The sequence below is a fragment of the Pygocentrus nattereri genome, chromosome 2 (assembly GCF_015220715.1).
Source record: "Pygocentrus nattereri isolate fPygNat1 chromosome 2, fPygNat1.pri, whole genome shotgun sequence".
Taxonomy (NCBI): domain Eukaryota; kingdom Metazoa; phylum Chordata; class Actinopteri; order Characiformes; family Serrasalmidae; genus Pygocentrus; species Pygocentrus nattereri.
In genome coordinates this window covers 36,967,457-37,205,841 of record NC_051212.1, presented here as the reverse complement: position 1 = coordinate 37,205,841, position 238,385 = coordinate 36,967,457, and the positions used below count along the sequence as shown (strand labels likewise).

At 38.4% G+C, this 238,385-nt stretch overlaps 7 protein-coding genes across 18 annotated transcripts; 4 read left to right on the top strand and 3 right to left on the bottom strand.

The window, feature by feature from the left end:
* Positions 1-3,077: 3,077 nt before the first annotated feature.
* Positions 3,078-7,697, bottom strand: LOC108437235. Its single transcript, XM_017714202.2, has 8 exons — positions 7,484-7,697; positions 6,893-6,955; positions 6,597-6,668; positions 6,431-6,472; positions 5,523-5,633; positions 4,679-4,765; positions 4,549-4,594; positions 3,078-3,496 (listed from the first exon to the last, which is right to left on the bottom strand). The coding sequence occupies exons 1-8, from the start codon at positions 7,649-7,651 to the stop codon at positions 3,483-3,485; spliced, it is 603 nt and encodes a 200-aa protein (XP_017569691.1). The 5' UTR covers positions 7,652-7,697; the 3' UTR covers positions 3,078-3,482.
* A 15,144-nt stretch (positions 7,698-22,841) lies between these two features.
* Positions 22,842-60,692, top strand: si:ch211-106h4.9 (rab effector MyRIP). 5 transcript variants are annotated; one of them, XM_017714196.2, is made up of 17 exons: positions 22,842-23,069; positions 24,161-24,327; positions 38,765-38,986; positions 41,868-42,004; positions 45,925-46,005; positions 47,780-47,877; positions 50,018-50,098; positions 50,602-50,691; positions 50,987-51,155; positions 52,939-53,498; positions 53,903-55,456; positions 55,966-56,022; positions 56,306-56,491; positions 57,100-57,261; positions 57,585-57,662; positions 57,809-57,869; positions 59,270-60,692. In XM_017714196.2, exons 2-17 carry the CDS (start codon positions 24,218-24,220, stop codon positions 59,281-59,283), a joined length of 3,660 nt encoding a protein of 1,219 aa, XP_017569685.1. In that variant the 5' UTR covers positions 22,842-23,069; positions 24,161-24,217; the 3' UTR covers positions 59,284-60,692. The 5 variants fall into 5 exon arrangements, with proteins under 5 accessions (XP_017569685.1, XP_037402970.1, XP_017569682.1 ...); XM_017714193.2 differs by having other exon boundaries at positions 22,843-23,069; positions 50,602-50,769; XM_017714194.2 differs by having other exon boundaries at positions 22,843-23,149; positions 50,602-50,769.
* Positions 60,440-73,069, bottom strand: si:ch211-106h4.6 (plexin domain-containing protein 2). Of its 2 annotated transcripts, none has more exons than XM_017714198.2 (14): positions 72,921-73,069; positions 68,893-69,137; positions 68,514-68,654; positions 67,880-67,949; positions 67,681-67,803; positions 67,453-67,571; positions 66,958-67,057; positions 66,730-66,825; positions 66,440-66,521; positions 64,869-64,929; positions 64,575-64,776; positions 62,158-62,196; positions 61,208-61,368; positions 60,440-60,989 (listed from the first exon to the last, which is right to left on the bottom strand). In XM_017714198.2, the coding sequence occupies exons 1-14, from the start codon at positions 73,003-73,005 to the stop codon at positions 60,762-60,764; spliced, it is 1,752 nt and encodes a 583-aa protein (XP_017569687.1). In that variant the 5' UTR covers positions 73,006-73,069; the 3' UTR covers positions 60,440-60,761. The 2 variants fall into 2 exon arrangements, with proteins under 2 accessions (XP_017569687.1, XP_017569688.1); XM_017714199.2 differs by having other exon boundaries at positions 68,893-69,134.
* Positions 73,070-76,827: 3,758 nt separating this feature from the next.
* On the bottom strand, positions 76,828-129,045 carry si:ch211-106h4.4 (MAM and LDL-receptor class A domain-containing protein 1). Of its 4 annotated transcripts, none has more exons than XM_037545877.1 (51): positions 128,968-129,045; positions 127,732-127,842; positions 127,353-127,481; positions 125,086-125,185; positions 121,407-121,569; positions 120,977-121,220; positions 119,893-120,015; positions 118,285-118,412; positions 116,629-116,863; positions 115,091-115,359; positions 112,190-112,280; positions 111,501-111,641; positions 109,217-109,348; positions 108,951-109,078; positions 108,664-108,832; positions 106,689-106,808; positions 106,435-106,589; positions 105,720-105,815; positions 105,539-105,629; positions 104,339-104,461; positions 102,884-102,986; positions 102,551-102,701; positions 100,856-101,081; positions 100,135-100,261; positions 99,908-100,034; positions 99,302-99,380; positions 98,849-99,013; positions 97,855-97,980; positions 97,456-97,671; positions 96,122-96,241; positions 95,843-95,995; positions 93,696-93,784; positions 91,863-92,033; positions 91,563-91,751; positions 90,202-90,310; positions 89,989-90,111; positions 89,180-89,279; positions 88,938-89,100; positions 88,606-88,720; positions 86,643-86,786; positions 85,931-86,118; positions 85,670-85,835; positions 84,813-85,034; positions 83,557-83,735; positions 81,242-81,473; positions 80,256-80,415; positions 80,053-80,167; positions 79,396-79,507; positions 78,421-78,514; positions 78,266-78,332; positions 76,828-77,806 (listed from the first exon to the last, which is right to left on the bottom strand). In XM_037545877.1, exons 1-51 carry the CDS (start codon positions 128,993-128,995, stop codon positions 77,792-77,794), a joined length of 7,122 nt encoding a protein of 2,373 aa, XP_037401774.1. In that variant the 5' UTR covers positions 128,996-129,045; the 3' UTR covers positions 76,828-77,791. The 4 variants fall into 4 exon arrangements, with proteins under 4 accessions (XP_037401774.1, XP_037401783.1, XP_037401786.1 ...); XM_037545886.1 differs by having other exon boundaries at positions 78,421-78,511; XM_037545889.1 differs by having other exon boundaries at positions 80,310-80,415.
* Positions 129,046-135,829: 6,784 nt separating this feature from the next.
* On the top strand, positions 135,830-166,823 carry LOC108437231 (macrophage mannose receptor 1-like). 3 transcript variants are annotated; one of them, XM_037543553.1, is made up of 30 exons: positions 135,830-135,891; positions 140,696-141,085; positions 141,442-141,621; positions 142,241-142,396; positions 143,804-143,917; positions 144,019-144,156; positions 144,241-144,420; positions 144,729-144,886; positions 145,574-145,690; positions 145,898-146,013; positions 148,327-148,475; positions 148,604-148,803; positions 150,174-150,292; positions 152,276-152,348; positions 152,456-152,612; positions 153,596-153,631; positions 153,911-154,077; positions 154,616-154,677; positions 154,779-154,879; positions 156,031-156,173; positions 156,397-156,499; positions 157,867-158,006; positions 158,338-158,443; positions 158,820-159,046; positions 159,163-159,328; positions 160,508-160,666; positions 160,917-161,033; positions 161,145-161,351; positions 164,137-164,181; positions 166,341-166,823. In XM_037543553.1, exons 1-30 carry the CDS (start codon positions 135,855-135,857, stop codon positions 166,571-166,573), a joined length of 4,296 nt encoding a protein of 1,431 aa, XP_037399450.1. In that variant the 5' UTR covers positions 135,830-135,854; the 3' UTR covers positions 166,574-166,823. The 3 variants fall into 3 exon arrangements, with proteins under 3 accessions (XP_037399450.1, XP_017569681.1, XP_017569680.1); XM_017714192.2 differs by lacking the exon at positions 135,830-135,891 and adding an exon at positions 140,198-140,338 and having other exon boundaries at positions 164,137-164,169; XM_017714191.2 differs by lacking the exon at positions 135,830-135,891 and adding an exon at positions 140,198-140,338.
* Positions 166,824-170,935: 4,112 nt separating this feature from the next.
* LOC108437230 (macrophage mannose receptor 1-like) lies at positions 170,936-199,108 on the top strand. 2 transcript variants are annotated; one of them, XM_037535237.1, is made up of 32 exons: positions 170,936-171,076; positions 171,521-171,913; positions 173,263-173,442; positions 173,550-173,705; positions 177,017-177,130; positions 177,463-177,600; positions 177,698-177,877; positions 179,437-179,594; positions 179,713-179,820; positions 180,397-180,512; positions 181,631-181,779; positions 181,881-182,080; positions 182,158-182,184; positions 182,294-182,418; positions 184,027-184,102; positions 184,221-184,386; positions 185,984-186,019; positions 186,123-186,289; positions 188,222-188,283; positions 188,383-188,483; positions 188,775-188,917; positions 188,997-189,099; positions 189,701-189,846; positions 190,520-190,558; positions 190,653-190,758; positions 190,861-191,090; positions 194,345-194,510; positions 194,725-194,883; positions 196,267-196,383; positions 196,716-196,904; positions 197,910-197,942; positions 198,920-199,108. In XM_037535237.1, exons 1-32 carry the CDS (start codon positions 171,013-171,015, stop codon positions 199,030-199,032), a joined length of 4,260 nt encoding a protein of 1,419 aa, XP_037391134.1. In that variant the 5' UTR covers positions 170,936-171,012; the 3' UTR covers positions 199,033-199,108. The 2 variants fall into 2 exon arrangements, with proteins under 2 accessions (XP_037391134.1, XP_017569678.1); XM_017714189.2 differs by lacking the exon at positions 182,158-182,184.
* An 18,057-nt stretch (positions 199,109-217,165) lies between these two features.
* LOC108437229 (macrophage mannose receptor 1-like) lies at positions 217,166-238,029 on the top strand. The gene is made up of 30 exons (XM_017714188.2): positions 217,166-217,319; positions 217,648-218,034; positions 218,263-218,442; positions 218,755-218,910; positions 219,116-219,229; positions 219,388-219,525; positions 219,635-219,814; positions 220,130-220,287; positions 220,447-220,563; positions 220,681-220,796; positions 222,979-223,127; positions 223,938-224,137; positions 224,386-224,510; positions 224,657-224,726; positions 224,823-224,979; positions 226,544-226,579; positions 226,677-226,843; positions 226,994-227,055; positions 227,139-227,239; positions 228,411-228,553; positions 229,162-229,264; positions 231,431-231,579; positions 232,043-232,148; positions 232,248-232,474; positions 233,248-233,413; positions 233,708-233,866; positions 234,126-234,242; positions 234,814-235,014; positions 237,420-237,452; positions 237,561-238,029. Exons 1-30 carry the CDS (start codon positions 217,256-217,258, stop codon positions 237,776-237,778), a joined length of 4,299 nt encoding a protein of 1,432 aa, XP_017569677.1. The 5' UTR covers positions 217,166-217,255; the 3' UTR covers positions 237,779-238,029.
* The last annotated feature ends 356 nt before the right edge of the window (positions 238,030-238,385 follow it).

The window sequence follows — 238,385 nt, the reverse complement described above, 5'->3', positions numbered from 1 at the left end:
CCAGCAGCTCACCTGATATAATATAAAGGGATATTTAAAGTAAGCACAGAAGGCTAATGGTTGGAAACTAGAACCTGTATTTCAAACAGCCACCTCCAAAAATCTACCCCAAAGCATTTTTAGTTTCTCAAAGCATTTGTCACCGTCACAATACGTCATCGGAAGGGGCTTTTCCTAGTTTTTCTTAGATGTCCTTTTGATGAAGAATAACTTCTTGAAGGATTGGTTAGCTCAAGCAGGTATTGGGTGATAACTGTAAATTTTGGGCTTCTTCAAATATTGCTCTGGAAATGGTTAAGCCATCACAGGCTTTATATGTACTTACAGTGCAATATGTAGTTGGTCCATTCTCAAATGTTACCAAAATATAATGATATTACATTATATTTCATCACTGTTTTACACCAAAGCCTTTTTTTGTATACATATTTGCATTCACTCTCATTCAGAAGTGTTGGCACTCTTCGTAAACTTGCAGAATGAAAGCAGGATAAGTGTCTTTCTTATTTACCTGGAATATTGTAACGTTTTTAGTACAGAATCGAAAAGAAAATAAGAATACTTTGGTTCTTCCATAGGATTATGCAGTAATTTAACTAGGCACCTGAACACATCCAGTCAAAGTACAGGGAGAGAAGAGGGAGTGGGTGGGGCTTTCGTCATGCATGTACTGTATGTAAGTGACTGGGCTGTGTTTCTATGGGAGGCAAATTCTGCCAAAAAGGAAATGAAAATGAAAACAATAAAATGTAAATGCAAACCTCTTTGGCCATTTCTTTTTCCAAACATCTACGCAAATATCCTGCCAAAATTGAAAATGAAATGAAATGCTTTCATTTGCAATTTCATTTTTCACATGAGCACAAGCCGTTTGTGACAAAAATAAAAATAAATTGAAAACGTTGATTTGTCATTTCGTTTTAGTCCTTATTCTGTTTTTTCACAGCCAAATCTAAAATGAAAACACTAACAGACAGAAGAAAACACAAACTTCACTTTGACTTTTCTTCATGAAACACAGAAAACGTGTCAAAACTAAAATTAAAATGCAAAGTTTACTTTATTTCTTTTTCATGGCGATCGGCTGCAAATCTGACAAAATTAAAATGAAAATGCAAAATGAATAAATCAACAGCAAAGTGACGGTTCGCCATTCGCGCGGTTCGCGCTTTAAGTGTCAGAATGAAAAGGAAAATGAAAACGAGCATCAGCGCCACCTGCTGGAGATTCACTTTTCATTTTCCAGTTTTCTATTTCTTTTTCAAATTGACCAACATGCAAATATATGTTAATTAGCACTAGGCGGGGCTAAAACTACGGAACTGCCCACGAAATCCAGCGAAGGCAGCTCACAGCAATATAATGAGGATGTCGAATTGTCAGGACGAAGATTATATATTACTCAGATGTGAAGTTATACTAGACAGAATTGGTGATATTGAGTCTTTCACCAGCACGGAGGTGGATAGAGTTGTATATCAGAATTTATGTGAAGTGGTAGGACGCTTAAGCTCGGGGTCGGTGACCATGACGACCTGCCCTGCCGCGCCAGGTCGACCCAGATTGGACGTCGCAGTAGGTGCAATGAAGACGTCGTCTGTTGTAACCCAGCACCCTGCCCCCGCTCCAGTGCCGCTGCGGCCTGCCGTAGTAGCTCCGAAACCAACTTCGCCATTTGACCTGGACATGCACGACTTTCCGGATTTCGTGGGCAGTTCCATAGTTTTAGCCCCGCCTAGTGCTTATTAACATATATTTGCATGTTGGTCAATTTGAAAAAGAAATAGAAAACTGGAAAATGAAAAGTGAATCTCCAGCAGGTGGCGCTGATGCTCGTTTTCATTTTCCTTTTCATTCTGACACTTAAAGCGCGAACCGCGCGAATGGCGAACCGTCACTTTGCTGTTGATTTATTCATTTTGCATTTTCATTTTAATTTTGTCAGATTTGCAGCCGATCGCCATGAAAAAGAAATAAAGTAAACTTTGCATTTTAATTTTAGTTTTGACACGTTTTCTGTGTTTCATGAAGAAAAGCCAAAGTGAAGTTTGTGTTTTCTTTTGTCTGTTACTGTTTTCATTTTTGATTTGGCTGTGCAAAATCAGAATAAGGACTAAAATGAAATGACAAATAGGCGTTTTCAATTTATTTTTATTTTTGTCACAAACGGCTTGTGCTCATGTGAAAAATGAAATTGCAAATGAAAGCATTTCATTTCATTTTCAATTTTGGCAGGATATTTGCGTAGATGTTTGGAAAAAGAAATGGCCAAAGAGGTTTGCATTTACATTTTATTGTTTTCATTTTCATTTCCTTTTTGGCAGAATTTGCCTCCCATAGTTTTTCTAAAGTTGTTTAGAAGTTTTAGGGTTTGTGGTTTTACAAGCTTGTTTTTGCTGCATCTTAAACCACATATCACTACAATACACATCTATACTAATGAATGTACTGCTAATAGAGGTGTACTTATTTGGACATGATATTTAGTAGGATAGTATGAGATCTGAGCTGCAGCTCTTGTTACAGGGCCAGTGTGGCCTTGAAAAAGTTGAGAATTCATATACGAGCCAATAAAATCCTAAAGCTAAGAATGAGCTCAAGAATAGCTTTCAGTGTGTTTCAAGGCATTTTTACATTGATTGACAGCATTGAAAATGAAAATGGCCATTATTAATCCAGCCTTTCACTGAGGTACAACTACGTGTAGAAAACACAGTAACTAACTTGATTTTTGTGTTTTCTGTTTCTGTTTGACAAAGTGTCTTTATCATGAGGGAAGTAAGTAAAATTCCATTTGCTGTCATTGCTGATTTATTTCTTGGCTGCGGTGGCCTGTTGTGTGGATGTTTTTAAGCTGAGGTCTGCTTTTCCTTCCGCACCGCCCAGACACCAGGGTGATGACTCTATCTCTCGCAACAAACACAGCTCATCACCAACACATTTAAAAACACATTAGATGGAGACCATCAAAGAACTATTAGCACTGTAAACTGCAGCATCACAAACATGGAGTTGTCCAGCTTTTAATTCTGTCAGATTCATGAAAGTAAGACGTCACAATAATTTGAGACAGCAGATTTCACCTGATGTTAAATTTTATTGTGTTATGGTTCTGAAAAGGACTATAATAATGTGGTTGTATTAAGGCACATGGTTCACATTTAAGACATGAATAAATGCTGCCACCTAGGGGCCTCTGTTAGTAATGTTATATTATAACAACTAAATATGTAGAAAGAGTACAGTGGTGGTTTATTAAAGGAAATGATTAACAAAAGAAAAGATATTATTCACGTATACATTTCCTGTATGTTCAGCTCTTTCATATCAATATAGCCTTCTTACTCTCTGCTATACATATTGTGACGCTACATGTCAATCATGTTTAGATAAAGTCATTTGATGATAATGAAATCAGATGGTATTCATAGTGACCCACTGTGCTGTTGGCCTGAGGTGTCTTTCACTCTGTCCTTCATTCATCAATGCACATCATCTAAAAAAGGGGGGGAAAGCAATAGTTTTCACTTCTGTGGTACTTAAAGGCCGCAGTTTTGACATAATAAAATGGTAAAGATGTAAACAAAGTCATACAGAGTGGATTGATGTGAAATGCTTCTGTCATTCTAGAGACATGAGTCGATATTGTTCACAGTGATGGTGATAGGAACCAGATGTCTGTAGAGTTAAATGCCTCTTAAAGCTCCATCTCTGAACATTATTACCTGAAATGGTTAAATATATGCTGCCTGAGGTCTGACATATTGGGTTGCACTTTATTTGGAGTGATCCTTTATAGATGATTAATAAACTCTTAACAGATTATCAGTAACACAACATCAACATATCAGTAAAGTAGCAGTAATGCAGCATCTGATTACACTGAAGTAAATATCTTGTAGATTTTCTGTCGATTCATTACTTACATTAAGCAGATGCGCAATCCTAACCCTGGCCTTAATCCTAACCTTAACCTCAACCCAAAACCTAATCGTAACCCTCATATGTTCTTGACATGTTACAGAGAGCCTGTTGAGTGTTTTATCTAAAAAGCACCACTCAAACTTCTTACCAAAATCTATTTGGATCCATTCATGTCTGAGGGGCACATGCAATGTATGGTAAAGCAAAACAGACCCCCACTCAGAAGGCATGTCTAGGTTCACTGGCTACATTTGTGTTGCAAACACGGCAACCCCTGGTTCCTGTCACTGATAAGAAATCCAAGGTAGTAAGTTTCCCTACAATTAACTATTTCACACCAACCCACTCTTAATGAGTTTGTTTATATCTCCATGACAGAATTCTGTAGAAAAAAGTTGGAATTCCCATTTAAATGGTGATGGAATGTAAATAAGCTTATTAGTCATGGTTGTTATGCTAATGGAAAGTCTTTTAAAAAGCTATACAAAGTTGAAAATGTTGATTGTTGCCTTCTGAGTCATTAAAGACATGCTGATGGTGACAACAAACAAACATATCAGTGACACAATCAGTGTTGTAAAGTTTTTTGTTATCAAAATGTTCATATATTATAAGCTGTATTACCGTTTGCTGTGTCTGTTTGCTCCTGAATGCTGCTCAATGTGGGACCCTGTATGAAAGAATGCACAGATGATTCAAAGTGACTGGAACAAAGCTTTCTTCTTCTCCGTGCAGCTGTAAAGTTCAGTCTTACCATTGAGCCGATTAAACTGTGTCGTCCTGGTCCCATTGGTCGCCTGTTCTGCTGTCTCTTTTGTAGCTGTCTCTTAGCCCGAGCCACCTTGAACAGAGGAAGAGAGGAACTGCAGTCATGTGCAAAAGTAAAATTACATGTTGTTTTTCTGAGTGAAAAGAAGTTCACAAACACTCTACAGGGGCAAAACCTCAGACTCTTTCTGCACATATTAATGCACAGTAACTATTTATTGCTGAGTTTAACATTTTGGGGAAAAAGTAAAGCAGAAAATACAAAATGTGCCAGAACTTTTGCACAGGCCATATTTTATGCTTATTTTGTGGTGAATTCAGCAAATAAACAGTAATTGTGCATTAAAATGTGTAAAAAGGTGTTTTTTTTCTGTTGATGATGTGTAACATCACAAAATCAGAGGCGCCCAAACTTTTACACATGACTATTATTCTAATATTCTACATTTTCTTACGGTTTATTTTTTCCTCGCTTGTGTAGTTTTTGTTCTGAAAACAGTCGTAATTTGTTTAGATGACCATGTTCAATTTATTTTCATGACCTTTTTCCAACCTGCCTTTATTTCTCACAATTCATCAAACCATTTTTGTTACTGTGGCTTTAAGACTGAGGTAGTATAAATTTTCTCTTTAGAAACTTCAACATTGTTTCTATAGTACATCATCATTTCTTCCTTCTTCAGAAAAGCAAAGGAAATTTAGTTTTTCAGGATATGAGCTCTTTTACGAGGTTCATTAAAGCCCTCTGTCATCTGCTTCTCTTTCAACAGTGATAATTCAGGCTACATCTGTAGTCTGTGCTGCTGCTGAATAGAGAGCACAGTGAGTACCTCAGGTTCTCCAGTGTTCCCTATAGGAGACATCTTTCCCTGGTGTGGGTTTGGGCGGAGGCGGAATAATTTCCCAGCTGCTGCCTCTGCTTCCCTCTTGGTGTGAGAGCTCTGAGAGTAACCGTGTGGAGTAGATGGACAGAAGCGCATTAAAGAGGAATTATACAATATTTTCAGTTGTTCAACTGATGAGATGTAAACAAAGTCATTCAGGGTGGCTTGATGTGAAATGCTCTGTTCTAGATAAACTGACAGTCAGAATTCACAGTTCACAGTGGTGGTGACAGAAACCAGAAGAGTTTAATGCTACAGATATATTATACAAACATGGTTGCACAGACAGCTGAATGCAGAAGTTTGGGGTCTCCAGTCAAATTACATATTTTGTTGATTTTCAAAGTGAAAATAAGTTAACATCATCGATATGGAGCATGCTTCTGCATGTTATATATAGTTAAATAAATATAGTCAGTAATATAGACTGTGCAGTAAAATATGCAGACAAAGTTCTCACTTATTTTCCCACAGAAAATGGCCAAAAAAGGTCATTTGACCAGAGGTGTTCATACATGTTTAAACGCATCGTGGTCCACTGTCCAGAGTTACTGACCACTGACTAGAGAACGATTAACACAAATTGTGCCTCAACAGATGAGCTACAGTCTCATACTGTAAATTAGCAAAGTGTCATAAGGTGGGAGTTTGTGATACAGTGGCATATTAAGTGTGTGATATAGTTTCTAATGTACTGTATATTAAATATATAAGCTGTGCATTCTGAGCAATGTCCTCATACATTTTTGTTAGTCATCTGTTTTTTTTCATCTGTTTTTAGTATTTTTGCATTCTTGTCCTATGAAACCATAAGCCAAACTATGTTCTACAGTAACAATGAAGATTTAGCTTACGGCTCGAGTTTTCTTCCCATCCAGAGACATCTGTTGAAATGCCTTTTGGGAGAAAGAGAGGGTGGAGAGGGAGAACAATCAGAAATCTCAATACACTCTCAAATTGTTGGACGATGAGAGGATTTGACATAACAGTCTTGCAACACTGTTCAAAGAAAGTACTTACACCTAATGGGGTGAGGGCTCCTGCTCTATACTTCTTTTTCTTCTTCTTTTCTGAACGTCTTACTCTGTGTTTCTAATAAAAACAGTCACAAAGGCATTTATTGTATATTTATGTGTTTGTATATATTTATTTTTACATATATTGTGAAAACATTCTTAAAATGGCAAATATTGTTGGTTGTTCTAAGGAGCACAGAATGTTATGACATTTTAGTTCATCACATGTACGTCATCTTTGGGAGAGGAGCAGAATGTCCATTAAAAAGTATTGATAACACCTGGACGAGGCTGTCATACCATCAGCGTGATGTCATAGTCCTGTGGGTCCTGATATTTCATTTCCAGTCCGAGCTCTGCAGCCTGCCAGAACACACTCACATCAAGTCAGCTCTAAACTTTCATTTTACACTCTCACATTTAACATGTTTCATCACTGCTTTAGGACGTAGATTTTATAGGATGTGTGTTTCTCACAGTCTTAAAGGTTCGTGTTTAAGGGCCTGAATTTCTTTCTTCAGAAACTAAGTATAAATAGTGGATAAATAGTTATATAAATATAAAAGTTTATTTAGATTTTTAAATGTGCATAGTGTCCTCAAACGAGTGATTTTCATTTAGAACTTTTATTATAAACATTGTATTAAAATTTAACGATGGTCAGCCCACAATCATTACATCATCATTATTACAAAGCATTCTTCATCAAAAGTTCATTATTATAATGTGGGTCCTTGTTAGTATGTTTGAGTCAGTCAGCTGTGTTGTGATAAGGTGGGTCTGTATAGCTTTATTTAGTAACAGTCCAGTACTTCTCACTGTGGTCATTCCAGATGTGTTATGAGCTTTTGTTCTTTTCTTCAGTGCTAGTAATGCAGGATTAGAGCTTACCTCAGCCTGATGCAGTTCTCCATATCCAGTCTCCAAATAAGGGGGCTGGAATATGCTATTGTCCTCTTGGTTCTCCGTGTCAGAAACTGACCACACAGGGAAGAATTTTGCCCCGACACCAAAGATAAGCAGACATAGCTGCAGACCCAGCACTGTTAGCGATCCCATACTGAAGCCCCTCTGCAGCTCAAACACACTGCATCTGCTTTATACTCACCCACCCAATCACTACCAGATGCAGAAGGCTGGACAGAGGGCATAACACCAACACACACACACACACACACACACACACACACACACACACACACACACACACACACACACACACACACACACACACACACACATTTAGAAAGAACAGCATGTGTAAACACAGTGTTGTTAGTTGAGCTCGGCTACACTCACATCAACTTTGGCAGTTTTATATGAAAAAGTTTGTGGGTGATTTGTCGATGCTTTATGATTACTGTGCTCTATCGTCCAGGATCTGCTGAGGTCTTTCTTCCTAAGGACAACTATGAGGACTAATTTCTTTGAAGAATTCTCAAAAGTGAAAATATGCTACAGCTTTGCTTTCTCTGTTATAAACCACACAGTTTTACATGCAATCACTGTTTATTTCACTGGAAACCTTGTACTTCACTCCCTGACCACTTCAAGAGAAACTCACACTTGGAGCTCTACCAACTCTATAGCTCCAATAAACAGTGGCGTGCAAAGTCAGAGACTACTGTTCATTAATTAAATACCCAGTCAAAACAGTCTTTATTCTTCAGTGTCATGAAAAAATCTGAAATCATATATTTCACAAAATTAAATCACACAGAATTAAATTAGTCCATTAAGTCTTTTAGCATTCTTTAGCATTTAGTGTCCACATTTTGATTTATTACAGCTTCCACTATTTTCAGGATACTTGCTTTCTATACCTCCAAAGTGCAGTCTTAGAGATTGGCTGCATTTTCTGCTTCTCACAGTCCAAATAATAATAAATAAATAAAAATAAATAAAAATGACACATTTAAACCCATCAGGCCAGAAAGCCTTTCTCCACATCTGTGATGTCCAGTTTCAGCACTTTACTGCAATTCTTTCTTTCTGTTTTTGTCCATTTTCTCTGCTCAGTGTAACAGCTTCTGAACTGTCTTCTTACAGTGGAATGATAGTCAGAAATTTCTGTGGGTTTTTTCTGATTTGAAGAAGGAGTGTAGCTTGATCTTCTCTTCTCTCTCCAAGATGAAAGCTTTAAGTGCTGTTTGTCTGATGCTGATGCTGGTAGTCCACCAGGTCTTGCACCATGTTTCATCTCATCTATTCTCTATTTTTATCAGGTTTTGATTCTCCAGTTTTTACCCCTATTTTTTTTGCTACTACAAGTCAATTGCAACTGTACAAACCTATTTCTTTTAAAATGGAAATGGAGTTGTGTTATTTTATATTTAGCCACCATCATTGGTCAGTTTCTGAGCACTGTTTGCCAGATATTATATGGGTGTTGATCACTCTCAACATAGCAGTGACACTGATATGGTAGTTTCATGACAGCGTGCGGAGCAGATACGAGTGATTCAGTGGAGCTACTGGAGCTTGTACACGTGTCACTGTCTCTGCTGGGTTGAGAATGGACCACTACCCAAAAATATCCAGCCAAAAGAAGCTCTGTGGTCAGAAACTCACCACTTATTTTCACTTACAACTTCAACAAAACATGTCTTGGTGCGAAAGCTCTGAGAGTAACCCTGAGGAATAGATGGACAGAAACCCATTAAAGAGGATTTATGCTTTTTTTTTTCAATTGTTCAATTGAGGAGATGTAAACAAAGTCCTTCTTGGTGGCTTGGTGTGAAATGCTCTGTTCTAGATAAACTGACAGGAGTCAGAATTCACAGTTTACAATAATGGTGATAGGAACCAGGTATCAAAAGAGTTTAATGCATCTGAAAGCTCCCTCACAGAAAACAGCTGGTTGTGCGAATAGTTTTATCTATGCTGTTCCATGTCTTAGACACTGTTTTAAGATACGTTTGAGAAGCTTTTAGTCTAAAAACATTTTTAAAACACACTGCAATGTAAAACAGCTCCCAAAGAAACAAGTTTTCATATTTACCACTTTATTTTTTATACCAATGTTACATAGAAAAACTCAGGAGACATGTGAAGGTCCAGTGCTGCTTTTGGGTTATGAATAACATGGCTATATTTGTGTTGTGGACATCGTAACCCATTCAGTCATTCAGCTTCTCTACAATTAACTACAATTTCTCTCTATGATTTTGCATCAAACCACTCTGAATGACTTCATTTACATCTCAACAATTAAAGCATGCAGAATAATCTGTAAAATTCCTCTTCAAATTGAAAGCATGTGTAGGTATTATAAGAAAGGGGCATTGGTTGGCAGGAAAGTCTTCTGATGGGTCTCAGTGCTTGCAGGAACATTTCACAAAGCTTATGGCACATATAAAATCACCAGAAAATCAACAGAATGTTGTTAATGCTACAGATGTATTATACAAACACACGTAGGTGAATGCAGAAGTTTGGGTTCTCGAGTTCTCAGATTACATATTTAGTTGATTTTGTAAGTGAACATAAGTTAATAACATGCTTCTGTACATTTGAATACACAAATACTACATATAGACCAAAACAGGTAATGTGACCAGAGGTGTTCAAACATACAACTGTTTGTACATAGATTGGTGTACAATTACAGTCTGTAGCTCCTCTGTTATCATGTACCATTTACCACCTTCTACTCCATTCATCTGCGGTCTCTTACTGTACATTAGCAACATGTCACAAAGTGGGTGTTTGTGATAAAGTGGCTATCAAGTGTGCATTATGAATGATCAATTTTGAATATATTGATTTATTACAGCTTCCACCATTTTCAGGATACTTGCTTTCTATACCTCCAAAATTCAGCTTTAGAAGTTGGCTGCATTTTCTGCTTCTCACAGTCCAAATAATAATAAATAATAATTGCACATTTAAACTCATCAGACCACAAAACCTTTTTTTGGCCATTTACTCTGCTCAGTGTAACAGCTTCTGAACTGTCTTCTCACAGTGGAACAAGAGACAGAAATTCTTGTAGATTTTTACAGATTTAATTCATGAAAGTAACACGTCACGAAAATTTGAGACAGCAGATTTTATTGTGTTATAGTTCTAAGAAGGACGGGAACAATGTGTTTGTATTAAGGCACATGGTTCACATTTAAGACATGAATAAATGCTGCCACCTAGTGGTGTTAGTAATGGACCAAATATTATAACAACTAAATATGTAGAAAGAGTACAGTGGTGGTTCATTAATGGAAATGATTAACAAAAGAAAAGATATTATTCACGTATACATTTCCTGTATGTTCAGCTCTTTCATGTCAATATAGCCTTCTTACTCTCTTCTATACATATCGTGACGCTACATGTCAATCATGTTTAGATAAAGTCATTTGATGATAATGAAATCAGATGGTATTCATAGTGACCCACTGTGCTGTTGGCCTGAGCTGTCTTTCACTCTGTCCTTCATTCATCAGTGCACATCATCTAAAAAAGGGGGGAAAGCAATAGTTTTCACTTCTGTGGTACTTAAAGGCAGCAGTTTTGACATAATAAAATGGTAAAGATGTAAACAAAGTCATACAGAGTGGATTGATGTGAAATGCTTCTGTCATTCTAGAGACATGAGTCGATATTGTTCACAGTGATGGTGATAGGAACCAGATGTCTGTAGAGTTAAATGCCTCTTAAAGCTCCATCACTGAACATTATTACCTGAAATGGTTAAATATATGCTGCCTGAGGTCTGACATATTGGGTTGCACTTTATTTGGAGTGCATGTCTAGGTTCACTGGCTACATTTGTGTTGCAAACACGGCAACCCCTGGTTCCTGTCACTGATAAGAAATCCAAGGTAGTAAGTTTCCCTACAATTAACCATTTCACACCAACCCTCTCTTAATGAGTTTGTTTATATCTCCATGACAGAATTCTGTAGAAAACGTTGGAATTCCCATTTAAATGGTGATGGAATGTAAATAAGCTTAGTAGTCATGGTTGTTATGCTAATGGAAAGTCTTTTAAAAAGCTATACAAAGTTGAAAATGTTGATTTTTGCCTTCTGAGTCATTAAAGACATGCTGATGGTGACAACAAACAAACATATCAGTGACACAATCAGTGTTGTAAAGTTTTTTGTTATCAAAATGTTCATATATTATAAGCTGTATTACCGTTTGCTGTGTCTGTTTGCTCCTGAATGCTGCTCAATGTGGGACCCTGTATAAAAGAATGCACAGATGATTCAAAGTGACTGGAACAAAGCTTTCTTCTTCTCCGTGCAGCTGTAAAGTTCAGTCTTACCATTGAGCCGATTAAACTGTGTCGTCCTGGTCCCATTGGTCGCCTGTTCTGCTGTCTCTTTTGTAGCTGTCTCTTAGCCCGAGCCACCTTGAACAGAGGAAGAGAGGAACTGCAGTCATGTGCAAAAGTAAAATTACATGTTGTTTTTCTGAGTGAAAAGAAGTTCACAAACACTCTACAGGGGCAAAACCTCAGACTCTTTCTGCACATATTAATGCACAGTAACTATTTATTGCTGAGTTTAACATTTTGGGGAAAAAGTAAAGCAGAAAATACAAAATGTGCCAGAACTTTTGCACAGGCCATATTTTATGCTTATTTTGTGGTGAATTCAGCAAATAAACAGTAATTGTGCATTAAAATGTGTAAAAAAGTATTTTTTTTCTGTTGATGATGTGTAACTTATTATCACAAAATCAACAAAACATCATTTGACCAGAGGCACCCAAACTTTTGCACATGACTGTGCATCCTACTTTCTCTAACGTTTTCTTCTTTTCCCTACATGTGTAGTTTTTTAATAGAGAGCACAGTGAGTACCTCAGGTTCTCCAGTGTTCCCTATAGGAGACATCTTTTCCTGGTGTGGGTTTGGGAGGAGGCGGAATAATTTCCCAGCTGCTGCCTCTGCTTCCCTCTTGGTGCGAGAGCTCTGAGAGTAACCGTGTTGAGTAGATGGACAGAAGCGCATTAAAGAGGAATTATACAATATTTTCAGTTGTTCAATTGATGAGATGTAAACAAAGTCATTCAGGGTGGCTTGATGTGAAATGCTCTGTTCTAGATAAACTGACAGTCAGAATTCACAGTTCACAGTGGTGGTGACAGAAACCAGAAGAGTTTAATGCTACAGATATATTATACAAACATGGTTGCACAGACAGCTGAATGCAGAAGTTTGGGGTCTCCAGTCAAATTACATATTTTGTTGATTTTCAAAGTGAAAATAAGTTAACATCATCGATATGGAGCATGCTTCTGCATGTTATATATAGTTAAATAAATATAGTCAGTAATATAGACTATGCAGTAAAATATGCAGACATAGATTGGTGTACAATTACAGTCTGCAGCTCCTCTGTTATCATGTACCATTTACCACCTTCTACTCCATTCACCTGTGGTCCCTTTCTGACCATCAGACCACTGCTGTCCAGATATTATTTGGATGGTGGATCATTCTAAACACTGACATGGTAGTGTGTGTGGCACTGGTTCACTTGTTTAAATGCATCATGGTCCACTGTCCAGAGTTACTGACCACTGACTAGAGAATGATTAACACAAATTGTGCCTCAACAGATGAGCTACAGTCTCTTACTGTATATTAGCAAAGTGTCATAAGGTGGAGTTTGTAATATGAATGTCTTACTCTGTGTTTCTAATAAAAACAGTCATAAAGTGATTTTGAAAACAGTGATAAACAAAACGGCAAATATTTTTTTAATTGTAAGGAGAACAGAACATTTAGACATTTTAATTTACAGTTACTTCATGAAAACAAGCACAAACAACAACACAATTACAACATTGTAGTTCATCACATGAGCAGAATGTCCATTAAAAAGTATTGATAACACCTGGACGAGGCTGTCATACCATCAGCGTGATGTCATAGTCCTGTTGGTCCTGATATTTCATTTCCAGTCCGAGCTCTGCAGCCTGCCAGAACACACTCACATCAAGTCTGCACAAAGCTTTCATTTTACACTCTCACATTTAACATGTTTCATCACTGCTTTAGGATGTAGATTTTATAGGATATGTGTTTCTCACAGTCTTAAAGGTTCGTGTTTAAGGGCCTGAATTTCTTTCTTCAGAAACTAAGTATGAATAGTGGATAAATAGTTATATAAATATAAAAGTTTATTTAGATTTTTAAATGTGCATAGTGTCCTCAAACGAGTGATTTTCATTTAGAACTTTTATTATAAACATTGTATTAAAATTTAACGATGGTCAGCCCACACTCATTACATCATCATTATTACAAAGCATTCTTCATCAAAAGTTCATTATTATAATGTGGGTCCTTGTTAGTATGTTTGAGTCAGTCAGCTGTGTTGTGATAAGGTGGGTCTGTATAGCTTTATTTAGTAACAGTCCAGTACTTCTCACTGTGGTCATTCCAGATGTGTTATGAGCTTTTGTTCTTTTCTTCAGTGCTAGTAATGCAGGATTAGAGCTTACCTCAGCCTGATGCAGTTCTCCATATCCAGTCTCCAAATTAGGGGGCTCGAGGATGCTATTGTCCTCTTGGTTCTCCGTGTCAGAAACTGACCACACAGGGAAGAATTTTGCCCCAACACCAAAGGTAAGCAGACATAGCTGCAGACCCAGGACTGTTAGCGCTCCCATACTGAAGCCCCTCTGCAGCTCAAACACACTGCATCTGCTTTATACTCACCCACCCAATCACTACCAGATGCAGAAGGCTGGACAGAGGGCATAACACCAACACACACACACACACACACACACACACACACACACACACACACACACACACACACACACACACATAGAAAGAACAGCATGTGTAAACACAGTGTTGTTAGTTGAGCTCGGCTACACTCACATCAACTTTGGCAGTTTTATATGAAAAAGTTTGTGGGTGATTTGTCGATGCTTTATGATTACTGTGCTCTATCGTCCAGGATCTGCTGAGGTCTTTCTTCCTAAGGACAACTATGAGGACTAATTTCTTTGAAGAATTCTCAAAAGTGAAAATATGCTACAGCTTTGCTTTCTCTGTTATAAACCACACAGTTTTACACGCAATCACTGTTTACTGTACTGGAAACCTTGTACTTCACTCCCTGACCACTTCAAGAGAAACTCACACTTGGAGCTCTACCAACTCTATAGCTCCAATAAACAGTGGCGTGCAAAGTCAGAGACTACTGTTCATTAATTAAATACCCAGTCAAAACAGTCTTTATTCTTCAGTGTCATGAAAAAATCTGAAATCATATATTTCACAAAATTAAATCACACAGAATTAAATTAGTCCATTAAGTCTTTTAGCATTCTTTAGTATTTAGTGTCCACATTTCGATTTATTACAGCTTCCACTATTTTCAGGATACTTGCTTTCTATACCTCCAAAGTGCAGTCTTAGAGATTGGCTGCATTTTCTGCTTCTCACAGTCCAAATAATAATAAATAAATAAAAATAAATAAAAATGACACATTTAAACCCATCAGGCCAGAAAGCCTTTCTCCACATCTGTGATGTCCAGTTTCAGCACTTTACTGCAATTCTTTCTTTCTGTTTTTGTCCATTTTCTCTGCTCAGTGTAACAGCTTCTGAACTGTCTTCTTACAGTGGAATGATAGTCAGAAATTTCTGTGGGTTTTTTCTGATTTGAAAGCATGTGTAGGTATTATAAGAAAGGGGCATTGGTTGGCAGGAAAGTCTTCTGATGGGTCTCAGTGCTTGCAGGAACATTTCACAAAGCTTATGGCACATATAAAATCACCAGAAGATCAACAGAATGTTGTTAATGCTACAGATATATTATACTAACACACGTTTGCATATATAGGTGAATGCAGAAGTTTGGGTTCGCCAGTTCTCAGATTACATATTTAGTTGATTTTGTAAGTGAACATAAGTTAATAACATGCTTCTGTACATTTGAATACACAAATACTACATATAGACCAAAACAAAATGACCAAAACAGGTAATGTGACCAGAGGTGTTCAAACATATAACTGTTTGTACATAGATTGGTGTACAATTACAGTCTGTAGCTCCTCTGTTATCATGTACCATTTACCACCTTCTACTCCATTCATCTGTGGTCCCTTTCTGACCATCAGACCACTGCTGTCCAGATATTATTTGGATGGTGGATCATTCTAAACACTGACATGGTAGTGTGTGTGGCGCTGGTTCGCTTGTTTAAGTTCATACTTGTGTATTATCCAGAGTTATTCAGTCATGAGTGACTTTGTCCAAAACTGCCTTTTGACTAGAGGATGATTAATACAAGATGTTCATCAACAGATGAGCTACACTCTCTTCCTGCACATTAGCAACATGTCACAAAGTGAGCATTCATAGTTCACAATGTACTGCATTTTGAATATATCAGCTGTACATTCTGAGCCGTATCCTCACAAATTACACTAAAGTCAGCATTTTGGATATTTTTGTAGTCTTATGTATGATGAAACCATAAGCCAGATACACGAGAATATTGCCAGAAGTATTCGCTCATCTGCCTTCACACATATATGAACTTGAGTGACACCCCATTTTAAATCCATATGGTTTAATATGATGTCAGCCCATCCTTTGCAGCTATAACAGCTTCAACTCTTCTAGGAAGGCTTTCCACAAGGGTTAGGAGTGTGTTTATGGGACGGATGTTGGATGAGAAGGCCTGGCTCGCAGTCTCACCTCTAATTCATTCCAAAGGTATTCTGTCAGGTTAAGGTCAGGACTCTGTGCAGGCCAGTCAAGTTCTTCCACACCAGACTCACTCATCCATGTCTTTATGGACCTTGCTTTATGCACTGGTGTGCATTCATGTTGGAATATAGCTGCAGACCCAGCACTGTTACCGTTCCCATACTGAATCCCCTCTGCAGCTCATAAACACACTGCATCTGCTTTATACTCACCCACCCAATTAATACCAGATGCAGACGGCTGGACAGTGAGTGTAACACCAACACACACACACACACACACACACACACACACACACACACACACACTTAGAGAGAACAACACACAGTGTTGGTAGTTGAGCTGCACTCGCATCAACTTTGACAGTTTTCCATGAAAAGGTTTCTGGGTGATTTGTCCATGTTTTATTATTACTGTGCTCTATCACAACAACAACAACAACAATAATAAAAATAAGTTATTTTTTCAGATTTGAAGGAGGAGTGGAGATTGATGTTCTCTTCTCTCTCAAAGATGAAAGCTTTGAGTACTGTTTGTCTGATGGTGACAATTTTGTTGGCCCACCAGCTCTTGCACCATTTTTAGTGTAATTTATTCTCCATTTTTATCCATTTTTTTAAACTCCAGTTTTTGATAATTTCTCACCTATTTTCTTTTGATTTTTCTACTCCAGGTCCCTTGCAAATGGATTATCTTATGTCAAATCACCTTCCTTGGTCAGTTTCTGACCACTGTTCACCAGATATTATTTGGGTGTTGAATCATTCTCATCATAGAAATGACATTGACAGTTATTGGCATCCCATCAACTAACCATGAATTTCCTCAAAGTAAAAGCACATCTGCTGTCTAGTTCATAATCCAGTCACACTGCCTGCTCACAGCAAGATTCCCCCTAGACTCTCTTTGTAAACATGGAAAAATTGAGTGCCAGTGTGCTCACAGCATGTAGCCTCTTTTAATGGGATAGGATTAAGAATCTTAAGCCAATTTTAAAGGATTATCAGGATATAAACTGGAATGGACACGAAATCCATGTGAAGTCCCTGGTATGAAGTCCTTTTGCTTCTTTAGAGTTTTCCCTATGATTACTGATAAGGCTATTTTGCAATGCTAATGTCATTTTCTAGTAGGGGTATAAGTGTAAAAAGTAAAAATATGACAAGATAGGTTTTTAGTGAGTTTGATGATATGTAAACTCTGTTCACTCCTCAGTCCAAACAGTTTATATATGGAAATTGAAATGTGAAAACAGATCTTTTTGAATTAATAGATTTGTGATGTCATGAAGACCAATGCAGTTTAGCTCCACTTATTAATATGCAAGTTTTTCACCGATTCGGCCCCACCAATTGAAATAAGTGGCTCTTCCACATTTGATCTTTTAGCTAATTGTTTCTGCTGACCGCTATTAGAAAACACTGAGTTTACCTTAATACCGCGAACAGGAGGAAGCGACTTGCATTCTTGGGAAAAACGTTTTTGGTAAGTTACTCTGTAAGAATGAACAATTTTTAATATCTCTGGAATGAATTTACAAGAAAAATGGAGAATGCATGTGTCAGAGTTTGATAATTCTTTTGTGTGCTATTGCATAATACTCTAAGCCCAGCTGATTTCACCAGCATGAGCGTTAGTAGCCTAAAAGCTCAGAATGTTATGGAATTCAGAAGCATATCTGATCATCATAAATCATCTGATATGACACCTTATGCACAATGCGTTATTTTATGCTGCTATAATAAAACCAAAGTTAATCATTTCACTGATAAGCCTCTTCAGCAGTCACAACAGTACAACAGCACCAACAGTAGGGAAAAACTGTGACCAATAGCCTGGTTTTGGAGTAAATGTCTACAGAGGCATGATATGGGGCAAAACCGAGAGAAAGTAGGAGAAAGTAGGAGTGGGAAAAATTGCTGTGTGCCAGTGCAGTAATTCTGTACATGAAGAGCAGCTGTGCTGAGGCCCTGATCTGTAGGATGAAGAGAAAGAAAGGCTACCTGCTTAGAGGGGTGAGAGTTTGAGTGAGCACTCGTATCGACTTCAGCCAGGGACAGAGGAAGGTTTTTGAAGTTGAGGGTGCTGAAGTTTTAAGCAGTGTAGGTTTGATGTGACTGATGACTTCATGCAATTTCTTTGCTACTTCACATCAAACAGAACATGTCAGTGCTATGATGAGGCAAGAGATGACAATGTTTACATCTAACTGACACGTCAAACCATTGACGCACATCATCACTCTGATCTCTCGTTCTGAACCCATCTTACGCAGATGAACTGAATGATGACCAATAGGATTATTCATGTCACACAGTAAGATTTAACACTGTAACACTCTGAATGGGAGATACATACTAATAATATCAAATTGATAAAAACATCATATGTTAGATATTTTTTCAGTTTAAAAACCATATTAGGCTGTTTTGGGACACAGTACTCTATAACTCTGCATCCTCTTTGCGCCTGAACCTGCATGTGTTAAAATGCTACGCCCCCAAAGCAGTGGTGGATGAAGTACACACATCATGTACTTGAGTTAAAGTAGAGCTACCCAAGGTAAAATATTACTCCAGTAAAAGTAGAAGTTCCTCCCTTTAGACCTCCACCTGAGTAAAAGTACAAAAGTATTTGCCTCCAAATGCTCTTAAGTATCAAAAGTAAAAGTACTAAAAGATTAATGTCCTATTAGCATTTCTGTAACAAGACTCTTGCTTCATGAACTCATTTTAGGTGAGCATACAGTGATACTCTTGATACGCCAATCTTTTAATAGAATAATTAATCTGACACTGACATCTATTAAAATGATCACACACACACAAAAAAGCACAAAACACTGAAGGCAAACAATTTCCATTAGGTAGAACCAAGAGGCTGAAATAACCTTTTACAAACAAGCAAAGTTTCAGTTTGAGATTTATTTACAACACAATAATAAACTAGCAAAAACAAATATACTATAAAATGAAAGTGTTTATATAAATTCAGAACAAAGACACATCAGTTGCAACTGCATATGTGTACATGTTCTGTATTATGGTCTATTTACACAAAGTTAGGTTAGTTCATCATTTAAGTTATACTTTTTTTAAATCCCACAACCAGGGAAATTCCACCTCTTCATTTAACCCATCCATGAAGTGAAACACCACATACACACACTAGGGGGCAGTGACACAGTTGCTCAAGGACACCTCAGTTATGGACTGTCGGTGCTGGGGATCGAACCGGCAACCTTCTGGTCACAGGGCCAGTTTCCTAACCTCCAGCCCATGACTGCCCCCAAATTTATGCTGAATAGACACTCCCAAAATTTACGCTGCTGCACTGACATTGAATCGTACACTTGCACTGGGTCGGTATGTCCAACAGGTCAAAACAAGCTCAAGACAAAGTGTGCGCTGTGCCTTGATTGGTGTTTACACTTCTTTTATTTTGACATGTTACATTTTTATACATGCATAAACCAAAAGAATGACAGATTTCACATAATGTAGTGGAGTAAAAAGTGAGATATTTGAGTTTCAAATGTAGTGGAATGAAAGTGAAAAGTCACCAATAATGGAAATACTTAGTAAAGTACAGATACACAAAAAAACTACTTTAGTACACTAACGAATTACATTTACTTAATTACTGTCCACCACTGCCCCAAATTGGCCAACAGTTCTCAGCTCTCTGTAATGGAAATATGGACACATTTAAATAGACAAATACAAACTCTGCTTTAAAACAAGTACATATGGGTCTTTACTATGCTCACATAATTTTACATTTCAGAAAATTTTATTATTCCTATTTTTAAACCGACCTGTCCAGGGTGTATTCTGACTTATGCCTGATGACCATTGGGATAGGCTCCAGCACCCCCCCACGACCCTGAGGGAGAAAGCGGCTTAGAAAGTGTGTGTGTGTGTGTGTGTGTGTGTGTGTGTGTGTGTGTGTGTGTGTGTGTGTATTTTTAAACCTGAAATCAGCTGGTGCTGGAGCAATTGCACTTCCCGCGTGAGTTTGATAGCGGGACTCATCAGAACACCAGAACTCATCAGAACACCAGAAATCATCAGAACACCAGAACTCATCAGAACACCAGAAATCATCGCAACGTGATGCTTTTCCCTTTTCAAACCTGAAAACAATGGAGGACAAATCTGGACAAAGGTCATAGCAGTAAACACTTTAAAAAGACAAAGCATTTACTCACACACGTTACATACACCATGCTCAGACTTTTTGTATTGTAAAGGTTGCACGGCTAGCTGATTAGCTCACTGGGGCCTGCCGAAGATGAGTGCATTCTGTTTGTATAATCTGCTCCTCCCTGTCCTTCCCTTTCGGCCATGTGTGGCCCTTTTTGTAACATAGCTGTGAGGGACATCCAAGTGGTGAGTTGAAGTGGGCAAGAGCGAATTAAAAATTAATAAAAAACAGGACCCATGGGTGTTTCAGCCCAGATTACTAGAATGAGACACAATACAGCGCAGCCAATCAAAACAGAGGTCAATCACAAATATCAATCTTAACAGCAAAGCAACAAGAACAGCCTGTTTAAACTCAGGGATAAAGAGAGGTTGGAAATTGGTTGTGGGAAAAATGAATTATTATATAAAACCGCACAAACATTATAAGTGAACCTCCAATGAGGCCTCATATGACACACTCCCAGATCTGCACTCATTTGTAAGTTCATGCACAGACAGAAATACCATCGTTACTTTTCTTCATTTAGATTTTGTTTGAAATGTGAAAATATTGAATCATGAATCAATTCATATGATAATAATATATGGTTATAATTCTAGTTTCCAGTGTTATGAGCTTCTTTCAGCTTTCACAAAAACACAGAGCAAGAGAGTGAGTGTAAGAGAGGGAATGTGTGTACTTTGGCACTCTTTGCCGTTGTTTGAAGCAGCTGACTAAACGTACATGTGACCTGGCTTAGCAGAGGACGAGAGTTCATCCGGATTTATTTTGCAGAGCAAAAGCACTCTGAGGTTGCAGACCATTGGTTTCTCATTTGGCTACACATACCCAACACCATTTTCCTGTAAACGAAGTGTGTTGCTTTGAAAGGATTTTATGATTGGAGTTTAGATTGTAAGGTTTAGGATGGCAGTAGTGTTACATGTAAGTACAAAAACCCCCAGCAAGCTGTGACCATTAGATTTTGAGATTTATTTATCCATTGGTGCCGCCCACTGGATATATTGTGAACTGCAGTTAGGAACATACTGAAAATGATGATTTTTTTTACACAGCTCTGCAGAGTTTAGCTCCATCCCTGATCTAGCACAATTGGTCCAAGTAATGCAGACATTCATGGGCATCTGGATATTAGAATTAGCAGTGTTCTCTGGGGCTGTAGATCTCCAGGACCAGGATTGGGCACCCTTGCCCTGTAGCGTGTATAAAAATCCTGGGCAGGTGCAGAAGAACTCAATTTTGAATCAAGATGACAAGAGGAAAATATCAGAGTGCCTTTGAAAGAGGAGTCCATGACCATAATGCTGGTGCATTAAAGGAACATGTAAAGAAAAAAAGAAGAACTGTTCCTCAAGTGTCTGAGAATGTCAGTGCAGGACATTGTGTTCAGAACAGATTGTGTTAGCAAGTAAAATCTTTTGAGACCTGCATAGACAGGGATACTATAAGTACGGATGCAGTGCATAACCCCCTCATTACACAGACAAATGCACATTTGAGAGTTCAGTGGTGAAGAATCTAAGACCACTGGTCTAGAGAAGTGGAAAAAAGTGATATTGTTAGATGACTTGTACTTCACCATATTCTTCTCAAGTTGGAGAGTGCATGTGTGGCATACACCAAGGGACCAGTACAGGTCTTAAAGCTTGACCCCTACCCTGAGGGTCCATTGATTCTGTTAAAGTGGTATCTCTTTCTTTCTTTCTTTTTGTGATTTTCATAATTCAAGTGCCTACATCAATCTTAGCTGATCTTCCATGGCTGTTATGGCCCACTTCAGTAAGTTTCAGTGAGTTTTTTTTCCTCTAAAGTCACTACAGTAAGGCACAAGGCTGAAGTTTTAGTATGCTCACTAGTGCTGCAGTGGTGCTAGACTTTGCAGTAGTTTAGTCACTTTCTCTCTAGAGATGCGCAGAGAAGCGACTGAAAGAAGAGTATTGTTGTCTAAATTATATAATAACTCAAGTAGAAGTGAAAGTAGCTAACAAAAGTACCGACACCGGACTCCCTCGCTTTGTACTTCACTCTTTATATAAGGAGGAGAGCTTCATTTGTGAATCAACGAATCCTTGAATCGGACAGTTGGAAAGAATCGACTCTGAATCGAGCGTCCCATTGCTTCATCACTACAGTCTGATGGATACGTGGATTTACGTCGAAACCTCCCAGAAACAGAAGATAACAGAGATAACAGAAGAGACACAAGATATTAAAGAAAAATATAATAAAATAGTGGGGATAAAATAATGAAGGAAACTCGGACATTATGGGTTAAATCCCTTACTTCACCGCGCTGTGAATTCGGAGCGCTCTGATTGGCTGCTGCGCGGTTTAAAGGCTCATGTGGCGTCTCGCGAGTCGAGCTTGGGCGCTTGGCGGGAATGGGTTATGCGGGGTGTGCTCCCTTAGCTCCGCATCCTCCGTGGAAAACGACAGCATTCCCGCTGGGCACTTAGGAATTATGCCTGTGGACGCTGCCTGCTTTTTATACCTTTCCATCCCGAGTCGTGACAGAGCTGTAGTTAAGTTGTTAAGCTAGCACCAGAGCTCGGTCAGAGGAGCAGCGGAGAGGCGCCGGTGAGTCTTCAGTACAGTCAGTCAGTCAGACTTGGTTTCCCTTCAGTCACACGTCCGTTATAACGGACTAACGGACATCAGTAAGTGACGGTTTATAATCAGCAGAATCATTTTTTGAAGATTGAATATGGAAATGAATGTCGACACCATGATCTTTACTAAGTTTAACAGTGTAACAGGTCAGTTTATACTAGCTAACGTTTCAAAAGTCATTTGAAAAGATCCCGCTGAAGTGCTTGGAGATTGAGTTGTCTTTGTATGGTCAGTGTCATATAGCTCACCGTTCCGTATTTCGCTGTTCTTGTGAGGTGTGTTACATTATTTTTACATTATTTATCCGTTCATAGCTGTGCTTAGCTCTGTTTTTAGCCTTGTGGTGAACACTGTGTGCTGACGGTTGCGGTAGGAATGGTCTCTGCTTTGCTTCACTGTGAGTGACAGAGTGAAGCGCACAGTGCCTGGACTCTGGTGTGAGTGTAAACACTGGCAGCAGTGCTCTCCTGTCTGAGTGGTGGCCACTTAACCTGTCACACAGCCTGGCTTCACGCATTGCCGTTACACCTCAAGGACGAGAGGGTGTTTTTTTGTGTTTGCTCTCACTGTTAGCTCAACAGATGCTGTGCCTATCAGACTGGAGAGCACTGCCAGTTTTACAGTGTGAAAGACAAGCCTGTACCCTACCAGTCCACACTGCTGCCAGCAGATTTAGTAGTGTTATGCAGGAAGGCTTTTGTCTTTACTCTCTCTCTCTCTCTCTCTCTCTCTCTCTCTCTCTCTCTCTCTCTCTCTCTTTCTCTCTCTCTCTCCCTCTTACAGCACTAAGTATTTGGTTGCAGTCCAAACGAAATCCTCTGTGGAAACTGTTCAGCCTTGGTACATGAGGCAGAGCAAAAAAGCAGATTTTTGCGTCATCATGCACCTGACAGTCCTCGGCTGTTGATTTTCCCTCTTTGTTGTGTAAAGCCTGACGCAGTGTGGGGGTAGATTTATGGGAACAGTTTAAAAAAAGCTTGGGTTAAAATATCTGCAGTGTTATGTATGGATTGGATTGTACATGAATTGGAAGTGATAGGAATTGTTGTCCCATCCAGACGTTAACGGAGACTGGAGACCAGAGACGTAGCTGATCGACTGTGAGGATTTGAGGGATGGGGCGCAAGTTGGACCTGTCTAGTCTTACAGAGGACGAGGCAGAGCATGTGCTACAGGTGGTCCAAAGAGACATGCGGCTGCGCAAGACAGAAGAGGAACGACTAAGGTCAGTGAGTCCTGTCCACCATCACCTCCATCATATGGCTATGGGGTGGTTTTTAGGCCCATTTTCACCAATTTTGCAATGTATTAGAATAACCCAGTGAGAAAGTATTGTACAGCACGACACAAAGCTCAGCGACCATCCTTCATTTACATTATTTTCAGTCAAACTTGCCATTTAAGTATGAGTTATTCATTTTTCAGGAGAAGAAAAATGAATTTTCAGGAGTAGGTTAGGTATAAAATAGTCCCCTTGTATAAGGAAGGGGACCATCAAAGTAAAATAAGTGTTCAAAAAGTTATTAAAAGCTTTAGGGAAATGAGTCCTAACAACCTTGGAAGACCGTATAGACCACCAAACCTGTTACCGTTAGATAAACAGTACTTAATGCTTTCATCTTTGAAAGAGTTGCAAATCAAACAAAGAAGCTGTTGGTGTTCTCAGAATATTGGACTGACCACCCCAGAGTCCAGACCTCATACTCATTGAAAGTGTTTGGGATTATTTGGGTCGTGAGAAGCGGAAAATGCAACCTACTTCTAACACTGAACTTTGGAGTTGTGGAAAAATATCCCGTCAGATTTAAACAAGTCTCCTGAAAGGAATGGAAGCTGTAATAAAGGCAAAGAGCAGACACACTTAATACAAAAATCTCTGATATTCTGTTTTGTTGTTGATTCTTCTATATAATGTTCTGTTAAATATATTTTTCCTGACAATAAAAAATGAAAGCATCCTTAATGGCTTAGTAACTTTTCATTAAGTAATTGACAGTACTGTGTATTTGCTGCATATATGTTGCTAAGATTTCATATAGCCATATACTTGACTAACCAAACTCATTCCTAGTGGAATGTACATGGATAGATCAGTATTTTCCTTTCAGTTCAGTTGGGATAGTGTAGTGGTTAACACCTCTGCCTTCTGCACTGTACACTGGGGTTCAATCCCCACCTGGGCAAACACCCTACACTATACGAATAAGAGTCCTTCGGCAAGACTCCTAACACTGCCTTGGCCTACCTATGTAAAATGATCAAGTTGTAAGTTGCTCTGGATAAGAGCGTCAGCCAAATGCGTAAATGTAGTTAATTTTTTAATTTATTTATTTATTTAGAATAAAAATACAGCTTTTATTTGTTTATTTGAGAAATGCCCAGCATGAATTGCCCAGTAGGCTCTTTAGAATGGTATTTCAGGCATTGCTAGACTGCAGGAGAGGGTTCCTGTCATACTTCGTCATAATTTTTAAACGCTGCACAAAGGACAGGAAGGGTCCTCCCTTCCCTGTCTCACTACAGCTCACTTCCTGAGACAGAGGATATGCTCTCAGTTTTGTGGGCAGCTGATTTGTATCATTCAGCCATTAGTGTATATATATATATATATATATATATATATATATATATAGGTTTGAAGAATTTATAGAGAGTCTTAGCTATTTGCTGTTGCTATAGCCATCTGTACACTAAGATTGTATTACATTTTTTTGCACTGCAGCAAATGTGAATGACCAGAATTCACATCAGATGGTCCTAAAAATAACATGCATTGTGTCCTTATGCAACAAAAAGTATATTATTCCAAAATTAGTAACTTAAATCTGTCAAGATAATGATTAATATGTTCTGCAGACATTAGATTATGTTATATGGTTTTATACAAATGTTTAGGCACCCCTGGTCAAATTAGGTTTTGTTGATGTTCTAAGTGAAAACAAGTGAACACATCTTGTGCACATTTTAAAGCAAAATATTTGTTTATTTGCACCAATTAACCCCTTAAAATCCCAGGCCTATTACAGACTAAGGCATATTATCCTGTAACTACAAGGTCGTTAGTGCAAACTGAAGCTATTCTTGCAGTACAGACGTGTGCTATGAAACTTTGAGCTGGATGGTGGGCCCTGACCATGTAAGGGGTTAATATATTGAGGAAAAATAAAACACAATATGTGGTTAGTGCAGATGTTGTGGCCTATTTAAAATTTAATGTTTTTTTTTATCAATATGTTAAAATCAGCAAATGCATAGAAATTGTGCACTAAAATGTGTAGAAAATGTATCATATTTAAGTTTGTTCCACACAGAGGATGTGTAACTACTTTTTACTTTGGAAATGACAGAACATTTATTTCACCAGGAGTGTCCAAAGCTTTTTCAGAAGCTTCATTTTGCTTGAGTATATTTACAATGAAATATATCTGTCTCTGAGTCCAGTTACATTTTTAGGGTTTGATTCAAACTGTCTAGCATATCGTCTTCCATGGCAGTCATCACCACATACTCCAGTAGTTCCAGAACAACGAAAAGGGGAACACTTTTCGCCACTGCCTGTTGGGAATTACTTACATTCATATTTTTACTAAGTGTAGATCTTTGTATACTGTCATTTGTGTGGCAGCTACACTTCACACTGGGAAGTGGGATGAAAGAGGATATGAGGCTTTCATTTGTGTTAATGGGTCTACTGCCGTGAAACCTTCAGTTACATGGTTACTTTGTATTTTTTTCCCACCCTTCATCCTAACCATACATTATTCATTTTTCTCTACATCTCCATATTCTTTACTTTATTCTAACTGAAGTCATTTATTATAAAAAAAAGTAAATAAATAAACAAAGAAACAAAAGATAAATGCACATACTGTCTTACTGCAAAGCTGTGCTTCCTAACACCTTGATTGCGGGTCAACATTATTACTATAAGCCTCTTACACGAGTGCTTTAGAGAGAATATAAGATATGTACATGAAAAATATTGCATATTGGCCCGCATTTTCTATATCAGTGCATCCCTAGTTTTTGATTTTATGAACAGTTTCTCAAAGAATTGCTTGTAGTTCTGCTATAATAATCTGTTAAATCTCTGTTAAGTAACAGGACATATACAGCACATAGTTTAGCAAAACAAAACAACAACAAAAATGAGCTTTTAAAGCACCCCCCCCATCCCGAGTAATGAAATTCCTCAGCGTGATTAATCGCTATTCCTGGCACCCATGTTTTATTCCATAATCAGACATCCTGCCTTCTCTAATCTTGTTTTTTTTCATGATAAGATTAACTCAGCAAGCTTTTTAGCATCTGAAGTGTCAACATTTTAAGTGATTCAACTTGCAGTTGAGTTTTCTTTTAAAGCTCTCTTGCACGCACCGTCTTGTAGGTTGTATAGTTAATGAAACAGGCATTATTCTGCAGCCTCACTGAGTTGTGTGGCTGCATAATCATTCAAAATAAAAGTGTATAATGATTGATCTCAGTGGAGAGTGGAGAAGACCTCACATTTTAATCAAAGTGAAGCTTTGTCATGCTTTCCACTGTTTTGATTAAAATATTCCTCTGGGAGCAGGCTAACAATCATCTACACCTTTATTCATGATCTGACTGGCCTCCTAATGAGGCCGGTATGGACTAATTATTCTCCCTGTTCTCTTTATCTGCCTCCTTAGAATCAGAAGACGAGGCTGACCTTGCTGTCTGTTTCATATTAGCTTAGACATTTTGCAAACCACATCCAGCATTTTCAGAGAGACCTTTGTGTTTTTCTTTGAGCATGCGGTTTAAAGTCATCATATTAATGAATCAGAATGACACTCTGGCTTCAGACAGACCGTCGATCCCCTCTGTAGATGTTTTTGTATTTTAGAAATGTATTAACAGTAGTGCATAGATAGAAATATGTTCTTGTTTCTTTCCAAATAATTCTGACTGCTTTTGGGTGGGTGGGCTTTGTTGAGTTTAGAGCTATTAAATTAATACAGAAGGTCAGCTACTATCAAAAAGCAGGCACCAGTACATAGGCTGACAACCTTATCTAAAGGACATAATCTTTTATAGCTCCTATCACAGAGGCACAGTCATTAACCCTCTGGAATGGTTGGCAAGTGTTTTTCAACATTGAGGAGAAAACAATGGTTCCCAGAAACCCATTATCTCCCTAGCTATTTGCCAAATATTGATGTGCCTCCCTTTGGTCAGTAATGGGTTAGTTGTAATGAAAAAAAAAATTACAACCTCAGTTTTCCTTTCATGAAATATATGGTACCAGTGATTCTTTAGAAGTATTGCTTTAAGAGTGTCTTTCCAAATGGAGCTATGTTTGTCAGACGGTTGTGTACAAAGCTAGTTGTGTAGCATCCTTTTAACATTTGAAATCCAGCTTCACTGCTGTTTTCATATTATTAATTCATTTATTGCTCCATCAGTGCCCTCAAACCTTTGTGGAATACAGATGTCTTTTGGCTATCATTTAGACACATAGGCAGAGAGGCCACCTGCTGGCTAACCTGTGTCAGAAGTTATTGCATCAAAGCTTTAACCTCTCTCATTTCATGCAAGCACTGGCTTCTCTATTGCTTGCCCCTTACTCTCCTTGGAGGGTTCTGGTTGCATGCATCCTCCTTCTCAATTTTTTCACGGACACCTCAGGAACAGGAAAGCGTTTCAAATAGAGATGAATAGGGGACTGGGGGACCATTGAGCTGCAAACAAAAGTAGCAAGAGCAAGAGAAATGTTCTGACTGAGACTGAGTGCAGTTGCATACAATGTACTGCGAATATGGGAGTCCTACTTTTTTCATTCTTTGAGAGGTCAATCTACTCACATGGTCGTTTACGCTCTGGCTTGTGCATCTTTATTTTGCTTGGACAGATGGAGGAGCTTGGTGTGTCAGGCAGGCTTCCAGTAACTGGATGTGGATGCTGTGAGGCTAAGCAGTTTGGTTTCAGGTCTAACTTGCAAAATGTCAGATGATTTTTCATACTTTCACTCATTAAACCTTGTTTTGTGTGGTGAGCGTGTTGATGAGCTAATGATTACGGACCACTAGCTAAACCTTCTCAGTTTGGAAGCAAATGATGGCAAGCAAAATTACCTCGAAAGAGCATTACAAACAAAAAATACCATTCTTGGTGGAAGCAACCTGTAAATTTTACTGCCTGTTTGAATTACAGACAAACAGACTAAATTCCACAATGCATCTCCTTAAAGCAGAGAGCGCTTTGAAAATATTTACCTTTTTTGTGTGTACAGGGTACATAAAACATAATGCTTTCATGTCTTGCATGTGTCATTGATGTTTCTTATCTGTTACTAACTGCAATCCAAATGCTGTACAGTGCAGTATTTAACTGAACATTAAAATGGTAGATGGTGTTCAGTGTTAAAATTACTATAAAATGCTTGATGATGAAGGCTTTTCAATTTTGTCAGTAAAACAGAACATATTTAGATTCTTAGCTGGTTGGCTCGCTTAATAACTTGCTTAATCAAGCTTTATAACATAGCTGCGGCCTCACGCTGCATTTATGTTGGTCAGGTGCAGCAACACTCAGCAACAGATCCCATTCATTTTCTGTGGGATGTGCTGTGTCCAGCAGAAGTGGCTTTGGTGCATGATGTGAATGGCATGTTGAATTTGTGGGATGCAGTACGTAAAAAAGTGAGCAGAGTTGAACTTTATGCAAATTAATCTGGCCAATATGATGTGTTTGCCCAGTCAGGAGGCAGGTGGTGGTGATTAGTGTCTACCGCTTAATGTGTGAAACATTCGTTCTGCTTATCAGATGGCTCCATGTGGAATGGAAGAACAGCAGCAAAATTCCATATATTAATACAGAGCTCTTGGCTGTCTTGATAAAATGTTTGGTTGGATGTCCATGTACTGAAATCACTGAGCAAATCCTCTGCTATCTAAACCTGAATCTGTCCTGTTTTAGTCTAATTTACATTTTAGAAAACATTACCCTGATGATACACACTGCGTTGTCTTTTGATTACTGAAAAATATGAGGGCATTAATTAAATAAATACTGGTTTAGCAAGATTTAGTCAATTGGACAGCCTCATAACACCCATAAGCAGCAGAAGAGGGGGAGATGTCTTCACGTTCATTGCCACATCAGACCAGTGTTAATGTAGATTTGTAGGCGGTTCGCCCTTCATTCTTTTGAAGGTGGAAACAAAGCAAGGTGCTTTTCACTGTGTTTTCTTCTTGGGGGTTCACCAGCTGTCTTTTTTTTGAATGCTGCCTCTGTCAACAACATTGTAACATGTAACTGTAATCCTACCTTCAAACTGTCACTGTAGGCCTGCCTTACCTTTTATTAGATTGATAGGCACAGAAAAAATGCACATTATAGACAGTTGACTTTGAGTTTAACTTTTTTTCAAGCCATATTTTTTCAGCTTATCTTTTGTTTTGTCTATAACTAAATTATAATTAAATTCAATTATAATGTAGCCAGCTACATTATAATAGACCTCAGTAGCAACCAGAGACTGACACAGGAGCGAGTCGAGTTATCAGTCATTGGTATGGTCAGTATGGTGGCCATTGTGTCATATGACGTCATGTGATATTCCTAAGTAGATTGTGAAGGGCTTAAGGGTCAGTCTGACCCAGAGTGACCTCTTGGACAGGCATGTTCTGGTCTGGGTGTCAGTGGTCCCACACCAACTCATTTTTATGTAACTCATCTGATGTGACCCCACATCAAAGCACAGTGGATGTAACAATGTGAGCTTCTCGCATTGTCTGTCCTCATCTTTCCTTTGAAGTTCACACGTACATTCATTGTGATTCAGGCAGCCCTTTCTGCAGCTCAGAACATACTGCTTTGTTGTTGTTTTTCGCAACATGTGCAAACCTCAGTTTCCCGATTAGCGAATAATCCTTCGTGTCTGAGAGACTGTGCAAGGGAATTTGCTTGCTGTTGTGTTCTAACCCCCTCAGCTCAGTTCATATCCTGATCCTTTGGCTTTATCCTAGACCTGTGGTGTTCTCAGATGTCATTATGGTGTTTTTTTTCAGACGTTTCAAAGGGCTGTTATTCTGTGTCAGTACTTTCATTGCATATTTGTTACATTACCGCATAACACAAAGAGCAGTCATCGAAGCTGCACTTTGGGTGCTGCACAGAGCTGTGGATTTATGAGTGTGTGGTAAAAGCAAAGAGGTGCAGGACAGAAAGTACCTTGTGAAGAAGATCAGTCTTTAGTGTGTCAACATGCAGCAGTCAACAAGAGTGAAGAGGGGGAGAGTCAGTTTTTCAGAGAACAGATAGAGGAAATTCATTTTAACTGAATTAATTTAGCCTATAAACAACTGTTTACAGTTGTGTGTAATTGTCCATTGTTAAATAGCATTGTGTTTTTGACAATGCTATTTATGTTACAAAGGCTGTTTTGTAAATGAATTAAAAACATATCTTACATTTTATTTAATGTTTTCCCCTGAAGTCCATTTATAACACTAGTCTTGTTTTACATACCGAAAACAGAAAACCATTTTACTTGACCATTTCCCAACTTATCATTCTCCCTTAGAATGAACAGCATATGTAAATGGACTCTGTTCTGGCTGCCCTACATTGTCCTTTTCTGTGCCTCATTTAAAAGCAATCCAGTCTTCAACACCTCTCGTAACATCAGTGTGAGTGGTCAGGGCTAAACTACTGTAGATTGAATAGCAGATAGATGGAGAAATGTTGGTTGTAGTGGCATCACAAAACATTGAGATCAAAATGGGCTTTTCTTGCAGCAGAGTTTCTTCATATAGATTCTATGGACTGGGGAGTGTGCAGTACATTTTGAAACTTTAGCAGTGTTTATATATTACGTCAAATTCTTTTGCAAGCTCAATTCAAGAAAAGATGGTGTAGGTAAGATGCAAATAACAGCAGAAAGCAGTGTTTTGTAAATTCACTTTGACCTGTTTTTAAGTAAAAGCAGTACAGAGACAAGATATGATTTATCTTTTCAAAAGACATTTCAAAAGACTACACTCCTGAGCAGAAAATAAGTAAAGACCAAAATATGATGTCTTTTACTGATTGTATTGGTCTGGTCAGAGTCCAGGCTTAAACCCTATAGATGATATTTGGTCTTACATTAAACACAAATCTGCTCAGAAATGTTTTTCAACTGTTTAAAACCATCAGTTTTGAGTGGAAAAACACTGACTTCTTTCTGTAAAAGCCTGTCTGTAAATCTACACATAAAACTTCAACATTTAAAGAAAAATCTCTCCCATATTAACTTAAAACTTAAAATTTGTTTTATGATTTGTTATTAAGGCCATTTCTACTATATTGCCATTTTGGGCTTGGGTTTAAAAAGAGCATCCAGGAACGACCTAGTCCTTTATGAGCAAGGATGTGTTGAGGCCTGCCACTTTGGAAAAACAAATCAGCAAATGGTCCACCTGTTTAAGAATAACATTCCTCAATAAGTGCTTGCGAGAATTGTAGGTATTTCACTATCTACAGTGCCTAATATCATTAAAAGAGACCAGGAATCCAGAGAAATCTCTGTGCATAAAGGGCAAAGCCGAAAACCACAAGTGAATGCCCATGATCCTTGATTACTCAGATGGCACTGCATTAAAAGCCAGCATGCTTCTGTGATGGATATCACCACAAAGGCTCTGAACTGTGTAGTATTAGAAGCTGCTCTGACAAACTGTTATCACTAAACACTGATCATCACATCATCCTCTAAGACTGTACTATACACAGTGCAAGTCAACAATGACTTCTCTGGGCTTGGGGCGCTTATCTGAAATGGACTGAAGCACAGTGGAAAACGTGTAATGTTGTCTTACGAGTCAACCTTTCACATTGTTTTTGGACATTGTATTCTTTGGGCCAATGAAGTGAAAGATCATTCAGATTTTTGCCAGTGTAAGATTCTAAAGCCAGGGTCTGTGGTGGTATAGGGATGCACAGGGGGCAAGTGCCCATGACATACATAACTTGCATATCTGTGAAGGCACCATCAACACTAATAGTTACATACACACTTTGGAGCAATATATGCTGCCTTTAAGACAACGTCTTTTTCAGGGACATTCATGCTTATTTCAGCATGCCAACAGCAAGCCACATTCTGCATGTGTTACAAGTGCTAGACTGGTCTGCCTGTCTATTAATGAAAACGTGAAGTTTTCTGGAGCGTGTTGCAGGCATTAAATTTAGAATAAGCATATATTTACAAGAAACAAGAAGTTTATAAGATAAAACACCATACATTGTGTTTTAGACTGTTTTAAACCAATAAAGGTCACACATAATTTACTATTCACTACTTTCAGGTTTTATTGGCATTTCACATACTGGCCCAACTTTTTTGAAATTGTGTTCAAAAAAGTTGGGACAGTACTTCAGTAGAACTGAACACTAGATACTAAAATTCAGTATTACTTGACATGGCACCTTTAAAGTATCCAACCTTAATTGGGCTACAAAGCGGAGAGTTCATTTCTATATGATTTTACTAACTTTTCCTAACACTTTTAATCTTTATGCAAGCTTTTTCTTTCTCATAACTTCACTGTTCCGTGGCTAGCTTATCTAACATTGTAATTAAGTAACAATTTTCAGACATGTGGCAAATCAATGTAATAGTTGCATTGTTATTTGCAGTAGCATACAAGCTTGGTAATAAGTGCTTGCTTGTAATTCAGTAAATTAAAAGTAGTGGTCCTTCAGCTTTTACAAAGCACTGATTAAAGCATTTGGACGCTGTTTGTAGCTTTTAGCAGCACTTTTAAACTTGCTTGTTCTGGTGCATTCAGTTGCGTGAAACAATTGATTGCAATATCACCCAAGGTCTGTGCTTAAATAAAGCAGTGGGGGACAGTAAATAGCTATGCAGCAACTTCAGTTAAGCATAGCAGGAGCCTTTTCAGTGGAAGCATGTAACATTAGAGTGAGCAGCAGGGTTATTATTGTAAAAGCAGTACACAACTGAATGCTGAGCCTATAGCAGAAAAAACAATTAACCTTCTTCACACACAGCAGTGACAGGTTTTCTCTGGGTTTTGCAAAGAATAGTTTGGAAATAACAGTATTGTATTGTAAAGACTAGAGAGTTGATGACTAGAGCTAAATCACTGTTTCAGTTATCATTTTAGTAATGCTCTGATGATCCTTGGCCTAAATTGAAACAGAAATTCAGTACATACTGGGCCTAAAACCAAAAAAATTTGTGCTCCCCATTTACATCACTTGAATGAAAGAGGCAAAATACAGATGGAAACTCCAGTACAGGATAATACATGACTAAAAGAGGCAGAAATGTGCATCACTTTAACATCAACTAAAAAGATGATTTCTTATTAATTAATTAATTTAATTTACTACTGTATATAATATATGTATATATATATATATACACACACACACACATATATATATATATATATATATATATATATATATATATATATATATATATATATATATATATGTATATATATATATATATATATATATATATATGTATGTATGTATGTATATAAACATGTATGACATGAATGTAGCAGCTATTACTATTATAATAGCCATAACTATTAATTGTAAACTAAGTCATAGGCTGTTTTCATGCCTAGTTTGTTTGCTAAAGTCCGAACCAGAGTTTTTGTGACATTGTATCTTGTATCTTTTGCTTTGGTTTTATACACATAAGTATTTATTGGTCAGAAATTTAGCAAGGATCAAAGAGCTCTGTTACTTTTAAATCTGCCAATACTTGAACCAAAAACTCCTACTTCAGCTGACAATAGAGACGCTTAACATCTATGTATGTCACAGTCAGTCACAATATTAATAACCCTTATGTGATATCTACTTCATTATTCGTTTGTCAATTTGAATGTAATCATTCAAGTTGCTGATGCAATATATTCTGCGATCCATTTGCCAAAATCAAATGCCCTGCTTTACTATTATTTTATAGCTTGTTATATATATATATATATATAATATATAAAATATATAAAATTATATTTTATAGCTTATTAGCAACATGAGCTCATGTTGCAGAAACTATATGAGTGTCTGTCAATGATATAAGTCAAAAACAGGACAAACGATTACGTGGACAGTACAGTGCTGATGTGCTGTTAGCAGTTGCTGTGATGTTAAATTGCCTTATTTGGTGTGGACCATCACAAAAATGGGTTCCCACCAGCAGTGAACTAAACTAGGGTCAGTTTGGAAACATTCATTTGCTTAGTGCACACCTAATACAAGTGAGTGTTCACACATTTCAGAATGGACTGGACTATAGAAAATGTTTGATAGGTCTGCACCAAACAAGGTAGATGTGAAAACGTCCTGTAGCTTTACACTTTGTTGGAGGCCTATTTAATCTGTTCTTTTTCAGTCAAAATATTTGGGTGTTTTTCTGTTTTGGCCAAAACCAAAGCTGCTGTTTTGACTGAAAATATTCGACTGCTGATTCATTCATTTATTAACTTTATACCCCTCATTAATTGATTGAACTGAGTATTCATACCTGTTTCAGTAGTTTTATCAGTGTGGTTGAAGTACCTACTTAATGCCTATGGATGGTAGAAGCTACAAAAGGCAAGTAAAGCTTACTTAATAGTACCATGGTGTCCTTGTGTCCTCTTTGTTTGGAACATTAACCACTTTCGATATCATGATGTATCATGATGTCAAATCATGACACATGTATCATAATCAGTGTAGTATTAGAAGCTATCTGGATATTCCCAAACTTTTTCCTATTTTTATCACAGAATGTTTTCATCCATTTACATCATGTAACAATCTGCTGCTCGTCGTATAGATTAAATACTATAAATACTAAAAATACTATTATTTTTGCATAATGGACAAATATGCATAGGTCAGCCGTTTAAGCTGTAAGCTCTAGAGCTCTCTTTGCTCACCTGGGTTGAGTTTGTGCCTCTTGGCACTGGGCAACTTCTCCTGCTTGTGCCAACTCCTCAGTACATAAACAACAGGCCACCAGCACAGTCCAGCACTGAGCAGTGGAAATGGCCTACTGTGTGGACAGCATTACACTTTTAGTCATGGTACCAACGCAAAGGGTTGTTCTCTTCTCTTGGCATTATTGTGTTATTTGTAAAGTGCAGTTTATGTTGCAGCACCTGTATTGGCTATGATCTGCGTATGTAATAGTGGAATCTGGTGGCAGGAGGCTGGATAGTGCTGCATTCGTAGGCCTGGGTGATTTTTAAAAATAGCATGATTTTCTTGGTTTTCTTGTTCAAAAATTGCTGATTACCCTAGAACACACATAGACACATACACATTCCCCTGCATGCATTTTGTAACATTTATGTTACAAACCTCAAGTCTAATAAAATAAATATATTGACCCTTTGGCCAAATAATATTATACATATACATATGTTTAAATCGCAATTACAGTATTGGTCCAAAAAATTGCAATTAGGCTATGTTCACATTATAAGCCTTATTGCTCAAATCTGATTATTGGCTCAGATTTGATTTTGTTTAGTTAAGTGATTCAAATCTGTCACTAATGTGAGTCAAACCAGAATGCGCAAAAAAGCACATAAATTCTGATCTAAACGTTTACGTTAATCAATACGAATACATATCCGATCTAGGACCACAAATGAAAGTGACTGAGGTTGGATTTGTCAAGATCAGATTTGCATGTCCAAACAGCTCTGAAAACATCAGATCTGTGTCATATTAGCGGAAAAAAATTGACCGACCTGGTAAAGTGAATGTAGCCTTAGATAATTTCCTCAAATGACTAATTGTGGGATTCCTTCACTTGCCACTTGCGTGCAAACAGCACCTCCAGCTGGAAAAAAGCTTCCGGCTACAGCATGTGTGCGCTTAACAAGTGAGTTTCAAATCCACATCCATGTACTTTACATATTAAATTATTATTAACATTATTTATTAGTATTTAAAAAGCTGTTTAAAAATAAATCAGTCCTCTCGAGTTTTTTGTCTGGTCTCTTTCCTAAAACTGTAACCTTTGAAGCAGGTTACCTGTCAGTCATCGCCAGTTCCAAATTACATCACCCTGTCGCCCAGGCCTACTGCATTAGCTTGTTCGTAAAGCTAAACACTGTGTATTAGTCTTTTATTATACAACAGTTAGTTCCAGCCACGCAAGCTGATTGGTTGAGAGGTGTTCTAACCATGCTGATATTACACCATAACATCATGGGTTTTTCAAAAACACTGTATTCACTCCTCTACGATGCCGTTTCTCAAACGATTTGAATGTTTTTGCTGCTCATTTTGCGCACAAACAGAAGATGAATAGTTTTAAGATCACATTTGACAGACAGCCGATTTGGTCAGACTCCGAAGATTAGACTACACTAAATTCCCAAACTGTCATTACTGCTGAGCAAGCTTTTCATTCGGAAGCTGTGATAGAAGAAAACCTAACCAACCTGGAATCAGCCAGAAATGAACTGAATACCATTCGCCAAACGTTTAGTCTCATCTTCAGGTTCTGACCGAATCAGACTGAGCCATAAAACTGCTGCAATAAAAAACACAAAGACTTGCGAACATTAAAACATATTAAATGCTACGTTCACAGCCCATTTTATTAATTTCTTGCTTCATTTATTTAACTGTTGTATAAAAGCAATAGAACACTTGAGGTCGTATGTTATCATGTATAACATCACAGCTGTGATTTGGTTGCAGGCATGACCAAATAACACACTCCCTCTCGTTTTCTATTGCTTAAATCTACAGAGACATGCATTAAGTCTTAGCACCAGGATTTCATGCCGTTGAAATGTCACAGCATAACAGAGATGCTCTGCAGTCAGTACTGTGTAGAATCGTGAAGCATATGAACCTTGAGAAATAGAGAAGTATCATGAAAGTTCATCTGTTTATTGCTCATTAATACATTGCATTTGCAACCTAACAAACACCTGTGTAAAAGTAGCATTCTCCTCTTCATTCTGTATTATATCATTATGCAATAGTTGTTTACCCAAACATTTTTTTATCTGCTTGTTTTTAATCTAGTGAGATTATGCCCTGTCTCTCTCTTTCTCGTATGTGTGTTTGTGCATGTGCGTGCATGTGTTTACTGAACCTAATCAGCCCAGGCTGCTGTCTGTAATCACTGCTAATGAGTACACTCTGGGCTGTGGTTGGCGATGCTAAGCAGATGGAAATATGCCCTGAATTTACATTGCAGCTTACAAAGGTGCACAGTCTCTCTCTCTCTCCCTTAGAAAAGCTGTACTAATTAACTGACCTGCCTTGTATTTTGAACATAAGAAGAGCATTTTTTTCTTTTGTTTGTTAATTCATTCATTCATTCATTCATTATTGACAAAAGATAGTCATTACATTGCAGCAAATGCACCTGAATTTCTGTTTGAAGAGCACTGAATAAATATGGCACTAAGGGAAGGTGTATTACATCACTCACTCCAGCAACATGCATGGGCTATATTACCTAGTTTTTTCATTTTTATTGTCTTTTTCTTATGAAATGCTATCAGTCCTTTCCTTCCTTACTCATTTTTTGTTCTTTTACATTCGGTGTATGTGATGCTCACTCACTCTCTTGCTCTCTTTCTCACACATGCACACAAACACACTCCCCCCACCCCCCCCCCTCTCTCTCTCTCTCACTCTCTCAGTGATTTGAAGCAGGAGCTGACTGAGGAGGATACTCGGTGTGTTTTGCTCTCACGTCAGCGCAGCTTTAACCAGCGCTGCTGCATTCGCTGTTGCTCGCCTTTCACCTTCTTGCTCAAGCCACGCCGTCGCTGCCTAGACTGTCACTTCAACGTCTGCAGACGCTGCTGCTCTTACTCCACTACCGACAAAGGCTGGCTGTGCTCCGCCTGCGAGAAGAGCAGGTGAGTGATTTTAGCCCTCAGCACTACACTGCCCTGACCATCATCAGATTGATAAAGGGACGGAGGGTACTGACGCTGTCACTAGGCACAGATCTTTATTGTAGGTTTTCTTGATGTTTGTATGTTTAACACATAGTAATTCCTATTAATTTTCATAGAAATTTTCCTCTGCTAAAAATTCAAATTTAAAATCTTGCATCCCTAATGAGATCTGTGATTGCAAGAGTGTTAATACTCAGACAGCATGGGAAATTGGTTGTTTCCTTAATGGCACTTTATTAGATTTGCCTATTTTGCCCCTAACCATCAAAAAAAGCAGTGCATTACATGACACTGCACAGAACTCAGTAAATTAAATTGCTTGCAGCATTCGGCTTTTCACTTTGACTCCACAACTATGATTAATACTATAGCCTTTCTAAATCTCCACAGTTAAAACTTGGGATGCATGATGACATTGTAATGAAATCATCATGGGCAAATAAATTGGCATTACAGATTTTAGAAGATTTGACCAGTATTTCAAACTGATATTTGAATATGTATATTATTCTCCAGAAGAGCTAGATTTTGAAGTGACATTGAGATACTACACTAAAATACATTTGATTCATTTTACTGCTTTTTACCCGATACAAATACATTTTGCGTTTGTTTATAATGCTAATCCTGCAATATTTAATCACATTTTATATTTAAAAAAAAGTGTGTCAGCAACCCCTATTGGTGTCTCCATAGTTAGTACAATTCAGATTTAAATAATTGTAATAGTGAAAAATGCTCTTATGAGCCTTGCATGTCATGCATTATTTTCCAATTCTAGTACACGTTTTTCTTGTTCTTTGTTCTGCAGTTTATGGGCAGTTCTCTTCTGAATGGCAGATCATATCCATCACTTTTATTTGATATCAGAATGCCCCACTCTAAATTATTGCAGTGTAGAGCTGTGTTCAGTATTCAGAGTGTTTGTCACACAGAGGAGCAGTAAAGGTGACGTAGCATTATATATTCATACAAATTGATCTTATCTACAGTGACAGAAAATACAGGAGGCTTGGAGCTAAAATACCTGTTGTTTCTATATATAAATAAGTAAAAGTCTAACAGTGTTTACAAATGAACACATTCTGTACATTTAACATCAGTTCTATGTCTTTATTTATGATCGTGTTTTGTAAAAACTTTGGCAAGGTTCAAGTGAAATCACACTGTCCTCCCTGCTGATGGTTGGCATAGTATACACTGTTGATGATTGATTGGTGTGATTGCTACGGTATACACTATTGTACAGTATACAAGGATTCCCAGCCTTTTGCAGCCTGCAAGCCACACAGACAACAACAAAGGCTTCCATGGTTCAATCAGTCAGGTTGTTGTTTCTGACTTACCTAAGCTGATCTTGTTTGCCATCTACTGAGTGCTGGATGTCAGGCTGAAGAGATGAAGTTCTAGCTCAGATTGACAGGTTTAACATTTTCACTGTTTAGTCTCCAAGTGTCTATGTAAATTAATGGGTTTCAGAGCCTCATTTAAAAAGACCTCTAAGCACACATTGCAGAGGAGCAGTTGATTGGTTTCAGTTCTAAATGTATATGTTCTACTAAATGTATATATTCTTCACAGATTATCCCTGTTTAATGTAAATATATTTGTATATAGCAGAGAGTTTTTTTTCATACTTAGGTCCCTACTGTCTGTATATTTTGTGTATATTTTATATATCTCAGTTTTAGTATTTTCTGTGTAAACTTGAAACTTGAAAATTAAGCTTTTCTCAGTCTGAGATACTGTTTGCTTGTAGATGGCAAGATGTCAGGACTCGGGATCTTTCTTTCTGAAAGACCCTTTTTAACATTTAACCATGAGGGATGAGCTCCATACAATTGAAAAGTTAAATGCTTTACATTTTTTAATTTTTCTAATAAAGAACAAATATGTCATATGTAATATTACATTTGGTTAAATGCCTAAATGGTAGTGAATTTTTGCAGTTAAAAAAAACAAAAAAAAACAATGGCCAACAGCATCCTAGCAATGCCACCACTGCCCAGTGGAGAGCTGCTGCCCACAGGTTGAAAACCACTGGTGTACTCAAATTATTGAGTAATCCTTTATTTGTATGTTCCTTGTCAAATTTACTTAAGTTGATATAACAGTTGTTGCATGTAGACTCTACAAAGACATTCTGATATACCATATTGTATCACATTATGTATATCAAAATATGGTACATTTTTTTTGAGGAGTAAAACATAACAATACGTGTATTTCTGCACTTTTAATTTGGTTAAATTGTGCAGATCATTTCAGCTTACATCATATAATCTCTGAAGAGTATAGTGTCTCTTCTATAGTGGGAGTGTAGCTATGAGTGGTAAAGTGTCAAGCTCAGAGCCATCTGTTTCTCAGTGAAGAACTGTTCCTTCAGCAGCGCTTGGGTCAGACTTAATTCAGAAACAGCTCATCTGTCCTCCAGAGTCTGTGTGCTGTGATAAAGCAACGCAATTAAGTTAATCTTTAAAGCCACAATCAAGCACAAATAAAACACTGCCACAGATTGCCCAGAATTAGTTCTAGTAAACATTAATTTCATTACAACAGCTTTTAGACAGATTTTTCCCTCTCCTGTAAAGCTGCCATTTTAGAGATATGAGGTTTGGCTGTACCGTCCCAAACTCTACAGAAAATTTCCAGTATCAAGGGCCATCATGAATCATCAGCCATCACTGTGTGGTATTCTTTACCTACTGCTGTAGACTGATATTCGTTTTCTTTTAAATTTAAGGGATTGTTTGGCTTTCATGTAAAACTTTAGTCTACTTTAAACAATGTAAAACAGCTTGTAGTAATGCACAGTCATGCTGTGTTTGTGTGTTTGCAGACTGCTGAAGACCCAGTCTCTGGAGTGGTTTTACAGTAATGTGAGGAGACGCTTTAAGAGGTTTGGCAGTGCCAAAGTGCTGAAGACACTCTACAGGAGGCACATTGCAGAACAGGGGAGCCAGGCTGAACTCACAGGTGTGCTTTCAGTTCTCTATGACTTCAAGGTTGTTTTTGATGTAGAATAACAGGACAAAAAGGGGAAGCAGCTTGTGAATTGGAGCAACTGCAAAACCATCAGCCAAAATGAATTGTATGATATTAGAGCTAGGCAATATGCTAAAACTGCAGTATCACGATGATACTTGATTTACTGACATCTGATAAGTTGTAACAGACAAAGTAGCACCCCGTTGAAAAATACTGTCAAAAACCATTAATACAATAATTTGAATTTAACATTTAACATACTGTGCTGAAGTAAATCCAATAGAACACGACTAATTATGCAATCTTTGTAATCAAACATGCAGTTGATCAGTGTTTTTAGGTACTGATGACTGATAGGTCCAGAATATGCTCAGAAAAGCTTAATGTGTAATCAGCCTCATGTGTGATATCTCCAATCTCTTTTTGCACAATTCTCCCACATTTGGACGTTCAGGAGAAATGGATTTTATCAGGAACATGGCCCTTTAATTGCACTGTTTTGGCTTGTGCACCAGCTTGATACACAACACGCTGATAGAATGCATTCAATTTGTGCCTGAAAGTGTCACAATAGGCTTAGTACACCAGGCTTATAGAGTTTTGTTTACATTGTGATGGATAGACTAATAATAATAGCTTCCAGACGTTTGTGTGCTGTGGAATTATTTTTATGGTATTACTTTAATAATTGGTAGTTAATTGAGTTGTTGATATAAATGATTCAACTCATCAGCTAAATATTAAGCTCTTCATGATATGCTGGTGCAAGGAAACCTTAGGAGTATGCAAAGCAGAGCACAAGCAGGACTAGAATTGAAAAACCCAGCTGTATAAAACAAATTAACTTAAAATCCAGCACCGGGAATTGGATTCAGAAGACCTCTGTCTTAGAGGCGCTTGTTTCATGGTAGCACTTTGAGCAGCTTAAATTTATGACGGATGCCTCTGGTTCTGATTCAAGAGATTTTATAGAATTGGAGGAAAGGCCACAGTACATTGGCTTCAAGGGTTTAATCGTGGTTCTCTGAATCTACCTAAACGATACACAGAACGTTCCTAAAGTTAAATTTCCTCTTCCATGTTAATGTCACACTTGTCTTGAATGAAGACTCTATTTATTAACAGTAGAATAGTACAGCATTTCTGAATACTTCAGTCTGAAAGCATCAGTTCTGTATTGATAGTCAGTGATTATCAATTTCAATAACATTCAGTGATGTATTTTGCAAATTTTTTGCCTAAAATCTAATTTGTGGGCTTTTTTCCATACATGAAGAAAAGACTGTTTTTTGTATTTAGTGTATTTCTAAAATTATTGGTTAATCATGCCAAAATAATTGAATCCTGATGCATTGAATCAATTCCTAAAGAATGGTAGCGGCAGCTCTTTTATACTCACTTAATCTATGAAAAAGTACACGTCTGTTTTAAACGATGTAATCGTCACTGCCCACATACTCTCATGTGTTTTTAATGTTGGCATGGATGTTAAGCAGTATGTCCACTAGAGTGCGGTCCAGAGTAAAACGTTTCTGACAACAACAAACATGGTGACAGTGGAGGAGGTCATATTAATGTACCAACTACATACCAACTACACGCCAACATGAAGAGACAAAAGAGGCTCCAGTGTACACTGTGGCAGTCCGTGAGGTCATTAAATACTTTGTGACACGTGGATGAATAATTCTTTTTACTTACATTACCAATGTGAGAAATTGGCATCATGTCTTACGTAAACTATTGACTACACTGCCCCACGGCTTCCGGTGGTACTGCTCCGTCTGTTCTGTACGAACAGAAGGCTCTGTCCATATCCATATTTATGGCATCAATGAGCATTAACAGGTTGTTCTCATGTCCAGTGTGATTGTGTAACAACAGACTATGTCCAGCACAAATAAATAAATCATGAAAGCAAACTATATGAATGTGTGTGCATGTAAGTGTATGAATTTAGGTTGAAAATAATTGTAGCATGATACAATTTTGTGTTTTTGATAGTGCAAAAATATTTCTCACTTGATCCTTAAAACAATCCATTTTCTCATTTGCTGCTGTTTTTCTGGTCTCAGTGAACATGAGTCTAGTCACAGTGTGGCTTGATCACAGAGCTCCAGGGCTATATGGCTCTGTGCTTGTCAGCTCCAACACTGCCATTACCTCACCGACACAGGGGAAGAGGAGAAGCAGATAAGGACAGTAAGCGTCAGTCATGCCCACATTAAGTATGGATGAAGCACTTTCACTGTAGATAAGGGAATGTGCCTGGGCATGACTGTCACCTCAGTAGACCTCTGTGACCTGAGAGAAATAAAGACAAAAATACCTCCCTGTAGACGAGCAGGAACACCTATAAATGCTGAAGTTTGAATCATACATGCATATCTCCACATCTCTACATACTCATAACTATTTAAGAAATTAGTCATTGCCCTGTATGCACTTACATAGCACATATAGACAACCAATATATTGTTGTATATCTTATCTTTTTATATACAATGTATTAATAAAATAAAGGCAAGGACAAAATTTTTAAAATGTTTTCATAGTTTTCACTTTATGTTTTTCTCCTGTAATGTCTGGAATTGGAAAGGGCAGATATTTTTTCAACAAGCAATGGGTGGTTGCATCAGAGGTCCTCTGACCTTCAGTAGCTCAGGGGAGGCTTTTAAAGACCACCAGGAGTCATGTGAGGCCTGTCTGTGTCATCAGCTATCCATCAAAATCGTTCGACGTTGCACATAGTTTGCAGAAACGTCAGGGTGGCTATTAAATTGCGTGTTGGATATTGCGATTCTGTCATGTCCTTTTAGTCTAGATGCCTCTGAAGTGCCTACTGAGCTAGAGGCACCATTACTGCTGTCTAGAACAGTCTCCACAACAGGTGTCCTGACAGAAAAAAAATCACATCAACAGTTGTTAGGTGAGGGTTGAAACTTGAGCTGTGAAAATGATGGGTTAGCTAGATGGTTTTCAAGAAGGGCTCTGTATACTGTCCAGTGCAAAACTAAAGAACGAAAACTAAAGACCTTCAGAACCATATTTAGAGAAAGAGGAGAGTTGTGTCAATTGGGGGGGGGGCCTGAGGGAGAAGCGGCTTAGAAAATGTGTGTGTGTGTGTGTGTGTGTGTGTGTCAATTGGATTTTTGGCAGATTTTTTTGCAGTTTTAATAAGTGCACTGATGTTGTCTGTCCCTTCCTGCTAGCTTTATCTATCTTTATTTAATATCAAATCAACTTGTATGAAGCCATCAGTAAAGTGAATAAAGTGGAACCCAGTAGAGGACAACAGTTATAGTGATATTGATTTCAGACCAAAGTATAGTCAGTTTCAGTTCCACTACAAATCTCTCAGGTGCGTGCACCAGTAAATGCATTCATGTGTACAGTTTCTTCTGTTCTACACCTTCTTCTGTTCAGCTGAAATGGCAGTCACATAGTTGAATTGAAAATCAGGGAATTATAATCCACAGTGCGAACCTCTGTTCTGGGATAAGAACCATAATTCTGTGCACAAGATCTCAGTAATGCAGTTACACAACTGAAAATTCTTAGTGGGCTTGTATGTGTGTGAGATGGCAAAGCAAGGATAATGATGATGTGGAGACATGTTTAATAGAATTTTTTTTCTAGGACAGTGCAAAACTTAAAGGTTTTGTGAGCTTGCAAAATATTTTACTGAGGTTAATATTAAACAGAGAGTCATGGTGCTGTTATAAAATTGGCAAATTGCTGTTGTGAAGTCACTAAAGTCAGTGTAAAACTATGAACCAACAATGCAAATGAGAATGTGTTTGCTTCATTTTCCTGCACAGATTGCTTAAGTTGGGCACAAATATCTTCCTATTATTAGAAGTATAATTGCACCTGAACCTAAAAGCTGTTTTTTTTGTTTTTAACAGAAGGAAGTACATATGATGAAAGTGTGGGCAATGGGGACAGTGTGTATGAGAGTGACTCCACATTCTACAAGCATAGTGAAGGTAAGTGACTCAATTAGATTTGAACTACATAATCATCATTCAAATCAAATAATTTATTTGCAATACATTTATATACACATGTGGGTATTATTTGATCCGATTGCTTCTCCTAGCAGGCAGAAAACTATAATGTACACTCCTGAAAAAAGAGTTAAACCCCAAATTGCAAAACATTAAGCTTTTAATGGTCCTATCAAATCATTGGTCCGAAAATGAGCAAGAACTAAGAAAATGCACTCCTGAGACCTGTGCTACCATTTGTTTGTGACTGCTCACAAACAAATGGTAGCACAGGTCTCAGGAGTGCATTTTCTTAGTTCTTATTAATTAACTGCTCACAAACAAATGGGGGAGCTGGAAACAGGAAAATCCACCTACGTACCCTTCTTGTATGCAAAGATAGAATCATGAGAATATTTAAATACTTGCCATAAAACTCAAACTAACACATGTCTGGGTGTTCAAAATTTTCCAAAGTATATATATATATATATATATTTTTTTTTTTCTTAAACAATTAGTCATGATTTTGGTAATCTGCCACACCTGATGCAGCCCATCACAAATCTGAAAACAAGGTTCTAATTAGAACTAGGAGCAACTAATATCTACAGGTGGAAATCTACAATATGCAGGCTTGTGAGTCCCAAGGTAAAAGAGTGAGAAAATTTGCTCCAAAAAAAGCAAAATATCATGCAGGTGTGGCTGTCATCAACCACTTAGCTGGACTTCATCAGGCCAAGTGCAGCTATTCTGAAATTTACAAGACCCTAAAGGCACATCAAATTTCTATTTCACTATCAACTACTAAGAGAATAGGTTAATGCTTTGAAACAACAAGTGATGTTGCCAGAAAGAAAGGATCTGGAAGGCCTAAAGCCTCTTCAAACAGAGATGATCATGTTCTGCAAGTTTACAGGTCTCAAAGGCAGGAAAAAAAGCCTTCAAAAACTGTCAGCAGAATTCACGACCTCAGAAAACAAAACTCTTTTGAGAATAATCAGTGTCTAGAATATGTTTTTAAAAACTGTGGCTGTCAAAAAAAGGGAAGCACAGAATGAAGTTTTTAGCAGAATTTGATAAGAATATGATGTTTGTATTCAGAGTTGTGTGGACTGATGAATCACGTTTTGACTTGCGTGGTCCAGAGAGATGTCTTTGAAGATCTGATGGGAAATTCAACTCTGAATGCAACTCTATTACCATTACCATTAAACATGGAGGTAGAGGCTTTTCAACTGCTTCACTATGAGAAGTCAATTAATGCTTTGAAGTGCAGGAAAATATTTCAGAAAGGCTTACTTCCTGCAATTAAAAGAGGAGGAACTATTTCATCTTTCAATGAGACAATGCCCCTGCTCACACTGCGAAGACTACAAAGAAGTGGCTTGAGAACAAGTCCATCAGGCTCATGTTTTAGCCTGGACAGAGTCCTGATTGGAATATTTGGTCCCACATTATACACACTAACTAACCAGCAAAGGTTTTTCAGTATTCATCAACTGTAGAGTTTAACGAAATCTAAGGAAAAGGTCATCCCATAATAAGTTACTTTATTGGTTTAATTCTTGCTAATTTCCTGACCATTTATTCACTATTAAGATCATTTGAAGCTTAATATTTTGCAGTTTTTGGTTAGGCCTATTTTTTGCACAGGATTGTAGATATAGTCGTGTAGGTACTTTGCATAATGGGCACATTATGTTTGACATCTGTACTGTGACATTTATATTGTGATTTGCTGTGCAGATAATGCTTTTCTGCTTTGTTCCAGAGCATACCATGGCAGAGACCATCGGTGTGGCACTGCGTGTGGCAGAAGAAGCCATAGATGAAGCCATCGCCAAGGCTGAGAGTCAAAGAGACAACAAAGTACTTATTCTTTTTAATATTGAGTATGTATAGTATTGTGCAAAAATTACCACTACTACTTATACTTAATTTCCATCAAAGTGGCCACAAATTGCAACTGAAAAAAGGAAACATACAAGGACAACAACACTAAGTATAGTCTCAGATCTGTCTGTATTTAATTTTGTAGCACCGCATGTGCTACCCTGGGCTCAAGGAAGACACTGGAGGCAGGGTTCAGGATTGCAGCAGCCATTTTTCTTTCAATTCACGCAAATATATACACAAAGCAAACAACAACCAAAACCAACACTGTGCTGCACACTTTTCAGTGGCTTAAGCTGGCTAGACTTTTCAGTCTCTGACTCAAGCTTTTCAGTCCTCTGCTGCTGCAGCTTGTCCCTCTTTCTCACTCTGTTCCCTCTCAGCTCTTTTTAAAAGGTGCACCCGAGCCGAGAGCTCGCTGCTCCGCCTCCTCGTCACCGCCCCCAGCTGGCAACTCGGCTGCCCGGGACGAACATGAGGTGTAGAGAAGCGGCCTCGCTGCGTAACCGGGGGCGGGGCCTGGGCGGCGGAGCTCGGGCCTGCACCAGCATCCTCTGCTCTTCCATCCTTCTATTCTAAAAATGTTAGAACTAGCTGTCCTGCCAACGGAACCTGTTCACGAAGGTGTCACTTCAAAGAGATATTAACATTCATGCAAGCAACTACCTAAACACCATTTAACTGCCGCACAGATTTCTTTCTCATATGCATCCAAAATGGTTAAAAGATATGTTTCTGAAAACATTAGATTCAAGACAATCCACTTTCATAAGGAAAATGAAAGTGAAAAACAACTTTCCAAAATTGGTGTTCTAACAGCTGTGACCACTAAAACTGTCATTCAGTACATAAACAGTACTTGAAGTTTTCATCTTTGAGAGAGCTGAAAATCAAGCTTCACTTATGCTTCAGATCTGAAAAAATCCACAGGTGGTTCTGTCCATCTTTTCACTGTGAGAAGACAACTCAGCAATATAAATCTGAAAGGAGTAAGCTTTTCTGGACTAATGAGTCTATTTGAAATAGAGGTTCGTTGAATTTTGAAAAGCATAAAATGCAACCGACTTCTATGACTGAACTTGGTAGGTATGAACAAGATTTCTTTGAAAATTTGAAAGCAAGTCTCCTGAAAAGAAGGGAAGCTGTAATGATATATATTTAAAAAGTATATTATATTTAGTTGCTTCTTTTCAGTATTCTGTTAAAATATACAGCAAGGTGCAAAGGTTTTACTCTCCTCAGCACATTATTTAATAACATTTATCCTGGCAGCAAGTGATTTGTGCTTGTAAAAGCATCATATATTACTAATATAAAAGGGTCACATAAATATATTGACAATATATATGAAATATATTGAATGTGCTGAAACAGAAATGATATGATATTCAAACCACAAAATTGTAAAATCGTTTTTTATTTGCCATTGTACATTTGTTTTGTGTTAAGATGGATTTCAAAAGCATTTCCAGAAGCACTGTAAGAGATTGTGGTCAGAGTGATATTCTACGTACTGTCCTTATAATGGTCTTTCTGCTCCAGTACTTTGTGGAGATGAGTTTCTGTTTAGGACAGCCTTGGGGGATTTGACTTGTATTTGATGTGAGTGGTTATTGTCACCATACCTCCTGTGTTTGCAGAGGCTGAAAGGTCTTAAGGTCCACTTTCTAATATCACAAAGCTTTTTTAAGCACTAGGGGAAATCATGTTCTTCTTCATCTGTTAATACCATCCACTAAGCCGGCACTGCAATACTGCTGAATTGTTTGCATCTTCCAGCAATTCATCTGGTTATTACAAAATACAAAATGAATTGAGCTTTAAAAAGGTTCTGTCTGATTATCTGAGCTGCAGTCCACTTTGATAATATTGAACTTGAACTTGTGGATTACATTAAAGCAGTCTGAATACCCAGCATGCTTTTATGTCCACGTTGATAGAGTGACCATAAGCTTAGATCGACTGCTCTGCAGCTAGTGTAACTTCTGAGCCTCTGCCAACCTTAGGAACAGATGGACAGAACTGCCCTTGTTTATTTCACTCCACCTCCTGTGTTATCACCCTGCAGGATTGCTATGATGACATAACTTAAATTTCTTCTATTTTTCTTTTGAAGGAGAAGCTGAAGGAAGCTTGTTACCTACGGGACAACAGAGGAGAACTTATAGAAGAGCTGACCACCACAATTGTACAGAAAGTGAGTAGCAGAGGAAACAACACTGAAAATTCACAGATCCCTTACACAGCAGGGATGTAAAATTTGACCTCATTGTTTGATTCCATCACATTTCAATGAAAATGACAAATTATTTCTTAAAATACATAGAATACACAATTGTAGTGAGATACAATGAAAACAAAAATTTTATTTTTACATTAAAAAAATACCCTATGAACTTCATACATAAAGATGTAAAGAAAACTTGTATTATATTATTGTAATTGATTAGAATTTTGTCTAACATTCCGAAATCCATGTAGTTGAATCTTCAGATTAGTGTGTCTATGCATTTTTACTCCGCCTACTGCACAGTGTTACCAATTTTGCTCAAATGAGTTTAGTTATCCATGCGCCCTTTCAATCTTATGGCACCTTTGCCTAGCTTATGTTTTACGGGTCTTTGAAAGAAACATTTATTTTGTATCTGGTATCTGGTACAAACGAGTGTCTCATTTTAACTTGCGTGACTTTCACCTCAGATTATCCGCAGGAAGACAGATCAATCTGAGATGCAATCTGAGATGCAGCCAGAGCATAATCCGAACTGTTCTTCTGATCAGAAGAGTGATGTGAGCTCTACTGCTTCTCCTACCAATCGACCTCGGAGTGCCATGGCCTCCCAGTCTAGCCCCAAGACCTCCCTATGGGTACTGTGGCCTTCAGCATAAATCTCTTTTGGAGATTTAACCTCAAAAGGCAGTAAAGATTTAGGCAATCTGATTAATTTATTGTTGCAGTGTCAGGGGTATTGGTGCCAATTTGAAAGACAAATATTGACTAACCCTAGTACAGCAGCTTTTTAGTGTGAATTACTGTTTTGCTATTTATTTCCCTTTTTAAAAAGCATCTCTTTTCTCTTCTCAGAGGTCCCGATCAGCCTTGTCTCTTTTCACTGATGAAATACAGCACCAGCATGGCAAACCCCAGCAGAGACCCATTCACTGTAAAGACTGTACACAGGGACTGACAAAGGATGGAATCTCTATCTCAACTCTTCCTAGTTGGAAGAGTGTGGACCGTCTGGACAACTCCAGTATGAGTCTGAGTATACACTGGATCACATGCGTGGATGCTCAATTGTGCATTCTGAACCTACATTTTAGATAGAGATGGCTTCAGAGAAATAAAGAAATACACTATATTACCAAAAATATTCACTTGTCAGCCTTCACATGCGTATGAACTTAGGTGATATCCCATTCATAGGGTTTAATATGATATCGATATACCCTTGATGATATGATGATATGATATACCCTTTGCAGGTATAACAGTTTCCATTCTTCTGGGAAGGCTTTACACAAGGTTTAGGACTGTGAATTTTTGGGAATGGGAATTTTTGACCATTCATCCAGAGGCGCATGAGGTCAGACACTGATGTTGGATGAAAAGGCTTGGCTTGCAGTCTCCGCACTAATTCATCTCAGTTGAGTCAAGTTCTTCCACACCAAACTCACTCATCCATCTCTTTATGGACCTTGCTTTGTGCACTGGTGTGCAGTCATTTTGGAACAGGAAGGGGCCATCCCCAAACTGTTCCCACAAAGAGGGAGCATGAAAGCCAATGTCCAAAATCTCTTGGTCTGCTGAAGCATTAACAGTTCCTTGCACTGAAACTAAGGGGCCGAGCCCAACTCCAAAAAAACAACGCTACACTATAATCCCCCCTCCACCAAACTTTACACTTGGCACAATGCAGTCAGACAATTACTGTTGGCAACTGCCAAACCCAGACTCGTCCATCGGATTGCCAGACAGAGAAGCGTGATTCCAGTGTCACTCCAGAGAACACGTCTCCGCTGCTCTAGAGTCCAATGGTGGTGCTTTACACCACTGCATTTGACGCTTTGCATGGCACTTGGTGATGTAAGGCTTGGATGCAGCTCCTCGGACATGGAAGCCCATTCTATGAAGCTCTCTAGGCTGTTCTTGAGCTAATCTGAAGGCCACATGAAGTTTGGAGGTCTGTAGTGGTTGACTCTGCAGAAAATTGGCGACTTCTGCACACTATGTGCCTCAGCATCCGCTGATCACTTCCACTTTGTTTTGATACCACTGGCAGTTGGCTATGGAATATTTAGCAGTGAGGAAATTTCAAAACTGGACTTGTTGCATAGGTGGCATCCTATCATGGCACCATGCTGGACTTCACTGAGCTCCTGAGAGCGACCCATTCTTTCACAGATGTTTGTAAAAGCAGTCTGCATGCCTAGGTGCTTGGTTTTATACACTTGAGGCCATGGAAGTGATTAGAACACTTGAATTCAATGATTTGGATGGGTGAGTGAATACTTTTGGCAATATAGTTTATACAAGTATTTTAAAATTAGCATTATAATTAAGATTGCATTACAGCATTATAATTAGATTGTGTGGTCCAAACTTGCATCCCTCACTCCTATAACTTGATAAGTCAATTATTTGCATGTTTTCATTTTATTTTTATGAATAAAAAGCCTTAGCAGATGGTCATCAGTGGAAGGGTTAAATTGAGCTCTGTTCATATTGGTATATCCTACAGTGATATACCAGTATGCTATATGCTTCTTGTGTCTACACTTTTTTTGTCTGAGTCTTTTTTTAATGTTGTTCGTGTTTCTGCACATGCTACTCAACAGTGCTCGTAAAATTTTGGTCCTGCTAGAGTTCAGCTCAGATATGTTAGAACAAGCAAATAACCACACTCTGGAATCCAGCCATCCAGGATCTGAACTGATGGCCCCTGCTATAAATATATGTATGCGTACCCATCTGAAAACACATGTATGTATTTATTGTTTTGTGATTGCGCTGCACATGTCTGTTTGTGTCCTCAGTGTTGCAGAGTTCAGACGGTAATTGGATTGCGCTCCAAAGCACCCAACTCTCTCGACCCAGCCTGCTGACAAAGCGCAAGAGTCTGGTGTTCAGTGCTTTGGAAAAGGAATCTGGTGTGGTCTCTGCATATGATGGGATGGGCTCTGACACTGAACCAGACAGTGATGGAACCTGGTGCGCAGCCCTGCTGGAGATTCGCAACAAAATGTCCTCAAACAATGTGCCAAATAACCTTCAGTCCACCAGCCCACAGCCAACACTGAAATCACCCACACAACCTGCTGCTGACCAGGCCCAGAATGACTCTGGCCAGGATACCCGAGTGCCAAAATTCCACAAATCTCCATTTCCTTTCTTGAAGAGGAAGGTGCCTCTGGAATGCAAGCGCTCATCTTCTCAGCGCCTCAGTGTGATGGATATTAACTTTAACCCAGAGGGCACAGAAAGCAGTGAAGATGGCTTAGAAGACAGCAAAGTCAAAAGGACACGACGGAAAAGAAGAAGCAAACGAGAGGATGCAGAGGAGAAAGAATTCACAGCCTTGTCTTCAGCTGAACCTGTAAGGAAAACTTTAGCATAGACTTTTACATAGATAGACTTTTTACTTTTACATTTGGTCTTTATATTCCTTATTCTCTTAAATACTATTTTTTTGCATAAATCACTTTTCTTTTTCTCAATGTGCTCTACACAGAAAGACAGGAAAAACATTGAAGAGCTAATACATGATGGTCTGTTTGAAAAAGTTAAATTAGTGAAGTAATTGCACAATATTATATAAAAATTATGGACTATAAAGTAAAAGGGACGCAATAAACTAGCCTAAACAAATTTGTTGTGTGATGAACATTTTCTGATCCTTTTTGTTTTATTTTGTGTAAAAAGAGATTATTTAAGACAGAATTAATAAGTGTCCAACTTGATATTGGCATTAACCATAACACTAAGTTTTCTCTTTTTCAGGACTATAGCAGGATTCTGCTGGATGTTCTGGTGAAACACCGGAACAAGAGGCAGGGTACCTCAGAGTTCCTGAGTGACCAGACTATGGACACTACAACCTCTGATATTCAAAGTTCTGAGGCTGGGACTCCTGATGCTTTTGAGTCTGAACGGGAAAAGAATCATGTTTTGAGTGGTTCTGTAGAAAACAAACTGACATCCACACTGAGAGTACTGGCCAATCAAGTGAGTGAAACACAGTTCTCCTCCACTGAAGATGAGCTTGACAGAGTGAAAGAAATTGGTACAGGTGGAAATGACAGTGCAGAGGAAGGAAGAGGGGAAGCCTTATTGGATATGGAGGTGGATGCAGAAAAGGAAGAGCTAAGAGGAACAGAAGAGGGTGAAGAGCAAACAGAATGCAAGAAATTTCTAAAGGTGGAGATAAGTGAAGCGGAGATGGTAAAGGAGGTAGAAGAACGTCAAAAGTGCCAGGCAACAGTGGAAGAAGATGTAGTTGGGCCATCTGTAGAAGACATTGGGAAGGAAAGTCAGGTAGATAGAGAGTTTGAGAATTCAGGAATCTTGACTACAGATATGATTGGTCATCTACATAATGAGATTCAAGAGCCAGTGGATAAACAAAGTGAAAGTGAGATGGAGAAATCAGTAGAAATTCCGCAGAGCATGTGCTTAGATCATAACAGCATGAGAGCAGAACAGGTCACTGAGCTTGGGGCGAGTGAAATAGGTAACCTTGATGACACTAATGCCGAGGAGCAGATTAAAACTACTGAAGAGACAGCAGGTTGTATAACTGAGATAATCAACGAGGATAAGGTTGAGGAAGAGGAGGAAAACCGGTCAGAAGGAAAAGACAGTGGTGATACTGAGCCAGAGCAAGAGAACAACAGTGTTGCGTTAAATACACCCCAGGAGCCAGAGGGCCTTTCAGAAACAGAGCAACAACGGCAGATGGTTGGAGAGAGACCAGAGAGTGGCCATCAGGTCAAGAGTCAGGAGATTGAAAAGCAAATGAAAGAGACTGAATGCACAGCTGACAGTGGAGAAGACAGCTTAGAGGATACAGCAAGTGAAAGAAAAGAAACAGAGCAAGACGGGGATAATCATGATTTATCTACATTCATGAAAAAGGAGCAGGTAGAATATAAAATGATGCTTCACAGTGCAGTCAGGACCTTGAATAACATGGAGGAAGAGATTGACACACATAACAGCAACATGAGATTCAGCTCATTAGATGATACTGAAAGGAGTGAGGAAGAAGAGGAAATTGTGGCCGAAGAAAGAGGAGTAGAAGACATGACACATGATGAAGAGATAGAGGATGGCATTGAGGTGGAACAAGACAAAGAGAGAACGAGTAGAAATGAACGAGCACTGGAGAAGTTTATGGAAAAAGACAGTCAACATGAGTTGGTTGAGAAAACAGAAGAACATACTTGTGTGGTAAAAGCAGAAGAGTGTAAATGTAAAGACCACCTACTCAAAGAAGGTCTGGACTGTGCCATCTATGGTCAAGAAGTGTTTCTTACACCAGAGGAAATCTACAAAGTAAGAGTTGTGCTAAATATGCCATACGCTCTCTTACAACTAACAAACTTTAAAGTGAAGATTTGGCCCAAAATCTAATTTACACTTTTTTCTCTTTACCCCAACTGCAGTTGATCAACTGAGAACTAATAAGCAGTGGAAGCTTTTACATTAAGTCGGCACTGTAAATGGCCTGCCTAAATCATCACACACTTGCTTTTAACTGTGTTAGATTTTAAAGTGATATTACATAGACTGGCTTATGTGGTTTCTAACATTGTATGACATCTATAAAATTGTATAAAAGACAAATTCAGGATTCAGGATGGCCATTGTTTTTAGCTATGCAGCTAAATGATTATAGATAACAGTATAATGTGCAGAGTATAGAAAAGAAAACCTAAGTATTTGAAAATTTCCTTTTAACCAAACTGTCGCTTTAACACACTGTTTAATCACTGTCTGCTTCATGCTGTACCGTTTTTCCGTTCTTTTCCCTTTCTTCTTTCTGCCCTTTCTGTGACTGAAAGGGTAACAATCTGGACTTAGAAAAAGACCTGCAGTTTCTCTCCACTTTGCTGCAGCAGGTGATTCTTCATATTAAAAGTGAAACTTTCATGCATAGTTTTTCATGCATGCTGTTTAAAGCAGAAGAGGGCTCTAACTGCTTTTCTGTCCTGACATGTTCTACTCTTTGTTAACGTCTTCGCCTGTCGTTTGCTTTCTTATGTTGTGCTGCTAAGCTCTACTATATCATGTTTTTATCACTAGAAATCAGTGATCCACCCTAAATTAATATTCTGTGTGTGTGTGTGTGTGTGTGTGTGTGTGTGTGTGTGTGTGTGTGTGCGTGCTTGGGTGTGTTTGTAGAAGTATACTGCTGCATCACTTCGCAGTATCACAACTGAGGTGCTGAAGGTTCTGAATGCCACTGAAGATCTGATTCAAGGCACAGTGGGTGATGGAATCGGACAGTCAGAATCACGAGACCTGCCTCCACTCCCTCCAGCCCAGAGCAAGAGACTGGATGAGCAACTCTGCAGACTAGAGGAGAACGTAGGATTGAAATGCACACTATATCACCTCTCAGCCAATAGCTAATATACAGATGTTGACACTCTAAGTGTTTTGCAGTGTTCACTACTTTCAGATAATTTCAGTGGGCACAGTTTTGCTGTTTTATGAACAACAAATCCAAGTCATCAGATTTAAGTCATAGTTTGGCAAAAGTTCTGATTTCTATAGTTTGACCAAATTTCTTACTAGAGTTAGGCCAGTGTAGCTGAAAGTACACCAATTAGTGTAGAACAATTAGTGTTGTGTAAACCAAGTCAGCGACTTTATGTTGCTGTCAGAACAAAATACTGGAAAATTCTAACTTTACAGGAGATGGAGAAAATGTTCTTAACTATCAAAGTTAATTTGATTAAAAGTTAAGTTAATGTGACAAAAACAGAAATGGAGATACACAGTTTAGCTTCATCAGTGATGATTACCTACATTGTAGCCCTATAGCTCTACAGAAAAATGAAAGAAGTAAACTTCCAATATGATGTCTTGGTTGGTTGACTATATGTGAGTTAATGACAAAACTGGAACTGTGGATTTTTTTGCCAAACTTTCACTGGAAGACTGAGTACACCATTCTCTCTGTGGCTGTGTAGGTTTATGTGGCCGCGAGTGCTGTGTTTGGTCTAGAAGCTGAGCTGGGTGATCTGGAGGAGTGTGCACGCAGCATCAGTGGAGCCACCTCAGAGGGAGAACTGGCTCACCTGGAGGAGCAGGTGGCCTCAGTTGCAGCCCAAGTGCAGCAGTCTGATCTCCAGGTGTGTCCTGCTTAGTTGCTCTGCTCCTTCACACAATGTAAGTCATTGTTGTTTTTTCTGTAAGACTGCAGGACAGTTTTAGGGAATGTGAAGCTTCCCTAATAAAAATAAAATAGAGATTTTGTATAGGGGACTAAGACATTCTCGATTTCTCCTAAGTGTTCTTTCCGGGCCAAATAGAGCATTCATTTCAGCTCTTAGTATTCTTTTTAACACATTTCACTAAGGGACAGTAGAATATTTTTCAATACAAATACAGGCATTGATACAAACATGTAGTAAAACAATTTATTCCTGACTCCTCTTTTTTTTTCCTCCTTCAGGTGTCAGACATTGCAGCGAGAATCGCAGCTCTAAAAAATGCAGGCCTTAACGTAGCCCCTCAGACACGTTTTGCCAAGGTCAGAACAAAATCCAGGCATGTCTTTTCAGCATGTCAGTGTTTCAAGCATTTGACACTTTTGTGAAGCAAGTGAATTGCAAATTTGCTAACACCTGCCTGCATGCAGATGGACATACATATATATATATAATTTTTGTATTGCAGCCACAAACGATAGACTCATCTAGGCAGCACCGGCGCCGACTACCAGCACCTCCGATGCAAGGTAAGAGTATACAAGCTGGCCCAGGTCTGCTACATCAAGCTACCTTTACAACACTCATAAAACACAATACACTTCCCAGCATGAACATCATATAGTGACCCCAAATGTATTTGGACACTTCCATCATATAACAATTAAAGAAAATCAAGTTTCAGAGAAAAATAGCACAATGTCAAACTGATCATAGACTCCTGGTGTGGAGAAAGCCTGGAGAAGATTTCCAACAGTACTGTAAAACATGCTAAGAGTTTTTCTCACAGTGTTGTTGGTGAGGCTGCATTCACTGATGGGATATTTAACTCAGAAGTGCACAAAGGCATTTTAGATGTGAAGCTGCTCAAATGATAACAGTCTTAAGCTGCTCTTTATTTGGATGGGATTCATTTTACATGAGGAGCTGGGGTAATGTGATTATAACCAGTGTTCCTGAATGAGTCAGTCATTTTTACAGACTGCATATTCCCGTGTCAGTAAAGGAATATTCCCGGTGCCATTTACCTTCTGTAAGATGAGCTGTAAAAATAAACTAAGGTTATATTAATCCTGTGTAGGTTGACATGTTGGAATAAATGCTATCATATCCTGTGGAAAAAGAGGTTCTTAGGTTTGGAGACACTCAGAGAAGCACTTACTTGAGTTCTGTGATGAAGCTTAAGTCGGCTTCTTATTCGCAAGCTTCTTGTTCGAGTTTTCCAGTTCTACTTTAAATGCTGTGGCGCCAGAATTATTTAAGGTGGCACAGGAAAATTCGAACAAACCTTGATCTCTATGACTAAAATCTGACAAATATATAATGTTATTGTCCTTTTTTACGTGTGCAACTCAGACAGACTCAACATAGAAATTACAAAAAACAACCTTATGCGGTGAAGTTGACTGATTTAATTCCCAAGCCAATGATGATGTTAATGACACATTGCATTCACATAAGAGAGCAAGGTAAATGGTTAGGGCAAACAAAATGATGGCTAAACGAAATGTTTTAACATCTTGAAGGTGGAGTGAAGGTGACACGTAGTTCCAGTAACCATTCCCATCTCTGTCAGAATACTTATCCCATGCAACTCACTCAGAAAAGTTCACTTGTCCTGAGATTATGGTGACATTACCCCATTTCCACAGGAATACTAATCCCGTCCGAATAAGGCTTTAGAGACGCCTGCTGTCTTTTGAGTACTTTGCAAAAAAAAAAAAAAAAAGTAAAACTACAGTCTCAGAATAGTCTGGCTAAAATAAATGCCTTATATGCCTTAAATAATTACTTTGACAGTCTGTCAGACACAGCTTTTTTAAATATGTCACAAATGTTCAAATACATTTTGGGGCCACTATATGGCACTTGTTAATAGATTCTGCAGTGTTCTTGTTTTTCTAATGAGTATCTTTACATATCTTTTCAGATAAAAAGGCCTAGTGCAGGTCAGAGCTCAGGAAACAACTTGCGCAGCCAAATAACATCCCTGCCAAAACAGCAGAGCCTCTGTTCACTTGTGCCTTCAAGCAGTGAACTGCTGCACAGAACAGCATGGTACTTCTAGCCTTGACCAAAACCCCTGCGCTCCATGCTGACTGATGCTGTTTGCCTTAAAAAAACAACTAGGGATGGGAGGACATGGGGAGACACTCTGAAAATATTTGAGGTATTTTTCCACAACACTACTGTGGGTCAGTCCATGACTGGTGATTGGTGAGAACAAAAAACACCAACAGTATTGTGCAAAATGGCAAATATGGCATCTTTTCATAATCTTATTATTTTGCTGGTGATCCTGATATATATAATTAAATTTATTGAAAAAGATTATAAAGAATTTTGGGATCAGGTTGCTACATCTCTGCAAACAACTGTCAGCCTGTTTCTTTGTTGTGAATAAGGTAATTCAATAAGTCATTCAACAGAGAGACAATTCCTCATATTTAAAATGATTTTACAATAAACAGCCTGTTTTTTTTTTTTTTTATAAAACGGTCAAATCATTGTTACAAACCAATGAGCCGTTTCTGCCCACTTTGTCTACTGTTCTGTCTGTCAACTAAATAGTAATAAATATGTTCAGAACTGTCAGCATCTTAACACTTACAGAAAAAGCACATGAATCACACATCCCTACTGTAATGTTAATTTGCTGAAGTTTGACACAACTCTGTAAAGATGCTAATTTATTGTAAAGATGTAAATTACTGTAATGAATAAAAAAATGCAATCACCTCTCAATCACATGCACTTTCATCACAGATGTTATGCTAAAAATGGATCATGTTACAATGAATACTCACTTGTCAGTGTACAGACCAAGGGAACCTAGTATGCCTTGGATAAAATAGCTGATGCGTCAGCTGTGTGCCTTTCCTTCTTAAGGCTATAAATAAAATACACTGATTATAAAACAAAACTATGAAAAATAATTTATATTTTTGAACACATTCAAAATTGTCAATGGTGCATTTGAAATATTGCTTCAGTTGTGATTGTAACGTTGACATTTGTTCTTGCTCAAATTGAAGACATCAAAATGTGCTACTTGTAACACAGTAATACTGGTGTTAGGTGTCATTTTTCTTGTTGATGGCTTTATAGCTGAAAATATCGGCAGAGTGAAAACACTCAAGGAGAGTGTACCATCGCACCATGTCAAGACACTGTTAAATATTTTTCCAGTATCAGAAGAAGCTGTTATGTAGTGCCAAAAGAATACAGTGTAACCTCTGAAACAATCATAGTCCTTGCCTTTAAAAATGAAAGCATCACTTTCACAATTTAGTGTTCAATTGATTTGTGTCCACAGTTGTTAGCAGAATAAATAAAGAGTTGAGAGGAGAAAACCTCATTGTTCCGAGGTATGTTTCTATCTAACAGTCTCTTCCAGATTCAGCTTGGACTGGGATTGTGCGTCAGCAGTGATCCACTACAAGAAAGCGTTCTGTCTGGTCAGGCACAATGAAGCCGTCTCTTTGGTCTGTTGTAAATGCGCTCTCCCGCCGGTCTGAAATAATGAAGCTGTCTTTAGGCTCAATTACAATGAAGCCTTCCTTGTCTCGACCCATAGCCTCCACTTCTGCATAAGCTGGATGCCCGGAGCCCCGACGAAACTTCATTGCAGGCCAGTTTGTTGGCCGTCTCTGTTAGAAGCAAGTTATTATTAAAAAAAGTATTCTTTTTTTTACAGAATACATTTTGCAAAAACAATGCTACATGAAAACTAGGATATCCAGTAATACATAACTTCAGTCTCATGTAGATCCTCACTAGATATATTTCATTTGAAGATGTCCCTCACTTACTGTTGTCTATTTCTGTTTACTGTAAAAGACTAAACAAACAGCTTTACTCTGCTTACCTCTATGAAGAACAGGCTGGCGCTGGAGGTGGGGTGATGGTACATGTAGACTGTGACAAGTATAGCGGTCACCATAAGGAACACAGTGACCAAAATGCCTACGAGTAGGCTCGTCTGCAGCTGCTCCTCACTCTGCTTGTCTGGGCTCTCCGTCTCTGAGGCTGTCAGAGCAAATAACATGGGCTCCAACTATCTGCATATACAACTGTCAAATTTTGCACTACTGTTGAAAAGTTTGGAATCAGTGCTTTGAGTTATATAACACAAATCTGGTTTGCAGATAAAACAAGTTGTAATTAATAGAAACCTGAAAAATAAAAAACATTTAGATGTGTCCATAATAATAAATACAGATGTATAGGTTGCTAGATATGTTATAATAACCAGGCTGTCTTGTATTGGCGATCAGTTCATATAACAGGCAAAACTGGATAAAAATGATTGTAAATAATTTGAATAATGTGAATAACTGCAGTATATTACCATTTAATAATGTCTTTTTTTCTGCAGAAAACTTTTATAAAATTGAATCAAAAATCTTATTTTTTTTATAAAATGCCTGAAAAAGGTTATTAATGTAGGCTATGTAAACTGCTGGTAGTATTTTATGTTTAATTCTTGTTTTTTTTTTTTTTTAGTGGGGGAGGTGAGAGGGCTATCACATTTACACACACAGTGCCATGTGAAACTAATAAACTGCGAATATTTTATGCATTTTCATTTTAGTTCTTGATTTTTGCACATCAAGTAAAAAAAACAAGTGTTTAGCTGTTGATATTGAATACTACACTGTAGTTGTTATTTTGTAACAAATACAATTATTATTTAGAGAAGTGGTTCCAAACACAAATGAGTGAGTAGTGTTGATATCCATCATATTATCCAGAAGAGGAGACATTTACTAAGACAATTAAAATTGGAATAAAAAGGAGTTTCACTGAAGTACTCACATCCGTCTTCAGTCAAATGAAGTGCAATGTTTGTGTCATCTGCAAGGAGGAAACAACAGAATAATAAAAGATTCATGCTATCATAATAACTGGCACGTTTGACCTCTGCTTTTAGTTTAATGTCTGTATTTTCACTCTTTTCCACTTCTACATGAAACAATAACCTTTCAGTTTGAGGTCACATAATGAAACTTATAAAACTTTATTCCATCAAGTTTATTTCCAACATAACTTACAGTCCAAATGAGGGGTTTTATTAAAGGCAGGTCTTGCTATTGGGCCCCATAGACTGTAAATTGTAGTTGATGTAAGCCAGACGTTGACATCCTGTCAGATTTATAGCACTGCAGAGCTGGAGGAAACAGGCTGAATGTATGAGCAAGACCTTGTAAGTATTATATACAGCTTGTACTCCAGGCTCTTGCCTTGTTAACAGTATGGTCACTCTTTTATGTGATGATATTCACATTTCATTCAGCCAGCTGCAGCTGAACTTGCTGGCTCAACAAGACCATTGCTGACATAAGTATGCATATATGTTGTAAATATAAATTTAAATAATGACATAAATAGTAGTATCGGCAAATATTTGCTTTTATAAATATCACTGACGTTGGGCCTGTGCTTAGCTTTGGCCAGTATGGCAAATGCGTTTATTGTATTCAGGAAGAAAAGCGTAAAAATTCAGGCAATGTCTCCAAAAGTACTGCACACACAAGGAAAACCCACAGCTACTCAAACAGGAAGCTTCATAAATAAAAAGGTTTTGATAGCTTAAATCTCCTTAGAAAAAAATACTACAAGTATTAAAACCACAAGGTTGATGTTGGCTTCTTATTTGCCAACCTGTTATTCAAATTTCCCTGTTCCCTGCTCCACCTTAAATGATGCCGCAGTTACATTCTGGTGCCCAGGGCGCTGATAGGAACACTGGCTGCCTTTCTCTGTGTAAATTCCAAGCCACATGTGATCTGCTGTGGTTTTCTGTGGTCTTGATATGGCTTTAATTTAATGCAGTAAAAGGAAAATGCTGAGTGGCACACTGAGGAGTTAAACAGTGCCACTGGCCTTTGCGTGCACACACATAACACAGGCATATGGATGCTACAGATTACAATCGTGATTTTTGTTGTTTCTGTGTGTATATAAAGGTTAATCTTGAATTTACCTTCACAGTACCTAAACCAAAGAAAGAGTTTCATAGTAATAGTGTAATGTAACAAACCAAAAACACCAGTTGTTGTCACAGCACTCAGAGGATTGAATGCCTATCAGTCATAACATTAAGTATCACGATAAGTAAAATGAGTACACTTTAAACATAGAGTATAGTTGTGCATACCTCCATTAAAAACAGTGGTTTTGAATTTGTGGATGCTGTGCAACATGGAACATATGAATATCAGGTTCATAAAACTGACAAATCAATATTCAGGCAAAACCTACTCTTCATTCCAAGTATGACACTTGAACATTGGTGTTTCAAATATCCAAATGATTAAAACATACACAGCTGTTTAATGTTAATAAAACCTAAAGTAACCTAACTGAAAAATGACAGTTGAATGGAAAATTTCAAACAAGGGCACGGTATCACAAATATGAAAAATAACAGTGAATTTGCTTTCACCAAGTCTACCAATGGGCACTACTAGACCTTAGCGTAACCTATTCATGGCCAAATTAATGGCCACTATTTTGCTAAGGAAAAGTGGAAAAATAGTACCTATTTTTTAATTACATGCAATTTTCATACTTTCGTTCACGAACAAACTCAGGCTTTCTGTTGCTTCATAAGAAATCAGCCACCAAAAGACTACATTTAATATGCTAAATTAAAGGATTAATAATTCACTTTACAATTAACATTCTATTGTGTTCAGACAAGCTCAGAGAACATGTAAACCACCTGAATGTAGTACCTGAATTTTCCTTGCTTTTCTTTTTTTTAATAAAAGCATTTGATATAGTTTGTAAACAAATATTTAAACTGAATTGGTCACACCCCAGTCCATATAGTTTCTATGTGGAAAGTAAGCTGCAAAAACAGCTCATGAAGTGTTTCTGTAATGTCACAAAATCCAAAACATTTACATACAGTCACCTTTTCAGCCCACATCCCTACCCATTCACGCAAAAGTTAATAGGAGTGTTTCAGCCCATACCGCAGTTTGAATGAGACACAATACAGGGCAGCCAATCATAACATATAACAGTCTTGGGGCACGGTAATAAAAACAGCCTGTTTAAGAGATAAAGAGAGGTTGGAAAATAGTCATGTAGAAATGAACTGGTACATGAAACCTCAGAAAAAAAATGGACCTCAGGGAAAAACAATAAAATACAATAATAAAATAGAACATATGGACCCATTAAGAGATAATGCTATACGCATATTTCTCCTTGTAGATACTCACCCTCAGCAGGGGTGACGGTGGGAAGAGAGGCTGTACTGCTAGCTCTGGCTGTTGTAGAGGTTCTGGTAGGCTTGGCAGTGGCCTTATACATCACTGTCCTGAGAGTGGTTGCTGGGTCTATGGCTCTATTGACTGGAGGTGTAATGGTTACATTGAGGCGTTGGGTTATATTTACAGTCTGACTGCAGCTCTGGTCCTTCATCTGAAAATACATTGACATACCACTGCTAAAAATGCAAGTAGATGACAAACAAGCAGCAGAACCGACAGAATGGTTTTATGCCATTGTTATACCTCATCTAGACACCCACTGTCAACCCAGTCCTGACGATTTCGGTCAAAGCCACTGGAACATCTGCACATCAGAATACAAATAAAATTTCTGAACACTACTATGTGTCACCACGGGATCCTTTTTGAAAATAAACCCAAAATTTGGAGGCCATGCTGATGACTCCTTCTGATTTAATGTCACATTATTTTAGAGCAAATCACGCTCAATGCACAGCTCTCTAGAGATATCATGTCTGGGTCATTATGATAACACATTCCTCAAAAAGCTTCAGAATCACAATGTGGGTTTTGCTCCATTGCTTTACTTAATTACACAGGGACACTGTCTTTTTGGTTCTGCACCAGTTAAATTGTATTTTTTAATAAAATAATATTAATAATAATTAATAATATTAATTTTTAAATACATTTTATTATTTTATTCTGAAGTCAAACTGGAGTGTGGAAATGCCTCTATGAACACTATGGCAAATGATAAAAATCTTGCTGTATGAAGTTCATGTCTACAGACATTGAAGTGATATTTTGGCAAAAATAAATAAAAAAATAAAACTTTTTATAAAGTATGTCACAACATCAGAAACCACAAAAGCAAAGTCTGTTTGAAATCATTATATATGATGATCTCAGCATGCAGTTTGTATGATGCTAAATAGTGGTGGACTATGGACATCCATTTCTTGTTTTCTACAGTACTGTGCAAGTCATAGACCACCCTTAAATGATCTAATCTTCAGATGAAACAGCCATTCAGCACAAGTTATGTAGCTTTCGGAGGATATTTCTGAGTGGACTAGATATAAGATAATCTACTTGTACAAGGAAGAGGAAAGTCAACAAAGAGTTTACAAAGCTGGAGTTCAAAAAACGATTGAAAGATATTTAGAAAATCAGACTTGTAACAGTCATGCAACCCTGGTAGACCACCAGAACCCATCTCCATTAGATAAACAGTACTTTTATCCTTGAGAGAGAAAGGAGAAAATCAAGCAGGTGTTTCTGTCCATCCTTCCACTGTGAGTAGACAACTGAACACTATGAGTCTGAAAGGATGTGTAGCTGTCAAGAATCCGTTACTAAGGAAAGGAAATAGACATAAGAAGAACATTTGAAAATCAAACAGTTTGTGGTGTTCTCAGAACAATGGACTGGCCACCCCAGAGTCCAGACCTCAACATCACTGAATGTGTTTGAGGTTTCTTGGATCGTGAGATGCAGAAAATGCAACCAATTTCTACGACTGAACTTTGGAGAATGTCTCGCAAAAAGAGTGGACACACTAAATACTGAAAGATCTAAAATTAAGTTCAGTTGAGAAGACATCTGTAACATGTTTTCTGCATTTGACTGAAAGGCACTAGATGAAGGGTGGTCTATGACTTTTGCACAGAACTCTACATTAGCTTCATAGCTCCAGTGTAAAACTAAAGCATATTTCAGATACGCAGCATGTTTTGGATGATTGACTATATTTGCTGGAAGGTGAAAAAATATATACAGGATGATCACTTTAAAGTCCCATAAATACACTGGAATACATTACACTGCAGGCGACATTTGTGGAAGAATACCTCTGGAGGCGGCTGCACCAGCTACAGTTGAAGCCAATGTGAGCTGTAACACAGCTTTCACAACTGGAAAACTGGAGGCAGGCTAGCATCGTGGGAAGGGAAGGAAACAGTGGCACAATTTAGCACAGAGGTGACAAAGAAGGGAGGGCGCTTGCAGTACCCTCACACTAAACAAACAAAGACACACCACTACACTGAGAGAAATAACATTTGGCACGGAGGTCTTGAAAACAGAACAAAGGCTGATTCTAACCCCTTTAGCTCTGGTTGCAGGATTCAATCAGACTCACTTGGTAGAGGCAGCATCTCAACAGCAGTACAGTTGGAAATCTTGGATTTGAGAAGCTCAACTCTATGGTATTCATATATTGTTCTTCTCCGGATGTCTGTTTAAGAAGGAGACATACAAGCATTAGAGCTGCTTTTCCGTGTCCATACAAAGCAGCATTGTTTAAATAGAATTGTCTAAATAAAAGAATACCCTACAAGCAAAGCTAAGAGTCTTCATTAGTACTCACCAGGAATCTGGTGAATCTTATGAAGTACCACAAAGGCATCAGAGAGGCCAACTTTAACAGGGTGATTCACTGTACTGATCTCACTTATGTGAACGGGAATCTGAATAGTAAAAGGAAAATAGCATTATCATACTCTCAGAAGTGAAGGTGCCAAAATGGTTCTTTGGATCAATTACACGTTTGGTCCTGGATTTTTAAATTGTAACTGCTAGTTAATTGAACTGTTGATTTAACTTAGTGTCATGCCCATCAGTGATTAGAAAAACCAGGACAGATAAGACAGGATAGATTTAAGGCTCTTTCATAGACAGACCACTTTTCCAATGGATGATTCTTTAAATGAGCTGTGCAAGTGTGAAGAAAGTTTAAAAAACTCCACAAAATGTCAAGACTCTGTGCCAAAGGTTTTCCTAGAACCATCCTATGAAATTGCATGTTTCATTCTTTCATGTTTCTTATTATTTCTGCAGTTAAAAAACAATCTCAATTCCAAACCTCCTTGTAAGCAAAGGTGATCCTGCCATCCCTGTGCAGAGTGGCCTGGAAGGTGAAGCTACCCAAATGTGAGCTGTCTTGGAGGTAAACATGATCCCACTGCACAACAAGAGCTGTGCCTAAGGAAAAGAGGCAAATCATGTAGATCTATCTTTCATTGTTAGAACGACTGGAAAAAAACTGCTCATGTATGGGATGCCATTGGATAGAAACAATGCTGCACTATACCATTGTCAAAATAAATGACGGTGGAATTGGAAGAAATACTAGGGTCAAAGTTGGCCATGAGTGGGGCGATGTACTGAGTGGCTGTCAGCATCTTGTGGATAACATCTCCTGTGTAGAGGAAACCTGTACACATTTGGAGATTTATTTTTACAAAAGAACCTTTTTACTAAAATTATTGATGAGAATGTTGAATACTCACCACCAGTAGTGACGGTGATCTCTCTCAGTAAATGTCCATAGTAGGGGAACTCAAAGGACAAGTTGAGTCTCTGGAAAAACACCCGGACAATCAAACTTTTAGACAAATTAACGTTTTAGTGATAGACAAAACCATAAAATATTATCTGCAAGTTTTATTGTAAACACTAAGCATTGGCCCTGTCATTGGGTGATCATGAGTTCAGTCCCTGGTGACACCAGAGAGTATAACAGAACTCACTCTGTCTGGGTTGTTAGGATGTCCCCCGTCATTCAGCATGATGCTAGCCAGTGTGGGTGTCTTTTAGCTGACATAACAGAATTGGCAGTTAACATTGACAGTGCTTTAGCAGGAGTTTGGACGGATGCAATGGCTAGCTTTGTGTGTCTTGGACGTGGCATGTGCTAGCCATTCCCTTCCCAGCTTGGTAGCACTGTGTGATAAGGGGAGACCTAGCCAGCAGAATTGGCCATGACTAAATTTGTGGAAAAACTGGGAAAAAATTGTATTTTCTCTGTAATTAAACATTGTCCTTCTTTTAAAAAGGTGCTATTTTGAAGATGCATTTTTTTTCTGGAGCAGCAATAATATTCAGTGTAATTCTAACACTTGTCTATGGGTTGCACAGCCATACCAGAGCTTGTCTGTGGGTGTTGGAAAGGACACCATGAACCTTTCCCTTGTCCATCTGCTCAATGTTTATCCACAAGTGCCTGCCTGCAGCACCCGTGAGTGTGTAGATTTTGGAGATGTAGTAGATGTGATCCATGTCTCGCTGTTAGGTAAGGGGAACATGTAAGCAAAAAAGATGGAAATATTTTTCCCAAAAAACAGAGAGTTATGTCACAAAGCAGGATTTCTCAGTTCAGCAGGACAACTTGTGCTAAATTGAAGACCAGACATAGAAATGTCTCCTGCTTCTCCTGTTAGACAGCTGAAGTTGTTTACTGGGAAATCCGGCTTTGTTAAACACCCCAGATCATCTTTGAACTTTAGTTTATGGAAACCAGTACCTCGATCTGAGAGTTGTTTCCATGGCTCTCATTGGTCACTACATCATGCAGACGTTCAGAGTCCGGCCTGCCGTGCTCCTGGTATTGCCCTCGCTCCTGGACCTGAGTGGCCCGCGAGTGGCCCGTGTGTCTGAGGGAGGCCAGCTGCTTCGCCCGTGGCTCTCTTTGCTCTTTGTGGAGTTTCGAGTCCATGGCTGCCCTCACTTCATCAGTAAACCCTCCAGGCATTGCATATGAGACTGCTGCTAGTTGGAGATTAATCAAATGATTACATGCACTACCACATAATCATTTCACTACAATCAAACACGTGATCTGATGCTACTATTTTACAACTTCACACAGAGTTGTATAATATTCTAAAATAACTGTGAGAGTTGTATAACATCAAGAATGAATTTATAATAAAATTAATATCCAGAGTGCCTCATGTTTGGGAACTAGTGAGGAAATCTTGAGGCAGAATAATTGATAAGACATTTGTATAAATAGATCATTACAGTACTATTTATCATTTCATAACTGTTTATTGTTCTCCCAAATAGCATGAAATATTGCTGAAATTACCTTCTGATGTCTAGTTTCTCTGTAGTGTATGTCTCTACACTGTATACATTATTATTGAATAAAATAATAATTATTAATATGATGAGTGAATGCACTTTTAAAAGGTACTGTAGTTTGCCTTCTTTTTCAATCACTTTTTTTCCTATTACAAAATCATAGCCATTCTGTGTGAGGTCGAAAGTGTTACCAATTCAGTTCTGTTGTTTCAACTTCATGGCACATCAAAATTCAATCTTTCTGACCAGAGGCGCTTCAACTTACTCATGGGCCCTGGGGCTACAGGTGGTCATGGGCCCTATGGCTCTAGTTACAGCGTCCAAAGATTTGAAACCAATCAGCGACTTCCAATACTGCCCTACATTATCTCTCCATTACTGCAGAAACTCAAAGGACACTAAAGAAGGCTTCTTATCTGCCAGGACCTTTTTCAGATTTTCAGTTCCGCCTTATGTGGTGCCACAGTTGTATTCTGGTGCCAGTGATGGCTGCACCATGTAAGGTGGAATGGAAAATCTGATTAAGAAGCTGGCAAATAGGATGCCAGTTTCAGCCTCACCAAATTTAAACACAGAACCTAACCACAAAAACCCCACAGCCAGCCAAGCTTTGATTTGCACTAAACTCGAGATGAACTTCAACTTAAGCTCAAATGCACGAGCTGAGCTCTGTACAATCTGTCAAGTGATGCTTTTCCAGTGGACATCACGAGTTCAATCCCTGCTGACAACAGAGAGCATACTTGGACGTTCTGGGTGGGTAGGCTGTTCCACTTCTTCATCCTAAAAAGCTGCTTAATTAATGTTCTTCCAGGTAGCCTGTTATCAATCTGGGTGTGATGAATAAATCTCATTAAAAAAAAAAGAAAAGAAAGACAATCACATGCCCTGAATTACTCAGCTTCAGCTCAGATAAGCCCATCCATTCATCGCCCCTGGTTTTGTCCACAACTAGTCCAGCTCATCAACAATTAGCACGTGTTTAGCAGCTGTGAGTCTGGGGCAGCTATAAAGTCAGAGTGGCCTGAATCGCAGGCCAAATAAACACCTTCTCCTGTCCTGCCAGTGACACTGCAGCCAAACTCCTTTCTCTTTTCACAAGACAGAGTGAAACATGCTTCACATTCCTCACAGTGGCAGGCAGGGGGGACAATACAGGGCACTGGCAGTATTTTGATGGGAATGTGTTCAGCTTTCCATGTGTTTAAATCAGAAATTCATGTTGTTATTCTCTTCACACACAGCCCAGCCTGAGTTTGTGGCCAGAGGCATTTAGAATATGAAGCTTCATTGCTGATTCAGAATTTAAGAAGGGTAAGTTTGGTGTTTCCTCTCTGACACATCAATGACTGTGTTCACAAACTACTTCAGGAGCCTCACTGCCTTATTCAAGACTGCTGAGACATAAACATTCAGCGGTTTGACGAGAAGCCATTTATCATAGAGAAACTTTAAAGTGGTGCTGATAGGAACTTTACAGTGGTGCTGATAGGAACCAGGGGTTGTGATCCTATCCAGACTACTATCCAGAACCGACAGGCAACCTACACTTGTTTTCTTAGTTTTCATATGAAATGTTCAGGATGGTAAAATAGTAGTAAATCTGAAAAAGTATGCTCTCTTCTGAGACTACTTTGCCTTATAATATTTGCATGTGTTTCTCCACCACGAATGGACTTTTACAAAATACGTTTCAGGCCAAAATCTTCCTTCAAAACACATCATAAAACAATATCTGAGGCATCATTCAGCATATTTATAAGCATTTCATGTACTTTCTGTCGTCTAGCTTTTAGAGCAGAGCTCTTTAATTAAAATTCAATAAGGTCCAGTTAGAAAAAATATCCTCAAGCGAAGGTTCGGAACATCATAATGTCTAACTTGCATGATAATTCAGTGCCGTATTCTGTAAACTGAAGTAGCCTAGTAGATATATCAACATCGTATGCAGTCAACAACTAAATGTCAAATCAAATAAAGTACAGTTCAGTCATATTTTAACAACATTTATCGTCAGTTTTCTCTTTTTAGAGCACCATGTGAAATAACTTCCCCCTGACTCACTTTCTTCTCCGACTGCTGTGTCTCGCCTCGTCCCTCCCCTGTATGTGCATCACTCACTCAGTCTCACTATTCACTGTAATGCACAGATCTGATTGGCTGAGTAGCCTCATGTGTGATATTTACGACGCATGCGATTGGTCTGTGAGTTTCTCATGCTACTAAAGCCGCACCGTAAAGGCTAGAAAAGGTATGCAGATTAAAATAGCATCACCCCATCGAAATTAAGTAATGCTCCATAGTTTATTGGTTATAAGTCCAGGTCTGCAGAGGACAACATCTGGGTCCGGACCACGGTCCACCTGTTAGTGACCTCTGTTTTAGAGGCATTAAAGTGGCACACAGATTTCTCAAAAAATCTGTATAATTAAATGGGTAACGTCAACAAAATCATTCATGCTGGTTTGGTGTGAAATGTATCGTTCTAGAGTAACTTACAGACAGAACTGTTCACAGTGGTAGTGATAGGAACCACATCTTCACCTCTAAAAGGTCCCTTGCAGAAAATGATGACATGAAATTGTTCTGAATCCTCAGTCTAATGTCTAAGATATTGTTTCACTCTAGATTAGTGATAAAATTTTGGTCTAAAACACATTTTAATTCAGTTATTTTAATTTTTTCATTGTGGAGGGATACAGGTGTTCTAAGGTAAAATAGTCCCCAAAGAAAACATTTTTTTTAGATTGACCATTGTTTTACCGTCATCATCATTACATATGAAAACATAAAATGGCTGTATGTCTCGCAGATGTCGAGAGTCCTTATTTCTATCACCACCACTGTAAAGATGTCAGAGTCTGTAAGTTTCTCTGCAAATCAGTCATTTTATATGGAACCAATCGGACTGATTTTGTTTACATCTCAATCACTGAATTACACAGGTTTTCTGTCACCACCATTGTGAATAACTCTACTTCTATAAGTTTCTTCAGCTTGGCGCATTTCACATCGAACAACTCTCAATGCCTGTTTCTATCTTAACAATTATGCAGAAATTTTGAATAGTCGGTCGAATCCCCCTTTTAACGTCACACGTGAAAACGGCTTCAGTGACGGTGATTAGCTTAGCGGCCTCCAGTTACTAACACTGTAAGCACATACAGATACAGTGAGTTACCAACTGAAACCACTCAGTGAGTCTCATTAAACTGAACACACAGTGTAATTAAAGTTTACTGTTGTTAAAGTGGTTTAGTACGTGTTGTGTTATATGCTCATCATTTAGTAATTACTCATTTGTAATACATTATTAATGCAGTGGGGTTACTTTAAAGTGTCTTGCGCCTCAGCAAATGAACAGGAACTTTAGTTTTTGGATGTGAACGAAGGCTGTTCATCTTTTTAGTAACTGTACACAATACATGCTGAATACTCAGCACATTTTTAGAAAGAAGTACTTACCACTTCTCATCCCCTCAACGGTGAACTTAAACTGAACCACGGTCAAGACTCCGACGGCGAAGCTGAGTCTCGCTGCCACCGCCATGTCCAACGTTAGAGTCAGTCTGAGGGAGAAAGAAGCGCGAGCTGCTTTTTCGGAACTTCACCTGTGCTCTGTGATCCGGACTCGTTTTCTCCACCGCTGTTCGTCGTTCAGGAGGAGTTTTCCCACCCGTATTCCGACAAGCCCTGCCTCCTGTGATGTGATTGGCTGGTAGTTCGTCCTCAGACGCCTGCCTGTCTTATTATGCCTAATTCATTGAAATTTCATGGATATATTAAAGCTTTTTAATTGAATATTGCTTTTTTATTCATGTCGTGTAATGTAATATATATATATATATATATATATATATATATATATATATATATATATATATATATATATATACATTTTAAATAAGGTGAAAATGTATGCATGCGACTTTAGTGAGCAGTTAGCAGGCCTGGAGAAATGGCGGTAACAGTGATGCTAGGCTGGTTGGTCAGGACTGCCATGCAGTGTTGCTGGCCTTTTGTGTAAGATATGTGAATAAACAAAGACAGCTGTGCCAAAATAATAATGCAGGTGATACAAATAAAAAATATCATAATTTGTGGAATTATTTGTTCACAATGATGTTGCGTTCCCATACAATAATTTAGCATTCCTTCACGATGACTTTGAGTTCCTTCGCATTGATTTTGCTTTCCCATACAATAGTTTAGCATTCCCATGCAACGATTTTGCTTTCCCATACAATAGTTTAGCATTCCCATGCAACGATTTTGCTTTCCCATACAATAGTTTAGCATTCCCATGCAATGACTTTGGCTTCCCATGAAATAGCTTTGCATTCCCTTGCAAATACTGCAAAAGACTTAGCAAGTGACTGCAAAATGTTATTGCAATTTTTTTGCAATGGCATTTTGGGGGCCCAGTAGTAACTTATTGCTGTGTTCAGACAAATTTTAATCTCCAGTTATGGGCTATCTGAAATTATGTTTGGTCAAGTTGCAGCCAAAAAGTGTTTTTTTGCCTTGCTGTTTTGAAGCAGTTGATGGTCCATCAAGAGCACACAGTGCTTCTCAGAGGCACTGGTTGTACTTTACTGCCATGTGCCACTCCATTGTATGTCAATCTAAATAAGCATGCCCAGAGTTGTGGATGGAGGCATGTCAATTAAGCATGCTCATTAGAATATTAGGCCACTCCCAGACAGCACATCTGATCCCTGACCTCAGCTGTTATTTAAGTAGTATTTTTATTATATCCTATAAAGATATCTTGTTTTTTTCATTTAAATGCTACTGTATGTTTAAAGCTGCACTGTGTAAGATTTGGGATTTGGAGACCTCACTGGTAGAAATGTGTAATTGCACGCAATGTGTGGAGGAACATTTTGTAACACTGGTTGTGTTTCAGACCCCATCTCTTACCAGATGAATCTGATGTTAGTGAGCATGCTGAAAGGATATTCAAAGAGAACTCAGTCAACACTTGTGAATGAGCCTCTTCCCAAGTCCCTGATTAGATCAGATGTATTAGAGCAAAGGAAGGGGTGGAGCTGCTTATTGGATACAGGTTGGAACTAAACTCTGTAGGAAGGTAGGACCAGGACCAGGCTTAGAGACCACTGTTCTAGTGTGCTTTTCTTCTGACTGAGTAATGCTACTTTTTTCATCTTTGAGAAAAAAAAAAAAGTAAAGTAAGAAAAAAAAAACGACATAGTGCAGCTTTAATATAGCACTCAGCCTTAATGTTATATATCATTATACATACATTTGTAATATTTTTCTCAATATTCTCTGGGACTTTCCTGTGTGTAGAAAGTTGCGTGGCAACCTGAATGAAAAATGGTTCTTCCATAGGCTTACTTATATGTTCCACTTACTCAGGGAATCACTTAGACTTCTCATTCCAGCATAAAACTTTGATTTCCTTCCAGATCAGTGACATGTGACCACAAAAGTAACAACCTAAAGCTTTTCACCATCATGATTTTTCCATGGCTGGTTTGAAGGTAATGTTTTACTCTTTGTCTACACTCTCTTAATGATTAGGTATTATAACCACAATCAGCGTATCAGTCTAGAACATGAATGGCAGACGCTGTGTCAGCGCAATGGAAACCAAAAAAATTCTTCAGTGGTTTAGGAAAGGTTTTTAGCAGGACCTTCAGTCGACACCAACACACTTAAGAGCCACAGACTTATTCTGATAGATTGAGTGCTTGAAATGAGACGTTTATTTATTAATCACTCCACCGAGCATTCCCGTGTTGTGGTGTGTGTGTGTTGGCTCACTAGACAGGAAGCTGTTTCCTGTGAAGAATGAGTGGATTAGGAGAGTGTGGCATGTCTCACATGGCTGAGAGAGTTCTTTGGCCCAGGAGCAGGGAAAGCTCTGTTCACAACCTTCACTGTTGCAGACAGAGCGAGTATTAAATACTTTACAATCAGTTCCAGATTTTATTTTTTTTGTGTTTCTAGACAAAAACAAACATAAATTCTAACCGTGATTGTCATTCCTTAGTTAAACTTTTGACCTCCTTAAATTTTTATCTGCTATCTTCAATAATTTGTTATGAGGAGGGTACGATACTCCTTTCTCTGGAGCATCGGCCTACAATTAAATCTGTTTTTAATTGATTCAGTCCAGGATTTTCTGCTGATTTCTGCCCAACTACGAAGGAAATCTTATGTAAATCTATTCATTCAGTGAAGTTAAATCGTGTGCCTGCATAACTGTAATGATAACCTTAACAGACAATAACTTCCTTGGGTCCTTAAAATTTGTCATAAAATTAAGGTCATAATGCTCATAAAATGTCTGTGAAAGTTCTAGTTTTTTACTGTTAGATGTCTAAAATTCTAAGATGATGCAATAAGACTGGTTTGATAAGAGTTAATGAGCAGTCGTTAGAAAAGGAGTGCTCATGAACAGCTGTATGTAAAGGAGTTCTCATGAACAGCTGTATGTAAAGGAGTTCTCATGAACAGCTGTATGTAAAGGAGTGTTAATGAACAGTTGTATGTAAAGGAGTGCTCATGAACAGCTGTATGTAAAGGAGTGTTAATGAACAGTTGTATGTAAAGGAGTGCTCATGAACAGCTGTATGTAAAGGAGTGCTCATGAACAGCTGTATGTAAAGGAGTTCTCATGAACAGCTGTATGTAAAGGAGTTCTCATGAACAGCTGTATGTAAAGGAGTGTTAATGAACAGTTGTATCTAAAGGAGTGCTCATGAACAGCTGTATGTAAAGGAGTGCTCATGAACAGCTGTATGTAAAGGAGTGCTCATGAACAGCTGTATGTAAAGGAGTGCTCATGAACAGCTGTATGTAAAGGAGTGCTCATGAACAGCTGTATGTAAAGGAGTGTTAATGAACAGTTGTATCTAAAGGAGTTCTCATGAACAGCTGTATGTAAAGGAGTGCTCATGAACAGCTGTATGTAAAGGAGTGCTCATGAACAGCTGTATGTAAAGGAGTTCTCATGAACAGCTGTATGTAAAGGAGTGCTCATGAACAGCTGTATGTAAAGGAGTGCTCATGAACAGCTGTATGTAAAGGAGTGCTCATGAACAGCTGTATGTAAAGGAGTGCTCATGAACAGCTGTATGTAAAGGAGTGCTCATGAACAGCTGTATGTAAAGGAGTGCTCATGAACAGTTGCATGTATAGGAGTGCTCATGAACAGTTGCATGTAAAGTTTGAAATGAAAGTGTAAAATAAGTACACATCATCTACTGAGAACACACTTGAATATGGCACTTTCAGCAAGTTTTACTGCACAATTACTATTTATTTACACACACACACACACACACACACACACACACACACACACACACACACACACACACACACATTTTCTGAGCCACTTCTCCCTCAGGGTTGCAGGTATTTATTTACAGAGTTGATCAAAAATATAAAATGTGCACAACTCACATTTTATTTGTTTTTTTCCTCAGTTTGTTAAATTCAGCAAATAGTCATTGTCCATTATGTATTACCCATAATATGCAGAAGTGTGTTTACTGTACAGGATGTGTATTGCTTTCACATAGAAAACCAACAAAACAAGTTAGTTTGACCAGGGGTACCCAAACTTTTGCATATAACTTGTATGTTAAGTGTGTTAATTTACAACAGCCCACCAACCAAACACATATAGGCAATGGTGGTCCTGTGATCAGAAAGTGTCCACCAAGGAAGGACTAGACAAGAAAAGTGATAAAGTCAAAATGATACATCTTGCATACGTCTGAAAACGCATACCCATATTTCAGTTTCAGCAAAACCGTTTGACTAGAATAGACATTTATACATGTCGTATTTGAGTTGAGTTGCGCTACTGCATGCTGGAAAAGGCTTTATATTTCCTTTGTAGGTCTTACAAGTTCTTACAAAGGTATTTTTACTCAGGAGCTCTGCGTGCTGTGTAGATTGGCACATGATGATCAGTGTGTTTGAGCAGCATTGTTTTCTAAAAATGATGTACAGCACCTTGACATGCAGTCATTTCGAGCATCCTTTCATTTTGTAAGTAAAAATCACACGTATTCTATAAGGTGAATACATCATCTCTTACCAAATAGATTTGAATACAGTTCATTTGCATGTCAATAATAATAATAATTATAATAATAATGTATTAATGCGTGTTTACTTTGAATTACAATTACAATTGCATTTGGACCACAGTGAATGTTAAGGGACAAAAGAATAGAATGAGCATAGACAGTTATTCAGAAATGGAAGTGGTATGGAGTAGAATGACCATTGATATTGGTTGATTCTGTTTGTTCTCTTGAAGTATTAGCATGGATGAGCTGAAAGGTCTCCCTTCATGACTGTGAATCCTAGAAAAGGAAAGAAATGTAGAACTATAGACATACTGTTCATAAACAACACTGCAAGATAACAAGTACTGAAAAATCAGAGTTTTCTATAAGAAAATTGTTGAACCAAACTTTGTATCTCCAAAATGCTACCTACTATAGGAAAAGGGAAAATAGGTAACACTTTATTTGAAGTGATCCTTTGTAGATGATTAATAAACTCTTAACAGATTATCAGTAACACATCAACAGCATATCAGTGAAGTAGCAGTAGTGAAGCATCTGATTACACTAAAGTAAATATATTTGAAGATGTTCTGTTCATACATTACTTCATTGTTAATGTGTTAATATCATTATGCAACACCTAACCTCACCCAACCTTACCCAAAACCTAACCCTAACCCTGGACCTAATCCTCTAACCTTAACCTCAACATAAAACCTAAAAATCTCCAAAGGTTTGATCAGAAATGCTTACTTGTATTTCACAGTCATAGAGATCATACACGTTTCTTTCCAGCATGTTGTTTTCAATGAGGGGTTCTCTGTAAAGGGTAAAACGTGTTCAGGGACATTTTCTTTTCATCACCTTTATGAACAGTTTCATCATCTGTATTCTTTACTTTCACAAACCTGTTTGATTGTCTCCTCCGTAGAACATAGACGACACTGCAGGCTATGACAACCATCAGTATCATCAGTGTTACGCCCACTGCTATTCCTACTGCTTAAATAGCAAAATGAACAGAACAGCATAATGTACATACAGTATCTCACAAAAGTGAGTGTACCACTTACAGTTCTGCAAATATTTTATTATATCTTTTCATGGAACAGCACTATAGAAATGAAACTTGGATATAACTTAAAGTAGTCAGTGTACAGCTTGTATAGCAGTACAGATTTACTGTCCTCTGAAAAGAACTCAGCACACAGCCATTAATGTCTAAATAGCTGACAACACAAGTGAGTACACCTCACAGTGAACATGTCCAAATTGTCCTCAAAGTGTCAATATTTTGTGCGACCTCCACTTTTATCTAGCACTGTCTTAACCCTCTTGGGCATGGAATTCACCAGAGTTGCACAGGTTGCTACTGGAAGTCTCTTTAAGAAAGATTTAAGATTTAAGAAATCGAGACCACGAATAAGAGAAAATGTGTGTACGAACTGCAAAACTCCGGGGCTCCATAGGAAACGCATCGGGTCGCAATGATTTCTGGGCATGTTCTGCTGCTGAAGTCAAGACTACTGCTTGATTCACCCCTCTGAGGGCTCATCTAACACCGTTCTTAACTTGAACTAATAATGTAATAGAACATCCCTTAAGATGGCATTGGGGATTCTTCTGAGAGAAAATGATGCCATGTGGAGGAGGGCTTGTTAAAACCAGTATTAAAACAGAGGGGCTTCAATATGTATTTGTTTTTGTTTTTTTGTCCATTTTATTGTTTAGCCCTGTTGAAAACTCTGATTATGTGCATTAATCATTAGAAATATGATCATTGATACAGCTGAAAATGACCGAGCCTTTTTTCAACAAAAGGAAACAATGCTAGATTTAGTACAAGCTGAATGGTTTTTCATGCCATAATTATAATGTCATACCATCAGAAGGGGCTGCTGTAGGTGGGGGTTCACATGATCCAGAGGTAATGTGAAGGTCATCAATGGCCACATTTCCAATAGATCCCTTACCCTTCTGATACTCAAGCATGAACTGTAGCATGGAAGGGAATATATGTTAGACACTAGGGATGTGGACAGGAACTCCAGTACTTGGTTCACCATTCAAAGTGTCAGTGTTCATATACTGATATCAGAGTTCAGGTATTCTTTACAATTCACCACAAGAAGATGGAGAAAATACAATTCAGTGGAATGTGTTGCTTTTGTTCATATTTGCAAGTAAGTGTTATATTACACTTTGCTACCCTGAAATACAATTGGCTAAACACACAATATATGACAATATTTATTTTTGTCCACGAAAAGTTAGAACAGAAAACAAGTGCCACATTTTAAAAATACTATCAACTGTGAACACAGTGAATGTATTCAACATCATACATAATGCTGAATACAAATCTGCACTTAATCCAATTAAACAGGACTAATAATGCTCTCTTTGTAATCTTTTTAAGCACTAATGGTATCCACAATATTCAGAGAAAAGCATATGACATACTGTGAAGTTAAAATGATAAACATTGTCATATTTCCTAGCCCTAATCAGAAATGTGAATAAGGCGCATGTATTGGTACCCAGAATGACTCTTTTTGATGAATATAGATTCTGCCTCTCAGCCACACATCCCCCTGATTTCCTGACTCCGTCCACATCAGCTGCCCAAGACTGTTCCCACTGCCATGCATGGTCCTGAGAGAGAGTTAAGTGTTATTGGAATAGTTATTAGGCCTAATCTCCAGTTTTGCACTCTATATTTCTCTTGTGTATTTTGTTTTACCTGTTATTTACATATACATTGAAAGTCCCTATTTTATGGCCATATATGTGGTACCAAAATGTGAAACACTGTCCCAAGCTGTCTGGGGAGAATATCTCACTAAGCAGCAATGCTCGGTCTCCCTGCTTTCCCACCGTACTGTCCACATACAGGTAATAACCTACAGACAAAGTAAAAACGTATTATTATGGCATCATCGTAATAGAAGCGATAAAGTAATAATATTGGTCATGTAAGACCAAATGTTACTTCATTGTCCGCAAATCTGTAAACACGTGTGGACATTGTGCCCCAGTGTTCTGATTAGTGTCTGCCAACATCCTTGCCCACAAAGTTAGCGTGTACACATGGGGGCAGTGTTGTAATTTCTAGCCGTGTAACGATTTGCAAAATCCATTGTTCCTTTCAGTGCAATAGTGGTGTCTCGCTAGTCACAATACAGTGATACCCAAGAAACAGAAATCTACTCTGGGAAAAGCCTTTAACTGAGAATTTTGGATGTGATAAAGATCATTTCACCTACATACTTGTTTTGGTTCTCATTCCAACTCATTCCAACATACATACCTTTCATATGCAAAGGATTTCCATATATTTTTACAAAATATGTGTTTTACATATATGTACATATTAAATACTCTAATAAATAAATGATATGTAAATATTCAAATTGGCAATATTAAAATTCACACATTGTATCTACATATGTTCCTATAGTTCAATATATTGACATATTTTTCAATGCTTAAATAAAAAATGGCACAGTAAAAGATATTTAGCCCCTATATTTTTGTCACAAAAATACTGCACATATGTTGCACTTATATACATAATATGAGCAAATACATGTACATATATTTTTTTCGATATGGGCTGCTCAACCTCTCCATGAACCACTTATTGGCGACATTTTACAAATATGTTCGTGTCTTTTGCAGGAGCATAAGTCAGGCTTAAAAGGAATGTCAAGTGTCTGTTGAATTTACCTATGGAAGAGTTGGTTGTGTGGTCCACACTGGGGCCCGTGCTTGTTGCTCGAGAGTTTCCCTGCTGTCTGAGCCAATCTGTATAATCCCCATCAATCACATTTCTCCAGCTACACATGTTCACCTCAAAGTCACAGTGGCCTGGGCCAGTGCAGGGGTAGCTGGACAGTTGCACATCATCTATAGCCATGGTGCCTTCATCACTTTGGCCCTTTATGCCCTCCACCACAATCTGAAATGACAACCATACTACAGAAAACATTCATAAGGCCTGCCTCACTGGCTTTCTGGATTCTGAAAGAACTTTAGAGGAACAGATTGGTGCTGCTCATGAGCTTTGTCTACTGTAGCTGTAACTGTAGCACTGTACCAGTATAGAGTAGAAGTCATATTAGAGTTGAAATGAAATAATAAATATTTATTATTAAAAGAATCTAAAAGATTTTCAAACCAGCATTAAATGAAACTCTTATTTTTATCATTTGGCTGCAAAAGTCTGGAACCTATAGACATCACCAGACACTGGCCATCTTCCTCAGTGATGCTCTGCCAGGCTCTTTCTGCAGCTCTCTTCAGTTCCTGCCTGTTCTTGGACTGTTTTACCCTAAATGCATGCTTGATAGGATTGATGTCAGGTGACATGGTCATTCAAGATTAAATTTCTTTTCATTAAAGTCTTGGTTTGTTTTTGCAATATGGTTTAGGTCATTGTCCTTGTGCACTGTGAACGCACGGTGTGTCCAATGCATTTTGAAGCATTTGGCCAAATCTGAGCAGATTATGTAGCTCTGTACATTTCAAAGATCCTGCTGCTGTAGTCACAGCATCAATCAATACAAGAGAACCAGTTCCACTCGTAGCAATAGACGCCTGTGCCACAACACTACCTTCACCATGCTTGACAGATGAGGCGTTATGCTTAAGATCATCAGCAGGTTCTTCTTCTCCTCTTTTCTTCTCATCTTCTGGTCCAAGTTCATCTTCGTGTCATCTGTATGTAAGATGTTCCAGAACTGTGCAGGCTTTTTTTTTCTTTTTTTGGCAATCTTTTATCTGGTCTTCCTATTTTTGAGGCTTACCAGTGGTTTACATCTCTTGGTAAACCTGCTATATTTACTCTGGTGAAGTCTTCTCTTCGCCTGTGTTGACTTTGACACACATATGCCTTCCTCTTGGAAGGTCTTCTTCATATTCCCAACTGTTGTTTAGGAATTTGTCTTCCTCATGGAATGAAATCTTCTATCTTGCAACACAGACATTTTGCATGGTCTTCCCTGCCTTATGGTGTCTCTGAGGTCATCAGTGTATTCTTTTTTTAAGTATAACCCTGTTATAGACCAGGTCGTAACAAACCAACAGTTGATCTGGCCACATTTTAACTGATCATAAAAATATTTTCCTTAAAAAATTAAAGTCTTGAGGTATTGCCAAATCTAAAAGTAAGGATGCAGGTTGACATCTCTGTCAGCAGAAAATAAACATTTTAAAATTAAAAAATTATAGCTGTTGGACAGATGTTTAGATTTGATCAGTATTTCAAACAGGGATGCACTGATATGGAACTGAAATGATACCAATATCAGAAAGTTGCTGATATATAAACATTTTAAAAATGTAGGATCTGGGGCAAGCTGTACCTGAATTAGCATTACTGAGAAATATCATTTATTTGTAAAGAGTTGCAAATGCAGTAAAATGAATGAAACACAGACATTTAGCTCAGTGACACAACAGTAGGACAGTAGTCATAAATATTAAAATGATTAAATATGTATTTGAAGTTTTGGTTAAAACTGTTGATACTGATATGGTTCTGATATTATCCTGCATTCCTACTTTAAACCCATATTTGATCATGTATTGATTGTACTTCAGAAGAGCAGGTTCTTTAAGATAAGATAAGATATGATAGTCCTTTATTAGTCCAACAATGGGGAAATTCATCACTACTGTGCTTAAATGTGTGCCTTTTATTAATTTACTATGTTTGTAAGCCTATACAAATAAGCTTTAGCATAAATAAACAAAGCACTGGCCCACAATTCCCACACTGGTGCACCCTATCTAAAAGTATAGAGTATTGTTTTATTGCCTTTACTCCCCTGCAGTGCAAAAAAAAGTCTCCAGTCAGGTTTATGTATCTAGTATATTCTGTAAAACGTCTGAATCTGAAATTTGAGTTTTCATGTTGCACTAAAGGATTGCCTAAATAATCAAAATCGAAATGTTGTGAGGTCTTAGATTTACACTGGAAACAAATGACTCTTCCGTGGCAAGTTGTAATGCTGAAATGCAAAGTGAAGTTAAAGACTCACTCTGTAGTCAGACCAAGTGTTCAGCAGTGGTGCTTGAGCAAACCTCCACAGCTTGCCCTGCTCTCCAGACTGGCTCAGCAGCAGAGACCGATCTTCACTCGAGTGCTCCTGATACACATTCAAGGTTCCTGGTTGCTGCCCACTCATGTAATACCATAGTTGAAGGCACTGTCCATATCCTGTAAATCAAGCAGAAGTTTAAAGAGCAAGTTGGAAAAGAACAGTGGTCTTTTTTACATTTTCTTTTTCATTTTCTGCATAATTAAATGGTTGTAATGTAGAAACGGTCATTCAGAGTGGTCTGGTGTGAGGTACTTCTATAGAAACTCGCTCGGTCTGAATCATTCACCGCAGTGGTGATAGTGACCATACACCTGAAAAGTGTAATGCTTCTAAAAAGTCTACAAACTAACCTGGAGCCTGATGGTTATGACATTTATCTAGTTTTAAGATCAAGTTGTAGCCTAGCACAAATATTTTTTAATACATTCATGGTGGAGGGATACATGGAGGGTGATGTAAGACAAAGTATATAATATATAAAACTCATGAGACGCATAGAGGTTGACTGGTCATTTTGGATACTAAATAAAATGACTATATTTGTGGCATAGACACTGGAACCTCCTGGTCCCTTTGAAATTCAGGTCTGTAAACTTCTCTACAGCGAACCATTTCACATCAACCACTCTGTATGAAATCAACAGAATTCCTCTTTAACATTCTGTATCAGACAGTTAACGCTGCAGAACAGCTTATTTCTCACTCCTAGCTCATCAAAACAAGCAGAGAATATCTGTTGAAAGTGTGGATTCTAAACCTTCCATTGAGAACACCTTTACTGAAGTAGAAGAGTTATGATTTGTTTTGCATACAGTCTTCTTTACAGAAAGAAAAGCCATTTTTTTTACATTTTATGCCATATTTTTGTCATTTGTTGAAATCAAAACAAATGGAAAAAGTCAGAAGTGAAGACTGTAAATCATCAGTACAGAATGGAAATCAGATGTAAATGCAGACTGCATTCATTGAGTGACTAGGTAGTTAATTATGTAACTGTTGTTACATTTAAATAATGTAACTCTATAATAGTAAGTAGATTTTAAGGGTGAAACCCATTAGTACTTTCCTAAAGATAATTTCTCTTTAATCGATTATTGCAATCCATCAGATCCTAGAGAAAAAAGACTAACTAGCTGAATTTACAATTAAGTGGAATTTACAATTAAGAGGAAGCAGACATCTGTCCTTTGTACCTGTGGTGAAGAGAGGAGAGCTCATTCTTGCACTGTGTCCTGGCACATGGGGAGAGTCAGAGCCAATGTAGTAGTAATATCCACTCTCTGTGTTGGTTGTGTGGTCAAAGCTTGGTTTGGAGTTTAGGACTGGATCATTTCCTGATCCTCTAATCCAGTCAAGATCATCATCAGCTTGCTGCATCCAACCACAGCTCCCCTTCTCAAAGTCACACAGACCCCCTGAAATAACAGTGTTACTGTTTATGCAACTAATGTGTACACAAATGTGTTTATATTCAGCAAAGTAAGACGTGTATCATCGCTGTCAAAAGAAAATACTGTAACTTCAAAATGAAAATATATAGAACACATTCTTGTCTTTAATGTGGATTGGTCTAAGACGATTGTAGTCAGAGTCATTTTGTATTTCTATTGGTCTGAAAGTTATAAAATCTTCCCACAATGTAAAGGGAAGCTTTTAAATAAATAGATATTGATATGATGACAAGTAATTACTAATCCAATAATCATACATGTATTATACATATTTATATACAAGCATAGCACATTAATCAGTGCTATATCACTGGCTTGTGTTCTTACAATCACACTATAAAATACTTCAGGCAGTCAGATGTCTCAGAAATCAATGTATTCCATCTCAGCTACTTACAAGCTGTGTATAGTAGTGTTGCCTTTGACATAAATCAGGTGCCCTATACCTAACCATTATTCAGCTGTCAGATCAAGCCTGAAACTGAAAATGGCAATAAGATTGATGACATTACTCCTAGGCCTGTGCCAAATGGGTGGCACATTTCAGCAGAAGCCTGTTATAAACCAAAAGCCAGTGTGTGAGTCATGCTCTTAAGTACCTGCGGGGGAACAAGCTCCTTCAGCAAACCATAAATCATCTATAGCAATATCCCCAGCCTCGCCACCTATTGAGGCATCTATCAGTATCCGATGAACTTCTTGTAGGGTCACATGGCTCTGGACCAGCTGCCACTCATTCCCCTGAGAGCCCACCCTCTGCCATATCTGTTTTTGTAGATGTGATAGGTGTGAAGGTGGATCATTTGAAAGAAGAATTACCATTATTACACAAAAGTGACTGGAAAAAGCTGCTTCCTCACCAGTGTTGTCTTCCTGGAGTCAATATTCTGCAGAAACAATTTTAGTGATCCAATTGTTGCTCCAAACATGTGGTACCAGAATTTAAGGCAGTACCCTTTCTCTCCAGCAGAGGGAAGAAGAGGAGACTTCAACTGAGCTACATGCCCTTTTGTGTTAGGCCTTGAGCTTTCAACATACACATAATATCCTGTAAACAAAACATTTTGACAGTGTAATATGGAAAAAGTCTTATATTGACTGCTACAAATTTTACATAAACGTTAGACCAAAATTATTTACATTTTTTTACTGTCCAAAAAAAAGAAAAGTATTTCCAAAAAAGTTCACAGGAGAAGGCAAACAAACAAGTTTTGATGCAAATTAATGTAAAATGACCATTTCTATTGGTTCATTCATGGTGATTTTTTCCATAATGTAAAATACATGCTTTTTATTATTTTAACAAAGACTTGATGATTTTTTTGGATCATCTAAATGTCTTGATTCTTCCAATCACAGCAGCTCATCAGGGACATGGGGTTCAGTCAGGACATTCATAACATCATAAAAACACTATGAGTTAGTTAGCCTCATTTGCATGTAAGTACTGAAGTCCAATGTCATGATAATGACTGAGAAGCAGTATATTGTGCCACACTAGAACAGTCAAATCTTAGCTAATAAAACATAATGAAGGCTACATGGAGGCAGTTTATATGGCTGTGGACAGACCTTGGCTGCTGGTGTGGTCTCCTGCAGGTCCAGTGTTGGCTGTTTCAGTTGGTCCACTCTTTCTGATCCAGTGCAAGTCCTCAGCACTTCCCTGCACCCACCCACACAGGTCTTTCTCAAAGGAACAACCAGCAGCAGACACAGCTGGAGCAGAAGAAGGACACTGTTCTAGATGCTGTTGAGGCTGTAGATGATTTCCGCAACTTCAGTTTGATCTTGGGTTATGCGAGGAATTGATGTTATGCTGCTTCAATGTCTCACTAAGTTGGCTAAGTAAAAACAGGGTGTTTTTGTAATCTTGGTCAAGGTGGGTATTACTCCCAGGCTAAATTTGACTTCAGGATCAATAAAGTATCTATCTATCCATCTATCTACTCTACTTCTAAGCCCAAGCAGCTTTTATCAGATGATCAGAGCAGCAGTGGCACAAACCAACAGCACTATCAATGTCATTACCACAATGTAAATCATATGTACTCACACAAGATGAATTACAGAACTAAATCCTGGCAATTTAATAAAATTGCTTTCTTATTTATGGCTCTTACAACTATAACTCCACATAATTTACCTCAGTTACAAATGTATTAACTCCCTAAACTGCCTGTAGGGGACTACACTGACATGTGCAAAATCTCCTAACAACATAACTTCCATATAACTTTCATATTCATTACTGAAATTCTTTCAGCACTAAATCAAGCATTAAATAATGTAGTTATGTAATAACTGACATTTGGTGGGTGGAACATGCCTGAACAGAAGGTGAGGATGTAAATATATAGGGTGTTAGATTGGAAGAAGGAGTTTTTCCAATCTAATGCCCTATAAATTTACATCCTCACCTTCTGTTCTTGTTTGCAATCCTCTTGATCGCCACCTGATCTCCTCCCTGATCCTCAGTCCTACATCAGTCCTACCACAGCTATGAAGGGAGTCTGGCCTTCTAACCACAGGCAGAAGCTGCCCAGAACACTAGCTCAAGTTCTCAGAGTTCTCCCCTTCCCTCAATCAGTCTTCCCTCATACTACCAACATGCTGAAGGCATGGTCCAAACTTACAAAACAAGTCTTAAGGTTACTAGCTGAATAACAAGCCTGTAGTTTGAGTTAATACATTTGGTGTGTTTCCCTGCTTCCAGCACACCTGGTTCAACTGATTAACTAGGCTGAGTTAAAAGGTTTAGTTCAAGGCATTTAGTTGTCAATTGTAGAGATAATAAATAATATAGAATGATTTGAAATTCACTGTAAAGAAGCATACTGACAGATTTCTTTACAGTGGTGGTGATAGGAACCTACATGTCTTCCGAGTTTTATATCTAATGCTGATAATGGTAAAACAGCAGTAAAAAAAAAAACAAAACAAAAAAAAAAACAAAACTTGTCTCTAGGGACTATTTTGCTTTACTACATCCTACATTTCACTTCTCTGTCATGAATGGATTAAAAAGCCTCAACTTTAAAATTGGCACAAAACATTGTTACATATATTACATTTCTGTATGGGACCATTTTCTGAGGCATTAAACTCTTTAGAAGTCTGGTTCCTATCATCAGCACTGTGAACAAGTCTTACTCTGAAGGGTTCTCTTGAATGGCGTATTTCACATCAGACCACATGAATTTGTTTACACCTTCATGATTGGATTATGCAGAAAGTTGATGTAATTCCTCTTTAAAATGGATGTATAAATGCAAGAAAAAAAATGAAAATGAGCAGTGCAGGGTGATTCCACACCGGGACTGGGAAGTGCTGCACTAAACTGATGTCACGGTGAAGAAGAGGAGCACCAGAGAAGCTTTTAAAAGGTTTCCGTTCCCCTCAGGGCTAAGAAGTCATTAAAAGCTCAATTCAGATTCGACCATAATTGCTGCCCTTCTATACCTCTACCTTTTTCTCTGCCTTCTGCTTCCTATTTTCTATGTAGACGCAGAGAAGGTATTTGGACTTTGACTCTCACCTGGTGGCTGATATGATGTCTCACAGTTCAGGAAAGAGATGTCGTCCAGAGCAACGGCACGGTACACAGGTTTAGAAGTACTCTCTACTGAGGTGATCCGACTACTGAAGACAATCTGAGAAGACAAAGTGAGAACCATAAGATGTACAATTGTATGCAGACATTTGAACACCGCTGAGTGAAAACACTCCTTAAAAGCACTGTCTGTAAATTTCATTTTGAAATTTTAACTCCATATAAAGGGTTCCAAGGTTGAACACTTCTGTAATTAGATTTGGATGAAGAGATTTAATGAGAATCCAACGCACTGACGATTAATAACACCTACACACCCTGTACGGTTGTTGTTGTTTCCCAGTGGCCAGGTGTTCCAGGCTCCAGTGTGCTGCAGTGCTGTGATTGCGTGTCCAGAGTTGTGCTGTCTTTCCCTCTCCATTCTGCAGGAGCACATTGAGATCCCCTACACTGCCTCCTCTGCCTATGTGGAAATGAAACCTGAGCAGAGTTACAGAGAGTGGCTTAGATTTATACTGGTAAAATGAAGTCAGTGTGAACAGAGCATGAAGTTACTCACTGTATTTGGCAGTAGGGGGAGCTGGCTGGCAGTGATGGGCTCTGAAACTGTGCCTCATTTTCAGATGCCCCTGAGCTGAAATCCACCTGCATGTAGTGACCTTAGGACAAGAGGTTATGATGAGGATTTCTAACCACACTGTCTCTTTGAATAATCCATAGATGACAAAAAATCACTAGATTTCTTGGTCTGATGTGCTTTACTACGAGTCATCGTGTCTCCACTGTGTGTGACTTTTGTGTTTTTCAAAATTTTTGCATAATTTAATCTTGAAATTTTTCATCTTTATGAAGTAATTTGGAGTGGTTTGACGTAAAATACTACATTCTAGAGAAACTTACTGAGCTAGAATTGTTCATAGTGGTGGTTATAGTTTAGTTTAGTTTAGTTAGAGTTTAATGTGTAACATTATTGTATGAAATGGCTATGAATTTGCTTGTTTGTGGAAATCTATTCAGGGCAGGGAGGTACATAGAGGCTGTTGTGATTGTTTTCCAGATTTATCACTATTATGCCATTATCAATATTACATAGAACACATGTATGTTCACTGGTGTGTATTTGTGCTATTGACATCAAAACCCCTGGTTCCCATCACCACCACTGTAAAGAAATCTGAATCAGTATATTCTTCTACAATGTATCCAAGCACCCTTAATGACTTTGTTTGCATCTTTGATTTAATCTAGAAATCTAGAAATCTAGAAAAATCTGTGGAATTCCTCTTTAAGAAAAGCCGTTCTATAAAAATGCAATTATTACAATGACTTTTTCATTCACTGTGCAATTTGTTACAAATATGGAAATACCTGTTCCTGTGGTGTGGTCAGCAGGGGGTTGAGTGTTAGTACTAGCCTTCACTCTCTGCCACTTGTTACTGTTCTGGCTTATATCCATCCAATTACAGATTCCATTCTCAAATGTACAGGGTCCTGCATCCAGGAGAACAGGAGTAAACATATCTTTCAAAACCTGTTATTCATCTAGAATAGAATGATACAGGCTGCTTCTAAGCGTCTCACCGCAGGTCTCCTCGTCTTCCCCCAGGGGGCAGTCTATACTGTAATCACACTGAGCACTGGCCGCAATGCATATCACTCCATTTGACCTCCAGCAGTGAAACTCATCCTCCTGAACAAGCAAAAAGAGCACAAATCTAGACAACATCTCTGTATAACACTAAATGATGGAACCAGGTAGAAAAACAAAAAAGTGAAGACAATACTGGGCCAAATACCGTGGGTTGCATCACCCCTTGGCTGGAATATTATGCACCCTTAGCTTTGAAGTCCCATTTATTCATGTAAAACCAGTAAAATTGCACTCATAGTAACTGCATGGATTTCTAGGTTGAGCCAGCTGCAGACATTTCAGTCAACAACGCCTGATGTAGACCAGTTATAGTTACAGTATGTGCCAACACTTTCAGTTTGGTTCATTTTGTTGACATATTGAAAGATTGGCATATATTTTTTATATTTGTTGCTATATTTGGGTTTTGTAAAATGTTAATTATAGCTTATTTCTTGCCTTTTTTTACTGTTTATTTCTTCTGGTCGTGGTTCTGGTTGAGACCATAATACTAAGACTTAAGTATTAACGTTGTCTCTAGGAATGAACAATGATATTGGGATGGTGTCGGTATTGGCTGATAGCTGGCTAAAAAAATATTGGGAGGAAACAAATGTTTAGGTCAATATTTCAAGCCAATACTTGATGACATATTTATTTGTAATAAAGCTTCTGCATTTTATTAATTTTGATTAATAAATGCTGTGTTTCTCTGTAATGTTAACCCAGGTAGATGTATTCTTAATTGCTACTTTTAATCAAAGTTCATGTAGCATTGGCATCAGCAGATACGTGCATGAAAAATATTGCCATCTGCCCATAAAAGCACATTCCTAGCTGTTGCCAGTGTAAAGGGTGCTTTTCACGATTGGAAATACAACAGTGTTTGCCCGTATTTAGTGCTGTTGATACGTTGTGCATGTTGCTCACAGTAAAATTGACCTTTCTATGTGCTACTGTGTTTTCTATAACCATACAAAAGATACACAAGGCTTCTTTTGTTGTTAGACACACTGTGATTTTTTTTCTTATTATCAGTCAGTTTCATCAGTAAAGAAAAAAAGTATTTTTATTCAGAAAGTTAGTTTGTGATGCAAAAATGTTCAGCTTTGTTAGATCACATTCTTTACATGTCAGATAAATGCAGTACCAGCACAGAAACATCAAGTCTCAACATTATTAAGAGCAGGTTAAACAGGCAGAAATAATCATTTTTTAGCATCAGCCCTAAATGGTCAGTCCTGCCACTGATTTGAAGCACATTGAAATATAGCAGACATGCCTATTAGAGACAAAATCAATAAAGTCTCACCTTGCAGGGATATTCAGTGGGTGTGGGAGTAGCTTGGGGTGCAGTGGGTGTGGACGGAGGGGCTGTAGGAGGTGTGATTGGCAGCTGGCTGTTGTCAGGGTCATGGACACAGCTTGGAGAGAAGGACACATCATCCACAGCTATGAATTCTTCATAGCTCTCGCCACTCCCCACAAACTGGAAGACAATCTGTACACGTAACATCATGTTTAGAATTCCAAGCTCATTTTCATCTATTCCAGTCATTTCCAGCAAAATCATTTAGAATGCATTAATGGAGATTTAGGCTTTATTTCAGACCTTGGTGTTTACTGTGGAGGAGAAAGTGATCTCTGCTCTCTGCCAGTGAAATTCACGTCTCACACTCCGCCCCCAGAGAATGATGTCATCATCTCCACTGCGGACCATCCGCAGCCGTGTGCTCAGTCTGCCCATGGAGTTGTTACCATGGGAAAAGAGGTAGAAGCTCACCTGCAAAAGCCGATGAAAAGCTCATTGAGATAAAAAGAAACCAGAGGTGAAGCACCTGACATCCAAAACAATAGAAACTTAGAACTGTATCAACAACACGCTTCTCGTTCTGTTTGCTGTCTTTTGTGGAAGCCAATTATCAGCTCATTGGCCATTTTGAAGGGCCTATGTCATGGAAAAGCAAAGTCATTAGGTCTCTTTTTCTTTTTAAGTAAATGTATTAGAGATAAGATGCCCAAGTTTCAAATTTAACCATTTAATCTTCAGTATTTACAGTCCATATATGGATATTTAATCCCTATTTAAGCTGGATTAGTTTTATCAGAGGAGTTTTATCTGTTAATATAAACTGCATGTGACTTCACTGGCTGGTTAGTAGGGGATTAAGGATCTGTGAAATTTCCCCTAATTACCCCAAATAGCCTAGACAGAAATATCATGTTCTTGGATGTTCACATAAGTATTATGCACAACATCTGAACAATAACACATTGTGTGGCTAAATGGCCAAAATATATTTATACAGACAAAAAAATTACCACAACACCGGACGATGGAGGAGACTCTAAATCTCATTCAGTGTGGGGTGGCTTCCATTGTCATGAACTTTATGTTTATGGAACAGATGCCATTACTGTGATGTCATTTTTGCACAGGACTAGTATTACTGAGGGAGCTCCAGTTTCAGCAAATTTTAGAAAGTAATTCACGGTGGAATAATTACCTAGCACATTAAAACTATCAATGTTGCAGATTTGTACTGGATTAAAATCACAGGGGTCCTTGGTAATCACTCAAATTACAGTACCTCCTTATGTATTACTAATACAGGTCAAATAGGGCTTTTCTGGATGTCATTAAAAACCAGCACATTTATACATATTACATCTATTTATTACATGTATTACACATATTCAGCCTATGGCAGCTTCCACTAAAATCATAAAGTGTGTTTCAGCTCAGGCTGCTCTTTAAATGCGGAAAAGAATACAAGGCAGCCAAACATCAGGAGTTTATTTATATTTATCAGTCTTAAAAGCACAGTAAAAAAACTGCCTGTTTAATTCTTGGGAATAAAGAGTTGGATAATGAAGTATGATTTCTTTTTGGTACAAAAAAATCATAAAAGTCATAAGTGTATCTGCAGGGAGTATACAGTAATAAAAAACAATACAAAATGTAGGATATGAGGCCCGAAACCTTCAAAACATTTAATCACTAACTCAGTATGCTTAGATTTTGCATGCATTTTGTTTGTGCTTTTGTGATATGTTGATATTTCAGATTATATGAAGTAGTTGAGGTTTTTTATTGTTTATGGCTGCCTTACAAGGTGGGTGGGAACCAGAGGTACCTTTTATAGCATGTGCCTGTACCTCTGCCATTATTGGCTTTAAAATACGCTTTAGGCCAAAATCTTCTCAAAATTACTGTATTACAATGCTTCGGGTATCCATACTCATTTCATGTGAGGGAAATTTAAAGGCATTAAACTCTTTAGACGTCTGGTTCCTATCACCACCACTGTGAACAATTTGACTCTATATTTTTCTATAGAATTGAACATTTCACACCAGGCCACTCTGAATGGCTTTGTTTACCATGTAACATTTTAACTATGTGCAAATTTAAAATATTTAACAGATGCTCAGTCAGACTCACAGTGCAGTTGGAGCTGGGGAGGAGAGTGCTAGACATGATCTCTGCGGTCTGGCTTGCAGAATGCATAGGGACAGGGACAATGTAATGACCTGCAAAATGGAACATTTTGTTTTATTCTCTATTCACTCATGATTGTCTTTTATTTTGATCACCCAGATTTAGGGTAGTGACAACAGCTTTATCACTTTAAAAAATAATTGCTCTAATGCCTTATATATTGAATAACATATATTTTTATATTCTACATTTTATCTGGGTCATTCCAAGAGATCGCTGCAAAATGAAATACATTTTTTTTCATGTCAGCAGGATTTGGATTACACTTTCTATGAATGGCATATTTTAAGCAATCTATACACACACTCATAACAAATTATAATGCATTCATAAGGCGTTATAAACATGGTTATAAATATTTATAAAAATCGATTACATTGAATTACACTTCATAGCCATGCCTATTACACATTATGAACTGTTAACATAATGCATCATAAGTAGTTGTTAATAACATGTTATACTTGATAGTATATACTTGATAGAGTGTTGTCATTGTAATTTGTTCCCTCACTGGTTGTAACGTCAGGTGCTAGAAAGCTTCACTCTGAAACACAACTACACTACACTAGAGTAATGTTAATTTCTGCTAGCATTCTATTGGATATGCAGTGTTAAGTTAGGGCCAAGCTAACAGTGGTGTACATTGACTTTCCCAAATTCGGTAAAACACTGATGGCAGCACTAGTTTAAAATCTAACATTTAAAGCCTGTAATGTGCTTTATTGTGTATGTTTTAGTATTTCAGTAAATTCTTCAGTAAATACTTCAACTTGGAGGAGGTTTTACTACAATATGCTTCACTTTACTTAGAGTGGACAAATGCAACTTATGAGCTCTTATAATTTCTTATGAACATTACTTATAAATCATTATTTTAACATGTCATAATGCATAAATAGCATGGCTATAACATGTAATGCATTTTTATAAATATTTATCGCCATGTTTATGAAGCCTTATGAATGCATTATAACAAGCAATAAATGTGTTTATAGATGCTTACAAACATGACATTCATAGAAAGTGTTACCGGATTTTGCCATTCTAAGTAAGCATATTTATTTTTTTGTGTCTAATAACACTTAGAATTAAAACCAGTGGCGGGTAGTAACTAGTTACATTTACTCAAGTACATGTACTTAAGTAAAATAACGATGGATTTGTACTCTCCTAAATCATTTCAAATCATAATACTTTTACTTCCACTCATGTAGCCATTCATATTTAGTTATTGATTCCTTTCTTGTGTTTAGATTTTTTTGTTGACGACATCATCTGTACTACTTTGTCATGAGTCCAACCTGTTTTTTCAGACCAAAAGAATCTAAAAAGAGCAAAATAGAGTGCAACAATTTGAGATTGTTGAATAAATATTTAATAAAAACAAAATTTACCGGTCTTTGAGCTTAGCTTGGGCTTAAATGGCATCACTTACTGTTGATCAGATCATTTAATGTGACAGAACAGAGCAGCTAAATAAGCTGATGTGACAAGGGGTCACAGAAAAAAGTATTATCTTCTTCTTCTTTCGGCTGCTCCCTTTAGGGGTCGCCACAGCAGATCATCTGCCTCCATCTTGCCCTATCCACTGCCTCCTCTACTTTTACACCAACCATCTCCATGTCCATCTTCACTACATCCATAAACCTTCTCTGAGGTCTACCTCTTCTCCTTTTACCCAGCAGCTCCATCTCCAACATTCTTTGCCCAATATATCCACTGTTCCTCCTCAACACATGTCCAAACCATCTCAACCTGGCCTCTCTGGCTTTATCTCCAAACTGCTCCACCTTCACTGTCCCTCTGATCTGCTCATTTCTAATCTTGTCCAGCCTTGTCACTCCCAATGAAAATCTCAGTATCTTCATCTCCACCACCTCCAGCTCAGCCTCCTATTTTTATTTTAAATTGTTGCACAATTTAGAAACAGATTTCATTATTTGGACATAGTAAAGGTTAGAACTTCAATGACTGTTTATATGGACATGTAAAAATTATACATAAAAATATACATAAAAACACACAATTAAATTAGCAACGATGCACTGTTGGATGTGTGACTAATTGATGGAAATCTTGGTACATACCTGCTGCTGTGTTTCTGGTGTGGTCTCTAGGTGGTCCACGCACTGGCCATGCCCACTCTCCTCTCTCCAGACTCCACTCAGGCCCTCCCTCATTAATCTCCCATGAGCACATGCCGTGCTCAAAACTGCAGCGGTGCTTGTAACCCAGCTCCTCTGAGCATGAACATGTAACACATTACAATTAAACACAAGCATCTTTCTCTGGACATGAGGTGGCACTGAATTTGTCCTCATTTGTTTAACACAGATGATAGGAGTGATATACATCTGGCCTCTTACCACAGCGTGCTTCATCACTTCCATCTCCACAGTCATCTCTGAAGTCACACACTCTGCTCATCTCCACACATACATTGCTGGAGCATGTGAATGTTCCTGCTGGACATGATTCCTGAGGCTCTAAAACACAGGAAAAAAAAGGTGGATTAATCATCGATGCTGTAACTTCTGTAAAAAGTACTGTATGACTGAGACAAAAAAATTGGAATACTTATAATACTTGTTATTGTTAATCCCAATAAGAGGTACAATTCAAAGTAATTAACAGCATAGACTGAATTAAAAGCATGGATTTCGAAACATTCTGAATTGTAATGGTCATTTTATGAGATTACAGGTAATTCATTCTTCCCGCAATAATTCAGATGCTTCACAAAGAAGGGGAACTTTTAGAACTGTAAGGGCTTTTGTGTGCTTCGTTACCTACGTTTCCATCAGCTTTCTGTGCAAACGTCAAGCGATAAGAAGAAAATTTTGCTGCATCAACCTGATTTTTAGTGGTAAAAAAAGCTTTATGGAATGATTGACATGTTTCCATCTCTAACTTTATGTACATCACAACTTGTGTACTTTCCTGTATATAACTTCCAAATGAAAAATGAAAAATGGCAGCATTCCTTTTAAAAATGCTCCTGCCTCCTCCTCAGTCCAACTACACCTCTCTGCCCTGCTGTTTTTGAGAGAAATCTGTCACATGATTCTAAATGTATTCATACATGTGCTGTTTTCCCCATGCTTAAAAATAAAGAAACATCGCCAACGTGGTATCATCACACTCTTTTTAAGCTAACGTTAAATGGAAACTAATTTTGTCCACATTCATAAAGTTTTACCATTTAAATGGAAAAACAAAAACAAATTTATAAAATATTAGCAACAAATTCAGTTTCTGTTTCCAACACTGACAAACATTTTGAATCATTCTAACATTTTCTACAGAAAAGGTTGAAAGCCGCAACAGCAGTGTGTCACAAATGTATGTGTTTGCAGTCTTACACTTCAACATGCAAAGTAGGACAAAGAAGTCGTTTTTTATCAACAGGAAAAGGATACAATCCCACCTTTGCTAGCTTTACATGACATTTCAGCACCAAAGTGAACCACATCTGGGCATTTAGTATTTCATGTGGCCTTTTCTGTCTAGTGGTCTATAAATCTTTTCTGTACATGCACAAGATTCATTTCTCTAAGTACATGCACCAATAATCTTGTTGTGGACAGCCCTCAGTTTCATGACCTTTAAGTCAGATCTCCTGTCAAGCTGTACAGTAATGTTGTAAGAAACCAACCATTTAATGTCCACAAATGGTCCAACTAAATCATTTGTTTTGTACCTGGGAGTGAACAGCTCAGGAAGGTGATGTCATCTATGGCGATGTCACCAAGCTCACTGAAGGTTCTGGTGGCCTCAAAGAGGACAGTGAATACTTGATGAGTGCGACCCACTGCCACCTCCGCCTGACGCCACTCATCTCCATGGTCACCAGACTTCCACCATAGAAGAGTTCTTCTTGAGTCTTCCTGGAGGAACACCTTTAGCTCCCCAATGCCTGTGAGTAAGACAGCACACAAACACGGTCTTACAACCAACTCCACTATTTATGCTGCTGAAGTAGAGCAACCAAAGGGTAAACTCAACTGAAACTCATGTCCAAACTATATACAGGTTATTCAATTAGAACTAAGCCACTGTCCTGCTTATTCTTTGTTGTATCCAGTAGCGCTTATCTTACCCTCTCCATACATGTGGTAGTAGAACTCAAGCACACACTCAGTGCTGGCTTCCTTCATGGGTTGACTCTGCAGTGCAGCATAACTGTTCTGATCTCCACGACTGGCCTCTACTGCCATGTACCAGCCTAGAAACATAATACAGACCATTGGTGACACTGTAAATGAGCTGTGGTAAGACACTCAGTTATGGTTAGATATACCGGAAGTGGACAAAATAATCGAAACATTCAAGTTAATGCAAACGACTCTAATTAAAGGTTTTACAAGATTCACATTTCTGTATTTTTAAGATAAAACTAGTGTGTGAAAATGCTAACCTAACAAAATCTCATGATGTTAGTGAAAGGCTACTTAAGTAAATGTTTGTACATTAAATAATAAATAAAAATGTGCAGTTGGTGCATATTCAGAATTACATAAGTTAAAAACTCCAGGAAATGACTCTTGATAGAAGCTTATATAATTCCTGCAGCACAAGTTGGTGCTGATAACAGCAGAGCAATAAAATAATAGCGAAGCAAAGCCTTTAATTTTGGCACACAGATCACAGAACCTAGTGCATAAGTGACCTGATTGCTGATTGATTACATACAAATTGACAAACCAACCACAAACAAGCAGATATCATGTAGGTGTTATTAACATTGCACTGACTGTGATACACACAGATGTGAAGTGTCTCTATTTTCAACCAAAATCTGTTTTTGGCTCAAAAGCTATATAATTTGGGGCACTTTAGCAGTTGCAATGTGAAAGCAACCGAACCAAATGAAAAAGAAATGCAATGTCACAAAAACCCAGATTCTGGTTCGGATATGAGCAAACAATATAGGTAAAAAAACAGCCTAAAAGTGATGGTCAGTCACTGACACTCACCAACAGCTTGGTGGTGTCTGACAGACAATGCTTGCCTTGGCGTCTCAAGGCCTTAACATGACCACCTTTGTAGTTATGATGGAGTCAATTCAATGTGTGCTGCTTTGTTTGTGTTACCCAGCTCTGTTCCAGTAGTATGGTCCACCGAGGGGCCAGTGTTAGCAGTAGTTGTGCCATTGCGATCTCGCTGCCAGGCAAACTGCCCCACACTCACATCCTTCCATGCACAGCTGTCTGTCTCAAACTGGCATCCAACAAACACCCCACTCACTTCAGCCACATCTGCAGTAGTCAGTGACACCAAAAGTACAATAGCAGTGTGTTACAACAATAACGGCTCACAGAACAATCTCATGATTTTGTATGTCATAAAAAAGTATCTCCATTTTTTCCCCACATCATTTGAGCACCTCACTGCCCATTACACTTTGTCAAAATTTCATGATAGAGTGGCTCAAAATTACTTAAAAAATTACATTAAAGGTAAAGAAGGTCTTTTTTTGGATTGCGAAAATGTATGCGTATGATAAACTGCTCTCTTTGACTGAATTTATTAAATATTTGCCTTGCCTTCACACTGCCCTTTCATAACTGTAATGTCATCCACAGCAATGAATCCACCATTTCCAGACTCTGCCTCTAGAAGAATCTGGAAAGAAAGATAAATTCATAAAAGTTGTAAGATGTATACACACACTAAATGTCCAAATGCATCCAGATGCTCCTTCTAACATATACTCTTCACTCCTTAACTTGCACCCTTTGGTAACAGAGGTGTTACATTTGTAATCTTGCCAATACATTGAGACGCTCTGCACATGAGTCTAAGACCACTATGCACAATGTCAAGCATTGGGTGAAGAGATCCTTAGCATTGAGCAGCCTCCAGAGTGATGGATCTCCATCGAATACCTTTGGGATGAGTTGCAGTAAACCAGAGCTAATCATCCAATATCAGTACCTGACCTCACTAATGCTATTGTAGCTTAATGCTGTCAAATCCTCACAGCAATGTTCCAACATCTAGTGTAAAGCCTTCACAACAGAGTAGAGGCTGTTGCTGCAGTTCTTTATTAATACCCTCAGTTTTAGAAGTTTGACTAGAGGGTGTCTGTCTATTTTTACGTATAGGGGGTTGATGTGATACAGGTTGTGGTATGATGAGTTCTGCTGAACCTGAAAAGGGTTGGTCTCAGACACTGTGGTAGAGAAGTTCCTCCAGCTGTGTCCAGCAGCACTTGTTTCAAACATCAGCTCTCTGCCTTTCTCTGCATCCAGAAATGCTCGCAAGGTCCCCGAGTCACTGCAGGGATGAGATGCACAGAATAAACAGTAATTCTTAAAGTCACTAAGGTAAAGCAGTTAGAATTGGCCACAAGGACATGAAGCTGATTTATCCCGACCTGTCGTTCATGTGGTACCAGAAAGAGAAGCAGGAGTTAGAGTTCTGTAAGATCCGCTCAGAGATAAGCACCGCTCTGCTGCCCTGTCCTGGACCACCTGTCTGAGACGGGTTCAGCATAAACCTGCCTGCATGAGGAACAAGGCATATTTCTTGTTCACATTTATAGAACAAAATGTCTTCTTTGGCTTTCAATCTGTATTTCAAATACAGGCTCTTGTATCTCACTGTGGATAAGAGAATTCTGGCCACAAATATTAGGGTAAATATCACTGCTGTAATAAGAAAACTTTAGAATTTCATTGTTTTACATTTCTATTTTTCCACATCTTTTGAGCACAGCAGCTGTCTACATTGTGTGAAAGTTTAACAATGAATGGACATGAACGGACCAATAGAAATACTGCCAATAGAAAAAAATGACATCTCCTGTAAATTTAGACTTTATTTTTGCCCTATATATTAGGTATACATTATGAGATTAGTGGTCCATTAAAACTGGTCCAAATTACTTATAAAGTCTAGTTACATTAACAGATGCTGTTTAGAACCAGCAACAGTATTTAAAAGTCAGCTCTGAACATCCATGATCAGCTTTCCCTGTATTCATCAAAATAACTTGTAGTCAGATTCATACACTGAGACGTTTAAGAGCCACAGCATTAGTCCCATTGGAATTAGCGTGTTGTGTTTTTTTGTGCTGTAAATGTAAATGTCCTCACCATAGGCAGTGTGTGTAGTCTGATCGACCCGAGGGCCGAGAGAGTGTCCATCTGAATGGACCCAGTCATGGCTGTCTGAGCTTCTGTTGGCAGCGTTCATCCACATACACAACCCTGACTCGAAATCACAACTTCCTGTGGGAAAGCAGGTGCCGTCTCTCACCGACACATCATCCAGGAGAATGAAAGACTCTTGGGCGGGGCTTAGTTCTGTCCTGAATGCTACCTATATGTAAATGATAGAGCAAAGTTGTGAGCTGCTGAAAAGACTTTGTGCTCGGCTTAATAGGCTTAATAGAAGTTAATATATGTAAGTTCTTTATCTAGTTTATACTTCATCCAAGTATAGACAAACACAATGTGCCAAAACTAACAACACACAAATATCATCCTTCATGTCTTTGTTGTGCACACCAATTAAACACTTATAGTACTGGTGAAAAAAGTAAGTGAACCCTTGGATTGAATAACTGGTTGAACCTCCTTTGGCAGTGATAACTTCAAGCAAGCACTTCCAGTAGCTGCAGATCAGACCTGCACAACGTTCAAGAGAAATACTGGACCATTCTTCTTATAGAACTGCTTTAACTCAGCCATATTCTTTGGATGTCTGGAGTGAACCGCTCTCTTTGAGGTTATTCCCCAGCATCACTCTTTAAATTAAGGTCTAGGCTCTGACTGGGCTTCATCAAAAGGCAGATTTTTAAAGTCATTCTATAATAGGTTTTCTTTCTGTCACTGTCCTGCTGCATCACTCAGCTTCTACTGAGCTTCAGCCAGCAGACAGCCACTCTAACACAATCTTGTAGGACAACTTGATGGCAATGGGTTGAGGCCCAGAGACAGCAACATGCCCCCAAATCATGGTGCTCCTTCCACCATACTTCACCATTAGGATAATGTTTAAGTTGGGATGACGATGTATGCATAATGCTTCATGTTCCTCCCAAATAAATCAACCATAGTTGCATCAGTTCACAAAACATTTTTGGGGTGTCAAGGTGCTCTTTGGCAAACTTTAAGCATTCATTGATGGTTTTCTTATAGGAACAGAGGCTTCCTCCATGGTGAATGACTCCAATAAATTCCTTCAAGCCTTCTTGCTGTAACTCATTTAGCATTCTGCATTGTGCCACCTCTAGGGAGTGTACAGATAGTATTAAATTGTCTCCATTTATAGACATTCTGTCTAACTGTAGGCTGTTGAATACCTAAGCTGTTTGAGAAAAAGCCTTTGCAACACTTTCCAATTTTACGGTAATCAATAGATATTGATTGTGGGTCTCCTGTGATCTCTTTTTTGCAAGGTATGGTTCATGTTAGCAGATGCCTCTTGTGAATAGCAGACTTAAAATGTTTGAGTGTTTTTATAAGTCAGTGTAGCTCTAACCCACTCCTCAAATCTCATTTTCATGCTTGGGCTCTAGGTTTGCTAACTGTGTGTGACATCACAACAATAAAATCAAAACTGGGCTGTATTTGTAGCCAAGTGTCCTTAAATGGATCATATTGATTGGGGCATGAATGGTATATTTTGAAACTTGAACATTGCTTACATGCTAAGATAAACTCTTTGTATTTCAAAGAATGGGAAATTGGATCAGAAAGAATGGAAAGGATGTATCTGAAGCTAAAAAGCATTGGATTTCATTCAATTAAAATGTGTTCTTGATGAATGAGAGTTAGAGGACTCACCCTGAATTTGGATGGAGAGGACACAGTGACCTCTGCTAAGTCCCAGCCTGTGGAGGGTGCTCCAGAGAGAGACCACAAAGCAGGTCCCAGCTCTCCATTTAGATAAACATGCACAGTGAGGGAATCCTTGGGGCCAGCAGCCAGCCAATACCTACACAAACGGCCAGTATATAATTCAGTGTCCATTGTTTTATTTATTTCTGAACATGTTTGAAGAGCAGTGAATTAAGAGGCTTTTGGAACATTTGTACATAGTTTAATATGTTTATGCCGGCGTGAAATTAAAATCTTTCACAGGCTTCAGAAGTAAGCTATGGTCTGTTTCTAGCTTACCAGAACTGCAGACAGGATTCAGTAGTTCTGCTGTACTCTGGCGTTAGCAGATGTGTAGTCTCTGGCTTTAGAAGCTCCGATCCCAAAACAGCCATTGAGTGACCTTTCAGGCCATAAAAGCAGGGTGAGAAATAATTTGACAAGCATTAGTGATTTCTGATAATCTCATAGATTTTTAGAAATAAACTTACCAGCCACTTTATTAAGAACACTTGTACATCTGCTAAGTCATGCAATTATCCAATCAGCCAACCATGTGGCAGCAGTGCAATGCATAAATTCATGCAGACACGGCTCAAGAGCTCCAGTCAATATTCTATTCTATCAGAATGGGGGAACAATGTGATATGACTTTGACTGTGGCAATATTGATGCCAGGGAGTATTTCAGAAACTGCTGATTTAGGATTTTGATTTAGGAAAGTCCACACATTTAACACAAAATGGTGCAAAAAACATCTAGTGAGTGTAAGCTCAGTGGCTAGAAATGCATTGTTGATGAGAAAGGTCAGAGGAGAATGTCCAAACTCTGATCTGACAGAAAGGCTACAGTACCCTTTCTTTAAATCAGTGGTAAATTGAAAAACATCACTGCAATGTCAAACATTGAGGTGGACGGGCTACAACAGCAGAAGACCACACTGAGTTCTACTTCTGTCAGCCTAGGATAGGCATCTGAGGCTACGGCGGGAACAGACTCATTACAACTGGACAGTTGGTCTGGTGAAGCCTGATATCTGATCAGAATTTGTGAAAATTTGGCATAAATAGCACAAAATAAATAAATAAATAGCACAAATCCACGGAACCAACCTGCCTTGTGTCAACAGTTCATGCTGCTGTTGGTGGTAATTGCATGGGGAAAGTTTTCTTGGCACACACTGGGGCCTCCTAATACCAATTGAGCAATTAAATGTGCCCATCTTGTAATGGCTTCTTCCAACACCATAATGAGGCTTGTCACAAAGCACATCATACTTCATCATTAGTGCCTTCAATCATCAGATCTAAATCCAATAGAGTACCTTTGGGATGTGGTAGAGTACACCTGGCAAGTCTGCAGCAATTTGGTGATGCAATCATGTCAGTATTCACTAGAATCGCTAAGGAATGTTTCCAGAACCTTGTAGAATCCACATTATAACAAATTCAGGCTGAATTTCAAAGTGGGTCCTACCCAGTATTAGAACAGTGTTTCTGTTTTCAGTGTTGGATTACATGAAGACATTCAACACTCCACAGAAACACACATCTGGATCTCTTATCGGTCAAGATGCTCTCAGCACACCATAAAAACATTTTGATTACTCTAGCAGCCCATTTGCATTTTGCAGCATCAGTATTACAAAAGTCATAATTAATATGCAATAACGAGTAAAAAGCATGTAATTAACAAACCTTATAATTAACAAACGATATATCGTGCAGCCCTAGTAGGCACAGATAAGGCACTCACCCAGTTGAGTTCTGTAAGTGTGATCAATATGGCCAGTGCTGCCATTCATGTGGAGCCAGTGAGTGCTGTCACTCACATCCTTCTCAAACCCACACAGTGAGGAGTCTTCAAAACCACATGGATCTGCACACAAAGACACATTTAACTATATTAATGTTCTGCTTTACTTCTCTGACAGGTTTTAGCCCATTTCTGCTTGCCCCAAGTGACCGTTCCACTTGTGTAATTGAAATTGACATTAATATTTTAAATAAATATATTCAAATAAACAATCCCTCTGATTACTCTGTTGTCAAACTAACTAGGACACTATTGGCTATCTGTCTGAAATGTTGTGGTGGTGTGTTGAGCTGCTAGTGAGCAATTCAATTGAAGTTCAATTAAAATTTTTGTATAGCGCTCTTTACAACGATGTTGTCACAAAGCAGCTTTACAGAAGTTTGAAAACAAACAGATACAACATATATCCCCCAGTGAGCAAGCTAGAGGCGATGGTGGCAAGGAAAAACTCCCTCAGACTGGAGGAAGAAACCTTGGGAGGACTCACAATGGGAGACCCATCCTCCTCTGGTCAAAGTATTTACAATTTAATAAGCTAAAAACCAAATAAAAGCTAAGAGGATCTCTGCTTGAAGTCTAGAAGGTAAAGCTTTAGAAACTGCACTGGTAGAGGCAGTCTCTGACTGAGGCAGTCTCAGACTGAGTCTTTATGAAAAGTTTGGAGTGGGCAATGAGTGGTAAAAGTGGAGGGGCAAGAGCCCCCTTGCCTGACAACAGTTCACACCTTTCCACAAAGACAGCCGTGCTGAGATAAAACAAGAGGCACAACTGCAGCTTCCTTCTTATCAAAAAATCATGTACAAGCTTCACAACCAAAAGATTTTAAACAAATTAAAAACACTTTTATAACTGACTTGCTAGCAAAGATAAAATCCATTTCATTTCTAGTTTTGTATGTTATACACATGTTCTAGCCATTGGTAAAACAACACTAATAACTCTGAATTGCTAAGGATTAGTAATTAAACCCTAATGACATAATACAATTCAGTAGAACAAAATGCCTGACTTGTATTGAAAACATGCTTCTCTGAATATCTGTGATTGTCTCCTGGTGAAGTATCAGCTGAATTCTAGAGGTGTTTTGGGGACAGATTCAAAAGAATGCTGAAGAGAAAAGATGAGAGAGAGCAGACTTACTGTGATCTACACAGGCACCAGGACTCACTCTCACATCATCTATGGCTATAAAGCCACTGCTTTTAGTTTTCCTGCTTCCAGAGATTTTCACCTGCAAAGGGTAATGATTAATGTCCTTCCCTATGTCACAACAGAATGGGAATGGGTGTACACTTAGTCATAGTCATAATGTTAGCCTTACTCTCTGTGTGTCGTCGATGCTGATTGTAACCTGGGTTTTCAGCCACTCAGCAGCTTCTGTGCCTGTTCTAGTCCAAACAACTGTTTCTGCTGTTTTCTGAAGACAGGGACCAAAAGGCACATCAATAACATGACTGTCTGTGTGAAATTAGATAATAACAGTATCCTCAGCATTAGAGGGTTTTATATTCAGTGTTAACCTTCAAATTTACATATTCACTGAAGGAGTCACTGTAACAAAAACTAACATGAAAAGTTAAGAACAAGGTACTTGAATGTCTTCCACACTTCAAATGTCCTTGTTTTAGTTAGGTCTGTCATAAGTAAGATTAAATATGCTGGCTTGATGTAAAATAGAGGTGCTAGCAGAAACAAGCATTATTATACTAATGGTACTATGGTAGTTTGCACATTTAAATTTATATAATGATGTGTTCATTATTTAATGGCACCAACTTAAAAAATGCCAGTGTTAGCAGTATAATACCTCAGTGATTTTACAACAGACAAAGGCACTTATAAGGTGCCTAACAAAACTCTATATAATTACTGTAAAGCAAAGCCTGAACTCTCATGGCTTATTGGATTATTCGAAATTTAGATGTTATATTTTTGCCATGATGCCGAATCCTGTGCGATTTCCCATTTGAATAAGGCACCTCATCTCAAAAACAATTTAAAGAGACACAGGAGTTGAAAATGTGATGATGATGTACCGTTTTAACCAGGAGATCCAAGTTTCCCACCGAAGTTCCTAACATGTAATACCAGAATTCAACACAGACACTGGTAGCCTGCATAGTCACAGGGACAGAAATGGCTGCTGTCTTGCTGTCTTTATCTCCAGACATATTTAGAAGCAGGTAAAACCCTAAATGTCACACATATAGTTAGAATTTATAGATGTAACTGTATACGCTTAGTACTTTAGAATGATGAAGTAGATTAAACAGATTTGTTTTCCACTTACCATTGCTGTTTTTAATGGTGTGGTCATAAAAGGGTCCTTTGGCCGTTGTGTCTACCTGCAATCCCCTTTGACGAGTCCAAGCAAATCCATGCTCAGCTTCCTGAACCCAGTCACACAGCCCTACAAACAGAAATCTGTCTTACTGGTGGAATTTGGAATTACCTGTCACATTAATATTTTACTTCTATTAAGATATTTAATGATAACTAATATACTGTGTTTAACACAAGGAGTTTTCTTCTTTCTTTGGGATTTTTATTTGTTTTAACTTTATTCTTGATGTGCAGTTTTCTCAGTTATTTTAGAATTATCCACAGCATCTTTCATCTTTGTGGATACATCAGAGATTTCATATTTTGAACAATTGTTCAAACACATGTTCAGAGGCATGTCTGAATATCTGGGGCTTACGCAACCTCTACCCCCCTCCGCCCTAGTCACATTTTCTTGTTCATTTCTATGTTTTAATGTTAGCTAGCACTGCAGTTAGCTATACCACTGAGTCTTCTGTTTATATTTTGCAAAGATTTTTGCAATTAACGACCCTGAATTCTTAATAAATTATTGAATAAAATGTCTGCAGCTCACTTTGGAAAATCAGATCATGTTATGCATTCCTGGGGCCCCTGGTGGTTCTGAGGGATCCCTGCATGTATTTGAACAAAACTGGCTCCATAATATTGAAAATATTGGCCCTTATTCATTAAAGTTGCACAGAGTGAAATGCAAATTACAGAGTAACAATTATTGTTATATTGTTATTCAGAAATTTCATCTGTGGTCTAACTGTACACAGTGGCTAACAACAATCTTATGGGCCCCAGCGCTAAACCCACCTCTTAGGAAAATAATTTTCAATTAATAATACAATGATAATTTTATTTAATTTACTTACTGCCGCCTGCTTGTACCATGAGCCCCAGTGCAACTGTACTCTCTGCAAGAACCCCCACCTCCAAAGTTGCACCACTGTCTGAATTCTAACAATTTGAAAACAATGCCTGATTTGCCGTTAATTAGCTATTATACAATCTATAATATTATTAATAATAATGTTAATATCAAAAACAACAATAACAACTAACATCAATTCCAGTAATGTATGCATGTAAAAGTGGATGTACTAATTTTATATGCACATTGGCAGAGGTGGACAGTAACTAAGTAAATGTAATTTGTTACTGTACGTAAGTCGATTTTTCATGTATCACTTTATGTTTATGTTTATGAAGAGACCTACAGATGCAAAATAGTAAAGGAAAACATGCTTGTGAATCTGTGTTTAAAGTAAGTTTTCATTAAATTTAAACTTGTAACTAAGTTGCAAATAAATCTTTCATTTTAATAGACATCAGCATCAAACTAATTAATGACATTCTATTAAAAGTTTGGTTTACCAAGAGAGACACTGGAGTATTTTCACCTAAAAAGAGTTAATGAGGCAACAGTCTTGTTACAAAAATGGTTATAAGATATTAGAGCCATAATTAATCTTTTCCTACTTTAATTTTGATACATAAGTACATTTGAAGGGAAATAGTTTTGTACTTTTGCTCAAGTGGAGGTCTAAAGGGAGGAACTTCTACTTTTACTGGAGTAATATTTTACCTACTTTAACTCAAGTACGTGATTTGTGTACTTCGTCCACCACTGCACTCTGGTAAGCAAATGTTGCCACTATTCCAGGCTCCATTTAATCACATACTACACTGTGCTTTTGTCTTTTACTACTAACACTGCCCAAAAATATCACATCAAAAAGCGTTCTTCTATTGTTACAAGCCTGAAATTGTAACAATACATGAACCCTTTTTAAATGCTATATAGAACCATTTTTAAAACGGTTCTAAGTAGAACCATATACATCACCTTCTCCATCAATCTTCAGCATACAAAGAACCATTTGAGCATGAAATGGTTCTATATAGAACTCATGGTTTTAAATAGAACAGTTCCTTTTATATATGGAGCTTACCTTCCTCAAAGCTGCAGTCCATGGAGGATGGAGGGGGTGTGGTGGGCTCTGTGGTGGGGGCGGGTGTAGTAGGGATCAAGTCAGAGCAGCCTGTGTTCTCCCTGATGTGGATGTCGTCCAAGGCAATGACCCCTTCATCGTAGGGTGGCCGCTTGGCCTCAAACACAAGCTGTAGATAATCCACCAAAGCAACTTATCAGAAACCAGCTGAAGAAGAGGCCGGGTGTGATGTGATGTCTGTACTATGAGCACAAGAGGTATTTTGTAAGATATAAATCTTTGAACACCTGGTAATTTTTGGATGCTGCATAATCCAGAGTAACTTTGTTCCACACTTTGCCCTGCACACCTGTCTGATTCCACAGGAAGTGGAGCTTGCCAGACTCATTCACAAACACAGTTAATGTTAGCTTATCTGCAGACATGAAGAAGACAAGTATTAAAATGTATTTTGATCTCCCTGTGTTTATCATTTACAATAAGTGTATGACTGAGATCACAAACAATGGGAAACATCATCAAAGATCATTGGGTTTTCTTCATGCTTGCTCACCTACAGTGCCCCACATGTTCATGTAGTACCAGAACTCCAGGCAGGCGTGGTCAACTGGCTGCATCAGCTCACTCTGAAGGTAAGCAATCTGCTCCTCTGAGGTGTACTTTGTGTCGAATGCCATGTAGTGCCCTGCAAAAAGCAGAACATACAGTACCACTAACAGCACTTTTGCTCCTTTTTGCTTTTACTCTTACTATTGATATTACATTTACATTTACAGCATTTAGCAGACGCTCTTATCCAGAGCGACTTACAAGAAGTGCTTTGTCAATCTAGAGAAAGTATCTTTGCTAGTTACCAATAGCTTAGAGAAAAAGACAGTCCTGAGCTCAGATACTGCTAGAAACAAATATGTCACTGCAGACACCGAGATATTATTAATGAATAGCTGCCAATCCTAGTGCGCTTATTTTGTACATAGGCATAAGATATAATTTTAATGATCTTTATTAAACAGGATACCTTAGTATATTCTTAGAAAAATCAACCAGCAGGATCTCACATATACTGTACAGAATCAACCTCACATATACAGTATTGCGCAAACTCAGAGACCACCCATCTCTTTCCAATCATAACAGACATTAAGCTATTAGTTAAAAAAGCAAATACAACAAATACAACAAATACTTAACCAAATTGCACAAAAGAGTCCAACACTAAGTGTAATATCAAATCTATCATTATTCAATTTGTCCACTCTTTACTTTTGCGCATCCTGCTGCCACTTTTCCTCTTCCATCCTTCCAATCCTAAAGCTGCACTTTGTAAGATTTGGGGATGCACCCACCCAAATCTTCCACCTCTCTGGTGGAAATGTGCAATTGCATGCAACATGTGAAAAAACAATTTGTAACACTGGTTGCATTTTGGACCCCAATGAGAAGATGAATCTCATAATTATGAGCATTCAAAGAAAACTCAGTCTAAAGAGGACGTGTCTTTCGAGGATATGAGTCAATCATCTACTTTGTCAGTGTAATGTTGATTTTAAGACCTAAACATCAAACGTGACCTTCTTTTTAAGCCTGTGCATTGATGTTAATACTTAAAGACGTATGACGTGGTCCACAAAACCTGAAATGCAAAGTCCACCTTGATGCATCAGTTATTTACCTTTTAAACTGTATTTTAGTCTGAAAAATCTATGCTATTTCTTTCAATATTCGCAAAAAAATAATTTAAGAAAAAAAAAAGATACCTATAATCCACATTAAATACCAAAGGCAATATGTCTGTGTAATTTTCTGTTATTTTCTTTTTCTTCATAACAATGGAGACATTAAAGTGTGTTTTGATGTGCATAAAGTATATTTATTAATTTAAGGGGTCGTCTCTGACTTTTACACATTACTGTACAGCAGGAAAATCTCTTAAATGGAGTGTTTAATTTTATTGCTTTGACAAGTAAACATTATGAGTATAATATTCATTTTGTAAATGCACAGAAAGCAGAAAGCAGGCTACACGCATATACAACACAACGCAGTTAACTAGAACAATGTCCGGGTCACATGCATATCTGATAACAATCATGTCTGTTGAACATTTGAAGTGCATTTTATCATTTTACCCTTTGCACAGGGTGTTTTAAAGTTCACTTGGAAGTCTTACAAAAGATTCAGAAATGTATCTCTTCCCATGTGATCAAAATACAGCCTTCAGTTTCCTGAACTGTCTGAGATGGTTCTTCTATCTGAGAAGATATTTAAATTCTGCTGTCAGCATTTCATTCTGTATACAAACATAAACTCAGATATTTTAGGAGGGTTAACTCTATGTTTGGTTTTAGATTCTGATTCTGTAATTCTGATATTACGGGCAGCCAATCACTTTTCAGCATGTTTCATTTCTTAGATTATCTGGAGACTGGTGATGTAATTGAGCATCCAACCAAATTGTATTCACTTATGTTATTTAATGATTTTCATACCATCTCTTTTGAGTGAAATGGCAGCCTAAAAACACACCATATACTTCTCTGATTTTCAGATTTTTTGATCTACTGCTTTGATTAAGATCTTCTTTCAGTTGTTATTTGATTTTTGATGTTTTCTTCCACTTATATCATAACTCATAACTTTCATCAGCGATTATTGTAAAAATGTGTTTTTGAGACCTCTTGAGCAAGTTCCTGCACCAGGTTTCACTTTATTTCACCTTATTTCTGAAATGTTCAAATTTTTGCTCACAATTATGCTGAATAAGCCAATGTCTCAAGTATATATGAGCAGTCAGTGACCAGTGATCAGTGTAGAAGAATCCATGGAGGGAGCTTTACCTAGGGCAGAATTGGTGGTGTGGTCCACCTCTGGTGCGAACCCGAAGGCACTGGTTCCAGAGGTCCAGCTCCAGGCCACACTGTGGACACTGAGAGCACTGCTAACCCAGCCACACTGATCCATCTCAAAGTCACACAGCCCTGAAGAACAGAAACACCTCCAACTCAAGTAGGGAAGATGGTGATCAGTGCATTAGAACTTCTCTACACTGCCTGGCAAAGTGGTTTGGAGACCGTTCGCATTTCAAAACAGAGATACCTACAAAAATATTTATATTATATGTAAAGAAAATGCCTTTAATTGCAAAAGAAAACTGTCAAATCAGTTTTAGGCAAAACCTCCTCTTACCAAAGAAAACACTGTGATGGACTTGAAGCTGAGTGTTGCAAAATATATGTATTATAATATGTATAATATACATGGGTAATATAAGTATTGCTATACAGCTGCTTTTTGTTATCAAAGCCTTTGAAAGCATTTCTGCAGAAAGAAAAATTGTAAAAGGAGCCAGACGTTTGAAAAACAGTGAATGCACTTCAGTAACTGACTCTGTATAGTGCAGTGTACTAGACAGAAATGTATGTAAAATAACAAGTATGTTGAGAGAAGTAATGTTACAGTAACTCTTGATTTATGTTTCTGAACAGCTCATTTTAGCGTTTTATGAATGTTGGGTAAGAGCTCCTACCGTTAGGAGGACAGGGCCCATTCAGAACAGACAGATCATCAATAGCAATGTCCTTAACCTGACCGTCTCCAACCACCGCTTCAAAGATGACCTGTTAAACAAACACAGGAACAAATCAGTGTGTAGTGTCAGGGTCACACAGTCTATATGCAGTTTTAGACATAATCTATATGGCCTCTTAAGACGTGGCTTTACTTTGCCTCTGGTGTACAATACATTTCACATGCAGCTGTCATATCTTTTTATAACAGGACAGTATCCTGACATGACTTCATGCCTGCTGTACTCTTGGTTTGTGAGTTCAGTGGGTATCTTGTTGTATTTTTTGGCCAATTTCTCACATTCAACTGATGAGCTGAGGACATTCAATAAAAACTATTTTTGCTTTTATGGACTAATTTTACAGACAAGTGCTTTAGTTGCATCATAGTGGTGAAACTGCTGTTCACTGCCTGAATTCATTCTTTTAGGAATCATACCAAGCTTGTGTAGAAATGTGCATGCATTATTATTATTATTATTATTATTATTATTATTATTAGTAGTAGTAGTAGTAGTAGTAGTAGTAGTATTAGTAGTAGAAGTAGTAGCAGTAGCAGTAGTAGTAGTAATAGCAGTTGTAGTAGCAGCAGTAGTAGTAGCAGTAGTAGTAGTAATAGCAGTAGTAGTAGCAGCAGTAGTAGTAGCAGTAGCAGTAGTAGCAGCAGCAGCAGTAGTAGTAGTAATAGCAGTTGTAGTAGCAGCAGTAGTAGTAGCAGTAGCTGTAGTAGTAGCTGTAGTAGTAGCAGCAGCAGTAGTAGTAGTAGTAATAGCAGTTGTAGTAGCAGCAGCAGTAGTAGTAGCAGTAGTAATAGTAGTAGCAGTAGTAGTAGCTGTAGTAGTAGCAGTAGTAGTAGTAGCTGTAGTAGTAGCAGTAGTAGTAGTAGTAGTAGCTGTAGTAGTAGCTGTAGTAGTAGTAGTAGCAGCAGTAGTAGTAGCAGTAGTAGTAGTAGATGTAGTAACTGATTTTAACTGATGTGCACTAGCCCACTAGCCTGGTATGTTGCTTTAGTTCTCTTGGAATGCGTAGCATTGCAGCAGAAAAGAGTGGGTTTTGTTTCGCGTCCAAAAACCACGTATGTAAGTAAATTTCATAGTTTTGCTCCCGGGTCTTACTCCTGCGGCTATTGCAGCCAAAGTCGAGTTTTACATCTTATTGGAGTCTTTTGATTGGCTGGTCAAGCTGTAGCTGAATGTCCTGTAAAGCCAAACACACACTGTGTGATTTTAGAAACCCTTTTCTTTAGTGACTCACACTGTATGTCTCAATAAACAATCATGTATGAGCAAAGCCTATGATTTTTATGCACACAGTATAAAAATGCTTCATATGATTGCCATACATTGAAAATTTCCAGTAAATTGAAAATTAATTGAAAACAAAATGCTTGAGAAGCCATGGTACAGTTGATTAACCATGTTACGGTGGATTTGCCAATGTATGCCACACCAGGCACTGAAATAAAGCAAGCCATAATGTACATATTAGGACATTATGGTCTCCCTACAGTCTATTTTACAAAGACATTTTAAAAATCACCATCAATAATGTTTATGGTTGCTCTGTATTGTGCCGCATTTAAAAAGCAGACCACTCTGAAACTCCTTAAAGAGAATTGTAACAAATATTTCCAATGTTCTGCCTAATTGAATTGTTAAGATGTACATAAAAGTTTAGTTCTGGGGAAACTGCTTATCACAATGCTGGTGACAGGGGCCAAAGGTCGGAAGGCCTATAAAAGCTCCCTCACAGATGCTGCATCTGAGACATTGTTTTATAATATTTAAGAAAGTTTTGGCCTAAAACGTATTGCAGCACAAGCAGAGAAGAAAATGTAGGAAGCGTTAGGCTTTAAGGCTGAATGCTCTTTTATTGAACAGGCAGGGAGAACCACCACTCAGTGCTAATCAGGCAGTTGGGACAGCAGGCAGGCCAATTCTAGCCATGTACTTTCACCCCATTTTAGAAACTTTAACCTGCTCAACTACACCACAGCTTAACACAGTATCACACAAATAACACATTTATTTCCACTAACATCCAAAGCCTAACCACGAACATAAGTTTGTTTACCATAAGTTTGGTTAGTCTTTCTTAGCCCAAGCATGCGCCCCAAGGAGCCCCTTCACATGGCAGGACACCACAGTATTTCCCGAAGAAAACTTATATTTTAAATATACTATTACTTTTTCAACATTACACTTAAAAACTCAGAAGACCCGAGTTTCACTGGTCATTTAGGATAGTTAATATAATGGCTAAATTTGTGTTGCAGACTCAAACTCAGTAATTTTCTCTGCAATGCACAATTGTAATTACAATGCAAGTTCACACTACACTACTCAATGTTTCTGTTTACAGTCATTTAGTCATTTAATATATAGTCATTTAGTTATGCCGAAATTTTAAGAAATCTGTTAATTCTGCAGAATCTGTGGAATACCCCTTTAACCCCTTAAATGGCCAGAGCTGCCAGCAGACCCAACGTTTAATTACACACTTTAATAACCAAAGAATAGTTCAATTGGCATTGAAGTCCTGGACATTACTGAATAATAAGCTTTAGTATGTAAGACATCTGGAGTTGTGAATTGGTGGGCCTAAACTGCTCTAAGCTGAATAGATGGATTTATGTAACTGTGCTGGTTTTGTGACATCACAGAACGACAAATTCAAAACAGCTAAGTTTCTGTGTGTGGAATATGTGGACTGGGGAGCATACAGTCCAGTTTGAAACTTTATCAAGGTTTCCATGATAAAATTCTGTGAATGAAATTTCCATGATACAGGTCCTTTACTGATAAATCAGCATACGCTTACTGATAAGAAGTGGTATAATCTGGAGCGTGTGAAGGCCGAACCTGGTAAGTGCTGTGAGGGCTGAGTACAGTGGCTTTGCTGTGTCTCCACAGCTCTCCTTGCTCTATGCTGCGGCTCCAGAGAAGAACACGAGTGCTGCTGTTGTGTGACTGCTGCAGGTATACACTGAGAGAGCTATTGTCTCTCCCGGCCATGTGATACCAGAACATCCAGCACTGCCCGTTCTCTGCAGTGGGCTCATTGACCTGAGTCAGCATGCTGCCTCGGCTACCGAGTGGGTGCTTCCACAGCTGTGCACTCAGATAGTAGCCTTAGAGCACACAACACAAACAAACAAACCAGCACTTCAGTCCATTTTTCATTACTGACTTCACAAAACACTTACAACAAATATAGTTACATTTACAACATTTGGCTGACGCTCTTATCCAGAGCGACTTACAATTTGATCATTTTACACAAGTAGGCGAAGGTAGTGTTAGGAATCTTGCCCAAGGACTCTTATTGGTATAGTGCAGGGTGCTTACCCAGGTGGGGGATTGAACCCTAGTCTACAGCATAGAAGGCAGAGGTGTTAACCACTACACGAACCACCAACTCATACTTCATACATCATATCACACATACTTCATTCAAAGTCAAATATGCAGTACCATTCAAAGGTGTGGAATCACTGTTTTCAATAATATTAAACACATTTTGTTGCTCAAAGATACAGAGAAAATGGGACTCCTAACAACTGTACATGACCTGGCAGACCACTAAAACCGACGCCATCAGATAAACAGCACTTGTTTCCGATCTGAAAAAATCCAGTTTCTGTCCATCCTTCCACTGTGAGAATACAGCTATGAGTCTGAAATCATGTGTAGCTGACAAGAAGCCCTTACTGAGAAAAAAAAAATTAGAAAATGTGCAAATCACACAAAGAAGCTGCTGCTGTTTTTGGAACAATGGACTGCCCACCCCAGAGTCCAGACTTCAGCGACACTGAATGTGTTTTGGATTACCAGAACTGCCTGATGGATACCGGGATAGAATCCAACACCCTCCATGACCCAGAAGAATAAGCGGCTTAGAAGATGAATGGTTGGACAATCAGATATTTTTATTATTATAAATACTATTACTTTATATATTCTGTTGTTGAAGCTTCTATGAGCCTTAAGACATTAAGGATGAACTTCTCATCAAATAAACATTCAGACTGCTTCATATTTGAAAAATATTTGCCAAATCTTGATGCAGATAAATTGAGAAATGTGCTTTAAATAGTGTATTAATGATCACTGGGTTACTTGACGATCCCACACCAAAAAACTACATTTGAAAAAAGCCTCTAAAATTCTGTTTTGATGTCAACTTCATGATATTTCAGCATGAAATCATGTGATTTACATTTAAATAAAATTTAAATGCAACATTTATTAAAATTAATTCAATAATATATATTAATATTTATACTAATATTACTATTACTAATATTAATATTGTTCCAAACTTGTGAATGGTAATGTCTTATGGTGGTAGTAACTCAAGCATCCCCCAAACTCAAAGCTTCACCAAAAAAAAAGATCACCTTGATCAGTGCCCAGAGTGTGGTCTGTGGGTGGGTTAGCAGAGCCTACGGCCTGCTGTCCGGTGGTCCTGACCCAGGGGAAATGTGCTGCAGGTTCAGGCTGTAGTCCACACAGACCACTCTGAAACGTGCACTCTCTCTTATCCAGACATGAACCGTTCACACTGCTCCACACCTGCACGTCATCCACAGCAATGCTGCCGTCTGTACCTCCCAAGATACCTTCAAAGATGAACTGTGTACACATACGCATTTCAGTTTTTCTTTAGGACCACAACTGAGCACACACACACACACACACACACACACACACACATATATCGTTTAAGCCGCTTCTCCTTCTGGGTTTCGCAGCGGGAGCTGTAGCCTATCCCAGCTGTAATTGGATGGAAGGCAGGATACACCCTGGACAGGTCAGGAGTCCATCGCAGGGCAGACAGACTGACAGACAGACAGACAGAGAGACAGACATACACATTCACACACTCAAACCTAGGGGCAGTATAGAATGTCCAATTGGCCTGACCGCATGTCTTTGGACTGTGGGAGGGAACCTGAGTACCCAGAGGAAACCCACACAAAAATGGGCAGAACATGCAAATTATATATTTGCATATTTGCATGGTCACCCAGCCGGGGAATCGAACACAGGCCCTTCTTGCTGTGAGGCGACAGGGCTCACAACTGAACAATGCATGAAAAGTTTAGGTCATTCAGTAATGTGACTACATCAGCCACATGACTGCAATCCCATTAACTCAAATAGATTAAGTATGTTGTACATAAAACTCAATATATCCCACATACAAATTTAATTTAAGGGAATGTTTTTGATGATTTTGTTCACTCAAAAGGCATTTTTGAATTAAATTTACTTATTGCTATTTAGTTTAGTTTGTTGCCATGACATCTTCGCAGCCCCACATTCAAAAATGTATGACATTTCTGTTGGTTTTAATCGTTTCTTTCTCATTTAAGTTGCTGAACAAATGTGTGGAACTGACTGAAACTGAGTAAGCTGTAAAATACAGTCACATTTGTTTTGTTAACATGATCTTTCCCTTTCATGTAAGCCTTATTCAGCTGCCTGACTTTGAGTTGTTGGCTAAACGTGAAGTTTATCATTCTTTTTGCTTTTTGATGAAGTGGCTTTGTGTTGATCAGTGACCACGGTTACAATAAAGGTTAAGGCAAAGTGGTCAATATTTCTTAAATAGGAAAAAATACTCTTAATTGCATAAGTAAATAGCAATTTCAAAATGTAAAATTAGAATAATTAGAATTTACGTGCTACATAAACATGCATTATGTTAAAATAACACAAAAATGTGTTATCTATATATATTATTTATATGTGTTATATATAAATTAGTTATTCTAATGCAAGTTTTACTTTTTAAGGCAACTGGTTTCCTCAATTTTTATGGATTAACACCTTTTACTACAAATGCAGTGACTTCTAATTAATACGGACATCCAGCAATGTTATTGGGCAATGTCTTGCTTTTGATTTTTGAGAATCCAAGAAGTCTGAGGCATGCGACAGTCATTCACAGATTCAGACGCCTCCAATCTGTGTACATAAACTAGACTTCTGAAAGTGAGGAGAACATGTCATCGCTGTAATCAGGCTTTTTGTCAGTTAGGTAGCAGTACCTGAACTGGGTTGTCAGTGGTGTCAAAACTAAGTTGTACAAAGTGCCATTTGTTGCCCTGAGTCCCCGTCCTCATCCACACCACTGTCTCCGATCCTTCAGTGTTCTTGGAGATGAATCGGAGAGAGCCTGCAAAAGCCCACATGAATTCACCTGATAAACCACACAGACTTCACAGTAACTAGATAATAATGCAATAACTCAGTGATTGGTTTTCCTTGAAATAACTGAATCCTTAGAAAGCCTTTCGATGTGGATGTGCAAAGAAGCTGAAAATGTTCATGTCTGCACTTCCCCTGAAAATCCACTGCAACTCTGAAACTTAGTTTTGGTGCAGAACCAGGAGATTTAAAATACAGAATAATATATGAAAATTTAAATATGAAGTATGGTTGTTTACAATATACATGTTAGTACTCATCATGTGTCATGACTCTGCTAACAGTGGCAGGGCTAAGCAAACTGACTGTTGCATCATTCTTTCTGATCCAAACATAAAATAAGTTTAATCATACAAACCTGGTGGGGCACAACAAGCAGCTTGCCAGTTTGTGGTCTGAGGTGTTTCATGAACACTTTATTTTGATAGGCCACTGTAGATGCTCAGTGTCTCTTTAAGTAACATTCAACTAAATATTTTTTAAATGCATGCTAACTGCACACATTGCATAGGGCTTTGCAAATTCTGCAAGATCCCCACCTGCCCCTGTGTCAAAGCTATGTATTGTTCAGCGGAATTGTTCATCTGGTCACAAAAGAGAAATAAAACACCATGACAGTAAATTGTGGAAGAGGCAATCAGGAGAACTGGTTTCTCCACTCCAAGTTCGATGTCAGTGAATAACAGTAACATTTAACAGATCAAATTTGATGTGCTATCCGGGCAACGCATCTCTCTCTAGTCTGTTTCACTAACCCAGCTGAGCAGTGTGTCCCTCTTGTCTGTCTGTCTGGGTGAGTTCTATAACAATAATGCTGACACAACAGATGTAATCTTCAGGCTCTACATCAGTGGCTAGCAGTCAGAATTTGCTGAATGCTATAGGGCTTCCCCTTGGTTGTGTGACGTATTTGCGCAGTACATGTTGAAAATGGAGTTGTGCATAAAAACACAAAAGTGATAGAAAATTGTGATTCTGTCAAACCAATGAGGCTGAAGGCTTCAATGCTTCACTACAGAATATTACATAAGACAACAAATAACATTAAATGCTAATTTACCCAAATAATGGCCCATTTAAAAAAAGGGGAGGAGCAAGCTGAAGCATCACCTGAAATGTTTTAAAAAACAGTTTTCTGAGCTATTAGTTGATTATTTATTCAAAGAATACAAAATTACTGACAGTGCCAAATTGCATATCTTAATTTTGCTAATTAGCCACTAACAGAACTAAAAACTAAGCTCTGACTTATAATAACAGTTACATGGGTAAGTTATAAACATAATAGTAAGTACATTTATTTAGCATTATAAAAGGAATCTTGACTGAATAAGCACTAAAGTGCTACAATTATGTTACTAAATTAATGAATAAATTAATAATCTGACATATTATTATTAAATCAAAACTGTGGCAGTCAAAACTGTGGTACTGAGGCAGTCACTCACCAATGCTACCGCCATAGATGTGATACCAGAAGCTGATGCATTTGCCCTGCTGGGGATAACTGACAAGTCTGGCTGTCTGTGAGGGGTTGGAGCTCCTTTTTGGTGCAATATAGATGTAATAACCTGAAAAAAGCATTTTTGCATGGCATTAGCGGATATGTTGAATGTGGGCAATAGTGAGACCAAACACCCCTTTCAACTCTAGCCTTATTATCCATTGTCTGCCTTTAAACAATTAAGTAAGGTTTGTACTGTCCAGTGTACAAATGGAAAAGGGAAAAAGTTGATTTGAAGTGTTTGTGTAAATGTTCATCGCTTTTGTTCATCTGAACTGTTTTTTTCTATTTAAGCCCTTACATGTGCCCAAAGTTTTTTTAACCTAAGAATAGCTCAACCTGTTTGCACTGAAGTGCCTGTAGTTACTAAATAATAAGCTTTGGTATGTTATAAGCTTGGGATTTTAAGGGGTTCAACCAAATAATGCATTTGACCAAACACCTAAATGAACTGACCATCTTGCCAGCAGTCCATTCTTGGAATTTAGTGAATGCCCCTTAAATTTGTTGATCTCTGCTACCAGAGGAGTGACCGTGTATGCATGTCCATATTTCACATTGTGAAATGGGTAATCTTGTAGAAGCAGAGTTTTTGGTATGATATCATGGTTTCTATCACTCTACAAAAGAAGTATGTGGCTTCCTTTTTCCTTTTTTCTAATGAAATGATGAAACTGCACTGATTTCTAAGAGAATGTGCACAATAATGCTGGTAAACAGGTTGGTGAGCAGTTATTATATTTAGTTTAGTCAGAGTAATGATAAAATGTAACTGTTATATGTTTCTGTTCATGCATTTCCCTGTTCAACAATGTAGTTTGTGGCAAAAAGTAAATAAAAATTACACATTTTTGGCTTTGATAGTCGTTTTTTAACATATGAAATAAATGCAGCAACAGAGTTAAGAAATCAAGTTGAGAAGAGCAGATTAAACAGCAGAAACCTGCCTGACAAGCAGTTAAACAACTATTTCTTTACAGTCAAGGACTCCTAAGAGATTAAGGTAATAACATGAATTGTGAATTTACCAGAACCAGTTGTGTGGTCATAGCCTGGTCCCTGATTGTCCAGTGATGGTTTCTGGCCATTGGCCCTCTCCCAGTTGAGGCTGGCAGACTGGTCTGGATACCAACCACATAGGTCCTTCTCAAAGTCACAGCTAAGCTGCTCGGAGCCTGCAGGAACATCCCCTTCGGCACAGCCTGTCAGCCTAACATCATCCAGCATCACATCCTGATTTCCAATGTGTGTGGGATCCACAGAAAACACCAGCTGTGTGTGTGTGTGTGTGTGTGTGTGTGTGTGTGTGTGTGTGTGAATTGCAAAATGCAAACGCAAAGAACCAAATTCAAAAATTAAAAACAGCAATCAAAAACTAAAACAATTAAGAAATGAAGAAAAACAACTGGTGACCAGAACAGGGCCATTTTAGCATTAATACATTTTAATGAAGAATACCTTGAAACCTTCAGGACGGTTCCCAAGTCTCACTGAGGCATTCACCCAACCATCAGTCTGCCCTTTCTTAATCTCCCACAAGACCAGAGATGACCCATTGGTGACCATGCTTAGGGCAAAGTGCGAGGACAAACCAATAGGGTCATGAAGATGATACCAAAAGCTGCAACGGGGGAAGATAATTTACATTCACATTTCATTCACAAAAGAACATGCAGGACTCTCTACTATGCTGTGTAAGATAACAAAGATAAGCTTGATTTAAATCAAGGGCATTAGCCAGCAATACTACTTTACTTTGGATCAAGTAACATAGCAGTGAAAAGATGAGTGAGTTTTGCTTCCATGTCAGAAACGTGCTTGGGAGCAGCAGTAAGTAAAGTACATTTCATAGTTTTGATCCTCATCCGGCTCTCTCAAAAATAGTCTTTGTACAACCCCAATTCCAATGAAGTTGAGACGGTGAGTTAAACATAAATAAAAACAGAATACGATGATTTGCAAATGCTTTTCAACCTATATTCAATTGAATACACTACAAAGACAAGATATTTAATGTTCAAATGGATAAACTCATTTCGAATTTGATGGCTGCAACGCGTTTCAAAGAAGTTGGGACAGGGGCAACAAAAGACTGGGAAAGTTGAGGAATACTCAAAAAACACCTTGTTTGGAACATTCCACATGTGAACAGATTAACTGGAAATAGGTGAGTGTCATGATTGGGTATAAAGGGAGCATCCCTGAAAGGCTCAGTCATTCACAAGCAAGGATGGGATGAGGTTCACCACTTTGTGAACAACTGCGTGAGCAAATAGTCCAACAGTTTAAGAACGTTTCTCAATGAGCAATTGCAAGGAATTTAGGGATTTCATCATGTACAGTCCATAATATCATCAAAAGATTCAGAGAATCTGGAGAAATCTCTGCAAGTAAGCAGCAAGGCAGAAAACCAACATTGAATGCCCGTGACCTTCGATCCCTCAGGCTTCACTGCATTAAAAACTGACATCATTCTGTAACGGATATTAACCACATGGGCTCAGGAACACTTCAGAAAACCACTGTCAGTGAACACAGTTCGTCGCTCCATCTACAAGTGCAAGTTAAAACTCTGCCATGTAAAGCGAAAGCCATATATCAACAACACCCAGAAACACCGCCGGCTACTCTGGGCCCGTGCTCATCTGAGATGGACTGATGCAAAGTGGAAAAGTGTCCTGTGGTCTGACGAGTCCACATTTCAAATTGTTTTTGGAAATCATGGACGTCGTGTCCTCCGGGCCAAAGAGGAAAAGGACTGTCCGGATTGTTATCATTACAAAGTTCAAAAGCCAGCATCTCTGATGGTGTGGGGGTGTGTTAGCGCCCATGGCATGGCTTGCACATCTGTGAAGGCACCATTAATGCTGAAAGGTACATACAGGTTTTGGAGCAACATATGCTGCCATCCAAGCAACGTCTTTTTCAGGAACGTCCTGCTTATTTCAGCAAGACAATGCCAAGCCACATTCTGCACGTGTTACAACAGCGTGGCTTCGTAGTAAAAGAGTGCAGGTACTAGACTGGCCTGCCTGCAGTCCAGACCTGTCTCCCCTTGAAGGAGACCCTGGACTGTTGAGCAACTGAAGTTGTACATCAAGCAAGAATGGGAAAGAATTCCACCTAGAAAGCTTCAACAATTAGTGTCCTCAGTTCCCAAACGCTTACTGAGTGCTGTTAAAAGGAAAGGTGATGTAACACAGTGGTAAACATGCCCCTGTCCCAACTTCTTTGGAACGTGTTGCAGGCATCAAATTCAAAATGAGTGAATATTTGCAAAAAACAATAAAGTTTATCCATTTGAACATTAAAAATCTTGTCTTTGTAGTGTATTCAATTGAATATAGGTTGAAAATAATTTGCAAATCAGCGTATTCTGTTTTTATTTATGTTTTATACAACATCCCAACTTCATTGGAATTGGGGTTGTGGCATAGTGACAGCAGGAATCTCATTTCAGGCTAATCTGAAGAAGTTTTATCTTGTTGGAATCTTTTTGGCTGGTTGAGCTGCAATGTTAGTCGAGTATCCTTTAAAGCCAAACACACTGTTTGTTGAACAGTCTATCATGTGCAGACAAAGCCTATGATTAAACATAGCATCTACAGACAGTTAGCTGTTTCATTCAAACTAACATGCTGAACATGCTGCACATCCAAGTATCAAGTAAACATACATGAAACTATGCTATAGCAGTTTTGCTAACTTTTATCACACTGCGCACTAAAACTAAAATCAGACGGTGATGTACATGGCAGGATGATACAGTCTCTCTACAATATATGATACAAGGACAATTAAACAAATCAACATTTAAAATTTTATGCTTCAAAATTCTCATCTAAAAAACCTCCTTCATTTTTATCAGTATTAGTAAAGGATCATGGTATGGACCGATTCTCAATACCAGCATCAGTATCAATGCATCCCTAGTCAAAGCATATAATTAGACTTAAATCAGGAACAAATGCAACTGGTTAGCTAAGTCGCTTGCAGGTTGCTATGAATATTTCAGTAAGCAAAGAACTGATAATGAATGATAAACCGTAATAAAGTGTCTTGCTAGACCAAAACCCTTTTTGTTGTATGTTTTTCTCAAGTATAAAAGAACATTTAATAAAACATTTAATTCTTTTTTTCTGGGTGAAGAGGCAAATGAGATAACATACAGCTAACATCCTCCTTTTTCAAAACTTTCTAAAATTTGAGCTGGAGATGTAACGCCAGTCAAGAAGCACAGTGAGCAGTCAATGTTCACTGTTTTTTATTATGCCTTTTGGGAACTTTTAAGGAACAGCCAATCAATGCACTGGAGCAATTTTAACAATGAGACACCCTAGAAAATGTCTGATACCCTGGGAAATACTCTGACTACTGAACTATGGAGCTCTTTGAAACAGACCCATAGACTACACGTCTGTGTTTGGCTGTACTGTGGAATCATGTTTTTGATGAATCATTGTGTTTACCTTGGCATTTGTTAAATGCTTATATTACTTGAAAGAGGTAATTAGTGGGCATTAATTAGTTCTTTTTCATTCTCCAGAGTATATTTTGGTTTGTCCGTCTGAATTTACATGACCAAGGCAAATTGTTCAGTAACTGCATGAAATAAATGTAATTTTTTATTTTATTTATTTATTTGTAAAAGTTCTCCTCAAATGAACAGGAAATGTGTTTTATGATCACACATTATTATATGCTCACAATTTACTGCTGAAAGCCAAAAATCTTAGACGCTCTTTGTATTATTTTATAAAAAAATAAGTTTTACAGAGCAGATCACTGAAGAGACACCATCTGTTTATAGTTTATAGATTTCCCAGATTTGTGGAAAAATGGGTTTCAGTAGACAAAAAGAATTGTGAGTTCAGCTTCTTCTATTATAAGGATTCAAAATTACATTACCCATCTATTTGACTGGAAAGAAGACAGTTACAGCTCTCATATGACTTTTTGAATGTAGCTTATGAATTTGAAAGTTGTGAAGAATATGACAAAGTGTATTTTGGAACCACCGGTGATCTCAAGGAGTTGAAGAGGTTAAAGGAGGTAGGATGCAAAATTTTATTGCCCTCAAATGTTGAGAAACAGACCTTTCATGTGCAACACCTGTTTTCACTGTGCTGTTCTTTACCTTATCTGACACCCAACTGCAGTGGACTGTATAAAGGTGCGTTCCAAAATGGCCTTTGAGAACATTGCAGGGTCTTCACCGTCTACATGCATGACCTGGCCTGTAGTAGACAGCAACATATAGCTTCAGCACACATGTAGTGTTCATATAACCATGAAGTGTATGTTGGTCACGACTCTGAATGTGTTATTGTAATTATCACAGATTACACCCATTCATGGTTTTTGTTATTAGATACAAAGCAAACAAAATAGCTGCAATCTGCTAATAAATAAAGTGCTGCAATGCAAAACCTCCAGGTTGTCTATGTTGGAAACATCAAGACTGCTGTTCTACATGAAACATAAAAACTACGCCAATAGCTTTAGAAATCTAGCTACATATTTTATGTATGTATTTCTAACACATTTAAATGCATTCTGTTACTGGCACATTAAAAACATGGTACTACTAACTGAAACGTCCAGTAGACTAACTACACTATATTGCCAAAAGTACTTACTCACCAATCCAAATCTTTGAATTTAGGTGTTCCAATCACATCCATGGCCACAGGTGTATAAAACCAACCACCTAGGAATGCAGACTGCTTCTACAAGTATTTGTGAAAGAATGGGTTGCTCTCATTAACTCAGTGAATTCCAGCGTGGTGTTGTGATAGGCTGCCTGTGCAACAAGTGCAGTCGTGAAATTTACTCACTACTAAATATTCCACAGTCAACTCTCAGAAGTATTATAACAAAGTGGAAGCAATTGGGAATGACAGCAACTCAGCCACGAAGCAGTAGGTCACATAGAATGACAGAGTGGCCTTCAGATTAGCTCAAGAACAGTGTAGAGAGCTTCATGGAATGGGTTTCCATGGCTGGGCAGCTGCATCCAAGCCTTACATCACCAAGCGCAATGCAAAGCATCAAATGCAGTGGTGTAAAGCACCACCACTGGAGCAGTGGAGACGTGTGGTGGAGCTTGTCTGACTGCATTGTGCCAAGTGTAAAGTTTGGTGGAGGGGGGATTATGGTGTGGGGTTGTTTTTCAGGAGCTGGGCTCAGCCACTTGGTTCCAATGAAAGGAACTCTTAATGCTTCAGTAGACCAAGAGATTCTGGACAATTTCATGCTCTTAACTTTGTATTAACAATTTGGGGATGGCCCCTTCCTGTTCCAACCTGACTGCGCACCAGTGCACAAAGCAAGGTCCATAAAGACATGGATGAGTGATTTTGGTGTGGAAGAACTTGAATGGCCTGCACAGAGTCCTAGAACACCTTTGGGATGAATTAGAGTGGAGACTGCAAGCCAGGCCATTGTGCCCAACATCAATGCGCACAACCTCACAAATGCGCCTCTGGTTAAAAATTCCCATAAATTTACATTTACAGAATTTAGCAGACGCTCTTATCCAGAGTGACTTACAAGAAGTGCTTTGTCTATGTAGAGAAAGTATTGTTGCTAGTTGCCAATAGGTTAGAGAGAAAATTTGTCCTGAGCTCAGATGCTGCTAGAAACAAAAAGTTACTGTTGATACCAGAGAAAAAGGAGCAGAGTTGAACACAGAATAGTGCAATACAATACAATACAATACATAAGTGCAGTACAATAAATCACAATCAATACTTAATTCAGTGCTCATTTAAGTGCTGTGTAAAGAGACGTATCTTCAGTCTGTGTTTGAAGAGACTCTGCTGTATGGACAGTCAGTGGGAGTTCATTCCACCACCTGGATGCCAGTATGGAGAACAGTCTTGATGCTTGTCTTCCAAATGCCTTAAAGGATGGAGGGTCAAGCCAAGCTGTACTTGAGGCTCGAAGGGTTCGTGGTACAGCTCGTGATTTCACCATTGTCATTATGTAGGTAGGGGTTGGTCCATTTTTGGCTTTGTAGGCAAGCATTAGGGTTTTAAATCTGATGCATGCAGCTACAGGAAGCCAGTGAAGGGAGCACAGTGGGGTGACGTGGATAAACTCACTCCTAAACCTTGTGGAAAGACTTCCCAGAAGAGTTGAAGCTGTTATAGCAGCCAAAATCATATTAAACCCTATGGATTAAGAATGGGATTTCACTCAAGTTCATATGCGTGTAAAGGCAGATGAGCGAATACTTTTGACAATATAGTGTATGTCCTCCATTTCCCCAACCCTGGATTTGTTTCTCCTCATACTTTTTTTGGCAAGTTTAATCATGTATCGATGAAAAGTGGGCTTAACCACAGTATTTAAGATATAACTTATTGTCCTTCATAGTCAGTTACATTGTAAAGACTATACCCCATGGTGATCCAGTGGTATGGTCCACACCCGGAATGCTGCTGATGTTGGCCATCTCCAGCCTCCACCGAAATGCACCATTGCTGGTGTCATTCCATCCACATGTGTCCTTTTCAAAGTCACAAGAGCCTGTAGATGACACGCTGTGGTTGATAAATACACGGTAGAGGTGAATATATATATATATATATATACACACACACACACACACACACACACACACACACACACACACACACACACACACACACACACACACACACAGGGTAGCATTGACAAGGAAAAATAGGACAAAATGTATCCTCTACATTGGAAAAGCCAGAATTATATTAGCACAGAATATATTTCAGAGGTGACAAGTATGGATTACAGCACGTACCACAGAAGGCTTCATCTGACCCATCAGTGCAGTTCGCCTTCTTTAAAGACGCGTGGTTTTGAAATGCAGACTGGAACTGGCCATCACAGTAATAAGCAAGTTCTAGGGCAACTAGAAAAACACATGGAAATCGTAACATACCATTTATATCTTCAGAATAATAAAAGAAGGGATGGGATACAACCTAACATAGTTAGGGTTTGGATTTTTTACACAAGCAACTTACACATTTCTACTACAACCAACACTTTGTTTTCAGTACCTACTATTCAGCTGAAAGCAGCATGAGTGCAAGTGTTATTACTGAGTTAACTGTAACAGACTAAGGATCTAGTTGTAACTGTAGCTAAAAAGGCTGTTAAAATGATGCAGAGACAGTTACTGCAGTGCAATTCAGTATAGTTCAATATGTTATTTGAGCCTGACAAGCTTTACCACCTAATACATAAAGATACACGAAGTATGAATCAATAGTGAAACCAGGTTGTAACACTGGAAAATTCATTTTGAACCATAAAATGTAAAAGCCAGAGTTTGAAGATCTTTGGTTTCTTTGGTAACACTTTATTTGGATGGCCCGCTGTAGATTCTTGGTAAATGTTCAGTATGTCTTTAAGTAACATTCAACTAATTACCCAATAAATTCAACTTAACTTTAAGTTTAATGTGAAAGAATGCTTTAAATATAACCCTAGCCCTAAACCTAATCCTCACCTTAACCTCAAGGTAAAACCTACATCTTCTCCTAACCCTAACCATAACGTTGTTGATAATCAATTGAACATCATCAGAATGTTCTGTAGAGCGAAGAGGACCATCCAAATAAAGTGTGAATGTTTCTTTTTTTTAAATAACATCATAAAATGTAATCTGTATTCAATATGGTCCAGGATTTGCTCCATAACCTGGCTTCATCTGAATCTGCAGTAGTTCTGCATTGATGCATAAAAATATTTAAAGTGCATTATTTTCACCAGAGGAGGATAGGTCCCCCCCTAGTGAGCCTGGTTCCTCCCAAGGTTTCTTCCTCAGCTCTGAGGGAGTTTTTCCTTGCCACCGTTGCCCCTGGCTTGCTCACCTGGGGGTTTTTACATTCTTGTTAAAACTTTGTCTTATCTGGAATTCTGTGAAGCTGCTTTGTGACAGCATCATTTGTAAAAAGCGCTATACAAATACATTTAATTTGATTTGATTACCACCTAAAATGTACACACAAGCAAATATAGTTAGCCTTACCAAACAGCAGGAAAAGCAGTCTTGCCATGCTGGAGTGAGCAGAGTGGTGAGCAGCATGGAGAGCTTAAGCAAACTCTGCTTGTTAAATGACTTTATGAACCAGTTGGATCATAGTCCACAGTGCACCCATTAACCTTAAATACTACTCTACATGTGCCACCTAATCTGAGAACACACGCATTAGATTTATGACAGTTTCTGTGATCTGATCCTTTATCCTTTAGTCTCTCTGTGTTCGGTGTGTCCTTTAGGCCTGATACTGACCACGCAAGCACTACAGCCATTTGCATTGTTAGCACCTTTCCTCCCTCAGACACTATCACAAGAGTAATTTCCTTTCACAATTAATGATACATGAGCAGCTGCTTTCCGAGGCACTATTTAAATGGGATTTATACGGGGAGGTGGGGTAATTTTATCACAGGATGTCTATACTGTTTATGAGCTATTCACACTAGATAAGAAATCTCAGTAGAAATGACAAAGATTTGCACACCACCTTTACTCCAAAAAGAGTAGAACACATGCCAAAACATTAGACTAAGGTGTTTTTCATTGTTGAACTACCTTTTGTATCTTTATTTTACGGAAATGTCTGATCCCACAAATGAATATTTCGAGGGGTGACGCTTGACTGTTGTTTTTTATATCCCCCACAGGGGTTCAGAAGCTTTTAAAGGGGACGCTATACCAACTGCTGAGTGGTGGTAATATTTCGACACAGGTGGTTGGCATCACTGATGGACATTTCGATATGTGAGTGCACATAAGGCTTCTAGTCACTGCGCTAATTGGAACTTTGACTAGCCTTCAACTCTGCATCCACTGTTTCTTATCAAAACTAAATGTGCTGCAATTTTGCGATGCACAATCAACTCCCCATGATTCTTTGAGTGGATCATGGTGTAAGGGGGAGCGAGGAGGCAGACGCACACGCTGAGATAAGCAAGATGTATTATGGGCAAATCCAGGGTCATAGTCAAGACGGTCCAGAGTCAAAGAGCCAATATGGACAGATCGGGATTCAGACATGACATACTATAAATAGACTCAAGCAAACAAACATAGACCAATACATTCATACAAAGACTGGCAAACCCAAGGGGCAAACACAGGGCTTAAATACACGGGACAATGAGGGACAGGTGAACACAATCAAGGGCGGAGTAACAAAACCAAAACAAACGCACATGGAGTGGGAGGAGCCAATCGTGACACATGGACAGAACTTACTGCTATGTATAGACAGACCATTTATATTAAATGCTAATAACATTTTAACACAATAGTATCGTAGGAATAAATAAAAATGTAAACAATCTTTATTAATGGGATGTACTTCCATGTTTAATATAGAAATCTGTTAATTTGTCTCTTTTTTTAAGCCTGTGCTCTGATAATGCTTGGCATATTCAAATAGATTTAATGAAACAAAGAACAATAACTCAAAAACAGTAATGAATGACACGTCTCTTCCCAATTGGATATTTCACCAATAATCTTGAAATACAGCGATCACATTAAACATGAGGTGAACATTTTTTCCCAGATATATGATTGTGGCAGTAATGTGCCAACAATGTGGTTGTCATGGTAGTATTGCGGTCTTGTGCTGGTCCATGCAGCTGTTGTGATTAAAGGCTATGTTTATAAACACTGTGGTCACTGAAGAGGTACTGTAATCGATCAGTTTAGCTCTTTTACCTTTATTTTGTTTTTTAGAAAGAATAAGAAAGTGATACAAGTTTAAACCAAAAATAACCCACTGCAACAATCTCGCAACAGCAGTTAATATATTTGTAGTGACTAACTGAACATCTGCTTTGTCAGTTAATGTGTTTACCATGAGTGGTTAAAACACTGACTGGTAAGCAATCTGTGCACATTCAGTAAATGTGTGTAGGTACACAAATGTGTATGCACACAAGAGGGTAGTCTTATTAGCTTGTAGCCTAAGCACATTCATACAACTTGTATGAAAAGGCCTATTAACATTTTTAGGTGATGGTAATAAAGGTAATGAATGATTTTCAGAGGGTCCTTGATGACCCCCTGATGCCGCGCTTGAGTATTACCAAGTATGAATGACATACAATGTGAAAAAATATTGGACTTAGAATTGGCCCTCGTGGAACCCCCATCGAATGTCTTCAGTGCTCTGGTTAGATACCTCTGAAAGCTTTCCAGGAATGGGTCATAAAAGTAACCTTTAAAATTGCAGTATCCATTCCAACACCTTTTTATTGTGCTTTATCTCCCGTAGGAACTCAAAGCTTGATGAACTTCACACTCAGTATGAAAATACTGTCAAACCAGTGATCTAGGAAGAGTGTTTTTTAATAGACATAAATTAAAATGAGCAAGGGCAGAAAAATGTGTACTTTGTCACTGTACTTAGGTATTATTAGGTTGATTATTATTATTTTGAATGCTTTGTAATTATATTTTTGCTACATATGTCCACTTTAATAATATATGAGTAATGTTTTGATTCTTACTTGCACTTAAGTGCAGTTTCTCTGTACGTTTTTGACCACTGAAAATGAATTATAGCATCAACGATTGGGCCTGTTCATTATTTCACTGAACTGTACTAACACAAATATAGAGTATGTATTTTTCTGATGACAGTGGAATTTGGTTTACTTACTTCTAAACATAAGAAGACTGGCAAAATAGAGCTATAATTGAGCTTTTTAAGCAAATTAGTCTACAAAAAAATCTACAAAATGGTAACTTTACAGGAGAAGAATGTTTTTTTGGAAAGTGACAGTATGCATATGCAACATGTGCCAGTATCAGCTGGTCTTATTGTTGGATTTGAAATAATATGCATTGATAACTTGCATACTGTAGAGATTAGCTTTAAAGCAAGTAGTTTTAAAATTGTCTGAATAGTGACACTCCTATGTAACAACCACTTGGGCGAGGACATTTTCCCCCAACATCTGGAAATCACACTAAAATGTAGCTACTAGTTGCTCTTCAATGCTTTAAATCTTGATGTGTAAGCTTTAGCAAACTAACAGAACAATCATGCTGTATTTCACAAGAGCATTAAGCAATCAGTCTATATTTCACGCCAGCACTGTACTTTTATATGAAATACATCATGAACAGAACTTAACAAGTTACTGACCTGGTCAGCCGTTAACTAACAGGCCAGTCCAATAATATTCAAAGACAAGTTCAGATCTTTACTGCAGAAGCCAGTCTGAGACACAGGAACATACAAAAGTTTTTTTTTTTAATGTCCATTTGTGGTAGAGCTGCTGTGAAAGGTTAATACGCAGCACCGTCCTCGTCAGGCTGTATGTTGAAAGACTAAAAAATTAGCCCAAAGAGATTATGAAGCCAAGGAATATTTCACTGCATGTAATCACAATAGGGTGTATTAATTGTAATCACAATAGGGTGTATAAAATGTACTATTCCCATGTTAACAGGAAGAAAGACCACTCTGACAGTAACAATATGCTGGACTTCACTCTCCTACGTTTGTGTGATATTTTCTCTGAAGTACCATCTGTTTTTATTGCAATCTCTGCAATGCAGCCCAGATAGGGGAAGGATACATTATGTAAGTGACCTTAAAGAGGAAATGAAAGCATTCACCATCACTTTCTGGAAGCCCTGTGGCCAAAATACTTTCTTTGACTAAAATACTGAACACATATTGAATACGTATATAAGATGCCTTTTGGCAGACTGGTAGCTGGTAGGGAAAAGGAGAAGGAAGCTTCCCATTTTCATGTGCACCTAGGGTTCATGGGATTTTCATATTCAAGATGAATTATTGAATGCAATAAATGCCTTTTGGTGAAGCTTATTTTGGCCACTCATGTAACTATGAAAAATAGATTTTAAATGAAAAAAAGGTGAGAAATATGATTAATTAACAAATGCAATTCATTACAACTAATTAAATTAATCTTTTAACTAGTAATTGATGAAGCTGTTTACTTTCATTTATAACCTTTTGTAATCAGGTTAATGTAAAAAGAATGACTGTCAGTGGATGATGCTACACGCTGTATGGGTTAAATAACAAATGTCCTAAAAGTTTGAACTATTATTATTTTACAGTCTTAGGTCAAATGTGCATTGTAATGTTTGAAAGCAGATGATAATGAGGTTATTTTCCCTTTTCTCTAAAACTCATTCAGAATTACCAGCTAAAGTCAACAGAATATAAACCAAACAACATGCATTCAATTGTGTTACTGAGTGAAAAACATTTCAATCTGCTCTCAGAGTATGCTAAAATATTAGAACCAATGAACACCAACAAAAACCACTCAGTTAAGCTGGGGGTACTACTAAGAACTGAAAATGAGTAACTGCTGCTCAGTGATGTGCACTCACTTAGTCTTATCAGATAAAGCTTTGAAACAAAGCGATTTACACCGACACCTGGAGACTAAATATACAATTTTCTTCTCTTCAGCCTGATATATATAATATATATATATTTGAGCATGTGGAAGGGCATCAAGTCCATCACGGACCACATCAGTACACATCCCGGAAAAAACGATCCACAGAGGATGCCATCTCCTCTGTGATCCACACTGCCCTCACCCACCTGGAGAATAAGGATTCTTACGTCCATATGCTCTTTGTTGACTTCACATCTGCCTTTAACATGATGATTCCCCAGACCCTGGCTTACAAACTCCACACACTTGGACTGAGCACCTCTCTCTGTAATTGGGTCCTGGACTTCCTGACTAACAGGCCGCAGTCTGTGAGGATTCACAACATCTCCTCCACCATCATCCTCAGCCCCGGCTCCCCTCAGGGCTGTGTGCTGAGCCCCCTCCTGTTTACACTGCTTACATATGACTGCTCAGCCGTCCATCTAGGCTGTCATATTGTAAAGTTTGCGGACGATATGGCAGTGGTTGGATGCATCACAGATGGTGATGAGTCTGGTTATAGGCAGGAGGTGGAACACCTGGAGACTTGGTGTAGTGAGAACAATCTCTGCATCAACGTGAAGAAGACAAAGGAGATGATTGTGGATTTCAGAAGGAGCAATACCATCCCTCCCCTCCCCTTTCACATCGGAGGTTCTGCAGTGGAAGTGGTCTCCAGTTATAGGTACTTGGGCGTACACCTAAGTAACAATCTCACCTGGAGTAATAAAACTTCCAGCCTGATCAGGAAGGCACATCAGCGCCTTTACTTCCTCAGAAGGCTGAGGCGTGCTGGACTCGGGAGCTCAGTCCTCCCCTCATTTTACAGATGTGTGGTCGAGAGCGTTCTGTACTCCAGCATCAATGTGTGGCACGGAAGCTGCTCTGTGGCAGAGAGGAAAGCTCTGCAGAGGGTGGTGAAGGCAGCACAGAGGACTGTTGGAGTCAGCCTTCCCACCACCATGGACATTTACACCTCCAGATGCAGGAAAAGGGCAACTGGCATCATGAAGGACCCCACCCATCCAGCACACACACTTTTTGTTCCACTCTTCTCAGGTAGGAGGTTGCGGAGCATTAAGAGCAGAACTACCAGACTGAGAAACAGCTTCTTCCCTGAAGCTGTAAGACTCTCAAATTCCAACTGAACAATCACTGCAATGGCACTTCATGTCCACTTATTTATTGCTGATGTACTGAATCAATGCCTCCTCTATATCATGCCTACACATGTCACTTTATACATTACCAGTATTAAGATGTACACCTTCTACCTCATTCTCATACTGCTGTGGTCCATGCTGCTGTTATCTGTCCTCCCCTTTATGCACCTTCTATTTATTGTTTATTGTTTGTCACTTTGGGAGTTAACTGGACCGTGAGTACAATGTTTCGTTCCACCTCATGTACCACATGTGATGTGAATGACAATAAAGCCCTATCTTATCTTATCTTATCTTATCTTATCTTATCTTATCTTATCTTATCTTATCTTATCTTATATACAGCATTCACTAACTGTGTACCAAGATCAGCTTTCCGTTTCTAATTACTTCACACTTGGCTGATCTCAAGAGCAATCTCTTTTGGCTTTCCGATTAATGATTGACACTCTCTGTTTGTCATACAGATTTGAGAGTAACAGTTTATATTAAGGGTACATGACCTGACAGTAATTAAGGCATTTACTAATAAATAATAAATCAGAAGATAATGAGTCTTTAATCAGGAAAAAATGAATAAGTATATTAACAACCATAAGATAAAATTACTCTGCGTTAACTAATGCATTACTTATGAATGAATGAATGAATGAATGAATATGAAGGTACTGATGGTTTTTTTCTACATCTGAATTTATCAGGAATTCATTAAGCATACAGAAAGAGTGTTAGTACTCACTGACCTACTGCTAGAAGCTCTGCTGGTTTCATCCATTCATGCAATTTATACTATTACCTATGTCATACTGAGGGGTTATACTGTTACGTATGTCATTGTAAATGTAAAAGGTTGTATTTTTTTCATTTATTCACTGAAAACAGACATTTAATTAAAACTGTGAATGATCTTGTCTCCAGCACCCCCCTGCTACCCTGAGGGAGAAGTGGCTTAGAAAGTGTGTGTGTGTGTGTGTGTGTGTGTGTGTGTGTGTGTGAATGATCTTAATATATACTACTGTTATTATGAAAATAATATATATATTTATTATACATCTGTTATTCTTTTGAAAAATGTGTTATACCTACATTTTGTAAGTAATAGAAAGAGCAATTTTCGAAAGAATCTCTTCAGCTGTTTTTGAAGCAGAAAATTACAGCCATTTTTCTTCGCCAGTAGGTGGCAGTAATTGCAGTAGGCGCTATATGTCAAGCAGGAAATGCAGGAAAAACTCGATTCTTAGATGCATCGCGATGCAGACGTGGACGATTCTGAATCGATTCACATGAATATGTAATTCATAACGTAATGTTTACGGAACGTAAAAGGAGGAACTTGGAAGTGGGTAAGTGCAGCGCCCAGACAGTTTGTGGTGGCACATAAAACAGAACTGGATGAGTGAGAAATGTGACTGGCACCCTCATTAAGACAGGTTAGATCAGGAGTCACAACCCAAATGTTAAAAAGAGCCGTTTTGTCCTTTCAACAAAAATCAAACCACCTTGGTAGTCACAACATTTAATGTCCAGCATGTCTCAGTGTGTGTTAGTGTCATAGTCTAGACTAAACAATATTAATGAAAACGTGGACTTACTTTGCTCTGCTATAAGCTTTAGCTATAGCTGCTTTCCTCCCCTTTCCTACAGGAAAATTCTCCTCAAAACTAGAACAGTTTCTTGTAAAATGTCTCAGTATTCAGCTTTTTTATGAGGCTGAAGTCATTTTCCATTCTCCAGCTTCTTGTTCGAATTTTCCTGTTGCACAATAATTTGAAACAGAAGCGTTTGACAGTCTCTCATTGCAGATTTAATGTTCCAGGAAACCGACTGCATTGCTTCTGCATTGCTTTCTAAAAATTATGACTTCTAAATAAGTCATAATTTTATCCCACCTCCAGAGAAAAATTCACTAAGACCACAACTAGACCAAAGTATTTATTTTTGTTTCTGATGTTAGCCATCTATTAAAAAAAAGAGGGTGTGATAGTTTTAAGTCAGCTGTGACAGGCAGCATAACAAGTTACATTACACATCACATTACATTTATTCATTACATTTAAATAACCCATTTAACTATCTCTTAAACCAGTCTGGAGAAGAACTTCTAAACAGTTATACAATCTGGCAAACCATGATTTAACTTGGTAAATAGATGTTTAATTTTGTTATACCTTAATAAGTAGCTTAGATTATTTGCTGTTACTTACAAACACCATTGACTTATGTAATATTAAAGCTCACTGTGACAGAGGTTTCTAGCTTCTAGAGTTTGCAGAGCCAGATGCTCGTTACGACTGAGGAAGCTATGTAAATCAAACATCTGGTCATATGGTAAGTGTGTTCCATGTAAATAGTTTTCACTTAATTTGATAACTTTACATAGCTATGATGTTTCGTTTACTGTTTTGCTATCTGAGGCTGACACACTGTTAGAAATAAAGACACTGTGCAGATACATTTTTTGTTTATTAAGGTCAAGTTGTGTACCTTAAATATATTTCCTTGATAGAACTATAAGAAATGTTCGATTTTTGATTAAATACACCATTCTCACACTTCTGCGTTCTAGTGAAAGCCCCGATGGCGTTTAATACTGCAAGGAAAGCGACACTACTCTGCTGCCGCCAGGAGAGGGTGCACTTCCAAGTTTTTCTATATGATTAGAGAATGAGGGGTGATGAGTGACATGAGCCTTTAGCAATGGCTAAAACGTGGAGATATACATTCCCTGTTTGAGTGGACTGACCGGCAATCTGTTCTCCTGTGATCAAGTGTGAGTGACGAGATAAGTGGCATAACTAGTGTCCTAAAGTGAACTCACCTCTTTCCTAACATTCTGACAAGCGTTAGCATCGTTAAATCACATCTACTCCTCTCAACTAAAGCGCTCAGTCATATTTAAGGACTAGCACATTCCCAAGCAATGAAAGGGAAAGAAAGAAGTGGTTCATGCAAGTTGTAGCCCTGATTTAAAAGAAAGTAAACTGAGGAAGCTGTGAGGGATTGGAAGGTGGGAGAACACTATCTTCCCAGTCTCGCTGTTCTTAGCAGCTGGCTAACTTGAAGCAGCACTCCATCACTGGCACAACATGGCGAATTGATGACACCATAGATCAAACAAGACACAAAAGCACTGCTTTCAGTTTAAAACACTTAAAAGGTGAACTCGTCTGGTGTTGATTTATTGCAGTTCACCCCTTAAACTACTACGATGGAATAGAGAAATCCAGCCATCGCTAGCTGGTGTTTGAATACTGTAATATACTCTGACATGGTTGTGGTAGGAGTGATGGCAGTAACATGGTGTGGTCCATCACTGACGTACTGAGCCAGCTAATGTTTGCTCTTCATACTAAGTTGATGTTGAGAAACTAAACAGTTCAGCACTGTTGGCCACTTGTTTAGCATTTGTAATGCGATAGCCGAGCTCTCATCACCAGACAGCTAAAAATAATCTTTTCTTTCTTAAATTATGACTATTACAAAAACTACGGTGGTGCTTTTCCAGCTGATAAAAACAGTGACGCAGACATTTTCTCCCACTCTCCCATGACAGATTTGTAAATGTTTCACTGTTTGGCGAGTGTTTGTCATGTTCTGACCATAAAGAATAGTTTAAAATAGCATTTACTGTGATGTGTATCAGTATTGAACAATATGAATTTTGTTTATTATGATAACATTTTTGGCCACATCACCCAGCTCTACTTATATTTTACAGAAGCAAAAGCATTTTATATACTAGTGTAGTGGCATAGACAGAAATACCTTTTAAAATAGGCCTGTGAAAATGTGACCACTTTGGCCATGAAGTAGTGGTAGTTAAAATAGCCAACAAAAATGCAATTTTTTACATAAACCCAACCAATACTGCAACACATCACAATAAAGCACACATCCATTTATAACAGGCACAACATTTACCCAGTGAAGATGACCTCAGTTCAAATCAGACGGATGAGATATTAATGAGAAACAACACAGCACACTTAAAAGCTAAATTGTGAAGCATCTGGGCTAAAGCATACTGCCATGGCAAGGAAAAAGTTTTATGGACTGTCTATATCTTACCTTTGATGACTTAGTAGACATCTGATTTGATATTTTGGCATAGCCATTCTATCTTTTGTAATAAAAATAGCACCAAATTCACAGACCAAAGAAACCACAATTTTTTGAAGTGAGTCAAAAAACAAACTCTACACTGTTGTGGTCTCAATTTTGCATGTGTTGGCACATTTTTTGACTGCAGCAGGAACTTTAATTTGAAAATGCATACCAGTGCTCCTCTAGAGCTCAGAAAGCTTGATAGCAACGATTGTTAAGCAGTGATTAGAGGGCTCTGATGAGTTTAAAATGAAGTATATATGCTCTTGTATATGTCTTTGTCACGTAACGACATCAGAACTACTGTGTTGTGATATTATTATAGAATTCAATCCAGTATATATAAATTACACATCTTTTAGGTGAAATTTTACACAGTTAGCCTACTGTATCCATCTGTTTTCACTCTCCCTTCCAATAACTGGTCTGCAGTGCTGCGTTGTTTAGAGCTCACGTGTTCTGAGCTAGAAAGCGGCTTGTGCGCATGCAGAGGTGTGTCTTGATTTCTTGCATCTGATTGGCTAGTTGTATAAATGAGTAGTGTTGTTTTTTATTTACACAATGTTCTTGGGTTATAACAGCTTTGTGTCATAGCAGGGGCTGGAAAATTGGGGTGGCAAGCAATAAGATGTGATTGCATTTGCCACTTTTCCACAGTACTGGAAAAGCTGTGCAAAATGTGCAAAAATGCATCACATCAAAAACTTAAAATCATAATATAAATGAAACACTTTTGCTATTATTAAAATATAATAATATATTAGAATTTAACCTGTCCAGGGTGTATCCTGCCGATGACCGCTGGGATAGGCTCCAGTACCATCACCCCCCCACCCCGCGACTCCGAGGGAGAAGCGGTGTGGAAAATGTGTGTGTGTGTGTGTGTGTGTGTGTGTATTATAATTTAAGGTGGCAGAGTATTTATAGTATCAGTAAACTTAAGGTGGCATTGTATTTAAGATATAAGTAAATTTAATTTGGTAGTCAGTTTAAAGTGGCAGTTGGCAGTTAAACAAAGCACCTAGCAACACATTACCACTCTGTTAATGTTTTGACGTGATTAGCTGGGTTTTTCAAGCAAACAAAGTTTGTTCACAAACTTTACCTTTTTAGTTCTATATGAATTTCATACTATGTCTACAGTTTTATTTTAAAATGAGGAATAAGGGAAATATTGGTGAGTGGTCGTGTACGTAATACTCAAAACATTTACCACCTTGCTAAACACATCTCCGTACACACGCACACACACACACACATGCGCACATGCACCCACCCACACGCACACACACGCACACACATGCGCGCATGCACCCACCCACACGCACACACACACACACACAGAATGAGAGAGAGAGAGACAGAGATAGAGATCTGCCACCTACACAGAAAGCAGGCATATGGAACCAATCACTGCTGAGGGCAGTTACTCAGGACAATGTAAACACTCTGTTGTGGTCTTCTGAGAAGAGGTTTCATAAAAAAAAGTGTTACAGCAGTTCCAAATAAGAAGCACGTGACAGGATGTTGAGCTTTGTGAGGACACTCCTCTCTTTAGCGCAGTTCACCAAGACCAATGAGTTTAAGTCACAGACTCTGGAATTTGCTCTTTTTTGATCATCAAGATGATGAAAGTAACTACTGTTGTGCTTTTACTTCAGTTTTTGCATTGCTTTGCTCAGTCAGGTATGCTGCCTCTTCCTTTTTCCTCTTCTCCTTCCTTGTTCTTATGATTTAATTATACCTTAGCTTGTTGTCTCAGCTAAAGAGGGAGCATACATGGATACATGTTAGTGCTTTAAGAAGAGGTTTATAGAAAAACAGCACTAAAAAAATGTTTTACTTGTTTCCTTTGCATTGGAAATGACCTGATATGCAACCACTGTCAATGACAACTGTGTTTTCAAATGGTTCGATCTATAAAGTTAAAGTTGCTAAAATTTTGCTTAATTTGCATTATGCTTTTCTTTTTCTCACCTGAAATGCAAAACACAGTCTGGACTAGACTGTTCCTTTGTAATGCATGTTAATTTTCCTGTATAGATGGAACCTCTTTTATGATCTACAATGCACACAAGAACAGATGCCTGGGAGACAACCTGAGAGAGTTGTTTCCGTGCAACCCTCAGAGCCCGAGACAGCAGTTCCGCTGGACATCAGAGAACCGCATCTTTAATGTTGAGCAGAAGAAATGCCTTGGCACAGGCAGCAAGAGTGAGGGCAATAAACTGCAGTGGTACATCTGTGATGCCAACAATGACCTGCAGAAGTGGGAGTGCCAGAGCGACTCACTGTTCGGCCTGAAGAATGAGTCTCTTTACTTGTCTCTTCGGGGAGATTCTCATTTACTAACACTCTCCAAAGACCCGGGAGACAAGGGCAAGTGGACAGTTCATGGAACGACAGACAGCGTTTGCTCTCGGCCGTATGAAGGTATCTATCTTTAATCTCTTAACGGAGAATTGAAATAAGCACATTTCTTTATTTATGCTTCAGTATTAGCAAATTTTTCATGAAAAAACAAAGACATAATTATTTATCATATGCTTTCATTAAGACAATGCCAACAATCTCTTGATCATACAAACGTAAAACTGAAATATGCACTACTTAATTTTACTACCTCATTCAAAGCATTCAAAAGCTTCTTTGAAATGTCAACGTAATACAGCAATAAAAGGGATGTTCAATTTTTCTCAAAACTCTATACACTTAAAGGAAACTGCATTAAACTGCTTACTAATTCATTGCAGTGAATTTCATACTCGTCTTCTTTTCTAAATTCACAGAAATATACACGATTGAAGGAAATGCTTTTGGACAGCCGTGTCATTTCCCATTCCTTTTCAATGATAAATGGTACACAGACTGCACAACGGAAGGCCGCTCATCCAGTCTTTTGTGGTGTGCAATTGAAAGTGAATATAAACCTAATCAACTCTGGGGTTATTGCCCAACTCAGGAAATAGGTATGTAGTGTTTTACTGTGAAGCACAAGTACAATGGGGATACCACATTTCATAGAAGGTCTTACCAAAATGTTTCTTAGTGATGCATCTCCCACTTGTGCTTGTTTGGTGGTTTTCATGTAATTCTTGCATTTGTTTGTTGATGACTTTTTGATGCATTTGCTGCATTTTGATTCCTGTCAAAATTCATCCACTGAAACTACTGATCAATATCTGACATACTAATTTTTTAAATAACAAACATGATGCTGTTTTTGTAAATTAATGAATTAAAAGGTATTGTAGACAATATCACTAACTTCACTAATGTCGGTTTTCAGCACAAAAAGTGTCAATACTACTGAGAAAAAGCCATTTGGGAATTGAAAGAGTGGGTTGTTATGTGTGAGCTGTCACTATGACGTATTAAACCTTACATAAAGATTTCACTGTCTGACACTGAAAAATTACAGTACATGTCAGCTTAATCACAATAATTAGCATTGTTTTCCTACTGGGGAAGTGCTGACTAATATATTTGGAAGCATTTGTAATGGATCTCTTGAATTCTGTACCTTTTTTTTCCTGGGTTTCCTTAACTTTTGTATAAAGAACACTGAGACATTCTCTTTGTGGTCAGTTCAACAGTTCTGGAGGAAGAATCCTCTGACAGATGTCTATTACCAGTTGAATAAAGAGTCTGCACTGACCTGGTATCAGGCCAGGAAGAGTTGTCAGCAGCAGGGGGGAGACCTGCTGAGCATCACTGAACCCCACGAACAGACCTTCATATCAGGTACTGTCCTCTTTCGCCTCTGAGACAAACTGCATCAGATAGAAAGGTCAGTTAAAGTCACCAGACATTAAGAATGATAAGAATGAGCAATGTACGATTGAATAGATATATTCATTTATTTTAATGATTTAATATAATGCCTTTATGTGTATATGTAACTTTATCTATGTAATGTATCTGTATTCAGATTTGAATACACTGAATTACCAGTGGCTACCTAAATACTCCCTGGTATTTGGGGGTTCCAAGTTGACTGGCTACTCCAGGGCTGGCTCAATGCTAACTTCTATTATTCTCACTTACTTCTGATAACTAACTCACTAACTTACTAACTTTTGCTAGTTTCAAGTGGCAACAAAATGTTTAGTTTTACAGTCCTTCATTTGGAAATGCTCTTTCCTGGGTTGGTAATGTGATCTTCCCCACATTAATTGAGATACTACACATCTCTTTTGTCATTGAGAAATGAGTAACATTTCAATCTTTCCACCAATCTCTTGGGAAATTGGGTGAGTTTTCAGATTCACAAATATGCTGTGGTGTGAGGCAGAGCAGTGCTGCAGCTCTTTTCAGTTAAGAATACCAAAGACAGAAGCTCACTGATTGTGGGTGAAGCAGCTAAACAAGGACCTTCCATTGAGTTCGTATTTGAGCATCTATTTTTCCCTAACAAACAGTGTAACATCATAGTAACTTTATTTCACACCTGCTTGTACCTACACCTACTGAACTTCTGGTACACTTACAGTAGAAGTGCACTTTGTAGTATTGTAGTACTGATTTGTCAGGTACCCTTTACACCGTCCATTTCTGTCCAAGGACCATCGCTGATCAGATATCATTTGTGTTGTGGACCGTTCTCTGCAGTGACACCAGCATGTTAGTTGTGTTGCACTCATACGATCACCACTGCCTGATGTACTATTCTCAATTTAGCAGTAACACTGAGGTGTTTAAAATCCTAGCAACGCTGCTGTGCCTGATACAGTTATACCAAGACAACACCTTCTAACACATAATGCAGCCATGTCATTGTCACTTCTGAGTTGAAAAACATCCACCAACCAAATATAATCTAATTTGGTGGGGGTCCCTTTTCATTAATAGACAGGGTAGAGGTTGGTTGACAATTTATACATTAACAATAGGTGCACTTTCTGAAATAGCCCATTGTTGTGACACATGTTGTCACATTGTTGTGACAAATGCTGCTCATTTGTCATGGAGGCACCACTGAGTATCTCTACATTTATGCTTTTTGTATTGTGTTTTACATGCAGTAATAGTCACAGTTCTAGTTCTTCTGTTACAACCCAAGGATTGTGGTGTAGCTTTGATATAACCAGCACAAAATTACGTTCAATCATGAAATAACAAACTCAATATTTTCACTTTACAATTTCCTAGGACTGACTGTGACCACAGGTCCAGTATTGTGGACAGGGCTGAACAGTTTAGATGCCTCAAGTGGATGGCGCTGGGTCAATGGACAACCTTTACGTTATCTGAAATGGTTGAGTGGTGAGTTTTTAGTGTAAGCTTTCAGTGCATGTAAGTATTTTTTGTCATAAAAGCATGTTCATCCATTATCTGTGGATGTACATGTGTTTCCCTGGGAAAAGGTGAACCATCTGCTGCACCAGGCCACAGCTGTGGGGTGATAACTCAGCTTTATGGTTCTGAATGGTCCACTGCTGTCTGTTCTGAAAGGCATGGATATATCTGCCAAAGAGGTCTCTCCACTCCCACTGTTCCACCAGGTAAGCAGTGTCTTTGTCTTTGCTTGACTTTGACGTCCTAGATATTTTACCGGTAGTTTTAAATGCTTGTCCACTGCTGTTCAGTTGTGCTTACAGGTTCTTGTCACAGTCCATGGATCCCTTACTCAGGTCACTGCTACCTCCTCACTCGTACAAAGAAAACATGGCTGGAGGCAAGAGATGCCTGCCGGAGTGAACGTGGAGATCTGCTGAGCATTCTCAGCATAGAAGAGCAAAGCTTCGTCATCTCACAACTTGGATACTGTGAGTTCCCGTGCATGTGCTACCCACTATTACCTGAACTTCCAGATTCTGTAAGATGAAAGAAGCAAAAGCTGACAAGCAATTTGAGATTTGAAACTGGCAATAAAAGATAAGTAAACACTGTTTTGAGAAGAAAAGTATATATAGTCTTTACACCAAGTGATACACATACCTAAACATTCTGAAGACTTAAATATCAGTCTGTGCAGTCCATAACACCAGCCTGCAATGAATCAACATACTCTTAACCTAACAATTAAGCTGTCTTATACTTCTTTACTGTTGGTTATTTCCTCCCACCCGTAAAGCAAAGACTGATGAGCTGTGGATTGGTTTTAATGACCTTAAAACTGCATTGCTATTTGAGTGGAGTGACCACTCCGGTGTCCCATTTGCCTTGTGGGATGTGAACGAGCCAAGCCACAATGCTGCCCTTAAGGAGGACTGTGTTTTAATGAGAGGACAGGTAACTACTTCCATCCTCATGAGAATCATCACTGAAACAGTAACACAAAGCCAGTTGATGCTGTTCTACTCTGTCAGAATAAAGGTTACTATACTGGTATATACTTGTTTGTCAAGGTAGAAACAATGCAATTGTACACTCAATGGTTCAACACTGATCTTAAGATACAGCTGTGCACCTTAAATAAGTTTTCCCAGGGTACAAATTATCTCTGTATAACCTATTTTTTTTAAAACAGGTGTTTAAAACAAAATGTCAGGAGTGAAGAGAAGGTGTAACTTGTGTACCAGTGCAACTTAAAGTACAACCCCATTTTCAAAAAAAAGCTGAGTTGCTGAGCAGAATGTAAAAAAAAAAATTAGGATGCAATGATATGCAAATCATATAAATATAGGGTTTAAATGATTTATACATCATTGCATTTTGTTTTTATTTACATTTTGCACAGTGTTCCAAGTTTTTTGGAAATGGGGCTGTAATAGTGCAAAAGAAATGTGGTTCAGTTTTGTTTTTTAATCAGGGGGTAATGAACACGTACCATCCCAGTGACAGTTTAATACCTTTATTCTGACTTTGTACAGCATTTGAAGTACTTGTTCTTTCCTTTTCACTTAGTTTTAAGGCTTTGGAGAATAAGGACCAGCGTAATGAAAGCTAGAAGAGTAAATACATCTGTTTCTTGTCTAGGAGGGAAAGTGGGCTGACCAAATCTGTCAGAACAAATATGGATACATCTGTAAGAAGAAAACCCATTCAAATCCATCTACTAATGACACTGTTGTTACAAGCCCAGGCTGCAAACCTGTAAGTATTTATCTGAAATGCTTTATTAGTTACGTTACCATATTCTGTGGAATACATAGTCATTTCTGTTGTCTCAGAACAGTCTGGGATTTTGTTGACTGGTATAGATTTTTAATTCAGGTTAAAGTTTGTAGGATTTCTTGTTATAGTAGAATTATGTTTGAAGACTTTCTCTAATCGGTGTCTCACATTTCTTGTCTATTTAAGGGCTGGTTCAGGTTTGGTTACTACTGCTATCTAATAGGATCAGAGACTAAAACCTTTGAAGAGGCCAAGCAGATGTGTGAGAAAACTGGATCTTACTTGGTTGACATTACAAACAGGTCAGAATTATTAGTTTACTTGTATTAGTGTGTGAAACACGCAATAAATACTTGTAGATTTGCATCTACTAAACATCTGAGGTAGTGCAAATATATACTGCATCCAAAAAAAAATACCACTACCACAAGCAGAAGCATTCTTGTATGTGAATAAGAGATATGAGCTATAGTTTCTATTTCAATTAATGTGATAGATGCATTCTGTCTGGTCCATGAAAGAAACACAATAGGTCATGTTCACATGAACGTTCAGGATGCTTACAGTGCTCCCGGCCTTCAGGAAAGTGACCATATCACTGCTCTCGAAACCAACGTACTGGCAGCTCCTGAAATGGCTTAAAGGTACAGTACAAACAGTGCATGTCCAGCCACAGAGAGCAGGACCGCTTTGAAAGTATAGACCCTGAGATTTTCAGAATATCAGCCAGGTAGATATGGTAGATGTGAACAAATACGCATCATCTGTCTAAATTCATCAGGAATTGTGTGGATGATGTAGTCCAAACTAAGAACATTTGCACTCTTCCGAACCAAAAATCCTGGATGAACAGTGAGAAGATTCTGGAATTTCTCACCTGTAGGCCTTAATCTGTTAGAATTGGAGTCTACACTTCTCCCACCCTCGTTCTCAACACAGACTGTCCACAAGGCTGTGTCTTATCACTGATGCTGTAGACCCTGTATGCCCACGACTGTGTCTACAAGCACAGCTCCAACACTTTGTTCTAAAGAAAGAGAATATTGTATTTGTTCGTTTTTCTAATGTGAAATGTACCCCAAATTATAACAGGGACACCATCTACCACTTCATCCATCTTACTCCAAAATTCCTCTTTCTCCTCTAACTGACAACCAACCTGTGGTGCATATGAACTGACCACATTCAAAATCACACCATCAACCTCCAACTTCACACTCATGATCCTGTCTGACACTCTCTTTACATCCAGAACACTTTTCCCAAGATGTTCCTTTAGGATTATCCCTACTCCATTACTCTTCCTCTCTACTCCATGATAGAACAGTTTGAATCCACCTCCAATGTTCCTGGCCTTGCTTCCTTTCCATCTGGTCTCCTGGACACACAGAATATCTACCTTCCTTCTCTCCATCATGTCTGCAAGCTCTCTGCCTTTACCAGTCATTGTCCCTATGTTCAGAGTCCCTACTCTAACCTCCACACTCCTGCCTTTCCTTCTCTCTCGCTGCCTTCTAACCCACCTTCCTCCTCTCCTCTTTGATGGTCTTCGACCTACAGTAGTCCAATTTCCACTGGCATCCTGCTGGTCAACAGCACCAGAGGCGGTCATTGTTAACCCGGGCCTCGACTGATCTGGTATGGCAATCATATTTGTGATCCGCATGATAGTTTTGGCAAAAGTTTTACGCCGAATGCCCTTCCTGACGCAACCCTCACCATTTATCCGGGCTTGGGACCGGCACCAGAAGTACACAAAGTACACCCCTAATGGCTGGTTTCTGGGGATACTACAAGCGATGATCTTTTAATGCTGCAGTGTTTTCAAATATTTTTCAAACAATGTTGGGTAGGGTCCAAGAGTATAGAAAAATTTCACCAGTCAGGGAGCTCAGTGTGAGGTTTCGCCATAACATTAGACCTCACAACTAACAGGTGTGTTAAAATTCTAAAGCATTGAATGTTTTTGCATATATGGGCTTAAAAGCTTTTAACATGCAATTAGTTATTAAATCAATGTCAAAAGCTAGTAATTTTACTTAGTATTATTAAGCTCTTTCAGGGGATAAACAATAACAGCAGTAGTTGTTGCCGAGTGATAAACGGCATCAGAGTTACTTTTACCATGTCTGTTACTTTTCATGACCATGAAAGTGCATGGATGCAATTCCTAAGAGTTGAGACAGTATGTGTAAAGCTAATAATAGCAGAAAGCAATGATTAGTAAATTCTGTTTGACCCTGAAATTTTGTTTGACTGTTTGACATCTCAAAAACATACATCACCTGGAATGCAGCATGTGTTGTGCATGCCAAACGCACTAATGCCCCTCATACCACAACAGACCTCAACTTTTGAATTTTACACAACATTCATTATTTCCATAAATAATCTGAAAGGTGGTAAGAACACAATACACATTTCCACTAAGCGTCAGCCCATTGAAGAGCTCAAGCCCAGAGAGGTTGGCAGCGTTTCTGGACACTGTTGACATAAGACTTCCACTGTGTGTAGTACTGTCCTAATTTGCATTTGTTGATGCAGAAAACTGTGTTTATTTATTTATGTATTTATTTATTAACACTATAAAAAAACACCATATCTACTCTTCCCAGGGTTCAAAATGCATTCCTCACCAGTCTAATTGGGGCGCAGCCAGGGAAACACTTCTGGATTGGACTGTCTAACCAGAAGAATCGATACATTTTTGAGTGGACAAACACCAAGAAGGTTTTGTTCACTCACTTCAATATTGGAATGCCAGGTAAAGCCTGAAAATTCTATGTATTTTTAAAAGATTTGCCTTCTGCCCATGAAGCATATTATAATGATTTAGTTACAGCAGAAAAATGACCACAGATGTGTGTTTTGTCACTGTTGTTAAAAATACAGGGGGGAAGCAAGGTTGTGTTGCTGTAACCACAGGATTTCTTGCTGGATTATGGGATGTGCTAGATTGTAGTAATGCAGAGAAATACATCTGCAAGCAGAAGGCTGATGATGTGGCCACAACTTTGCCCCCACCAATCACTCCTGCTCCTCACTGCAGTGCAGGCTGGAATGAAATACCAAACAGAGATCTCTGTTTTAAGGTATTTCTGATGAAGTATGATAAAGTGCTGTGAATGCTGAATTTCAAACCAACATGTGGTCAAAATCTTTGTGGAAAAATAAGTGAAAAACATTTAACATGTAGGGGAGAGTGGGGCACATCTGAACACAGCCAGATTAATAATTTTCATATATAAAGGGCCGGGGCACATGTAAACTTTGTTTCAAACACCTACTGGTTAGGAACAATTGAGCTGAAAGCAACACCACAAAACATCACAACTTAGCCCACAGACAGGATTATTTGAGTGGAATTGAGGTGGACTGAGGGGCTCTCTTTAAAAGTCTGCTAAATCAATGCAAACACTGTTGAATCAATACAATTTTATGATATTTGAACAAAATAAGATTTCCACGCTAAATATATCAAACTGAATATAATTAGAGAAAAGAGCCTGTGTTACGCAAAACGGATGAGCAAATGTCAGCAAGATGAAGTTATAAATATTTTATTTTTTGTGATATCTGTAGTGTGTTTTTGATTATTTTGCGTAAAAACTTAGAATTGGACTAAAATGGGCTGTTTTAAATTTATATTTGTAGGACTTTACTTGTATTTAACACTGAGTTACAGTGACCGCTGCTGTGCAGGGGCTGTACTTTGTACTCTACCTGTGATTTGTTTACATGCTTCAAAATAGTGCAGTAGTGATTAAAATGTCTGTAGCAGGGATGCCAAACACAACCCAGTAATTAACATTAAAAATGTGTTTTTTCAGTGATGGTAAAATTCTGTAAAATTACAGTCATTTAATTTCCTAGAAATACTGTCTTTAACTACAGTTCTACAGTTTCAGTAGTTCAAATTGTAGTTATTCAAATTCTAGTTGTTACTCTGACAGTATATTACCAGAATAATAACAGTGACGACCTTTTAAAATAAATGCAAATATTGGTGAAATAAGTGATTGTTATTTTTTAAAATTTGCATTCCAGTCCTGTAAATTAACTACAGCAGTGTTAAAATACAGGAATGTATATATGTATGGTTTATTTACATGCATTTAACCTTTAAAACATGTTTTGACCATAAAATTTTTACAATATTTTGATAGTGAAAATCTACAGTGTACATATGTTACTTTTAACAGAAAGAATCATTGGTAGAGTTGCAGTTTAAAAAATGGTGGTGATATGACAAAATGACCAAAAACATGCTCTATTTGAACCTATTGAACCATATAAAATATCCATATTACGTTTTACCCCATGTTAGTTTGTTCCCCACTCTCAACAAGATTATAATCAACCAAGAACATCAACTGTAACAAAACCCATATGGTGAATGAAGGTTGAATGTTACTTGGCTATTTAAATGTAATTTTTCATTCACTGGTTCTCTTTGATTAAGCTTTTTAATCCGGAATACAGAAGACAGAAAACATGGTCTGAAGCTCTGGACTTCTGCCGAGAACTTGGGGGTGATCTGCTCAGCATTCACAGTGCTTCTGATATGGAGGACTTTAAACGGTAAGATTGCAAATTAATTTATTTCTAAATTCATTACTAGCATATTGTGCTAATTTAACTTTATGCTGTAGTTCTATGCTGAAAAGCAGACTGAACTAAGTACAACTGAGCAAAGGTGACATTCAGTCATCCAGTTCAGTGGCAGAAAATGGCATCTCTGTGTTACAAACAGGGGTTCACACAGGTTTGAACACCCTACTCATTAAGTACTTAGTAACTCAGTCCCCTCTGGCAAACACTTTTGTAGCCAGCAAGATGTCTTTCTATTCTTATTTTAGGAATTTTTCTCCCACTCTTGAAAGTGTCTAGTTTGGCAGAGTTCTTTGCTGTATTGCTTGCACAGCAGATCTATACATGTTCAAGGCGGGGGAGAGGGCAGTTCCAAAAGATTCAGCTTGCATTTCTTGAAGTAGCTCAGTGTGGACCTTGAGGTAATTTCTGGAATAAAGTAAATCTACCCCAGTGCTTAACAGTTGCCAAGGTGCTCGTTTTTGTCAAATGCTATGTCTGTTTTTCTGCAAACACTGGGACCATTAAATTGTGTCTAAAGTGTTTCATTTTTATTTCATTAGTCTTGTTGTAAGTTTTCCATTTGCTGGCTCCTTCATGTAGATTAAGCTTTGGCAAACAACATTATATAGTAAAATGATGAATGTCACTCCTAAATCAGCTAAACCGTCCTGCAAATCCTTTGCTGTCATATGGGGGTTTCACTCTGCATTTTAAACAAGCATATGAACAATTCTAATTGTTCAGTCTGTTTTCTTGATCTGCCACAACTTGCCTTGACTTTTACAGTTCCCCTTAAGATTTTGGACCGTAGAAATTGTGAGCTGGAAGAGATTTTTGTTATATTTCTATTCTTACTTCCTCTTCAGGCCAGCCTGCAATTAGAAATGCTGTGTAAAAAAAGCTTCAATCCAAAGCTCAGCAGCACCGGTGATCAATACATTTGAAATTTGCTCAGTGTGCAAGGTTTGCACATCGCATATCTTGGTGCATGGAAAGAAGGGTTCTATTCAACAGCGAATATCTCTGCACATGAAAAACCTTTTCCTGTGATAACGTGAAGACAGCAACCCTCTTGCTATTCATTGAAGGAATTTATTTTGAAAAATAATATAGAAAAAGTGAAATGACTAGAATATCCCATTCCTTATTATGTGCGTTGCAATGCAGTTGCAGTATTTAAATTTTTTATTTGATTATTTTGTTGCTCCTAATGCTAACCATCTGTGTTCGGGATTATTAATTTGATAAAATCGTTATTTACAACATTTATATAAAATATGAAATTTCATCTATTCTTACCTACTGCTTGTTTACCAAAGATCTACTACTCAGCCTGACAAAAAATTCAGGTAAATGCTACAGGCTTTTTAAAAATTAAAATGAACAATAAAAACACAGTTGTCATCATTTCTTGCTTTTAAAAGACCAAAGAATAAGAATAAGAAAAGACCACAAAAGAGTGGAGGTATTAAGTATTAATTAACCTTACAGAAAAAGTACAGATGTGTTTTGGCATGATGTTGTAGACACCAACCCAATAAGTAGTACTACGAATCCAAACCCACCCACCTATGACATCATTGAAGCGAGTTATAGTTACAAACAAAACCAATTCCTCTGCAAGTTGCATGCAATTACATATTTTCACCAGAGAGGTAGAAATCTAAAACTTATGTAATGTAGCTTCAAGCTAAGACACAGTAGCACAGTTCAATGGTCCAAATCAGCTTTAATTTACTTAATGTTTTTTATCTGAACCTGAAAATGGCCTGTGAGGCTCAGTCAACCAAATTCATAGCACAAATATTATAATCTGAACCTGATGACTCAATAACTTTTGCACCCAAACCTGACCACCAGTAAGAGACTAGCGTAAAGCTGCACATTTCTGATGACTGGTGCTGTTAGATTACTTGATACCCATTGTCAGATCACCAATTTTTTTTTTTTCTCTCGTAACTTTGCTTGCAGAAGAGAACATGCATGGATTGGCTACAGCATCCAGGATCCCTCTGCTGGTTACACATGGAGTGATGGTTCCTCTGTGAGTTTTCTTTAAATTGAATCAATTCTCCCGAGATGATTCTTCATAGGGAGTAAGCCTGTGTTTGCAGTGCAGTGACAGTTCAGCTTTGGTTTCTTCTCTGTCAGTCATCCTATCAGGACTGGGCAGAAGGAGAACCAAGCAATTCACACAACAGAGAAAAATGTGCTATACTTCAGCGTAAACGATGGAATGCAGATGAAGGAAAATGGGATGACCAGCAGTGTGAAGACAGGAACTCGTGGCTTTGCGAGATTCAAAAAGGTAAAGTAAGCAAAACCATTACCATTACCTTGTTTGCATATCATGCCATAATGCAGATGCTTCTGTACGGAGTCAACAAAACCGCATTCAGCAGCTTGTGAGCCAATGGCTGTGCTCGTAGGTGGAGTTTGAGGTTGAGGGGTGAGTGCACTGTTCCCCCACCTGACCAAACTTCCTAGTGTTAAAATGAGCATGACCAGAAAGAACTGCATGTGAAATACACTTTTTTTCTAAATACAGCATGGAATGATGTTAAGGGGTAGTGTAAGAATTTTCGTAAATAATGTTTTACTAAATTAACAGAATTAACACTGTATTATTGCAGATTATGAGATGCTTCTTCACTAGGATATACATTACAGTCCACTACCAAATCCAATACAGTACTTATTTTTCATGTATATTAGTGTAGTATTGGATTGCCATGTGCACAAATGATTAGTATTGTTATTTTTTTATTTTCATTCTTATCACTGGTATTACAATTATATTGTCATTATAGTATATACATGGATAATAGTTTTGGTTTCGTTAAGTGCAAACTAAGCATTTTTTCAGGTTGTACAGTTTATTATGCTCATATTTACCAAAAGTTTTACCTTTGTATAAGCAGAGCTGTGTCAAAGAAAATTTTACTCTTTATCTTCAGTCATTGGCCCTTGCATAAATGATTCGACCACCTTGAATGATGTGTGAACTGTTCTGCGTTGAATTTACACAACTTATGTATCATGCTCTGACTTTTGTATCATGTCCTGTATGCTGCTTTGGTGAGCTGAGTGAAAATTCCTATGCAATTCCTGTCCTGGTGCCCCCATTATAGCAAAAGCAGTGAGCGATGCTGTGGTTCTCCAGTATTAAAGCCCAACATTCCTATTTTAGGGCTTTTAAAAAGCTACCAAGACTATCTTTCTTATATGCTGCCATATAATGTGTAAATAAACAGATTTAATCCACACAGTCTCTCTTTTGGTCTCCTGTAGGTGTAACTCCAAAAGAAGTAAACATAATAAGTAAAAGTAAGTTTTCTTACCAAATAACTAAGAATTTCATCTTATATTATTGGATTTTTGTATTGGAGACTAGATGCATGTGCAGAAAGTACATTATTTTCAGTCTAAATCATTTTTATTAATAGTTGTTTTAATTTTCAGTTGTAGATCCAAAAGAAATATATTTTTACTTTCATTTACTTATATTTTTGCACATTTCCACTTTTAGATGAGTAGGATTTTATCTATACATGTGCTTTCCCATCTTTATCACCCCTGACTGAAAGATATTCTCTGCTTTTACAGCGTATAATAAAACAGATGATGGCTGGATTATATTCAAGGACAACCAGTATTACATCTATCATGGTTATCCTGTCTCTATGAAAGAAGGACAGAGGTTCTGTAAACACAGACATGCTGATCTCGTAGTCATCAATGATGAGGAAGAGAGAGTGTTTCTGTGGCATCAGGTATGGTTGTTGATGTAATTCAACTTTCTAGGGGTGGGGAAGGTGGGGGGCGTGGTAGGGGTGGAGTAGATGAAGTTGTTGCTGAGCTTTCTTGGCTAGGCAAGTGGTCTTGAGGGTCCAGGTGAGGTCACCAATGATGTGTACATCAAGAAACCCTTGAGCTTTTGACTCTTTATACAGCTGAAGCATTGACGTACAGTGGAGAGTGATCACCATTGTTTGTCGTCTTATCAACGTTAACAGATACGCTACATGGACATAAGTATTAGCACACTTACACATTACACCTTCAGGAACTTTTCTGACATCCCCTTCTAAATCTCTAGGCATTAATATGCATCCTCCCTTTCCAACTATAACAGCTTACACTCTTCTGGAAAGGTTTCTACAAGATTTTGAAAAGTGTCTGTGGGAATATTTGACCATTTTTCCAGAAGAACATTTGTGGGTCATACTGATGTTGGATGAGAGGGCCTGGCTACTTTGTGTATATTATGATTTGATCTGTCTGTGACAAAGTGTAGTTTGTGTATTACAGGTTAAAGAAGACCACAGGCCTTTTTATATTGGTATGAATATTGATATGGACAAGTCATTTTCGTAAGTCTGAAGAATGCAAGCCCATTCTCTGTGCACATGCAAACACATATTACTGAAAAAGAAGTATGTAGTTATGCATGCAACTGTTTTTTTTTGGCAAGGTGGATGGATGGATCACCAGTTGTATTCCAGGCATGGGCACAAAACCAGCCAGCCTTTTTGAACAACGAGGAGCACTGTGTAAAGATGGATTGGTTCTATGGTACGTCAGTCTTCCGTGTTGAAGCTACATTGAGATTGACCACAGCTACCAAACAAAACGGTACAAAGTGTAAAGTAGAAACTAGAGAATTTAATCATTTTAAACCCCATTTATGTAACTGTGAATCAAAAGCATTGCATCTGGCTGATGGAGCAAATTTAGCAATAGCTAAATGCTTGTGACAAGTATAGAGAATATGCATTATTGAGAACCCACCAAAATCTCCAGAAGCACACTTGTTTAGCTGGCAGCCAGTTATTTTAGTCAAATTTCATTTTGTCCTAAAATTTCATTCTGAACTTTGAATGAAATATTCAGTTTTAAATGTGTAATTTGAATTCCTGATATTAAGAAAAATAAAAAAACAGCTAAAACGGCTTGCCATAGTAATTGAAATTGTGTGGAAAAATGCCACATATTAAACTTAGTGAAAACTGCCACTACAATTATGATAAATTGGAAAAAAGCTTAAATTAAATTATAATAAATTGGGAAAAAGCTTAAGTGATTACCTATGAGCAACGAAATCCTAAATGCTACAAGTAACAAGTAAGATGTAACAATTACATTTTTAGATATATATGTAGTGTTTAAAGGCAAAAACATTTTCTAAAAAAAGAAACTTAGTTCCTTGAATAAAGTTGAAAGTATCTTATACAGTACCGAACACTTTACAATTTGCCAGCACTTCTTCTCTCAAAACTCATAGCTCAGATGAAAGTACTGCACTGGAAAAAGACACCGGTGCACTTATCACTGCCGTGCTGACTTTATGAAAAGCTCTTATTTACTATGCTGTGCAGTTTGCATGGAGGAGCGCTGTTACTGCCAAGTTTCCCAATTTTGCTGTTGTTCTTTTTTCATTTTTCTAAATTTATATTTTCAATCTTTCTGTAACATGAAAATCATATTGAAAAATAGGAACAATCATTGTGGCTCCCTGTTTCTTTGTCCTAATCTCATTCTTTCCCCCCACAAAAAGCAAGGCGCTCTTGGGTTGAATTCAGAGTGTTAGAGGATGAAAATTTCTGCAAAAACATGGCCTGGCTGAAACCCAGTTTGATATATAATATAATCTACACTTGCATACTGCGTGTGAAGATGTTTGTAAATTCTGTAGTCAGAGGAACAGATCACTGCTTTTTTTTCAGGACTTTGGGAAAGTGTAAACTGTGGTGAAGCGATACATTTTGTCTGTAAGCGAAGTGGCTCTGTCCCAGTGAATGCCACTGGTGCCCCCACTGAACCCCCCAAGGGAGGCTGTGCTCCCAACTGGGTGAAATTTCAGGAAAAGGTAATAGAGATTCTACATTAAACACATCAGACACCCTTAGTAACATATATCCTTGTTTATGTGTTCTTGCATAATATATATTAAACAGTGATAAGTAGTGAGCATGCTATGTTCCAGTGTTCTCTACACCACTGGATAAGGCCGCAGCAAAGTAATGGAACTTGCCTACAGTTTTCTCTCTTGGCCTTTGGTGTTATGCATGATAAATTGTGTTTGCTTACAGTGTTACCTGATAGGACTGGACATGAAAACATGGGATGAGGCCAGATCATACTGTAAACGCCTTAGAGGAAATTTAGCTTCCACTACCAATAAATATCAGCAAGGTCAGTAAAATCATCAAAAGAAAAATAGCTAACACTTTGTTTTGAATGTCTTCTGCAGATGCTTTGTCTTTTACTAATATTTGACTAAATATCTAATAAATTTACCTGAACTTGAAGTTGAAGGCATTAGATTCTATTATAGATTCTCTAACCTTAACTTCAACACAAACACAAAGCCTAAAAGTAACTTTAACCCAAATTCAATGGATAATCAACTAATGGTCACTAAGTAGTTTTACTCTTTGAGTGTCTATATGGACAGTCATGTGAAAAAGGATTTACACCCCAAGAAATGTTTGTTTTTTGACATGTGGGCATATCAGTATTTTATTGTCAGCAACTGACAAATAACAGAAAAACAAACAAAAAAAATAACTGAGATTTTATTTTTCTCTGTTGAAAAAGTAAGTACACCCCTGCCTTCAGAAACTTCCACTGTCCAATACTACAATGTTGTTTCCTGATTCTTTTGGGTTATTTTACAACATTCAGAACTGTCTTACTAAAGATACTCTTTACGTTGTTACTTTGTGGCTTCTGTTGCATGTTCACCACAAGTTCAAAATCATACAGTTCCCAAACAACTGCAGTGCACCGACTGAGGTATTTTTCAAATGGTTTGGAACAAAACTTGAGATCAGCTTAGCCCGCCACATGAAAATGAATGCGTTTTGAAACAGAGATGATGATAAGTCTGATAAGTATGATGACTTATATTGTAAAATTGTTCACTTGGTTTTCTTTTTTTGGCACTGCTCATGTTTTAAAGTTGCACCAGTGTTCATATAATCTTTTAAAAGATAACCTGTTCTTTCTTTTTCAAAGAGTAAAAAAACTAATGCATGTAGAGAACCAAAAGAAAGACCTTGCACATGCCTTGATAATGTAATGGTAATTAAAATATATCAAAAATAGGACAAAGAAATGAGCCCCTTGAAACTGGTGTTGTTATTCAAAGGGAGGCAGAGCACTAAGAAGTTGCAGTTAAGGCTGTATCTGTGTGATGCATCGTAGATTTACAAACACATTAACCAGGTTTTGAGAAGACATTAGATTGAGTAAAAATGGAATTGACTTTAATTAAAGTTCAGTATTTAACCCTGGAATTTAAATGTAAAACAAAGAGAGAATAAAAGTGAACCTATATAGATTACAAGAATTCAATTGAAAATTATGAGTTGCCAATGTAAAGGCTGAACAAGATAGTTTGAGCATTGATAGACTGTGGGATTGATTACTACTGGATGTGGTTGGTTACCGATTTTATCTTTAAAGTGATTTTTTTTTATATATATTATTTTACATGAACACTGTCCAGCCACTGGTTACCAATTGTTTAACAGGCTATGCCTCTTCTATGGTTGTAGCCTTTTTGATCCTAATGATGGATGAGGACACTCCAGATTTATGGACTGGCCTCAGTAATTTGGCGGGCAAAGGATTTAGATGGACAGATGGAAGTCCTGTCCGTTACACAGGCTGGGCCAAAGGAGACAACAATATGGGGGTATGAGCATTATACTATTTACTAGCTATTAATTTTCTTTGGAAAGAGGCATGTAAGAATGACTACATCAGGGGTGCCCAACCCACCACCCTGGAGAGTTCAGCTCCAACACACTTGGCTCTAATATTGGTGTGTTTTGCGTTGAAGCTAAACTCTGCAGCTAGGTACATCTCCAGGACCAGGATTGAACACCCCTGGACTACATGAAAAAAATAAAAATAAAAAATGCCACCTTTAATGATGAGACAGAAATGTCACTGCACTTTTGACCAGATGACCTTTGAATGTATACATACAACCCTGAATTAGGACATTCTGTCTTATATTGAAGGGTAATGTTTGTGTTGCAATGGGAAGCATGCAGAACCCTGAGCTGGGAACATGGGTGAAAAAAAGCTGCAAAGAAACCAGTGGTTATATTTGCAGTCGTGATCTGGGTAAGTTTTGTACATTATTTGTGAACATTTTGCCTTATTTTCTTTGTTTTCCATTGTGGGGCAGTCGTGGACTGGAGGTTAGTGAACTGACCATGTGACCTGAAGTTCACTGGTTCAATCCCAAGAGCCGACAGTACATGACTGAGGTGTCCTTGAGCAAGGCACCTAACACCTAACTGCTCCCCGGTTGCTGCGGATAGGGCTACCCACCGCTCCGGGCAAGTGTGTTCACTGTCCCCCAGTATGTGTGTTCACTAGTGTGTGTGCGGTTTTTCACTTCATGGATTGGTTAAATACGGAGGGGAAATTTCCCTGCTGTGGTCTAATAAGGGTCACTTAATCTTAATTCCTTATACGTTTTTGCTTCTACATTCAGATCATTCAATCATCCCAAGACCCACAGAAATGCCCAAAACTTTCAAGCGTGGAAATGCTTCTTTCATTCTCACCCAAATCAACTTGACCTGGACGGAAGCACAGCGTCTCTGTGAGACTGAGGGGGCAAACTTGGCCAGCATTCGGGATACCTCCACCCAGTCCTACATTGCTTTGCAGGTCTTTAAACTCCGACAACCCTTGTGGATCGGACTTAACAGTATGGAGGTATGTCGAATGTATCAAACAGAGAGGATAGAAATCTTGGAGGCTAAAGACCTTTTACACTGCTGGTAGAATTTCTGTCTGTGAAGCTGCTAAAATATGTTAATCTATGTGAACAGACACATGGATATTTCCTCTGGATCGATAACTGGCTGTTAAATATGGAAAGATGGGCCTCTAATGAACCGAAGAAGGACCATCCTTGTGTTTATGTGGATGTAGATGGAATGTGGAGAACTGCTCACTGTAACCAAACCTACTATAGTGTGTGTAAGAAAACATCAGGTGAGCTAAGGGCTTTGGACTGATTTCAACAGCAATGTAGTGCTGCTAGCATTGTTGAGTATTCCTCCAACAGCTGATTCAAATTGTATTTATATCTTATTCCACTTGCCTCTAAAGCTGACAGTATATGACCAAAGAATTAAACAGAACTGAATTTTAAACACACGCAATCACAAATGCTTCTCCAATGTGGGAGGAGACGCACAGGCCAACTAAACAGAGGTGAAAAGCTGAGATTTGCTACCAAAGTCTGTATATGCTGACTTTACTCTGTTTAACTGAATAGAATAGCAAAGTACAGAATTAATTAATTTATTTATTTATTTATTTTTGGAAAATGGGCTCTAGAGAGGCTCCATTGTCTTACCGAGTACACCGCTTGGTTTTAGCCTCAGTGTTCAGTGTTAGCAGTGCTGCTCAGTTCCTCAGCATTTCTGCTCAGTACATGGTGCATTTTGAATGAAACAAGTGTATTTGAAATTGTTCATAGAGCTGTCTATAGAGGCTGTGTTCATGTAGCATGTCAGTCAGATTGAGCGTTTTCATACAGTGTAATTATATAAATCATAGGTTTTGTTTGTACATGAGGGACTACAAAACATACAGTGCCAGTCATTAAAGAAGATTTCTGAAATTTGTACAGTGTGCGTCTGAATTTAGAAGACATTCAGTTATAACTCAGCCAAACAAAACCTTGAGAAGACCTAAACCCCACACAGAATAGCAGAGAAGGCCACTTCTAGATATGTAACTTCTCTCTACAAACCCACAACCCAACACTATAACACACAATTAACACATTCACACATCTTAAACCAAAAGCCCAAAAGCCCCTTCTGTAACACAGAGCAAGTTGCAGCCACCACAATGTGGACCAGTGATTAGGAGTTCAGTTATGAAACACGTCATTTTGCTTCAAAGCATCGTTTTGGTTCAACGTATGCTGCTAGCTTAAGAGGAAGGGGGAGTTGAGTGGGCAGACATCTAAACTGAGGTTCAACTAATGCCTTCTTATCATAGTACTCTACTGTAAAAACCACTCTGATTCCAAGAGCACACAAAAACAACTTACCGCCTCCTTCATGTTCATTTACAAGACCTCATTTCCTCTCTTCTGCCCAGAAAGCTTTTGCAATTGCTGTGAATCTTTAGCAATATTTAAAAATGTGACATTCACAGATGCAGCTCCAACTCCACCAGCTCAGTACCCAGGTGTGTGTCCTGAGGAAACCAATGATCATCCAAAGATGATATGGCTGCCTTATAGAGGGGACTGCTATGCATTTGCATATGGTTCAGAAACATGGTACACAGCTGGTCGGATGTGCATGACGAGAGGTGAGTGTCACAGTCAGTTTTGGGCCAAGATATTGGTCACATGATATGATATGTTAATTATCTCTCATAATTAATAATCTCGCTCGTTTTTCATAATTACATTGTCATGTAATTACACTGTTTGTAATTTTTTAGACTGCATGTTTGATAAGCGTAAGGCTTGACTATATGCTTAAAACATGTAATACCATGCTTACTGACTGCTTATAGCAAAATGTGGTGGAAATGCAGTGTTTTTACATCCCACCAGGAGCTAATCTTGTCAGCATTGAAGATACAATGGAGGCCAAGTTTATACAGAGCTACATCAAGGTCTTAGGTAGTGATTATACTTATTTCTGGATAGGCCTTTTCCAGAATAATGCAGGTAAAACCAAAATGAACTGTAAATCGTCATTCACTCAGACATACATTTGTATTTTGCCAAATGCAAAAGGTTAATGAAAGTAAATTGTTATATAATGTTTGGCCTGCACAGGAAACTTGCAGTGGATAGACAACAGTGTGGTGGATTACACTAACTTGGATGAACCTGCAGAGCCTGAATACACAGGCTATGAATATGAGCACTATAATTATCAAGAAAACAAATATGACTGTGCAGTTATTTCAACCACTACTACACTGTGGCAGATGCAGCGTTGTAGATCCACTCGCTTACCGTTCATCTGCAAAAAAGCCAAAGGTATGCTTCAATTTGATTCTGGGTAATACTTATAATCAGAAACATTGGTGAAGGTTGTATGTTTTAAAAAGGAGTGAAAAGTGATTACTTATTGATCATGGGAAATGTATGTGTTTGCAACTTATCATAAAATTCAGTATTAACTTGATAAACTGTCCATTTTTCTGCAAATTAATCTCTTCTGTCACTGGAGAGAAAAGCACATTGCTATTCTGTGTCTGCAAGCGACAATGCCAGAGCCATAGGGTGTCTGGAGCCATAGGGTACCATCCCAGTTAAACAAAATGAGATGGTCAGCCTGCCCATTTCTCTCAAAACAAACAGCGCCCTGTGTAAACTTAAAATTGTTCCTGGAGGGCAACATACTTTGGCTGCATCCATCATTTTATAACATGACTTTAAAATAGCAGCCCAAAATTTTTGCCTGATGCTTTTATTAGACGTCATACAGTTCAGTTAGCGGCAACTTCAAAACACTCAGTCTGTGCCCCAAACTGCTTACTACAGCACTAAGTAGTATATAAAAATAGCGTATCATCATTAGAAGTACAATATGTGAAGAATAGAAGTCTATGTCTCAACATACAGCCTCACTTTACCTTAAATTTCATAGAGAGCGAGACTGTGAGGTACGTTTAATAATGCATATATGTCTTAATGAAATGTCTACAAGTTGACCGGCTTTGAGACTAGGTTTTTGAAAAACTGGTAAAGCGTCATGGCTTTTTAAGTTGCTGAAGTTTGCTGCAAGTTTCAGCTGGTGAGCTATTTGAATTTCTACTTACATTGGTTACAAACATACTGGTCTAAGCACTTACACAGGCTTCCTATTCTGGAGTTTCGTATTTTAATTTTATGTTCCACCTTAAAGTCCTCACTAATGCTACATAATTTAAGGTGGAACAAAAAAAGTCAAAGGAACTGACACAGAAGAAACTGACGTCATGAACAAATTCAAAATAATTTAGCTGTTTTAATAATAATATATGCCCTAATATATTCCCAGGAAAATGTTATGAATCACTGTTATTCTGTGCCACCCCAATAAATTCACTGGTTCTAAACTATTTGCCCCATTGTGAAAGTTCTGCCTATACCCCTGGGGAGCAGGAATATTTGGTGGTCATTCTGACAAATTGCTAATAAGCTAGGGGTCAAGAAAGTCTTTCCACAGGGACCCTGCAATGTCTCTTAGGTCAGTAACCCTCCAAGTTCACCAGATATAATAATCTAGTGGCCTGAATCTGGGAATCCAGAAAGGCCCAGACTACGTAAGCCAGTTCCTGACATTCCTGCCCTACAGAAGACACAAAGAATTAAAATTCATCTTGGTGTAGATGCTTAGTTGTTTCCGTAAAAGTTGGTAGCCCCTTTAAAAGGATGAGGCAGCACACTTTAAATAGTCTGCCAGTAATAAGCACAATAACCTTGAAACTTTGTGTAGGGATCAGATCAATTATAAAATCAGCAGCTATATGTGATCATGGTCTATGAGGAATAGGCAGTGGTTCTAACAAACCAATTGATACCTATCAAGTTTGTTTACTCTGAGCACAAATTATGATTATGTGAAGCCTTCACATAATCCATAACATCTCTATCTGGAGATGGCCGCCAAAATTTACTTCTTATCAGAATGGTAGTTCACTGGATGCCCAAATTCCCAGGGCTCAGCAATGTATGGATCTATTGGTGAAGGGAGTGTGAACAGTCTGGGATACATATAAATTGGAGAGAAGAAGGTTGAAATTCTGTAGCTTGAGCGTGTTGAATTTTCTCCCTGATGTCCCAGTGATTTCCCAGGATGATTTTACATGACTGTGTGTTTTGGGCAGTGTCATGGAAATGGGAGAGAGCATCTGACTTTACGCAAAGTTTAGCCTGGTATGGATTAAAGCACTTAACAGCCTTTAAGTGTTCACAGTTGTGATTATCAGTAAAAATGTATTCCTTTCATTGTGGTCAGTTTTCCTGAGTAGAATGCGTTTCAGTTGAGTGTCATGACATTGTGAAAAGACTTCCCCATGCCTGCTTCAGAGCTTCTACTATGAAAGGCAGAGAAGTGCCAGGTTGAGAGGTTAACCTCTCTTTCAACAGGTTAAAGGCTTTCAAAGCTAATTCCTGTCACGTTGAAGCCTTATATCTGTGAGTGAGATGTGAGTGGAGTTGCTATGGTACTGAAACCATGAATGAATCCTAGGTAGAAATGAGCAAATCTCAAGAACCTTCGTAAATCTTTAGTGGACCTTGGTTGACTCCATTCTAGGATTGCTTTAACCTTCAATTCAGTTCTTCCAAGGTATCTTTGAGTTACTGATTGTAGGATCTCTTTAGTAGCAACTGACTGTATGTCTTGCCAGCCACTGGATCCATAGGAGGCAAACTATATTGTAACACAGGAGACTCAAAAAGTTTAAAGGATCAATGTGCGTTATTTTTAACAATTGCTCACAAAATACAATCCAATGGTCAGTCTGTTGACCAAGTTCAGGTTTAGTCATACAAAAGGTGGTAAAGGCAAAAATTCCAGTCCTTGTGTTATCAGAGGTAGATCCGACAGTTCTATCCATGTCCCAGTACTGTGCTGTGTCATCAGTCTGAAAAGGTGAAAAGCCAGTAGACCGCCGACTTGGGCACAAATATATGAATATGGCACAAAATTCTCATATTTTGGTGGTTTTCCAAAGTACCAAGTAATGTTATTGCTTGAGTAATATAATGTCAGTGCACCTGTGACCTAATTGGAGTATTAAACTAATCTGTTCTGTTTCACTGGTCATTCCAGAGATCAAGCCAACCACTGAACTGACACCTACAGGTAATAATCCAGGTGATGCAGATTGAATCTTTTGTTTGCATTCTTTTTTTCTGTTTTAAAAGTTAAATAAGGAGACAAACTTTGATATTAAATCCTTCACATAACTCTTTGATCAATGTCTTTATGTTTGCTTAATGTTAAATATTAATAATGTTCAAATGCTGTAAGAAAAGACAAAGGATACATTGTGGGATTAGACTTATAAGGTGTAGTATAGTTTATTACTTAGTTTTTTTCTTGACATAAATATTTCTGAAAGCAAAAGTTGTAAACAATAAAAAGATAAATGTTCATTTTTGAATAATCACATGCTAGATGCTGTTAAAAGGTTCTGTCTATAGTCTAATCAGTGCAACTAAAGAATGTATCAAATTCTTATACTAATGTAGCCCAATACATACTATAATATTTACTTGTCGTTGTCTTAATCATGTGATCGCAGGGTAATGTTGAAAAAACCCTGTCAATATAACTCACACACTCCACATATAAAAAGGTCAGATAGGAAGATTGTTAACATAATAACAATGAAAAACAAGACTGATACATGCTATGTGAACGTGTTCCTTGGGATGAGTAAGGTATAAAGTGAAGCCACAATTAAAATTCTTGAGACTCACCAAAAATCATCCCAACACTTACATCTCATGTACAAAATTACTGCACCACCATTCATAGTATTCATAATATCATGCAACAGAACAGTCACCATTTTCATTGCCAAATTCAAGTCCTTTCTTCAAGTGCAATGGCAGCCTTATAGGAAAGTCTGTCCACTCTGTGACTATCTTGACAATGCCTAAACATTAAGTAATATGTAAAAAAGTGCAGTACCATTAAAATGCACTTATTAGTGAAGTATGTATAGAAATGCGGTTTGGAACAGAGCATTAGATCAGCCAGCAAGATGTTTTCAGCCGTCCAGCAGCTCCAGCTTTGCTCTGCTGCTTATTAAAAATTTCCATATGAAAGTTCAGTGGTGCGTTAGCTGTTTGTATATGTAGGCTGATGTTGGTTTCTTTACCTTCCACCTCTGCTAGTTAAATACTTAGACAGTTACTGAGTAATAATTAATGCTTAATAATATTTAATAAATTGGTAATTGATGGCTTTTTAAGTGAAAGTTTAGTGGTGCAAGAGCTGTTGTTGGTTGGATGTTGGCTGATGGTTGGTTTTTTATTCACCACTTTGTTTTTTGAGAATTCTGTTCTAAGTTCAATTGCTGCTCTATTTAAGAAGGAACAAAAGAAGTAGCTGTTTTTATTAGTTTTTGTGAAATCCCATGTTTTGGAAAGTTATGAACCTAAGACGTGTGTAGGTTATAAGAATCAAGTCCTCCAGTCAAGCTAATTGTTTTATTGCGACTGTATGCAAGTGTCCACATAGCTTCTCATCTTTTTGTGGTCATTCTGGCTATTTTACTTGCCCTTCATCCACTGCTGGATTGTAACATCAGAATGACAAACTGAACTATGTCCAACTTGCCTACCAAAATGGTGGCAGGGTGTTCTTAATGACAGTCAAATGCTATGAATACCGTTCCACTTCCCACCTCACTTGTCTTATATAAAGAGTTGGGCTCTCAACTCTTCACCCCATTAAAAAATGCCAGTCCATTTGTTGGCGGAACAGCAAATCACTGCATGCAATTCATGTCAGCAGTTATGTGATCCGTGACAATGTTTTTCATAGCTTCAAATGATCAGTGGAAGTCTAGTCACAAATAATCAATTTAATGACCTTACAGGCAAATACACATTAGATATCAATTAATGGTTGAGTAATAAGTAAGGACTGATTAATTATCAGAATATAGAGACTGCTGATTATGTGGATGTGAAGGAAGGTGATTAGAAAGGCCCAAAGACCGCAGAGATGAGGCTGAAATGCACATCTATATTTACTCTGTAACAGGTATTCAAATTAAAGTCACAAAGTAAAAATACTTTATTAGAAATGAACTAAGTAAAAGTACTAGGATTTAATTCTATTAAAAAGTATCATTGGAGTGAAGAATATATTCAAGTACTGTAAAGAGAGTAAATGTAATCTACTTTCTACCTCTGCTAATTACTAAATACTTGATCAGTTACTACTAATTGTGACCCTTAAGGTAAAGTGTTACCTTGTATTGCATTAAAGTTTCAATGTTCTTTTCCCTGGTTTTGCAGTAGGTAAAGCTGAAACAGGCAGGCCTTTTAGTGGAGTGGCTGTGGCAGTGGTAATTGCAGTGCTGTGTTTGCTGGCTGGGTTGGCGTATATCTATCACAGAAGCTCCACAAAACAGGCGGCCACATCTGAGCACCCAATGCTGGACACTGGAGAAGCTCTGCTTCCAGAGGACAATGATACTAAAGTGTTGGTTGATCAAATAGTGGTTAATGAAGAAGAACCTGCTTCGTAATCAGTGAATGCACGTATATATAGTGTCGTATCTGATCTGCCAGTACAATAAAAGAAGTTTTTTATAAAAGAAATATATTTTGCTGGATTTTGCACTGCTAATCGTACTACTTCCAATATTCGTTTTACTTTTTTTAACCCCACAAGGGGTTTGGATAGGCAGGTAGTCCTTTAGGGTTTGAAGAATTTGTCTTGGACAGTGGAAATGTAGTGATGTTGCTAAATAAACTACTGTTTTCATTCGATTTAAATCAGTGTTGTGTATTTACTTTCAAAGGATATCTTTGATATCCTGAACTGGTGTTTCTGACCAGTGAAATCAACCCATAAAATATCCATTTATTCATTCATTTATTCATTCATTTTGTGGTTGAAGTGTGGCTTAAACCAGAAATGAAGAACTGAAAGTGGGTTTGTTTATCGATTCTACCAGACTGCAGGGTAATCAAGTGGTGCTGATGTTAATAACATAATAGTGGAATAGTGGAATAACAGAACACAATACAAACAAGCCAATCAGCAGTCTGGATTTTGGAACAAGCATACTTATTGGCTCATTGATGTTGATAAGACTCAGTATTTAGCACTCAATGTCATTTTTTGGTATTAATTGACATGAAATTTTGATATTTGGCATAAAATATTTCCTTTGGTACTATAACAGTTTTACATTTTGATTCCCACCTCTAGTTCTAGCAGCCATAGTACTAGTGCACTCTGTAGTTCTAGTTACAGGCTGTAGTCCAACTGTTTCTCTGCATATTTTGTTAGCTCCCTTTCACCATGTTCTTCAATGGTCAGGATCCCCAAAAGACCACCAAAGAGCAGGTTTTATTTGGATCATTCCCAGCACTGCAGTGACACTGACATGATGGTGGTGCACAACAGTGGACAGGGTTAAAAATGACTTCGGTGCAGTATTCTGACTAGACCTGCATTACAGTGTATTTCACACATACTGCACAGAAAGTAGAAGTAAAAAGCAGATGATACATGCTTAACTTCTTGTGTAACTGTGACAGCTCAGGATCACATGCTTTTAGAAGAAACTGTCGGAATTCTACTTTGGGATTGACATTTTTGAATATTTGCTTTGACAGCACTGCCAGCAGTCAGAGGAAGTAAAACTGCAGTTACCAAACACACACAGCATGTCATGTTTACAGTTCTCATAGTTTTCCCTTCCCTCTGATAAACACACGTTGCCATGCAAGACAGGGTGTTTCTGCTGAAGGCTGGATTTGCCAGAATTTACATAACATATACTTCCCGTCTCTTGTCTGGCTTAAGAAAGCTTTCCGCAATATTGAGGTTGTGCACTGTGTATTTGGAAGTGGTGATGACTAACAATGGAAAAGTAAAATCTGCTTGCATTTTGCAAATACAAAGCACACATTGTTTGTGGCGTAGTTTTGCCTTTATTACGTATGTAAATTGTTGAAATAGGAAAAGTAGCATTAAACCACTTTATAGTGAGGCTTTGTTTGAAACACAAATAACTAATTTTAATAGTTAAATATAAATAGATTAAATATAATACTAAATAGACTAATTTTCCACCTTTCTCTTTTTGCTTCAGTACTTTGTACATGTACATCTAATAGAAACATCTCCTATATGGTGCAATATTGCTGTCTATGTACTTCGATTGCAATTACCATTACGTGGTATAATACAGTTTTAAAACTATGCAATCAAGATCTTTTTAACAGAGAGGGCATTGCACTCATCTCTATTACTAGCCAACAGACAAATAAGTGTAACATGTCAATAACATAAAAACATTGGATTTCATGTTTTGTCTCTGCAGAGCTTCAGTCTTCTCACAGCAATGTCTCCTATTTGATAGAACTTGCATAACATGTGCTTCCAATCTCCTGCCTGACATGGCATTACTGTGGATTATTTCTGCATTCTTAACACCCCAGGAGGTTTGAAGCACTTCCTAACCTCACAGGGAGTCTGTTCTTCTTAATTAAGGATCTTGAAAGCAGTTGTACTTTAGTGCTTATAAAGACAGACAGAAAACATTTGTGATCATACCTACAACTTTCACCTTCAGCTTTTATATCATAGCACAACGTGATGATAGTGCTGCGATGCTCTTTCAGCCATTAGTATTTAATCAAATAAAACATTGTTTAGACGTAAGCATTTTCAAAGCACGTGTAATGGAATATGTATGACACATGCTCACTAACGTTTCTTCTGAAATCAAGGGTATTAGGGTATATAAGGAGTCTGTCTCCTGTACTGCTGTAACAGTCTCTACTCATCTGGGAAGGCTTTACCCTAGATGTTAGAACACTGCTGTGATTTGATTGCATTCAGTCACAAGAGCATTACTGAGATCAGATACTGATGTTGGCACAGTTCCACTGCTCCACAGCCCAATGGTGGGAGGCTTCATAGCCCTATAGCCATTGCTTGGGCAGGATGACCTTAGTTTCATGTGCAACTGCTCCAGAGAGTCCCCTTCTGTTGGTCAGTGCTCTTCTATAGAGATTATATAAACTGTGAGTGCACTTTTGAATGCCTGTGGCAGCAATGGGTGTATAGCTTGAAGCAGCTGAATTTGATATTTAGAAGTGGTGTCTGGAGATGTGTGCAGGAGAAACCAGGACATTTGTGCTACTTCCCTGCTGAATTCAGGATCATGTTTCTCCTTCATGTCATTGTGTCTCACATACACACACTTTTGAGGAATGTGTTATCATAATGACCCAGACAGGATATCTCTAGAGAGCTGTGCAGTGAGCGTGATTTGCTCTAAAATAATGTGACATTAAATCAGAAGGAGTCATCAGCATGGCCTCCAAATTTTGGGTTTATTTTCAAAAAGGATCCCGTGGTGACACATAGTAGTGTTCAGAAATTTTATTTGTATTCTGATGTGCAGATGTTCCAGTGGCTTTGACCGAAATCGTCAGGACTGGGTTGACAGTGGGTGTCTAGATGAGGTATAACAATGGCATAAAACCATTCTGTCGGTTCTGCTGCTTGTTTGTCATCTACTTGCATTTTTAGCAGTGGTATGTCAATGTATTTTCAGATGAAGGACCAGAGCTGCAGTCAGACTGTAAATATAACCCAACGCCTCAATGTAACACACACACACACACACACACACACACACACATTTCCAAGGGAACAAATCACAGGAACGCAGTTAGCCAGATTGAGTTCTGGAATTAATTAGACTATAGCTATTCAGTGAAAGTGTTGAGATTAGATTTGTGCTCATCTGTTGTTCAGACGAGAAAGTTGGGTTGTATGTATAAATATAATATATAGTTGTCTGCAAAAGTTTGGACGTCCCGGTCAAACGACATTTTGTTGAATTTAAAAAAATTGAAGTTCCTCTACAGCGTTAGGGTTAGGGTTAGTACACATCTGCACATTTTAATGCAGTTACTGTTTATTTCCTGAATTTTACAGAAGTAATTCTGACGCATCTTTATATATCAATTCTTAATGAAATTTTAAACGGCAGCTGGCTTTTCCAAATATTTTCCTCTCTTCTTGTCACTCGGATGGTACCCACAAGGGTACATTTCAGGACTGAGGAAACATAATTGTACCATAATTCATTGAAATGATATTTTCTAAGCTATATTGACTCCACACATGCCGTCTCATCTCAAGGCCTTTTACTCTGCTTAATAATATGCAATTGCCATCTGGGAAAAACTTATTTAAGGTACACTATTGGTCCTAAAACCACTGCTGTAACTTTGAGGGTGCATGTACATTGTTTGGACCTTGATGAATAAAAAATGTACCTGCACAGAACTTTTATTTCTAACAGTGTGTAATCTTTATATAATACAGTCTAAATATATACAGTATGTTTACATTAACATCTATTCAAAGACAATGATTTTTTGCCTTTTCATTTGGAAGTATGATCTTTCTTTGAACTATGAGAGGCTTATCTTTGTTAAAGCGAAAACATTTTTCTCTGTTTGTTGTTTTTTTTTTTCTCTTTTACATAGTTTGGAAACAGCAGCTCTCATTTTTACTGATTCAACAGCTCAGAACAAACTGAAATGAAATTAAATCTTACTACATAACTTGCATTGAAAGTCATGAAAGTTTTTTTTCATCTACTGTAAAGTCACATGGAGATGCAAGGTTTTGTTCCAACCGTTCCAAAAACTTCATTTTTTCATTAAATTCAGAAATGAATTGATGATTGTTCATTACCATGTGTAGAAATATACAATATTTAACTGTAGTCCATGCAGATGTGGTGTTAAGTTCACAGAAAGTATTGTCCCATACGAGAGTCCTTAGTTAAGTCATGTGACAGGATGTTATGGTTTAGGTTGAGGAGTGGACACTCCTCTTAAGAGGCTGGTCATGAAAACTAAAGTGGCACTCTCATGCTGATCTGTGCGTGGTTAGACAGTGAGCTACAAGACATTAAAGACCATCAAGATGATAAAAATATCTGCTATAATGATGCTTTTCATTAAGCTGTCACTCACTTTTGCACAGTCAGGTAAGCACCTCTTTGTGTTACATGTATGGAAAAGGGAATCTTATCATTCTTTAGGACTGTTAATCTACCTGAACAACACTGAACAGACTGTCTACGTTGTTCATTTAAGAAATAGAACATGAAACCTTGCAGTGAATTATACACTGAGCATTAAATAGTCTGGTTTGCTTTGGTACTTTGGTACAAACTGCATTCTAAGCTGTTGCATAACCTGCAAAAGGCTCTCTTTTTTCTGAAAGTCTAATGAAGGGGTGCACTATTCCACAATTCCAAGGGCTGGTGTCCAGCACAGTCTAGACGTTTTCCTACTCAAACACACCCACTAAACCTGCCAATTAACAGATATGTGCAATCAGGTGTGTTTAAGGTAATAACTATGCAAAACAGTCAGATTTGCTTGCTTGCTTGTTGTTCAATCATGAAACATACTAACTTCCCGAATAGGTGGAACCTCCTTTACGATCTACAATGCACACAAGAACAGATGCCTGGGAGACAACCTGAGAGAGTTGTTTCCGTGCAACCCTCAGAGCCCGAGACAGCAGTTCCGCTGGACATCAGAGAACCGCATCTTTAATGTTGAGCAGAAGAAATGCCTTGGCACAGGCAGCAAGAGTGAGGGCAATAAACTGCAGTGGTACATCTGTGATGCCAACAATGACCTGCAGAAGTGGGAGTGCCAGAGCGACTCACTGTTCGGCCTGAAGAATGAGTCTCTTTACTTGTCTCTTCAGGGAGATTCTCATCTACTAACACTCTCCAAAGACCCAGGAGACAAGGGCAGATGGACGATTCATGGAACGACGGACGACAATGTTTGCTCCAGCCCATATGAAGGTATGTGTTGTAGCTGTCTTAAAGGGGAATTCCAACGACTGCACAAACCTTCTTCAAAATTTCTAAATAACCCGGTCATTGAGATGTTAACAAAGTCAATTGGAGTGCTTTGGTGTGAAATGCTTCACTGTAGAGAAACTTACTGACTCAGATGTCTTATAGTGGTGGTGATAGGAACCAGAGGTCACAATGTTTACAATGCAAATAAGGCCATTTTATGAACTATCCCAAACCACCACTGCACCTACACAATTTAACAATTTATATACACTATATTTCCAAAAGTATTTGCTCGTCTGTCTTCACATGCATATGAAATTGAGTGACATCCCATTCTTAGTCCATAGGGTTTAATAACAGCTTCAACTCTTCTGGGAAGGCTTTTCACAAGGTTTAGTGTGTTTATGGGAATTTTTGACCATTGTTCCAGAAGCGCATTTGTCAGACACTGATGTTGGATGAGAAGGCCTGGCTCACAGTCTCGGCTTTAATTCATCCCAAAGGTGTTCTATCATCTGCTGACCCCCCGCTGTCATCTAATACCACTGACAGTTGACTGGAATATTTAGTAGTGAGAAAATTTCTTGACTGAACTTGTTGCACAGGTGGCATCCTAACATGATACCATGCTGAAATTCACTGAGCTGCTGAGAGCGACCCATTCTCTCAGTAATTTGTGTAGAAGCAGTCTGCATGCCTAGGGTTTTATACAACTCTGGCCATGGAAGCGATTGGAACAGCTGAATTCAATGATTTGCATGGGTGAGTGAATACTTTTGGAAATATAGTATATGTAATATTGTTTTTCTATTTAATTAGTATTTTCTATTTGGCCTTACACTGCCTTGCATATAGCTTTTTACTATGAATGGTAATAGATTATTACTTTTTAGGTTAAAACTTTACATCAGAACTGTTGTAAATGTTGACAAAACACACTCAATGACCTTGTTTATATCTTAATTACTTGATTGCACAAAAAACTCCCTTTAATGATAATTGAATAATGTGACACTGCTTGTAACATGGATTACAATTCAATTTAAATTCAATTTCGAGTACAAATAGTTAAGTAAGGTTAAGTCTATAGCAATTTTATAGCCTATAATATTTGTCAACAAAAGTTGGATCAGTGTAAAAGATTAAAATATTTCATTGTATCCAATAAGTTTAACAAAAGCATTTCTTTAATGTTTAGGAATGACAATAAATATTTTATTTAATTTGTGTACCACAATATCAAAATGTACTTGTACCAGTCTTCAGGTACATTGTAATAAGAAAAAAGCACACGCTGTGCTAAAACAATGCACACTAATATTCTTCTTCTTTTCTTTCTGATTTCACAGAAATGTACTCGATCAAAGGCAATGCCCTCGGACAGCCGTGTCATTTCCCATTCCATTTCAAGAACAAATGGTACACAGAATGCACAACAGAAGGCCGATCATCTAATCATCTGTGGTGTGCAATTGAAAGGGAATATGAACCTAATCAACTCTGGGGTTATTGCCCAACACAGCAAATGGGTACATGTTACACATTACAAAAACATACAAACACTGTACAAACTGTAAGATATAAATATTGTAAATAAGTCTTTAGTGTATGGACATCTATCGGTGACCACTGACAGGTAGCGACTTCTGGAGGAAGAGTCCTCTGACAGATGTCTATTACCAGCTGAATGAAGGGTCTGCACTGACCTGGTATCAGGCCAGGAAGAGCTGTCAGCAGCAGGGGGGAGACCTGCTGAGCATCACCGAACCCCATGAACAGACCTTCATATCAGGTACTGTCTCTAATGATTCATCAGAAAAACCCTACTAACATGTACAACCCCAATTCCAATCAAGTTGGGACATTGTGTAAAACATAAATAAAAACAGAATACGATGATTTGCAAATCCTTTTCAACCTACATTCAATTGAATACACTACAAAGACAAGATATTTAATGTTCAAACAGATAAACTTTATTGTTTTTTGCAAATATTCACTCATTTTGAATTTGATGCCTGCAACACGTTCCAAAGAAGTTGGGACAGGGGCAACAAAAGACTGGGAAAGTTGAGGAATGCTCAAAAAACACCTGTTTGGAACATTCCACAGGTGAACAGGTTAATTGGAAAGTGTCATGATTGGGTATAAAGGCAGCATCCCTGAAAGACTCAGTTGTTCACAAGCAAGGATGGGATGAGGTTCACCACTTTGTGAACAACATTGTTGAGAACAACGTTTTTCAATGTGCAATTGCAAGGAATTTAGGGATTTCATCATCTACAGTCCATAATATCATCAAAAGATTCAGAGAATCTGGAGAAATCTCTGCAAGTAAGCAGCAAGGCAGAAAACCAACATTGAATGCCCGTGACCTTCGATCCCTCAGGCTTCACTGCATTAAAAACCGACATCATTCTGTAACAGATATCACCACATGGGTTCAGGAACACTTCAGAAAACCACTGTCAGTGAACACAGTTTGTCGCTCCATCTACAAGTGCAAGTTAAAACTCTGCCATGCAAAGCGAAAGCCACATATCAACAACACCCAGAAACGCCGCCAGCTTCTCTGGGCCTGAGCTCATCTGAGATGGACTGACACAAAGTGGAAAAGTGTCCTGTGGTCTGACGCGTCCACATTTCAAATTGTTTTTGGAAATCATGGACGCTGTGTCCTCCAGGCCAAAGAGGAAAAGGACTGTCCGGATTGTTATCAGTACAAAGTTCAAAAGCCAGCATCTCTGATGGTTTGGGGGTGTGTTAGTGCCCATGGCATGGGTAACTTGCACATCTGTGAAGGCACCATTAATGCTGAAAGGTACATACAGGTTTTGGAGCAACATATGCTGCCATCCAAGCAACGTCTTTTTCAGGGACGTCCCTGCTTATTTCAGCAAAACAATGCCAAGCCACATTCTGCATGTGTTACAACAGCGTGGCTTCGTAGTAAAAGAGTGCGGGTACTATACTGGCCTGCCTGCAGTCCAGACCTGTCTCCCATTGAAAAAAGTGACGCATTATGAAGCACAAAATACAACGGGGACCCCGGACTGTTGAGCAACTGAAGTTGTACATCAAGCAAGAATGGGAAAGAATTCCACCTACAAAGCTTCAACAATTAGTGTCCTCAGTTCCTAAACACTTATTGAGTGTTGTTAAAAGGAAAGGTGATGTAACACAGTGGTAAACATGTCCCTGTCCCAACTTCTTTGGAACGTGTTGCAGGCATCAAATTCAAAATGAGTGAATATTTGCAAAAAACAATAAAGTTTATCCATTTGAACATTAAATAGCTCGTCTTTGTAGTGTATTCAATTGAATATAGGTTGAAAAGGATTTGCAAATCATCGTATTCTGTTTTTTTTTTATGTTTTACACAACGTCCCAACTTCATTGGAATTGGGGTTGTATAAAGCAGTTGACTGACAGCAATATTCCATTGAGATCTATACAACTATAAATACTCCATTTCCAAAATAGTTGGGAAGCTGTGAAAAATGTAAATAAAAACAAAATGCAATGATTTACAAATTATTTAAAGCCTAGATTTAATTGATAATTCTTCAAAGACAACGTATCAAATGTTGAAACTGAGAAATGTTCATTGTTTTTTTTTTAAATATACGCCCATTTTGAATTTGATGCCAACAACACGTTCCAAAAAAGTTGGGACAGGGGCATGTTTACCACTGTGTTTCATCACCTCTTCTTTTAATAACACTCTGTAAATATGTTGTCTTTGCACGACTGTCAATAAAATATAGCATTTTAAAAATTTGCACATCACTCAATTTTGTTTTTAATTTATATTTTGCACAGAATCTCAACAATTTCACACACACAAAATTCTGACTTATGTTGGCACGTTACACTCGTGGTTTGAAAACACAACAAAGGTTTTACTATCAGAATCAAAGTCCAGAATTGTCAGATCCAAAAAGCATAGCAGAATGCCAACAGTAAGAATTCTACAATGCTAAAAAATACAAAGGGGCAGGCAAAAGACGTAGTCAGTGAAACTGGCTGGATGTATTACAATTGTTGTTTACAAGCCCCTTTCTGGGTTCTCTTCAGTTCCTGACATCAGTGACAGCTCTCTTGGTTTTGTTTTGTTTTTTTTTGGAAAAATCTGTCAAAACTGCTAATTAACCTACTAACCTGCTGAAATGCTAGCTTCACAGACCTGACAATAGCAAACCTTACTCAAGGCTGCTTATAACTAACATGTCATGCTATTACTTATCAGAATCAACATTCACAGGAGTTTTCAATCATGATGTGTCCATTTTTATGTCAAATCATATCGATGTGTCTGTGACTGACTGCAGGAGATTCACAGTGGAATCCCATGGTGATATCCATAGAGATTAATAAAAAATTTACCAATTAAAATGAGTTATTAATCATGGCACTGACCAATCGTGTGGTCGGTGAAACTTGCATGAGATATTTTTCTTCTACCCGACTTGTGAAGCTTTTTGAAATAAGGTCTTGGAAAAAAAGTGCTGGTGCAACATTAGTGGTCAGTACACAACAAAGGGTTGGTGCACAGTGTATACAGATGTTCATATGCTGGACAACACCACTGAATCATTGAATGCTTTGAACACCATACTGTAATACAGGACACATCTGGCTAAAAACCCAAACATTTTTTTTCTTTTTAATTTGCCTTTTGATTTATGCTTTTGAATAAACATACAAAATATAAAGAATTTACTTATAATTATTAATAACATCTGTGTTCTAAAGCTGGCAAGGCCTAGCTGCCAACAACATAAAACATACCTGAACTGATAATAAATAATAACAGCTAACAACGACAAGAGAGAGCGGTTGGTCATTACTTTTTAGTTATACTTTGCATTCTTTTACTGTCATTTGTGATTTTTTGGTCAGTTCCAAAAACCAAGGCTATAAATGGCCTGTAGGAGAGAAGCTGAGCCTCATGCTCTCTTTTAATATTTGGCATAAACAGATTATAATTAGCTTGCTTGACGTTTCTTGCAGAAATCATAACCACAGTTCCACTCTATAAACTTTTTCCCCCACTGTCGAACTGCTGCTGCTCAAAATGTTTGAATTTTGTTGTTTTCCTAGGATTGACTGATAACACAGGTCCAGTATTGTGGACAGGGCTGAATAATTTAGATGCATCAAGTGGATGGCACTGGGTCAATGGACAACCTTTACGTTATCTCAGATGGCTGAGTGGTGAGTTTTTCATGTTATGATTGTGAATGTCAGTGCAAAACCAACAATAAAAGGACTCTGCATAATATTTCTTATATCATGTGTGAACACAAAATACACAAAGGCAATGTGTACGTTGCATCTGGTGTGACACTGGCTGACCTTACACACTTCATCACTTCTATCAAGCATCAATCAAGCATGTCAACAGTCAGGCTCTAGATGAGGCACTTTCAAAATAATCAGCTAATTTAGTCATTCATTTCTGTCTTTGTGTGTGTGTGTGTGTGTGTGTGTGTGTGTGTGTGTGTGTGTGTGTGTGTGTGTGTGTGTGTGTGTTTCCCTGTGAAAAGGTCAGCCATCTTCTACACCAAGCCACAGCTGTGGGGTGTTAAGTCAACTCCATGGCTCTGAATGGTCCACTGCTGTTTGTTCTGAGAGACATGGGTATATCTGCCAGACAGGTCTCCCCACTCCCACTGTTCCAGCAGGTAAACAATGTATCTTCATCTCTTTTTGTTTTATAAAATAGTGCTTGATTTTGACATCCTATGCCTTTTTCTTGTTCTTTGAACTATTGCTGTCCAGCGGTGCACTCAGGTTTTTGCCACAGTCCGTGGATCCCTTACTCAGGCCATTGCTACTTCCTCAATCGTACCACGACAACGTGGCTGGAGGCCAGAGACTCCTGTCGGCGAAAAGGTGGAGATTTGCTGAGCATTCTCAGTGTAGAAGAGCAAAGCTTCATCATCTCACAACTTGGATACTGTGAGTCCCAATGCACCTGCTAACAACTATAACAAAGAAATGGAAGACTTTGGTTCATGAGGAGTATGTGAGGTACAAGATGACAACCCAAATGTTTGCTAGGTGTTCAAGACACTCAGGGGTAGATTTACTAAAAAAAGTTGCTTATCACTAACAATTTACTGAGACTTTGTGCTGTGGATGTGGCCAGTTATGCAGGTTATATACTAAGTATCTGAAATAAACAAATAAACACACAAATAAACACAGGTACAACATCATAATTAACATATGACCCATGTAATATAAATCCCTGTTTGGCTCACATGCTTTTTGTATGCAAGCCCATTACTGCCAAGTAGGAAAACATGTGATTACTTTACAATTTTATCTCAACCTGAGAACACTAGATTTTACAAAACTCTAACATCTCAGTTGGGTCAAACAGTCTTCCAACTCCCATTTCTATTTTTGCATCTTATAGGTAAATAAACTGTAATATGTGAGTAACTCTGGGTGTTGAGTGGTCCCGCAGACTAAGACAGCATCTGGAATGGAGATTGTGTTGATCCAAAATATGTTCAGCATTAATTGTACTTTCACAGATGTGCAAGTTACCCATTAATACCTACAGATACCATGATAAATGCTGGCTTTTGAATGTTATGGTGACAATAATCTGCATGTTCATTTTCTTCTTTGGTCCAGAAGATGCAATGTCCACTATTTCCATAATGGACAGTTATACACATACAAATATACATTTCCACCAAGCATTAGTCCATTTCAGGTGAGCATGAGCCTACAGAAGTCGACAGCATTCCTGGATGTTGTTGAGATGTGACTTCTACTGTGCACAGTCTTATGTTGATGCAGCAAGAGTGTTTATTGACAATGGTTTGTCAAAGTATTCCCAAACCCATGTGATGATATCCATCCCAGAAGCATGTCTGTTTTATTGCGGTATCATCTGAGGGTCAAAGATCAAGGGAATTCATTTGTGGTTTTCGACCACAGAGATTTTTTGGATTTCCTGAAACTTTTGATGCTATTATATATGGTGAATTACCCAAAAATGCTTGAAATTCCTGGATGAGGAATAATAATTTTTAAACTTTTGAATGCATTTTTGGCAGAATGGCAAGTCTTAACCCATCCTTGCTCATAAAGAACTAGGCCTTTCTTGGATGCTCCTTTTATACTCAGGCACGATTACATTCCCTGTTTAAGCTGTTATTGAATCCTCTGAATTACTCCTTTTTGTTTTTATTTGCATTTTACCTACCTCCCAACTTTTAGAATTTGGATCTTTTGACTGAACTAAGATGTTTGAGTTGGGTGAACTAGTGTCCTGAGCTGCTGTATAATAACTTACTTCACTTGAGCAGGGGATCAGAGTGCTTAAGAGAGTCCAAATAGGAATTGTATAAATGCCCCTTAACTCAGTCTACCTGCAGGGTAATCAGTGTACATTCATAGAAATATTTTGCTGTGTTTGTGACTGTTAACAGTGGTTATATAGAGAAGTATGCAAATCCACAGTTCGGAGAAATATCTGTCATTTTCACTAATCTATACAGCAAAAACAGATGAGCTGTGGATCGGTTTTAATGACCTCAAGACTTCAATGCTGTTTGAGTGGAGTGACCACTCCAGTGTCACATTTGCCCTGTGGGACACGAAAGAGCCGAGCCACTATGCTGGCCTTAAAGAAGACTGTGTGTTAATGAGAGGAGAGGTAAACACTCCCCAGCATCTTCATACGTACCAAGCCAGCAACATAAATCCATAAATCCAGACATGAAATTAGAAGAGAGACTCATTCCATCTAGTTAACACATCTGTTTCACTATTAGGAGGGAAAATGGGCTGACCACATCTGTCAGAACAAGTATGGATACATCTGTAAGAAAAACACCTATTCAGATTCATCCACTCTTGTCACAAGCCCAGGCTGCAAACCTGTAAGTGTTTGTTTAAACCACTATTGTGAGATGCAGTGACTTTGTTTTGGTGTTTGAGTATCATTTTACTTTGTTACCATATGAAATGCAGATTTATTTATAGTCATGTACAAAAGTTTGAACATCCAGTTCTGTTGATTTTCTATATGTAAAGAAGTTAACACAGCCCAATTCTGGACCTCTAGGCTCACTTTCCCTGCACTTTTCTGTTCCCAACACGCCTGATCCAAATGATCAGCTCATTCGTAACACCTCATTGAGCTGAAGTGGGTAAAAGCAGATTTGCAGGGCAGTGAGCCAGGGCTATTAAACACTGCTGTACAAGATGTTTATTATGGCATTTTTCTGCAAATTTCAGTCCACAACTTACAGGTCACATTTTATGTCTTTTATTCCAGTATGTTAAATTCAGCAGATAATCATTAATTGTGTAACTTATTTTCATTTAGTAAATCAACAAAATATTTCATTTGAGCAGGGGTGTCTGTCTGACTATATGTGTTATGCATGAATTAATTCCATTCCATTCAAATGCATCTGCTTATTACATCCTCTCACCTATCATGGCTGTTTAAGGGTTGGATGCGGTTTGGTTACTACTGCTATCTCACAGGATCAGAAACTAAAACCTTTGAAGAGGCCAAGCAGATGTGTGAGAAAACTGGATCTTATTTAGCCGACATTACAGACAGGTAATGTAAAATGTGCACTGTAGTCTGCACTAGTCTTGGGGCTGGTTGCACAAGCTGTATTTGATGTATGTTCACTGAGTTTACGTATTACTAAACTAAAATGGGTTGCACCACACAGATTAGTTATCGTGTTGAGCTTAGTAGTTACAAAATATTTCAAACTCACTCGAAGCAAGGAGTGTTGGAGAAACCATTACAAATACAGACAGGAAGAGCAGAAAGCACCCTGGACAAGTCACCAATCCATCACAAGGCAGATACAGACATACACAATCACACACGTTCACATTTAAGGGCAATTTAGTGTGTCGAGTTGGACTGACTACATGTCTTTGGACTGGGGAGGAAACCAGAGTACACAAGGAGAACATGCAAACGTCATACAGAAAGGACTCTGGTTGCCAGGGAATTTAAGCCAGGCCCTTCTTGCTGCAAGGCAACAGAAATGATTTTTACTCAAAATGCTCACGAGTCCTATAATGACTCCTCAGTGAGTGATTTAGGAGCAGCCAAAAGAAAAACAAAAGCAAAGAGATGTGAATGGATGCCACATGTTCACCAAACCTTGGATACAGAGGAGCTGCTTGTTGAATGCAAGCAAAAAAGCACTGTTTTTACAACTTTAAGGCAGTCATAGTGTATATGTGCTTTAACCCCATCCCCAGTTTGAGTTTTTGCTGCACTTCTTTGTTCCTAAAAGCACAAACAGGTCTAGTCTAGACTAGATTTGTTTATATCAAGTGACAAAGAGGGAAATTTAGTTTACTTTTTGGAGCTGAAACTGGTTATATGTGATTACATGATACCATCTTTTGCCTTTATAGTCTAGTGTGAACCTTCATGACACACTCAAAAAACAAAGTGAATGATTCACCATTTTTACAGTTTGAAACAAATGATGCAACCGAGTTTAGCCAAAGGATAGTTTAAAACTACCTAATGTTAACTAAAGGCTTACTGAAGACTTTGCACACAAACTTACATATGACTGGTGCAACCCAGCATTGGAAGTTTAAATTCAAGTTAAAAAGTCATTTTCAAGAACCACTGGTTTAAATAGAAATCTAAGAAGTCTCTAATAGATCACTCTTCGCTGATTCTCTTATTTTTTCATCTAGGTTTGAAAACGCCTTCCTGATCAGTCTAATTGGAGACCGACCAGAAATGCACTTCTGGATTGGTCTATCTAACCAGAAGAATCAAGACAGTTTTGAGTGGACAAACACAGAAAAGGTTTTATTTACCCACTTCAATAATGACTTGCCAGGTAAAGCCTAAAGATACGTGTGCTTTATCCTCAAACTATTCCCTAAAGAAATAGAGCAGAATTTTTATTTTTTTGTATTATTTTTTTTAACAAAACTACAGGAGGGAAACAAGGCTGCGTTGCCATGAGAACGGGAATACTTGCTGGATTATGGGATGTGCTAAAATGCACTAATCAAGAGAAATATATCTGCAAGCAGAAAGCTGAGGGAGTGATCACAACTCCAGCACCGCCAACCACTCAAGCTCTTGGCTGCAGCGAGGGCTGGTATCCCCTCACAAACAGAGATCACTGTTTCAAGGTATAACGAGAATAATCAGAAACTATCACAGAAGGACGATGATGTATCTGTGTTGAGACTGTTGAATGTGATTACAGGAAAATGGCGGTGTTGTCAGTGGACAGGTGAATCAGAGTGCCTTAACGTATTGATGGAATGTACATTTCATTTTGCATTTTTAGTCTTTCAGCTTCGTGACTTCACTCATCACTGCTTTGTTTTTGATTGCTAAAGTTGTATAAGGTGGAAAAGGCCCAACGAAAGACATGGTCTGAGGCTCGGGATTTCTGTCGGGAAACTGGGGGGGATCTGCTCAGTCTCCACAGCACTGATGAAATTCCAAAGTATCTCCGTACTTCGTAAGACTGAATTCAAAAATGATTCCTTCTATTCTAAACAATGTTCATTTACTTGTCTATCTTTAATGGGTTACACCAAAAGGTTGGACATATTATTGCACAACAGTCACTATTAGAGCTAAATGTTGACAAAGTCAGTTGTGAAAATGTGAAGTACATATCAAACATTGAGTGTATAGGGGTCCTTACAAAATACGAGAATATCTTCCACAAGCTGTCAGCAAGATTACCAGTCAGGTAGACTACTTTCAGTCAGGTAGACTACTTTCAATAACACAACCTAATGACATTCATGAACTGAAAATAGCTTATGCATTTTAAAAACTATTACCTGTTTAATTTTTTTATTACTTATAAATTGGCACAGGACCAATAACAATGACTGTCTGTAATAAAAATTCCAGGAAATTTCTATCAGTCATAATCAGACATCTGTTTCATGAGACTATCATGCTTTATTTTTTTTATCTGCTATATAAGTAACCTTTGTTCATCAATATTCTGTGGTAGCTCTAGTTGATTGTAACATGTTTTCCATAATGTAGCATATTTTTTACTTTCTTAATTTGTAGCAATTGTAATGCTCATTTTTGGACTTTATATCTCTTAGCTGAGAGAACACTAGACTACAGCCTGCTATAGCCGGCGACCAGTAAGGTCTTCTAGTAAGCCTTGACTGAGGTCCCGGCATTGGAATCAAAATGTGGTTCTACTGTCACTTTCTAATTATGCTGGTGGCTAATTGGAAGCATGACGTCAAGTCAAGTCAAAGCTTATTTATATGACACTTTTTGCAGAAGACATTGTCATTAAGCAGCTTTACAGAACAAAATCCGGGTCCAAGCCCTGATGAGCAACCCAATGGTGACAGTGGCAAGGAAGAGCTCCCTATGAGCAAGAGGAAGAAACCTTGAAAGGAACCAAGACTCAGTAGGGGAACCCATCTTCCTCGGGTCAACACTGGATAGCAAACAATAACAGCAGAGAATAGGTCTGACCATCAGTAAAAGTATAAGCAGGAGAAGCAATGTCTATAATTAAAAAATGCAGCAGTATCATCAGGAGGGTCAGTGGGGTGCAGGTGCAACAGAACAGGTACAACAGAAGTTCCACGGTGGTCAAACTAAGGCTTTTTGTAGCTCCCGAAGTCCTTATGAGCTAGCCTGACTGTATTTACCGATTTACTAAAACACAGTGAAACGTTATGCTTCAAAAAGACTGTTCTACAATACATGCAGATATTAAACACAACAATCATACAAGCAAGTAGCTTCAAGTTGTTGATTCTAAAAGAAATAGAAACAGTATATCAGGCTAGGGATGCAGGAGTGTGTTTTAAGTTTGGGGTGCTCAAATTTTAAGCAGTGTATATGTGACATGATTGATGAAATGATGTATGTTTTGTCTTTTTTGCTTTTTTGATCATTTACATTGTTAACCTATAATGAGGTGAGAGACGACAATACATTAGTATAATTTACACATCAAACCACTGATCCACATCCTTGATCTGCGCTTACATTCCGCTCTAACTTCATGCAGATGAATCAGCTTGTATTATCATATTTCTTTATATTCTTCATCTTTATATAAGTATTATGTTTGCAGTTATCCATTAGAGGCATGGATTGGCTACAGCATCCAGGATCCCTCTGTTGGTTATACATGGAGCGATGGTTCTGCTGTGAGTCTGGTTTGAAATATAATAAGCTGTCCTGGCATTATTATTTATAAGGAGAGGAAGGAATGAACTGGTGTGCACAGTGACATGATTCAACTTTGGTTTCTTTTCTTCTTTTCAGTCATCCTATAGTAGCTGGTCACAAGGGGAGCCAAGCAATATAAACAGTGAAAAGTGTGTTAAAATGCATTTCATTGCAATGTATTATACTAATTGGAAGGAAAAAGAACAATGGATTGGTGTGCATTGTGAAGACAGAGAGCACTGGTATTGTGAGATACAAAAAGGTAAAGCAAGCTAAATATCTGATCCTAGGCTATTAAATAAGGAAGAATGGTTGTAATTAAATCCTAGTGTCATGTGAGAAGAGTACATTAACATACACTGGTCAGTCATAACATTAAAATCACCTCTTTTCTACATTCACAGTCCATTTGATCAGCCCCACTTAACATATAGATGCATAACAGACTGTAGTCCATCTGTTTCTCTCCATCCCTCAGTAGGTATTATTTGGGTGGTGGATTATTCTCAGCACTGCAGTGTTTATGGTGCTGGCACGAGTGGATCAGACACAGATGTAAAATCAGAGATGATAGTTCATCTGTTCCTGCGTAATTTGTGTTGGTCATCCTCTAGTCCTTCATCAGTGGTCACAGGATGATGTTAGCTGGATGTTTTTGGTTGGTGGACTATTCTCAGTCCAGCAGTGGACACTGAGGTGTTTAAAAACTCCAGCAGCACTGCTCTGTCTGATCTACGCAGACCAGCGCAACACATACTAACACACCACCACCACGTCAGCGTAACTAAAATGTTGAAAATGATACACAGCCAAGAGAAAACCTGCTCTGTGGGGGTCCTGACCACTAAAAAACTGGGTAAAGGGGGTCTTACAAAGTATGCAGAGAACCAGATGGACTACAATCTGTAACTGCAGAACTGCAAAGTGCTCCTATGTGATAAGCGGAGCTGATAAAATGGACAGTAAGTGTAGATACAAGGAGGTGGACTTAATGAAGTGGCCCGTTTGTGCATGTGTGTCTTATATTATACGTTAAGTCTACATTATAGTATTTATGTTCTAATATGGACCATTCTACTAAATTAGTTCAAATTCTAGTAACCACAGTGTAAATAAATAAATAACTGAATAAATACATGAGTATTCAGAGCTTAGATATTTGCAAGGATTTTTTTAATGATCTATTTAAACCCAGACATTAGTAATAATAGTAATAAACTAAACATGATCTAAGCTAATATTTTTAGATTTTCAGGAGTTGAATAAAAGATTCTGTGTTTTGATCATTTTTAAAATAAATTTTGCAATTTATTGTGTATAATACTCTTCAAAGCTTTATTGGCTAGTCATGTGCTGGCTAACATCATGAGTTCTGTCCAATATTATTACTAAAATGATCACTGCTGAAACAGTCACTGCCACAACATGTAGTGAGGTTTTGGAGGTGTTGTTATTGTTTTAGTATGGATAAAATCGAATGTTGAATTGTTTATTTTGATAAAATAGGTATCATTTAAGTAAAGCGGTACTCGCTGCTAACGGATGCTAGTCTAAAGTCTGAAATGTGTCTTGAACTTTGAACAAATTTAGTAGAATGATCCGTGTATTATAGTCTATAGCTGTGGTGACGTGGGTGAACGCACCTTTGAATGAAAGCATGGATGATAAGAATAATGTGCAAATGAGCTGGAAATAAAATGTGTGACATTTTAACCTTGTAAGGTTTAGGACAGGTTAAAAAAATAATCCCAGGCCAGGGGATGCCACTGGGCTGACCAGTGGTAGGAATGAAACAAAATCCGACTACTGTTGTGCATTCCACGTGGTCAGTCTCTTATCTGACCTCTGTGTCTTTCTAGGCGTAACACCGAAGGAAGTAAACATTCCACATAAAAGTAAGTCATCTAACCGATTGAACAGTGCACACATGAAGTTCCAACGTATGCGATTTTATTCCTACTGACTAAAAGAAAAGTGCCTTTCTCTCCACTTTCACAGCATACAATAAAACAGATGACGGCTGGATTATATTTAAGAACAATCAATATTATTTCTGTGCTGACCCTTTTAACCATATGGCTAAAGGACGGAGCTTCTGTAAACACAGACATGGTGATCTTGTGGTCATTAATGATGAAGAGGAGAGACTGTTTGTATGGCACCAGGTAAAGTTGTTGAAATGGCATTTCAGTTTTTTTTTTCAAACGTAAGGTTAGTTGTACACAAGTGAGAAAACAGTGCAAAATATGCTCAAGTCAGGGCTGGAGTGAGATTTCCTCTTAGATTTGCTAAATGTGATGTGCTAATCTCTTGATCTTTATGTTGCCTAATTCAAGTTTTCGTTCCACCTTAAATAGTGCAGCAGTTACATGCTGGTGTATGAGTATAACTGCTACATCATTTCAGTTGGAACAGCAGATGAGAATAAGGCTTCATCTAATCTGCAGGGATTCAACAGGGATGTAATTCCACTCCAACCCAAAAAAGATTTAATTTGGGAACAAATAAAATGTCCACTGTGGCTATATATAGGAGTATATTTGCACTGCAACTTCTCACATGTGCACATTCCTGAAATAATGTTGAAACATTGAACTAACACAGACATAACCATAAACCTGTCATGGAAGATGTCCTATGTTGTCATTAGTTGATATGATGATATAAAATCATAACAGAGTCATGTTGCCACTACCTATAAATGTTATAACAGGTGTCATAATGTTTGATGTAATGACTTCTTTGGTCACAAGCTCATTTTTTTCCTAGTTAGCCATCATGTGATGGCCCACTAAGGTCCCCACATACAACATCAACATGGGTTGTGTGTGTTGGGTATTGGAGTGTGCTGGGGATCTCATGTAGTTTAAGGCAGTTTTTAAATGTAGCTTAAGGTGCTCCACATAAGTATAGAAATACAGTTATTTATACTATGTTTATAGCTCTCTGATTCTTTGGAACATTTCTAACACTGCTCATATCTTGTGCTAATGGTTGCTAATTTAACATCATTAAAATGTATACTTTTCTATGCTAGGAGTGCACACTAGCAAGAAGAGTCAGACCATGGGTTGGAACAGTTTTAACACTTTATTAAGCTCACCGGATGCGTTTTGCCGCCTTCTTTGTTTGTTCCCCTGGAACCATGTCTGCAGCGTGGGTCAGTGGGTGGTGCTTAAGAGGGAGTGCAGGCTTACAGAGCATGTCTTTATAGTGGGAAATGTGGACTAGACTATCTGGAACCTTTCTAGGGGGTAAACCAGAAGTACTCAGAGAGCTATGTGAATAATGTGTAACATCACAGTTTTTATACCTAATATTGAAATATTATTTTGTGTGTTGGGAATGTGCTGTGAAATGGGAAACAGTGTTATCAAGCTAAATGTAATCTGTTAGTTACTGTTGGTGGAGAAGGTACCTTGTGGATTGTTTATGGTTTCACCCATGTTGTTAAAAGTGGCCATGTTGCCCTGTTTTGAAAAAAAAAAAGGGTTTTGCCTGGCCAGAACCTTGTGTCCCCATGAGGTGTGATAAATGTTCAAATTGTCTCCATGTTGTGCTCCTTTGCTGTTGGTCACACCCTGACACATCATGACATCAATCTTTTTGATGTGTCATAACAAATGAACTGCAATGGTAATGTGATACTGTTATATTACTGAATGCAATCTGCCATTTCAGTTCATGATGAAATATGACGTCTGCTATGATATAAGTGTGGCATGGTTATATCAATGTTATGCAGTGGCGTTCAAGTAAAGTAATATTTTTCAATTAGTAAACACTTTGTTCAGTACATCTTTGTGGCCTGGGCCTACACTGAGCTGCAGTGAAGAAGAGAACATTCCACACAAAACCATCCATCACCCTGTGGCTACCCAAACTTTGACCTTTACTCGGATTCAGTTTGTGCTGGTCTTGGTCTTGACTCAAACTTGGCTGTAGACCACAACAGTAGAATGCAATTTGTGCTTGAAACGGGTCCAAAAGGCTCAATATATCTGATTCATTTCATTCATGCCTGCACAGTAACTGTATGTTGTAGCTTATTGTGATCTTCCAACAAAGTGTAAGAGTGTGTTGTTACTGTGTTACAGATGAAAGAAAGATATCGCAACTTTTATATTGGAATGTATATTGATCTGGACAAGTCGCTTTCGTAAGTTAAAAAAAAAACAATATTGTGCCCATGTTAAAAAGTACATTAAGCATATTATGTAAACTAAGAAATGCAATGATATAACTGTTCTTTGGCAAGGTGGATGGATGGATCACCAGTACTGTTCCAGGCATGGGCACAAAACCAGCCAGCCTTCTTGAACAATGATGAACACTGTGTAAAGATGACTCACTCTCAAGGTAAGTCATCACAGTGGAAACGAAGAGTTAGACACTAATGTAACTGCATTAATACATTGCTGTATCATGAATTATAGAACACATGTTCATGTGTTATGGAGTCCCTATGTAGTTAAAATAAAAAGTTATAGATTGTCTTTATAATATTTTTTAATTTACTATAGTTTGTCTTGCCTTCTTCTCAAATCATTGCATTCCATGTTTATAAATCTATGTAAAGCCAGCAGTTAGGGGAACAATGATGTTTGGAAACTGCAGTCAGATTAACAGATCACTGCTTTCTTTCTTCAGGGCTTTGGCAAAGTGTGAACTGTGGTGATGGAGCGGGCTTTGTCTGTAAACGGAGTGGCTCTGTCCCGATAAATGCTGCTGCAGCCCCTACTGAACCCCCCAAAGGGGGCTGTGCTCCTGACTGGGTGAAATTTCAGGAAAAGGTACTGAAAAGTAAAGGAGGTTTATTTTTGGTTTTGCCAGATGTGTAAATATGTAACAATTTTATTTGTTTGCTTACAGTGTTATAAGATAGGACTGGACCTGAAAACATGGACTGAAGCCAGATCATACTGTAGACAACTTGGAGGAAATCTAGCTTCTATTACCAGTACAATTCAGCAAAGTAAGACCCAGTTCAGTGACAGTAAATCTGTAAATTATTACCAGTTTATGTTGTATTTTCTTTCAAGAAAGCCAAAAATCATAATAAATAGAGGACAGACCATAGAATGTGGAACCAAGTGGAGGCCACACAGTGTGAGAGGGTTTTTTTAAGATTGTTAGACTGTCTGAGCAGTTGTAGATTACAGGATCACAAATACTATTGGGCCTGGGTGAGATCAGCTTTAAGCATCTTTGGAACAAGAGGTGATCAGAATCTTTGATCATCACATTACACTACTGAGCGTCTTCTTAGAGTGTTTTTTTTGTTTGTTTATTTATTATTGAATTTCATATGAATAGTTACAATATATACAGTATCAATGAATTGTATAGTAGTTCCTGCTTTTGGAGACCCATCTATTTGCAGAGGTCAATTACAACGGTAATCAGGCACACCTAATCCAGCTAATTAATGCTTTTGCTAATCCTAGATTAGCTGGATCAAGTGTGTAATATGGTTGGACCTGAATTACATCACCTCGTGACCACTAACATGGATCTTCCTATGTCTGATTCATTATAATAAGTCATTATGACATGTCCTCATTTGTTTGTTCCAGCCTTCTTAACCTCAAGGATGGGTGATGCTAACATGCCAGATTTATGGGTTGGCTTGAATAATTTGGTAGAGGACAGACTTAGATGGACAGATGGAAGTGCTGTTTGGCACACAGAGTTTGCAGCTTCAGAAGGTGGCAATATCAAGGTAAGATGACAAATGCAGTTTTTATTTACAAAGGGTCTAAAACTGACTTGAGTTTTAGAAATTCAACTTATTTAAATAAAGTCATGTACTTATTTAATATTTGGATGCACTTTAATTTCTGTCCTCTAACACGTTCAAAACTTTACAAAATGCTGCAGTGTGCTTTTAGTCATTCTGGTTCTTTTCAGTGAGTGAAATCCTTTGTCTCAATGGATCAGTAAGGATCAGTTTATATTATTGCAGTTTTTTCAATTTAATTATAAGTTAGTGATGTTATGATGCATCACTGTTTCTGACTGTCTATAACTTACACTGTTGTACAGCAGCTTCTAAACAAAAGGCAGGTATTGTTTAGGCAAGCATATGTGAAGAACAAAGGTTCCTAAACTTTTACAACCTGCAGCCCATCCAAGCAGCCACACAGCCCACAACAAAAGCCGCTGCGGTCCAAAAGAAGACTTGACCAGCCTTATTATTATTATTATTATTATTATTATTATTTTTTTTTTTTATTTTTATTTTTATTATTGTTATTATTATTATTGCTATTATTGTTATTATTGAGCTTTTGGCCGAGAGTAGTATGGAGCCATGTAACCTCATAACAACTCAATATTTTGCATTAATGTTATAGCATTAATAATTTGCATATTGCTACTGTCGTTTTTTGCAGTGGGATTACTCGAGAGACGAATATCTGAAAAGTACTAAGGTATCTTTTTTTTCAATTCATGAATGTTATAAGATTTTGGGCATAGGAACATTTTTCACTGTTTTACATAAACTGATTTCATGAAATGTTTTAGCCTCAAATTTGTGTAGTAATGGGAGGCGTGCAAAGGCCAAACTTGGGAAAGTGGGTGACAAAAAACTGTAATGATACCAGCGGTTACATCTGCAGCCAAGCTGTTGGTAAGTCTGAAAAATGACTCTGGAAGCATTTTGAATGTTTTTCAGCTTCTGTCATTTTTCAAACAATAGATTCATAATATTCACTTTTTGTTTTGTATTCAGATCACTTCATTGAACCAAGCTCCACAGAGGTGTCCAAAACTTTTATCAGGTTTGGAAATTCTTACTACATGCTGGTTCAAACAAACTTGACCTGGCAGGAAGCAGAGCTTTACTGTGAAGCTGAGGGGGCAAAACTGGCCAGCATTCGAGATGCCTTCACCGAGGCCTACATAGACCTGCAGACCTATAAGCTCAGACAACCCCTATGGATTGGCCTTAACAGCTTGGAGGTATGAAAGAGTAGAAACAGACCTACAAACAGAAGTAACAATGCCATGTGTGCCATTCGCCCTCTTCAATTCCTGGTAAATTCTATATTTAGACTGATGACTCCTAACCAGTTCTAGATATTGTGCACACCTTACACTATTCTGAGTTTCCCACCTTTTCATGTTAACATAGTACCTGCCATAGTTGGTAGTCCACTTGATTTTGTTCTCATTCTGCCTCAGATAACTTTCTAACTTTAGACACTGGCTTGAATGCTTCTGTTTAGCGCTTAGGCTGGCTTTACATGGTAACTGTGCCATGCAAATTCAGCTGCTTGAAACAAACATGAAATTAAATTGCACTTGAGTTATTGTATCGCATAATGTACAGCACCCAGCAACTCACTTACAAGAGCCAGTTAAAATACTAATGATGCATCAAGTGACATATTGTAACGTGGAGCTTGGTAGCGGACGCATGTGCGGAGGTAAGCGACTTTTATTGAGGGCAAATCCAGAATCAGGGTCATAACGGTCCAGGGTCAAAGAGCCAATACGTACAGAACGGGGTGCAGACATGACGAGCAACACAAACAACCAAAGAGTTCTAACAAAGACCAACACATCAAACAAAGACAGGTACTAAGACCAGCAAAGACAACATGCAAACACAGGGCTTAAGTAACAGGGAAAACGAGGGACAGGTGAAAACAATCAGGGGCGGAGTCACGAAACGAGGGGCAGGACTACAGATACCAAAACAAACACACATGGACAGGACTGGGAGGGGCCAATCGTGACACATATCAACTGATCTAAACTACTGATTTTGAAGTCAGTGGACAAAAAAATAAATGGCTTATTGGAAGAAATCCTGGTTGAATTCATGGAATTTTGGTAGTTTTTCATTTTGTCAACAAACATCAAACAAATGTCGGGTTCTCAAAACTAATGTTTCTGTAACCAGCTGGTTTAACTATCCAGCTAAGAGCAGAAGCTGGTTAAACAGCTGCTTGTGCCACCGTTTGTGCTTCTTGTCTGCTGTTACCAAGCTGTAATGTCACTGAACTGTATGCACAGAGTCCATGTTATTGGTTCCCATACTCTGTTTTCTTAGGCTGGCTTTACATACTGAAACTTTCATACACCTTTAGTTCCTTAATCCCTACATAAAACTAAATTACGCTTGAGTTGCATAATGGAAAGCATTTGAACAGATGCAAGCATCTTAACTTCCTGAAAAAGATTCATGGAACATGATCTGTGTAGATCATGGAATTTTCATTGCCTCCTCTCTTGATGATAGCTAACGTCGTACAGAGCTTAGATTCCTTTGGGATCCTTTAAGAGAAAAGAGGAGATATGACAGGGTCAGCAAGACATCAACATTGTCTTTAAACAGTAGATCTCAAAGGTTTAACATATACAGAACTAATATCACATTTAAATCTGTACTAAAGAATCACAGACAGATAAAAGACATACATATAGAAAGGAACAGCAGGAAAACATAATGTTATAATAAGAGTATAAAAGGCATGTTGAGTGAAACTTTAATTGTTTTTGAATTGCTTCGTGAACTTGTCAAGTGGCACAGAAATTTTATTTTATACAGTTCGTAACTTATGTCCTGCAAGTTTCACACCCTTAGGAAGTGTTGAGTCTTAGTTCTTCTCAGTATTTCTTTCTTCTGAATACATTTGCATTTGAAGGATGGCTGTGCAAAATGTATGAGGATCGTGTGAAACTGGTGAATATATTGTGGGGACAACTGCATTAAAAACCATATGTGCTTTTTAATGGAACTTTCACGCCCTGTATTTTCACTAGAACTCAAGAAGAAGAAGACAGCAGAAGCAAAATGTATTAAGTAGTATATGGTAAATTTATCATTTTTAAGCACTGTAAATGAAAGGAGCTCACATTGGGGAAAAAAACATGATATTAAACCTCATGAATTGATTAGGATTCACCCAGATGAACAAATAAACATCTAACAACTGTTGGGTTGTACTAAAGTACCATCATTCTCCATCCTATTAACTACAGGATGAGTGAGATATCAAGTAGTCTATAACCGTAACTGCTTCTTAAACATTAACTGTCAAATTACCAACAGTTGAAGGCCTAGGTTTATATATACTGATCCATCTTTATATATGATAGCTTTAGCAAGTGGCTTAGGATGCCTACTTTGTACATGACACAAGCAATTTTTCCAACAAATGTTTACAAGCATGTTATTTCACTTATAATTCACTTTTTCAATTTTCATTGGTTTAGAAATTTACATACACATGTTTACTGTATCTTAAAATAGCTTGAGAAATTCAAGAGAATGTCATTATGGCTTTAGAAGCTTCTGATAAATACTGACAGTATATTACGGCCTGCCTTATAAGGCCTACTTGCCTACTTTGCTTGACCTCATGAAAAATCAGCCAAGACATCAGAAAATGAATTTGTGGACCTGCACAAGTCTGGTACATCCTTGGGAGAAATTCCCAAATGCCTGAAAGTAAAACGTTCATCTGTTCAAATGATAATATGCAAGTTTAAACACCATGGGACAGAAAAATACAAATAAATCCAACAACAACAGCAAACCATCCTGTGAAGATGCTAGACGAAGCAGGTACAAAAATATCTATATCAACAGTAAAACATGTCCTGTATGGACATGACCTGAAATTCCATTCAGCAAAGAAGAAGCCACTTCTCCAGAACTGCCTTAAAAAAAGATTTTACATTTTAAAGAAATGTCCTCTGGACTGATGAAACAATCCCAACGCCATTCCAAGTGTGAAGCATGGGGGTGGCAGCGTCATGTTGTGGGGTGCTGTGCTGTAGAACTTCACAAAATAGATGGCATTATGAGGAAGGAAAATGATGTGGAGTATTAAAGCAAGACACTATGACATCAGACATTAAAACAAGACATCTCAAAACGCAAAATGGCATAAGGACAACAAAATAGAGTGGCCATCACAGAGCCCTGACCATAACTGAACATTCGTTAGACACTAACTGTGATTGCATTAAGGGACATTGTATATGTATATCTGGCCCTGGGAGTTTTCCCTACCACTGTTGCCCTTAGCTTGCTCACAAGGGGTTTGGGTCCAGAGTTCTGTAAATCGCTATACAAATAAATGAACTGATCGAACTGACTAACCTAAAGAACTGCTTTGGTCTCATACAGTTTTCTGGAGGGATCAGTGTTCTGTACATAAATATAAAGCTGTACAAAAAGTGTCGGTTGTGTTTCTGAACAGACAGATGGATACTTCCACTGGATCGATAAGTGGGAATTAAATATGGTGAGGTGGGGCTCCAATGAACCAAAGAAGGACCGTCCCTGTGTTTACGTGGATGTAGGTGGAACATGGAAATCTGCTCAATGCAATCAAACCCTCTACAGTGTGTGTAAGAAATCAGCAGGTGAGTCATGTGCTGTTGCTTTTCCTTCTGTCAGACCATTATTTGATTAGAATACGCCAGGAATCAGGCAGTGACGCTGTTTATCAGACTATGGAATTAAGAATACTTGTCTGATTCGGATTCTCTGTTGTATCTCTAAAGGGTTGTTACTGCTTTACTTGCATTAATATGCATGATCATTGCTGCAAATTGACAGTTTGTAAAACTTCTACAGACATTGCTCCAACTCCACCAGCTCACTATTTAGGCGTGTGCCCCAATCAAACCGAAGAAGAACCAACGATGACATGGCTGCCTTTTAAAGGGAACTGCTATGCATTTGTAAAGCGATCAGTACCATGGAACACAGCTTCTCAAATCTGTATGTCGAGAGGTCAGTGTTCAAATCACCTTTTAGAATGTTTTCTTGAACCATGCACACATAACATTGACATAACCATGCCGTAAAGATTGTATCGCAGATGTCTTATGCTGTCATGATATTTTATTAAATATTTGATTAATTAATATAGCAGTGTCATATAAGAATTATCACTAAATGTCATGACAGCCCAATGTTTGATGCCATGATGGCTTATATCACATGCTAATTCTTGCTACCACAGTTAGCAATCCAGACATAAGGCATGATATATGTAACATGACACTGTTATTTTACTGGACATAATCTGTCATGACAATATCAATAGTATATAGCAGGGTTCAAGCAAAGTGCTACCAAAGTTTTCTTTAGTCATCATATGACTATTGTGGCATGATTCTATGTATGTATGTATGTATATTTTTTAAACTTTACAGTAAATTTTGCCAACAAACCATTTGTTTATGTACAGCATAGTTTAGTAATTTATTAGTATAAGGCTTACCATGTGTATATTAGGGGTTGCAATGAGTAGTTGAATAATAAATCCACTGGTCAATACACTCTAAAAAAGGTATGAAACTGTCACATCTGTACAGTGCCTTTATTACACATAATTCCACACACCCTGTCCTGACCATGTTTTAAAACATTAGGTTAAATAAAGATAAAAAATATGTACTTTTCACTTGGGATAAACTTTTGTTAAGGTACACAACTGGACTTTAAAACCACTGTTGTGCCTTTGATTCCATTCACATTGTTTGTACCTTGACTGTACAGTAACCATAAAGTCGACTAGTCTAGGACAGAGCCTGAGATACAGCGGCAGTAAATAAACGTAGTGAACAGGCAGAAGGAGAAAATAGTTTCTTTCTAAGTACATTATCTGTGTGGAAATACTACTAAGATGAAGCCAACTCCACTGCTAGCTGCATAAGACTGTGCTAAAATACAGACTCAATAGCCAGAGAATGTAGATTTCGAGAAACACTATCTGATAGGAAAGGGTAATTTGACTGATATGCAAACGATCACAGAACGTTTTGCGCGATGTGAATGCTCACATTCAGTTAAATAGAGTACTTCGAGCAACCACCAAACTGGATATCATGAATGTTTCCTGGCTCAGCAACTCGGTCTATATCTCACACAGCAAGACAGTGATGAGTAGATGCAACCGCTTGCAACTAGCATTTAGCTTTACAAACCAGTTTAAACTCTCTTTGAGAGATGAGAGCCTGAGAGCTGCAGTGATTCATTTATAATCCCAATGGTGAAGTCTTTTTTAATAATCAATAGTAATGCAATCCTTAGTATATATTTAAGAATACTATAACATTAGAGTTGCCTGTGGTCACAATGAAAAGAAAAAATGCTTTTTCCTTGGCACAGGAACTAATCTTGTTAGCATTTTGGATCCAATGGAGGAGAATTTTCTAGACACATACATTAAGTTTTTCGGTGATGATTACAGACATTTCTGGATGGGTCTATTCAAGAACCATGCAGGTAATGCTACAGTGACAGAACACTTAGTGCATGCTACTACATTTCACTGCATTATAATCATTTTTACCAACACCTTACTTATGAATCTAATTAGTAAAGACTATCTATAGTCTATAGTCTACTACTATAATAAATAGATTATTGTGTTATAATATAACTACATGAACTATATGTGTTTCATATAAGTGCATGCTCCATTTTTGGAATGGCTTTGGAATCTGATTATTTGCCAGTCATCCTGATTATTTCTATCAAATTACCTTTGCAGAAATTATTTTTCCCTCACAGTGTTAAAGGTGCTTACACAATTATGGTTTTGTCTGTCTGCACAGGTCAATGGCTGTGGGTGGACAAAAGTGTGTTGAGTTACTTTAAACTGAGACAAATGATAGCCGACCATGAATTTCTTCACTTACGAATTCATGAGTCGACCCTTGACTGTGCATCATTTGCAGCAAGTGGAACATGGCAAAAACAGCACTGTGAAGATCACGCACCCTTCATTTGCAAAACGGCCAAAGGCACGTTCTAAGTCTACAGTGCAGGGAGTATATAAAGAATTTCCATTTGTATGGATGTATTAATTTTTTGAAACAATATCAGCTGACTTTCAATTAAAAACACATTTTTGTTTGTGTAATAATAAAATAGCAGATACTGACCTTTTACCTTTTTATTTTTTGCATAAGTTCTAAACCCGAGTTAGCCTTTGCCTTGTGTTAACATTTCATGTAAAATTACCATTTTGGAGACATGAGGTTTTGTTCCAACAGTGGCAATATTATATAGCATGTTGTAGCGCCCACCACTACTACCAGAACAAACACTGTTTTTACACAAGTCATGGTTTTAGTGTACAGCTTTTGTCGGACACAACCACACCATAAATAAGCAAAGCTTTTAGTCTCTTACCACTCGTTCTGTACCCTGCACACATCTCTCTATCTCTCTACAGACATATACACACAATCCCAAGGGCCGCCTCTTCACTTAGAGCCCATAGCAAAATGAACCAAGATCAACAAATGCTGGAGAACCCATAATCTAAAACTAACATGCAAAGCATTTCTTGAACATGCTTTTAATATATACACCAACTGACCACTTAATTAGGTACACCTCCTTGTATCTTCATTCTTTGTCCATTTTAACAGGACTTACCATATAGGTGCCATTTATAATTCTACTGGGGTCCATCTGATTCTCTTCATGCTTTGTTAGCCCCTTCTACCCTGTTTTTCAATGATCAGGATCCCCATAGAGCATGTATTATTTGGTTGATGGGATATTCTGAGCATTGCACTGACTTGATGGTGACATGGTTAGTGTGTGTTGTGCTGGTATGAGTATATTAGATACAGCAGTATATGTATCTCTAAAATAGTAACTTTATAATAACAAAGAAAGAAACGCTATTGCTTTGAATGGAAGTTTTTATTTGATAAACATAACAAATCTTATCTGTTTAGATCTTAACTTGAGTAAGAAGCTGACTAAACCATGTTTTCTCTTTATTTTTCCTGCAGTTATACTGCCACCCACAAAAATGGCAAACACAGGTAATAACCAAGCAGATATTGTAGTATAGTGGTACTTTTATTCATCTGCTTTTTCTTTTTTTACTTAACAATTAGTTAAATTGTTGATGAACCTGGAACCACGAATCATTCACTTTCCTGTGAGATCAAAACTAAAAATCTTTTTAGAATCAGACTGTATTTGAAATGTTCAGGGATAGGAATCATGGTTTAAAAGGGAAGAAAAATGACCCATAGGACCAGACATGGTAAGCGTTTGGTACCAGTTCCAGGCACAAAAAGGTTGTATTCTTCAGTTTGTACATGACAAAATGCAAAATGTCTCTCTCTTTTGTACAGATGCATTTGTTAGATTTTGCAAAATATGGGAAAAATCAGACACATTTGGTTGTTTCATCAAATGCTGTGTACACCACAGCTCATACAATTCATAAATGAAAACTAAGCTGAAAAATCAACCTGCTTTAACTTCATTGTCAGGAAAATCAACCTTTTTAAACCTTTTTAGATCCATCTGTTCAGCCTACAGTATTTTAGCTGCAACTATTTATGCTGAAATTCTAAGTTATAGGAGAAATTCAAGAGCAGAGAATTTGAAACCATTTCTCTTTACATAATCTCTCCAGATTTATACCAAAACTATAAGGAGTTGGCAAAGGAAGGTTGTACAAAGTATTAAATGGAGGGGTGCCAATACCTGTGGCACATGTGGTGGTGTTAAAATAATGTATTTTTTCCCCAGAATAAATTTACTTCAATTAAATGTTGAATTGACTTCATTTATACAGTGTAAGATTAAGTTACTTCACCAAAAGGTGAATTTCTTATAACCCTTTTTACTCATCTTTATCAGTCGTGCGTAATTGAGGAGGTGGATTGTATATGTGGTTCATGGTATGAAGTACTGTACTTGTACTGTAATTTACTACTCTTGTCACATATCCCACTAATAATGTATCTAACAATGATCAATGCTATATTATTTGATTTTGCTGCAGGTAAAGATGAACCACATCGGGCATTTACTGGTGTGTCGGCAGTCGTGGTGATTGTGGTGGTGTGTGCACTGGCTGGAATGGCCTACGTTTACCACAGATGCTCCAGAAGATAGGCTACTGCTCCAGTGATAGACCTGGTGGATCAGGAGAGCTAACATGTATGCTAATAAATGGGCTTCTATTTCATAATCGGTCTATTGTGTTATATATGTTTATTATTTTCAGGTTGTCTATTGTGATAAGTGAACAGGCAAAAATCAACCCCCATATTACCATTATTTCATTAGTTCAGAGGGCCAGTTCCCTAAAGTATAGGATTTGCTAGGTCAACACGGCTGAACAAAACTGAACATACTCCTCCTGGCCTCCGGTAGCTGCTCAGTGAGGGAAATGATGTCACCTTGTTACAGAGCAAAGGGTTGGATTTCTAAGGCTACGTTTACACAGCAGGTAAAAGTGGCCCAAATCCGATTTTCTCCCCAAATCCGATTTTTTGTTTGGCTGTTCACACTATATTTTAAACGTGGTCTGTATGTGACATGTGAACCAACCCGCATGTGCAAAAGAACAACGCTTCTCGTATCGTGCTCGTCCAGAGGTAAACAGTCATGACGGCCAGAGAACGCCTGTCGCTCCCGGAGCCTCAGTTTCATCTTCGTCAGCATCACAGGAGCGATTACAGTTCCAGTGACTGACAGCAACCCAGTGTGTTCGAGTTCGACGTAAAAAGGGCGCGCTATTCGGCCACGGCCACTTCTTTGGTTCGTGTCCTCTTTAAACTGTCCCCTGACGCTGCAGCCTCGGGCTCCTCCGGCCGCGCTCGGCCGTTTCTTTCTAAACCTTTTTAAACTCGGAGCGGCTGCGATGAGTTTCTTCTATTTTTTGGTACAGAAACATCAGTTCATGAGTCTCAGCAGCGTGAAATGATGACAAATTTCGAGTTGAACTGACGTAAAAGTCGCCTGAATTCCGATCTGGCTGTTCAGACTGAGTCGCATTGCCGCAGATTGGATACGAATCGGATTTCAGTACCACATATGAAAGCGTCTCAGATCGGAATTCAAAATGTCAGATTCAGTGCGTTTTTTGCTGTACACTGTACACTTTTGCTTTATCCGCTGTGTAAACGTAGCCTAAGAGTCACTCCTTCTGGTGTGTATTTTGAGCTTTGTTACCTTGCAGACTGTGGACATGCAAAAAAGCTATAACACTTTTTTATAACAGAAAAGCATAATAGGTCCCTGTAGCACGGCGTTTGCTACCCCGGGCTCAAGGAGGTCCTTCTCCTCCGGCCTTCACTCTCGCGACTCGTGTCAGTCGGGGAAGCTCGGGCTTTACGCTCTGCCCCTCCACACTTGGCTCTCTCCTCGGCGTCCTCACCAAGGTTCGTCACTGCTGGGTGTTGGGCTCTTGCGGCCCGGGGGGCTGGCGCATGCCACAGTCCCTTTTAACTGTAGTGATGAATGTGGATCCAAATCCAAAATCAAATACCGTCCATATGTACTGCTACTCAAGACAATCAAACCTTTTTTCAGCATCAAGTGAGAATCCTGTTAACTTATCTGGAATTTAATAATAATATGGAGCAGTCTTCTCACGTTATCGGGGGCAAAACTTCAATCCTAAAATCCTTTAATAAAGCCTGTTTGACCAACATGTATTAATTTAGTGATGAATGGCTATTTTCTGAGGTCTGTGAAATGAACCATTTTTAATTACACAGTTAATAGAATCAAGAACTAAGGGACTGACTGAATCCCAGATAGCCAGGTATAGTTCTTGAGGGACCTTGTCTAAAATGGAGACTTTCCATGTTGGAGAGATTTTGTAACATTTTCTTATTATTGTATATATAAAATGTACTTCTGGAAGCTGGAGAGAATTAAGAAACTCCTTGCATGTGGTTTTGTCTAAGTTAACTCATAATAATTTAGATTTTTTTTTATAGAAAATTGACCTGTAGTCACTTCCCCTCCACCGTTGGACGAATATCAATAGATGCCTTTGGTTCATTTTCTTGTAATCTGAGAGGAAGCATATAACTGAGCTTGTCTCCTTTACAATATTACTTTTTTCAGTCTCTGTCTGACAAGACATTAAGAGTTAGAGCAGTTACTAAAACATTTAGAAGAGAAACCATAACAAAAACCCTGTAATCTGATTCAGTGCTGCTGGAGATTTGAAACAACTCCATGTCTGGACCAAGAATAGTCCACCAACCAAAAATATTCAGCCAACAGCGTCCTGTGACAACTGATGAAGGAATAGAGGATCAACACAAACTGTGCAACAGATGAGCTCCTGTTTCTGTCTATTGGCACCTCTACAAAGTGGCTCAACAAGATAGGTTTGTCTAATATTGTGGACAGTAAGTGGACACAGTGTTTAACGACACTGCTGCATCTGATACCAGAGAAACATAAACTATTATTAATGTCACTGCAGTGAAAATGATCCACCACTTAAATAATGGTCCTGACCATTGAAGTAAAAAGGGTCTAACAAAGTATGCAGAGAAACAAATTACCTGCAGTCTGTAATTACAGGCCTACAAAGTGCTCCTATATGGTAAGTGAAGCTGATAAAATGGAGTAACAAATTGTGTAGATATAAGGTAGGAATGTGGACAAGGGGGATGTATATGAAAGTGTGGTGCTTGTAAGGATTTTGATGATGGAAATCTGCTTTGAGAAAGAAGCACACACCAGACTATAAACCCTCCCAGTCCATGAAATACTGGAGCTAACCCCTTTTTTGAGGGAGTCAAGAAGGGCCCCCATGGCTAAGGCTGGAGACCTTTTGACCATGAAGGCTGGAAGTGGAGTATTCAGAGGTTTAGCATACTGCAGGGAACCTGGCAAACATTGGCTTGAAGAAAAAGACATGAAAGGAAGGTGTGCAGGACGTGAGGGGTCAGCTGTAATTTTGCCAGCGAGCTCCATTATCCTGCTGTTGTAGATGTCCTGAAGTGCTGGCAGACTACATTTGAATTTAGCATGTTCTTATGAGGTAGAGGAAGCAAATGGATGGTTATGGTTATGGATAATGTGACACCTGACTTGATGATCGCTGTGTAGAACTGGATCATCAGGCTCTGCAGCAGGTTAAATTTCTTCAGCTGTTTTGGCAATGGAGACAGTGTTCCTCTCCCACTTCAGGTCCCTGTATATAGTGTTGCTCAGGAACTTGAGTGACTCTACAATGGAATTCACAGATCCACTGATGTTGAGAAGGGGTAGGGAAGAAAGTTTGTGCCTGAAGTCCACCACCATCTCTGTAGCCTTTTATGTGTGGTAGCAGAGGACTAGCAGAATCTACATTAGAACTCATTGGTGAGTTGGTGGTCTTCCAGGATAAGAGTTTTTTTCTCACCTTGTAATTGGAGATCTCTTGAAGGACCCTCCAGATTGAAGTTGGGTCATTAGCAGCAAAGTGGCTTTTCAGCTGATAGACCAATCTGATGCAATGTGGAGCCTTCAACCTTAGTGAGCAGCCAGATTATTTTCCCAGGCCTGTAGTTTTATGCCTCCCTACAGCAGTGAGTTGCTTTTGTCTCCTGACTGCACTTTTCTGGTGGAAATATGCTGAATTCCACGTGTCTTTTCTCCAGCCAGAATGAACAGGGTTTCAAAGAAAGAGGATAGGCTGGAAACTGAGGGATTGGTGAGGAATCAACTTTGCTATTTTGGATGCAACAAGAAGACCATGCAAGCCTGTTAAGTACTATCTATCACTCTTTTTCTTAGCAGCACAGCCAAATAAGCTTAGCATACACTCTAGTCAAGCCTCAGCCTTCCACTTAATCAATGGAAGCGAGCTTAGAGCAACACCTAGTGGTAGAAATCAGGTGCTCTCAGCCTGTATACAGAATTATGCTTGAGAACACAATATACATTAGTCCCCCGTTTTAAAATAGAACTTTCTACACCAGCATAACAATGTGGGGTTGAAACTAGTATGACAGGACCATACATGTGAACTGATCACTTGTAAGTGTTTCTAGAGAAACAGCATAGGAGTCACTGGGGTCATTTAATGTTGGCAGAGCTGGAGCGTGATGGTGAAGAAATGCAATTGCATTTTTTTTACTGTTTTTAATATTTCAGAATCAGACCATTAAAACAATGAAAAATAAATATTAAAGGCACTTTGTTTTCCATATAGAATTCTTTCAGTCATTAGAAATGCACATACACATTTTGCATCTGAAATGTATCCTAAATAATGAACTCTCACATGGGAAATGCAATTTACACAATTTAGTTATGTTCAAATTTGCCTTTTAAAAAGTCCAGAACATGTTGCCATAAGAAAACAAGCAGCTATTAAAGTGTGATACATTTGAATTAGGGGAAGAATGACACTGGACACACAGGAGTCATGGTCGTCTTTTTTGATTCACAAAGAGCGTGATGCAATCTCTGCCAGGGAATTATTTACACATTGTAATGCAGGGCCAACCTTCTCTCATAAGGAATACACTGACATATATCTGTCACATAACAGCCTAAAATTACCGACTGAATCTCATTTATTCATTTTCATTGTGCCTAAATAGAAGCATATTTTCTTCCATTTATTTTTGCAACCTGTAAGCAAAGTACCTGAAGAGGTTTGGTATGAAATCTAGAGAAACTTGCAGAGTCACAGTGAAGGTGATAGGAACCACCTCTAAAAGACATCTCTAAAAGCTTCCTCACAGAAAACCTATTACACAAAATGGTTATGAATACACTGCCTGATGTCATCCGGGTTCATATCATCACCACTGTAGGGAAATCAGAGTTGATTGAACCATTTAACATCAAACCACTCTGAACAACTCTGTTTAAATCTCAAACACTAAATTATTTGGAATTTTTTTAAAAAAGTGTAATTTCCCTTTTATATGGAAGAACAAAGTGCATTTCACATTTCATGTTCATTGTCTTGATGGTCTTACTCCTATGTCTTAAAAGGGAATAACAATCTCCCATTTGCAGTTGTATTTCCTCACTATAAGACTGCTATAAAAACAGAAACAGAACATTTCCAGCACACTACAATTTTTATTTTTAGATTTTAATAATTTAAATTTTACTGCAACAAGTGGTGCTTTGAGAGATTTTAGTTCATAATGCATAAACCTGGATTGGAGCATTTAACATCTAGCCCTCTTACTAGGTCAGTTATCCAAGGCTTATTACACTAAGACCTATTATTTAGAAATTATGTGGACTACAGTGTAATAAAACATGCCTGCCTAAATGTCCTGCCTGAGGGCCCTAGCCATTTAAGGAATTAACAGATTTGTCAATCTACTTTCATGCAGGGATGTACAGTATTTCATTTATATTTGATGGTCCTGTTATCATTTTTATAACTCTCTTGGTAAACCAGTCTTTTAATAGAATGTCATTAATTAGTGACGCTGACGTCTATTAAAATGATCATAAGCACAAAACACTGGAGGTAAACAGTTTCCATCAGGTAGGACTGAGTGACTTTAAAATCACTTTTACAAACAAGCAAAGTTTCAGTTTAAGATTACATTAGTTACAAGTTGAATAAAAAATTGCTTTAAACTCAGGATCACAAATAAATTTTCCTTTACTGTATTGATCTGTAGGTCTCTGTAAACTAACCGAAACTAATTTACTATAAAATAAAAGTTTGTATGAATTCAGAAAAAAAAGAAACATGCCAGTCACATGCATTTTTTTTGTTTTGACATGCTACGTTTTTATACACACAAAAACTAAAAGGAACGACAGATTTCTCAAACTGTAGTGGAGTAAGAAGTAAGATATTTGACTTTGAAATGTAGTGGAGTGAAAGTAAAAAGTCGCCCAAAATGAAAATACTTAAGTAAAGTACAGATAAACGAAAAACTACTTAAGTACAGTAACGAATTACATTTACTTAGTAACTGTCCACCACTGAGTAGTAGTAGACAACTTCTCTGTTTTTAGCTCTGACCAACTGCACATGGATGAAAATACTACATTTATAAATTTAGTAGTAAAGAAGTCTTAAAGATTAAGAGACCCTTATTAGTCCCACAACGGGGAAATTTCACCTCCACATTTAACCCATCCATGAAGTGAAACACCACATACACTCTAGTGAGCACACACATACTAGGGGCAGTGAGCACAGTTGCCCAAGGCAGCCCAATCCACAGCGCCCAGGGAGCAGTTGGGGGTTAGGTGTCTTGCTCAAGGACACTTCAGTCACGTGCTGTCGGCTCTGGGGATTGAACCAGTGACCTTCCGGTCACAAGGCTGGTTCCCTAACCTCCAGCCCATGACTGCCCCACTTAAAGTAAAGAAGTACACAATGATGAGCTCCTGATAAAAAAAAATCACATCCTAAATACATTAATCTATATTTACAATGAATAAATTCTCTCCAGAAATTCACTGTATGTCCAGCATTTATAGACACATGATCATCCAAAGTTTCCTCTGAAAAAAGGGTATTAATAGAGATTTTGTCCTTTTTGGAGCAGTAACAGCTTCTACTCATCTGGCAAGATTTTACACTAAAGGTACTAGATGGAGCTCCATCTCTACAGAGAACACAGTTCCACTGCTCCACAGCCCAGTGCTGGGAGGCTTTATATAAATGCTGGTGAATAAATGCTGGTGCTTCACAAATTGAAAATTGTATAGTTAGTCATCCAAGTTATTCATTCAGTCTATAAATCTCAGTACTAAGAATTCAGTGATCATACACCCTACACTTTGTGTCACTTTCCAAACAATCATTGTGCAATCTTAGTGGCAGTGTCTATGACCACAGACTGCCGTGTAAGTGGTATGGTGGCTTCACAGTTACACAGCCTGTTTTCACTAATACCGCTGGTTCAGCATTCTCTGTCACACCAAAAAAAATTTAAGGACATGTTTTGCAAGCCTTGTCAAAGAGGAAATGAAAGCACTCATCATCCTTTCCTGGATGGCCCTGTGACACAACTTTTACCGAATTTATAATCCTAGTCAACTTCAGCTGAACTGCAGAAACATGCAGGATTTTTGATTGCCTAGCAGTGACAGTAAGACATTTGGGGAACATAAAGGTAGTGTCATGCCCTAGAGCAGTGGAAATTAGGGTGGTCATTTGTTGATACCATGATGACTACAAAGAATAATAACAGTAATGACAGCAGTTCACATACGTCCATGTTACCGCATGTATCACTTTGGTTACATTCACACTTCAGATTAAACTGGCCTAAATCTGATTTCTCTTAAATATGGCCTATATTTGACTGTTTAAGCAGATCACACCCTAGACATGACCTATGGAACGTCAATTCACCTGGCATGATCATGCAACAAACACAGCTGTCTTCTGCCGTTCCTTAAAATGAATAGGCTTTCACAGTGAATGCGTTTACATGCACTCAGTTATCTGATCAGAATTGGATTTCTGCAGTTATTCGATTATTAAATGGTCATGTAAACACCATACTCTGATCTAGAAATCTGATTAGGCTGGATTTTAGCTCAGTAATCAGATTTCCTGTGCAAGTAAACTTTTACTCTGATTACTTTTGGATTTCTTAGTCTGCACATGTGCGAGAACAGATGGTGGTACCAGAAATAAGCAAGCAGCGTTGCCAAGAGACAGAAGCAAAACACTTGGAGCTGCACTGAAACCAAACACGAAATACAAGATTTCAATATTCGTCCTCTTCTACATGAGGTATGTTCATAATTGTAAAGTTTTGCAAAGCATTTTTAACATTTATAAAATGTCTGCAAGAATCACAGAATCAAGTACATTTGCATGGATTATTTATGTTAGCGGTAAGTACTTGCAAAATTGTTGTTCTTCTTCTTCTTTCGGCTGATCCCTTTAGGGGTCGCCACAGCGGATCATCTGCCTCCATCTTGCCCTATCCACTGCCTCCTCTACTTTTACACCAACCATCTCCATGTCCACCTTCACTACATCCATAAACCTTCTCTGAGGTCTACCTCTTCTCCTTCTACCCGGCAGCTCCATCTCCAACATTCTTTGACCAATATATCCACTATTCCTCCTCAATACATGTCCAAACCATCTCAACCTGGCCTCTCTGGCTTTATCTCCAAACGGCTCCACCTTCACTGTCCCTCTGATCTGCTCATTTCTAATCTTGTCCATCCTTGTCACTCCCAACGAAAATCTCAGCATCTTCATCTCCACCACCTCCAGCTCAGCCTCCTGTCTTTTAGACAGAGCCACAGTCTCCAAACCATACATCATAGCAGGACGCACTACTGTCTTGTAAACCTTCCCTTTCACTCTTGCTGCTGTCCTTCTGTCACACATCAGCCCTGACATCCATCTCCACCCACTCCATCCTGCCTGCACCCTCTTCTTCACCTCTTTTCTACACTGTCCATTGCTCTGGATGGTTGACCCAAGATACTGCAAAATTGTTATTATTACATGTAAATACAGTAATAATAAAATGTAATTCTGTCCACAGGGAAGGCTTAGGTTTTAGGACCAATAAACATCAACAAGCAAATATTACCCAGTTAAGCCATCATGGAAAGAATCACTTAGATCCTCAACTGGCAGTGATCAGATATTATTTGAATATATGGAGAAAAAAAAACATTTTACTTTATTTGAAAGTTTTGTTGACATTCAATAATGATAGTAAGCAAAAGTTCAGTTACGCTTTACCTCAGACAAAGGCACTGCACTTGATTGATCTCGAACAATCTCGAAACAAAGACCACGACTGTTCAATCGAAAATGACAGATTGAGAGTGTTTTTTTCCTGTTCTGTGTCACATATGAAGGTACATTTTCGATGTGCTGCAGCACTGCAGAGCTTTGAGTTTTTCCTGCTGAGTGAGTTCATTCAGGTGTATGAAAAAGAGGAGAATGCCACGCTGTGCAGTGCGTGATTCTTTATGAATGCTTGAATGTTAAATTATGGTCTTTAAAGTAATGTAGGTGGTCATTGTGATATGCATGCCATTACCAAATGATCAGTTATATCTCTGAAGGAACACAGATGTGCAAAGCTGAAATCCAAAAACGGTGAATTCACATTTTTACTCTTCTTTTACATTACCTCTATGTAAAGAAAAAAACAAAATCTCTTCATAACTGCACTGATGAAAATTGACATTCAAGACTTCACGTCTACATCATGAGTTGTAGAACTAAAATTGAAATGTATAGACCTGAATCTGATGAATCTGGTCCTATTTGAGTCAAACCTTTTTGACACTATTTTTTAAATATTTGGTGTTTCACCAACAAGCACTTTCAGATAAAACATTGAAATTCTCTAGAAAGCTTCTGTCCTTTTAGAACATGAATATATTCTTCTGTTTCTTGCTGTTGGGCATCTACTATGCACAGAATCTCTAGCAGAGACACAAGAATGCATCCTGTCTTGCTGCTCAGCAAAATGATTTTCCTACATTTCAGCTGCAGGAAAGACCTTGAAGGTTATGAGAATATCAGGAGAAACACTTTTACATGACCCAGGTTTTTGCAGGAAATGGGAGTTCAGGTGACATCAGCAGAAGCAGTGTATCCAAAGGAAGCATATTGCCTGGCTTTATGATAGAAAAAACAAGAGTAGGATCCTGCCTTAAGATGTCTAATGATTATAATTATATCTTTGTAAATGTTTTGAAAGCCACAGGCCAGGAAATATGTTTTGATAGACAGACAGACATTCTTATTGGGCGGTGTAGGAGGAATCGTTATGGAACCAGGTGTAAGCGAGGAAATGTAGCCACTAGACATAAGCTCCCAAGCTACCTCTCTTCAGTCCCTCAAAACAGTTTTCACCTGGCTGTGTTTCCTGTGTACTTGCAACACCCTGCTTTACAGCCATTCACGGCTAAGACCACACACAAGAACTGGAGGCAATCCATCACCCTTCCTGGAGCTCCACCCTGCAGTTCATGGATTGTTTATTTCATCCCAGTTTATAGAGAGGTGAGGAAGTTAATGTTGCTTTTGTGCAGTGTTAAAAATCTCAAATGTTATCTGTTTAAATGTGTTCTTTAGTTTTGAAGTCCTGTTGTTATGCAATGTAATTTTCAAATTACTGAAAATTATTCTTTTTCAAATGATTCCTTTTCATATCACACCAGTCCTTTCATGTTTGTTGCCTATTTCTAGTCCTAGACTAGACTCCTAGTTCATGTTGGGATACAGTTCAATTCTTTTCATGTCTTTATCCTATGTACCAACATTGGGTCAGTGTAAGTTGCTTTGCTATTTAATATCATCTGACCAGGGATGTAGATCCAGTGACTTTTTATAAACATAGTTATGTGTGGTTATTAGGACATTTATTCCTAAATAAGATGAGCATGGCATATGCAATAAAATGACTAGAGAATGTATTATTGGTAATACTTTTTATAGCTGTATCTGAGTGAGTAAGTGTAAGCTATGAGAACTGACTGTAGCTCTCTGACATAAATGCAGTGTCATCAAAAGAACATCTGCTGTGTGTACGTTTGACTTGCAAAGAAAGTGGAACAACTTCCCAAAACGATTCGCAATCAGTTACTGCATGTGTTGGTTTGACATCTGAGCAAAATTCTGCTTTCTGTAATAAGTGCTTCCATCTCCTATGAAGCAGTCAACATGGATTAGACTACATTAATTGCTGAAAACTTTGACTTTATCAGGCCACCAGGTGATTTGTAGGCCAGTATGCAACATACTGCCTAGAGATCAGTGAATCCTGAGGGATAGTAATAGATTGTTTTGGTAATATCTATCAGTTTTAGCATTGTAATATTTCATCTTATTTTTATTCCCTATTAATCTAAACCAGAGATTAAAAATAAATGTTCTGATATATTAATAATAAATGTGTTTTCCTATTCCTATCCTCACTCATTAAATGATTATTCCCTTAAAATTGTATTCAGTTACAGTCCTGGAGTGTCCAGCAAGTTGTTTTCTTTCCTGTCATTCTGTCATTTCCCTGCTCAAAAACACCTGATTTCAGCTCAGTTGGACTTGAATACTTGAACAGAATTGCTGTTCAGAATTATTGTTTTAAATAATGTGAAACTAATCTTGTTGCAGACAAGTGTATAAAATTATTCTAATATGCAACGTATGTCCCAGGAAAGAAAAAAAATCCATAGTTTTCTGACTTCGTATTGGCAAGTGCTAAAAAACATACTCATACTCAATCTAAAAAACATGATCTTGACGCATTCCTACTCACAGCTAGATTTAAAATGATTGCACCTGACATGATATATATTTTTACGACATATATAAAATATGCCTCTCCTTGGATCACCACCTTATCGTGGTGGAGGGGTTTGCGTGCTTGAATGATCTTAGGAGCTATGTTGTCTGGAGCAAAAGCTCCTGGTAGGGTCTCCCATGGCAAACTGGTCCTAGGTGACATGTCAGACAAAGTGTGATCCATAATAACCCCTATGAAGACACAAAAACAGGACTTGTGTACCCTGCCCGGAACAGGGTTACCGGGGCCCCACCCTGGAGCCAGGCCTGGGGGAGGGGCTCGCCAGCGAGCGTCTGGTGGCCGGGCATTTACTCATGGTGGCCCAGCCCGAAGGAGTTACATGAGTCACCCCTCCCATCGACCCACCACCAATGGGAGGGGCAGTAGTAGGGGTTCGGTGCGTTGTGGATCGGGCAGTGTCCGAAGGCGTGGGCCTTGGCGTTCTGATCCTCGGTTGCTGAAACTGGCTTTTGGAACTTGGAACGTTACCTCACTGGCGGGGAAGGAGCCTGAGTTGGTGCGCGAGGTCGAGAGATACCGGCTAGATATAGTCGGGCTCACCTCAACACACAGCTTGGGCTCTGGGTCCAATCTCCTTGAGAGGGGCTGGACTTTATTCTTTTCTGGAGTTGCCCATGGTGAGAGGCGGCGGGCAGGTGTGGGCTTTCTCATAGCCCCTCGACTCGGTGCCTGTATGTTGGGGTTTTCTCCGGTGGACGAGAGGGTAGCTTCCCTACGCCTTCGGGTTGGGGAACGGGTCCTGACTGTTGTCTGTGCTTATGCACCGAACAGCAGTTCAGAGTACCCAGCCTTCTTAGAGTCCTTGGGAAGGGTGCTTGAAAGTGCTCCTCCTGGAGACTCTATTGTCCTACTGGGGGACTTCAACGCTCACGTGGGCAATGACAGTGAGACCTGGATGGGTGTGATTGGGAGGAATGGCCTCTCTGATCTGAACCCGAGTGGTGTTCAGTTTTTGGACTTCTGCGCAAACGACAGTTTGTCCATCACGAACACCATGTTTGAACACAAGGATGTCCATAAGTGCACATGGCACCAGGACACCCTAGGCCGCAGTTCAATGATTGACTTTGTAGTCGTGTCATCGGACTTGCGGCCATGTGTTTTGGACACTCGGGTAAAGAGAGGAGCTGAGCTATCAACTGATCACCACCTGGTGGTGAGTTGGATCAGGTGGTGGGGGAAGATGCCGGTCAGACCAGGCAAGCCCAAACGCATAGTGAGGGTTTGCTGGGAACGTCTAGCAGAAGAACCTGTCAGATTGATCTTCAACTCACACCTCCGTCAGAACTTTGACCAGATATCGGGGGAGGTGGGGGACATTGACTCAGAATGGGCCATGTTCCGTTCCTCCATTGCTGAAGCGGCTGACTGTAGCTGTGGCCGTAAGGTAGTTGGTGCCTGTCGGGGCGGTAATCCTCGAACCCGGTGGTGGACACCCCAGGTGAGAGATGCCGTCAAGCTGAAGAAGGAGTCCTACCGGACATGGTTGGCCTGTGGGACACCAGAGGCAGCTGGCAGGTATCGACGGGCCAAGCGATCTGCGGCTTCAGTTGTTGCCAAGGCAAAAACCCGTGTATGGGAGGAGTTTGGTGAGGCCTTGGAAACTGACTTTAAGTCGGCTCCGAAAAGATTCTGGCAAACCGTCAGGCGACTCAGAAGGGGAAAGCAGTGTGCCACTAGCACTGTATATAGTGGAGATGGTGTGCTGCTGACTTCGACTGAAGACGTCATTGGGCGGTGGAAGGAATACTTTGAGGACCTTCTCAATCCCACCGACACGTTCTCCAGTGAGGAGGCTGAGTCTGGGGACATGGGAATAGGCTTGTCCATTACTGAGGCCGAAGTCGCTAAGGTAGTTAAGAAGCTCCTTGGTGGCAAGGCTCCAGGGGTGGATGAGATCCGCCCTGAGTTCCTCAAGGCTCTGGATGTTGTGGGGCTGTCTTGGCTGACACGCCTTTTCAACATTGCGTGGACATCGGGGGTGGTGCCACTGGATTGGCAGACTGGGGTGGTAGTGCCTCTTTTTAAAAAAGGGGACCGGAGGGTGTGTTCCAACTACAGGGGAATCACACTCCTCAGCCTCCCTGGCAAGGTATATGCAGGGGTACTGGAGAAGAGAGTCCGGCTTATAGTCGAACCTCGGATCCAGGAGGAACAGTGCGGGTTCCGCCCTGGTCGTGGAACACTGGATCAACTCTTCACCCTCTCCAGGATTCTGGAGGGTTCATGGGAGTTTGCCCAACCAGTCCACATGTGCTTTGTGGATCTGGAGAAGGCATTCGACTGTGTTCCCCGGGGTATTCTGTGGGAGGTGCTTCGGGAGTACGGGGTACATGGCTCTTTGCTACGAGCCATTCAGGCCCTGTACAAACAAAGCTGGAGTTTGGTTCGCATAGCCGGCAGTAAGTCAGACTCGTTCCCAGTGAGAGTTGGACTCCGTCAGGGCTGCCCTTTGTCACCGATTCTATTCATAATTTTTATGGATGGAATTTCTAGGCGCAGTCAAGGGATGGAGGGTGTCCGGTTTGGTGACCTCAGGGTCACATCACTGCTGTTTGCAGATGATGTGGTCCTATTGGGGACATCAGGCCGCGAACTTCAGCTTTCGCTGGATCGGTTTGCAGCCGAGTGTGAAGCGGCTGGGATGAGAATCAGTACCTCTAAATCCGAGACCATGGTTCTCAGGCGGAAAAGGGTGGAGAGCCCTCTCTGGGTCGGGGATAGGCTCTTGCCTCAAGTGGAGGAGTTCAAGTATCTCGGGTCTTGTTCACGAGTGATGGTACAAGGGAGCCGGAGATTGACAGGCGGATTGGTGCTGGGTCAGCAGTGATGCGGGCTCTTTACCGGTCTGTTGTGGTAAAGAAAGAGCTGAGCCATAAGGCAAGGCTCTCGATTTACCGGTCGATCTACGTTCCCACCCTCACCTGTGGTCATGAGCTTTGGGTAATGACCGAAAGAATAAGATCGCGAATACAAGTGGCCGAAATGAGTTTCCTCCGCAGGGTGTCTGGACTCTCCCTTAGAGATAGGGTGAGAAGTTCAGTCATCCGGGAGGGACTCGGAGTAGAGCCGCTGCTTCTTCACGTCGAGAGGAGCCAGCTGAGGTGGTTCGGGCATCTGGTTAGGATGCCTCCTGGACGCCTCCCTTGGGAGGTGTCACAGGCGAGTCCACCTGGGAGGAGACCCCGGGGAAGACCCAGGACACGCTGGCGCGACTATATCGCCCAGCTGGCCTGGGAGCGCCTCGGAATCCCCCTTGGAGAGCTGGTGGAAGTGGCTAGGGAAAGGGAGGTCTGGGCTTCATTGCTTAGGATGCTGCCCCCGCGACCCGAACCCCGGACAAGCGGAAGATAATGGATGGATGGATGGATGGATATAAAATATGAAAAATTGTAATTTATAATGTTATTCCAATGATGTAATGAGTCTGTGTTTGTATGTAACGCATATCTGTAACCCCTCTGCCCTGAAATGATTCACACTCCTGCTTAATAATCGGTAACATCATAAAAATGATCCACATGCATCATGATTAACAATATCTAATAAACAAACTAGAATGCAAGCTTTCATCTCCAAGATAATTTCCTCTGCGTACCTCTCAGCTGTTCATAATCAGAGAAAAAGGCATTATTGAATCATTATACAGACTGCATACAAATTGACAGTGACAACATAAACAGCATGGCCATCATGGCAGGCAGAATGTGGTTCAGCCTTACATGTTGGAGCAGTCTGACTCACAAGATGACCGGAACAAAGGAAGACGTCAGAAAAATGTCTTACCAGAAAAGACCAGCATCATTCTTTCAGTTGACAGTAAATTGATCACAAAAATATAGATATAATGGGAAGATAATCATTAAAGCTGGTCCTAAGGTTGCATGGCCACAAATGTATTTGATGCAAAAGGGACTCTAAAAGGAACAGATTTTTGTGGTCAGACAGAGAAAAATCTGATTTTGTGAATGGTATAATGAAGTATGATTTTAACCAATGATAAATGCTAATCACTGAAAGATATTCTCTATATTCTGGATCAGGGCTGGCCCTGTGGTTTTCAGAGGGCTGTGGCCAGTACATTTTGATGATTTTCCCATTCTTAAAGCAAAATTTTTACCTTAAAATAACAGTGTCAAAATCATTGTGATGGTACACTGACTAGAACATGTTGCCAGAGAGACCAGACAAGACTAAATCACGCATTGGCTTTTACTTGTTAGCGAGAGCTGAAAGAGATAAAAGTATGTAAGACAGTCTCATGCCTAATAGGAAAAAACAACAAACACTCGACACCAAAGGGATCATTTTTTTAGATCACTGCCAATGTTATCTCTGAAAGATTACTGACCTTATCTGTAATATCTGTCTCATAGAGATTTGTAGTTTTTCCAGATGCCAAATATATTTAAAGTCATTTAAATTCATGTCATGCCAGAAAGTTTCAGATTTGTCTACCGCTTGCCAAATAAGCCTTGAAAGTTTGCAACCTCCAGTAATAAAATCCTGTAACATTACTCTACCTTGTAAATCGACATGGTTCTTTCTCTTCTAACGCTGTCTTTGCTGATGTTGTACTGAATTCCGAATCCCCAGGAAAATCTGGCTCCCCTTTGCATGCATGTGCGCCACAATGGTATTTTGGTTGTTTACACATAGACATCTGTAATCTGTAGTGTGTATATGTTTGCATGATACATTCAGGGAATTCTGCAACCTTATCAGCAAATGCATGTGTACAGCTGTCCATGATGGGGTTTCAGAGCACAATTTGTGGTGTAAAAGTGAAATACACTCCACAAATAGGGGAAAGGCAAGAGGCAAAAAAAAAAAAAAGCCTGAAACATGCTTTACGCAAGAGTGCAAACACAGACATTTCGAGCAGACGGGGTTTTATTGCATTCAAAAATGTCTAGCAACACATTTCATTCCAGTATGCTTTCTCATGCTGCCATTGCAAACAAGCATTTGAGTCTCATGCAACGATGGCTTACATAATCATAAAAAGTATGAAACATTATCATCTTTCCATTTTAACAGAAGAGGTTAAGCAGCTCACTTTTCTCTAATTGTTCGCATTTAGTTCTTGAGGCTGTTGGAATAACAGTGGAGACCCCTCTCTGATTTGTTCTTTATCTCCCCCTTCAGTATTGAACGTTTTAGCCCAATCCTGTTTCTTCTTTTTACCCCTACCTCTTGTTTTTGAGTGTCACCCTAACCCCTTTGAACTGAGGGGTTGTGGTTGAAATCGTGCCTTACGAAATAGGACAACCCTCAAATAATAATAATAATAAAAAAAAAAAACAACAACATTGCTTCATTAATAGGCTACTAGCGGTGCTCTGTAGACCACCCGGCCTGTCTTCAGAGATGGGTGAAATTCAGCATCTTCACTGCTGGGCTTTAGTTACATTTAGGGCACCATATGCTTTCAAAGAGGGGGTATAAGGCAATTATTTATTTTTGCCCACCACTAATTTTTGGTGATACGAAGCTGAAGTCAGCTATTCACCAGCTTCTTCTCATTTTGAAATTTCCTGTTAACCTTAAGTGTTGCAACATTTACATTCTGGTTGCATTCTAGGTAACTACTGAGACATTAGCATGCTGTTAGTTTTTATGTTTGTTATGAAGAAAACAACCATAATACATTGAAACGGCATTAAACTACGATAATACAATGGTTATATTTTTTTAGCAGAGAAAATTCTCTGAAAAATTCTCAGAAAAATCATCTTGCCATTTTTTTATTTTTTCTCATATCATTTCAGTTTGGAGATTCACACTTTGCCCTCCGCTATATCTCAACAAAAAATTGAGCACCCTAACCCTAGACGTGAACACGCAAAACAGAGGGCTAAGGGCTAAGTGGTAGGGGTAAGGGCTGAGATGGGATTGGGCCTTTACCCGCTACAGTAACGTAAGAACGCATGGTGGGTTTGTACAGAATGGCTGAGCGTTTTCAGTTGTGTTCTTGCGTTGAGAATGCTTCTGGCCAAATACTGCTTTAACACACCAATTAAAGCTGTACTCAAGTCATGTTGGAAATATTGTATTTACAAGATGAGTGTACATGAACCCCAACACAATGTCATAATTACTACTGAGCTACAACTTTCCAAGTTAGGGGCATGTCAACATAAAATCAATGGTAACCACTGATGTTTGTATGATGAATTGGGTGTATTTTAGTTATTCAATAGCCACACATGAGCCCTGCAGATATGAACACGTGCTGTGCAGTGCTTCTATCTGGATAAAAACCATTCATCCATTTTGCATCTCTGTTCTTTATTTTGTTGTAGTAACACAAACAAAACATTCTCTCTTATTACATATCGCATCTTACTTATCACTTCCCAAGACTTAAGTAGGAACGTCCAAGGAGAACATAATTGCAGCACAAGCCTGACAATTAATAGTTTGCTAGTACTGGAAAGATGGAACAGCTGGATGAATATTTTGTAATATAGTGAAGGGAAAATGTGCACAGAGCAGTGACTACTTGTCAGAATTCTGGGAAAATTGAAGTACACAGTTTTCCTACTTGTCAAGCACCATGTTACTGAGAAGATTCCTTGGACAAAAATATATATTTAGTAGTTACTGAAAGAGTACAAACTGATTTAAGAAAAATATAATTACAGTTTTGTTATGATTATATTACTTTTTAACTGTATCATTTTGCATCACCTGCACTTAAAGAAACTTACATTAGTGGTACCTGCTTCTTGATTAATGTTTTTCACAGCCGCTACTATTTTTTCAATTCTTAAAAAACAGTTATAAAGAAAGCTTAGCTATTGAGGAAATAATAATTGCTGAGAACTCTATTCCCGTTAAGTCTTACGATGGCTCACTGTGACAAACTGTTGGACTGTTTTTTTCCCCAGAAGAGTCATGATGAAATCGGTTTGCCATAATACCTCCAAAAGACATGCATGTGACAGGATATTATGGTTGTGAGGAGTGGACACTCCTCTTAAGAGCAGTTCACAAAGACCAAAGTATCATTCTGAAGTTGAACAAGTGGCAGAGTTTGACACCAGATTGGGCTCTTGTAAAGCTAGAGGATTTTAAAGACCATTGAGATGGTGAAAATAACTGTCATCATTGTGCTTTTACTCAACATATCACACTGCTTTGCTCAGTCAGGTATGTTGTCCCTTTGTTTTTCCTGCAGGAATTACTGTCTAAATGAACAGATTCTCAGCTACAGAAATGTCTAGGGTTACTTAAAGAAGCTATGAAACAATAGAAATAAACAAGTAGTGTGTAAAGTTTTATTAGCTCTAATTTACTTTGCATTGGGGTGACTAGAAATGATTTGACATTTATCAGCAGTAAAATGAAAAAGTACACCAATCTAACATGCCTCAGTACTGCGTAATTTGCAGCATATTGTTCAGTTGTAATCAAGATGCTAGCGTGCCCATTTGTCTTGCTCTGTTCAGTTATAAATGCATGCTCTTTTCCTGTATAGATGGGACCTTTTTGATCTACAATGCACGCAAGAACAGATGCCTGGGAGACAACCTGAGAGAGTTGTTTCTGTGCAACCCTCAGAGCCCGAGACAGCAGTTCCGCTGGACATCAGAGAACCGCATCTTTAATGTTGAGCAGAAGAAATGCCTTGGCACAGGCAGCAAGAGTGAGGGCAATAAACTGCAGTGGTACATCTGTGATGCCAACAATGACCTGCAGAAGTGGGAGTGCCAGAGCGACTCACTGTTCGGCCTGAAGAATGAGTCTCTTTACTTGTCTCTTCAGGGAGATTCTCATCTACTAACACTCTCCAAAGACCCGGGAGACAAGGGCAAGTGGACAATTCATGGAACGACAGACAGCATTTGCTCTCGGCCGTATGAAGGTATTTGGTTTCATATCTCAGATACGTCCACAGTTGAAAAATCAGTCTCACAGCATCTGTGCAACATTTAATATGTGTCTGTACTTTGTACATATAGTGGCTCACTTTCGTTTACACAGCATAACGCAACTGGCATGGGAGCTACTACTACTGCATTAAGACTTTATGTATATAGTATATTTGAAGAATAACAAGGACTCTGAGCTACTGTTTTGTCCTTTTTTACAGAAATATACACAATTAAGGGAAATGCTTTTGGACGTCCTTGTCATTTTCCATTCCGTTTCAAGAGTAAATGGTATACAGACTGCACAACAGATGGTTCCTCCATCAAACGTCTATGGTGTGCAGTTGAAAGGCGATATGAAGATACTGAGCTGTGGGGTTATTGCCCAACACGTCAAAAAGGTACATCCTGCATAAATACATTAGAATATAGAACAATACATTACTTACAATGTGATGGACTGGCGACCTGTCCAGGGTGTATTCTGCTTTCCGCCCGATGACTGCTGGGATAGGTTCCAGCACCCCCCTGCGACCCTGATGGAGAAGCGGCTTAGAATATGGATGGATGGATGGATGGATGGAAAAATTAAATAAATAAATCAATCCAGCAGTTAGTTATTCACAAACAAATCTTCATTTGCACCAGCTTTTTAAGTTTATCTACTCTTTATGGACATCTGCTAGTGGTTCCTGACGTGATATCTCTTGCAGATGACAGTTTCTGGAGGAAGAGTCCACTGACAGACATCTATTACCAGCTGAATGAAGACTCTGCATTGACCTGGTATCAGGCCAGGAAGAGCTGTCAGCAGCAGGGGGGAGACCTGCTGAGTGTCACTGAACCCCATGAGCAGACCTTCATATCAGGTGCTGTGATCTTATGGGTCCATAGAGAAACATCCTATAACTATGTGTTAAATGGTTAGCTACATACAAGCTGAAACAAAGTTTTATTTCCCCTTTTTACCTTTTAAAATGACTCTGTATTTTCTCATTTGTAAAGCATTTTGAACGACAGCAGTACATGAAAGGTGCTATATAAATAAAGCTTGCCTTGCCTTGCCTTATATAGGGTTGACTCAGCAGACAGGGGCTGTATTGTGGACAGGGCTGAACAGTTTAGATGCATCAAGTGGATGGCACTGGGTCAATGGGCAACCTTTACGTTATCTGAAGTGGCTCAGTGGTGAGTTTTACCATTTGTGGTACACATGATACACATTTAAAATGTCACTATAGATGCTACATCCTATTTTATTACTGTGGGCCATGTTTATTTTTGTCATCTCTTTGGTCTGTGAGTTAAGTCATTTATGTGCCTCTATGTATGTTTCCTCAAAAAAGGACAACCATCTGCTGCACCAGGCCACAGCTGTGGGGTGATAAGTCAGCTCCATGGCTCTGAATGGTCCACTGCTGTCTGTTCTGAGAAACATGGATATATCTGCCAAAGAGGTCTCTCTATTCCCACCGTTCCACCAGGTAAACAGTATATCTTTATCATACATCTTTTGTTTTATAAAACATTTCTGGTCTTTGATTTCCTTGATATTTTGCATGTGATTTAAAATGTTTGTCCACTGCTGTCCAGAGGTGCACAGAGGTTCTTGTTACAGTCCATGGATCCCTTACTCAGGCCACTGCTACCTCCTCACTCGTACAAAGAAAACGTGGCTGGAGGCAAGAGACGCTTGTCGGCGTGAAGGTGGAGATCTGCTGAGCATTCTCAATATAGAAGAGCAAAGCTTCGCCATTTCACAGCTCGGATACTGTGAGTTTTAGTGTTCATTTCTCGTTAATACTAATAATTCAAGAATCTGTTAGATAACTGGGACTGGGGTGACAGTTCAGGTTGTTGAAATAGGTGATAATACAGAAGTAAACACTGTTTAAAGTAGAGGTTAAAATCAAACTAATGATGCCAGCAACCTAAATATCAGTCTGTCCAATCCTTAGCAGCAACCTACAAAAAATACAAACATTTTCATTGTGATCTTTAAAATGTCTGTTTTATTCTCAAACCAACAAAGTAGCACCAATGTTTTTTATTTACTTTTACTGATGTTATTTTCTCCGATCTGTACAGTAAAGACAGATGAACTGTGGGTCGGTTTTAATGACCTCAGGACTGAAATGCTATTTGAGTGGAGTGACCACTCCAGTGTCCCGTTTGCCTTGTGGGACGTGAATGAGCCAAGCCACAATGCTGTCCTCAAAGAAGACTGTGTTTTAATGAGAGGACAGGTAACAGTTCTCAGCCAAGTCATTCCACCCTACTACTCTGTACATAACAATCCATTTCACTTGGTTTTGGGCTAAGTTTAGATAATACAGAGCAGCATAACATACAAATATAGAAGAGAAGCTAAGTCTATCTAGTTAACACATCTGTTACTTTACTAGGAGGGAAAATGGGCTGATCAGGTCTGTCAAAGCAAGTACGGATATATCTGCAAGAAGAAAACCCATTTAAATACATTCACTAATGACACTGTTGTTGCAAGCCCAGGCTGCAAACCTGTAAGTATTTATTTGAAGTGATTTTCTGAGCCAGAATGCCATTTGACAGATACAGCCTTTTGTGTAGTTGTGCTGAATTTTCTCTAATCACTGTCTCTCATGTCCTGGCTACTTAAGGGTTGGGTCAGGTTTGGTTACTACTGCTATCTAGCGGGATCAGAGACTAAAACCTTTGATGCAGCCAAGCAGATGTGTGAGAAAACTGGATCTTATTTGGCTGACATTACAAACAGGTCAGTGCACTGTATTTATATAACTCTATAGTGAACTCCTCACTAACAGTGTTTACTGGAACAGCATAAGCTGATGTGGTTCTGAAACTGTCATTTGAGCAATAGTGTGTGATATACAGTGCCTTGAAAAATTAGTCATACCCCTTGAACTTTTCACATTTTTACACTCTATACCCACAAACTTAAATGTATTTTATTGGGATTTTATGTGGTAGTAGCAAGTAGCAAGTAATTGTGAAGTGAAAGGAAAATTATACATGGTCTTCAAAATTTTTAATAAATAAAAATGTACAGAGTGTGGCAGGCATTTGTAGTCAGCCCCTGTACTCTGATCCCCCTTCATAAAATCCAGTGTGACCAATTGCCTTCAGAAGCCACCTAACTAGTAAATATAATCAACCTGTGTGTAATTTATTCTCAGCATAACTAGAGCTGGTCTGTGAAGGCCTCAGAAGTTTGTTAGAGAACATTAGTGATCAAACAGCATCATGAAAACCAAGGAACACACCAGGCAGTTCAGGGATAAAGTTGTGGACAAGTGTAAAGCAGGGAAAGGTTGTAAGAAATATCCCAAGCTATGAACATCTCACGGAACACTGTTCAATCCATCATCCGATAATGGAAGGAGTATGGCACAACTGCAAACCTACCAAGACATGCCTGTCCACCTAAACTGACACCCCAGGCAAGGAGAGCACTAATTAGAGACTCAGCCAAGTGGCCCATGGTTACTCTGGAGGAGCTGCAGAGATCCACAGCTCAGGTAGGAGAATCTGTCCATGGGATAACTACTAGTCGTGTACTCCATAAATCTGGCTTTTATGGAAGAGTGGCAAGAAGAAGCCATTTTTGAAAGCAAGCCATAAGAAATCCCATTTGCAGTTTGCCACAAACCATGTAGGGGACACAACAAAGATGTAGAAGAAGGTGCTCTGGTCAGATGAGATCAAAAATGAACTTTTTGACCTAAATGCAAGACGCTATGTGTGCCGGAAAACTAACACCGCACATCACCCTGAATACACAATCCCCACTGTGAAATGTGGTGGTGGCAGCATCATGCTGTGGGGATGCTTCTCCTCAGCAGGGACAGGGAAGCTGGTCAGAGTTGATAGGAAGATGGATGGACCTAAATACGGCATTCCTGGAGGAAAACCTGTTAGAGGCTGCAAAAGACTTGAGACTGGGACGGTTCACCTTCCAGCAGGACAATAACCCTAAACATACAGCCAGAGCTACAATGGAATGGTTTAGATCAAAGCATATTCATGTGTTAGAATGGCCAGTCAAAGTCCAGACCTAAACCCCATTGAGAATTTGTGGCAAGATTTGAAAAGTGCTGTTCACAGGTGCCCTCCTGTGAACCTATGTGACCAAACAATTACAAAAATTCACATACAAACTCACCCTCAGCAGGGCAGCTACATGTGTTGCCTGATTTCAGGTGTGTGAACTAATCAGATTGTTGATGTGTGGAGCGTGATGTCCACAGCCAGATGGTGAAAATTAACACTGGAATGCACACCGAGTGGAAGATATCATGGTTGATAAAACTGTCATTATTTTAGATTTTAGTTTAAAGACAATATGGGGAAGTGAATTGGCTTGCTATAAAGAAAATGCAGCATTACTGCAGGTCTTGAAAATTAAATATAAAAATACAAGCTCCACTCTAAAAGCACACAAGGGTCTTTTCTATGCTTAGATTATTCTTTTTATTATTATTAATGATCATAATTATAATAATTATTTTATTATTAATATTATTTTCAGCAGTTGCAGTCTCTTAGCACCTCACTTGCCATGTCCCTGCCTAATTCTGTCTAAAGATCAATAAAGTAAAACTCAAGCAAGCAACTTTCTGTCTTTATGATGAAAATCTACCTTTATTTTTAGGGCATGCAAAAAGGTGCCTTTTGCCCCTTTGTTTGGCCATAAGATCTAACTTCACATATTAACTTCAAAAGAAAAGAAACCTCTGAAGCTGCAAATTACTACTTTCATATGTTTGAATAATTGTATTGATTTACATTGATTCCACACTTTTTAATGATAGTATTTCTCTAACATGTTCATTTTTACAGTTTGTTTGCGTAGTTTTCAGTCTCACTTTAGTTGAAACAGCTGTTGTAAATACTAGACAGTAATTCTCTCTTTCTCTGTGTCTTTCTTCTCCTCTAAGGATTGAAAATGCATTCCTGGTCAGTCTAATTGGGGCTCGACCAGAGAAGCACTTCTGGATTGGACTATCTAACCGGGACAATCGGCACATTTTTGAGTGGACAAACAATAAGAAGGTTCCTTTCACACATTTCAATGCTGGAATGCCAGGTAAATGCGAAAGACGTAACGTGCATCATTCCATACCAATTCAATCAAAAAACCCTGTTTATTTCAAACATCCATGCAGAATTCTTTTTAAAGCCACTTCAGGGTCTATATCACATCTTCAATACTGAGATTAACTGCTGACAAAATTAATAAAAAAAAAATAACAATAAAGCAGTGGGTACATCATACGCACTGAGTAACGGAAAACATGAACACCACACAAGGGTTAAGAATTTAAAAAGCCAGTTTGGCCAGTTAAAGGGCAAACAATGTTTGTTGCACTTAAATGTAGTGGGAATGTGCTAGTGTGTTTATTTAGCCCACACAGTATGAAGTATTTTGTGTTGAAGTTAGTAAAAAGCAGTAAAAAATCTGCCATTAGACTTTAGCTGTAAAGAAATTCTCCATAACAATTCATGATAGGTACTATAGAAATCTCTGATGAGATCTGCTGGGATGAGTTGGTGTCATAATTAACCCTATGAAACATATCATATAACCTTATATCCCCAAAATGGCAACTGTACAGGACACACACACACACACACACACACACATCTTCTAAGCTGCTTCCCCGTCTGGGTCGCAGGGGGTTCAATGGAACCATTTTAGGAAATTCCTTTTAGTCCATTCATCATGAAATTTACACACAATGTAAAGAGTAACAGGTATTTTCGAATGATGTCAAAAACGGGAAAACATGAAAAATGGAGGTGATATGCTCATTTTGCCAGGAAAAAAAGCAGTGAATGCAGTAATGCTTGTTGCTGTAACTTCATTTTACAAAACTATTACTGTCTTCAAACACAGGGGGGAAACAAGGTTGTGTTGCCATGACCACGGGAGTACTTGCTGGATTATGGGATGTGCTAAACTGCACTAATCAAGAGAAATACATCTGCAAGCAGAAGGCTGAGGGAGTGATCACAACTCCAGCCCCCCCAACCACTCCTGCTGTCAGCTGTAGCGACGGGTGGCATCCTATCACAAACAGAGATTACTGTTTCAAGGTATAATGAGAATCTTTCATCACTAATAACAACAGTAATGACCAGCTTGAGAGGCAGACAGTATGTAATTTGTGTTGAAATCTGAAGATGAAAAGCAGTTAAAACACATTGTAATTAAAGTACCTTAATATGGTGACTAATGAAAGAGATGTAGGTGTACTTTTTGTTGCTTTCCAGCTTTGTTTTATGTTCTCTGCAATCTATCTTAGCACTGATTTGGGTTTGTCTTTTTAATTTTACTGTTAAAGCTGTTTCTAGTGAGGCAAAACGAAGAGAAGACGTGGTCTGAAGCTCTTGACTTCTGCCGGGAAATTGGTGGCGACTTGCTCAGTGTCCATAGTTCTAATGATATCATCACACCAGACATGGGATAGTAAGACTATGATTGTAATAAATTCCACAGCAACATCTTTATAGTCAATATTTTAACCTTTCTTGTTTGGGACATTTGCTTGGATTCATCATGCTATAGAAGTGAAAACAAACCTACAGTCTTTATATAGATGTTTATGTTTGCAGTGTACCAGCATGGATTGGCTACAGCATCCAGGATCCCACTGTTGGTTACACATGGAGTGATGGCTCCTCTGTGAGTTTGGTTTGAAATTAATCATCTTTCCTGAGATGCTTCTTTGTAGAAAGGGACACCTCTCTCAATACTCAGCTTTGATTTTTTCTGTTTCAGTCATCCTACGAAAACTGGGAAGAAGGGGAACCAAACAATTTAAATGATGTAGAAAAATGTGTTACGATGCGTTTTCAATGGTGGAGACATGGAAAAGGACAATGGAATGACCTGCAGTGTGAAAGCAAAGCAGATTGGTATTGCGAGATTCGAAAAGGTAAAGCAAAAGCAACATTTTTTGGATGCGTCTATTTTACTCTCATTCTTGCAAAATGTTTTTGAAGCGTGGGAACATTATCTTGTACTGTAAATACAGTACTGTCAAAAGTCAGATTCTACCATTTTGGATATTCAAGTTCCAAACCAGCCTGTAAATTATTCATTTCTCAGAGTCAGAAGAAAGAAGGAAACAAAAATTTAACAGAAAATGACTAAAAGCATCCAACATCATATATCTATCAGTATTTAGTTTGTAATCTCTTAACTTTTGAGCACCTTCCACCACTTTTCCTTCCTCCCAGCATCCCAAAAAAAGAGTCAATGGCATTATTTCCTCTTCAAAGAGACACTAACATCCACAGAAGCAGCTCCCCAAACACACAGTAGTTGCCTTGCAAATGTCTCTCTCATGTACGTCTAAAATTAAAGTTAGAAATGATTAAAACATACCAAAATTGGACATGTGGAATAAGACTTCATAGACTGAAACGTCTAAATTTGAGATGGAAGTAACAACAGGCAGTATCCATTCCACTAAACAATGAAAGAGTCAAGCGTGGTGGAGGATCAGTGTAAGTTTGCGGATGTATAACAACGTCTGCAGTCAGTGGTTTGTGACTGAAAAGTACAAACAAGTTTAAATACATCATGCAGTGCCTTCTGAGAAATGCAACCAACTTCTGACCTGAACTTTGGAGATATTTACTAGAGGTATGGCAAAATATCCCTGCAGATTTCTTTGAAAAACTGAAAACAACTTTCCCAAAAAGAATAGAAGCTGTCATGAAGGCAAAGGGTGGAAAATATGAATAATGAATTACTTGTCCATGGCTGTTTTGACTGGAAAAGAAATATATGACTGGGTGGTCTCTGACAGCTACACATCTGTTCAGCTCTATTACACCAGTTACAGCTGGCCAAGAAGTTTATTTTGTTTGAAAACTTCAGGCTTCCAACATGCATGTATCTTAGCTCAGCTAGTGTGCAAAAAATTGCAGTGGACAGTTCCAGCTCTGAGGACCCACAGCTGTACACAGTTTAGTGTAAAGTTCCATCACTGCACAAGGGACAATATACTGTGCTTCTGTACTTAAAAAAAGTAGATATACTGTAGATGTACAAGATATATTATAGAGACATGCAGACACATAGGTCTCCTTAACACAACTTATATATCAAAATAATAGTATACAAGATCTATAACAGCTCAAAGTACTTATACCCATATAGCATTTTACCAGGAGCACATCTAATTATGATTCAAGTACAGAGGCATTGTATTTTGTCCACCCCTGGACTCAACTCATAATAGGCTTAACAACTAGCTGGTGAATTATGGGTAGAACACTAAACTTTGCAGTGCTGTGGCAACACTAAAATGCCCATTGTTGTAAAGACAATTTCCATTGCCAAATCAGTGAACAGATCAGAGTGAACCTTTTAATTCAGTAATTCAGAGTTCACAGGGATACAGTGTGCTCTAAGACTGCCCATGAACAGAAATGTCTACAGGCCTGGATTTGTAGATGTAAAACAGATAAATGATCTCTGTCTCTCTGCAGGAGTTACACCAAAAGAAGTAGAAATTACAGAAAAAAGTAAGTCCTCTGCACAGATGGCAAGGCTGTTTATCATACTTTTTAATGACATGGAAAGATTTTCAAAGGTAATTCTGTTTTCTTCTTACTCTTGTAGCATATAATAAAACAGAAGATGGCTGGCTTATCTTCAAAGACAATCAGTATTACGTCTATGAAGACTCTTTTGTTTCTATGGAAAAAGGCCGGAGCTTCTGTAAGCACAGACATGGTGATCTTGTGGTAATAAATGATGAGGAAGAAAGAGTGTTTCTATGGCATCAGGTAAGCTTTAAGATAAACTGAACTTTCTGATCGCACTTAAATAATTAAAAAAATGGCTATGTTCATATTTGTATGTTAATATGATGCAACTTGCGTTTTTGTACTGTGTTCTGGTTTTCAGTTCATTGTGCCATCTTTTGTGTGTTTTAGCTTATGAGGGGTTATGCTGACGTTTATATTGGTATGACCATCGATCTGGACAAGTCTGTTATGTAAGTTTGAACAAGAGCCCTCACATTCAAAAGCGCATTAAACATGACTGTCACAAAAACAAACTTGTTTGTTTCTTTGCAAGGTGGATGGATGGATCGCCAGTAGTATTCCAGAGGTGGGCAGAGAACCAGCCAGCTTATTTGAATAATGAGGAGCGCTGTGTGAAGATGACTAGGTCTCAAGGTCAGTCATCACAGTGGAAGTATGAAGATTAAATAATAATTACAGTTATTACCACAATAGCAAAAGCATAATATATGTTTTAACTAATTACTCCTCATAGCTCAACATAGAGCAGGTGGAAAAAATCTTTGTAAAGTACAGTTTTAAAATGTTCATGCTATATCACATTAGTGTTGGTAAGCAGAAGAGCAGATTTTTTTATAATTTAGATTTGATAAAAACTTAATGTGTGTACAGTCTTGTTTTATGTTTATATTTAAATTGACACTGAAATAAATAAGAATATTAAGTAGCGCTATTGCCTCACAGCAAGATTCCTTGGCCAGGTGACCAGGATTTTGTTTTGTGTGGAGTATGCATGTTCTCCCCGTGTTTGCAGGGGTTTCCTCTGGGTGCTCTAGTTTCCTACCACAGTCCAAAGACATGCAGTCAGGCCAATTAAAGATGCTAAATTTGGGTTTGTTGTGAATGTGTATGTCTGTGTGTCTGCCCTGTGATGGACCACTTGTCCAGGGTGTTTACTGCCTTCTGCCCAGTGAGTTGTTGGAATTTGGCCCAGGAGGATAAGCATCTTAGAAAATGTGGTTGCACTTCATTTGGATAGTCCACTATTGTCCCCTATACATTATCTACAGGTTTTCAAACTGTTCACAAACTGCCTGTTGAAACTCAGGTGGTTCTAAACAGTGGTGGGATTAAGATTTGGACCAGGGTTAGGGCTAGGACCAGGGTAAGTGTTGGGTTTTGGTTTGGGGTTGAAGTTAAGGTTAGGATTAGGATTAGAGCCAGGTTTAGAGTAATGGTCAGTTTAGTAGATATTTAGTTGAATGTATCTTGAAGGTAAATTAAGTATTTACAAAACATATAAAGTGGACTGTCCAAATAAAGTGTTACTGTGTGTGTGTGTGTGTGTGTGTGTGTATGTGTGTGTGTGTGTGTGTGTGTGTGTGTGTGTGTGTGTGTGTAAACTTGTAGATGTAGAATGTGAATGTAGTTGAATGTAATTCTACTTAAATGTGTAATTGCACTATAATCCATCACAGCTGCATCCATAAATTCTAGTACACATAGGAAAAAAGCATTTGACAGTGTGTAAAATAATGTATGAACCAGACATATAAAGGTGTTTGTAACTACTACAGTCAGAGTAACAGATCACTGCTTTGTCCAGGGCTTTGGGAAAGTGTGAACTGTGGTGATACAGAAAGGTTTATCTGTAAGCGAAGTGGCTCTGTCCCGGTGAATGCCACTGCTGCCCCAACTGAGCCCCCCAAAGGAGGCTGTGCTCCCGACTGGGTGAAATTTCAGGAAAAGGTAAAATAGGAAGACGGTTTGTTCTTAATGATATGTGATCACATTGTTTGGTAATTTTTTTTTGAGTCTGTATAAAGGATTAAAGGAAATGTACACTGTGGCTCTTCAGATCTTCCTAAAAATTACTTCATGTTGTAACAAGTAAATTAACTAGCTTTATTCAACCTAAATAAATACTTTGATTGAACATTTTTTTTCAATCAATGTAATTTTTAAGTTAAATAAAAGTAATTCAATTCCTTGTTACCACAGGAACGCATTTGTTTAGGTGGATCTGACAAACCACTTTTTACAGTGTATGCATAACAGCACAATATACAGCTTACTCACTTTTTTCTTTGTCCTTTTGATGGAATGACGGAATAGTCCTGAAGACCAGTTGAGCCTAAAAAAAATGCTGCGTATGGTAAAAAGCAGTTGTCCGATTTTATTCGACCCAAAAAAAATACTGTGCTTGAAATAATTGTTCATTCTAAATATTTAAGCATAATAAACTAGTTCATGAAATGGTTACCACATGCAGTGTTTTTTTGTAGGTTGAACTGACAAACCATTTTTTACAGTGTATGCATGTAACATGTTATGACTGGTCATTTATTTGTATACAGTGTTTCAAAGTGCAGCTGGAGCCAAAACCCTGGACTGAGGCCAGATCGTACTGTATGGACGTTGGAGGAAATCTAGCATCTATTTCTAACCCATTGCAACAAGGTCAGATATCTACTCTGTTCAAGAACTAGCATGATGTGTTCTGTAGTCATATTAGAGTCATTTAACTATTCCTTTCTATTCTATGAGAAATCCAACAAGGGGATTAAACAGACAAGACTAGGCAGGCCTAGTTTTGCTGGACCACCATCAGCTACATGGCATTTGTATCTACAGTACAGGATATCAGATTTGTTCAGGATATAAATATTGCCTGTGTTATGTGCAGGGCATGGCAGATTAACATTTTACCTGCCTGCAGTGTCTGTTGGATACATGTCTACTGTTATGTCAAGACAGAATTATCCAGCTCTCTTGCTAAATTAGCAGATTCTGTGGCTATAACCCAGAATCATGTGTAGAGTCAAGCAAATTTACCAATTTCTTTAGAGAGTGTAAAAATGTGTGCGAAACATTTGTTTTCTATGTAGCTACCAGCATACATGCTAATAATGTTGGAATTATAACGTTTGAGTTAGCAGTTGTTACATTAGCAAACATTTCACAAAGTGATCATTTTATAACTGTATATGCTCTAAATTATCTTTATAGAATAAAGATATTCTGCAAATAGCCACTGAGACGTCAGTATGCTGTTCCAGTTTACTTAGACCCTTTTCACAGGAAACGAAAGTGTGTAAACACTGGGTAAAGCAAGTTCCACTGTTGCCTTTGAGAAAGTTAACTAACTTCAGCTCACCACAGAAGGACCTCTCACTTTATCTTTTTCATAGTTGCCAAGATTTGAATTAGAGGACACAACAATGTGGGAGGCCAAACTTAATAAAGGATATAAATTATTTGTGGAAAAACTCCTTTGCAGCTATCAGAGTACAATAGCGTCAGTTCGTCTATGAAGTAAAATGTCGATGGATAAGTGAAAATTCTAAAACTAAGCACTCCAACTGTCAAACACTAAAAAGTCACAAGTCAGCTTTGTGTTCGAATTTTTCCTTTCCACCTTAAATGGTGCAGGAGTTACATTCTGGCAGCTCAGGCACTATTTAAGGTGGAACCACCAGTACCAGTGAACGAACATCTACTCTCCGGCAAGCACTTGCTCTCTCAGTTGCTGATCATTTTTAAGGGAGAAAATGAACTGTTCCTCTGAAAAGTGGCTGCAACAGCAACTTTTGCTTGGAGCATCTGCATTCCTTACCTTGTTAGTCAGCAGTGGTGAAATACAGACAAACAGGTTCTTTTACTCCATATAACAAAGTTCATTCCTTTATTAATTGGACAAACTCTGCTCATTATTAGCTAACAAACCATTTGAGCTGAGATAAGGCTCTAATGCTTGAATAAGCTGTACTCACTCAACTCGTCATTGGTGCTGTTGTAATTGCTGTAGCGAAAGCTTCCCGCAGAAAAAATGCAGAAATGTGAAAAAGAGCCTGCTGCACATAATGGTCATGAACTAGCACCTTGTGACTTCATCGTCTCCTTGAGGATTTTGTCAAATATCACTGCTACATGGTGAAGATTCAGACACAGCCAAGCTCAAATAAACACTCAGTTGTAAGGAATAGCTTTTTGGTTTCTTTAAGATACCTGATGTGTGGCAGTAGATGATTTTCTACTTTCTTTCATTTATTAGCCCTGCTGTTAGCCCTATTGGGGGTTGAGTAATGCGTTGACAGTGTTTCTTCATTTAATTAGGTGTATAAGTATTTGTGTAGTTGCACAAGCGCATTTCAACAATGGGTGCCAGGGACCGGGGAGTAGGCAATCAGTCAGCCATTCAGCCAGCCAGTGACTCGGGCAAAGACAGCAAATCTTGTAGCATAGTCTGCTTTGCAATCCAGTAAAAATGAACAAATTAAGTTGAGTAGCTGGTGGTGACAGATCCTCACACTAGTGGGGCACAGACCTCATCTTTGCAGTACAATAGTTCTGCAGCTTCTCTGTTTAAATACAAAGCTTTTCTACAGGGCTAGCATTGCAATACATCATACACACATAAAGCAGCTCACATATGTAACAGTTAGCAAAACAGTTAAAACAGAACCAAAACAACAACAACGCTAGATGGGCTATTTTTTCTCAGCATCTAACGTCTGTACAGAGGAGTAAAGGGACTCTGATTTGATTCTGTCCAATTAGTCTGTGTGCTGCACATTTGTTAATCACTTGTTTACTACGTCACATTCTTTCCCTTGTTGATTTCAGCCTTCTTGACCCTAAAGATGGTAGATGATAACACCCCAGATTTATGGCTTGGCTTCAGTAATTTGGCAGTCAGAAGATTTAAATGGACAGATGGAAGTCCTGTCACCTTCACAAACTGGCCAAAAGGAGCATCAGAATACCCTTCAGAGGCATGTCAAACACACGGAACATTTTAATCTTATCTATTTAGCACGTGTGCATGTATGTATGTATGTATATGTCGAGTAAGCAGTAATACTTATATCATATCTATATCACTACTGCCAGAACAAAACCTCGCATCTCCATTTTTGACGTTTTTCAGTTTTTTACATCATTGGAAAATGCCAGCTGCCCTTTACATTGTGTATAAATTTCATGATGAATGGACCAAAGAAAATTCCATGGGTTCCATTGACTGCCATTAAAAGTAAAGCATGTTTTTTCATTCTCCTGAAATGGTGTCATTTTGGAGATACAAGGTTTTGTTCTGACAGCAGCGATATGTTGTCCATATATGTTGACTGCATGCTGTGGTGATGGTTTTCACTTAAATTAAATATTAACATATATCTTAATTATGTGACATGCTTTCAGGCTAAATTAGGATCCTATGTCTGTGTTTTAAAATAGAGCATGTGTGTTGCTATGGCGGGCAGGCAAAGAGCACAGCTGGGCAAGTGGGAGAAAAAAGACTGCAATGATACGAGTATTGGCTTTATTTGCAGTCGTGCTCTAGGTAAGTTTAAAAAAGACAGTAGGACAGTAGGTCTTCAAGCTTATAAAATATGCAAAGTGTCCTAAACTTTTGACTTTTTTTTTTTTTTTTAATGTTCAGATCACTTAATCATCCCAAGCCCCACAGAGGTGCCGAAAACTTTCAAGCTTGAAAATTCTTCCTACACACTGATCCAAAAAAACCTGACCTGGAATGAATCACAGAGTCTCTGTAAGGCTGAGGGGGCAAACCTGGCCAGCATTCGAGATATTCTCACCCAGTCCTACATAGAGCTGCAGGCTCATAAGTTAAGACAACCCCTGTGGATTGGTCTTAATAGTATGGAGGTATGACTGAGCATGAAAGAGCAGGGACCTTCTTTGGTACCCTTAACAAAGATGGGTAAAACAGTTATGAAGAAATATCTTGTGGTTAATTCTCTCAGACCCACACTCAAAATAAGACATTCTAGTAGTGTCTAGCTCCAGGTGCTTACATTTCTGGTTAGATTAAAGAAAACGCTCTCTTCTGATACACTTTCCAAGTGATTTTTTGGCATGTAGCTTGCATGTAATTATAACTTTGGAGACTTGGTGACCCCAAAATATTACCATTTTCTGCAAATGTCCAGCCATCTTCTCCCAGGTAGGTACACTACAGTTCTGGTTGTTTTAAACTCCCATTTATTGCCCAAACAGCAGATATGGACCTTTTCAGCCATGCAGCTATTTTTTATAGCCATTACCTGATTTATCCTGGTCAACACACTTTTGTCTCATTTTATTACTCCTTTATTACCCTTTGATCTTTCCCATTTCGACAAATGACTGAAGAAATGGCACCACATATGGAACACTTTAAAAAATGGACCTGTTAATAGAAACATAGTTCAGGGCCATGCTGTACATAAGAACGTTTTCATGTGCTAATAATTTGATTGCAGGTTAGATTTTCACATAATTTCAGTGTGACATTGAGCTGATTAACCACCATGACATTTTTTCATTGCCTTTTTACCAGTTTTTACCAAAAAAAACCAGTAATAATGCAACTGAATGTATATGGTACAATTGACTTTTTACCCTTAATTCAAAACCTGATAATATACATTTTCAAACAGACAGATGGATACTTCATGTGGATTGATAAATGGCAGTTGAATATGGAGAAATGGGCCAATGATGAACCGAAGAAGGGTCATCCCTGTGTATATGTTGATGTAGATGGAATGTGGAAAACTGCCCAGTGCAATCAAACCTACTATGGCTTGTGTAAGACATCAACAGGTGAGCTAGATTCAGTCACTGCACATGGCGTACTATAAATGCAGACTTTAACAACCAAACAATCCAAACTTCTCTTTTTGCCCTGAAGTGTGAGGACAAAGTTATGTATTTCCAATGATGATAGTCTGTCATCACCAAAAGGAGGGGGGGATTGAGATAGCAGGCTCCAGTGTGACAATGCACTAATATTCAATGAATCCGTCAATCCAAATCCAAGTTTTCTGTATCACATCTTGCTCATAGACCTGTACACTAAATCATTTCTGTATGTCTTTTTTAACATGATCTACACAGATGTTGCCCCACCTCCACCAGAACAGTACCCAGGCATGTGTCCTGAGCAAACTGAAGATGGACCAGCGATGACATGGCTGCCTTTTAGAGGGCACTGTTATGCATTTGTAACCTCTTCATATTCATGGACCAGGGCATCAGACATCTGCACCAGAAGAGGTGAGAAGAACTTCATAATCTACATTACTCATGTATGTATGTATATGATGGCCTGGCGACCTGTCCAGGGTGTATCTGCCTTCTGCCCAAGCACCTCCATGATCCAGAAGGATAAGCGGCTTGGACAATGTGCATGTGTGTCTGTGTATATACATATATATATATATATATATATATATATATATATATATATATATATATATATATATATATATATACATATATATATATTTTTTATTTTTATTTTTTTTTTTTCCAGGAGCCACTCTTGTCAGCATTCAAGACCAAAAAGAGGCAGCTTTTATAGATCATTACATCAGTTTTATTGGGAACCTTCAGAGCAATTTCTGGATAGGCCTTTACAAGACCTATGTGGGTAAGTAATACAGTATGTTAAATATGACACTACTGAATACCAAAATAGACACCCTGCAACATCAAAAAAAGGCAAATAAAAAGCTTTTGTGGATGTAACAAAACACTCAACCCACGATTCGATTTAGTTCACGGAATTGGGTCCATAATTCAGTGCTTATACAATATTTTGAACAAAATTCGAAAGAACAAAAATGATGATAATCATGTTGTTGCATGGCTTCCTAATGAAACTAAAGCTGTTGGAGTTAGTTAGAGGCTGTAGGAGTGCTGAAGTGGATTGTTGGTTCTGTTGCATTAGACGGCATAATTGGTAGAATGTTCGTTATCCATGATGCTTTGTCACACCTTCGCAGTGCTCACTGTCACAGTTTTGCCTTGTGTCACAGTGTTACAATGCACTGCTGCACCCCTAATAGCTTTACATGTTATAATATGGCAGCATCAACAACAATATATTTGAAGGTGGTTTATCTTTTTCCATTAGGTACCACTAATCATGATTGTTTATTGTAGATGGTTGAATCTTGATTGAAATGCACTTTTTAAGATATTTTCATTGATTCATACAGGACACTGGAAGTGGTTGGACAACAGTGTGGTGGATTACACTAACTGGGAAGAATCTGGAGGTCAGATTGAAGACGATGATGATGGTCATTATTTTTTTACTTTTGAGGCGGACTGTGCACTCATCTCTTCCAGAACTAAACAGTGGAGGAAACATCACTGCAGATACAACGAAGCAATGTTCATCTGCAAAACAGCAAAAGGTAGCTTATGTCAGTGCTGTGAATTACATGTAATTGCTTCCTACAAAGAGAGTTCTGTGTAACTTGACTAGTTGGACAGAAAAAGACACAATTAGGACGTCTCACAGCAGTTAGCATGCAGTGCTGAGAATATTTTACAGCACAGTCCCTCGGATATATGAGATGACCTAAATGTTCCTTTATACATGTTGGTATTAATATGATTATGATATCCATCCAGTGGTACAAAACCATCTTAAAGGGACAAAATATGTTGGAGCTTAGCCAATTTGCCCAGGTGACTCCAGTTCTCATTGAGTTGCAAAGGTCAATGTCAGCAATTAAAGGTGATATTTTTGGATTCTCAAAGGGCCTTTACTGAAATGTGGCAAGAAATAAGCTTTTTCAGGAAAAAACAGTATATTTTTGCTCATAAAAAAAGAATATTCAAAATATCATTTGAAGACACTTTTTATGGTCTGATGGGATCTAAGTGGAAAGTGGTATGTATGGCATAAATGTAATACTGTAAATCAGCCAGGTAACATCAGGTAAAATGAGGTGGTGGTAGCATCATATTAAGGGGAAAGAACACTGACGAGGCAATGTTGAATAAAATAAGTAAAATAGGTGATACTTTTTTAATCCCACAACTGGGGAAATTCCACCTCCGCATTTAACCCATCCGTGAAGTGAAACACCACATACACACTAGTGAATAAACACACTAGGGGGCAGTGAGCACACTTGCCCGAGCAGTGGGCAACCCTATCCACGGCACCCGGGGAGCAACTTTTGGTTAGGTGTCTTGCTCAAGGACACCTCAGTCATGGACTGTCGGTGCTAGGGATCGAACCGGCAACCTTCCGGTCACAAAGCCAGTTCCCTAACCTCCAGCCCACGACTGCCCCAAGTCTTGAAAAGAAGAAATTGGATGTCCTTGAAGAGCCCAGACAGAGCTCTGACCTATGCTCCATGGAACATCTGTAGCAAGTCCTCACAGTTTCAGTTCACCATCATTCTAATAATAGTAATAATGAAATTTGTATAGATTTTCAAGAACCCAAAGAGGCTTACAATTCTAATAAAACAGAATACCAGAAGACAAACATGGAAAGGGTAAGACTGTGATAAGAATGTAGGATTAGCTGGATGATAAGCTGTAGATTAGGAAGAAGAGATGGGTTTTTAGATTTGATTTAAATATAGGATGAGAATTAGATGGCTGAACTTGTGGAGGAAGAGAATTCCAGATATAAGGAGTATATCAAAAAATTGCTCAGTTGCAAAAACTATGAAGTTTGGATGGGAGAATGGTTAGAATACCAGCTTAAGAGCGACACGTACAGGAAGGTTTATAAGGAAGAAAAAGATAGGACAAATAGAAAAGATTGAGGTTGTAAAGAGCTTTGAGGAGGTTGTGAGAGTAAAGATGAGAGATAAGCAGCAGAGTCTTGGACCATCTGGAAGGGAAGAAGAGCTAATGCATGCAATGAGAGTTACAGTAGCTACTAAAAATTTGGTCCAATTTTGGTTGTTTAGCCAGGGTGAAAAAAAGTTTTAACAATATTGCTGACATGGGCATTCAGTGAGAGAGTCAGGTCTGTGCTATGACACCCTCATTTCTGACCTGAGGCAAAGAGAAGACTATTATATAATCAAGTGAAAGAGTTACAGAGCCAGTTTTCTTGACTGTTGGTTTAGATCCAGTGAGAATGAGTACAGTCTTGTCACTATTTACTTTAATATAAGTTATGCTTCATGCAAACATTTTTGAAGGATTTGGTTCTGAGATAAATCAGTGTGTCAGCCGCATAGCAATTTTAGTCCAGTTTAAAACATCTATCATCTGTCCAAGGGGAAGTCTGTAAGTAATGAAGAGCAGAGGTCAGATGACAGAACCCTGTGGGACCCCTTGAGTAGCAATGGAAGTTGATGAAGTACAACCAGAGAGAAAAATAAACTGCTTTCTATAAATGAGGCAAGAGGTGAACGAGTCCAGTTCAGAGCCAACTGTGCTCAGTTAATGAAATCAACTGGAGAGGTAGGAGAACAAACTTAAGCAGGTGCAAGGCATCTCTGTAGGCAGGTATGTGTTAGTTATATGCTTATAAGCATTATTACAAGCTTAACAGCATGAAGCTTATAAACAACTGGCAGTTCTGGCAGAACTTGGTTCATCATGTTGTTCAAAATTAACAGAGACTTATCCAAAGCACTCTAGTATGTAATAGCAGTAAAAGGTGGTTTAAGCAAGTTTTCACTGAAATCCAGTTGCATTTAATATTTTGGATAATGTTGGGGACTTGTAATGTAATAAGCAATGGTCTTTAAATGATTCTTGTCTATTTTTCTATATTTTAAGACGTGACACACCTGTGACTGAACCTAATTGTAAATTTTTCTCGTTCTATTTTTCACTACAGTTATAATCCCAACCGTTGGAACAAACCACACAGGTAATAGCCTGACTGAAAGTCTCTTGTGTGTGATTAAAATGCATTATATGAAGAAGTATCATCTTTATGTATTGCATCTAACTGTGTTCAATGCTGTATTCTCTGCAGAAGTTGCTGAAACACAGCGCACGAATGTTGTTGGTGTGTCTTTGGCCGCGGTGATTGTAGTGCTGTCTGTGCTGGCTGGACTAGCTTACATCTACTACAGAACTTCCAAACGTCAGCTTGTTCTTCCTTCTGTAGTGAACCCAATGTACTACACTACAACATCCCCCATAACAGAGGAGAAAGGCATGAAATCCTTAGTGGACCATATGGATGAATAGATTCCTGCTTTGCAATTTGTGTATATGTACATTGTGACTCTTTTATTACTTAACTAAATGTATTTGTGTTCTGTGTACTATTTTGACATTTATGATGTCATTTACATGTTTTAAACTGTATTTGGGATTCAAGGTTAGTGTGAAATTAAAGCTTGCTAAATCAGCCTTATACCATATATAATGTGAGGCAGCTGTTGTTGTTGTATTTTGTTGTTGTATGCAGTAAATAAAGCATTTTCGTTATGTATATATATGTGTGTGTGTGTGTGTGTGTGTGTCCAGTGAACAGAACAAACTTCTGCATGTTTTATGAACAATTATTATTTGCTGAATTTAACATATTAAACGTATATTTAACATATTAAAGGCATATTTTATAGTTTTATAGTTTTTCCAGATATATGAACTGTTGACTAAAATTTGCTGTAAAATACCAATTTATGTTTCTTGTCTAAGTAAAAAATTTGTGAACTTATTTTGGGCACATGGAAAAGTATTCATACTACAGCTCAAGGAGGGAGTACCAGTGTAGCAGCTTCAGATCGCTTTATGTACAGTGACATCATGATTCATGAACAATCTAGTTGTCTGTGTATGGCTGTGTTGT

What these genes read in the sequence shown, in the direction of transcription:
- LOC108437235 (XM_017714202.2), bottom strand. Translation starts at nt 7,651, where the DNA reads ATGGGATCGCTAACAGTGCTGGGTCTGCAGCTATGTCTGCTTATCTTT. An exon ending in GAGCCCTCACCCCATTAGGT is followed by an intron (nt 6,473 to 6,596) that starts GTAAGTACTTTC and finishes TTCTCCCAAAAG; the next exon opens with GCATTTCAACAGATGTCTCT. An exon ending in ACAGTTTAATCGGCTCAATG is followed by an intron (nt 4,595 to 4,678) that starts GTAAGACTGAAC and finishes TCTTTCATACAG; the next exon opens with GGTCCCACATTGAGCAGCAT.
- si:ch211-106h4.9 (XM_017714193.2), top strand. Translation starts at nt 24,218, where the DNA reads ATGGGGCGCAAGTTGGACCTGTCTAGTCTTACAGAGGACGAGGCAGAG. An exon ending in GGACCGTCTGGACAACTCCA is followed by an intron (nt 51,156 to 52,938) that starts GTATGAGTCTGA and finishes TTGTGTCCTCAG; the next exon opens with TGTTGCAGAGTTCAGACGGT. An exon ending in TCTCCACTTTGCTGCAGCAG is followed by an intron (nt 56,023 to 56,305) that starts GTGATTCTTCAT and finishes GTGTGTTTGTAG; the next exon opens with AAGTATACTGCTGCATCACT.
- si:ch211-106h4.6 (XM_017714198.2), bottom strand. Translation starts at nt 73,005, where the DNA reads ATGGCGGTGGCAGCGAGACTCAGCTTCGCCGTCGGAGTCTTGACCGTG. An exon ending in TCACCTTTGCTTACAAGGAG is followed by an intron (nt 67,058 to 67,452) that starts GTTTGGAATTGA and finishes TTTACTATTCAG; the next exon opens with ATTCCCGTTCACATAAGTGA. An exon ending in TAAGATTCACCAGATTCCTG is followed by an intron (nt 66,826 to 66,957) that starts GTGAGTACTAAT and finishes CTTCTTAAACAG; the next exon opens with ACATCCGGAGAAGAACAATA.
- si:ch211-106h4.4 (XM_037545877.1), bottom strand. Translation starts at nt 128,995, where the DNA reads ATGGCAAGACTGCTTTTCCTGCTGTTTG. An exon ending in GAACATGTGGGGCACTGTAG is followed by an intron (nt 109,079 to 109,216) that starts GTGAGCAAGCAT and finishes TCATGTCTGCAG; the next exon opens with ATAAGCTAACATTAACTGTG. An exon ending in GAATCCTGTCTGCAGTTCTG is followed by an intron (nt 102,702 to 102,883) that starts GTAAGCTAGAAA and finishes CCGTTTGTGTAG; the next exon opens with GTATTGGCTGGCTGCTGGCC.
- LOC108437231 (XM_017714191.2), top strand. Translation starts at nt 140,278, where the DNA reads ATGATGAAAGTAACTACTGTTGTGCTTTTACTTCAGTTTTTGCATTGC. An exon ending in GATATGGAGGACTTTAAACG is followed by an intron (nt 150,293 to 152,275) that starts GTAAGATTGCAA and finishes CTTTGCTTGCAG; the next exon opens with AAGAGAACATGCATGGATTG. An exon ending in AAAGATGGATTGGTTCTATG is followed by an intron (nt 154,880 to 156,030) that starts GTACGTCAGTCT and finishes CTTTTTTTTCAG; the next exon opens with GACTTTGGGAAAGTGTAAAC.
- LOC108437230 (XM_037535237.1), top strand. Translation starts at nt 171,013, where the DNA reads ATGATAAAAATATCTGCTATAATGATGCTTTTCATTAAGCTGTCACTC. An exon ending in CACTCCCACTGTTCCAGCAG is followed by an intron (nt 177,601 to 177,697) that starts GTAAACAATGTA and finishes ATTGCTGTCCAG; the next exon opens with CGGTGCACTCAGGTTTTTGC. An exon ending in CTTCAATAATGACTTGCCAG is followed by an intron (nt 181,780 to 181,880) that starts GTAAAGCCTAAA and finishes ACAAAACTACAG; the next exon opens with GAGGGAAACAAGGCTGCGTT.
- LOC108437229 (XM_017714188.2), top strand. Translation starts at nt 217,256, where the DNA reads ATGGTGAAAATAACTGTCATCATTGTGCTTTTACTCAACATATCACAC. An exon ending in TATTCCCACCGTTCCACCAG is followed by an intron (nt 219,526 to 219,634) that starts GTAAACAGTATA and finishes ACTGCTGTCCAG; the next exon opens with AGGTGCACAGAGGTTCTTGT. An exon ending in GAAGATGACTAGGTCTCAAG is followed by an intron (nt 227,240 to 228,410) that starts GTCAGTCATCAC and finishes TGCTTTGTCCAG; the next exon opens with GGCTTTGGGAAAGTGTGAAC.